The 288358-nt window shown below is 47.4% G+C and overlaps 1 long non-coding RNA gene across 1 annotated transcript; it reads left to right on the forward strand.

Annotated features, from left to right (window-relative positions):
- Positions 1 to 46242: 46242 nt before the first annotated feature.
- LOC138246850 (uncharacterized) lies at positions 46243 to 210416 on the forward strand. Its single transcript, XR_011194336.1, has 3 exons — positions 46243 to 46347; positions 190939 to 191090; positions 209619 to 210416. It is a non-coding gene; the product is annotated as an uncharacterized lncRNA (long non-coding RNA).
- The last annotated feature ends 77942 nt before the right edge of the window (positions 210417 to 288358 follow it).

The raw sequence follows: 288358 nt of genomic DNA on the forward strand, positions 1-288358 counted from the left end.
GTGCATGCAGATGTGAGAGGAGATGCTACTGAGAGGGAGGTGGAAGACGAGGTGGAGGGGGACACAGTGGGGGCAGTGGATGTTGGTGTGTCTGCATCTGGATAGTGCTTGTGTGAGTGCCTATGGGATGAAGTGTGGTGCTTGTGTTTGCCTGAGCCACTTCTGTGTGTTGATTTGGGTGCATGCTGGTCAGATGGTATGCTTGGGATGGGCTGGGGTTGAGGGGAATGGGACTGGGTAGAGGAAGGTGGAGGGGGTAGGCTAGACACAGGGACAATGGCTGCCATCAGTGAGTTGGCCAGAGCCTGGAATGATCTTTGTTGGGCAGTCACGCCAGAATGAATGTCCTCCTGGAATGCATTTGTTTATTGCAAATGCCCTGCCAGACCCTGGATGGCATTCACTATGGTTGACTGCCCAACAGAGATAGTTCGCAGGAGGTCAATAGACTCCTCACTGAGGGCAGCAGGGCTAACTCCGGCTGGGCCTGAGGTGCCTGGGGCAAAGGAGATGCCCACCCTCCTGGGTGAGCGGGCATGGGAAACATGCTGAAGGGCTGCTGGGAGGGCGGTGCTGGTACGGAGGTGGTGGCTGTACCTGTAGTTGGGGTGGCCACAAAGGTGTCCGCCACCACCAGGAGCTGGTGTCGCTGGCTGAACTGTCCCCTCCAGTCCCCGCTGTGGTGCTCCCCTCGCCCTCTGTCCCACTGGTGCCCTCAACGTCGGTGGATTCGGCTTCTCCACCAGATGATGCTAAAGCACTTTAGGACAGGGTGACAAAACAAAAAGGGGGGAGGAAAAGGCAGGATACACTTGGTCAATGCCAGCAACAACACCACCATTGGCGCACACTACACACAGGGAAGAGCCCTATGCACTAGGCCATGCACTATCAGTTACAATGCTAGTCGCCAGGCCATGGAGTACAATGCCTAACGCCAATAGCAGCACAGCTGAAACCCACAGGACCCTGCCCAGTAGTAGATGCCCATTTTTGGGGTTGGAGTGCATCAGACCCTGCCCATCATGGAACCTACCCTGACATGTTTGTCCTGGCCTAGGGGCACCCACAGACCCACATCCCCCACCATGATAACACCTCCACAAGTGCTATTTTCTGGTTCTGAAACTGTACTCACCCCCTAGTGGCTGCTGTGATGCCTTCAAGCGCCCATCCAACTCCGGATAGGCCACCGCCAGGATGCGGAACATCAGGGGGGTCAGGGTAACTCGTTGGGAGGCCTTCCTCAGCTAGGCCTCCGCCGCCTCCCTTGCCCAGTGACACAGGTCCTCCCATCGTCTGCGACCGTGGGTGCTCTGCCTATCAAAGACCCCCAGGGTCTGCACCTCCTTAGCGATGGCACGCCAAATAGCCTTTTTCTGATGGGCACTGACCTGCAGAAAAAGATACATAAAAAAGGTATTAGTCATACCGTCCAGACACTCATGGCCCACCATATCCCTCCCATCCCCTTATACACATACATTGACCACCATACATGCAGCACTCTGCCCAGGACCCCTCAGCCACCGACCCCCTTACACGAGGCTTACACACTCAGCAGTCCATGCATTCATGCCCCATGCATCGCTCTCACAGTGTACACACCTGTTGGTCTGGAGGACCATAAAGTAAATGGTACTGGGGTAGGGCCCCATCCACCAGTCTCTCCAACTCCTCTAAAGTGAAGGCAGGGGCCCTTTCCCCAAATACTCGAGCCATGGTCGCTTCCAGACACAGGTCACAGCAGCACTTGCAGTGTAGGTCCTCTCCTGTTGAAGGTCAGGTAGCAAGTGAGTGAACAGATAGAAAATGGCAGTCACGTCCGCGGCGGTGCGTACCATCACTGCCGGTGTACATCACCATTGGCTACTGGTACCCATAGGGCCCAATGATAACCTATGAAATGCTGCACAGCGGTCCTCGACTGCCTCCTGCAAAGGCGCACAACGTCAGCGGAATTTACTCATTTCCACTTGTCCCTCCACACAGGTCAGGTGGCCGCCATTTCGTGGGGGGCAGACCATGGCACCTAACTGCGTCACAGCACACATAGGCACATTTACGGAACTACTCATTCACATATTGTTTCCCTACAGTTCAACTGCTGCGGATGAATTGGATATGGAGACATCCCCTTGTGTAGAGACCCCTGGTGGACCTGGCAACAATGGAGGACAAGCACATTATCCTCACCTACAGACTTGATAGGGCCACAATCCAAGAGCTGGGTGCCCAATTGGAGCCAGACCTGATCTCAGCTATACGTCACCGCACTGGGATCCCCTCTCTTCTTCAAGTCCTATCAGTGCTACATTTCTTGGCAAGTGGTTCCTTCCAAGCGACAGTGGCCATAACAGCAGGGATATAGCACAGCCTATGTTCTCAAACGTGCTGACCATAATGTTGTCAGCCCTGATGAAACACATGCGCAGCTACATCGTTTTCCCCCAGGTGGAGGATTTGGCCACAGTGAAGGTTGACTTCTATGCACTGGGACATATCCCCAACATCATTGGTGCTATTGATGGTACACATATTGCCTTTGTCCCCCCCGAGAAATGAACAGGTGTACAGAAATCGAAAGAGCTGTCAGTCTATGAATGTGCACATAGTGTGCCTGGCGGACCAGTACATCTCCCATGTGAATGCAAAGTATTCTGGGTCTGTGCATGATGCCTTTATCCCGAGGAATAGCAGCATCCCATATGTAATGGCTCAATTCCAGAGGCACAGGGTGTGGCTAATATGTGAGCCCTGGTTCCCACCCAGTGTATGTTGGTATATGGGTGTGGGGTTGGCTCTAAGGGTGAGTGTCTGGCTAACAGGTATCCCTCGATATTTACAGATGATTCTGGATACCCCAACCTCTCATGGCTACTGACCTCAGTGAGGAAACCCAGGACCAGGGCAGAGGAACGTTACAATGAGGCACATGGTGAACAAGGAGGATCATTGACCTGGCCTCCTGAAGGCCAGGTTCAGGTGCCTCCATCTGACAGGTTGATCCCTGTGCTACTCACCCAAGAAGGTCTGCCAGATCATTGTTGCATGTTGTACAATCTAGCCTTGAGACGCCAGGTGCCTTTTCTGCAGGAGGATGAGGCTAGAGATGGTTGTGTGGCAGTGGTGGAGCCTGTGGACAGTGACGAAGAGGAGCAGAGGAAGGGGATGTGGACAACAGAACAACTATAACACAACTGTACTTTCAGGGGCCCGTTGGTGTACCACTGCCTCCCTCATGGTGTTGACCATGTCTGCCAGCACCCCTGCAATGGTGACCAGGGTGGTGTGGATGTCTTTCAGGTCCTCTCTGATCCCCAGGTACTGTCCCTCCTTCAGCCGCTGGGTCTCCTGGACTTGGCCAGTATCTGGCCCATGGACTCCTGGGAACTGTGGTATGCTCCCAGGATGTTGGTGAGTGCCTCGTGGAGAGTCGGTTCCCTGGACCTGTCCTCCCCCTATTGCACAGCAGTCCTCCCAGCTTCCCTGTTGTTCTGTGCCTCTGTCCCCTGAACCGTGTGCCCACTACCACTGACCCCAGGGCCCGGATTGTCCTGTGTTTGTGGGGTGGCCTGGGGTCCCTGCAGTGGTGGACATACTGCTGATTGACGTGTCCTGGGGACAGTGGTATGGGCCCGCAGGGTGGGTGCTGTGCTGGCATTTCCTGAGTGGGGAGGCTCTGTGGTGGTATGGGACTGTGCCTGGGTAACCGACTGTCCAGCGGTCCCTGATGGGCCAGGTTGGTCATCCTGATCCAGGTGTGCAGAGGTGCTCTCATCACTGTGGGCCTCTTCTGGGGGGACTAGATGTTGCTGGCACCTCCTCTCCGGTGACGTTGTGTGGGGGTCCTGTGGGGATGTAAATGCAGTGTTATTGTTACTGCGTATGACATCTTGTGCATGGGCATGTTTACCTCTATGGTTTTTATTACCAAAGCAGCTTTTGCTTGTGTGAGTTGTAATTTGGTGGGCTAGGTGATTCTCTCTAGTGTGCATGCTGTGGTGATGGGTGTCCATGCAGGGCTGTGAGTGGTGTCCATGCATTGGTGTTGCATGCAATGCTGGCTACTGGGAGGGGTGGGTTGTGATGGTGGGATGTATGTGATGTGGTGGGGTGATGGGGTGGGGGTATGGGTGGGGGTATGTGATGGCATGCAGGTAGAGGGGGTGAAGGTAGTCAAGATATGACTTAGCAGAGTCCAGTCCTCCAGCTACTTCTGCCAGGCCCTCAGGATGCATGATCGCCAAAACTTGTGGTGGGGGAGGTGGTGGGGTCTACTGCCACTCCTCTGTACAGCTATCTGGTGTCTTGCAACCATGGTACCCACCTTCCCCCGTAGGGCGTTCCACCTCTTCCTGATGACGTCCCTTGTTCTGGGGTGCTGTCCCACGGCGTTGACCCTGTCCACGACTCTCCTCCATAGCTCCATCTTCCTAGCAATGGATGTCTGCTGCACCTGTGATCCGAGTAGCTGTGGCTCTACCCAGATGATTTCCTCCACCATGACCTTTAGCTCCTCCTGGGGTGTCTTTGTGGTGCCATGGGTATAGTGTGAGTGGTGTGTGTGAGGGTGTGTGGGGTGATGTGTTGGGGTGCTGTGAGGTACGTGGATGGTATATGGGTGATGGTGTTCTGTGGGTCTAGTTGTGTGGGTGCTCTTGCTGTATCTCTCTCTGTTGGCAGTTGTTTGTAGTGGTAAAGGGTTGTGGGTAATGTGGGTGTGTGTTTTATAATGTTCTGGGTGTGTGGGTTTGGTGTGTGTATGGGTGTCAGGTACATGTTATTTAAATTGACCAATGTAGTGGTGTTTTGTAGGTTTGTGTGTATTTTGAGCGCTGCGGTTTGAACCGCCAATGGTTTACTGCGGTTGGATGTCCGCCGCAGTGATTTGTGGGTTATAATGCTGTGGGCGTATTTCTGTTGGCATACCGGTTTGGGTTTTGGTACCGCCATTTTATCACTGACCTTTGGTGTGGCAGACTTGTGTGTGTGTCTGTATAGTGGGGGATTTCTAGGTGTGTGTCATAATACGGTCATAATACGGGTGGCGGTATATCGCCACGGTCGCAGTATGTTGGCGGCAGTCAGCATAGCGGTAAGCGGCACTTACCACCAATGTCATGATGAGGGCCTAAATCCTCAGGAAGAAAATGGAGAAAAGGGTTCAGAAGATAGAAGAGCCCCAATCTCACCTAGTCTATGTATGGATGCAATGGCTGCTAGAAAAAACGCATTGACAGAGACACTTGAGAGAGCCCTATGTTGTATCTTGCATGATTTAGAACAGAACCTTTCTGGCACCCTGATGGCTCCGTATAAGTGTGTGACATAATCGCTAGAATAGAACGTACAAAAGTTTAGTTTACAATGTTGGAGTTCACAAGTACACGTGGAGGAATACAGACACGTCAAAGTGCCGCGTTGACGGTTGACATATGTGGACTCAAAGCACAGCTCCAGCCGTTTGAATCATGTGAATGGAAAGAGAGCTTCATGGAAAAGTCTATACATTGTTGGCCAAAAAACTATGACCAAGATCCTACAAAAAGGTACCACGCTGAAACACAAAATAAAGTTACACAATATACGGAGTGTTAATGCTTTTGGCAGATTTAACCAGGTTTACAAAGCACATTTAAAGACAGTTATGAGATACCAAATAGGGCTGCAAGGCAGAGATTAACCAGGTGTGAGACAATACAAACTGAAATATTAAAAAAAAACAAAATAAATACCTTATTGAGCCCGATAGACAGTGTCATCATATCCCAGTTGATCGTGGCCCCAAGAGAAGTTCCTGGGGCTGTGCTAAAGAATCGGTCCACATGTCCAGCAGCCAGAACATTGGCAGAAGGCTGTTCTGCTGATGGAGCCCATCAAAGATGACCCGGAGATTGGCCCATCGCAGGGCTAAGGCCGGGACATGAAAGGACACATCCTGATTTTCAGACAGAGAGGCCAGGGAAAGCTCTATTCTCAACATCAGTAAGTTCAACACTGGTCTACAATGCTGCAGCCTTTCTCAAACCACCACTACCATTAGACATGGCCAAAAAGCAAAACATTATCGATATATTTGCTGCATGGATAGAGACACTTGAAGATTTCATAGATGCACTTGAAGAGATTGATAACAGAAAGATTATCAAATATCTCAAAAATCTTGCTGGTTATGGTGTGAAAGAAGCCATAAAGAAAATGCCAAGAACTAAGAATGCATTGAATCTCAAATTTAATCCAGTACCAATGTTGATTATGAGCAATTATGAAATAATCTGTTGATGTTGAATACAAGGTGTCCTACCATGTGATGTGGCATGCTGAATAGAAGTAGTATCCACACACAATTTACTTTGCACTGCCCATATGATGAGCAGTGGCAGCTTTTCTATTAAGTTGAATCACAGTTTGTCTAATGTTTTTTAGCCTGCTAGGCCTTAGAGTGGTCTAGTACTCTAATTTACTCACCAGTGTGTTGGGTTGAATGTCTGGTACATGTAATGGACACTTCAGAAATAATAATTTGCATTTTAGGACATCTCTACAACATTATCACTGGAGTTTGCATCTGTGTAAATCAGCCTGTATGTGAAAAACAATGAAACTCACACAAAGGCCTAATCATGCTATCAGTCTGATTTTACTTTTTTAGGTTGCCCCATTTGTAGCTAAGGACACATATGAGGTACAAACCAGATTTTAATATCATATTGTTTGCATTCTTCTCAGGTCCTACACCCAGGCCAGTGGACTACTGTCTGCCACTCAAGACACCTCCACCTCAGATCAGGATCAAGCCTTCAGTGAAGACACCACTCCTGCAAGTCCAGATGATCGGGAACAGCCTGGTCCATCTGGTCTGTCTGGGCAGACAGCTCCATTGAGTCCCACTTGGCCCATAACTATATCTCCCACCCCAGCTGCAACCACATCTCAAGCTATGGATACCTTCACGTCCTGTGTAGAGAGGAACTTCAAACCAATCTTGTGCCCCTCAGTCCTGGCTGCTATTGAGACACCACCACCACCGCCTCCAGTTCAGTCAGGACCCAGGTGGATGGGGCACACTGCCTCCAGTGCACAGGGTAGTGGGGGTATGGGTTATGGGCAGGAATCTCTGGCCCAGAGAAGTGATGCCACTGGCGTCATTGTCAGCCATATCACCATTGACCGAGTCTGGGGAGCAGAACAAGAGTCCAAGACGTGGTGGGCAAGGTTGTAATTGAGTTCTGGGAGATCAAGGTGCAGAGGGAACTCATGTTGGAAATCCGCAACCATAATAGCAAAATGTGCTTCCTGGCTGGGATGCTTTTCAGTATCTATCACCACATGTGCGGGGCTTTTTCTAAGTATACCACTGCCAGATGCAGACATGGTGGCCCTCTCGCATGAGGAGCCTGCTCTTCCCACCTCAGTTCCTGCATCTGTGCCACCCCCAGTGCCCAGATGGTCATCTGGACTACCAGAAGCAAAGGCCTCCACTACCACCTCCAAGAGACACAGATCCTAATTTCCTCCAGTGTGTGTCATTTACCTTTGTCGAGGACAGTTGTATTTTGTACATTGTACTCTAAACTGTTGTGCCTCTACTACTGTCCTTTCATCCACCAGTATAGACTATTTTTTGATCATTGTTTTATTGCTCGAAATCTTTTTCAGTTCCTTTGTGTCATAGAACTAAATGATAAGGACAGACGCTGCAATATTGTTGTTGCATTTATTGCGGCATTTCATTTTTCATGTCTGTCTTCCACCATCATTCTTCAAATCTATTGAACAATTAGTTGCAAAGGAACATTAGATATGACAAAGATGTAATGCGTTGCCCATTTCATTCAAACAAAACAAATAAAAATCCCACTGTAGTGGTGTCATACATATGTAGGTAACACAGACTTGACAAAATCAGAGCTGGTTTCACAAACCATGCATAACCCCAATAGTCTTGTGGAGGTGGACACTCCACAACCTTAACACCAGGGAAGAAAGGGAATATTACATGGGATCAAATTAAATAGGCAAACTATCATTGATGGATGACCTAGCTGGAGCCAGACATCCTGCCCTCACAATAGGAATCCTACATCAATAGCACCAAGAGTCTATACCATGACAGTAACACAATTTGAGGCCCCATGACCATTACAGGACACTGTGGCAGTATCTGGTGCAGTGTCACAACCAGCTTTCAGTGGTGTGCTACAAGAAGTCCTTTCTTCAATGCTTAGACGTTCCTCCAGATACTGCCACAGTGTATTGAAAAGAGCCAGTGGCCACAAACTGAAGTACTGCCATGAGTTTCACTATTGGTGTTATTGCTGTTGCGTTCATATTGTGAAGTAGAAGATCAGGCCCCAGCTGGTGACACAAATCCAGGATAGTTTGCCTACTTAACCAAAACTTCTTGATCGTGTCCCTTTCCTCCATGGTGGCAAGGTCTGGAAATGCCTGGAAGACCTGAGGCCGTTGTCTCCTCCTCATACCTGGGTTCAAATGTCTGCTTGTATGCAAAAGAAAATATCAACTTAAATGGTCACACCATACTCATCGTATCATTTTTGCACATGAAATATATTTTAATCAAAATTAACTTTTTTACATGTACATTTTTTATTATGTGCAAAAATACATTTGAAATCATTTATTTGCACATACATGTTTTTCTTTTCTTTTTTTCAAATTGCTGTCAATGGAGGTATTACTTCCCCTGCGGCACTATTGATCTCAAACACAGTCATGGTTCATTCTTTAATGTGTCATATCTTGCCAAAACAGTGCTGTTTGTATGTGACATTGGTATAGACAATAGCCTCCATTTTGAGTGCTGGTGACACACTAACAATTTAAAAGTACACAGCTTCACACCCTAAACTGGTGCCTGCCTGACCTTGCCCTCAGTATATTGGCTACCTGACAGCCGTTGGTGGAAGTTGTCAGCGTAGTAGGTGGAACAGTCATGACTGACCCTGCCATGGGCTAACGTGTGTGAGTACTATGTACAAAAGCCAATGGCTGTGTCCGTCTCTGTCATGGATCATGTCCACTGTGTACTTGTACACTGCATATAGAAAGAAAGCTCACTTGCCTCCTAACACTGCAGCCAAAAGGACCTCCTTGTTTTTTCTGTTGTTACCAACCTCTGGGAGCTAGGATTCTGGACAAAGCAGGTGACAGGGCCCCAGTCTTCCCCCCGGAGGAGCTGAAGCACCTCGCCAGGGAGGTCGTGTCCCTGTATAGCCAGCTGTGTGAGACCTCAGAGAAAAAAGTACATGTTTGTGTGCGAAATGTTTCTGTGGTCTACCCGGAGCAATTGAGGGCCCAACAGCAGCATCAAGGGGGTGAGTTATTGTATGTAGCTAATCTCGTTGTTTAACCTTTTTAATTTACAGCAATGTTGTTTGGCATCAATGTAACAATTACCATACATTCAACGCAAATGAGGATTTCTGGAGGTGTACGTTTTTCAGACAGTGTCTGATGCTGTGTATTGAATGTATTTTTGTGCTAATGTTTGTCACTAGATTCCTCATCACAAGGCAAGTACTGTTTAGGGCAGACACAGGGCAGCATGCGAAAAAAGAAGTACCTGTGTTTTCTCCCTTAAATGAGAGACATTTGTACCAAACACACCCCATTTGAGGATTGGGTCAGGTGTGATGCTCTATCACAGATGTGAGTAGTTAACATAGGCCTTATTACTGGTGACATGGCATAGCAGCACTTGTGAGACAGTTACTGTTTCAAACTTTACATTGGAAAGCTGGTAGAATGAAAATATGATCATCTGCACCAAGAGGACTAAAAACATTTGTACTATGTGATCATTCCTTATCTTAAGTATGTTTGAGAAATGTTTTCAATATCAAAAATCAATTCATTTTATGTAGACACTAGCAGGCTGTCATGAAGTCTCAGTCCTTCCCAAATGTGCCTGTGAGCAAGTCTGTGTCAACCAACATGACTTTTCATGCCAGAATGTATTGATTGAAACAGACAGAAATGTGTACATATTGATAGCAGAGTTATACATACCCCACACAACATGTAAGTGTTCTTAGTTATGTCCAGATGTGAAACATTGATGGTAACCAAAGTGGTACTTCAAATGACAATGGGAGATAGAAGGTTACATCACATAGATGTTGGAGTATCCCATCTTGATGAGTCAATATGCGGCCCAAAACAGGTTTCTTTTGGATATATTGAAAAGTTTTTGTTCTGTACTACAGTCATTTAGGAATGTATTAAGACCTATGGATTTACTAATACTGTCAAAGCCATTTCTCAGGCAGGGAAGAAAAGGTGGATAAGAGACAAAGGGTATACATGGTATGGGAGCTTGCATGGGGAATTTATAGACTATGAGCAAATGGTTTGTGGAATTCTTCCCTACAGGCATGAGATACTAATGATTAAGAAACCAAGTTTGAGTACCTTGAAACCAGTTTAATATGTAGAATTGGCAAATGTTTTATGAGCAAAGTCGATGTTGATATATATTTTCCCAGATATCCTCAAACTGTTGATTCTGTCTTTAGAGCATCATCTGGGCAAGGCGCCACGTCATCAGCCACGTTGGCGGGGAAGAAGCTGGGCACTGTGTTCTTGGTGCAGATACCACCAACACTGAGGGACCCAGTACCACTGTGGGTGAGGGGACTGGCGCGGAGGCCGCAGGTGGCTCGTCACCTCCTCCAGAGACCTTCACAGATGACTAGTCGCTACTGGTAGTGGACCCTAGTGTGACTACTCCATCTGCGTAGTTGTCCACCACCCATGTTCCAATCTCCACCCTGTCTCTTCCTCCCCCCAGTTGGCCATAGCCCCTCTGCTAAAAAGGATAATATCACCTTCTCCGCATGTACCTCAGCCCCTGCCCTGGTCTCCCAGGCTTCAATCAATCAGGAGGCTGCTGATCTTTTGAGGACTATCGCTGTAGGCCAGACTGCACTAACGAATGCCATTCAGGGGCTTGTTGATCAGAATACCCAGACGCTAGCTTACCTGTATGGCATCTGCGGTGCCCTGTCTGGCCTACAGTGGTCATTCCAGGGTCTGGCCTCCTCATTGACCGCAGACCCCCACACACCCAACCTTGTGCTCCAACTCTCACCCCTTCCCCATCCCAAATCCCTCTTCCAGCCCTATCCTGAGCACAAGCACACCTTTACATGCATCCACTCCAACACACACAAGCAGCACATCCTCCTACCAACATGGCAATAAACACAGACACAGACAAACAGACACCACACACCCTACCACCACAACCACCAGCACACCCACAGATACCACACCTACCGCAATACAAGTATCCATACTCACCACCAGCACACCTGCAAACACCACACCCACCACAAAACAAGCACCCACACTCACCACCAGCATACCCACAGACACCATACCCACCAAAACATAGACATGCATCTGCACATCCACAGGCACCAGAACCATGAACACAACTTCCACAGAAGACGCATCCACACACACACATACTGCACACAAATATCCACACTCAACCACACAACACACACCCAGTAAAAACAGAAAGCAAAATGTACACCACATACACAAGACCTTAAGGCACACACACCATCAACAGACATATGGACAACAGACACTGCCATTCCCTTCTTCTCACAAGCCCAAATCCTTCCTTAACACCCTACCTGTTTCACCCAAGAAGAACCTAATGTTTGTAAAGTCCCTGACTCCTTCCTCATCTCAGATCACCCCTCCCAAACATAAGCCCACCCCACCCAAATGATTTGGTACCCCTTACCCCAACCCACCCCTTCCTCCCCCAACCCACCCTATCCACATCTTAACCACCCCTTCCAAAGCCAAGGCATGCCTCCTAAATCTAAACCCATCGCTCCCAAATCCAAACCCACCACTCCCTCTCCCAAGAAATACGACTGCGGTGCCTTCTCTCTGCCCCATCGCTGTCCCGTCCAGAAGCGGTTTATTTTAGCAGTGTGAATAGAAAGCAAGTTATGGGCATGCAACCCAGACAGAACTATGTGCCCTAGTGCCTTTGATATAAGTTTTTTGGAAGTTAAACTTTCAGAAAATATTAGAGAGTTATCTCATACTTATAAACAGATTTGATTTGAGAATGCCTTTGTCCTGGCCTTATTTGTGGATTTTTACAAATGTGTTACTAATGTGTGTTCCATGTGCTTGCTCTCATTTGTGACAGACCAAGCACAGGTTGTATATTTTAGTTATTTTTTAAAATGTATGCAGTTTAGCAGTATGATTAATAGTACATTCTGTGTACACCAAGATGTAGCATGCTGTGAAATTACTACATTATCATAGGATTGAGTAGCTCCTATTGGGTATACTGTTTATGTTTATGATATGGAATTTATTGTGAAATAATTGCACACATCTGTAGAGACACATTTCTATTTGGGATTGCTGTGACTTTTTATGTAGGTGTCCATTGCCATGAAGGCAGTTAGTACCAGGTTGGTGGGTGCAACTAATATCTTGAGGTGTGTTATGATACAGTTATCTGAAGGATGAAATTACTCACATATGCATTGCACATCATTATAGTGATGCTTGCAAATACTTGTTAAACATGCTTGAGTCCAGTGCTGCTGTACTACTGCAACTGCAAGGATGACGGGCAAAACAATGACTTACTTTCTATTCTTGCCCCAGTGGGGTTGATTTTTATCTTGGTCCAGGAGCAACAACAATGGCAGGACGGTTACTGTTGGATTCATGGCAGCAGCAAATGGGAAAAATGGAAAAAAAGCGTGTTTCATCCTTTTGTCCCTCCCAGTCTACAAACTCAGGTGTGGAGGTGTAGCTGTCACAGTTGAGCCGGCGGTAATGCACATTGTGATTGGCTCTGTGGTATAAGTGCCTGGAGTCCCACTGCAAGCCACTTTTGCCTATGGTGTCATCAACACAAGCGGATATTCTTGGCGGTGACGGCCATTCGTCAGCGGTCTTTCATCTATGGTCCCGCTAACATTTAAATAAGCGGGCTGACAGTCATGGTGTGGGACGGGTTTTCAGATGGAATACTGATGGAGGGTCCATTACCACCATGATCTAAATCAGGCCCATAGTTGTTTATCCATATATGTAGATGTCTGTCTCATGATTTTCTTAAAAAACGAACAATTTTTCATTTAACAGAGAGGGAGATGTAGTGCCTTGCATGATTTTGAATGGAAACTTTCTGGCTCCCTGAGGACTCCGTGCCAGTGTATGACATAATCGCTAGAATAGAATATAGGAAAATTTGGTTTAGAATGTTGGAGTTAGGAGGTATGCACAGAGGAATAAAAACGTGTGATTTACAGCTCAGGGTGTGGCCTAGTTATTCAGCAGGTACCAAGCTGGGGAAAACGCTAGTCCCTATTCTAGAGATTCAAAAGGGAAAGACTGAAGGGCTTTTTGAACCAAATAGGAATAGAGAAAGTATCTTAGTGTGAGCCATGTCAAATCTTCTGAAAAGGTAAGGGGTTACTTTAGGGAATGAACTTTCACTCTTCCAAGAAGACCAAAAAACATAAAGACAGCTAACTGACATTTCATAGTAGAAACTGCCAAGCCTGTAAGAAAACCCTAATAGAGAGATCAAGAAAAGGAAGAGTATCATATAAAAGAAGGCTGCCATCTTTAGAACGTCCACACCTGAATGAAGTCCAATGCTTATTATATGATTTTAGAGTAGAAAGGAATGGCCTGCTGAATTGCCAAGGTGACCTTCTGAGACACTCCCATGTTCCATAGCCCTAATCTTTCAGAAGCCAAATCAGTTTTAGCATGCAATATTTGAAAGAGAAAGAAGAGATCAGCGCAGAGGAGATTGCTGGAATGGTAGAAGGTATTCCTGACTTATCCTCAGCTGCTTAAGAAATGAAACCCAGAACTTCCTCAGAGAGGCTGGGAACACCAGGATGTTTCTGAGAGCACAGTTCCCCCTTAAGGAAATGGGAGAGGAGATGAATAGGAGAGCCTTAGGCCAAGGAGATGTCAAGTCAATTATTTCTATACTGGGATCCTTTCTTCTTGAAAAAAACATCAGAATTTGAGAGTTGAAGAGGTGGCAAAACATCTCCTACTGGTCTCCCAAACAAATCATTTAAAAAAGATTTCTGTTGAAGTTGGAAAATCTCTACTCCATGTATTTGCCACCACATTCTCCATCTCTGGTATCTATGTCACTGACAGGGAGAAGAAGTGAGATTCTACCTAACCAATCCTGTGTGCTATCACACCCAAAGACAGATGCTCATTATGGCTTTGGTGGTATTTCCCAAAGACTGCTGTCTAAGTGGGCACCAAAAGACAGCCAGTGATGGCAGTCTGAAGACCGCTGTATTACGAGTCACCAACAGAACACCTCCCAAAAACAGCTGAAAACCTGAAATCGTCGGCCTGACCGTCAGCGGGAGAGAGGCGGTTCCACCACCAACACCGCCACGCTGACAATATCCCGCCCACCAAATTACATCTCACAAATCAACGCCGCTGTCTTTGCACAACGGGAATCCATCGGTGGTCCGAACCGCCGCAGTCAAAAATGTACCTCCACCAGAACACAACACCACATTAGACAATACGAATACCGCACACATAATACACATACACATACCACACACACCTGCTCACAGCATTATAAAACACACCCCTACACCCCCCACAATCCATTCCATCCAGCAAATTAGACAGAGAGAGGGAAGACCGCACTAACAGAAGACACTGCACCTGGATATCATAGGCACCACCACACTGAACACACATCACACAACACACAACACACAACACACAACAGCATCAGCAACACAACACGGACATCACCACCGCACACAAACACCACAAACCACATGACACCCTAGCACTCAACATCACCCTCACAAACAGCACACCCAGCATCCCTGCACATCACATACCCCACTACCCACAACACAACCACCATGCACCCAAAAACACCCACATTTCACAGATGAGGAGTTGAGGGTCATGATCGACGAAATTGTCAGAGTGGAGCCATAACTGTGTGGAGCACAGGTCCAGCAGACATCCATAGCCCCGAAAACAGAGTTATGGCAGAGTATCGTCGACAGGGTGAACGCAGTAGGAAACTATCCATGCATGAGGGACGACATCAGGAAAAGGTGGAATGACCTACGTGGGAAGGTACGGTCTATGGCATCATGACACCATATCGCCTTAATGAAGACTGACAGTGGGCCCTCACTTCCTCCCTCTGAGTTTACATCATGGGAGGAGAAGGTCTTGGTCATCCTACACCCGAGGGCCTGACGGCAATGGAGGACTGGACTCTGGTAAGTCAACAACACTCCCCAGGCACTACGTACTCCTGCACAGCATGTACCCCCACCACCCTGTCACCCCCTCACACCAGCGTTATGTGCACCAATACACCCTGAACACAATCCCCTCCCTTGTATGCTAAAACTCCCCACTAACACCATTCCCACACAGACCCACATAGTGCATTGATTTCTCACCCTGCAACAAGTACTACAACTACCACAATGCAACACTCCCAACCATTGTGGAACTGCTAATTCCACTCCACATTTGGACACATGCACACATAACCATGTCACCCTCCCTTCACCATCAAGAAATTCTGTATGCACATCAGTATATGGCAAAGACAGCAGTCACAACCACCATCAACTATAGAGCAAAAAATACAATAGCAACTTCCAACAGACCCAAAACCTAGCAGTTGTCAGGAAACTGTCAATGCCATTATTGGTCAGCAATTGCAGGTAATGATAGCAAACAACCATGTGTACCATACCATCATGTAACACACTTCCTCTCACTCCACAGGTGTCTCTTGTGCAGCCACACAGCAGTGGATGCCAGAGACTAAAAGCCGTCCCCTGGAAGTAGGTCCACTAGAGGAAGAATACCCTGGATGACTCACCTGGCCCATCAGGCCACCACCACCAGCGCCACCCTGCCCGCAATTAAATCCCCTTCCTTTGTAACACCTACAGCACAGCTGAGTCCACCTTTACAAACCAGTATCCCAAGGACAGATCAGCCATAAGTGTGCCCCACAGTACAGGGACCAGAGTCGACACCCCAAACCCAAGACAATGACGGTCCTGGTGTCAGTGGGAGGGGGCACATTGTGCCAGGGGCACAGGCAAAGGGAGCAAGGGCCAATGGGAGGGCAACTGCGGGCCAAGGGATGAGGCAGCAACATGATACGACTGTCCAGGACGCCATCTCCAGAGTCCTGGAAGCCTATGAGCAATCCCAGGACATGATGGGACAGAAACTCACCACCTTGCAGGAGAACCAGAGGCTGCGGAGGGAATACCATCAGGAGGCCATGCAGCAGTAGCAGGCACACAATGCCACCATTGTCTCCATTGTAGGGGTGTATACTGAATGCACAAGAATCCAGCGTGCGTCCTCCACCCAACAGCAGGCCCCATCCAGTAGTCTTACAAAACCTGTGCCCTCAACATTTGCCCCAGCTACTGGAATGGAGGCCCAGCAAAGCACCTACAGGCCACTAGCACCACCGCAGATGAGGAACCCCCTACAAAAGAAGTCAGCCATCCAGACACCCTGCAGGACCTGAGACCAAGACCAAACACACCACCAGGAAGTGATCCCTCTCCTGAACATTCTCCCTGGTGATACACCCTGTTGACTGTCCAATGCCAAACCTCATTATACCGAGGCTCATGGATACAGGATCTGTGGAACCAACAGCTGGACCACCCACTCTGAGGAGTTCTGAAACCATGACCCCACTCCTTAGAACTGTGATGTGAAACACAACATAAACACTAATGAGCACAAGTTATGGTGTATGTGTCTCCATTGTTCAAAGTGACATCTTTGGTATCAAACAGTAATTAAATACACATACATGTACAACAGGTTTGTCAGAGTGACAGATGTTCCAGGAATTTCCAGCAGGTGTGTCAGTACATCAATATGGTGGTAACATCCAGTGACAAGGGTGCCAACAATCATGTCAGAAAGCAGATTATAAACTCACGTGACCTGATTAGAAACCAAAATAGGGAAAAGGTTAAATGAATTAACCCATGTAGGCCATTATAAAACACATACAGCAGTATTTCACATACACAGGATACATGCTGCAGAAGGTGAGACACCACATATCTACAGGCTAGGACTGTCAGTCACGCACATGCAAAGTAATGGTATCATTTCAGGTAGGTGACATCCCCAACAGTACACCACCCTGCGTTTTCAATAACAGGTAAATGCCAGACAGCAGCTCAGAGTCCAATATGATAGGGCTGCTGAACAGGACACATCAAAGATGTGTACATTCCACTGTCTTATCAATTCAGACTTAGAATCATATAACTTGAGTACAATTTTAAGAATGAGATGTAATGGCACCATCATTTATCACATGTGAATGGCAGCATTGCATTTACACTTCCCTTCCTGTTAAGTCAGCATCCCTTCAGGTATGAAAAGAAAGATGGAAGACAGTAGTCTCCTCATACACCTTGATGCATGCAACATTGAAGGACAAAGTCACATCTCCTATACAGAGTTCAACTGTTCATTAAACTTTAGACCACACATACCTTGAGAATCATTGACATTATTGGAGAATTAGGTCAGTCCCATTGCCAGTTGCCTCCTCCTCGTCTGTCTCCTCGTCAGTATCAGGGTCACTAGCCTCAGCCACAGATCCTGCAGCAATGGGATGTACCTCCTGAGGGCCAGATTATATAGTATGCAGCATGCAACAACGATTTTGCAGACTTTCCCTAGTCGGTACTGTAGGGCACCACCGGACACATGGAGGCAACAAAATCTTGCCTTCAGTAGGCCGAAAGTCCTCTCTATCACACGCCTCATCCAGCCGTGTGCCTCATTGTACCTGTCTTCCCCATCTGTAGTTGGATATCTAACTGGAGTAAGGAGCCAGGACAGGTTGGGTTGTCCGGAGTCACCTGTGTAGACATAGGAACAGTACATTAGGGAACTGTGATAGGCATACAACTGACTGTGTACAGAGGTAGTTCTGATGGCTGCCATGGACAGCAGTACACTTACCAGGAGCCATGCCCTTTCTCGTTGTATATCTAACATCAATGCAGGGACACTGTTGTTCCTCAGAACGTAGAAATCATGTACCGAACCAGGGAATTTCGCAGTTACATGTGATACACCATTGGAACATTAATCGAATGTGTACTCTTCTGGTTCCTGTACACCTGTTCATTGGCCCGCAGAGGTACCAAGGCGATGTGAATACCCTCAATGGCCACTTTTACATGTGGCACATGAGCAATGTTGTAAAAGGCAACCTTAACAGTGTTCAGTTGTGGACGTTGTGAGAACCTTGGGTACTTGTTCACATGCTTTAGTAGGGCATCCAGCACATCCTGTAACACTACACTGAACATCAGCTGTGACATCCCTGCAGCCAGTCCCACAGTCACCTGAATTAAGCCACTAGCTAAAATACGCAGGACAGACAACACCTGTACTGTTGGAGGTATGGCATGGGGATTCCTTAAGGCTGGCAGGAGGTCTGGCTGCAACTGGGCAACCAGTCCCTGATGGTCTGATGGTTCAGTCGATAGGTCATCATTATGTGCCTCTCTTCCATGGTTTCCAGGTCTACTAGGGGCTGGAAGACTGGTGCATTCCACATCACCCCTATTTGGCGGTATATAGGCAGGGCGACAAACAATACTTAGTACATTTCTTGCAGTGTTGTTACCGATAAGTATCACAGGACAGTCAGAAAGGATTGGTCCTGTAAGTTGTCAGACATGTTGCAGATGGAAACATTTATCCACACACCATTCTTTCCCAGACATTATGGCAGTGCCTCATATTGCCATACTTGTAACAGAGAGACATGTACAGGAAATTAAGGTGGGCATTATGACAATGGCAGTGACTGTTAAAGTGGTGGTAATACCGCCAACAGGCTGGCAGTAATTATCGACAAATTATGACCATGACGGTGATAACTCCCATACACAGCCAATGTACCTCACCAACCGCCAGGGTGTTAACACCACTGAACACGGCGGTAGCCATCAACTGCCAGGCGGAAGACAAGGTACCACCCACCATATTATAACATAGGAAACTACCACGATTTCCGGGGCGGTACCAACGCCATCAAAACCCTGGCGTAAACAGAACACAGAAGCCGAAAGACTCACCATCAGAGACACAGAGAAGACCAATGCTGCCATGGAACCGGAACTTCAAGTCTTCCCGATGCTCAGCTACTCCATGCCCTACCTGGAACACCAACGCCGACGAAGACAACGATGGTGAGTTCAGCATCCTAGCACACAAGGGAGGGAGGGAAGGAGGTAAAGCAGAGTGACACACACATGCACAACACCCACCATACATACACACACACACACACACACACCATACACACAACCAGCTGCAGAGGAAAACCAGTCTCACAGGACACACGTGATAATAATGGAAGGACAACAATTAGCCAGAACTGAAAGTGTAATGTGATGCCAACAGCCACCATATTGTCCATGTGACAAGAGAAATATAAGTCACTGTTCAGAAAGGGTCAATGGCCAGTCCAAAGTGCAAAAGGTCCACATGGCTATAGGGCACAGTCCAAGGCCCAACTTATTCCCTGATACAATCTGCACTACACTGTGCAGTGGCATAATTTTGGGAATGGCCAGACACCTCAGGGGGAAAGAGGGTGGGGGCACCTTAGCTGAAGTAGGGGACTTGCCCACTGGTTCTGGAGGGGGCTCCATGCCCATTTCACACTGCGGGGGAGTACAAGCTCACAGTCTCTGAGGTGGGGGACTTACCCACTGGTTCTGGACGGGGGCTCCATGCCCATTTCACATTGCTGGGGAGTGCAAGGTCACAGTCTCTGAGGTGGGCAACAGTCCCTGGAGGGTGGCCTACATGCCCTCTTCTGGAGGTGAGGGTTGCTGTGTCACACTTGGAAGTGAAGGCTACTGTGTCCCAGCTGGAGGCGAGGTCTGTTGTGTCCCAGTTGGAGGTGAGGGCTGCTGTATCCTACCTGGAGGTGAGGGCTGCTGTGTCCCAGTTGGAGGTGAGGGCTGCTGTGTCCTATCTGGAGGTGAGGGCTGCTGTGTCCCAGTTGGAGGTGAGGGCTGCTGTGTACCAGTTGGAGGTGAGGGCTGCTGTGTCCCAGCTGGAGGTGAGGCCTGCTGTGTCCCAGTTGGAGGTGAGGGCTGCTGTGTCCCAGTTGGAGGTGAGTGCTGCATTGTCCCAGCTGGAAGTGAGGGCTGCTGTGTACCAGTTGGAGGTGAGGGCTGCTGTGTCCCAGTTGGAGGTGAGGGCTGCTGTGTCCTAGCTGGAGGTGAGGGCTGCTGAGTCCCAGCTGGAGGACAGGCCTGCTGTGTCCCAGTTGTAGGTGAGGGCCCCTTGCCCACTGCTATTGGAGGGGGCCTCTTGCCTCTTTTAGCTGGTGGAGTGGCAACCTTCCCCTTCTTGGGTGGTGGAGTGGGATCCTTCCCTTTCTTGGGTAGTGGAGTGGGATTCTTCCCTCTCTTGGGTGGTGGAGTGGGATCCTTCTCTTTCTTGGGTGGTGGAGTGGGATCCTTCCCGCTCTTGGGTGGTGAAGTGGGATCCTTCCCTCTCTTGGGTGGTGGAGTGGGATCCTTTCCTTTCTTGCCTCCACGACTAGGAGGTGCCTCCACTGTCCCTGTGGACTGTTTGGCTGAGGTGCTGGGCTAGGCAGGATGGGACAGTGGAGGGGGAGGGAAGAGGTTAAGTCGGGCAAGGAAAAGCTTCTTAGGGACGGTGTGGCGGGATTGAGGGAGGAAAGATGGGAGTGGAGGTTGATGGAGTGGTTGTGTTAGGTGTATGTCTGCTGGACTTGGGTGCAGGTGCATGGGCAGTGTGCTGATGTGAGGTGGATGGCTGTTGTGTGTCTGTGTGCGTGTGTTTGTGTCTCTTAGGAGGTGAGGGGCAGACAGGGTGGGAGAGGTCACAGGAGATGCATGGATGGATGTTGTGGAGGTGCCTGCAAGTCAGGTGTGTGTGCTGCCTAGTGTGGTGGTGGTGGTGATGGCTGTTGATGCAGTGCATGCAGGTGTGAGTGTGACTGTGACAGTGAGGGAGGATGAGGAGGAGGAGGAGGGGGAGACAGTGGTGGCAGTGGATCTTGTTGTGTGTGCAACTGTCTGTTGTTTGTGTGAGTGCTTGTGGGTTCAAGTGTGCTGCCTGTGTTTGTCTGTGCCACTCTTGTATGATGTTTTGTGTGCATGCTTGTCTGTAAGTGTGCATTGGATGGGTTGGGGTTGAGGAGACTGGGACTGGGAAATGGTAGTTGGAGGGGGATGGTAGGAACAGTGTTGGAAAATGGGTTATTGGTAAGGGCAGGTAGGTACCTACACTTAGCAATAGGCCACTAACCTCCACTAAGGTCAAGTTAGGTCTCAGTAAATTAACCCCAGCTCATCCCTTGGTAGCTTGGCAACGAGCGTCAAGGCTTAACTTAGGAGACAGAGGGGGTCATTCTGACCTCGGCGGTAAAAGGCGCTTACCGCCGGCCAGAAGACCGCCATAACACTGCTGCGGCCGCGGTAAACCGCCACGGTCATTCTGACCCGCAACTGGCAAACCGCCAAAAACCCGACATCCACAAAAGTCCGCCACACCAAAGGTCAGCGAAAAAATGGCGATGACCAAACCTCCACCGTCACGCCAACAGAAATACGCCCAGACCATTCCGACCCACAAATCCACGCGGCGGTCTTTCAAACGCGGTATTCCATTGGCGGTACACACCGCCGCGGTCAAAATACACACACACATAGAAAACTCAGCCACATTGTTCAGTTTGAAATACACACACCTGATACACATACTAACACCACTCCCACACACCCAACACAATATAAAACACACACCCACATCACCCACAAGCCCCTACGACCCGAAATCATTAACAAAGGCTAGAGAGAGAGCACAGATTAGACAATCCCACAACACAGAGGCACACAACACCATCACCCACACAGAATCCACGCACCAAACACCACACACCACCACACGCACCACACTCATCACCAGAAACGCCACCCCACACCTCAACCACACCACCCCATGGCACCCCAAAGACACCCCAGGTTCAGTGACGCCGAACTCAGGGTCATGGTGGAGGAAATAGTCCGTGTAGAGCCCCAGCTCTTTGGGGCACAGGTGCAGCACACCACAATTGCCAGGAAGATGGAGCTATGGCAAAGGATAGTGGACAGGGTTAACGCGGTGGGACAGCATCCACGCAATCGGGAGGACATCAGGAAGAGATGGAACGACCTACGGGGGAAGGTGCGTTCCATGGTATCAAGGCACAACATTGCGGTGCAGAAGACTGGCTGCGGACCCTCACCTACTCCCCCCGAATTTACCGCATGGAAAGAGGAAGTCTTGCACATCCTGCATCCTGAGGGCCTCGCAGGAGTAGGTGGAGGAATGGACTCTGGTAAGTCAAATCTTCACTACTGCTTCCCACCCCCACCCCACCTGCATGCCAAATCATACCCCCACCCTCACCCCCACCCCCATCACACCAACTCCTTGCAAATGGCTCACCATCACAACCCACCCATCCCAACACCAAGCACTGCATGCGACCACAAAGCATGGACACCCATCACCAAAGCAAGCCCACTGCACACACACATCACCCCCACAAGCCACCCTCACAAAAGCCCCCACAAGGAAATGCCTGCACTTGGGTACACGGACACCCACCCATCACACGAAATGCCACACACAGAAGCAATAACCATACCTTTATACCCCTGCAGGACCCGAACGCCACCACACCGCCACGGAGGGTCCAGAGATGTCCATCCCACCCCCAGAAGAGGCCCCCAGCGATGACAGCAGCTCTGTCTCCCTGGAGCCAGATGACCAGCCCGGCCCATCGGGGACCTCTGGACAGTCGGTTCCCCACAGACAGCCACAGGCCACACCAGACCCAACCCCCTCTGGGAACACCAGCACAGCTCCTACCCAGCGGGCCCATGCGTCTGTCTCCAGGACACGTAAATCAGCGGTGTGTCCACCACTACAGGGCACCCAGGTTGACCCATCACCCCAACAACAACAGGGACCTGGGGGCAGTGGTAGTGGGCACACCGTCCAGGGGACAGAGGCCCAGGAACACAGGGGAACGAGGAGGGCTGCTGTGCGACAGGGGGGGGACAGGCCCGGGGAACCGACTCTCCAAGAGGCCCTCTCCTCCATCATGGGAGCATACCACCGCTCCCAGGAGACGATGGCGACGGTACTGGCCCGGTTCCAGGAGATCCATGAACTGCAGGAGGAACGGTACATGGGGTTCAGGGAGGAACTGAGGAACATCGGTTCCGCAATGGGGACCATCTTCGTGGCCCTTACCCAGATCGTCATCACATTGCGGGACCATGTGGCACCCCAAAGGGCCCCTGTCACTAGCCCAGGCCAGGAACAGCCTACCACCTCCGCCGGCGCTAGTGGACAGGAGGCCCCCACACAACGACAGGCCACCAGATCCCCACCTCCTGCAGAAGAAGAACCACCCCGCAAGCGGAACCTGAGATCTCACAAGAAGACAGAGTAGGATTGCAAGACCCCCGCCAGCCAAAGATACCCCCTGATGTCATCCCACTGTCCCACATTGTCACCCTGTCCAACCTTGAACTGCCCCTGCTCCATCTTTCCCCAGGCATATGGACAATGCACCTGTGCGACTGAGAACTGGACTCTGCCATGGACATTACTCCATCCCCACCCATCACCGTTTCACAATCATGAACCTATATGTAGCACTTAAAATAAATCACTTATTGCACTTAAAATAACAGGAGTCTGCTTGTATTCTTAACAAATGTATTACACATAACGGTGCAATAATGTCCAGTTACTTTGTGATGACAACATACCAATTTCAATAAGCTTTAGTCCATGGGCAAACAAAGCTGAAGTCAGGCAGTGGGTCATACAGCTCTGAAAAGGGAAGGGAAAGTCACAAATCAGTTAACAGGAACTGGGGGGAAACACAGACAGTGGAGACCCATGAGGCCTTAAGTAAATGTAAAATGGCGTGGCTGATTCTTACCTGTGTGCTACTGAAAATATTGTTGTATGACTGTATCCCTGTTGTCCGTGTCGTCCCCGTCGTCTTCCTCCTCTTCACTCTCCACAGGCTCCACAGCTGCTACAACACCACCATCTGGACCATCCTCCTGCAGAAAAGGCACCTGGCGTCGCAAAGCAAGATTGTGAAGCATACAGCAGGCCACGATGATCTGGCACACCTTCTTTGGTGAGTACATTAGGGATCCCCCTGTCATATGCAGGGACCTAAACCTGGCCTTCAGGACCCCAAGGTCCTTTCTATGATCCTCCTAGTGCGCCCATGGGCCTCATTGTACCGTTCCTCTGCCCTGGTCCGGGGATTCCTCACTGGAGTCAGTAGCCACGACAGGTTGGGGTAACCAGAATCACCAATTAGCCACACACGGTGTCTCTGTAGCTGTTCCATCACATAAGGGATGCTGCTATTTCGCATGACATACGCGTCATGCACTGACCCAGGGAACTTGGCATTTACATGGGAGATGTACTGGTCAGCCAAACAGACCACCTGGACATTCATCAAATGATAACTTTTTCTGTTTCTGTACACCTGCTCACTTTCTTTGGGGGGAACCAAAGCCACATGGGTCCCATCAATGGCACCAATGATGTTGGGGATGTGTCCAAGGGCATAGAAATCACCCTTCACTGTAGCCAATTCGCCCACCTCAGGGAAAATAATGTAACTCCGCATGTATTTCATCAGGGCAGACAACACTCTGGACAAAACCTTAGAAAACATAGGCTGAGACATCCCAGATGATATGGCCACTGTTGTCTGAAAAGACCCACTTGCCAAAAAATGGAGTACTGACAGAACCTGCACCAGAGGGGGAATCCCTGTGTGTTGGCGGATGGGGGACATCAGGTCTGGCTCCAGCTGGGCACACAGTTCATGTATAGTTGCTCTGTCAAGCCGGTATGTAAGTATGATATGTCGTTCTTCCATTGTCGACAGGTCCACCAGCGGTCGGTACACGGGAGGATTCATCCTTCTCCTCGCAAGTCCCAGCGGACGGTGCCTAGGAAGGACAACATGGAGCACATAGTCAAGCAACCCACAGGTTCGTTCACACAGCTTGCACAGTACATGAATCGCTATGCATTGAAAGGCTTGTATGAGTGGCAATGCAAGGCCTAGGCCTGTGTGACGCAGTAGAAATCATGCCATGTGGGCCCTTGAAATGGCAGCTGCCTGACCTGTGAAGTGTGACAGTGGGATGTGAGGTCAATGCGCTGGCGTGGCACACCGTGGTGGTAGGCGGTCGAAGACCGCGGCGCAAAGCAGCATTGGTTAACATTGAACCCTATGGGTCTCAGGAGCCAATGACGATGTGCGCTGGCGGTCGCGGCACGCACCGCCGCGGTACGCACCGCCGCGGGCGTGACCGCCATTTTCTATCTGATTAATCACTCGAGACCTGATCATCCACAGGAGAGGACCTATACTGCAAGTGCTGCTGTGACCTCGGTCTGGGAGATACAATGGCTGCTGCGACTGGGGAAAGGGCCCCTGCCTTCACTTCCGAAGAATTGGAGAAACTTGTTGAAGGGGTCCTCCCCCATATTGCGCTACTCTACGGTCCTCCAGATCAACAGGTTAGTACACAGGGTGCACGTTGAATGGGCTATGCCTGTGTTGATTGGGGTGTATGTAAGATGGTGGGGAGGGGAGCGAATGAGGAGAGCAACGCACGAAAGATGAGAGCATGTGCCACATGGCAAGGTTGGGGAGGGGGGGCCACTCACATTGACCAGGCAGAAAACTGATGCAATTTCCTTTACCACCCTGTACATGTCACATAGGTCAGCGCCCATCAGAAGATCGACATTTGGCGTGCCATCGGCAAGGATGTCCGGGCCCTGGGGGTCCACAACAGACGGGGCACCCACTGCCGAAAGAGGTGGGAGGACATCTGCCGCGGGACCAGAAAGACCGCCGAGTCTCTGCTGGGGATGGCCTCCCAACGTAGGAGGGGTGCCAGCCGCCAATTGACCCCCCTGATGTCCCGGATCCTGGCGGTGGCCTACCCCGATTTGGATGGGCGCGTGAGGACATCACAGCAGACACAAGGGGGTGAGTATCAGCACATTCTGCTATCTTTGCGCGCAGTGAAGGTGTCTGGGTGGGGGAGGAGGGCTGTGGCTATCTCCAGGCCAGGGCGCATTCTGTAGGCTAGGCCCCTCCGTTAGACACGGCCCTGTGCCCCCACCCCCCACCTCTGTAGGGTGCCAAGTACAGCTATCCATGGTCCGGCCTCACCCATGTGTGCATTTGTCGTCCATAGACCTGTAGGCCTAGTCACAATAACTGAGTAGTGTACCCCGATTGCGCGGCCTAGTTCAGGGGGCTTCTGTGTCTGTCCTCTCCGACAACGGTGTTGCCAATGCATGCACTCAACCTGTCTTCATTTCTCCCCCCCCCCATTTTCTTAGTCTTCCTGTTCATGTGTGCATTAACATCATCAGGCGGAGGAGAAGTGGCATCGGCGCACGAGGGAGCTGCATCTCACATGGCCCCGGAGGGCCATACAACAGACTCCGAGTACACCAGTGAGACGGAGGGCGAGTGGAGCTCCACAACTGGGACCCGTGGAGATGTCAGCGACACCGACACGTCCTCGGAAGGGAGCTCCCTAGCGGTGGCGGCAACATCCGTGCCCACCGCCACAACAGGTACAGCCGCCACCCAGCACACCAGCCCTGCCCTCCCAGCAGCCCCTCAGCCTTCGCTCCGTGCCCGCTCGCCCAGGAAGTTGGGCATCTCCTTCGCCCCAGGCACCTCAGGCCCTGCCCCAGTTACCCCTGCTGCCCTCAGTGAGGAGGTCATTGACCTCCTCAGGACACTCATTGTTGGGCAGTCTACCCTTTTGAATGCCATCCAGGGTGTAGAAAGGGAGGTGCATCGGAGCAATGCATACCTGGAGGGCATTTATTCGGGTCAGGCTGCCCATCAGCGATCGTTCAATGCTCTGGCCTCAGCACTGACGGCAGCCATTGTCCCTGTCTCCAGCCTCCCTCTTCTGACTCCCTCCACCCAGTCCCAGTCTCCTGTTCCTCTGCCTATCCCATCCACACCATCAGACCAGCCTGCACACACCTCTACACCCAAGGGCAGCTCATCCAGACATAAGCACCACAGATCCCACAAGCATTCACCCAAGCAACATCCAGATGCAGACATGCCAACAGTCACTACCACCTCTGTGTCCCCCACCTCCTCATCTCCCTCCTCCCTCCCTGTGACGTCTCCACTCACACCTGCATGCACACCACCATCAGCCAGTACTTCCATCACCAGCACACCTTCCATTACAGTCCGCATACGTGCAGTCACCACCCCCACTGCCACTTACACGTCCCCTGTGTCCTCTCCCAGTGTGTCTGTCACCCCCTCTTCCAAAGCACACAAATGCAGGCAGCCACCCACCCAACAGCCATCCACCTCACGACAGCCTCCGTCACAAGCACCTGCACCCAAAGACAGCACACTTGACTCTCCTACAACCACATCCTCTTCCTCCACTCCCATACCCATTACACCTACCCGTCCCTGTGCTTCCCAAGTCGTTTTCCTTTCCAACCTTGAGCTCGTTCCAATCACTGACCCACCCCCTCCATCTGGTAAGAGTAAAAAAAGCACCTCAGCCACCACCAGCCCTGCATCTACTGTGCCCATAATGCAGGGCTATTGGAGTCCACCAGCTCCTAGGGCAGGAACATCGCCCAGCAGCAAGGGGACAGCCAGCCCACCCCCTGGGAAGAGGACCAAAAAAAAAAAGGCCCGGCACGACAAGACTGAGACAGCTGCCACCAAGGACAGTAGCCTTGCCCCGTCACCTGCCACGTCATCCAAGGGAGGCAAGGGCCACAGAGCTTCAGCGAAGGAGGGCAAGGGCAGCAGGGGGGAGAAGTCAGGCAGCAGGCGAGCTGCCCAGGAGGGCCCCACCAGCCCCATTCCGGTTGTGACGGACGACACCCACGGGCCCAGGACTCACAGGAGGGCCCCGCGACCGCAAGGTCGGATGGCGAATGAGCGGGAAGTCTTGCCCAGGTCTGGCTCCCTACACACACAGGACAAGCACCGCCGAACAGGGCCCCGCCGGGAGGAGCACTGCTGAACAGGGGCCCGCCGGGACAAGAGCCGCTGAACAGGGGCCCGCCGGGAGGAGCACCGCTGAACAGGGCCCCGCCGGGAGGAGCACCGCTGAACAGGGGCCCGCTGGGACAACATCCGCTGAACAGGGGCCCGCCGGGACAAGAACCACTGAACAGGGGCCCGCCGGGACAAGAACCGCTCCGCTGGGGCATTCATCTCAAGCACCGCTCCGCTAGGGCCTTCATCTCAAGCCCCACTCCGCTGGGCCCTTCATCTCAAGCACCACTCCGCTGGGTCCCGCCGTCTCTGCTCCGCTGGGTCCCGCCGTCTCTGCACCGCTCCGCTGGGCCCTTCATCTCAAGCACCGCTCCGCTGGGGCCTTCATCTCAAGCACCGCTCCGCTGGGCCCTTCATCTCAAGCACCGCTCCGCTGGGGCCTTCATCTCAAGCACCGCTCCGCTGGGGCCTTCATCTCAAGCACCGCTCCGCTGGGTCCCGCCGTCTCTGCACCGCTCCGCTGGGCCCTTCATCTCAAGCACCGCTCCGCTGGGTCCCGCCGTCTCTGCACCGCTCCGCTGGGCCCTTCATCTCAAGCACCGCTCCGCTGGGCCCTTCATCTCAGGCCCCGCTCCGCTGGGCCCTTCATCTCAAGCCCCGCTCCGCTGGGCCCTTCATCTGAAGCACTGCTCCGCTGGGTCCCGCCGTCTCTGCACCGCTCCGCTGGGCCCTTCATCTCAAGCACCGATCCGCTGGGGCCTTCATCTCAAGCACCGCTCCACTGGGGCCTTCATCTCAAGCACCGCTCCGCTGGGCCCCGCCGTTTCTGCACTGCTCCGCTGGGCCCTTCATCTCAAGCACCGCTTCGTTTGGGGCCTTCATCTCAAGCACCGCTCCGCTGGGGCCTTCATCTCAAGCACCGCTCCGCTGGGCCCTTCATCTCAAGCACCGCTCCGCTGGGGCCTTCATCTCAAGCACCGCTCCGCTGGGGCCTTCATCTCAAGCCCCGCTCTGCTGGGTCCCGCCGTCTCTGCACCGCTCCGCTGGGCCCTTCATCTCAAGCACCGCTCCGCTGGGGCCTTTATCTCAAGCACCGCTCCGCTGGGCCCTTCATCTCAAGCACCGCTCCGCTGGGGCCTTCATTTCAAGCCCCGCTCTGCTGGGCCCTTCATCTCAAGCACCGCTCCGCTGGGTCCCGCCGTCTCTGCACCGCTCCGCTGGGCCCTTCATCTCAAGCACTGCTCCGCTGGGTCCCGCCGTCTCTGCACCGCTCCGCTGGGTCCTTCATCTCAAGCACCGCTCCGCTGGGCCCTTCATCTCAGGCCCCGCTCCGCTGGGCCCTTCATCTCAAGCCCCGCTCCGCTGGGCCCTTCATCTCAAGCACTGCTCCGCTGGGTCCCGCCGTCTCTGCACCACTCCGCTGGGCCCTTCATCTCAAGCACCGCTGGCCCATTGACAGTGCTGGTTCTGTGTCGACCAGGGCTTCAGGAAGCACTCTGGGCACCATGCCTCCTCCATTAACAGTGGAGTCGGTAATCCATCTGATGGACTGTGGCTTTGCACTTCCCAGGATGGAACAGTGGGCAAGCCACCCACTGTAGAGACTTGAGAGACTGTGGCTTTGCACTCCCCAGGATGGGACAGTGGGCAAGCCACCCACTGTAGAGACTTGTGAGACTGTGGCTTTGCACTCCCCAGGATGGGACAGTGGGCAAGCCACCCACTGTAGAGACTTGTGAGACTGTGGCTTTGCACTCCCCAGGATGGGACAGTGGGCATGGAGGCCCCTCGTGAATCTGGCGTCAAGGACTCATGTGGCTGAGGTGCCCCCCTTCCCTTCCCCCTGAGGTGCCTGTAGTTTTATCATCTGATGCCCCAGGAGTGTTCTCTCCAATGGTATCTGGTCTCCTGTGTGGGCTTTGCCCATGTGTTTGTGCACATTGGCCCACGGACTATGGAACTTTGAGGGAATGTGCAGGACTTATTGCCTATGTATATATTGTTGACTATGTTCATTCCTTATTTTTGTATCTTTTATATGGCATATTTCCCATACCTTTAATGGAGCTATTTCTACATATATTTTATAGATCATTTTAATTGTGTCTTTGCATTATTCCGGTGGGTTTGGGGGGTGTCACTCTGACTTGTTGCTCGGCATTGGGGTGTAGGTATTTGTGGTGGGGGGGTGGGTGTATGGCGCATGTGTGTGCGCGTAAGCTTTCCTCCTCCCCCCTCCCCCCTCCCCCCTCCCCTGTGTCGTAGGTGCAGTACTCACCGTTGTCGTCTGCGCCGGCGTTCGTACTCCTGGTAGATGAGCAGGTAGACAATAGCTGGTAGGATGTTTAATTCGGGTTCCATGCTGTCCTCCTTCCTCGTGGAGTGTGTATAGGTGAGCGTTTTCCCGTTCGTAGTCTGTTTCCGCCGTGTTTTTATCGGCGGGGCTCCCGCCCCGGAAAAGGTGGCGGATTGGTGAGTTGTGATAGAGTGGGCGGTACATTGTCTGCCGCCTGCCTGTTGACGGTGACCGCCGCGCTGTTTGTCTGTCCCGCCGTGGCGGTCGGAGTGTTAAAGTAGCGGGCTGTGTTGGCGGTTCCCGCCAGGGTCAGAATTCCTTTTTTTGGACCGCCTGCCTGTTGGCGGGTTGGCCGCCGCTTTATCTCCGCCCGCCAGGGTCAGAATGACCCCCAGAGTGTAAACCATTCAAATATCACAAAACAGTAATTAAATAAAACACAGGAAACAGTTTAAAAATCCAAAACCAATTTATAAAAATAGATTATATTTTTATCTTTAAAATGACACCAAAACGAATAAAATCGGATAAGGGGAACCGGAGATATGAATTTTTAAAGAATTATTTTTTTTTTTGCGCCTAGAAACAAAAAGCGCCAATCGGGTCATCTGGTTGCACCTCGACCGTGGTAAAGTCAAAGTTTAAGGCCGACTGCGATGGAGCACTGCTCGGCTACAGGCCGCGGGAGGCCTCGGTTAAAAGTTTACCTTCACACTTAGGGGGTCATTCCGACCCTGGTGGTAAAAACCGCCAGGGCCGTGAATGACGGACGCACCGCCTTCCTGGCCCATTCTGACCGCGGCGGTAAAGCCGCGGTCAGAAAACCGGGTCCAGCGGTTTCCCGCCGGATTTCCCCCGGCTGGGCGAATCCGCCAGGGCAGCGCTGCAAGCAGCGCTGCCCTGGGGATTCTGACCCCCTTCCCGCCAGCCTGTTTCTGGCGGTTTTCACCGCCAGGAACAGGCTGGCGGGAACGGGTGTCCTGGGGCCCCTGGGGGCCCCTGCACTGCCCATGCCACTGGCATGGGCAGTGCAGGGGCCCCCTAACAGGGCCCCTGCATGCTTTTCACTGTCTGCTTAGCAGACAGTGAAAAGCGCGACGGGTGCAACTGCACCCGTCGCACACCTGCAACACCACCGGCTCCATTTGGAGCAGGCTTCAGTGTTGCAGGCCGCCTTCCCGCTGGGCCGGCGGGCGCTAACAATGTTAGCGCCCGCCGGCCCAGCGGGAAGTTCGGAATGGCCCCAGCGGTCTTTCGACCGCGGAGCGGCCTTATGGCTGTTCCCGCCTGGCGGGCGGCGACCGCCGCCCGCCAGAGTAGGAATGAGGGCCTTAGTCTTTTTTTCAAAGATTTTCTTCAGCGGGACGAACCTGCCAGGCCAATCCGACCTCCTTGAGCCCTTCTCCGGATACGTGATGCGGGAGTCCTCGGTGTAGATTTTTACCTTTGGACTCTTTTTCGAGGTGAAAATCCTTCGACCGGGGTAAACCTGGATCTTGATCCGACGTCCCTGGAGCCCTCCTCGGATACGCTGGCTGGAAGGTCCCGATCAACTTTTTACCTTCGGACTTAGTCTCTTTTTCAGAGATTTTCTTTACCGGGACGAACCAGCAAATCAGGCCGGGTCACGGTTGAGGCAAACCGGCTAGAGTTGCCGCGGCGGGTCGGTCCCTCTATGGAGCTTTTTTACAAAAGTTCTCCAAACTTCTCCAAACTTCTGGGGCTTCTCCCAGATGTCCTTTTAAGGTTCTTTTGAGGTCCACAGCTCACCCCAAGGGTCCAGAAGTTCTGAGATGGTCCTTGGGGGTGCGGACTACAACTCCCAGAATGCACCTGGCACAAACTCCTTTTTGGCCACTGGGCAGTGGCCAGCGGGTTGATTTCTTCAGGAGTTGGTGCAGGGGACTCTGGATAGCAATTTTTCACCTGTAGCAAACAGGGAGTCCCTCCTTGAACCAGTTGAAGCCAGGCAAAGTCCTTCTTGTGGTGAAGCCCAAGTGTGCAGGTGGTGCAGTCCTTATGAGTGCAGGTTCCAGGTGCAGGCCAGGGGTCCAGCAGGGCAGTCCTTCTTCTCCTTTGGTTCTTCCTTGTTGGAATCTGATGGGGATCTGAGGTGTGGGTGCAGGTCTGCCAGTTTTATCCTTGCTCCTGGGTGAAAAGCAGGGGGGTCCTGGTTCTCCAATCAGGTGCAGGCTCCTTCCCTCTGTGATGACCACTTCCTGGGAAGTGTGGCAAAAATCAATCCCAGGAGGCAACATTCTCCAAAAATCCATCATGGCTGAATCTGATTTTTGGAGGTTACATCTGGCTGAGCCCACCCACTGGTGGGGCACCTAGTTGTCTGGGGTTGCAGGATGTGGGGGTGTTGCTGGTTGCTCCAAATGTCCTTCTCTGCCGTTGAAGACCAGTTTGGCAGCCCTCCCCCTTCCTGCCTCACCATCTGCTGAGGGGAGATTCCCTCCCACAGGCACATTCCTTTGTGTGAAGCCAGGCCACTTCACACCTCATCAAGGCAGCCTGGCCAGACTGCTAGAGGCTGGCCAATCAGAGCCCAGCAGCAAAAACAATGCAGGGCTGAAATTGGCAGTAAAGTTTAAAACTCTTTAACTGAACAAGTTATAGTAAATCTAACAACTGGAAGTTGTGGGATTTATTACAACAATTAATTTGATACCAAATTCTTGGTATGCATCATTTAAGGAGACTTTAAAAATTAAAATAAAGTCTCCCCATTCTAGCCTATGAAGGCCATTTACTACAATGAGGGAAAAACTAATTTGGCTGTTTTTACCTCACCAGGGCTTATAAAACTATTTATATAAGGTCCCTGCTTATAGTTACATGGCACCCAGCCCTAGGGGCACATAGGGCACACCTTAGGGGTGACTTATAGGTAAAAATAAGGTAGTTTAAGACTTTGGAACTACTTTTAATTCCAAAGTCGAATTTGCATATAACTTTAATTTAAAAGCAGCCAGCAAGGCAGGCCTGCGGGTAAAATGACACTGGGCACCTCAGCAGTGCACCTATGGGTGCACTACCTATGCTGTGGTCCCTAAGCCTACATGCCCTACCATATACTAGGGACTTATAGGTAGGTTGACTTAGTAATTATAATTAGCCTAATTTGCATATCCATTTTACACAGAGCACAGGCCCTGGGACTGGTTAGCAGTACCCAGGGCACCATCAAAGTCAGGAAAACACCAGCAAAAAGTGGAAAATGGGGGCAAAAAGTTAGGGGGTCTCTGCAATCAGCCCTGTTTTCTCACAAACAGGGACAAAGGCTGCCATCAGAAGGCCAGAGCCTGGAACAATCTCTGTTGGGCCACCAATCCACTGTGAATGCCCTCCAGGAATGCATTGCATTGCTGCATCTGGGATGCCAGCCCCTGGATGGCATTCACAATGGTTGGCTGCCCTACAGAGATGGATCTCAGGAGGTCAATAGCCTCCTCACTGAGGGCAGCAGGGCTCATTGGGGCAGGGTCTGAGGTTCCTGGACTGATGGAAAAGCCCACCCTCCTGGGTGAGCGGGCACAAGCAAATCCGTGAGGGGCTACAGGGAGAGCGGTGCTGGGAACGGGGGTGGCGGCTGTACCTGTAGCTGGGGTGGTCCCAAAGGGGTCCGCCACCACCAGGGAGCTTCTATCGGAGGAGAAATCTGAGTCAGTGTTGTAACCTCCTGCCTCTGCCGTGGTGCTCACCTTCGCCCTCGCCCTCCATCCCACTTCCCCTCGGGGTCGGTGGACTCTGCTGCCTGGGTCCTGTGGGATACAGCTCCCTCTGTCGCCATTGCCCATGCTCCTCCGCCAGATGATGCTAATGCACACATGGACAGGATGACAGAAGAAAAAAAGGGGGAGAGAGAGAAAGGGAGAACTGGGTCAATTGGAGAACCAACACCACAGATGGCATACACATTACCGTCACACACAGGGATCAGGATTGGGCACCATGCGTCGCACTGGCATTCCATTGGCTAGGTACCACAGCAAGATGTGAGCCAACCCCCACCAACTGCACCCCTCCTGGGAGTCACTAAGCCCTGTCTGACATGGAATGCAACCTAGCTAGGTTACCAGATCTAGCAATAGAACCATTACCCTTGAGCTGGATCACGCTGCGATCTCTGACCTGGCATTAAGGGGCACCCACTAACTGACACCTCCACCAGGATACCATGCCACCTACAACTTATAGTTGAAAGGCCCACTGTACTCACCCCCTTGTAGCTACTGTGATGCCCTCAAGCGGCCATCCAGCTCTGGGTAGTCCACCTCCAGTATGCGGGCCAAGTTCTTGTTGGGAGGCCATGCCCAGCTGGGCCTCCACGGTCTTCTGGCCTAGCATCTCAGGTCCTTCCACCTTTTCCTACAGTGGGTGCTTCGCCTGCTGTAGACCCCCAGGGTCCTCAAGTCCTTGGCGATGGCGCTCCACAATCCCTTCTTCTGATGGGCACTGACCTGCAGAGGAAACACAGACAGGAGTACACCATTACACATACAATCCAGCATGTCACACATATGGCCCAAAAATCCAATTTCCCGCTCCATTGGCACACACATCACCCAGAGCCCACCATGTACACTACCACCAGACATACCACCCCCCCAAATGACACGATGCTTGCACAAAAATCTCCATGAAACCTTGGCACATGCATTGTGCCCAAGGTGTACTCACCAGTTGGTCTGGAGGCCCATACAGCTGTCCATACTGGGGTAGGACCCAATCCACCAAGCTCTCCAACTCCTCCGAAGTGAAGGCAGGGGCCCTTTCTCCGGTCACGTGGGTCATGGCTGGATCCAGACACAGGTCACAGCAGCACACGCAATGTAGGTGTTATCCTGTGGAAAGTCAGGAATCAAGTGAGGATTAGATAGAAAATGGCGGTTACGTCTGCTGCGGTGCACACCGTCATCGCCACCAGTGATCCCCATTGGCCACTGTACTCCATAGAGCACCATCTTAGCCAATGAAGAATAGCACAGGGTACAAGACCCCCTTCCGCCATGACGCCCAACGCCGGCGAAGTTACCTCACTTCCACCTGTCCCTACATACAGGACAGGTGGTCACCATTTTATGGTGTTGGACAACATTCAGAGAAACAAGAACTGCATCATTTCTATAATTTGCACAAACATTGCCATTCACATTGTCCCATCAGATTACTGCTCTATGTACACTGAGGTGGTAGTTCCATTGTTCAAACCCTACTCACTCTTGTGTCCCTTAGATACCTATCACTGCGGAGGAATCGGAGGAGGAGACAAGACCCCATGAACAGACCATTTGTGGACTTGGCTACACTGGAGGACAGGCACATAATAATCACCTATAGACTGGGCAGGACCACTATCACAGAGCTGTGTGCTCAATTGGAGCCTGATCTGATATCAGCAATCCGTCCCCCCACTGGGATCCCCCCTCTTGTGCAGGTTCTATCAGTGCTCAATTTCCTGGCAACTGGTTTTTTCCAAGTGACAGTGGGCTTGGCAGCAGGAATGTCACAGCCAATGTTCTCAATCGTGCTGGCAAGGGTTTTGTCTGCCCCTTCTGAAACACATGTGCAGCTACATTGCTTTCCCCCGGTGGAAGATTTGGCCACTGTGAAGGCAGGATTCCATGCAATGGGACATATACCCAATATTATTGGGGCGATTGATGGTACACATGTTGCATTTGTCCCCCCACCAGAATGAACAGGTGTTCAGGAATTGGAAGTTTCCACTCACTCAATGTGCAAATGGTGTGCCTGGCTGACCAGTACATCTCCCTCGTCACTACCAAGTATCCTGGGTCAGTGCATGATATGGCACAACTACAGAGGCACAGTGTGTGGCTAATTGGTGAGCCTGACTCCCCACCCAATGTATGTCAGATTATACCTTCTGGTGTTAACCCCATACTATTGTGTACGGCTAATGTTTGTCCCTCAATACTTGCAGGTGACTCCGGCTACCCAAACCTATCATGGCTCCTGACCCCTGTGAGGAATGCCACAACGGGTGCTGAGAATCGTTATAATGATGCAAATGGTCGAACCAGGAGAATTATTGAAAGGACCTTCGGCCTCCTGGAGGGCAGGTTCAGATGCCTAACAGGTGGATCCCTGTGCTACTCACCCGGAAAGGTCTGACAGATAGTAGTTGCATGCTGCATATTGCACAACCTTGCCCTCAGACGACAGGTGCCTTATCTGCACGAGGAGGAGACTGGAAATGCCCCTGTGGCAGCAGTGGACCCTGAGGACAGTGAGGATGAGGAAGCAGAGGATGAGGATCTGGCAACAGAACATCAGTTATACGTCAATACTTCCAATGACACACAGGTGAGACAGTGGAACTGACCGTTCCTCTGATTATTAATGTTTTCTGTGTGGCTGTAGCAGGATGGCATTCACTTCCTTTGCATCTCTACTTACTGTCACCTATGGCTTCTCATTTTGCAGATGTTGGGGATGTAACAACTGGGTACAGATTTGATGACTACAGAAACATATAGGTAATTCAATGTATGCTATCACAATGTTCAGATCATTCAATTGCATGTGATGTGACTGTTTCCATATATGCACATTTTCATCACATAAAACACTTTCACTCAATTTGTGTTCAAGGGTGTTTATTTTAGTGCAAATACTTGACGGAAAAGTTCAATGGAATGGGGTGATGGTTGAGGAAAGTCTAGGGTATTGTTCCATTCTGTTTGTAGCACAGGTCCAGTGTCATTGGGCCATTGGAAGGGGAGCAAAGGCAGTTCAAAGAGGATAAAGTGACAGGATGGGACACAAGGGGGACATTCAGGAGGGTCTCATTTCCTGGCAGTGGTCTTGGTCTTGGCAAGTGTCTCTGGCTTCTGTTTGGGTCGCAGGGAATGTTTGTGGGGTGGTTCACCTTCTGCAGGGGGAGGGGTGCTGGTGGCCTTTGGGTCCTGTGGCAGAGCCTCCTGCCCACTAGCTGCAACAGAAGTGGTGTGCTGGTCAGTAGACTGGCTAGTGGTAGGGGCCCGCTGGTGTGTTCTCCCTTCCCTCATGATGTTGGCCATATCTGCCAGCAACCCTGCTATGGAGACAATGGTGGTGTTGAGGGCCTGCAAATCCTGCCTGATCTCCTGCTGGTGTATCTCATGCAGCTGCTTCTTCTCCTGCATGTTGGTAAGGATCTGGCCCATCTTGTCCTGGGATTGTTGGTAAGCCCCCAGGACATTAGTGAGTGCCTCCTGGAGAGTCGGTTTCCTGGCCCTGCCTCCCCCTGGCACACAGCAGTCCTCCGAGCGTCCCTGTCCCCCAGTGCCTTTGTCCTCTGAACAATGTGCCCACTGCCACTGACAACAGGTCCCAGATTGTCTTGGGGGTGTGGTGTGGACAGGGGTCCCTGTACAGGTGGGCATACTGTTGATTGACGTGTCCTGAGGACAGAGGTGTGGGGACGTTGGGTGGGTGCTGTGGTGTTGGATACTGATGAGGGAGGCTCTGTAGTGTACTGTGAGTGGGCTGAGGTGGCCGACTGACCAGTTGTCCTTGATGGGCCAGGTAGTTCATCCAGATCCTGAAGTCCAGAGTTACTGTCATCACTGGGGTCATCTTCTGTTGGGGGACTGGATAGTCATGGCACCTCCTTACCACTGAGTTTGGCTGTGGCACCTGTGGAGATGTAAGTGCTGTATTATACTTCATGTCTGTGACATATTGTACATCCCTAGCTTCCCCTCTATTTGTTGCTGTTGCCCTGCCACCTTTGTTTGTGTATGGTGATGAATTGTGGGATTGTTAGTTCTCCATGCTGTGCATGCTTTGGTGATGAGTGTACATGCAGGGCTGGGAGGGCTGTCCATGCATTGGTATAGCATGCAGGGCTTGGCATTGGAGTTAGTCAGGTGTGTAGGTGCAGTATATGGGATGGAGTGGAGTGATGGGATTGAGGGTGAGGGGGTGTGATGGCATGCAGGCATGGGGGTAATGAGTTGTACATATTGACTCACCAGTGTCCAGTCCTCTGGCTACTCCAGTGAGTCCCTCAGGATGCAATATTGCCAAGACTTGCTCCTCCCATGCTGTGAGGTGTGGGGAAGGAGGTGGGGGTCCACCGTCAGTTCTCTGGATGGCAAGCTGGTGCATTGCTGCCCTGGAATGTACCTTCCCCCGTTGGTCGTTCTACCTCTTCCTGATTTCATCCCTTGTTCTTGGATGGTGTCCCAGGGCGTTCACCCCGTCCACGATTCTCTGCTAAAGCTCCATCTTCCTGGCAATGGATATTTGCTGTACATGTGCTCCAAACAGCTGTGGCTCTACCCTGACTATTTCCTCCACCATGACTCGCAACTCCTCATCAGTGAAACGGGGGTGCCTTAGTGGAGACATGGGTGTTGTGTGGTGTGTGTTGTGCAGAGGGTGTTAAGTGATGTGGAGGGATGTAGGATGTGGGGTGCGTGACAGATGGATGGGTGTATGTGGTATGTGTGTGTAGTTGTCTCAGTTGTCTTCAAGTTAGTCTTGTGGTGATTATTGGTATTCGTAAAGGGTTGTGGGTAATGTGGGAGTGTGTTTTATAGTGCTGTAGGTGAGTGGGTGTGATGTGTGTATCTGTGTCAGGTGTGTGATTTTAATTTTGGCCAATGTTGTGTTGTTTTGTATTTGGGTGGACATTTTGAGCCCGCCGATGTGTACCCCCAATAGTTTACCGCCATTGAATGTCCGCTGTGGTGATTCGTGGGTCATAATGTGGTGGGCGTTGTTTTGTTGGCGTAACAGTATGGGTGTTCATACCGACACTTTACCACTGACCTTTGGGCTGGTGGATTTGTGTATGTGGCAGTATTCTGTCGGTTTTGTGTGTGTTTGTCATAATATGGTGAATGAATATTCACTACCACGGCAGTATGTTGGCCGTCGTCACCACGGCGGTCATCGGCATTTACCGCCAATGTCTTAATGAGGGCCAAAGTCATGAACAAACAAAAGCTTCCCATATGTTGCACAGTACGTAATGTTCTTACATGGATATGAACATACACCTGAAGTATTGCCAGCTGACATTCACTTCAAATGCGAGTGTCAATCTGTTGACAACTTACATTAAGCGTGTTGTGTAAATATTCAAGTAATGACGCAGTGGGATCACATATAATTCATTTGAAATTGTAAAGTGGCAGTGCTTGTCCTGCATGCAGAGGAGGGATGGAAGTGACCTCATTCCTCCTGCGGGAGTAGTCATGGCAGAAGGAGGTCGGAACTGCATTACAACTCATTGGTTAACATTGATGCCTATGGGTCAGTACAACGTTTAATTACTTACATTTCGGGTAGTGTTTGACTGCGAAAGTGTGTGCATTTTGAAATGGGATGTCTGAAAGGTGAAGTATGCTAATCATGTATGTGGTGTACAGTGAACTGGGTATGTGGATGTGCTGTGTATGCTGTATGTCAGAAAAAACTGATGATGTTTTGTGTCATCTACATGATGTTCTCCTTTTTTCTGTCTCCCATGCAGGTCAGCGCCCATCAGAAGATAGGGTCATGGAGAGCCATCGCCAAACAAGTGCGGACCCTGGCGGTCCATAGCTGGTGGAGCACTCACTGCAGGAAGCTGTCGGAGGACATGAGATGGTGGGCCCAGAAGACTGCAGAGGCCTCCCAACGAAGAAGGGGTGTCTGTCGGACCCTGATCCCCCTAATGGCCCGCATACTGGCAGAGGCCTCCTCCTGACTTGGATGGGCGCCTGAGGGCAGCATAGAAGCCACAAGGGGGTAAGTGCAAACTGTTAGGTGACATTTGTATTGTTTTCTACTGTGTCCCTTACTGGATTAGGTATTGACGAGGTCTAATGGAATTCGAGGAGTGTACAGTCATGGCTGTCACTCCAATTGTGTTGCAGTGATGTGCGTTAGCTCTGTAAAGCCATGCAAGCATTGATCTCGTGGTGCAGTACCACATTGTCAACTGCAATTAAGACAAACTTCAGTGTTGAGGCATTCAACAATCTTCATTCCCTATCCCTGATTCTGCTTTTCTCAGTTATCTTGTTAGCTCTTTATTTGGGTTATGACAAGTCTGTGTAGTGTACATTGAAAGATGATTCATCGCAAAATGTACAAAATTTATTCCACGCAAACCTGTCATATTGTCTGTGTGTACAGTACCTCTGAAGTATTTTTTTGTTTCACTGTGTTATGTTTGACATGTAGGTAAGTATGTTCATGGAGTAAATTAATAGACATGAGAGTACGAGAGATGACAGGCATAGAGGATGCTCAATATTGTCTCTTGGGTAAAGAGGTGAGGTAATAGGTTATATAGTTGGTCATGGCTACCTAAACTAAGTTTATAGCAATTGTATTATATTTGTCATGGCCGGAAAAAGTAGATATCTTGTCAGTATGCGCACAGGATGGGCTCCCAACCTCCTTCTCTCTCCACCTCTGTCTATGTGTGCATTAGCATCATCTGGTAAAGGAGAAGGGGCACCAGTGAATGGGGAAGCTGCATCCCGTAGGACCCAGGGGGCAGAGCCCACCAACACCGAGAGGACCAGTGGGACGGAGGACAAGGGGAGCACCATGGGGGAGACTGGAACAGCTACAACATCATCTTCGGATTCTTCCACCAATGGTGACTCCCTTGCAGTGGCAGACCCATTTGGGACCAACCCAGCATCATCCTTGTCCTCCACCCTCCTTACCAGCACCGCCATCCCTGTGCCCACTCACCCAGGAGGGTGGGTGTCTCCTTCACCGCAGGTACCTCTGCCCCTACCCCAGTCAGCCCTGCTGCCCTCAATAAGGAGGCTCTTGATGTCCTGAGGTCCATCTATATGGGGCAGTCAACAATCATGAATCCCAGATGCAGTAGAGCAATGCATACTTGGAAGGCCTTTGGATGGCCTACAGAGATTGTTTCAGGCTCTGGCCACCTCTTTGACGGCAGCCAGTGTCCCTTCATCTTCCGTCCCCCCTCCAGCTACCTATTCCCAATCCAAGATCCTTCTCCCTTCACCCATCCAGGGCACACCTACAGACCAGTATTCACCCACTACAATAGACAAGGTGCACACAGACAGACACAGGCACCACAAGTGACACCACAAGCATGCACACACACAACACACATCAGCAAACATGACAACAGACACTTCCTACACTGTCTCCCCACTACCTCCTCCCTTACAGTCACATCACCACTCACACCTCCTCTCACTGGATCATCACACTCTGATCCTGCCACCAGTCCTGTCATACTCTCAGACACCACAAGAGCAGACATATAGACAACCACCCCACACACCACATCTGCACTCACCATGACACCTTTCACTACCACATGTAGCACATCCACCTCACTTGCAGCTACGACCCTAACATACACTCACACATCTTCCATTCCCTCTCCCTACATTTCTTACCCACTCCTCCCAAGAAACACAAACACCCTCACTCACCCACCCAACATACACCCACCACACACAAGCACACATTGCACACACCAGCATCCACGTCCAGCACACCAACATGTCATAAAACCACTCTCTCTACCTCCACTCTTAAACCTTTTTCATATGACTGCCCCGTGTCCCTAATAAAAGTCTTCCTTGCCTCCCTTGACTTGTTCCCTACTCTTGTCCCACCACGTGTTGACCTTAATCACCATGTCCCTCTGACTCTACCCGGCCCTTCCACCTCCCAGTCCGCCCATGCCCCTCCCCGTACAAAACACCCACCCCCACTCAAATCTAAGATCTCTACTCCTACCCCAAAGCCCAAACTCCCTGCCACATCATCTAGACCAGAGCCTAAAGCCCCTCCCCCTCCCAAACCCAAGGACCCCCCTTCCAAACCCAAGCCCCCCCCTGCAGTGCCTACCTGCCCCATTGATGCCCCTTTCACACGGAGGCCTGTTTTCAGTCAGGAGTCAAGTTGGGCCTATGGAATGTGCCTAGGGCACATTTGGACAGTGGACTGGCCAGTAGGCCTATTTTGTAAATATTTATTTTTGTTAAAGTTGAATACATCCTCCCACAGAAATGTGGATGTCAAGGTGAAGTACTTGTCCTGGTTTCCTTCTACATGGAGGTGTGATATCCATGTGCTGCGGTTTGTGTCGTTTGTGTATGGGTTGTGTGTATTGGTGCATATGCTGGGTAGATGACTTGTGCCATGTGCATGTTTTGATGTGTTTGTGTGCTTGCTTGTGGCATTGTATGGTAGTGGTGTGTGAGTCCGTGTGTATGGTGCTGCATCTGTGAATTCCTTTGTATGTTGGTTGTATGTGGCATCTCACCTGTGTCATTGTTTGGATGTCTGTTCGGTGATATTGATTGTATGTTCTTGCTATGTACAGCTTTTTGTTTGTGTGGTTGTGTGGTGTTTCTCGACATGCCTGTCTATGACTGCGATTGTATGTTTGTGATGTTGTTGTTGTGTGATTGTGGGGTGTTGTGTATGAATGTGCTTGACTGTGTTGGTGGTATTCGTGTGCGCTATGCTGTGTGCATGGCGTGGTGTGTGTATTTTGCATTTGCATTTGTGTATTTTGTGTGTGCATGTGTGTGTAGATGTGTTTGCTGGTACGGTATGTTTGTTTGTGTTTGTGTGTGACCTTCACTGTCTGTGCTGGGTGAATTTGTTGTGTGTGGGTGTGTTATGCTGCCTTTCCCTCCAGTGTGTGCTAGATCAGGCAACTTAAGGTTGTCGTCTTCATCATCATCGCTGGTCCTGAAGGTGTATGGTGAGATACAACGCTGCGAAGGCTTGCAGTTTGATTGCCATGGTGGCCACTGATGTGTCTGTGTGCCTGGAGGTGAGTGTCTCCTTTTATACTGCCAGATTCCGCAAGGCTTTTCGTGGCGATGGCACTGCCCCGGATATCCTGGCGGTCTTCTGACTCATAATATGATGGGCGGTGAATTGGTCCCCAACAGTCTGGAGATGGCTACCACCATCGGCAGCAGTCCAACCGCACTGACAGTACTGACGGTGTCTTGGCTGTGTTGCAGTTGGATCACCACTGTGGTCATAATATGGCGCCACCTGCGTGGTGATCAGGTGACTGCCGAACTCGTAATGAGGGCTAGAGATCTCAAAAGCTCAGTCAGTTCATACAGAACTTTGCTACAAGATTGTTTGTTCTGATCAGAATAGCATGTTCTGTCAGATATGTAATGAAATTCAACAGGGCCCTGAGGAGTGTTAATAAATCTTGCCAATTTGTAGTTTGAGCTGCTTCTGTCTGGGTCTACAGTCCACAGTCCCTGAAAAGATGAAAGACCGAATGTCAATCACTAACTGCAGACACTAGCATCCAGGGTTAGGATTAAGGGTGCAGGGGAGACAGAAAAACCTTGTGGTGTAAAATAGCCACTAAAAAAGCACATACCTCTTGTAATGCCAGAGGATCAGATTTTAGGCAGAACAGATGAACTGTGAATTGAAAATGACTCTCTTGAACAGAAAATCGATGATGATGAGGTTCCCTGATTTAATGTGAAAATAAGGGTCTTGAAGATTTATAGAAATCATATGGTCCCCTGGAGCTATATCAGGAATAATATTTTTGTCTCCATGCCAAAAGGCACAGAAGTTACATACATATTCACTTTTCTTGGGTCGATATCTCCCAGAAGGCTATAAAAAGGGTGGAATAAACACCCCAAACCCATTTCTCCTGAGCTGAGGTACTAGAGAGATATCACCTTTTTGAATAAATATTTTTAATTCCCTGACTAAGAGCTTTGAATGTCTGCTCCAAAAGATATTGAGAGAGAAGAGTTTGCCAGAAAAAAGCAGGAGGCAGTCAGATGAAACAACAACATGTCCATTCTTTATAATGGAGTCCAGTACATCTCTGTCTGTAACATCCACAGCCCAGGCAACTGAAGAATAGGCTTTTATCAAACCCCTGCCACCTCCACTTCCACACGGTTCAGATGCATCAAATGGAGAGAGGGAATGAAGTGAAAAACAACCTCTTCAAAATATCCCTTTTAATTTATTGTCTCCCATTGTGGACAGTCATCACAATCTGATTGGACTCTATCAGAAATCCCTGCCTGATTAGCATCCACCTTAGTTTGAGCAAACTGAAAAGGAAAGGAAGTAAAACATTTTTTTGAATGGCAGCAGACAAAGTCCCTTCAATCAAAGCTTTTAAAGCTGTAAGATCCATAGTGACTATGGGCCTGATTTAGAGTTTGGTGGAGAGGTTTCTCACACACAAATGTGCCGTATTACGATCTCCAAAGGCTATTATGCCTTATGTTCTCTGGAATCCCAGTGCTGCCTCTTGGCACATCATTATGATGTGGAGAGGGACTTTTTCTTCTATCACTCGTGATTACAGCGGGAGAGCGGATTTCACAAAAATCTAGCACTTACCTGTATGAGTGCATGTTACGAGGACTATCTTTGCTCCATAATAATCCATGTTTACAGATCTTGTCACAGTTTAAGAAAAGAAATTACATCACTGTAAAAGTCTGGCTTCCACCACACCCAAAGTCAGTAAGGTTTATGAGCCTTGCAGAGACCAACAGCATGCGCTGCAAGTTACTTTGGAAGGGGATAAGAAATACTTGCCATTCTCCACAAAGGCTGCCTCTGCAAAGGAGAGGACTTGGACCATATTAAATGAGGTAAACGCTGCACAGCAACGTCTTTCATTAACTAGAAATTGAACTCCACAAAGCAGAGCTCACTAAGAAGGAAAAATAAAAGATCAGGTCAGAGTTAAAAACCTACCACCAGGGAAGAAATAAACCACAATTATCTTAGGAAAACTGAGAAAAACAGGATTTCTTGTTGGTAGAGTCACATGTTATACAGTGGTGATTGCTGCATAACTCAAGGGGGGGGGGGGGCGGGGAGCAAGGTAAAAAAAAAAAAAAAAAATAATAAGAACTTACCTTGCTTCCGTACCTGCCACCGCCTTGGGCTCCTCTTCTCCTGGTGTCCCATCATTCACTGCTGGGACACCAGCACAGGCTACCCAGCAATCCTGGTGCTGCTTTCATGCAAAACCTAGCAGGAAAGCTGCGCCAGAATTGCTCTGAGCGGTAGTGACTCTGCAGTTTCTCCAGCCCGACTGTTAAACACATCTGGGCTGGAGAAATCAAATTGTGCATGTGTGTTTGGCTGGCCTCAGAGGCCGACCAAACACATATGCACCCTTAGGTGCAGACTTCCCTCCTCCCACCTCCCGTGGCCTAGCCCCGCCCCTCCCTGCACTACTGGCTGTGCCAGAAGCAGAAAAATAAACCAATAGTAAACTATTGTTTTATTTTTCTCTTCATAACCATACGGCCAATACGCAATTCCCACAACATCGTGCAGGAAGACATTCTCTGAAGTACAATCCCACAAATCTCAAATATGACAAATGCAGTTTTGATGTGCAAATACAATCGAGCTGCATGACACCGAAATATTATGGGACACATGTTGCTCAGAATTGCAAGCGGAACCATTCCCTATATCATGTTTGACATTTCAATATAAACATCCTGCACCAGGAAGTAATTAATAATGACTCATAAAGAAATATGTTTGAGTTATGCAATGAGTATATATTATCAAAAAAAGACATGCGATTTATTGTGTGCTCTTAACATTTCAAAAATCTCTGGCCTGCCCTTGCACCTGCGCCAGGATTACTGTTATATAAGCAGAGCTTGGATCTAAGCGACAGTTTTCCAGCAGATCAGATAAATACACATGACATCGGAAGCCTGAAGGTTAGTGTTTCCCAGCTCTCGGTCTGACGCTCAGACACCCCAAATCAATTCTGCTTCAAGCCGGACGAAAATGAACCTCTAACTTTCTCAAGGTAGAAGGATGAACGTATATTTACAACTTAAAAATCAATACAGTCTGAAATTGAGCACCTTCTAGTTTATTATGTTCCTTGTATACCGGACGTTAATTATGATTTACAGTCGATTTTTTGAATGAGTGCATTGTGCATTACTGTTTGCCAATTCCAAAGTCTAAGGTCTTATTTAATTTTGCTGCACCAGAATGCAGAGCATAATCAAAATGCGACCTTCAGCTTTAATCATATAAACAGTTAACTTGCTTACTTTAGCTTAGAAACTGATGTAATTCATCATAAGATCATAAATATTGTGTCAAACCGCTAACTAAATCAATGAAAATAAGTTATTGAAAAATAATTTGCTCATCTGAGCTCTTCATATAAAGGCAAATTTTCCTACCATGGAGAGTCTTGAGTTTGTGAGAGTTATGCCAATGTAATTTCTTAATTTATCATAATAAAATGTACTAAATGAAACACAAAGATAAACACATAGGGACTCAGCACCGCCAGTGCATCATATTCTTTTACACTTGGGTGGCTCAGTGTGCCTGCCCATATTTTCATGGCCTTGTAAATATAGCCCTCTTTCATGCATAACACTGTATGAAAGAGGAGCTCCATGGGTGTTGCTGTTGGTGTTCCCATGCAACACCCATGGAATCTGATGCATTCCTAGTTTTACAAGGCTGGGAATGCGTCAGATTCCTACGCCACCTCAGGGGTGGCATTAAAGTGGCGCAACAGGAGAAATAAATTATATCTCCCTGTTTTATTTATGTGCAGAAAGGTGTCCATTCCTGCACATAAACAATCACCCCTGCAACACAGGCATCCTTGTACCATGGTCCAAGGGTGCCTGCATTGGCGAAAGACTGCCAATTGTATGCCATTGCAGAGCAAAGTACAGGGATGCATCATATTTCTGTAAATTCGACGCATCCCTGCACTTTTAAAATGATGCTGCGTGGCGCAGCAAGCTTGCTTACAGCTCCACGCTGTGTCATTTCCTTCTAAATGAGCCCCATAGTTTCTTCTGGAGAAAGAATATCTGTTATGAATTAAAGAAATCTACTCAATGTTAAACATAACCTAAAGAACAGAGCAAAACAAATCAGTAGCAAGATAAAAACAAAAATGAGTCATCATTTCCCAAACCTTTTAGTGTACCCAGCTAGAAGTAAGGGCCAGAACATGTGGCTCTCAAACACACAGGCTTTGTAACCTAAAAACTGCAAGCTGCAAAGTACAGTTGAAAATGTCTTTCCAACTTTGCACCTTAGTGTGAATTTGAAGGTAGAGAGTGCATTAAAGGGGCATCTATTTCCTCTGCTCAGAAAAAATCCAAATCGAAAGAACCAGACACAGACCCTCCAATGATGAAAACAAAATGTTTATTGCATGTCCGCTATTGCACATTTCTGCAGGTGAAGGCCTTGATCACATGACATGCCACAATCATGACCACCATTTTTAAAGTGCAACTCAGTGCAGAAACATAATCAAAATATTTCCCACCCGAAATACAATTTGTAAAAACATAAAAGAAACGTTTCAGAGAACATCGTTACTTCACAGTGCACATGATCTTTGAGATTTCGCAATCACCATGTTTGTGAGTTAAAAATATTTGCATTTGTTTCACTCAATTCATACAAATTTTTATTGGTCACAGCACCTCCACATTTGCACCTTTTTTTTTTTTACAGATTACATAATAATGAATATACAATATGCCATAGATAATTGCTTTCAGTTTTTACCCCAAAAAACCTATAAAAATATAATTTCATTTAAGGGCCTGAAAAGAAAAAATATGTTTTTCTTCCTCAAAAGTGCAAAAGAAACTGTATATTTTCTTCGAAGTGGCTCACTAATGTCATTCCCTAGTGGGTAATTGGACTAAACTGCTTAATTCCCATAACACACCAAATCAATGAAAATTTTATTTATAACATAGCTTTCCAAAATAAGGTATTCTTAAAACCCCCAAAGATCACTGAACAACCCACCTAATGAAAAGTGATTGGGTTCATAGAATTCAATGCAGATCACACTTTTGTTCTAATATTATGGAGAGGCTACAAAAGTACATAGTTCTTCCACAACATTCAAACCTTTTGGAGTTTTAAGGGCATATTTAAGAAAAGTGGCACTGCACCCCAGTGCAGCACCACTTCCTTTGCGTCCCTTAGCGATCACTTAACACCATAATGTGTGTACCGTATTTAACATAGGGAACACGATGGTGGTAGTTAGGGAACTAGCGTCAAAACTTTTGATGCTAGTTTGACCCTTTGCAGGATTAACATAGTAAAAATGTGACGCTTCTGCAAAGCACCTAGAGGCCCATTGAAAATAATGGGAGTCTCATTTTAATGGCAGCTCTGTGCAGGTGTTAAAAATGCTGATAAAATGGTGCAAAGAAATCTGTTAGATTTCTTTGCCCCATTTTTTTTGGCCCCCCTAATGGGGGAACACCACCCCTTGCATACATTATGCATGGTGCAGGTATAATGCGATGCAAGGGGTTACAAAGTGGCTCAATGCTTGCATTGCGCCACTTTGTAAATGTGGCGCATGGAAAAAGCCACTTTAGCCCGCCTTAGCGTAAAAGAATGGTGCTATGGTAGTGCTAAAGTGCAGCTTGGAGCTCTTAAATATGCCCCCTAGTGTCTAATTTTATTTTGTATCTACACTCAATCTCAACTTCATTTCTCTGTTTCCTTTCTTTGATGTGCCCGGACTGAGTCAATCACAAAGTATCTCAAACCTTTTTCATCTCCATTGTGGAACTTGGTAATATGCCTGGCAACTGGATAAGTAAAGTCCCTGTTGATTATTGTGCACAAATGCTGCAATATTTACCTGAACACCTGCAATTTTGTGCTGCCCACATATTTATGAACACATTCACACTTTAGAACATAAACAGTAAATTCTGTTTTGCAGTGGTAGGGACCTTTATCTTGATTGTTCCCCTACTGAAAGGTGCTTCCACTTTGTCCATACCAATCCTATGCTTGCAGGCTTTACACCTGTGACATTTGTGGAAACCTTCTCCAATTAACCAAGAGGAAAGTCTACCCACTTTTGGATTATTAGACACTAAAGTATCTCTCATAGACTCTGTCCTCCTAAAGGTAATATGAAGACTTCTATGAATGGTGGGTCCAAGTATGGAATCTACTCTCAACAGATTCCATTGTTTAATCAAGATAGCTCTTACATCTTTGTGTCAGCACTATATGTAGTTATCATTCTCACTTGGGAATCATGATCTATCTTTTGTTTCTCTTGTGCAAACTAAATTGATTCCCTGCTCTTATAGGTTTTTTAATGTTATGTAAGATGCCCACCTCATTTACACCTGAATGGGCTGTGTCTTGTCTCTACACAAAGGGCTGCGTACCCCCGTAGTTAGTCTGGAGCCAGGGTTTGGAAGTCAGGGCATCTGTACACTTCAAAATCACACCTCTAGAAGATTCTCCCCACTTCAACAGTGAATTAAACAAGAACCTCAGACACCACTACTACAGAACACTTCCCAACCCATGGACACTCTGCCAGAAAGATGGACTGCTGTTCTGCCACAAAGACTGACACTCCACTGACTGCTGCTCTGAATGAACTGCTGGCCTGCTCTGCTGACCTGCTGCCCCCTTGCCTGGGGAAGAAGAACTGGACCTGCAATCCATCTTTAACCCAGGTACCCAGAGTGACTCCAATGGCTAATCTTCTGGCCTCTTGATCTAAGCCTCAAAGACACAAAAGGCTCCCCAACCTGCTCCTGGACCCTTCTGCAGAAAGTTCCTGACCTCCAATAGGTGCCTCTCAGGTCCTGGACCCTTGGTGTGGCTCATGGGCTCTTAAAATCAAGCCTTTGGGCTCTTTGTGAATGTGTTTGCACCGGATCCATGCTGCTCTCACTGAAATTCAGTGCCCTGTGGACCACCACCACAAAGCACCAGCCTGACCAGGCATGACACCAGGCCTGCGCTTCACACTATGCTGACCACCACCCCTAACACTTCCCCTGCTCAATATGTCCCTCTCCAATGTGAACTTGGACTCTTGGCACAAAACATAAGAAGGTATCAGGACCATACTTGACAAAAGCGAAACAGCGGCCCTCATCCTCCTGGAGCTCTCGGCCGCGTTTGCCATCATCTGCCACCGTCTGCCACCACACCTTACAGTGGTCTTTAAACTTTTTAATGCCGTGCCCCCCCAGTTGAAAAATAAAAATAATTGGGCCCCCCTCAGAATTTTTCACAATTGTTTTATAAAAATGGCAATGTTAAAATATGTCTAGACCTATTTAAACATTGCAGTTAAGTACTGTTACCTTTTTAAAAATGCAATAACAAGCTTCTGCTTAACACAAAGCCATGTTATCTCGATAATGCTTCTTTTAGCCAGTGTCTGGCGCCCCCCCTGGGATCACTTGAGGCCCCCTAGGGGGCCTTCCCCACAGTTTGAAGACCTCTGCCCACGCACATGCCTCAACGACGCAGGGCTCGTGACAGAGCCCTGGACTGGATCTCCTCCTTCCTCACCGGCAAAACTCAGAGAGTCCACCTCCCTGTATTCCCCTCTGAAGAAACCAAAATCCTCTGCAGTGTACCCCATGGATTGTCCCTCAGCCCAACGCTCTTTAACGTCTACATGGCACCGTGCAAACATCACCCGAGCTCACAACCTCAACATCGTCTCATACGCCGATGATGCTCAGCTGATCTTCTCCCTAACCAAGGACCCCGCCCCCACCAAAACCAACCTCTACAAAGGAATGAAGGCCATCGCCGAATGGATGAAGAACAGCTGCCTGAAACTGAATTCTGACAAAACTGAGGTCTTTATCCTGGGCTCCACCCCCTCGACATGGGATGACTCCTGGTGGCCTTCCACTCTCTGAGCCACTCCAACACCCACCGACCATGCACGCAACCTGGGATTCACCCTGGACTCATCACTATCAATGACTCAGCAAGTCAACGCCGTCTCTTTCTCCTGCTTCAACACCCTCCACATGCTTCGGAAGATCGACAAATGGATCCCCACTGAAACCAGAAGGACGGTCACCCAAGCCCTCATAAGCAGCAAACTAGACTACAGCAATGCCCTCTATGCAGAAACCACGGCCAAGCTCCAGAAAAGAGCGCAACGCATACAGAATGCCTCCGCACGCCTCATCCTGGACATCCCCCGCCACAGCCACATCACAGTCCACCTGAGAGACCTGCACTGGCTCCACGTCAGCAAGAGAATCACATTCAAACTACTCACCCATGCTCCTAAGGTACTACACAACATCGGGCCAGAATACCTCAACAGACAGCTCTCCATCTACACCCCGACATGACAGCTTCGCTCTGTTGACCTTGCCCTCGCCACCAACAGAACAGAACAACTGTTGGTGGCATATCTTTCTCCCACCTCACCGCCAAGACGTGGAACACTCTTCCCACCCACCTATGACAGACACAGTATCTACTTACCTTCAGGAGACACCTCAGGACCTGGCTGTTCAATCAGTGGCAGCCCCCCCATCAGCACCTTGAGACCCTCATGGGTGAGTAGTGCGCTTTACAAATGATTGATTGATTGATTGAAGGTAAACCTTCAGTGGGACTAATCAGGGACTGTATCTGAACTGGGCTCTGTTGTGGTTGGCCTGATCTTTTTACCTTGACCCAGTCCAGCATGCCCAGATAGCCGTGGTTGGGGCTTTCTGCTTTTAGGTGCTATTTTAAAGTTTATTCTTTAAAAATTCATTACCCCGGATCAACTGATTGATTTTTGGCATTTTGGTTGTTTCATTTATTAAATTTTGCTCTATTTTTCTAATTTGGCGTGGGATCTTTTTTTTTGGTGTTGTGTTTTCACTGTTTTACTGTTTGAAATGTTGCACAAATACTTTACATATTGCCTCCAAGTTATGCCTGACCTGCTTGTGCTTTACCCTGACTATGATTGTGGTTGCGGCTTGACCAGGAATCATAACCCTGTCAACCAGTAACCCAATTTCTAGCTTGGGTTTCTCATATTATTATTGATATGAGTATATCAAATAGACATGGCCATTGTGTTTTTCCTAGAATTAGAGATGTGAACAATGGTAAATGTACACATTTAAAATGTTAAGTTGACACAAATTACTCAAATAACATAAACACAAATGATTTAGATGTTCAATGCCAATCTGTTACAAAAGAAATATTGCCAGACTAAGATAAGAAATTTCAAAAGACAAAATATAAGCGATAAAGCTTGGTGGTAAATCTGTTAACCAAGTTTATGGCTTAATTTATTTTGAATTAAAAATCTGATGAAATGTTTCCTCAGTAACAAAATAGAGCATTTGGCAGTTCCTGGATTGGGAGTCTAGAAACAGAATGGAAGTTAATTAGAGGGGAAATCTGCATGAGGCAAGCAAATACCAGTGAGACAAAGGGCCCAATATACCTATTTATACCTGTCTATAGACCAGAATGAGCAACTTGCACACCTGCAGTTTTGCAAACTTGTATACAACATAAGTATAAATACATTACCACAAACTGTCAATACGCAGGAATTCCAAAACTGTGTGTTTAATAAATATTAATCTAGCAGACCACAATTTACAATCCCCTGGAAATGACTTAGGCCCTCATTACGACTTTGGCGGTGTCCGGGCAAGACTGCCGTGCAGAATACCACCACCATACCGTCAGTGCTGTATCACGAGTCACAAAGAGAAAAACGCCCAAATGCAGCCACAAATGTAACACCGCCAGTCCGACTGATGTCGAAAGAATAACTGTCTGACCATCAGCCCCACCACGCTGACACCATTCTGTCCACCTCATTAGGTGTCAGTTTCATGGCCAGTGCTCCATGCATGGTGGGACACGATTGGCGGTTTGCATCGCCGCGGTTCAAATAGGTACCGCTAATAGTAGGCAACACCACATTGAATAGTTTGGCTATCCCACACATGTTTATGGCACTATTAAACACTCCCCCACACACACCCACAATCCTCTGTGAATCCTAAGAACAGCTTACATAGCGACAACCCATTCACACAGATCCCATACACCACAAGCACCTTCACACTGCACACTCAGCACACAGCACACAACTGCACGTTTTGCACTAGGCACACACCACACTCACACACCAACATCACAACCCACCTGCACTCACATCCAAACACCCACATCCTACTAACCACCCCACACTACACCCTACACGCACTACACCCCACACACTACATGGCACGGCAAAAGTACCCATGTTTCACTGACTATGAGTTGAGGGTCATGATAGATGAATTTGTCAGGGTAGAGCCACACCTTTTCGGAGCCCAGGTCCAGCAAACATAGTTGGCAAGGAAAACAAAGTTACGCCAGAGGATCGTTGACAGGATCAACTCAGTGGGCACACATCCACGCACAAGGGAGGACATCAGGAAGAGGTGGAACGACCTATGGGGAAGGTGCCTTCCAAGGCATCCAGGCAACAGATCGCCCTGAACAAGACTGGCAGTGGACTCCACCTCCACACCTTGAGTTAACATCCTGGGAGGAGAAGGTCCTGGATATCGTGCATCCTGAGGGCCTGACTGGAATCATCGGAGGCCTCGACTCTGGTAAGTCAGCAACACACCCCTGGCACCAACCACTCCTGCCCAGCATGCGTCCCCACCACCCATTGCTCCCCAATCCATCCCACAATTCTGCACCCCCCAGGCATCCCACGCTCCTCCCCTGCATGCCCCACCACCCCACTGCCACCATCCCCACACAGTCACCCCCTAATGGACAGCTAACAGGCACAATGGCTAGCACCACAACTCCCACAATGCAACACTCCCTACACATCAGAGGATCACAGTCCCACTTCACAGTGGAACACCTGCATGGCAAACCATACCGCATGCCCACACCAACTGGCAACCTCAACTGCGTTCCAACACATGTCAGTGATAGCAATGTTATCCACTATCCTCAATCCTTAATGGCATATGGAAACAATGGCACAATCCACATCCCCCAAACAATGTCTGCAGTACTGCAGCTTTAATTGCCATCACGGGGAAGCAAGTCAGGCTAGACTATGCATCAGACGATGTGGCTAACAAATACATCTCCAAAATGGAACTCACTCTCTTTCCATCCACAGGTCCAGCTGCCACTGCCAACCTCTAGTAGATGACAGGCTCAGACAGCACTCCCCAGGAATAAGGCCCCAGTGGATGTCTGGACAGTGATGACTTGCCTGGCCCATCAGGGATGACTGGTCAGTCCATACCCAGCAGCCCCACCCTGAGCACATTGGACTCCCCCTCCCATGTGGCAACTACACGGCAGCCAGCCTCACGTCCCCAAACCAGTGCCCCAGGAACGTGTCAATCAGAAGTGTGCCCCACAGTACAGGGGCCAGAGTCAAGGGCACACACTCATTGAAGGTCTTGGTACTACTGGGATTGGGAACACTGTGCCAGGGGTAGTGGGAGGGGCCCTGTGATCCAAGGGATGGGGCAGCCACAACAACAGATTTCCCAGGTGGTCCTCTCCAAAGTCCTGGGTGCAGACCGACAGGGCGGTGAGCTCTGAAAGTCTGTGACGCTATTTTGCTAAATTTTTTAATGCAGATTGATTTTTTGTTTCATGATTTTATGTGATTTTAATGTGACGCTTTTTTTTTTATATGTTCATTGCTGGGGGTTGCTGATATATATATATATTTTTTTATGCTAGCTTTTACACTTTTTAAAAGTGAGGGAGGGGGTCCTACCTTTTACTCACTTTAAGGGTGGGTTGAAGCCGGTTTGTTTGAGGCGGCACAACTCCGGCCGGTGCCTCTGTCGGTTTTCGATCAAGCCGGCAGAGTTGCGGCCGCCATTTTTCCTCTCTGAAGGTGGGAGCTTGACCGCCATTTTTGGAAGGGGGTCAGCGGTCTAGCTTTTCCCCAGAGCACTTTGTAGGGGGTGCATAATTTCTTTAAAACGCGCGATGTGGCGGGTGCGCGCAGCGGACGCACCGCTGGAGTGCCACAGTCAAGCCCGTCTGCACCCGTCCGCGCCAGGTCAAGTCATAGGGCCTCTCCCTGTGTCCCTTCACTTGTTTTGGAGTCCATCAGCCCCAGGATCAGTTACACCTCGGAGGAGGTGCAGGCGCTCAGACCCCATAGGGATAAGGACTGTAGGGTCTGCACAAATCTTAGTCTACACACATGGCTCTGTTCTACTTGTCCATGGGGGTTCCACTCTAAGGCAGAAAGTTCCATACAAGGGCTTAGACCTTCAACAGAGTTTCTCTACACTAACTGCAGATCCTTGGCTGCACATAAATTGGACATTAATATACTTTTAACAGAGTTGAATCCTATGGCGCTGTTCCTTACAGAAACCTGGCTGCACAATGGCTCTAACTTGGATGTTAACTTAGCTCTTCCTCCGGGTTATTTGATCGCCAGGGTGAATAGGGGGATCTCCAAAGGGGGCGGAATTGCTATTATATATAAGGAAGGTTCTAACCTAACTCATCAGCCCTTATATTTAGCTGAAGGGGAAGGGATGTCCTTCTCCCTTGCCATCAGTCCCAATTTTACTTTATCAGGGATTTTGCTCTACCGTCCTCCGGGCTCCCCTGACAAATTTTTAGAGTCACTTTTAGATTTCACTGCCAATGCCATCTGCTTAATACCTAATTTCACTATTGTAGGTGATTTTAACATTCATGCCGAGGACCGAGAGTCACCCAATACCAGACGTTTGTTAGATGAGATGGAAGCATTAGGCTTGGCGCAACTGGTAAAGGGCCCCACTCATGAGAAAGGTCACACCATAGACCTTGTTTTTAGTAATTTTTCCATTTTAACTTGCAAACTACCTATCCCTTTGGCTTGGACGGATCACTCTCTGATCACTATTGTTCTAGTTATGAATGTTTGGAGAGATAAGTTCAAACCGTGGGCTCAGGTTGGGAGACAATGGAGCAAGCTTAATGCTGGTATATTTTTAGCCACCTTGGAAACTCTCAAACCCCAACTGTTAGATGGCAGGGAGCTTAAAGCTGAGGTTTTCAGTGAGTGGATCATTGATAGCTTGGACAAAGTTCTTCCCAGTAAAAATAAGAGAGGGCCGTGTAGGAAGGCGACCGCTATGTGGTTTACACCCGAACTGTCGATCACTAAAAAGGAGTGCAAAAAACTAGAGCGAGTATGGAGGAAACCCCATGATACAGCTGTTAAGGAGGCCTACTAGAGAGCCATCAGGAAGTATCATGTTGAAATTAAAGCAGCACAAGGCGCTTATTACCAACTTAGAATTTAAGAAGCTTCGGGCTCCGCCAAATAAGTTTTCCAGATTCTAAAGGAGATCCTCCATACACCAGCCGAAGGGAATTCTAAGGATGCCTCCTTAGAATACTCCAATCAATTAGCTAATTTCTTCCAAGATAAGATTTTAGACATCTATGCCAGCTTTGGCAATAATAGTCAGAGCTTGGTAGAAGATGAGAGTCTGACTAATGATAGTACAGCCTCCATCTCTCAATTTATCCCCTTCTCGCAAGACAGTGCTCTGGCTCTCTTAAATACTCTTAAATCAGGTTCCCCCCTCGACCCTGCTCCCCATAAGATTCTGGTACAGGGTGCTAAAGTTATAATGCCTGTACTTACAGAGTTGCTTAATGCATCCTTAACCAAAGTCCACGTATACAAGACCTGAAAACATGCGATAATTAAGCCTCTTTTAAAACAATCCACCCTTGATCCCACTGTTTTGAGTAATTACAGGCCCATCTCTCTGCTACCCACCCCGGCCAAGATTTTGGATAAGCACATTAACTCCCAACTCTCTGTGTTCTTGGAAGAAAATAGTCTTCTCCATCCCTCCCAGACGGTTTTTCGGGTCGGTCACAGCACGGAATCTGCACTCATTGCAGTCTTAGAAAGGGCCAGAATGAGTGTCGATCAGGGTCTTACCACAGTTGTAATTATGCTGGATCTTAGTGCAGCTTTCGACACTGTCGACCACCAGGTACTAATTGGGAGGTTGAGGGATGTTGGCATCTAAGATCTGGCGTTGGCTTGGTTCACATCCTTTCTAAAGGATAGAACCTTCCAGGTGTTAGACAGATCTCACCTATCAGACGTACTGCAGAGTAAGTGCGGGGTACCGCAGGGTTCCTCTTTGAGCCCGACGTTGTTTAACATTTATATGGCCCCTCTAGCCGCATTGGTTGAGTCCTTTGGTCTGGCCATGGTATCATATGCCGACGACTCCCAACTGGTGGTATCTTTCTCGGCCAATGAAACACTGGAAGGCTCTAGATTATCTTCCTGCCTTCATGCGGTATCTGGTTGGATGATTAATAGTAAATTGAAACTTAATGAAGACAAAACCGAGGTGATGATTGTAGGCCCGGAGTCAAGACTCGGAATCCCGCATCCTCTCCCATTAGTAATGGATGACTTCCCTCCACCTAAGAAGCAGATTAAAAGCCTGGGGTTCTGGTTGGATCCAGCTCTGACAATGGATATTCATGCTTAACATCTATGGGCTACCTGCTTGGGTCTTCTTAGATTATTGAGAAAGGTGTTTCATATTCTTCCGGTATTGGCCAAAAGACTTAGGGGGTTATTCCAACTTTGGAGGAGGTGGTAATCCGTCCCAAATGTGACGGATTTACCACCAGCCGTATTACGAGTTCCATAGGATATAATGGACTTGTAATACGGCTGGTGGTATATCCGTCACTTTACCGTCACTTTTGGGACGGATTACCACTTCCTCCAAAGTTGGAATAACCCCCTTATTGTTCAGGCCACAATCTTATCCAGGCTTGATTACGGAAATTGACTCTTTTTAGGATCTCCATTATATGTCAAGAAAAGACTACAAAGAGTCCAAAACGCAGCAGCTCGCCTGATACTTGATATTCCAAGATGGATCTCAGTTCGGGCTGGCCTGATCTTGTTGCATTGGCTGCCAATAGAAAGGCGGATCGAATTCAAGGCCCTATGCCTGGTGCACAGGTCCCTCCATGACAGGGGTCCTCCGCTCCTTAAAAATTTGATTATTTTCTATAGGCCGAACAGAGACCTTAGATCGTCCTCCTCTGCTCTAGCCAGAATTCCCAGAGTCAAGAAAAGCAAATGGGGTGGGTCCACTCTATCTTTTCTCGGAGCCAAGCTATGGAACTCCCTTCCTGTTAGGTTGCGTCTGATGAATCAGGAACTGATGTTCCGCAAGGCACTCAAAACCTGGCTTTTCTAGTCCCCTCTCATAGTCTCTGTTTTCTGGCCTGTCGTGTCCATGAGTTCCATTAGCGCTGGGAAACCTGTTGGTAGCCATGCGCTTTACAAACTGCATAACATAACATAACACCAAACCCAGGACACGATGGGCCACATCCTCGTGACCATGCAGTAGAACCAGAGGCAGCAGAGGGAACACCATCAGGAGACCATGCAGCAGTGGCAGGCCCTCAATGTCACCATAGCCACCATTGCAGGGGTGCTGAAGGAACTGAACAGCATCCTGCGTGACTCTTCCACACACCAGCAAACCCCTTCCCCTAACCACATCCCAACAGAGCCCTCCACTACAGCGATAGCTAATGAAATGGCGGCTCTGCCTGAGGACCCGCAGAACAGCAGCAACCCTCCCCCTGTAGCTAAGGGACCCCCACGCAAGCAAGGACGTCCAACCAGACATCCTGCAGGAACTGATGCCAAGACCAACACCACCGCCAGGAAGTGACCCTCTCCTGAACATTCTCCCTTGTGTGCCATAGAGATACCTTGTTGACTGTACACTGTCATCTCTCGGTTCTCCTATGGCCCCATATACTGGACCCGGACTACCCACAGCTGGGCTAACTACACTGATGATTTCACCCAGCATGACCCCACTCATCACCCCTTGCAGTTGTCAGTCACAAATAAACACTATTGAGCACAGCTACTGTCTACATGCTCTATTGTAAAAAGTACCACTTACGGTGGCATAACATGTTTAACTGTCAACCCATTGTCCTGCCAAAGTTTGTGAGAGTGACAGAAAGGGGAGAAATATGCTGCATGGATAATAGTGGAGCAGGCAGAGGCTGGACACATGTGTCAAGGGAGGCAACAGGTGATGGAGGAACCAGAGTGCACCACACAAATGCTCTGCAAGTAGAATAAGACAAAGACAACAATCAGTATAGGAGTCAAATATGCCCACTCAACACACATGCACTACAATTACTCTAAGTCCCAAGGGTGAGTTGGCAAGTGTCAGCTCTAATTATATGCCCATGTCAGACCCAAATGCCCAAGACAACCATCCCTAATAGTCCTTCCATCACAGTAGACAAAGCTAAACTTAAGGCATGTTCCACAGTCAAAACAGTAATGTTGCACTGCCTCCCAATGCAGACTCTTAGGATAGGCACTGTTGACACCACAATGTATAGCACACATATTGCAGTTAATATGGCAGTACATGGAACAATGGAAAAGTACAAACTTGTCCCATGTGAAGCAACACAAGCAGGGTAATATTAGCACTGAAATGTGCACACTAACAACTCCACTGATGGGGAAACGTGACCCTCCCCCCAAACCCACCCACAGGTATAACTGCACTCAATTCCACCAGTGCCAGCAGACACCAGGAGGATCTATGTCACAAGGCAGCCAGGAGTAAAGGTCACATTACATACATCTGTCACATAGCTGTAGCTCAGTGGAAGTATTGTTGTATCAATTCTGCTATGGAGTCAGCTGCATCCTCATCATCTTCCTCCTCATCATGCCCCATGTCCCCTTCATCAGCCACTGGTCCAGCTGCCAACTTCTCTGCATCCAGCAATGGTATGTGACGTGTCAGGGCCAGATTGTGTAGCATGCAGCAGGCAACAACAATCTGGCACACTTTCAGTGGTTTGTAGAGTAGGGCACCTCCGGAGATTATGTAGACACAGGAATCTGGCCTTCAGTAGCCCAAAGGTTTTCTCAATCACACAACTTGTCCTACCATGGGCCTCAATGAAACAGTCTTCAGCATCTGTTGTCGGATGTCTCACAGGTGTCAGTAGCCAGGAAAGGTTGGGATAGCCAGAGTCATCTGTCTTCACAAAGGTAGGACCCATGTCAAGACCGGGAGAGAGCTAGGGCAGAGTTTGACGAGAGTTGAGTGTACAGGGGCACAAAGACGAATGTATACATACCGATGAGCCAGGCCCGGTCCCACTGTAGTTGTGCCATCATGTATGGGACGTTGCTCTTCTGCAGAATGAAGGCGTCATGCACAGAACCAGGGAACCTAACTATCACTCAGGAGATACATTGGTCAGCAAGACACACCACCTGCACATTGATAGAATAAATGTTATTTTGGTTCATTTCATCTGGGTGGCACCAAGGCAATGTATGTGCCATCTATGCCCCTATCATATGAGGGACATGTGCCAAATCGTAGAAGGCAGCTTTGACAGTGACTAAATCAGCATGATGGGGAGTAGCAGGGCAGATGTCCTAGCAGGGCACACAGTACATCCCTCAAAACATTACTGAACATCGGCTGTGACATCGCTGTTGCCAAGCCCACTGTCATCTGGAACTACCCTGTGGCAAAAAAGTGGAGGACTGACAACACCTGTACTGTGGGAGGGATGGCATTGGGATGACGGATGGCAGGCAACTTATCAGGCTCCAAATGGGTCACCAGCTCCATGATGGTCTGACAATTCAGACCATACGTCTAAATGATGTGTTGCTCTTCCAGTGTGGCAAGGTCGACTAGGGGCCAGTACACAGGAGCATTTCTTATCCTCAACATTGCACTGTATCTGGAAATATGAGAGGGAGAAGACAGAATAAGCTGCATTGACTGCGTGGACACAGTAAAGCTGTGGAATAGTCACATAATGTCACCTATGACGCACCTCACATTCAGCTACTATTCACTAAATACACATAAAATGGCAGCCACCTGTCCTGCATGCACAGGACAGATGGAAGTTACCTAATACTGCCAGCATTATACTTCATGGCAGTAGGTGGTCGCAACCACTGTGCAACTTCTCATTTGGTAACATGGCTGTCTATGGGAGACTGGAGCCAATGGTGATCGCCTCCGGCAGTGACGGTGATGTCCACGGCGGAAGTAAACAACATTTCACGGGGCAATGCTCACTTGACTCCTGACACTCCTGCACACAAGACCTCCACTGCTTGTGCTGCTGTGTTCTGACTCTGGTAGCCTAGATGCCACGTCCTGCAGGTGATAGGGCCCCAGCCTTCTCCCAGGAAGAACTTGTGAAGCTTACGAACGGGGTCCTGCCACTGTATGGACAGTTGTATAGGGCACCAGAGCAGCAGGTGAGTCTAATGTCACTGTCTGATAGTGATGTGGATGTGGATGTAAGGCTTTGGGATGAGGCAGATAGAGTGGATACATGGAGATGGGTGAGTAACATGAGAATTAGTGGTGTGAAGACATGTGAGTGTGAGCATGAGATGTGTGTTCTCCACTGCTGTCCCTGTGATGCCACTCTACATGACTTTTTCCTTCTGTCTGTGTCAACCATGCAGGTTACCGCACATCAGAGGAAGGGGATTTGACGGGCCATCACCAAGCAAGTGCAGACCCTGGGGGTCTATGCCCGGCAGAGCACCCACTGCAGAAAGAGATGGGAGGACCTGAGACACTGGGCATGGAAGACTGCTGAGACCCAGCTGGGGATGTCCTCCAAATGAGGGAGGGGTGCCCGTTGGACCCTGACCCCCTAATGGTCCTCATTTTGGTGGTGGCCTACCCTGAGGAGGATGGGCGCTTGAGGTCAGTAGAGCAGCCACAAGGGGGTAAGTACACACTCACACCTCGTTAATGTGTTGCTTAGGTGGGTATGTGATGAGGAGTAGTGGGAAGCTGTAGCTTAGGTACTAGGTAGATGCCTGTTCACTATGGGTATCAGTCACCCTGGCAGGATTGGTATCACAGATGTGTGACCATACCATGCAGACAGTGACTTATGAGGGCAAGTCCTCCCAATGTGTAATTTGGTTCAATGGATACAGAACGCCTCCGCACGCCTCATCCTCGACATCCCCCGCCACAGCAACATCTAAATCCAGGTGAAAGACTTACACTGGCTCCCCATCAACAAAAGGATCACATTCAAACTCCTAACCCACGCCCACAAAGCACTCAACACCGACCAGCATACCTCAATGATCGTCTCACCTTTTACACCCCGAACCGTCAGCTCCGTTCAGCCGACCTCACCCTTGCCACCGTCCCACGCATCCACAGGTCAACAGCCGGCGGCAGATCATTCTCCTACCTCGCTGCCAAGACCTGGAACACCCTCCCCATCCACCTAAATCAGACCAAGGACCTGCTGACCTTCAGGAGACTCCTCAAGACCTGGCTGTTCGAGCAGTAGCAGCTCACTCCCCCCCCCAAGCAACCTTGAGACCCTCACGGGTGAGTAGCGCGCTCTACAAATGGATTGATTGATTGATTGAATTTGAGTGGTCATCCTCAACCAAGTTTTGGAACTCAGCTCCTGCCAACCTCATCAGTACACCTGAGGTATCAGGAAATTGTCATCTGTATTTGCCTACCACTGTGCCTAGGGAGATAAGTGACTTCTCAATCAGCTGCCATGTACTGTATGTGTAGTGAGGCAGAGTGGGGCCAGATGTCACTGTTCTAATTGTCAATGGCTTAGTGGGCATGCTACCTACCCATGCAGGATTCAGTTGATACAGGAGTTCAGGAATTGTTTCCCTAAAGACCATGTGGAGTTGACAAGTACTAGGCAAGTGTGACTAGTGTGACAGACATCAAGTACATAGGTACAATTGTACACTATCAGCAGTTCACATCAGCATAGCTGTTGTTTACCCCATGGTGTCCCACTGTTGTAGCATGTATAGGTGAGGGCGTGGCATGACATTGCAGCAGATAATGATGTTGTAACTCTGTGTGACTGGCGTTGACCCATTGTACCCTGTCTCTCCCTCCATCCCTTCCTCCCTCCCTCCCTGTCTCTCCTCCTCTGTCTTTGTGTACATCAGCATCATCTGGCGAAGGAGAAGGGGCATCTGCAAGTGGGGAAGCTGCAGCCCACAGGACCCAGGAGGATGAGCCCAGCAGAGCCAAGGGGACCAATGGGATGGAGGTTGAGGGGAGTGCCACGGGGAAGACAGGATCGACCACTCCATCTTCAGATTCCTCCTCTGATGGTGGCTCCCTGGCAGACCCATCTGGGCCCACTCCTGTAATATCCTTGTCCACCAAGCCACTTTTCAGCACCGCCCTCCCTGTAGCTCCCCACCCAGTTGCCTGTGCCCGCTCATCCAGAAGGATTTGCATCTCCTTCGCAGCAGGCCCAACTGCCCCCACCCCAGTCAGCCCTGCTGCCCTCAATGAGGAGGCTACCGACCGCCTCAGGTCCATCTCTGTGAGACAGTCAACCATCGTGAATGCCATCCAGGGACTGGCATTGTAGATGCTGCAGACCAATGAGTTCCTGAAAGGCATTTACGTTGCCCTGTCTGGCCTGCAGAAATAATTTCAGGCTCTGGCCTCCTCAATGATGGCAGCCAGTGTCCCTTATTCTTCTGTTCCCCCTCCAGCTACCTGTTCCCAATCCTACAGACCTCTCCCCTCACCCATTCAAGGCACATTTTCTGACCCACATGAATCCACATCAACAGACATGGTGCGCAAGGGCAGACATAAGCACCACAAATGCCACCACCGCCATGAACACACACACCATTCAGATACAGACATAACATCCACCCCCTACACTGACTCCTCTACTCTCTTTTGCCTCTTCTGGCAAGGATTTCGGATATAGGTGGTCATTATAACCCTGGCGGTCGGTGTTAAAGCGGCGGTAAAACCGCCAACAGGCTGGCGGCAGAAAAAATGGAATGACGACCGTGGCGGAAACCGCCAACATAGACAGCCACTTTAACACTCCGATCGCCACGGCGGAACAAACAAACACCGCGGCTTTAACCGCCAACAGACAGGCGGAAGACAAGGTTCCGCCCACTGTATTACAACAGTCCAATCCGCCACCATTTCCGGGGCGGATTCACCGCAAACAAAAACACGGCGGAAACAGGACTTGGAAGGGAAAACGCTCACCTCTACACACCCCACGAGGAACCAGGACGCCATGGAACCCGAGCTCCACATACTCCCAGCCTTTGTCATCCTGCTCCTCTACCAGGAACATCAAAGACGGCGGCGAAGACCACAGTGAGTACTGCACCTACAACACAGGGGAGGGGGAAGGGAAAAAAGAGTGACACACACATGCAACACTCCTACCCCCACCCACTACAACACACACACAAGTACATGTTGATACATTACATTTACAACCCCCAACCCCGCTTGGAAGAATGCAAGGACAAAAGGAAATGAGTTGAACGTTTGTAAGCTATTAAAATACAGTATTCAAAAATATATATATATCTTTACACTATAAACACATATATACACCAAGACTACCATTCCAAGGTATTCCACCATTAAAGTCCATGGACCACTGGGCCCAAAATGCATGGGCGAGGCTGTAGGAAAGTAGCCTCTTTCTAGCCTTGTTACCCCCACTTTTGGCCTGTTTGTGAGTATATGTCAGGGTGTTTTCACTGTCTCACTGGGATCCTGCTAGCCAGGGCCCAGTGCTCATAGTGAAAACCCTATGTTGTCAGTGTGTTTGTTATGTGCCACTGGGATCCTGCTAGCCAGGACCCCAGTGTTCATAAGTTTGTGGCCTATATGTGTCCCCTGTGTGGTGCCTGTCTCACTGAGGCTCTGCTAACCAGTACCTCAGTGGTTATGCTCTCTCTGCTTTCCAAATTTGTCACTAACAGGCTAGTGACTAAATTTACCAATTCACATTGGCATACTGGTACACCCATATAATTCCCTAGTATATGGTACTGAGGTACCCAGGGTATTGGGGTTCCAGGAGATCCCTATGGGCTGCAGCATTTCTTTTGCCACCCATAAGGAGCTCTGACAATTCTTACACAGGCCTGCCACTGCAGCCTGAGTGAAATAACGTCCACGTTATTTCACAGCCATTTACCACTGCACTTAAGTAACTTATAAGTCACCTATATGTCTAACCTTCACCTGGTGAAGGTTGGGTGCAAAGTTACTTAGTGTGTGGGCACCCTGCCACTGGCCAAGGTGCCCCCACATCGTTCAGGGCAAATTCCCCGGACCTTGTGAGTGCGGGGACACCATTACACGTGTGCACTGTACCTATGTACAGCGCCACAATGGTAACTCCGAACATGGCCATGTAACATGTCTAAGATCATGGAATTGGGGGGATAATTCCATGATCCCCCAGGCTCTAGCATAGTACCCGTGTACTGCCGAACTGCCTTTCTGGGGTCTCCACTGCAGCTGCTGCTGCCAACCCCTCAGACAGATTTCTGCCCTCCTGGGGTCCAGGCAGCCCTGGCTCAGGAAGGCAGAACAAAGGATTTCCTCTGAGAGAGGTATGCGGTGTCCTTGGCAGCGGTGCTTGTGGCGGCGGTGTCCTTGGCAGCGGTGCTTGAGGTGGCGGTGTCCTGTTCAGCGGTGCTGGTGGCGGTCTTGTCCGCCGTGCAGGTTTTTGGAGACTTGCCTGTTTTTCTGTGCCCCTTCCCCACCTTGGATGGTGGCGCAGCTGTCTTCCCACTCCCAACTGTACTCTTGGGAGAGGCTTTGGTGGTAGATGTTTTGCCTCTCTCCCGCCAGGCAGTGGCCAACTTTTTGTGCTTTTGAGGTGGGGGACTGTCCGTGGTCTGGCTCCTTGGCACACTGGCTGCCCTGCTGCTTGGCGCACTCCAGAAGCCGGTTACTACTGGCACCACTGTTCCCGCAGATGTTGTGGCTGAGGTGCTGGGTTGGGACCTGGAAAGGCGTGCCCTAGGGGACTGAAGGGGTGGGGGGACGTGAGGGGAAAAGGTCAAGGTTGGACAGGAAAAGTTTTTTGGACACACTGCGACGGGTAGATGGTGGTGGTTTGGGAGTGGAGGAAGAGGTAGTGGTTGTAGGAGGTGTACGTTTGCTGACTTTGGGTGAAGGTGCATGGGCTGGAGGCTGTCGTGAGGTGGATGGCTGTTGGGTGTGTGGCTGAGTTTGTGTACCTTGGGAGGTGGGCTCACAGACACACTGGGAGAGGACACAGGGGATGTGTGACTGGTAGTGGGAGTGGTGAGTGCAAGTGAGCGGGGTGTGGTGGTGGGTGTGCTGGTGATGGAGGTAGTGGCTGAAGATGTAGTGCATGCAGGTGTGAGAGGAGACGAGACTGGGAGGGAGGAGGCTTGGTGCCCAGAGTGCTTCATCCTGCCAAGGACTCAGGTAGTGGATGCCTTTCTCCACTGGTTCTGGAGGGGGCTTGGTGCCCAGAGTGCTTCATCCTGCCAAGGACTCAGGTAGTGGATGTGATACTCCACTGGTTCTGGAGGGGGCTTGGTGCCCAGAGTGCTTCATCCTGCTCGTGGTGGCCTCAGTAGCGTCAGAGCTTTTGGCGCTCATTGGCCTGCAGTGCTGGTGGCAACGGTGTCCTGTTCAGCGGTGCTGGTGGCAGCGGTGCTTGTGGTAGCGGTGTCCTTGGCAGCGGTGCTTGTGGCGGCGGTGTCCTTGGCAGCGGTGCTTGTGGCGGCGGTGTCCTTGGCAGCGGTGCTTGTGGCGGCGGTGTCCTGTTCAGCGGTGCTTGTGGCGGCGGTGTCCTGTTCAGCGGTGCTGGTGGCGGTCTTGTCCGCCGTGCAGGTTTTCGGCGACTTGCCTGTTTTTCTGTGCCCCTTCCCCAACTTGGATGGTGGCGCAGCTGTCTTCCCACTCCCAACTGTACTCTTGGGAGAGGCTTTGGTCGTAGATGTTTTGCCTCTCTCCCGCCGGGCAGTGGCCAACTTTTTGTGCTTTTGAGGTGTGGGACTGTCCGTGGTCTGGCTCCTTGGCACACTGGCTGCCCTGCTGCTTGGCTCACTCCAGAAGCCGGTTACTACTGGCACCACTGTTCCCGCAGATGTTGTGGCTGAGGTGCTGGGTTGGGAGCTGGAAAGGCGTGCCCTAGGGGACTGAAGGGGTGGGGGACATGAGGGGAAGAGGTCAAGGTTGGACAGGAAAAGTTTTTGGGACACACTGGGACGGGTAGATGGGGGGGTTTGGGAGTGGAGGAAGAGGTTGTGGTTGTAGGAGGTGTACGTTTGCTGACTTTGGGTGAAGGTGCATGGGCTGGAGGTTGTCGTGAGGTGGATGGCTGTTGGGTGGGTGTGTGGCTGCGTTTGTGTACCTTGGGAGGTGGGCTCACAGACACACTGGGAGAGGACACAGGGGATGTGTGAATGGTAGTGGGAGTGGTGAGTGCAAGTGAGCGGGTGTGGTGGTGGGTGTGCTGGTGATGGAGGTAGTGACTGAAGATGTAGTGCATGCAGGTGTGAGTGGAGACGAGACTGGGAGGGAGGAGGGAGACGAGGTGGAAGGGGACACAGTGGAGGCAGTGGATGTTGGTATGTCTGCATGGGTATGATGCTTGCGTGAGTGCCTGTGGGATGTGTGGTGCTTCTGTTTGCCTGAGCTTCCCTTGTGTGTTGAGGTGTGTGCATGCTGGTCTGATGGTGTGCTTGGGATAGGCTGAGGTACAGGTGTTTGGGTCTGGGTGGAGGAAGTTGGAGGGGGGAGGCTGGACACAGGAACAATGGCTGCCAACAAGTGCTGAGGCCAGAGTCTGAAACGCTCGCTGTTGGGCTGGCTGACCAGAATGAATGCCCTCCAGGTATGCATTGGTCTGTTGCAACTGCCTCTCTTCACCCTGGATGGCATTCAAAATGGTAGACTGCCCAACAGTGAGGGACCTGAGGAGGTCAATGGCCTCCTCACTGAGGGCAGCAGGGCTGACAGGGGCAGGGGCTGAGGTGCCTGGGGCGAAGGAGATGCCCACCCTCCTGGATGAGCGGGCACGGGGCACACACTGAGGGGCTGCCACCGCAAGGGAGCTCCCATCAGAGGAGGAGTCCGTGTCGCTGGTTTCAGCTCATGTCCCCGCCGTGGAGCTCCCCTCGCGCTCCGTCCCACTGGTGGCTTCTGACTCCGTTGTGTCGCCCTCCGTATGGAATGCAGCTCCCTCCTGCTCCGGTGCCACTGCTCCTCCGCCTGATGATGCTAATGCACACAAGAACAGGGAGACCACAAAAAGGTGGGGAAGACAGAAGAAAGACATGTTGAGTGCATGCAATACCGCTACCGTTGGTGGACACTACAGACACAGAAGCCCCCTGCACTACGCCTTGCACTTTGAGTTCCCTAATTAATCACAGGGACATGGGGTACAAGGCCTATGCCCAATTGCTGCACACATGGAAGTCACAGGAGCCTGACTAGGTGTAGTTGGACAACTAGACACGCACACCACATACACCCATACACCCCTCATGCACTCTGCATCACACACCCCACCACGTTAATCAACACACCCTCACCAACACACATCACACAACACCCATGGCACCACAAAGGCATCCCCCGTTTCACTGAGGAGGAGTTAAGGGTTATGGAGGAAGAAATCGTCAGGGTAGAGCCACAGCTCTTTGGAGCACAGGTACAGCAGATATCTATAGCAAGAAAGATGGAACTATGGCGGAGAATCGTGGACAGGGTCAATGCCGTGGGACATCACCCAAGAACAAGGGGCAACATCAGGTAGAGGTGGAATGACCTACGGGAGAAGGTACGTTCCATAGCAGCAAGACACCAGCTTTCCATACAGAGGACTGGCGGTGGACCCCCACCTCCTTCCTCACAGCTCACAGCATGGGAGGAGCAGGTACTGCCAATACTGCATGCTGAGGGACTCGCTGGAGTTGCCGGAGGACTGGACACTGATAAGTCAACATTTAACAATTATCACCCCATCCATGCCTGCCATCACATACCCTCACCCTCACTCCCATCACTCCACCACATCCCACACGCTCCACCAACACATCTCACTAATCCCATTGCCAAGCCCTGCATGCTGTACCAATAAATGGACACCCCTCCCAGCCCTGCATGGACACTCATCACTAAAGCATGCACAGCATAGGGAAACTAACATAACCACAATACACCAACATACACAAGCAAAAGCTGGCAGGGTAACACCAACCATAGAGGGGAAGCTACGGAAGTAAAAATGTCATACAGTTAAGGCATAATGCATCATTTACATCCCCACAGGTACCCCAGCCAATGTCACTGGAGTGGAGGTGCCACCACAATCCAGTCCCCCAACAGAAGGGGATCCCCCTTGATGACAGTAACTCCGGACCTCTGGATCTGGATTACCACTGGACAGCAGGTCACCCAAGGCCACTCACAGACCACCTCAGAGCCTCCCCATCAGGAACCAACACCACAGCACCCACCCAGCATACCCACTGCTCTGTCCCCAGGACACGTCAATCAGCAGTGTGCCCAACTGTACAGGGAACCCAGGCCACACCTCGCCAACAAGACAATCAGGTACCTGGGGTCAGTGGCAGTGGGCACACCGTTCAGGGGACAGAGGCAGAAGCCAACAGGGAAACTGGGAGGACTGCTGTGCGTCAAGGGGAGGACTGGCGCAGGGAACCGACTCTCCAGGAGGCACTCACCGAGATCCTGGGAGCCTACCAACATTCCCAGGACACGATGGCCAGATCCTAGACAATGTGCAGGAGAACAGGCGGCTGCAGGAGGGACAGTATCAGGGGATCAGGGAGGACTTGCAGGCCATCAACAACACCCTGATCTCCATAGCAGGGGTGCTGGCAGACATGGCCAACATCATGAGGGAGGCAACAGCACACCAGCGGGCCCCTACCACTAGCCAGTCATCTGAACAGCCCTCCACTTCCGTTGCTGCTTGTGGCCAGGAGGTCCTGCCACAGGACCCACAGGCCACCAGCATACCTCCCGCTGAAGAAGGTGAACCACCCTGCAAACGTTCTCTGCGAACCAGACAGAAGACAGAGACACTTGCCAAGACCACCGCCAAGAAATGAGACTCTCCTGATTGTCCCCCTTGTGTCCCACTCAGTCACCTTGTCCACCTTGAACGACCACTGCTCCCCTTCCTACGGCCCATGGACACTGCACCTGTGCTACAAACAGACTGGAACAATACCCTGGACTTTCCTCCATCATCACCCCATTCCTTTGCACTCTCCCCTCTATATTTTAGCACAACAATAAACACCCTTGGATAAAACTCGACTACTAGTATTTCATATATTGCAAATTTGTATTGATTGAAACAGCTACAACCATTTCAAATGAACTGTACATAGTGTGAGCATAGAATGAATGACCTGTTGCTGGCTGTTGTGATCACATCAGGACATTGTTGTAATATCACCAACATCTGTAAAATGAATATCAATAGGTAACAGTAAGTAGGGGAAAGAAGTGGGTAATGCTAGCATGCCAATGCCACACAGAATACACCAATAGTCATAGAAATATGAAGTTGCACTGTCTCACCTGTGTGTCATTGGAAGTACTGACGGATCACTAATGTTCTGTTGTCCACATCCTCACCCTCATTGTCCTCAGAGTCCATTGCTGCCACAGGGGCATCTCCAGTCTCCTCTTCCTGCAGAAAAGGTACATGGTGTCTGAGGGCCAGGTTGTGCAACATGCAGCATGCCACTACTATCTGGCAGATCATATCGGGTGAGTAGCACAAGGATCCACCTGTCAGATGGAGGCACCTGAACCTGGCCTTCAGGAGGCCAATGGTTATCTCAGTGATCCTTCTGGTTCGCCCATGTGCCTCATTATAACGTTCTTCTGCCCTTGTCCCGGCATTCCTCACAGGGGTCAGCAGCCACAATAGGTTTGGGTAACCGGAGTCACCTGCAAATATTGAGGGACAACATTTAGCCAGACACTATCCTATTTGGCCAACAGCATAGGCATACACCAATATACACTGGGTGGGGACCAAGGCTCTCCTATTAGCCACACCCTGTGCCTCTGTAGTTGGGACATCACATTTGGGATGCTGCTATTACTTAGGACAAAGGCATCATGCACCAACCCAGGATACTTAGCAATGACGTGGGAGAGGTACTGGTCCACCAGGCACACCATCTGCACATTCATGGAGTGGAAACTCTTACGATTCCTGTACACCTGTTCATTTTGCCAGGGGGGGGGGAGAAACGCAATATGTGTTCTGTCAATTGTCCCAATTATATTGGGGAAATGTCCCATTGCATAAAAACCGGCCTTCACGGTGGCCAAATCCTCCACCTGGGGAAAGCAATGTAGCTTCACATGTGTTTTATCAGGGCAGACAAGACTCTTGCCAGCACTATTTAGAACATTGGCTGTGTGATCCCTGCTGCCAAGCCACTTTCACTTGGAAAGAACCAGTTGCCAGGAAATGGAGCATTGATAGAACTTGCACAAGAGGGGGGATCCCAGTTGGTTAACGAATAGCTGAGATCAGGTCAGGTTCCAACTGGGCACACAGCTCTGTGATTGTGGCCCTGTCCAGTCTATAGGTGAGGATAATGTGCCTGTCCTCCAGTGTAGCCAAGTCCACCAGGGGTCCATACATGGGGGTATGTCTCCATCTCCTATTTATCCGCAGCGGTAGGTATCTAAGGGACACAAGAGTGAGTAGGCTGTCACAGTTTGAACAACTGTACCACAACAGCAGTCCACATCATGTTTTGGGTCAGTATAAATTAAAAGTACATGCCTATATCTCCTGTGACGCAGAAATTATCGACAGGCCTGTTCACCCCTCCTGAAATGGCGACCGCATGTCCTGTGTGGAGGGACAGGTGGAAGTGAGGTAATGCTGCCACTGTTGTTCAACCGTGGCGGTAGGCGGTTGTGAACCGCTGTGCAAATCCTCATTAGTTTATATTGGGCCCTATGGGGTACAGTGGCCAATGGGGATCTACGCCGGCGGTGACAGTATACACTGCCGCAGACGTGACCACCATTTTATTTCACATTCCTCACTTGTTTCCTGACCTTCCATAGGAGAGGACCTACACTGCATGTGCTGCTGTGACCTGTGTCTGGAACCTACCATGGCCCGTGTGACAGGGGAAAGGGTCCTTCCCCAGTACGGACAGCTGTATGGGCCTTCAGACCAACAGGTGACTACACTGTGGGCACGATGCATGTGGCATGAAACCATCGATTTGTGTGTGAAGGCATCTTGTAAGAAGGGGTGGATTTCCTCTTGGCGGTGTACATGGTGTGAGCTGGTCTATGTGTGTGCCAATGATGATGGAAACGGGTAGAGTGGGCCATTTGTGTGATAAGCTGGACTGTTTGTCTAATGGTGTTCTCCTGTCTGTATTGCCTCTGCAGGTCAGCGCCCACCAAAAGAAGGGAATATGGCGTGCCATCACCAAGGAGGTGCGGACCCTGGTGGTCTATGGCAGTCGGAGCATCCACTGTTGGAAACAGTGGCAGGACCTGAGATGCTGGGCACGGAAGACCCCGGAGGCCCAGATGCAGATGGCCTCCCAATGAGGAAGGGGTGCCTCTCGGACCCTGATGCCGCTGATGGCCTGCACACTGGCAGTAGCCTACCCTGAGATGGATGGGCACGTGAGGGCATCACAGCAGCCACAAGGGGGTGAGTACAGTGGCTATCATTACAACATATGGCTGGTGGAGTGGTATCCGGATGGTGGTTTTGTGTTAGTGGGTGCCCCTAAGGCCTGGACAGACATAGTAGCCTAGGTACTCTGGAGGCTAAGGGTTGAATGGAAAATACTGGTTACCAAGCTTGTCAGTATTCACTCCTAAGCAGGGCTGTGTGGGTCCCAAGTGTACTGTAGTTGGTGGTGTGTGCCCATCCTCATGCCTTGGTGACTAGCCATTTCACTGGTAGTGCAATGCGTAGTGCGTAGGCCTGTTCCATGTGTGTGAGGGTGCTGTGTACGCCAACAGTGGTGTTGGTGCAGTCATTGACCCAGTGTATCCTTTGTGTCTCTCCCCCTTTCTTGTTTTTTCATCCTGTCCTTATGTGCATTAGAATCATCTGGTGGAGGAGCAGAGGCACCGGCGACAGAGGGAGCTGCATCCCACCGGATCCTGGAGGCAGAATCTACCGACGCCAAGGGAACCAATGGGACGGGGGGAAAGGGGAGCACCACGGCAGAGATTGGAGGGGACAACACAGACTCTGATACTTCCTCCAATAGGAGCTCCCTGGTGGTGGCAGACACCTCTGTGACCACCCCAGCTCCGGGTACAGCCACCACCCCCGTACCAGCACCGACCTCCCAGTAGCCCCTCAGTGAGTTTCCCGTGCCCGCTCACCCTGCCCCAGTGAGCCCTGCTGCCCTGAGTGAGAAGGCTATTGACTTCCTGAGATCCATCTCTGTAGGGCAATCAACTATTGTGAATGCCATCCAGAGGCTGGCATCCCAGATGCAATGCATTCCTAGAGAGCATTCACAGTGGATTGGCGGCCCAACATAGATCGATTCAGGCTCTGGCCTCCTCTCTGATTGCAGCCATTGTCCCTGTTTCAACCATCCCCTCTTCAACTTCCACTGCCCAGTCCCATTCTCCTCAACCCCAACCCATCGCAAGCACACAGGCAGATGAGCATGCACAAAAGACAACACACAAGAGTGGCACAGGCAAACACAAGCTCCACACTTCATGTGATGAAATAATGAAGCACATGAGACACAGCCAGTGGGCCATCCACCCACCACCATTTGGTAGTACCACTGACAATGGGGGAGGCCATCCTTAGCCCGGCGGAAAGGCCCTACCCACCCACCAAATAATGAAACACCACACCGCCATCAGTTCCGGGGCGGGAACCGACGCCACGCAAAGTTTGGCAGAAACGACCTATATAAAGGGAAAAACTCACCAGAGGCACACAGAACATGCTGATGCCGACATGGAGAGAGAGTTGGAAATAATCCCAGTGCTTCTCCTTGCCATATTTCTCCAGGACAATGAATGACAATGAAGATGATGACAGTAAGTACCACAGCCTAGTACACATGGGAGGAAAGGGCACAGTTACACAAACACCCACCCTGCCCCAATTTCTCATTGACAACTATGTTATCCAATGATCAGGTGCACGGCAGTGAACACCGCCTACCGCCATGACGAATAACGCCAGCGGAATGAAGTCACTTCCACACTACACTACCTGTATGGCAGGAGGCTGCCATTTTGCACCCACCACGCCTTCAAAGCCTGGCCGGAGGCCTCATCCATGGCTCCATTCCCTCTCCCCTTTGTCAAGTACTGACATGAGTACTGGTCCTCCACATGTAATCATGGTGGGAAGTATGTCTCAACTGTGATGCCATTATGACTGAGACACCTCACCACACATTAGCCTGATAGGATTACCTCCTTCTTTGTGTCTGTGTGCGGTACATTTGTGTTGCATGTCAAACATGAATTCTGTCACCATGTGATGCAAGTGTATGTCACAACTCAATGTGTCTTCATTCCTCCCCCATAGGTACAGACCCATGTGGCAAGGGAGAGCCCCATCTGTTTACGGACCCCTGGTAGATCTGGCCACCATGGAGGAATGTCACATCATCACAAATTACAGCATGAATCGAGCCACAATCCTTGAACTCTGTGCAGGAATGGAGCCTGTTCTGAAGCCAGCTAATAGGAATCACCATGCCATACATTCAACTGTTCAGGTACTATCTGTGCTTCATTTTTTGGCCACAGGCTCATTCCAAGTGACAGCGGGCATGGCTGCAGGGGTATCTCAGCCAATGCTCAGCCACATCCTGTCCAAATTCCTGAATGCATTTGTTCAACACCCGCAAAGTTATGTCCAGTTTCCCTAAAGGGCTGATCTCACTGCCATCAAATCAGGATTCTAGGCCTTTGCAAATATCCCCCATGTGATAGGTGCCATTGATGGTACCCACATAGCCTTCATACCCCCAAGAGTAAATGAACAGGTGTTTCGGAATCGTAAAAACTATCACACCATGAATGTCCAATTGGTGTGTACTGCTGATCAGTACATTTCACATGTCAATGCAAGGTTCCCAGGATCAGTCCATTATCCGTTTGTCCTGAGAAACAGCAATGTGCCACACATGATTGGACAACTACAAGGGGACAGAGCTTGGCTCATATGTGGATGATACTGTATCAGTTACATAGCTGACAGGCAGGCAGTATGCAAGTAGATAGTATGTGTTTTAACCCTCTTTTGCCCACTTTTGCAGTGGATTCTGGCTACTCACACATGCAATGGCTCCTGACACCTGCAAGGAATCTCAGGACAGATGCAGAAAGGCATTACAATGAGGCACATGGTCAAACTAGGAGGGTCATTGAGCGGACCATAGGACTCATGAAGGCAAGATTACGTTCCCTGCATCTCTCTGGACGATCCCTGTGCTATGTTCCTGACAAGGTGTGTACAATAGTGGTGGCCTGCGGCATGCTGCACAACTTGGCTGTGAGGAAAGCTATCCCACTTCTGGAAGAGGATGATGCTGTCCATCCAGCCCTGCCACCTCAAGGGAGAGATGAGAGTGATGGTGAAGAAGAGGGGGAAGACCAACTCCAGGACCCAGCTAATCCGGCTATACTTGCAGTGACTCACAGGTACATTTCCTATGATGCTGATGGCTTCACTGCATTGTTTCAGGGTGACTCATGTAGTAAGTGCTGTGGTGTCCCTTACCAGTGATATAGCAAAATCATGACTGAAGTGGCAGATGTGAGTTAATGCTATGGAATATACAGTGTGACATACTTCAGACACTACAGTCTGTTAGACCCCCTCCTTCAATCAAAGCGGCATTATGATGGTAACTGGCTAATGCATTGATATTCACAATTGATTGCTCATATTGATTAGGGACAGATATTTTGAGTGCACAAGTGTATTTATTCAAAGTCAAAACATCCATGAGTGATGGGACAGTGAAAGGGAGTGGTCACATAGTGAACAACATACTCAGGTACATTTGCTCAGCTGTTGGTAGCACAGGGGTATAGTCCATGGGGCCATTGGAAGATGGTGAGATGGCAGTGGCATGTCAACAAGGTAGCTCAGTGGCAACCAAGGGAGACAGTTCAGGGAAGAGTCACTTCCTGGTGGTGGGCTTGGTCTTGGCTGGTGTTTCAGTGGGATGTCTGTGTTTGAGGTCGCGTTTGCGAGGGGGAAGCTGGGGTGCAGGGGAAGGGGTGCTGGTGTCCTGTGAGTTGTCTGGCAATGCCACCAGTCCAGTAGCTGCTGCAGTTGTAGATGGCAGGGCAATGTCCTTGCTAGTGGAAGGGCCTGCAGGTGGGTGGATGTTTGTCTGGTGCTGCAGCACCCCTGCTATGGAGGCCATGGTAGCATTGAGCTGTTTCCATTGCTCCCTGGCCTCCTAGTGGTGTGCTACCTGCAGCATCTGATTGTGTTCCAACATGGCGAGGATCTGGCCCATCCTGTCCTGGGAATGGTGGTATGCTCCCAGGACCTCAGCAATGACCTCCTGGGCAGCAGCATCCCTCCTTGGGCCACCCCCCTGGGCCACTGATACCCTCCCACTGGCCGTAGCCTCCCATGCCTGTGTCCCCTGCACAGGTCTGGCAGTCCAACTTGTATTGGGCCGTTCATCATCCTGCCTGGTGGTGGGTGGAGACTTGGACCTCTGCACTTGTGGGCAGCCAGTCTACGGCCTGGAGACACTGGTGTGGGGGCGTTGGGCCAGAGCTGATGGTGGTGGCTGAGTGGTAGGGGTGTCAGTGGTGTCGGGGTGGGGCTTCTGGAGGGTGACTGTCCAGGGGTGTGGGATGGGCCAGGGATTTCTTCTGTGTCCAGACATCCCTCTGCACTCTCCTGAGGGGGGCCTTCGTCTTCAGGTAGAGGACTGGCACTCCTTGACATCTCCATCTGGGTGGCATGGGTGGTGGTGCCTGTGTGTGAGAGAATAGAGATGTGAGTGTCCTGCACTTTCTTGTCAATTGCAGCACTGGTCAGCAGAAATTGGTGGTTGAATTCCCATGTAGTGGCATGCAGGGTCCCTTTGTGTTCATTTTGATGCATTTATTGAGGGGGGTGGTGCACTGTGGGTGTTGTAGTGCTCCTGACATTACATGCATGGGTTGGTGACTGTGCACAAGAGGCTGGATGGTGATTTGTATGGGGGATTGTGGGCATGCAGGGAACATGGATATGAGTGTGTAGATGCTATGGGCTGGATAGTGGATGGGGCATGGTGGAAGTGAGAGGGATGGAGTGATACATGCATTACAAGTGTGGTGACTTTTAAGGTATTGTAGTTGACTTACCCGAGTCCAGTCCTCCAGTGAGTCCAGTGAGTCCCTCTGGGTGCAGGATAGCCAGGATCTTCTCCTCCCAGTCGGTGTCTTCGAGGGGAGGAGGCGTGGGACCCTCACCAATCTTCTGTATGGCAATGATGTGCCTGGATGCCATGGAACTCACCTTCCCGTGCAGGTCGTTCCATTTCTCCCTGATGTCATCCCTTGTGCATGGATGGTTTCCCATGGCGTTGACCTTGGTGACTATTCTCTGCCATAGCACCATCTTCTTGGCCAAGGGTGTCTGCTGCACCTGTGCCCTGAATTGGTGTGGCTCAACCCTGAGTATTTCGTCCACCATGGTCCTTAACTCCCTGTCTGTGAAGCAGGGTGCTTAGGGGGTGCCATGGTGTGTGCTGTGGGTGGTGTGTTGGTGAGGGTGCTGTTGTGTGGTTGGGTGTGCGGCTTGTGATGGCAGTTGTGCAATGTATGAGTTTTGGTGTTTTTGTGTGTGTGACTTGTGTGATGGTTAGTTCAGTGTATGCGTGTCGTGGTGTCAATATCTGTTGTGCTATTGGCGTTGCAAAAGAATTGTGGGATGTGTATTGTGTGTTTTGAAGTGTTGTGGATGTGTGTCAGGTGTGTGCTTTTTGAACTTGCCAATGTGTGCATTTGTTGTTGGTGGGTCCCATTGCTGGCCGTGACGGTCTGTACTGTAATGTTCATTCGTCATTCACTGTCCGCCGAGCTGATTTGTGCATCATTATTTGGCGGGCGGGAGATTTGTCTGCATGGGGGTGGCCAGGTGAGGTGTACTGCCTTTCCGCCATCGTTGGCCCTGGTAGTGGGTGGATCTTGCAAGATTTTGGGAGGTTTGTCTTTTTGGCATCATTATATGGTGGTATGCAGTTCACCGCCACTGGTGGTTTTTTGTTCACCATTAGCAGGGCGGTCGGCGCTGATTGCCACTGAGTTCATAATGAGGGCCTAAATTATTTCCATCACTGCATAGATGTAGAATGATTTGCAGTCACATTGGACCCCCTCTGTGTGTTTGGCCTTTGGAAAGAGGAGAGGAAAGAAGTATGAAACGAGGATACAAGTTAGGATAGTAGAGGCAAAAGGGAGAGATGGAAGGATTTACAGGATGAATGAGAAAATAGAAGGAAAAGAGTATGTATGGAGTAGGAGTCCAATAAACGGCACATGATGGATCCATGAAAGGTTGTAAGGAATTGGTTGAATGAGAGGAAGGTAAAAGGAAAGAAGGAAACCAAATTCAGGGTGAGATGGGAAGGAATAAGTCGAGAGGAAAGCAATGTGGTCTAGCAATTTATTTTATTAATTTTTACCCAGAAAAGCTGAACTCTATTACTGTATTTCCAACTTGACAAACCATTGCTGTAGGCTGTTTTGTATGTATTTAAAAAAACAGTGGTTTATTATTCTTAAATGATATCTGGGTTTCGACGTAATGGAAAGAGTTTTCATATGGCAGTCATTTGAGTCATTGCGCTATGTCTAGGGCAGGTAAGTCTCTGTTATACCAGCTTGTGCTCTGGGTGGTAACTGTCAATATAACCAGTACTGTGAAGCACAACATGCAGTTTTTTTAGCATTGGATTTTACTGAGAAACCATAACAGAATAATCCATGTGAATTTGCTCATAATGTATATCATTACAGGTGCAATCCAGGTGAGGGGACCAACAAGGCAGTTTGAGCAGTATTACCCTCCTCGTAAAAAATTGTCACTAGCAAAATAATTATTACGGTTTATGGAGACATTTAAATGTACAATGTAAAATTCTGAGTTACTCTACACAGCTAGTATTTGGCATCATCTACACTCCAACAGAGTCTACAATACGGCTGTTATTTGAACACGTGGCTAACAGGTTGGGGTATTAACTTACACTGTGAATGCCTTGGCCTCAGAGTGATGTAGTTACCATGTATGGAAAAGTCCAACATTTTCGAGGTTTAACTTGGAAAGGAGGTATAACATGAAGCTTCGGTATCTAATACAACATATTTCTCATGTTTTTTCGTTTTCTGTGCTTTTTCTCTTCATAAATTTCAACTGATTTGATCGTCCAAAATTTATCAGGGCAAAACTGCAAAGGTGCGTGATTTAAGCCACAACTCTTAATGGTCATGCCAATGCAAACTGATCAGAATTTAGCCATGAACTTTAAATTAGGGATTAAGTAGTGAGCTGAAAAGTCAGTGAAAAAGCTATAGAACACATTGCATGAAACAAGTAGTAAAACAATCATCTGTTTACGTTCTCATTGTTTTCCCTTCCAAATCCCAGTCATACTTTAAAGGCTTTTACATGTGTGTTAAATCGAAGTATCTCCACGGACGAAAGAAGAGATTTAACTTGTTTAATCCAATACAAGAAGAGTCTCCATATATAACGTCCCAGCCTCCTCTCTCCAGCTCCAACGTCTATCTCACGCGCCCCAGTTCTCTCGCGCTCCCACTTCCCGAACCTACCTAGATTCTCATTCTGGTGCTAACTAGAATATAACACATCTCCCCCCTTTCATTGATGTCCACAAAGTAGTAACAAGATAAGTAAAGACAATTAGTAAAAACTGTAAGAACCATCACTATATATACATATACAGAAACATTCCAAAGATTATAAGAACATAAAGATAACATTTTTTTTTAAACAAAAAAAATCACATCAACACAAAGTTTTTCAAATGAGAAGGAGTCCTGATGTTTCTCCTCGATTTCTTAAACTCCTTATCATCCATAGCATTTGAAATTCTTTATTTCCGTCCTTTTAAAACATAGGGGGTCATTACGACCTCGGTGGTCTTTTTGCAAGACCGCCGAGGTACCGCCGTGCTGAAGACCGCCAGTGGTGGCGGTCTTCCGCGCCACGTATTATGACCGATGGCAGGCCGCCGTCCTTTTTCGTACGGAAAGCTGCCAGCAGCCCTACTGGCGGACGGCGGGAAAGTGGTGGTTGCTCAACCTCCACCGCCACGTCAACAGAACACCGCCCACTGAATCACGTCCCATGATTCGGTGTGGCGGTGTCCTGGTGACGGTGTTCTGGTGGCGGAGCTGCCCCATGGATCCCGCCCCCTCCCGGAGGATCAACGGACAAGGTAAGTTGATTGTCCGTTAGGGAAGGGGATGGGGGGGTGTTGTGTATTGTGTGTGTGCATGGGGGTGTGCTTGTGAGAGTGTAGAGGGGTGAGTGAGTGAGTGTATGCGTGCGGGGGGGTCCTGTGTGCATGGGAAATGTGTGCGGGTCAGACGGTGTGCATGTCTGTTTGTATGTGTGCGGGTATGTGTTGTCGGGGTGTATGTGTGCGTGTAGGGGTGTGTATATGTGCATGTTAGGGGTGTGTGCGTGTAGGGGTGTGTATATGTGCATGTTCGGGGTCAGGGTGGGGAGGGGGGTTGTGCCACCTTTGGGGGGTGGCAGGGGGGTGTTGGGGGAGGATTTGTGGGGGGTAGCGGGGGTGGGGGAGACCCCTATCAGTGCCAGGGAAGGAATTCCCTGGCACTGATAGTGCCTACCGCCATGGATCTCATGGCGGTTCCCAACCAGCCGAGGTCCATGGCGGTATGCAGGGTCCTGATACCGTCGGCGGTCTAGTGACGACCGCCGGGCTCGAGACCGCAAACTCCAGCCCAGCGGTTCTCACCGCCATGGCGGTCGGAATGGTGAAGTGGCGGATGACCGCGGCCGGCCTGTTTGCGGTCTTACCGCCACTTTACCACCGACCGCCATGGTCGTAATGAGGGCCATAGTCTTTTAAATGTGAAGGAGTCTTGATGTTCCTCCCGGATCTCCTTAGTTCCATCTCATCAGCAGAACGAGAGTTTTCATCTTGCTGTCCCTTTAGAGTTTCCAAACTTGCAGTGTTACTGTAAAACTCAACAATTCCATTCAAATTCCATATTCGGCCGTCACCAAGTTTTACAGCATTAGTGAAAAGTTTCACAACCTTCATAGGAGAAGAGAGTCTCTTTCCACAACTTTTCAAAACTGGATTCTTGACCATAACCCAGTCACCAACGTTTACTATAGTCTTTTTCACCGAGTTCCTCCTATCAAAATTACATTTACTCATCAAAGATTTCTCTTGTTCCCTGAATTTCCAACCTTCATCAATAACCTTCTTTCCTTTCACCCCCAAAAACTCATTGACCCAATTTGGCTCAAGAATAGTGTTCCCTCATCGTCCACGAAAGAAAACAAAAGGGGTTTGACCTGTAGTTGAATGCGGAGTATGTCTATATACAGCCACCTTTTTAATTACTTCCTGTTTCCAGTTGAGATGATTGTCTTTGGCTAAGGTGATAGTTTCTTTTAAAACTCGGTTGAATCTCTCAATTAACCCATTACACTCAGGGTGATACAACACACACAATTTATGTCTTATTCCACACCCTTTGAGAAATTCCTCCATCTCTCTTGAAGTCAGTTGCACGCTATTATCAGTAAGAAGGGTCGAAGGAATATCCTCCTTAGTGATGAGATTTGTGAGAAATTCTATCACCTTCCGAGTTTCTATTCCCTTGGTGAAACAAACTTCAGGCCATCTACAATACATGTCCATGACCACTATGACATACTGAGCTGAACCTTCACTATATATAGGACCCAATATATTGAATGCTATATCTTCCCATGGTCCCATCGGTTTGTCCCTTATTATCATTGGTTGAATCCTAGGCGTCATAGCTTTTTCACTTAGAGCGCACTGCACACACTCACAAACAACCCTCTCCACATGAGTATCCATACCAGGCCACTAATACGATGATCGTAATCTCTCCTTTGTTTTGGATATCCCCACATGACTGTTATGCGCACGATCAATCAGTAGACCTCTCACACTAGATGGTGGTATCAACCTCATTCCTCTAAGTAACAAATCCCGATCAACAGCTAGTTGATCTCTCACACTCCAGAACTCTCTGCACTCTGCACTGCATTGACTCTTACTATTCCATCCAGAACACAACAAATTCACCAATTCTTGTAACACTCTGTCAGACTTGGTATCCTCACGCCACTTTTCCTCGGAGAAGTCTTCAGCCTCATCAAAATTTGACATATTCGGTGATACTAGTCTAGATAACACATCCGCTGAGTAATTGTCAGACCCAGGAACATACTCCACCACATAATCATATTCCTGCAAAGCTATGATCCGTTTAGTAATCCTGCTCGAGACAGCATCAACACCTTTAGACTTAAAAACCTCACACAAAGGTTTATGATCAGTTTTAACTACAAAAGGTCTCCCCCACAAAAACTTTTATATTTCCTAACTGCCCAATAAACAGCAAGAGCCTCTCTCTTTATTACAGAGTACTTAGTCTCAGTTTCTTTCAAACTCCTGGAGATGAATGCAATTGTGTTCTCAGAACTACGTATACCCTGTTGTAGAACCGCGCCTTACCCTTTCCCACTGGCATCTGTTGTCAGAATCGACTGTAAGTCAGGATCAAAATTCTTTAGTTTGGGGGCATTGCATAAGCAATTTTTTAACATGATGAATTCCTTTTCACACTCTTCATTCCATATGAACTCTTTCCCTTTCTTCAACAGAAGTCTCATATTGTAACAAGAACTAACAAAATCTTTAATACATTTGTTATAATATTCAGCCATGTAAAGAAATCTCATCAACAACTCCTAGGAAGTTGGAGAAGCTAGACTTTTAATTGTGTCAACAAGATCTTTCTTGGGAACTAAACCATCTCCAGTAATGGTGTGCCCTAGGTAGTCAATATTCTCAACTGCAAACTTGCATTTCTCTGCTTTAATGGTTAAACCATGCTCAGAAATCTTCGATAAAACTTTTCTGAGAGTTTCATCATGATCAACATTGTCCTTGCCATAGATCAGAATGTCATCCTGATAGACACACACACCATTAATCCCTCTCATTATACGTTCCATAGCCCTCTGAAACACAGATGCAGCAGAGATTAGACCAAAAGGTAAACGAATGAACCTAAAAGTACCAAAAGGCGTAACAAAAGCCATTAAATTCCTGGAAGATTCATCCAAAATTATCTGATGATAGGCCAAGGTTAAATCTATGGTAGAGAAAACCTTAGCACCTGACACCATAGTTAATAATTCAGATATGTTGGGAAGTGGATATCTGTCTACCATTACACATTCATTAAGTTTGTGAAGATCAACACAAAGCCTGATATTGCCATTAGCCTTTTTAGCTATGACTATGGGAGACAACCAATCTGTCCCCTCCACCTCCTCTATTATACCCTGATCTTCTAATTTTTTAAGTTCAGATTGTAACTCATCCCTCACCGCAAAAGGAACATTCCGCACTTTGCTACAGAACGGTACAGCACCAGGAAGTAATTACATTTTATGAGAATATCCCTTCATGCATCCTATATTCACATTGAAGACATTAGGAAATTCTTTACGTAGTTTCTCCGTGAGATCAGTGGTGGATAATACACTCACATTGCCATCCAAATTCTGAAATTGTTTCACTATAATGGGAGGGGAACTGTTAGGGTCAAGCATCACCCCAAGATCTTTCTGATGCCACCAACTTATGATGCTATCACCTCTTTTTGAAACATAGACTTTTCCTGAAGTGAAACGTTGGTCATATTCAATCAACCCAACAAAATATTCATGTAAGTCAATGGGCTTACCACCATAACCACAAGGCTAAATATCATTTTTTAACAGATGAACCTTACCCTTTAACTCATTTTGATAAAACATATTAGAAACTATGGAAATCTTTGCCCCAGAATCAAAAAGCACTTTGGTTCTCTTTCCCTCTACCGTGATATAATCCAGAGGGCCACACAAATTGTCATTTGAAACTTGAAGTACAATTTGACCACAAGCAAAGTCAGACTCATCATTGTTGACATCAGAATTATCATCAATCACACTTAACGACTGTTTTGCCTTCTTAAGGTTACACACAACCGAAAAGTGACCCTTCTTTTTGCAATACAAACAAAAGCTGTTAACAGCTGGACAAAGCTTATTATTAGCAAGATGTCCTCCTCTTCTACATCTAAAACATTTCTTTCCATTAGTGGTGGAGAATGTTTCTTTGCTAGAAGACTTGGTCACTTTGGACTTAGTACTGCCAACCACATTCACATCCTTAGAGTCACAGCGTTTCACCACCTCGACACACCTAAGAGAGTGCTCAATTCTCTTGGCTAGAGATATTACTTGATCAATATGAGGATCATCCAAAAGCCATAATTCATCTCGTACTTTTTCAATATTGCACCCTAGCATAAATTGGTCACGGATCCTCTCTTCCAATGTTGACCCAAACTTACATGATGAGGCTAAGCGCCTTAACTCTGTGACATAATTCTCAACAGTTTCCCCTTCAGCTTGTTGACGTTTCCCGAAGTAATACCTCTCCAAGATTGTGCTAACTTTAGGAAGATAATGCAGATCCAGTTTCCTAGTGCATATCTCATATTCGTTTAGATTAATTGCTTCATTGTCTGGAAGATCAGGAAGGTGGTCAAAAACTTCCTGACCTTCCGTTCCCAAACAGTGAAGGAGTAGTGTAGTTCTCCTTTCATTGCTCAAAGAGGTACCGCACACTCTGGAGTATCTCTCGAAAACCTTTTTCCACTTTGTCCACTTGATTGGGGGTTCACCAGGAGTGGAAAGAAAGAAAGGTGGAGAGGAAACATTCTGCATCTTTAGTATGTTAGAGTTCACAATAAATGTACTGCAAAAGAAAACTAAGTATTGTAAAACAAGAACACACAAAAAAAGAATTCTCTCAATAATATGTAAACAAATAAAATATAAACTATGAGAAAGAGAAAAACACCACACTACACTACAATATGTGAAGTAAATCTAGAATACCTGTATAACAATTGTTCCCGTATAGGACTAATTTCTGAAAGAAGCATAGATGAATCGTAAGAGAAAATCTAAACATATCATATAAACAAAACAACAGCGTCCATAGAAATAACAAAAACCAGAACAGTCCAAAAATAAAAAAAACTTCCTGAAAAAAACTGAGAGAGACGAATCAAATAGTACCAATGTCGCTGAAACCAAAGTTTCCTGAAGCAAAGAAAATTCTGACGATCACACAATGATAAGCAGCAAACAATAACGTCTCTCGGAACAGTTGCTTGGAAACCGAGACGCTGTGAAAGAAGTTGCTGAACAGGCATTGTGTGCGGCAGAAATGGCGTCTCCCGGTTGCTAGGAGATTGAGAGTGCTGAGCCGGCGTTGTGAGCGGCAGAAATGGTGTCTCCCGGTTGCTAAGAGATTGAAATGGCACCAACCTAGCAACAACAGCGTCGCTGGACACAATGGTGGTCATGACAACCCTGGCGGTCGGTGTTAAAGCGGCGGTAAGACCGCCAACAGGCCGGCGGAAAAAAAATTGGAATTACGACCATGGCGGAAACCGCCAACAAAGACAGCCACTTTAACACTCCGACCGCCACGGCGGTACAAACAAACATCGCGGCGGTCACCGCCAACAGACAGGCGGAAGACAATGTACCGCCCACACTATTATGACAGGCCAATCCGCCACCTTTTCCGGGGTGGATTCACCGCGGATAAAAACACGGCGGAAACAGGAATCCCGAAGGGAAAACGCTCACCTCTGCACACTCCACGAGGAACGAGGACGCCATGGAACCAGAGCTCCACATTTTCCCAGCCTTTATCTTCTTACTCCTCTACCAGGAGCACGAACGCCGGCGGCGAAGACCACGGTGAGTACTGCACCTACGACACAGGGGAGGGGGGAGGCAAAAAACAGGGAGACACACACGCAACACCCCCACCCTCACCCACAACAACACACAAACAATGCATATCAATACATCACAGTTACACCCCCTAAACCCCCCGGAAGAATGCAAAGACAATAGAAAATGAGTCTAACCATTGTAATATATTAAAAGCAAGTAGGCAGAAATATATATATACACCATGTACATAATATATACCAAGCATAGTAGTCCAGGTAGTGTTCTAAGAAAGTCCGTGGAACACTGGGACCACACGGTATGGGCGAGGCCCACACAAGATCCCCGACCATGATGGAGAGAACACTGCAGGGGCATCATACAGCAACTAAACAGACACCTCAGTGGGAGGGAAAGGGGGGGCAACTCAGCCGGATGAGTGCACGATGACAAATTCACGAGGGGGCCACATGCCCACTGTTCAATCCTGGGGAGTGCAAAGCCACAGTCTCTCAAGTCTCTACAGTGGGTGGGTTGCCCACTGTTACACCCTGGGGAGTGCAAAGCCACAGTCTCTCAAGTCTCTACAGTGGGTGGGTTGCCCACTGTTCCATCCTGGGGAGTGCAAAGCCACAGTCTCTCAAGTGGATGCCTTCTCCACTGGTTCTGGAGGGGGCTTTGTGCCCAGAGTGCTTCATCCTGCTAAGGACAGAGGGAGTGGATGTATCTCTCCACTGGTTCTGGAGGGGGCTTTGTGCCCAGAGTGCTTCATCCTGCTAAGGACAGAGGTAGTGGATGTATCTCTCCACTGGTTCTGGAGGGGGCTTTGTGCCCAGAGTGCTTCATTCACCCCGTGACGGACTCAGTTGCGTCAGTGCCCCTGCCGCTCATGGGCCAGCGGTGCTTGAGATGGCGGTGCCCTGTGCAGCGGTGCTTGAGATGGCGGTCTCCATTGCAGGGTCTCAGCTGCTGGCGGTCCTTCATAACCCAACGGGGCCTTTGCTGGCAGTCCTTCATGCCCCAACAAGGCCTTTGCTGACGGTCCTTCATGGCCCAACGGGGCTTTTGCTGGCGGTCCTTCATGACCCAACTGGGCTTTTGCTGGCGGTCCTTCATGGCCCAATGGGGCCTTTGCTGGTGGTCCTTCATGGCCCAACGGGGCTTTTGCTGGCGGTCCTTCATGGCCCAACGGGGCCTTTGCTGGCGGTCCTTCATGGCCCAACAGGGCTTTTGTTGGCTGTCCTTCATGGCCCAACGGGGCTTGTGCTGGCGGTCTTGTCCTGGGCAGCTGGGCTGGTGCTGGCGGTCTTGTCCAAGGCAGCTGGGCTTGTGCTGGCGGTCTTGTCCTGGCCAGCTGGGCTGGTGCTGGCGGTGGCCTCCTGGGCAGCTGGGCTGGTACTGGCGGTGGCCTCCTGGGCAGCTGGGCTGGTGCTGGGGGTGGCCTCCTAGGCAGCTGGGCTGGTGCTGGCGGTGGCCTCCTGGGCAGCTGGGCTGGTGCTGGCGGTTGTCTCCTGGGCAGCGGGGATGATGGCGGTCTTCTACGCCGTGCTGCTCTTCCCAGACTTGCCGGGTTTCTTGTGGCCCTTCCCCACCTTGGAAGGTGTCACAGCTGACTCCACACTCCCACCGGTACCCCTGGGAGCGGCTTTGGTGGCTGGCGTCTTCCCCCTCTCCCGCCGGGCACTGGCCAACTTCTGATGCTTCACAGGTGGGGGACTGTCTGTGCTGTGGCTCCGTGCCACACTGGCTGCCCTGGTGGTCGGTGCACTCCAGATTCCGGTGACTACAGGCACCACTGGTCCCGGAGAGGTTGTGGCTGAGGTGCTAGTTCGGGACCTATGAGACAGACGGTGTGGGGGAGGTGAGGGAAAGAGGTCAAGGCTGGCCAGGAAAAGTTTCTTAGGAACACTGGGACGGGTAGCGGGAGGGGGTTTGGGAGTGGAGGAAGAGGTGGTGGTTGTAGGAGGTGTACGTTTGGTGACTTTGGGTGAAGGTGCATGCGCTGGAGGCTGTCGTGAGGTGGATGGCTGTTGGGTGGGTGTGTGACTGCATTTTTGTATCTTGGGAGGGTGCGTCACGGACACACTGGAAGAGGACACAGGGGATGTGTGAATGGTAGTGGGGGTGGTGACTGCACGTGAGCGGGATGTGGTGGTGGGTGTGCTGGAGACGGACATAGTGGCTGTAGATGTAGTGCATGCAGGTGTGAGTGTAGACGTCACTGGGAGGGAGGAGGGAGACGTGGAGGAGGGGGACACAGTGGAGGCAGTGAATGTTGGTGTGTCTGCATGTGTATGATGCTTGCGTGAATGCCTGTGGGATGTGTGGTGCTTGTGTTTGCCTGAGCTACCCTTGGGTGTTGAGGTGTGTGCATGCTGGTCTGTAGGTGTGCTTGGGATAGGCTGAGGTACAGGGGATTGGGTCGGGGTGGAGGAAGTTGGAGGGGGGAGGCTAGAGACTGGGACAATGGCTGCCATCAGTGCTGAGGCCAGAGTCTAAAAAGCTTGGTGAAGGGCCGCCTGACCAGAATGAATGCCCTCCAGGAATGCATTTGTTTGTTGCAACTGCCTCTCTACACCCTGGATGGCATTCAAAATGGTAGACTGCCCAACAGTGAGGGACCTGAGGAGGTCAATGGCCTCCTCTCACTGAGGGCAGCAGGGGTGACTAGGGAAGGGCCTGAGGTGCCTGGGGCGAAGGTGATGCCCACCCTCCTGGGTGAGCGGGCACAGGGCAAAGGCTGAGGGGCTGCTGGGAGGGTGGTGCTGGTAGGGGGGGTGGTGGCTGTACCTGTAGATGCGGGGGGCACAGATGTTGCCACCACCACAAGGGAGCTCCCATCAGAGGACGAGTCTGTGTCGCTGGTCTCAGCTCCTGTCCCCGCTGTGGAGCTCCCCTCGCCCTCCGTCCCACTGGTGAATTCAGACTCCGTAGTGTCGCCCTCCAGGGCCATGTGGGATGCAGCTCCCTCGTGCTCCGGTTCCACTGCTCCTCCGCCTGAGGATGCTAATGCTCTCTACAGAGGTGGGCTGGGGTGCTACATGGCCTGCCTTACGGAGGGGCCTTGCCTACGGAACTCGCCCTGGCCTAGGGAAACCCACAGCCCACCTCCCTCACCTAGACACCTCCACTCGCGCAAAGTCAGCAGAATGAGAGTGTACTCACCCCCTTGTGTCTGCTGTGATGCCCTCAAGCGCCCATCCAACTCCGGGTAGGCCACCGCCAGGATCCGGAACATCAGGGGGGTCATGGTGCGACGGGCACCCCTCCCACATTGGGAGGCCATCCCCAGCTGAGCCTCCGCCGTCTTCTTGCTCCAGCGGCGAATGTCCTCCCATCTTTTCCTGAAAGTGGGTGCTCCGTCTGTGGTAGACCCCCAGGGTTCGGACGTCCTTGGCGATGGCACGCCAAATATATTTTTTCTGGTGTGCGCTGACCTACATCAAATGTACAGGGGAAAAAGAGAAGTTATTACCAACTGCGGTCAAAGTGATTGGCCCCCATCCCTACCCTTGCCATGTGGCACATGCATTCACCGTCTTTCATGCATGCAGCACTCTCCCCCCTTCCTTCTTACATCCAGCCCTCTCCACACAGGCATAGCCCATACAACATGCTCCCTGTGTACATACCTGTTTATCTTTAGGACCGTAGAGTAGCATGTACTGGGGGAGGACCCCATCCACGAGCTTCTGCAACTCCTCCGATGTGAAGGCAGGGGCCCTTTCCCCAGACACTCGAGCCATTGTCTCTTCCAGACTGAGGTCACAGCAGCACTTGCAGTGTAGGTCCTCTCCTGTCGAAGATCAGGTATCGAGTGATTCAACAGATAGAAAATGGCGGTCACGTCCGCGGCGGTGCGTACCGTCACCGCCGCGCACATCGTCATTGGCTCCTGGGACCCATTGGGTCCAATCTTAACCAATGCATCTTCGACCGCGACGGTGTACAACGCCAGCGCAGTTACCTGACATCCCATTGTCCCACTTTAGAGGTCAGGCAGCCGCCATTTCAGGGGCCCACATGGCTTCATTTCTAACTGCGTCACACATACCTAGGCCTACACTCAACACACACACAGGCCACCTTTTGTGTATGATTGGTGTTCTGTGTAAACTGTGGGTACGTACCTCTGAGTTGTTTGACTCTGTGCTCGCTGTTGTCCTTCATAGGCACCGTCCGATGGGACATGTGAGGAGATGGCTGCATCCTCTGGTGTACCGACCGTTGGTGGACCTCTCGACAATGGAGGAGCGACATGTCATAATCACATACAGGCTTGACCGTGCCACAATCCAGGAACTGTGTACCCAGTTGGAGCCAGACCTGATGTCAGCAATCCGCCATCCCACAGGAATCCCCCTTCAAGTGCAGGTGCTGTCAGTGCTCCATTTTCTTGCAAGTGGGTCATTTCAAACAACAGTGGACATAGCATCAGGGATGTCCCAACCTATGTTTTCCAACGTATTGTCCAGAGTGTTGTCTGCCCTTCTGAAACACATGCGAAGCTACATCGTTTTCCCTCAGGTGGAGGATTTTCCTACAGTGAAAGGTGATTTCTATGCCCTAGGACATATCCCCAACATCATAGGTGCCATTGATGGGACCCATGTGGCTTTGGTCCCCCCCGCAGGAGTGAACAGGTGTACAGAAACCGAAAGAGTTATCATTTGATGAATGTACAGATGGTATGTTTGTCAGACCAGTACATCTCCCATGTGAATGCTAAGTTCCCTGGCTCAGTGCATGACGCCTACATCCTGCGGAATAGCAGCATCCCTTATGTGATGGGTCAACTCCAGAGGCACCGTGTGTGGCTATTAGGTGAGCACATGGAAGCAAGACAGTGGGAATGGTTGTCTGGGTCTGGGATTACCCTACAGGTTAGTATGTGTCTAATACTTGTCCCTCGCCATTTGCAGGTGACTCTGGTTACCCCAACCTGTCATGGCTACTGACCCCAGTGAGGAATCCCAGGACAAGGGCAGCGGAACGCTACAATGAGGCACATGGGCGAACTAGGAGGGTGATCGAGCGGACCTTCGGCCTCCTGAAGGCTAGGTTCCGGTGCCTCCATATGACAGGTGCATCCCTATTCTGCTCACCAAAGAAGGTGTGCCAGATCATCGTGGCCTGCTGTATGCTTCATAACTTGGCATTGCGACGACAGGTGCCTTTTCTGCAGGAGGATGGTCCAGATGGCGGTGTTGTTGCAGCTGTGGAGCCTGTGGATAGTGAAGACGAGGAAGCAGAGTAAGAAGACATGAATAACAGGGACTCAGTGATCCAGCAATATTTCCAGTGAGACACAGGTAAGTGTACAGACCTGCCTACTACATGTACTTAAACACTGCTACCTCTCTACTGTCTGTCCTTTTCACCCAGTGTATGGTCACTGAGTTGTCACTTTCCCTTACAATTTCACAGATGTGGGTCCCACTGTGTGACATCTGCTTTGATTCCTCATGGACTTGAGCTGTGTGACATAGGTATGTTGACATTCCTATTGAAAGAGCATTTTGTCACTGTAATTGCTAATACACTATTTCGAAATCACAGACAGACTGCAGATTGTTTTGTGTTTTAAGTGTATTTTTTTAAGTGCTCAATATTGGAGGGGGTGGTGAAATGGTGAGGAGTGATGGCGGGGGAATGTCCATGGCAGAGTCCAGTCTATTAGTCTCACAGGTGCATTGCCCAAATGGGCATAGGAAGTGGAGCTGGGGCAGTTTCAGTATGGACAGGGTGACAAAGTGCGACAGTAGGATGACAATCAGGGTGGTCTCATTTCTTGGCGGAGGTCTTGGCATCGTGCTCTGTCTTTGTCCTGGATCTCAGGGACCATTTGCGGGGTGGTTCTCCCTCTGCAGGGGGTGGGGTGCTGGTGTGGTGGTCCTGTGGCGGGGCGTCCTGTCAACTAGCGCCGGCGGAGGTGGTGGGCAGTTCATCGTCCATGCTAGTGTCAGGGGCCCCTTGTAGTGCCACAGTGTCCCTCCTGGTGTTAAGTACTTCCTTCAGCACCCCTACAATGGTGCCCAGGGTGGAGCTGATGGTTCTGAGTTCCTCCCTGAAGCCCATATACTGTTCCTCCTGCAGGCGCTGGGTCTCCTGAAACTTGGCCAGTACCGTTGCCATTGTCTCCTGGGAGTGGTGGTAGGCTCCCATGATGGAGGAGAGGGCCTCGTAGAGAGTGGGTTCCCTTGGCCTGTCCGCCCCCTGTCGCACAGCAGCCCTCCCAGTTCCCCTGTGTTCCTGGGCCTCCGTCCCCTGGACTCTGTGCCCACTGCCACTGCCCCCAGGTCCCTGTTGTTGTTGGGGTGGTGGGTTATCCTGGGTTCCCTGTAATGGTGGACACACAGCTGATTGACGTGTCCTGGGGACGGAGGTATGGGCCCGCTGGGTGGGTGCTGTGCTGGTGTTTCCAGAGGGGGGAAGGTCTGTGATGGCCTGTGCCAGTGTGAGGGGAACCGACTGTCCCGAGGTCGCCGATGGGCCGGGCTGGTCATCTAGATCCAGTTGGACAGAGGTGCTGTCATCACTATGGGCCTCTTCTGTTGGTGGTGTGGACATGTGTGGACCCTCCTGTCCAGTGACGTTGGGTAGGGGTCCTGCAGGGGTATAAAAGGATGGTTATTACATCTGTGTGTGTCATGGTGTGCAATGGGTGGGTGAGCGTGTCCCCCAGTGCTTGCATTCCTGTGTGGGAGCTTGTGTGATGGTGGTTTAGGGGGTTGTATGGGTATGTGCAGTGGGCATGCTTTAGTGATGGGTGTCCATGCTCTGTTGTTGCATGCAGGGCTTGGTGTTGGGATGGGTGTTTTGTGATGTTGGGACATATGTGAGGATTTGGGGTGCTGGGGGTGAGGGTGGGGGTGTGTGATAGCATGCAGGTAGGGTGGGGGAAGTAATAGTTAAGATTTGACTTACCAGAGTCCATTCCTCCGCCTACTCCTGCGAGGCCCTCAGGATGCAGAATCGCCAAGACCTGCTCCTCCTCCCATGTTGTTAGTTGTGGGTGAGGCGGTGGGGGTACATCCCCAGTCCGCTGAACCGCCAGGTGGTGTCTTGAGACCACGTAACGCACCTTCCCCCACAGGTCGTTCCACCGCTTCCTGATGTCCTCCCGATTTCTTGTGTGCTGTCCCACTGCGTTGACCCTGTCCACTATTCTTCGCCATAGCTCCATCTTCCTTGCAATGGAGGTGTGCTGCACCTGTGCTCCGAATAGCTGTGGCTCTACCCGGACGATTTCCTCCACCATGACCCTGAGCTCCTCCTCCGAGAACTTGGGCTGTCTTTGCCGTGCCATGCGGTGGTGTAGGTGATGTGTGGGGTGGATTGTGTGGTGATCAGTGTGCTGATATGTAGTGGTGTGTTGTGTGAGGTGCGTGGAAGTTGTGTGGGTGATGGTATTGTGTGCCTGTGGATGCTGTTGTTCTTGCTGGTGGTGTCTCTCTCTGGCCTTCTTTCTGAATTTTGTGGTCGTAGGGGTTTGTCGGTGATGTGGGTGTGTGTTTTATATTGTAATGGGTGTGTGGGAGTGGTGTGTGTATGTGTATCAGGTGTGTGTACCTGTATTTAGAATTGTCCAATGTGGTAGTGTTTTGTAAATGTGTGAGCGCAGCGGTGTGTCCCGCCAATGGAATACCGCGGTTGAAAGATTCGTGGATTCGTGTGTCGTGATAGTGTGGGCATATTTCTGTTGGCGTGACGGTGTCGGTTTTGTTTTCGCCAGTTTATCACTGACCTTTGGTGTGGCGGACTTGTGTGGGTGTCTGAATTTGGGATGTGGGTCATAATAGCTGTGGCGGTTTTCCACGGCCGCGGCGGTGTGTTGGCGGTCTTCTGCACGGCGGTAAACGGCTTTTACCGCCAATGTTGTAATGACCGCCAATGTGTCCTGAAACGGAGCTAGCGTGGTAAACGGCAGGAATGGCGTCTCTCGGTTGCTATGGGACCGAGAGCAACCAAAAGCATCGCAGAAAAAAAACTGTTTCTTGAAACGAAGAAGAATAAAAAATCACACAATGTATCGCTGTCTGAAATGATGCCAAAGATAGCAGTTTCGTGAGAAAGACGATGTGCTCTTGTAAAGAGCCGCTCCGGAGCGCTGGGATCAAGCATGAAGGAGTTGAGACGTTACTCGTGAATTTCCAGGGCACGCAGAGTTAGTCACCCTCGTCGCCAGTGTTAAATCGAAGTAACTCCATGGACGAAAGAAGAGATTTAACTTGTTTAATCCAATACAAGAAGAGTCTCCATATATAACGTCCCAGCCTCCTCTCTCCAGCTCCAACGTCTCCCTCACGCGCCCCAGTTCTCTCGGGCTCCCACTTCCCGAACATCCCCAGATTCTCATTCTAGTGCTAACTAGAATATAACAATGTGTTCAATCAAAATTTATTAATATTTCCCAAAAATATAATGACCATTTACATTTCCTAAAATGCTTCTTTAAAATGTTCTTTGTTTCAGTCTTGTTGACTGTCTGACAGTCTTATTCAGAGGGCTGAAGAGATATAGGCCCTCATTCTGACCTTGGCGGTCTTTTCGCAAGACCGCCGAGTTACCGCCGCGGTGAAGACCGCCGACCGCAGCGGTATGCCGCTGTGCGTATTCCGACCGCTGGGAGCGTTCTGCCGGGAAACCGCCAGCAGCCACACTGGCGGTCGGCGGGAAAGTGGAGACTGGTCAACCTCCACCGCCACGCCAGCAGAACACCGCCCACAGAATTACGACCCACATATCTGTGTGGTGGTCTTCTGTTGGCGGTGTTCTGTTGGCGGTCACCTCCCCATGGCTCCCGTCGCCTCCCGGAGGACCAACGCACAAGGTAAGTTGATCGTCCGTTAGGGGAGGGGGTGGGGGGGTGTTGTGTGATGTGTGCGTGCATGGGGGTGTGCGTGTGAGTGTGTAGAGGGGGTGTGTGAGTGCGTGTATGCGGGCGGGGGGTGCTGCTGTGTCTATGGGTAATGTGTGCAGTTCGGCGGGTGCGCATGTCTGCATGTATGTGTGCGGGTATGTGTCCCCGTTGTGTATGTGTGTGTGTAGGGGGTGTGTGCATGTCGGGGTGCATGTATGTGCATGTCGGGGGTGGGGGTGGGGAGGGGGTTCGTACCACCTCTGGGTGGTGGCAGGGGGGTGGAGGGTGTGGGGGGAGGACTCGTGGGGGGTAGTGGGGGGTGGGGGAGACCCCTATCAGTGCCAGGGAAGGAATTCCCTGGCCCCGATAGTGCCTACCGCCATGGTTCGCATGGCGGTTCCCGACCGCCAGAAACCGCGGCGGTAAGCAGGGTCATGATACCGTTGGCGGTCTTGGGACGACCGCCGGGCCGGAGTGCGCAAACTCCAGCCCGGCGGTCATGACCGCCGTGGCGGTCGGAGTGGGGAAGTGGCAGTCGATCGCGGCGGTGACCGCCGCGGTCAGAATGCCATTTGTTTTACTGCTGGTCTGTTCGCGGTCCGACCGCCGCCTCTCCGCCGACCGCCAAGGTCAGAATGAGGGCCATAATAACTAAAGGGCTAATATGAGAACTAGAGGGATGACATGGCAAATATACCGCCAAGGAGTTCTTTGGCTCATACTTTTTTAAGGACTGGTATGTTGTTATAATCAGGGGCGGCTCCTCCATATGGGCGGATGAGCGTCACCCGCGCCAGCAGCAGAAGATTCAAACCTTTCAGCACACTCCCTCATAGCGCATGTGTGTTTGGCCGGCCGTCTTGGGCCGGCCAAACACACATGCGCAGTAGGCTGTCTCCAGCCCAAGGCTCCCAGTCTGGATTGGTGCAGAGCAGGCTGGGAGCCTGTGCCTGCACCCTGCGACAGAGGAACGGCAGTTGGTGAGTTAAGGAGGTAACTTTTTTATTTTTTTTATAATTTAATGTATCCCCCACGCTCCCACCTCCACTTGTCCCACCTTCCCCCTCCCCATCCCACTCGCCCCGCCCCTTTTAGGATGTGCGAGCCGTGACTGGTTATAATTGCATTACATTATGGTTCAATGTTATGCAAATTTTAGCAACGCAAATTCAATATTCTGACAGAAATACACATTTACTTATTCATTCAAATAATAGGTTTTTTTTGGTTCAAATTACCATGTAAAGAAAAAAACAATAATTAAATAAACTTTAAAGACCAGCTCAACAGTAGTACAATAAAATACTATGGAGCATATTTACAAGCCCCTTGCACCTCCTTGCACCACCCTAGCATAATTTTCCTTGACACTAAGGAGGCGTTAAGGAGGCCTCCACCATGCTCCATATTTACAAAGTAGTGCAATGCATGCATCATGCCACTTTGTAACCCCTTGCGCCACATTATACCTGTACCAAGTATATTGATATGCAAGGGGGCGTTCCCACACAGGGAGGCCCAAACAAATGGCGCTTTAAAATTTACAAGATTTCCCTGCACCATTTTTTGCATCATTTTTTACTCCTGCTCAGGGCAGGCATTAAAGTGACGTTCCCATAATAACTTATGGGCCTCCCTGTGCTTTGCTGGATTAGCGTAATAATTTATGGTGCTAATCCAGAAAAGAGCCACAATAGCATCATAAATGATGACTCTATTGTGCTAACATGCACCATGATGTACTGTATAGTAAATACAACACTACTATGGTGACATTGGGGGGCACAGGGCGACGCAAGAAAAGTGGCGCATCAGAGCTGATGCACCACTTTCTTGTAAATATGCCCCAATGTGCATAATATAACCTACAAAATAATCCTACTTGTCACATGCAGACCTAATTAGTGACTTATTTTCAGAGTTGTGTTAATGTTTAACTCTCTTCAGAGAGATAGCGTTATATGATCAACTTCACAATGTTTATCAGCATTCATTCCACAAATCTTAGTAAATGAATCATCGCCTTAATAAGCATCAGCTGGGGATCTAAACTAATCATAACCTTTAGGCTTGAAGATTAAGCAGGGCTCACATTTACTATAGATTTTCTCTTTTAATGATCTGCATCAATGACTACACTCAGGCCCATATTTATGCTTTTTTAGTGCGCATTTGCGTCATTCTTTGACACAAAAGCAGCCCAAACTTCTAAAATACAATTGTATTTTGTAAGTTTACGCCACTTTTGAGTAAAAAATGTGGCACAAAAAAGTATAGATGTGGGCCTCAGTTTATCCATTGAGGGACCTTACCTGAAGCAGCAGCATGCAGTAAAAGAAGTGTTATATATTGTACAGCCACACAGTGTTTCTCATGATGATGCACTCAACAATTGGCTGGGTGTTCTTGCAGCATATTCTACACTGGCATTTCTGTGGTTTCAGTCACTTAAAGGGGCACACTAAATCGTCTGAGAAGTGCTGGATTGGAAAAGTGGAAGCAGAACTGCAGGCAAACAATGTCATACCTGGTTCCTTTCTTAATGTTTATCGGAAAATAATTCTGTGTGGAAGAATGAGGAATAGCCATACATTATGAAATGCCCTTAACAATATTGTTGTCAGGTAAGGGTTTACTGTGTGAGATTCCCAATCCAAGATGAAGCTGTATTTTGTTTCTATAATATCAGTTCCTGTTTAAATCATATAAAGGAGACATCAGTGTGTGATAAATTTGTTGCAACACATTTGTCCCTTTATATTTTAGTCACATTCATTTCTCCCTTGCCACTTTTTTGTCTATGATTATTGCTCCTTGAAGGGAGAAATTGCTTTGGATCATCTATTGGCGGCCGTGGCATATTTCTGATGTCAGGGAGAATATGGAGTAATGTTGATCTACTTCTGTATTAGCCTTCATCTGAAATCAACACCCATAAGACTGCTAATTAGGTTTTTAGGCCTTCTTGCTTTTTCCTCCTAAATGGGTGATCTCTTAAGGAGATGCTTGATACCTTTCATGTGTAATAATAACTGCAGTGTGGCACCATACCTACAGGGGGCGCCCCCTTTCCTTGGGTAGTCAAGGTGAAGAAATGACAGATCTTCACAGTGTCCTTTACTTGACACACTTTAAAGATATTATTGGTTCTTATACCATAAATGTAACCTATCCTATTTTCCTTCTTTATAAGGCCAGCAATAAAAATCTACCTACCAAAAAAAGAAAGATCTGAAAAATGCCTCATGTCTATTACACATTTTCCTCTATGAAGTAATGGAGTAATGAAAAAATAACTTAGTTAAATCTTTTACAGTTGCTCATCATAGCAAAACCTTCATTATTCTGCAAATGTAAAAACTGAAGGACACATTCCAGGAAATCCATTATAGTCCTACAATACAATCCTGTTAGATCTGACAGCCTTAGAGTGGTCTTCCACCAGACTTTTTACCTTCACTGTCCTATTTTTAAAAATCCGTTTTTGCTGGCCTTAGAAATGCTAACCAGTGCCAAAGTGAGATTCTTTCTAAAACATGGTAAAACTGGTTTACACCTAATTGGTATATGTAATTTATGTATAAATACCTATTAAAATGGTATAGCATACACCCAGGGTCTGTAAATTATACTATGGTAAATACAGAGCTACAATGGTGACATTATGGGGTGCAGGGTGGTGCAAGAAAAGTGGTGCATCAGAGCTGATGAACCACTTCCTTGTGCAGTGTGCATAATATAACATACAAAATAATCCTACTTGTCACATGCAGACCTAATTAGTGACTTATTTTCAGAGTTTGGTAAATGTTTTTCAAACATGAGAACGTTAACCCAGTTCCTCACCCTCCTTTAACTAGTCATCGTCACTTAAAATTGACCATGTCAAAAACCACATATTTGCCAACTTAGTGTCATTATGCTGTCATGAACTCAAGTAAAGAGGAGGTCAGGAGCAGTAATGATAATATTGTGCGACAAGGATCCCAGTTTGGCCTATGCGCTATGTGACATGCATGCCCCTATGCATGGCTTAGCTACTCTTGTAAAATATGCTAGATAAACTATCTGTATCAGGGTGTAATGCACCAGCTTAAGCATCTGCTGGGTCTAAAGTTTTAAAGAACTCAAACATTGTATCCCAGTCCAATGCTATGGGCTTTTACGTTAGCCCCGTACTGCTCACGGCACAGTGCATCGCTCTCCGCTAGGCCCCATTTCTCCACTTCCTCCCGCCACTAGGAAACCAAATGTGGGGAGTGAGATTTCCAACATTTCGTCAGAAGGCATTTAGTCAATAATAGTGCCAAATTGACAAAATGCAAAGTCACTCTAGCATTCTTGATTCTGGGAGGGAGACCAAGTATGCAGCATTCTTGTGTGTGCCATTGGTTCAACTCGGTGAGATCTGAAAGGATAGCAGTGATTTATTCCCAGTAGGAGTTTAGTATGGGGTAGTCCCATAACATATGCAGTAAGTTAGAGTCAGGTGTTAGACATCGTGGGCAGGTCAAGGGTGTCCTTGGGAACATGGTATGAAGTCTGTATGAGGTGAGGTAAGCTTGATGTAAAATGGAAAATTGTATACATTTACATCGGGAGTTTCATGAAATGTTTCAGGGATACTCTATTAGGAATTCCCATTCTTTGTTATGTAGGTTCCGTGCTAGGTCCTCTTCCTATTTTGCCCTTAAGGAGGTCAAAGGGACCAGTAAGTGCACATGAATGCCCTGGTAGAGTCATCGAACTAAGTGACAACCATGTCCCAATCTGTGTATTGCTTTAGGTAGTTTGTGTGGAGTGGATTTGGCTCCTTCAGGTGCCATCTTCCAGTAGGAGAAGGCGATGCACAGCAACAGTGGGGCCATCTGCAGGAAAAGAGGAGCCCGGATACAGTATACTGTGTAGTTTGCCTCACTTCAGCAATGGTCACGGTATAGTCAATTTCAGACAGGTTGCAGCCAGCTAGCCAGTAGGAGAGCCATTGTAGTTGTCCTGGGGCACCCATTCCTCTCTTGTCAGAGGGTAGCTGGAGCATGGGGATGACAACCTTATGGCAGCTGTTAGCCCAGATAAAATCCATTAGGATAGTGTTCAATAATTAAAGATCTGAGTAGGGATGAGTACTGGAATATTAATGAAGTGGTAAAGTAAACAGGATAGCATAACCATTGATAATGGTAAGGTAATCCAGAAGTGTACTTCTGACTTGTAACTTGAGGGTCGTGATAGTTTAGATCACCTTCTAACACACTGAGTGTCTCTTGCTAACTTTGGAAACCCTAAGTAGTAAAAGTCTAGGGAATCATCTGAAGAGACATTTCACTAAATGGCAAAGACGGCAGGTTGTAGGTGTCAAGCATACAATTTATTCTCATTAATTTGGAGGCCAGACAGGAATGCGAAAACTGTGAAGTGTCTAGCCAATTCTACTTGGTTCAGGCAGAGGTATTTAATGTATAAAATCATATCTTATGCATATAATGAAATTGCGTGGGTTGTGGGCCCTATTGGGATGTTCTATCCATGGGCATCTTGATGTATTCTCTGTGCCAAGGGTTCTAGCGCCAAGACAAAAAGAAGTGGGGATTGAAGGCAGCCTTGTTGCATGCAGCACTGTATCTAATAAGGAACAGAAATATGTTGGCCTGTGCTGTAGGAGCAGTATAAAGCATTTTTACCCACCAAATGTACTCAGGAGGAATGCCATTGTGTTTAATGGCAGCAATCATAAAATCCCAGGTTAGAGTATCAAATACTTGTCTTAGATCCAACAAAATACAACCTGCCCATTGAAATCACCCACACACAACATCCATTATGTGGTGTAACCGGTGTACATTAAGAAAAGAGTAGAGGCTGGGGTCAAAGCTACACAAGCGGCCCACCAGTACTTTATGAGGATTTTCTATTCAGTATTAAGTATGGAAAGAGGCCTATAGGAGGACATGTCAGAGGGATGCTTGTTAGGTTTTAATGAGAAGGTGACTAGCACTTGGGCTATGGTAGGGGGGAAATGTACAGAGTGTTGAAAGAAGATTTAAAGAGTTTCTATAATTGTCCGATGAGTTGGGTATCATATTTAGTGTAGAACTCTGTGGGGGGATGTCATCAGAGCCAGGGGTCTTGTTCCTGGCTAATTCTCTAATTGCTCCACATATCTGATTGCCCATGGTAGGAGCTCCCAGCTAATCTCTTTCTGCAACCGTCACCTTGGGAAAGGTCAGTGCATCTAAAAAACCTGGCAGTGATCCACTGCTGGAGGGGCTGAACACAGAGTTGACTAGAAATCAAGGAATGCCATTTTTATGTCCAGTTGGGATCGGGGTGGGCATGAGCTCTGGTTTTATCAGATGATCTAATAATGCCCCTGACTTATTGGCTTCAGTATGTGTCCTCTGTATGTAGGCCCTATTTTCCACTATGTGGAATTGTTGTAATAATTCTGCATATTTGATCCTGGTGCCTTGCAGCTTGCCTGTGTGTTCCTCATTATTTGCTGCTGCTCTTCCTAGGGGTCCCAGACTCTCCTCCACTTGGATAAGCTATTTAGGGACTTTTATGGGCTCCCACCACTGTACTTAAGGAATGCCTCATGTATCACAACTTTGAAAGCTTCCCACTCTGTTGAAACAGATGAGGTGGAGTCAATGTTATCCATAAAATAATTATCTATCATGGTAGCCAATGTAACACGAAAAGCTGAATCCTCTAATAACTATGATTGGAGATGCCATGTGAGGATGGGAGTGGGAACGCTGCCCTATTTGATTGTTATCTCTAAGGCATTAGGAACAGAGAGGGTTTTTCGCAAATATGTAGCGCGTTTGACTTAGGGGTGAAGCGGGGTAGTGCATAGGATTCTATCAAGACATGTGTGGAGTAAATGAGGGGGAAATTAATGGGAAGGTTCACACATGCTAGCGTTGCGATTACGCCAAACATCTTTAAGTGACCATCTCTCCACCCATTGTTGTAGGGCCTTAGCTTAACATGATGAAGTAGCAGCTGAAAGAGGGAGGGTGTGATCGTTCAAGGTCTATATCCAATACTGTATTATAATACCAACCTAGGAGCCATGGGTAATGTGTCCAGTCCACTAGCGTTACAGATAGATGAGCTAGGAAGGTTTCTCCAGGTTAGGGGCATATGTGCTGCCTATCACTACAGGTGTGCTGTCGAGTGTACCGCAGAGTAGAACATATCTCCCCTGTGTGTCAATCCCAGTTTCCACTGCTGTGAAAGGGATGCCTGCTTTAATCCATACTTCTGCCCCACGAGAATATGCTGAGTAGGAAATGTGATAGAGATGACTTCTCCATTTCTTGCAAATTTAGAGAGCTTCACTGGCTATGATGTGGGTTTCCAGCAAGCACACCTCATGCGCCTGGCAACAGTGTAATTGAGCCATTTCTTTATGGATCCCATGCCTCTGACATTCCAGGTTATTATCTTATAGTTATGCGGTGCAGACATTGGTACGGGGCAGGGATAAGCATATACATTGTGATCAGAGCTGGAAATTTACATCAATTAAAATATAATTGGGAAGTGACAATGTGTTATACCCATAATCAAGAACCAAAAAATAACCCATTTCTAAGACAATGTCCAGCGATGTAACCTTGTTCGACCAGAACTGTGAAAAAGAACAGAGAACAGAAAACATCATAACAGTATACGCAGTTGCGCTTGGGGTACATGGCATACAGCTTGTGAGTATAAAGTAGTGGTGGCTGTAACACCGGGAGTTGAAATTCACACTGGCTTGAAACCCAGAGTCCTGGGATGGGGAGGCATCCCAACAAAGGATAATGTATTGTAGGTAATGAAGTGATCAGGGCTCAGCAATGCAGGATTGGATGGAGGAATAAATGTTGAGCAGACAAGACCGGGTCAGAGCCAAGGATGTGAGAGGCAGTTAGTGCTTATGTATAATGAAGAAAGGATCTCCGCCAGGTGGGTCACACATATATTTAGAGTTAGCATGTGGGCAGGGGATTGCTGCTTAGGAGAAGGTAACATATTAATCAGGGGTGAGTGCAGAGCATCCCAGAGAGGAAATGGGGAACTTTATCAGGAAATCAAGCCATAAGTGTGGTGGGATCAATGAACAAACGACAGTGGACACACCAGGGGATCCACAGGGGAATAGTAATTATGGAAACCCTAGCCCAACATGCCGTAAGTCATTTGTGGGGTGATTGTGGGGAACAACACCAAACTGCCCCCTGAGTCTGTGTCTGAGGCAATTTTCTGAGAGGAGCTGGGACTGATGATTGTTTGGGTGGCACTGACGGACGTTGCTGAGAGAATTGCTCCCTTTTGGCCCTCAAGCACCTGTTGAGGCCATGGAATCGTGCCGCTATGCTTGGAGCAGGATGGTTTCCTCTGCTGGTTTTGAGGTGGCTGCTGCCTCGTCGAGACTGACGGCTATGCAGTCTTGAGTCTTTGAGAATCAGGCAAATGGCATTCAATCCAGTCCCATGCTTCTTCTGGGACCTCAAAAAAATAGTATTTCTGTTCATATATTACTTTGAGCCTAGTTGGGAACAGGAGCACGGAGGTGAGTTCAGCAGTGTGGAGTTGATTTTGAACTGCTTGGAAAGAGGATTGTTTACACTACACTGCAAGCTTATAGTCTGCAAAAACAGAAACCCAGGCATTGTCCATTAAAATAGGTGCCTTCTCACGTGCTTCACAGAGAATTGTGTCACTGTCTTTATAGTTCAGTATGCGGGCCACAAATGGTCACAGTGGAGCACCTGGCTTAGGTCTTTTGGCTGGGACTTGGTGCACCCTTTCCACTGTAAACAGATCAGAAAGGTCCTCTTGTGATACCCTAGCACAGATCCAGTCCTCAATATATTGTGTTGCATTAGATCTCTCTGAACCCTTCGGCATGCCAATAATTCTCACATTATTATAGTGCACCTTCCTTTCTGCATCTTTGGTGCGGTCCTGTCGAATTTTAACCTGATGCTGTAGGAGTGCGGTAGCTGCCATTTGCTCTTTTTGCCATGGAGATAGCGAAGAGATGGCTGTTTCCTTCAATCTGACCCTATCTTTCAATTTGTTGTGGTCATCTTTCAGGAGGGTAAGATCTGTGGTGAGTACTCAAAGATGTTGCTCAATGGGCAGTTGAGAGTCTCAGATTTCTTGTAGAATGATATCCAATTTGTCCGCATGTGGGTTTGTTAAAGTTGGTGGGATACAATCATTAGGTGTCACCATGGATGAGCACTCAGATGGGGTAGAGGGAGCATGAGCTCAATTGTTTTGACTTTAGTACAATCCTTCTTGTGTAAGCAAGGGTGATACGACATGTGGACAATATGGCCAATGGCAGGAGTGGTCTAGTTTGTGGCCAAAGTGGTGCAGCAACTATTGTGGTCCCCAGGGTGGCTTATGTGGGGACAAGTAGTCAAGAAGGTGTCCAAATGATGGTGTTCTCCAGTGGTGTAGACAGTGGGGGGGGCACTATCTGAAGCCAGTCACCCAAATGGACGGCATGCAGGAGATAGTGCAGCAGGCCGGGCAAATCAACTGCTGGGTATATTGCTCCTTTCTCGTGGGAGGCATTGGCCAGGGAAGCCTGCAGATAGGGAAGGCGTCACACACAGTAGCCCTCACAGAGAGATTAAAAAAGGCAAGAGTTTCCAGCAGGAGTGGACAGTCCACTGGGCAATGAGTGCATCAGATTAAATCCACAGATTGACGAGCAAAAAGAGGGCAGAGGTCAGACTATTTAGTAGTCACTCGTGAGTTTAACATTTGTTCCCGCCCTCCTGATGCACAAGGCGATGTGAGTTACAGCCTAATGGTGCTAGTGTTATGTGATAGTGAGAGTGACCAGCATATGTGCTGCCCACTTTTCACAAGCTGGCAGTAACACACTAAATGGAGGGACCATCACCATCCATTGAATAAGGACAAAGACTGTAGAGGGGTGAACACTCCAGCACTCACCCCATAGCCCAGGACAGTGGGATTGGGGAAAACTCAATAATTTTGGGAGATGCAGCATAAGGAGAGGCCTGCCAGTGCTCTGCAGGAGGCAGTGAGGAGGGGCAGTGTGTAGGCAGAGTCTTTAACAGCTGCCAGTTGATGATTCTGGAGTACGCCAAATGAGGGCCGCCAGCCAGACAGCAAGGCATCATCATCATCAGAAGAGCCCCGTCCCACTGAATCAGGCAGCCTGAGTAAGTGAGCGCTTCGCCAAGAGGGTATGCATGCACAGTAGACCGATCAGGATTCAGCGGCCGTGGCTATGCTATCAGTGGAGGATCTATACCATTCCTCATAGAGGGGTCTTGACGGGCAGGAGGGTGATCCATCCAGCTCTTCACTGTGTAATGTGGAAGCGGCTCAGGGGGCAAGCGCAGTTCATTAGGGCCTGAACATCCCAAGTGGGTAGATTGTACAGCTTGCGAGTGTCTGACTTTAAAAATGTAGGCAGTAGCAAGCTTCAAACCTGCCTTGCAGCATCTTCACAGCCATATAAGTGTCACACTGGCTGTTTAGCTATAGGTGTAATGCGAGAGCCATGCTGGGGATTTCAAGCCTTTTCAGGTGTCTGGCCAGTTGCAGCAATTAACAGGTCAGCATAGATACTGGACTTCGAGGCACTCTATGGGCTTACCAAGGATAGGGTGGAGCATTCACCAAGCCCGCTGCCACCGCCACTCCACACCCGGCCCATGGCCATCACCCCAGAAGTCCTCTGGGCAGTTCAAGCTGGTGCCTCCACCTTGAGGTATATCTCCTCCTCAAGCTGCAGGCCGACAGGTCACCGCTGCTGAGTGTGCTCAAGGGGTGCGGGCTCCATATCTCACTCTCCACTCTCAGGAGTCGCACCCATGGCTCCAACCCTCTGCTCCTCCTGAAGCGCCATTGTTGTGAAGAACAATTAGTAGTGTAATGGCCGGAGCAAGACTTCAATCCCGGCCCATAGCGATGATGCCTCACCACGGGGCAGGTCTGCTGCAGCAGGCTGATTCACCACATGGCCAGGCCCAATATCATAGAGGGCACTTAACGAAGTGGTACTGCTGGCCAGGCTCAGGGGTCGGTGCTGGACAAATTGTGGATTATTCGTGATGCGTCAGGGTGACAGAATGCCTTGGTAAAATGTTCGATAAAGGTAGATGATCGGGCTGGGCACGAAAGCTTTACAATTATGCTGCTGCCATTTTCAGCAGTTGGACACACCCCCTGGAAACTCCAAGTACTTCAATTGGAAATCTCTAAAAACATCTCCTACTTCAAAGAAAACACCATGTACAAAGATAGGATGCCAGACCCATTCTTCAGTTCACTTTCTCAACCTGCAGAAGGACTCTCAAAAGACTGTCTGCTTATGTGGCCTGCTGTGTCTGGTTTGCTGCATCTGGTAGGACTGCTCTGCTGCCTGAGCCTGCCTTGCTTTCTCAGAGGCTTGCCCTGCTGCTTGAGCCCTGATTCACTTCTTGAACACAGGTCTAACAGAGTGACTCCAAAGGCTAGTTTGCTGGCCTCCTGATCAAAGCATCAGGGACAGAGAAGGCTCCAACTATATAAATCCCACACCTGGACCCACCCTAAGTCTAGACCATTTCACATGATGCCTTCCCAATGCTGGAACCCTGGAAGTGGTGTTAAAGCTGCCCAGATACCCAAAATTCAAAACTTGCGACTTAGCAAATTTTTGGGCAAAAAATTGCTCTGAGAACCAAGGGGAAACAGAAATCTACCTGCTCGTCGATCTTCTCAAGGAGCATCGCTGGTCAGCTTGACTTCACTGCAGCTCCCGCTATGTTCCACTCCACAGCAGCAAATCCTGTTTGCTGGTCATATCCAGAAGGTGTTTCTGGCCTTCTGGAATCCTTCTCGGCTACAGCTTTTAGCTTCATCCAGTAAGAGATTTTCAACTTTCAAAAAAGAGACAGAGCCTAATTTAGAACTTGGGAGTAAAAGATATCCCATCCACTGAAATTTAAAGCCCATTATATTCAATAGTATTTCGATTTCGGTGGGCAGGATGTGCATCACCGTTGTGACGGAGTAACCCATCCACCGAGATAAATGTTCTCTGTATCTTTGTGCAGCAGCTCCCCAACAACGCTGCCACCTCCTTGGATACCACCTGCAGCCTTGCCCCGCTGAACTTTACCTGTGCTCCATTGTGGTCAGCCATATTTTCCATTTTGACCTGGTCAGACACCACTAGTTGTCTGCAGCTGGTGCTTTAGTGTATTAGGTGCAAGTTTTTACCCTAAACTTTAAAAATTCATATCCCTGATTCTACTATTAGATTTTTGTAGTTTTGGTGTCAAATGATATTAATAAAATTTACCAATTTTTTCTAAATTGTTGATGGAAACAACTAGCTTGTCTGCACTACTCTGATATTTTCTTTATAGCTTCTGTCTGACTTTCTGCTTGATCTCCACAGTCAGAGCAACAGGCGTTGAAAGAAAACAATCTTGTCAACTCTATTTGGCCACTGTAGGATAGGGTATGAAAAGAAGGAACTTGCAGGATCCCCTGGTATGGGGAACCAGGAGAACGGAGCCGGAAACAGCACCAGAAATGTTTCTATGTGGACAGCCAATCAGCACTCTAGTTCCTCGGATCTAGGTTTGGGATCACAAACCCAAAATGGATGATTGGAGAATAAGTTCCATTTTCCATCAAGATTTGTTCATTTCAATGTAGTTTTCGGATAGGACGAGAACGTGTTGCATACCAAATGCAAGTCACACCACCTGAAACCTACAACATAATTAAGTATAAATACATAACCTAACCAATAATTAATGCTATATGCATGGTGAATGTGCCTATTGTTTAATCATTGTGGTAGGGATGCTCTTGAAATATCCATATTGGATGTATGTGTAACATTATGGTCTATATTGCGTACTATAGCATCGTAATAGCTGAAGTAACAATTTGCCACATTTTTGTTACATTTTTGTAGGAGCAACACTATCCAAGTCTAAAGGTCCATGCCACCTGCATATTTTAAAATGTGTTCCCTGACTACCAACAAATACTCACAGCAGCTGAATCATCCAAGAAGACAGAAGCTAGGCTTTTGGCCAAATGTTTCCTAAATCACAGAGTGACTCAAAAGAAAACAATCAAACTATTCAAACAAAATTTCTTCCTGCTGATGCTACGATTTCATGATGGTGTTTTCAATTAATGCAAACAGTAATTACTGGAGACCCAGGAGACATCTGCGCTCTATGGTTCCACTCATAGATAACTGTTCTAATTGAGTAAATAACTTTCTTAGGAAAAGTAATCTTTTTGCTTACCTCTCAGTAAGCTTTTCTCTTACCTCCCACTGCTACTGGCAACCAAGTCCCACTTATAAATGGCACCCAACATATTGGGCAGGCACTCAGTAACTGTTCTGCCAACCCTAACACTTGTTTGTATTCTGGACCATACAAGTGCCAGTGACCTGGGCAGAACTCAATAAGAAAGAATGTTTACGACTTTGAAATGTATTAAGACATTGATTGAAGCGGAGAAACAGCCCTCACAAGCTGTGTCTGTTTGTGTCCTTTCTGGAAAAATGACCATTTCCTGACGAATGTCTGAAATAAGTTGCAATTTAACTACGTGCATATTTTACGTTAATCACCAACGTGTTTTACATGTGCTGTGGTGTATGTTTTCTTGTTTGCAGTGTGCTTACAGTAAGTATTGTAAGATCTGCTCTTAAGAATACTGGGGGGGGGACCTCCAGCCGAGTCTCACACGGGTGAATAAGAGCAATTCAATTGATATTTCAGTAATAATGAGAGCAAGAGGGAAATGCGAGGAGGAAAGCAAGAACAAGCATTTGCTATGCACTAGGGTCTCGCATTTGTCCGAGTTACAGCTATTACTAGTTGTAAACTCCCAACCGGATTTTTCTTGCCACATTGAAAGAAAAAAACAGCGTGATCGCGCTGCTACAGTTCACTCGTAATAAAACATATCGGCAAAAATGTACTTAACCAGCAAAAGTGCAATTAACTATGTAACAGGGTCGATATTGTGCAAAGTGCCCGATTTCTGCCAAACGAGATTGCGCTGCGAAAATAGAGAAAAAGTAGTCCACAAACCTGACGGAAAACAGCGAGCCTCGCATGTTTTTAGTACTTGGTCGCTGCGCTCAAGGAGGGCTAACCACCGGAAAAGGCATGACGCATGCGTGCCTTCCACTAATGAAAGCAACAAGATTTTAACAGGCAAGCCCATGAACCAATGAAAGACACTGACGTGACGTGGACGGGGCTCCGAGCCCTTTTCTAACTCCTAAAGTGTGTCTCAAGCGATACATATGGGCAAGCGCATGCAACGCAGGCTCGACCTTAAAAAGGACTGGAGTAAGGTGCACAGAAGATGCGTCTTTCAGGACTTCCAGAAACTTACAAAGACTATCTCATAGCGAAGATTTGCTAATGCTCAAAATAGCACATTTATGTGATTCGTTAAACAGATAACTTTGCTTGTGATTCAAGAATCTAGTTTGCTATGTAAAGTGAACTATGTATACCCACAAATACAAGGAGTAACGTGCAATTGAGCGACCACAAAAATATACCAAATATGAGGAGTCGCATATCAGGGGCATCATGCAGGTCCCCTGCAGGCCCTGAGGCACGGGGGGCCTCAACCGTTCAGGTGGCTCACAGTGCTTCAGTGGAGCCCTATTCAGCCCAAGACCAACACATATCTGTGAGATATGGGGTACTTGGGGACCCCTCATCACATTCTGTAGGAGGCCCCAGTATTACATTGCCACATCAGGCAATGATGACATCAGAGCAGTCCTGGTAGCCTCACGCACAAACAGAGCAACTCCAAGATAACAATCCTTTAGAATCCTCCTAACAATTGCTACAGGAGAGACCAGTAACAACTTGGAAAGGAATATAGATAGATTCACATTAGAAAAACTGAACTTTTTGGTGGAGGTGATGAATGTGAATGCCCCAACTTAAAATTTCTACGTGGCCTTTTTCAGATACCATATACTGTGTCTTGTATGCTGCAAGGCCTACTAGTGGGTGACTTATCAATATTTGAAAGAAAGGTTTTCACCTGACAAAAAGAGTCATTTTGACTGACTGGGCTATAGGTTTATAGAGCAGCAGCCAGACTACAGTGGCAGACATAGGGTCACACTACTGGATGGCACTGTAGTGATGCATTCCACAGGTGACATTTAAATTTCCATGTCATGGATGCATTTTGGGTACCATATACTATGGACTTATAGGAAAGTTAAATATGTCAATTAGGTGTTAGCCAATTTCAACATGTTTTAGGGGGCAGAACACATGCACTAGGGCCTAGTTAGCAGCGTTCTAGTGCACAGAATCAGAAAGCAGCAGCATCAGTCCTCAAAAAATGGGGATGACCATGCAAAAAGAGGCACTTCCTCACAGGAACCCTTACACAATCACATATTTTCAACAACTACGTATCATATGGTTTTATCCCTGGGTGTCAGAACTCATGTTCTCTGAATGGCTGGCTGAGGCAATGCCCAGAACAAGGAATTTGTCAGATTTAAACGTTTTTTCCCCCAAACATAGTTGTATCCTTCATTCTGTCTTATGCATAAACATATTGCACATAGATATGACCTTAATCTTTGTTCCCTCTGATCTTATGATTGTGGGGTTATCAGACATGTGCAGGTTTTCCATGGGTTTGAGCGGTTGTCCATGAATAAGTCACTCGGAAATGTTTTGATGGAGGGGGAACCATGGAGGTGTTTGCAGTATTCAGGTCTAGGACTGGCTGGCACCCACTGGAACCTACCAACCCTGACATTTATGAATACTAGAGACACATGAAAGTCCACAGTAAAATGACTTACATGAATTCCAACATATTTTATTACCCCTAATCCCATATAAATGTCAAAGTATGGACAATAAATTACAATGTTATGTCTTCTATGTGACAGATAACTTTTGACCTTCAACAAAATGGCAACATTCTTATCATTCAATGTTTCGACAGTTCTCCGAATAAAAACCGGGGTTGAACCTATTACAGGCAACAGGAACATGCTAAAATCATGGCCATGTGGAGACCACATTGAATTTCTACTGCTTTCACCTGGTTTCGAATTTTGCAGTTCCAGTCAATTACAACAGGTCCAAACACACATGGGAGGCATTGTTTTTATTGGTAGAAGTGCTGCAACACTGGTTAGTGGCAGTCTTGATATATTCCATAGCTTCCATAACTTTCCATCCCAGAAATGTTAGGAAATTCGTTTTCAACCAAGGTATGTGCTGTGCAGAATATTTTGAGTTTCATGAAGTGGGGCATTTTTTATGCCACACCACCCAGAATTCCGCCAAGTATCTAGTCGTCAAAAATGTCTGAGCTTGGTCTGTTTTGCTGGGGGCTGGATGACCACAGACATGTGTTTCTGTGCTCCAGCAAGGAGTCAAACACTGCTTGGATTTTGTTGTTGGGCAAACAAAAAATCCACAAAGCATCCTGCTCCAGCAGTAACTGGACTCTTATTGGGACACAGAAGTGTGTGTCGCTACACCAAAAATAAAGCCTGGAGCACATGTGTGTTTCTGCACCACAGCAAGGAGCTGGAAGCTGTTTAAATGTTTCTGAGGCACCAAAAAAATCCAAACAATGTTTGGCTTCTTGCTTGGTCATTGGCCTTTGTTTCTGTACCCAGCAAGGAGCTGCATTCTGTTTAATTAATTATTTGTTAGGCAAACAAAACACCCAATCAGTGTCCAGCTCCTCACTGGAAGTAGAAAGTAACAAAAGGAAATCTGAGAATCACTGGAGATCATGGGTAATTATGTAGTAAATAAACATGATGGTCGCTAAGTAAACAGCAACAACACAATGAGAAATATAAAGGTAATTTAATTGCAAAGCTTTACATGCAGTAAGATAGGATCGTGACAGTGGGTGCTTGGCTCTGTCTTGTATGTGATACACACATGTGACAAAAGTGGTCAGTTGCTTATCATAATTCAAAGAATACCATGAATGAGTATAAAGATCCACAGATTCTGAGATTCTTTCGACATTCAACTTATATTTCACTAAGTAATTATTTTATTTGAACATCACAAAGTGAAAAATCCTATGCTTGTATCTAAAACGATCAGATTCTAGGAGTTACAAAACCACTTCACCAATTGAAAGCCCAGTTTCTGGGAAACATTAATAATTTCAAAAAGTATTTCTCAAATTCACGCATAATTTACATTACACAATCATATGTACTGTACAAACATCAAGATAATGAATTAGCCTACATTTTCATTGCAGATTTCAGTAGTGTGATAGTTGCAAATCAATGTTTCCAATTATAATATACACTTTTCTATATGCCTTTACCTATTCTACATAAAAAAAAATATCACCTAAGATCATATTCAAGCACTTCTTTCCCTCTTTTATTCATAGGTAATCAGCTGAGCCAACGTCACCACTCAGTCTCAATATTAGACTGCCATGCTATTTTTAAATGTCCTCATACCTGGGGCTCTAAAGTAATACTGTTATGCTTTTAAATTCTCAATTTGATATTAAACACATTCTTTCCAAAAACAATATGAAAAAGGTTTTCACTCATCTAATACCATCTTAAATTAATTAAATGTGACTACTTCATAGTTAGAAAATTCTCATTCGAAAATCAAGAAAAATATTGCTGATCTTCTAATGAATTATTTCCTCTCCCTAATGTTTATGGTATCTAAAACATTTAGGGCCTCATTACGAGTTTGGCAGTCCATGGACTGCCATGGTAGCTGTGGCGGTCCGACTACCGCTACTTTAGTGGTCGGACCACCGAATTATTATGAGTTTGGCAGTCAGATTGCCAGAAGGCCACCAGTTGACCGCCGGCACTGCCATAGTCAGTGTGGCGGGGACCGAGACGGTGCTGACCGTGGTGGCCAATGGTGGAGATCCCGGCATTGGGACCAACATTGACATTATGACCTTCAGGACCGCTAAGCTTTCAGTGGAGATCCCACTCCCATGGAAAGTTTGGCAGTCAGGCAGGTAAGGGGCCCAAAACAGGGACCTCAAGGAATACTACTCCATGCAGGGTGAGGCAGGGGCCCATGCAGCCCCCCAAAACATTTGGGGTTTAGGGCGCACTGTGTCCCATGCACAGTATGGTGCATGGGCACAGTAAGCCAGTCGTGCCGAGAGATAGGGATGCATGCCAACAGTAACTCCATTATACCGGCCCCTGCCTTCCCCTGCTAGTCACACCAGCCCCGTGAGGAACTCGTAATTCAGCAGTCATGGGACTGTTAGCCTGCCACCATTTGAACGACGGCCACCATGGTGGTCGGTGGTCCAATTACGCCAAACTCGTAATGAGGCCCTTTGATTGAAAAAACCTTTCCATTATAATCATAAAGATTCCTACTGAAATGTCAAGAATAATTCTATATTAGTAAAAGGCCACTCACCAGTGTAAACGGCATACATGTGTCTGTATATTGTAATGTGCATTAGCATGAGATACCATTTTAAGGGGCAGATTCATGAAAATGGCGCTGAACCTAATGCAGCGCCACTTTTCTTGGGCCCCTTAGCGCCCCCCTAACACCACCGTGTGTGTGACATATTTAAAATATGGCACACCATGGAGGTAATCAGGGATACTACCATCATAATTGTGTACGCTAGTCTGGCGCTGTGCAGGATTAGCATAAAAGTTTGATGCTAATCCTGCAAAGCACACAGAGGCCCATTGAAAACAATATGAGCCTACCTTTAACGCCTGCTCTTAGCAGGCATTAAAAATGCTGATAAAAATGATGCAAAGAAATCTATTAGATTTCTTTGCGCCATTTCTTCAGCCCCCCTAGCACCAGAACACCCCCCTTGCATACATTAAGCCTCGTGCAGGCATAATGTGGCGCAAGGGGTTACAAAGTGGAGCGATGCAAGCATTGCACCACTTTGTAAATATGGTGCAGTGGGTTTGGCTTTCCAATGCTGCATTACATAAAAAAATGACACTTATGTGGTGTTGGAATGGTGCTAGACCCTCTTAAATCTGGGCCTAAATGTCTCATTTTTAATTATTTGAAAACGCCTGATGTTCCTTCCACACAGCCTAACCTGGAACCAGAAATACTTAAACCAACCAAAACCAACCAAAACCAACCAAAATAAAGAACAGACTATGTGAATAAAATGCCATGTTTGTGGACATACACCATATGAGAATTGGACTTAAGTTTTTTTTCAGAAAAAAAGGGCAATAAATATAAGACCTCCATCAAGTTAACAATTATTCAAGAATGCATCACAAGGGTTAGGTGCAGGAGGTGACGGCACCAGCTTTTTTCCTTAGGTGCTATATTGTGGTAAACAAATAAAAGAATATCATAACCTGTTAAGTAAAGGTTTATAAAATCGGGGTCTGTGATATGGTCAATGGCATTTTGATCCCATTAAGGATGTACGACCATCATCAGGACTCAAAGGGATATAGAGCCTGAGAATGTAACAGCTTCTGAGTTTAAGGTACTCTGCATAGTTTTGTTTAGTATAATGATTGGTCTATAGGAGGACATGGTACATGGCCATGTATTCCTGTAAGAAATGTTTTACTATGGCCTCAATATTATACATCCAGATTAGGTGAGTACTGGCTGCATTACATTGGTTTGTGGGCTTGCCTTTTAAAATCCGCTTGCTTTCATTTGTGAAATTGAAAATTGTATATTGAAATACAGCATGCCTTTTCCGGTGTTTAGCCCACCTACACAGCACAGGTAAAGTACCAAAAACATACGAGGCTCGATGTTTTCAACCTGGAGTCCGGACTAATTTATCTGTTTATTTTCCACGCAGTATTTTAAATTTTTTGCTTTACAACGCTAATAGCTCTAACTCGAACAAATGCGAGACTCGTTGCATTGAAAATGCTTGTTTTATTTACAGTTCCATTTCAGAGTGGTAAATAAAAAGGAAACAATTGCCACGTCATTTCTATGGGCACTGATACGGGTTGAGCCCATTTATGTGCCTACAAAATGATGGATGTCATCATGCTTGTTTTTTTTTTAAGAGCTATGCTGCACTGCAGCTGCAATGCTGCATAGCATGGCTAAAGAACACCGGCAAAGCAAATAGGGTAGTGGGTGAGACCTATCATCTTTGCTAATGCTTGTTTCTCAGGTGAAGAGAAAATACAAATAAGGTCTGGGTCTTTGCTGAAACATAGACATGCATGTCTGAGCCCTGGCAAGCTGACAAATGCTGTTTGGACACAGTGTCCCGCCCCCAACAGAATCCAGATCCCTGCTGGGCCCCAGAAGTGTGTGTCTGTGGCCCTAGAATGAAGCCAGGCATTGTTTGCATTTTTACTTAGACAAAACAAAACTGCAAACAGAATGTGGCTCCACTCTGGAGAACAGACATATGAGTTTGTGCCCTGGCGGGGAGCACACGCTAGTTATATTGTTTCTTTAAAGATGAAAACAAGAAAAACCCATCTAGCTCCTTGCTGGAACGCAGACCTCTCCTTCTGAACCTTTCTAAGGAGCTATATGCTGTTTGGTGGATTATATCTGAAGCAAAAAAAAAACATTCAAAGAGTGTTTGGCTCCTCACTTGTGCACCAACATGTTTGTTTGCACCCCAGCAAGGAGTTGAAAGATGGTTGAATCTTTTCTTAAGTGACAATAAAATTCAAATGCCATCCAGCTCCTTGGTGGGGTGCAGGTATGTGAGTCTATGCCTCCTCAAGGAGTTAGATGCTGTAAGAGGTTAGGAAATCCCTCACAGTTTCATCCAATATGTTTGTGGTGTTAGACCTGACATCCTTCCCCTAGACTTTTTGCCTTCACTCCCCTGTTTTTGCAGAACTCATTTTTGTTGGCATTAAGACTGTGCATTTTGACCCTGCTCACCAATGGTAAAGTGACTTTCACTCAAATTTACTTGTGAGTCCCTAGCATATGGTATTACATGTACCCACCCAGGGCCTGTAAATTGAATGCTACTAGTGGGCTGCACACTAATTGTGCCAACTTCTAAAGTTGCTCTGCAAAACATGTCTGAGACCTGTTAAGGCAGCCTGTAAGGCAGTTTTAAACTGGCATTTTGACTTTGCAAAATAAATCTTCTGCCAGGCCTTAACCTTTATTTTTAATATTTATGAATCGCCTTAAGGTAGGCCCTAACGACTCATGGCCAGGGTGCATGGTATTTAAAAAGTAGGATATGTGTGTTTTGTGTTTGCATGATCTGACTGCAACAAACTCCTAAATGTATTTTTCACAGTTGTAAGAGTGTCCTTCCATTGGAAATTGGGCAAAAGAAATATCAGAAATTAAATACCACATCAAGCAAATATCATGATGCACAACTATTGTTGACAAGAATATCCTTTTGTTAGGTAAATGTTATTGTTTTAAATAAAATGTATGTTTTAAATATTGTTTTCACTACTATAGTGGTTACAAATAAAGTTTTGCAATTACTTTAATATTTTTCTGTTAATATATAAATTTTAATTGTTACTATTGCAGGTATACATAGCTTGCAATTTTAAGTGATTTAGAATGTTTGCATTTAATTTTTTATTTCAATTTATAGTGTTGTAGGGGGTTGTTGGGTTTGTTAAGGGATAGGACAGGAATTTTATTAGGTAATAATTAAGAATGATTTAAAACATTTTATATAATTATAATATTGATATTTATTATGTACCTTATGTAATACTGATTTATTTTTGTTATATGTTATTTGCGGGCTATTAGGTATGTAGAGGTATAGGATGGGGAGTTAATTAAGTAGTAATTAATTATTATTCGTAAATTAATTATTTTACTGAATTATGACTATTTAAATTGTGGAACATTTATTTATTTTCATTTTATTTTAATAATAGGGTGCTAGGTTTGCAGGGAACTAGGGTTGGAACATAATAAAGTAATAATTAATTATTTTATGAATTTTTGATGAATTATTTCATTAATTTTAATTGTATAAGTTATGAAATAGTTACTTTTAGTTAGCTTTCAGTAGTGGGGTACTGTTTGTGTAGTGGTACAGGGTCGGAAGTTAATTTATTTAATATTTGAATAACAATTATTTATCAATTCATAATTTTTTGGGGGGGATATAATAATCTAACCTGATTCATTGTTATTAGTTTTTTAAAATATATTTATATATTTTGTATGTTACGTAACATTTTTTATATCAAGAGTTCAATATGGTTTATACATTCATGGGTTACTCATATATGTAAATCAATATATGCAAATCAAATCAAATCAATCAGAATTCAAAAAGTGCGTCTTATCACCCAGGGTATCAAGACACTTGCTGGGGGGTGTGGGTCAGACGCAGGTCCTTCCTCAACTGAGCCAGCAAGGGGAACTGCCTGAGGTGGAGAGGCATTGTGTTCCAGGTCTGCACCATGTTCTTCCTGATCCTGGGGATGGTGGCAAGGGCCCGTTGAGCAGAGCGTAGTAGCCTGGAGGGTGTGTAGAGTGTGAGGCGGTGGTTGAGGTAGGCAGGTCCAATGTTGTGAAGGGCCATGTATGCGTGTGTCAGGGACTTGAAAGTGATGCGTTTGTTGATTGGGAGCCAGTCTAGGTCTCTGAGATGTGGCTGTGGTGGGGGTGTCCAGAATCAGTCTGCCCACGATGTTCTGTATTCTCTGAAGTCTAGTTTGGAGTTTCTTGTTGATTCCAGCATATAGTTTACTGCTGATGAGTGAGTGGGTGACTGTCCGTCTTGCGTTGATAGGTTTCACTTGAAGATCTTCCGGACTAGGTGGAGAGTTTGGAAGCATGCGGATGAGATGGTGTTGATTTAGTGGGTCACGGAAAGAGACAAGTGGAGGATGATGCTGAGGTTGCGTGAGTGGTCAGTAGAAGAAGAGCCAGTTCCGAAGGTGCTAGGCCACCAGGAGTCATCCCATGCAGTAGTGGTGGGGCCCAGGATGATGATCTCCATCTTGTCTGAGTTGAGCTTGCGGCAGATGTCTCTAGTCCAGTCAGCGACTATCTTCATTCCGTTGTGAAGGTTCTTTTTGGTTGTTGATGGGTTGTCAGTGAGGGGGAGAATGAGGTGTGTGTTGTCAGCATCTGAGACGATGTTGAGCCCGTAGTGTCTGACGATCTTGGCGAGCGGGATCATGTAGAAGTTGAAAAGTGTAGGGCTCAGGAAGGATCTCTAGGGCACTTTGCATCTGGTTTCTGTCGGCAGTGAGGTGAAGAGTGGGAGTCTGACTCTCTGGGTTCAGCCGGGGAGGAAGGATTGGATCCACGCCATGGCTTTGCCCCGATGCCCGTGTGGTTTAGTCTGGTGCGCAAGGTAGTGTGGGAGACGGTGTCGAAGGTGGCAGAGAGGCCAAGGAGGGAGAGAGCTGCTGTCTTTCCGCAGTCCAGTACAGAGCGGATGTCATCCATGGCTGGTAGAAGTGCAGTTTCAGTGATGTGGTTGCTCCTAAATATGGATTGGGAAGGGTCGAGGATGTGGTTGGTCTCGATTAATTTGCTGAGTTGTGCTTTGATTGCTTTATCAATTACCTTTGCTGGAAAAGGGAGCAGTGAGATCGGCCTGTAGTTTTTCAGATCCATTAGGTGTGCAGAGGGCTTCTTCAGTAGGGGGTTTAGGTCCACATGTTTTCAGGTTTCTGGGAAGATGGCAGTCTCAATGGATTGGTTAATGGTGTGGTATAGTTTGGGTAGCGATGGTAGTGCCGGCTCGATTAAAGAAGTGGTGGAGGCATGGGTCTGAGGGTGCCCCAGAGTGGATGGTGTTCATGAGCTTCGGAGTGTCTTCCAGGGTGAGGAGGGTCCAGTGGTTCATGATTGGTTGGTGGTTGGAGTCTGTTGTGGTGCTGGTGGGCAGTGGGATGGGCCTTTGCTAGTGAATCCCTTGTAGATGTCCTGTATCTTACGGTGGAAGAAGGTGGTGAGGTTATTGCAGAAGTCCTGGGAGAACGGGATGCTGGTGGTGTCCATGCCAGGTTTTGTGAATTCCTTGACTATGGTGAAGACTTTGGGCCCCATTACAAGTTTGGTGGTCTTTTAGCAAGGCTGCCGCCACAGCGGTCATCAAAAGACTGTCATGTTGGTGGTAATCTGAACTCCGTATTGCGACTCACACAGCAAAGTCTGCCAAAATGCAACCAAAATTCTGATACTGCCAGGACACTGGACAAGTGGTGGTCCCAGCACCGCCAGCCCGCCAAAAAACCTCAAATCCTATTACGACCCACAAATCACAATATCGGATCCTCCTTGGCGGAAGACCAATGGCTGTGCGATCTACAGCGGTCACTTCAGTAATACACAACGCCACATTGGATAGTTTGAAAACCCCACACACATCGACACACCCGACACATGATATACATCCACACATCCAACATACCTACACACTGCACTATAAAACACACCCCTTCACACCCCACAAGCCTCTGCACCCAGAACACCATACACTGCTAGATAGAGCCCCCCAAAAAAATACCAACAATTGAATAGGCACCCCTACACACTTCACATAGCACTCATCTCACACCTGCACAACACATCCAACACATACATTAGTACCCCACACTTTCAACACCATTGGTCGACAACTTACATCTCAGCACCCACACCTCATCACCAGTAGATTTATTTTGTTATTTTATTCTTCCTCACTGTCTCATCCACCACTACCATGTACCCACAAAAACATCCCCGTTTCACAGATGATGACTTGAGGTTTCTGGTGGACGAACTCATCAGAGTAGAGCTACACCTATTTGGAGCATAAGTCCAGTAAACATTTATCACCAGGAAAATGGAGCTGTGGCAAAGAATAGTCAACATGGTGAACTCTGTAGGCAGCTACCCACACACGAGGGAGGACATCAGGAAGAGGTTGACGACCTTAGGGGGAAGGTACATTCCACAGCTGCCAGACACCAGCTGGCGATCTCAAGACTGGCAGTGGGCCCTCACCTCCTCCCCCACAGTTCAGATCATGGGAGAAGGTCTTGGACATTGTGCATCCTGAGGACTTGACAGGAATACCTGGGGGAGTAGAGTTGGGTAAGTCACAATACAACAACTGTCACCAAACTGCATTGTCCTGCATGCTCACTGATCACCTTTGACACCTTAACAGCCAACCCACTCCCCACCCCTGTGTCCACATATCCCTCTCTGGAATTCCACATGTCAACTAAACTCACCTGTGGACACACAGTACAGGCATTGGCATGGGCCTGTACAGGGACTGACAGTACTACAACTCCCAGCATATACTGTTCTACCATTAAGGAAACCTGAACATTGTACTACAAGTTAAATAGCCTTGCATGTGAAACTAGCAATCAATTCAACCCACCTGACTTCTCAACTAATGTACAGTCCATGGTGATTACATCAATGCTATGGCCATCTGTCAGTACTATTACAAGCAACACACAGCCACAGCTGTGCTCCCTACTAAACTGGTCTTTAAATCACCATCCAAATATTGTCATGTACTCATCTGGGGGGATACCAATATAGGATGCTGGATGTACTTGGAGGACACCCATACAGAGCCCAGGTATAATGGTTACACCTATACTGTTGGCCAGCTCTGTTACCATAGTACATTGCGCATCTGTTAATTGACTCATTGACACTATACACCTAACTTGGAGATCAGTTAAAAATGTCAAGTCATCAATCAGACAAATTATGAGTCAAAGAACAGTCATCTAACCACCAAGGTACTCAAACATCTTCTAGCAAGGTGTATGCATTTGGAAATCTCTGTGTCTCATATAGCCCTAACCCAGATTTGGAAACAGGTGTCATTGTCATATCAGAGGATCATGTAACTGCTTTGTGTGCATGTCACATAGAATGTCTTGTGGTCAAACTGTGATATCACTTGTTGCATTACGTTCAGCACTTCTCTTACAGGTAACCTAGCCAATGTCACCATGGAAAGGACACCAGAGACTGCCACTACCCCTCTGGATGTGTGGACATCTGGGACACCTGGTCGCTCAACAACTGTGAGCCTCACCCTGCCCACTTCAACTCCTCCCAGTCCTGTTGCTTCAATATCACAGGCTACCATTCACCCCAAACCTCTGTTTCAAGGACCGTGGCTACCATTTTGTGTCCCCCAGTACAGGTACCTGAGTCTCCTGTCGTAAAACCAGACAATGATGGACCTGGCACCTCTGGGAGTGGGTAGACTGTGCCAGGGGCACAGGCATGTAGTGGTAGGTTGCCTGGAAGGGATGGCGTGGGCCAGAGGATGGAAGCTCCTAGGGATACAACTGGCCACAACACCATCTTCCATGTCATGGGAGCTTACCAACAATACCAATGCGTGATGGGCCAGGTACTTACCATGATAAGGGAGATAAAGCAGATGCAGAAGGAGAACCACGAGGAAGTCATGCAGCAGCGGCAGGCCCAAAATGCCCACATGGCTTCCATTGCAGGGGTGCTGAGAGACATGAATACCACACTGAGTAGGTTTTGTACACACACGCTGGCCTCTTCCACTAGCAATGAGACATCAGTCCCTTCTACATCTGTGGCTGCAAGCGGAATGGATGCCGTGCCAGGGGAAGGACATGCCTCAGACACCCCTGCCTCTGCAGCTGAAGCTCCCCTCCTGCAAACACAGGCACCCCCCAAAACATCCAGGAGGATCAGATGCCAAGACCAAAACCCCTGCTAGGAAGTGAACCTCTACTGATAGGTTCCCCTTGTGTGTCACAGATACACCCTGTTGACTGTTCTGAAACCTATCTCCATTTTCCTATGGTACAAGGACACTGGACTTGTGTCTCCAAATATTGTAGCAGCTACCCTGATGATGACATCCACCACGACAGAATCCTTCACTGTTTCCTTTGTTTTATATTTGACCCAGTTCACTAATTGTGCTGTGCACTCCTCAATAAATACTACTTAATCACAGATCATGTGTGAGAGTCAATTCTCAACCATATTTAACTGTCATCTTTAACACCTCTTGCTCAAAAAAGTAACTCTCAAATATAAGACATTTGTAATGTTCCATCTCACATGTACTGTTTAATCAGGGTAGATTTTGCATTGAATTATAATGATAGACAACTCAAATCACTTTCATTGAACTTTCCCACATATAGGTTGGGAGAATGCCAATGATCGCACAGTGAAGTACTGCTGCTCTCTTCAGTGTTTCAGCATAGGTGTCAATCACTACCACCCCCACAGACTACTGAAGTTACTGACATGTCAGTCTTTCACTTTCCCAATAGGCAAACATACTGTACCAATGTATCATCAGCTAAAGCCTTATCACATACCCATACCATAACTCCCAAATGACCATACCACATGATATAGACAGAGGTCAGTACAAATTCCCCCAGTTATGGAACTTTCCACTTACATTGGTCAGGTATCAGTAGACATGCCACTCACCTATGTCAGTCTTGATACACATGCACAGTGGCCTTCTGTGAGGAAACACAGTGAAAGCTATATACAAGTTAGTTATTACTAATACAAACCAATCTGATGGTTGACGGTATGGATAGCACAAGATGACGTGTGAGAGACAAATGAACACACACATTGCACCATTGAACATACCTCCAATGCCAAACAGGTCTATTGAGTGGAATAGGACACTACTATCCCACTCTCCTGACAGTCTAGGCATATAACTCACACACCACAAATCTCATGCCTGACAGTACATGACTCAATCCCTGTTCACTTCACTTGTCAGTCTACAAATCCCAACTGCCTGTGACACTGTCTGATATTGCCAAATGAGGATGACCTTGTGAAGTAATCTGCAAATTATAAATGTCAAAATAAGGTATAAGCTGCATTGAAACAAAAACATTATACAGCCAATTCCTATATACAATGGTAACTCAGACTGTGCGTTGTTATTAAAAATTGGACTATGGTGATCAAAAAGCTGCACACTACTCCATGTAATAATATTCATGCACATTTGGGTTATGGGCTTCAAAGCTACTTATGACCTGTCTGATGGTCATACTAAGACCCCTCTCAAGCAGCCTTAACCCCACCTCTACCCCACTGAGTTACTTTAATTACCTAACATCACATACCTAAAGTCAGGTGAAGTACTGATTGATGAAATCTGCCCTTGTGGCTGCAGCTTCATCCTCATGAAGCATGAATGGCCATTAGAGGGGTTAAGGTCTAACGGGCACCCTGTCTTTCTTGGGAAGATATCCCCAGCTGGGCATCTGTGGTCTTTCAGGCCCAGCATTACAGGTTCTTCCACCGCTTCCCACAGTGGCCGCTCTGCCGGCTGTGTACCCCCAGAATACTCTGAGCTTATTATGCCCTTATATGTGTGATATACTTTGTTTTCAAGGGGACAATGACTTAGATGACTTGGTCTACAAAGTATGCATAATCCTTTCCTACATCACTATTGGTACATGTGTAGGTGACATGTTCTGGCTCTTTCATCTTCTATCCTTTTGTTCAGCCAATTAGAGTAGTTGCATGTGTGCAAATTTCCATTGTGAAGGTTGTGAATTCAGTGACATGAAGTAGGTATGGCTTGTGTGCCTGGTACATGACACCAGGCCAATTAGTTAATATGTGTAAAGTTTGTGTATGTGATATGTGTAAATCTATGTAACATCTATTTCCCATAGCTTCGTTGTTGGTTGACTATGTTGCTGTGGATAGGGACCAAGTATCATGTGGCCAAGTCACCTTGTCATGTAATGGGTAGTGTGAAAGCTCTACTGATATCATGATATTGTAGGTACGAGATCTATGGCTTAGCTGGTGTGTGACTATGTTATGATTGAGGGATGTACACTGTATCTTGTTGTGGCATGATGTTGGAACTACCTGGGGGTGTTGTACAATGTATGTATGTATTTCATATTTATAAAGCGGATTCCGGCCAAAGCATCGAAGCGCTAGGAACAAAAGTGAGAGAGCCACCAAGGACAAAGCAGATGGAAGAAAAGCCTGGTCATGTCTACTATGAAAGAGTCAAGTTTTTAGCTTTTTTCTAAAAGCCAAGAAATCCGGTTCTTTCCTCATCATGGGAGGGAGCATATTCCAGTGTTTTGCTGCAGCCACCGTAAAAGCATTATCGCCCCATCTGGCCTTCCGAGTCTGTGGTACGTAGGCCAAGTTGGAGTCAGCAGATCTAAGCTGACTGCTATGGGTATACCAGCGAAGCCTCAAGGACAAATGTTCAGGGCTGCGGGTGTATAGAGCTTTATGTGTTAAACATATTGTCTTAAAGACAATACGTTTTTTCACAGGTAACCAGTGTAGTTGCCTCAGAGTAGCACTGGCGGAAGTGGAAAAAGGGAGATTAAGTGTTAGACGAGCCGCAGCATTCTGGATAAGTTGAAGTTTACTGAATGGAAGCTTGTCAATATTAAGCAATAATGCATAGCAGTAATCTATTTTAGAGATTACCAGAGCAAGGGACACCATAGTTCTGAGCTTCTCTTGTAAAAAGGGAAATATTTTTCTCAGAGTTTTCAATATCCAGAAACAGGTTTTAGTGATAGAATTAACCTGTGGGTTAAAGGATAAAGCAGTGTCAAAAATAACCCCCAAATTCTCAGTAGAGTCAATAGGAACAGGTAGGTCTCCACACACAGATGCCCACCAGCGGGAGCTCCATAAATTTCTAAGCCAAAGAGAAGAATTTCAGTTTAGTCGCCGTTCATTTTGAGCCAATTTATGCCCATCCATCTATGAATCTCACATATACATCGGTCAGCAACTTCTTCCCAGTTCCCATTTACAGCAATGATTCATTGAGTATCATCTGCATAAGAGGTGGTCAAGAAGCCAAATGAGCGAATCAGTCTGGCCAGTGTTGCCATATATAGATTAAACAAGGTAGGACTGAGTGAAGAGCCTTGAGGTACACTGCATAGTAACTGATATGCAGGTGCTTTAAAATCTCCACTGGTTACAATGGTAGATCTATCTTCAAAAAAAGACTTCAGTATGTCTAGAGCAGTGCCCCTAATCCCTGCCTGATGCAGGCGATGCATCTTAATTTGAGGAGAGATGGCATCAAACGCTGCTGATAAGTCTAGGAGCACTAAAATGGTACCGACTCCCTCATGAACTAGTTTCCGGATACTATCCGAAGTGGTAATGAGTGCAGATTCTGTACTATGGCTCTTTCTGAAACCATGTTGTGTAGGATCTAGACTGTCTGAGTCTTGAAAAAACGTGGGCAATTCTTCATTGGTGTGTTTTTTGAAGATCTTCGATTGAAAAGACAGTAGAGCAATAGGCTTTAGATTCTTAAGGTCATTAGATTTACCATCTGGTTTATTTTTTAAGGCAATCACCACCGCTTTCTTCCAAGAGGAAAGAAACACACCTGAGGTCAAAACCTCCTGAAATATAGGGACAAGGGCAGTAGAGACTAGATCCGGGACAAGCTGTAGATATGAGGTGGACAGGGGTCACTAGGGGAACCAGATTTAATGGTTGTCATAAGTTTTTTAATCTTCTCTAAGCAGAGAGGCTGAAAGTTCATCAGTATAGGGCTATCATCCTTTAAGAATTTATTTGAGGATTCATTTAAATCACAAGTATCTGCGGGTTGTGGAAAGTCCACCTGAATATGTAAGATTTTACTTTAAAAAAAGGTTGCCACCTTATTGCAAAACTCTTGAGAATTCTCAAAATCTGTAAGCATGTCAGAAATGGTGAGAGAGCGTACTCCTCTAAAAAGTTCTCTAGGAGTGTAATAGCTTTCTCAATTCTACTTGAGTAGTATTCTGTTTTAGCAATATTAACAGCATTTTTATACAAACTAAGGATAGCCCTGAGTTTTGCCATTTCCATGGGAGTAGGGTCTAACCTCCATTTCCGTTCTTGTTGACTGTATTTCCTCTGCCAGGTTTTAAGATTGTTCGTGAACCACGGGCAGTTAGCCTTTTTCCTCCTCGAAAACCGAGGTGGTTTGCAGGGGACCAGCTGGTCCATGGCTGTTCTGATCCCCTGATTAAATCTGTTTAAGGCCTATAGAGGGAGGTTCTCAGCAGCTTTCCAACCTGAGACCAAAGCAAGCCTAAGTTGAGACTCTTTAATACTGTTCCAATGCCTGACTGGCTTCAGGGGGAGAGGGTCAACTGTCTGAGAGGCAAATAGATTAATCTGTCTAAAACTGAGAAGATGGTGATCAGTCCAATCTAATGCCCTGTTATCTGTAATAACAAACTCATTGTTACGGGCAAAAATTCCATCAAGTAAATGGCCAGCCCTGTGAGTGGCTGACGTAATGTTCAAAGTCCAGTCAAAATCTACCATACAATCAAGAAAACCAGCAATGTGGGAATCCTGACTATCGTCAAAATGAATGTTAAAATCCCCCAGTACTATAGATCTAGGATTCAAGGTTATTGGCTCAATAATAGATGGCTAATGCTGTAAAAAAGTAGAATAGGGGCCCCGGGGTCTATAATTTAACAGCTCTTCAAAAAGTGTAATATTTCTCCGACAAAGTTTAAAATGGGCACCCTCACAAATTTCTGATGCTACCTTTAAAGATTCCCAGCAGCAGCTAAGAGTGGACCTAAAAATCAATGCCAGTCCACCACCCCTCCCCAACTAGATGTGATGTTACTGATGTGTATAATGTGATGTAAGTTGTATGTAAAGAATGTGATGTCCCTTCTTCACTTTCTGTTTCCCAGCACCAGCATCAGCAATCGAAGGAGACGGGGCACAGCCAAGTGGGGAAGCTTCTGGCCATGGGACCTCCAGTCACAAGAACACCAACACTAAGGGACCCAGTGGCTAGGAGGGGGAGGGGAGCGCCATAGGAGAGACTGGATCTAGTTCATCATCTTTGGAATCCTGCCCCAGTGGAGGAGCCAGCATTGCTTTTACACAGAGGAAGCTCCTAAAAATGCAGCTCCCTGCATGCAAGAACAATAGTTTCCTCTGTTTCCCTGCTCGCATCTCTGCAAGCAGGGAAACAGAGAAAACCTCAGCCTGCAGCAAGTGAGACCTGTTTGAAAGCTCTCACTTGCTGCAAGCAATCTTAGCTCTGATTGGCGGGATCTGTCAAAGGGGAGGTCCTGTTGCTGTCCCAAATGTCCTTCCCACCTTTGAAGTCCAGTTTGGCTGCTCTCCCCCATCCTGTTGTACCATCCGCTGAGGCATATCTCTTCCCACCTGGCTAAGGCTGCCAGAGGCTGACCAATCAGAGAAGGGCACTACAGGGCTGAAATTGGTAACTTTTAGCCAGAGTTCTAAAACTCTTTCCCTGCTCAAGTTATTTTAAATTTAACAGTGGCAAGTTGTTGGATTTATTATAACTTTTAATTTGATACTAAACTTGCTATATTTAGGTCCTTCCTAAAGAAAATAAGACTTTATTAAGTTAAAATAAAATCTCTCAATATTAGTCTATGGAGCCCATTCACTACAATAGGGAAAAACTAATTTGGCTGTTTGTCCCTCACCAGGGCTTATAAAAAATATTTTATAAAGTCCCTGCTTATAGTTACCCTGCACCTAACCCTGGGGGCACTTAGGGTATACCTTAGGGGTGACATATGTAAAAATAAGGTAACTTAGGACTTTGAAAGTACTTTTCATTCCAAAGTCGAAATTGAGGTTAACTTTATCTTAAAAATAGCCAGCAAGGCAGGCTTGCTTTTAAAAGGACACTGGGCACCACATCAATGCACCTAAGGGTGTACTACATATGCTGAGGCCCCTAAACCTACAGAACCTACCATATACTAGGGTCTTATAGGTAGGTTGGTACAGCCAAATATAATTAACCTAATTTGCATATACCATTTTAATTAGAGGATATGCCCTGTGACCATTTAGCAGTGCCGAGGGCACCATCAGGGTCAGAAAAACACCAATATGAGTGAAAGATGGGGGCAAAATGTTAGGGGGTTTCTGAAATCAGCTCAGTTTTCACACAATATGTTTAAAATATTTTAAAAAACATAGGTGGTCATTACAACCCTGGCGGACGGTGTTAAAGCAGCGGTAAGACTGCCAACAGGCCGGCGGTAAAAAATTAGCAATTACGACTGTGGCGGAAACCGGCAACAAAGACAGCCACTTTAACACTCCGACCACCACAGCGGTACAAACAAACAGCGCGGCGGGAGACAATGTACCGCCCACACTATTATGACAGGCCAATCTGCCACCTTTTCCGGGGTGGATTCACCGCGGATAAAAACATGGCAGAAACAGGAAATTCGAGGGGAAAACGGTCACCTTTACACACCCCCATGAGGAACGAGGACACCATGGACCCGGAACTCCAAATTCTACCTGCGATAGTCTTCCTGCTCCTCTACCAGGAGCACAAATGCCGGCGGCGAAGACCACGGTGAGTACTGCACCTATGACACAGGGGAGGGGGGAGGGAAAAAACAGGGACATACACACACAACACCCCCACCCTCACCCACTACGACACACACACTAATGCATATTAATACATCACAGTTACACCCTCCAACCCCCCTGGAAGAATGCAAAGACAATAGAAAATGAGTGTAACCATTGTAATATATTAAAAACAAGTAGGCAAAAATACATATATACACCATTTACAAAATATATACCTGGCATAGCAGTCCAGGTAGTGCTCCAATTAAGTCCGTGGAACACTGGGCCCACACGGTATGGGCGAGGCCCACACAAGATCCCCGACCATGACGGAGAGAACACTGCAGGGGTATCAGAGAGAGACTAAACAGGCACCTCAGGGGGAGGGAAAGGGGGGGCACCTCAGCCGCTTGAATGCATGGCGCCAAATCCACGAGGGGGCCACATGCCCACTGTTCAATCCTGGGGAGTGCAAAGCCACAGTCTCTCAAATCTCTACAGTGGGTGGGTTGCCCACTGCTTTATCCTGGGGAGTGCAAAGCCACAGTCTCTCAAGTCTCAACAGTGGGTGGTCTGCCCACTGTTCAATCCTGGGGAGTGCAAAGCCACAGTCTCTCAAGTCTCAACAGTGGGTGGCCTGCCCACTATCCAATCCTGGGGAGTGCAAAGCCACAGTCTCTCAAGTCTCTACAGTGGGTGGGTTGCCCACTGTTCAATCCTTGGGAGTGCAAAGCCACAGTCTCCCAAGTCTCTACAGTGGGTGGTCTGCCCACTGTTCAATCCTGGGGAGTGCAAAGCCACAGTCTCTCAAGTCTCACAAGTGGGTGGTCTGCCCACTGTTCAATCCTGGGGAGTGCAAAGCCACAGTCTCTCAAGTCTCACAAGTGGGTGGTCTGCCCACTGTTCAATCCTGGGGAGTGCAAAGCCACAGTCTCTCAAGTCTCACGAGTGGGTGGTCTGCCCACTGTTCAATCCTGGGGAGTGCAAAGCCACAGTCTCTCAAGTGGATAACAGTCTCCACTGGTTCTGGAGGGGACCTTGTGACCAGAGTGCTTTATCCTGCTAAGGACAGAGGTAGTGGATGGATCTCTCCACTGGTTCTGGAGGGGGCATGGTGCCCAGAGTGATTCATCCTGCTAAGGACAGAGGTAGTGGATGTATCTCTCCACTGGTTCTGTAGAGGGCCTTGTGCCCAGAGTGCTTCATCATGCTAAGGACAGAGGTAGTGGATGGATCTCTCCACTGGTTCTGGAGGGGGCATGGTGCCCAGAGTGCTTCATTCTGCCCGTGATGGACTCAGTAGAGTCAGTGCCCTTGGCGCTCATGGGCCAGCGGTGCTTGAGGCGGTGGTGCCCTGTTCAGCGGTGCTTGAGACGGAGGTGCCCTGTTCAGCGGTGCTTGAGACGGCGGTGCCCTGTTCAGCGGTGCTTGAGGCGGCAGTGCCCTGTTCAGCGGTGCTTAAGGCGGCGGTGCCCTGTTCAGCGGTGCTTTAGGTGGCGGTGCCCTGTTCAGCGGTGCTTGAGACGGCGGTGCCCTGTTCAGCGGTGCTTGAGGCGGCGGTGCCCTGTTCAGCGGTGCTTGAGGCGGCGGTGCCCTGTTCAGCGGTGCTTGAGGCGGCGGTGCCCTGTTCAGCGGTGCCTGAGACGGCGGTGCCCTGTTCAGCGGTGCTTGAGGCGCCGGTGCCCTGTTCAGCGGTGCTTGAGGCGGCGGTGCCCTGTTCAGCGGTGCTTGAGACGGCGGTGCCCTGTTCAGCGGTGCCTGAGACGGCGGTGCCCTATTCAGCGGTTCTTGAGGCGGCGGTGCCCTGTTCAGCGGTGCTTCAGGCGGCGGTGCCCTGTTCAGCAGTGCTTGAGACGGCGGTGCCCTGTTCAGCTCAGCGGTGCTTGAGACGGCGGTGCCCTGTTCAGCTCAGCGGTGCTTGAGACGGCGGTGCCCTTTACAGCGGTGCCTGAGACGGCGGTCTCCATTGCAGGGACTCAGCTGCTGGTGGTCCTTCATGGCCCAGCGGGGCTTGTGCTGACGGTCCTTCATGGCCCAGCGGGGCTTTTGCTGGCGGTCCTTCATGGCCCAGCTGGGATTTTGCTGGCAGTGGCCTCCTGGGCAGCTGGGCTTGTGCTGGCGGTGGCCTCCTGGGCAGCTGGGCTTGTGCTGGCGGGGGCATCCTGGGCAACGGGGATGATGGCGGTCTTCTCCGCCGTACTGCTCTTCCCAGACTTTCCAGGTTTCTTGTGGCCCTACCCCACCTTGGGAGGTGTCACAGCTGACTCCACACTCCCACTGGGACCCCTGGGAGTGGCTTTGGTGGCTGGAGTCTTCCCCCTCTCCCGCCGGGCACTGGCCAACTTCTGATGCTTCACAGGTGGAGGACTGTCTGTGCTGTGGCTCCGTGCCACACTGGCTGCCCTGGTGGCCGGTGCACTCCAGATTCCGGTGACTACAGGCATCACTGGTCCCGGTGATGTTGTGGCTGAGGTCCTAGTTCGGGACCTAGGAGACGGACGGGGTGGGGGAGGTGTGGGAAAGAGGTCAAGGTTGGACAGGAAACGTTTTTTGGACACACTGGGACGGGTAGCTGGAGGGAGTTTGGGAGTGGAGGAAGAGGTTGTGGTTGTAGGAGGTGTTCGTTTGCTGACTTTGGGTGAAGGTGCATGTGCTGTAGGCTGTGGGTGGGTGTGTGCCTCCGTTTGTGAATCTTCGGAGGGGGCGTCACAGACACACTTGGAGAGGACACAGGGGATGTGTGAATGGTAATGGGGGTGGTGACTGTACGTGAGCGGGGTGTGGTGGTGGGTGTCCTGGAGAGGGACGTACTGGCTGTAGAGGTAGTGCATGCAGGTGTGAGTGTAGACGAGACCGGGAGGGAGGAGGGAGACGAGGAGGAGGGGGACACAGTGGAGGCAGTGGATGTTGGTGTGTCTGCATGTGTGTGAAGCTGGTGTGAGTACCTGTGGGATGTGTGGTGCTTATGTTTGCCTGAGCTTCCCTTGTGTGTTGACGTGTGTGCATGCTGGTCTGTAGGTGTGCTTGGGATAGGCTGAGGTACAGGGGATTGGGTCAGGGTGGAGGAAGTTGGAGGGGGGAGGCTAGACACAGGGAAAATGGCTGCAATCGGTGCTGAGGCCAGAGTCTGAAAAGCTTGCTGAAGGGCCGTCTGACCAGAATCAATGCCCTCCAGGAATGCATTTGTTTGTTGCAACTGCCTTTCTACACCCTGGATGGCATTCAACATGGTAGACTGCCCAACAGTGAGGGACCTGAGGAGGTCAATGGCCTCCCCACTGAGGGCAGCAGGGGTGACTGGGGTAGGGCCTGAGGTGCCTGGGGCAAAGGTGATGCCCACCCTCCCGGGTGAGCATGCACGGGGCGAAGGCTGAGGGGCTGTTGGGAGGGCGGTGCTGGAAGGGGGGGTGGCGGCTGTACCTGTAGATGGGGGGGGCACAGATGTTGCCGCCACCACAAGGGAGCTCCCATCAGAGGATGAGTCCGTGTCACTGGTCTCAGCTCCTGTCCCTGCCATGGAGCTCCCCTCACCATCTGTCCCACTGGTGAACTCCGAGTCCGTAGTGTGGCCCTCCATGGCCAAGTGGGATGCAGCTCCCTCGTGCTCCGGTGCCACTGCTCCTCCGTCTCGTGATGCTAATGCACACAAGAACAGGGAGACCACAAAAAGGGGGAGACGACAGAAGAAAGACATGTTGAGTGCATGCATTACCGCTACCGTTGGCGGACACGACAGACGCAGAAGCCCCCTACACTACGCCGCACTCTTGGGCTCCACTGCTCAATTCCTGGGAAATGGCCTACAAGGCTATGGACGACATCTGCACACATAGATGACACAGGGGCATGACTAGGTGTACTTGGCACTCTACAGAGGTGGGGTGGGGTGCCACATGGCCTGCCTTACGGAGGGACCTTGCCTACGGAACTCGCCCTGGCCTAGGGAAACCCACAGCCCACCTCCCCCACCCAGACCTCTCCACTGCGCGCAAAGTCAGCAGAATGCAAGTGTACTCACACCCTTGTGGCTGCTGTGATGCCCTCAAGCGCCCATCAAACTCCGGGTATGCCACCACCAGGATCCTGAACATCAGGGGGGTCATGGTGCGACGAGCACCCCTCCCACATTGGGAGGCCATCCCCAGCTGAGCCTCCGCCGTCTTCTTGCTTCAGCTGCGAATGTCCTCCCATCTTTTCCGGCAGTGGGTGCTCCGTCTGTGGTAGATCCCCCAGGGTCCGGACGTCCTTGGCGATGGCACGTCAAACAACTTTTTTCTGGTGGGCGCTGACCTACATGATTTGTACAGGGGAAAGAGAAACTTATTACCAACTGCACCGTCAAAGTGATTGTCCCCCATCCCTACCCTTGCCATGTGGCACATGCACTCAACGTCGTTTCATGCACGCCTAAATCTACCCCCTCCATCTTTCATCCACCCCACTCCACACAGGCATTGCCCATACAGCATGCTCCCAGTGTACTTACCTGTTTGTCTGGAGGACCGTAGAGTAGCGTGTACTGGGGGAGGACCCCATCCACGAGTTTCTCCAACTCCTCCGATGTGAAGGCAGGGGCCCTTTCCCCAGACACTCGAGCCATTGTCTGTTCCAGACCGAGGACACAGCAGCACTTGCAGTGCAGGTCCTCTCCTGTCGAAGATCAGGTATCGATAGAAAATGGCGGTCACGTCTGCGGCGGTGCGTACCGTCACCGCCGGCATACATCGTCATTGGCTCCTGGGACCCATAGGGTCCAATGTTAACCAATGCAGCATTGCGCCGCGGTCTTCGACCGCCTACCACGACGGTGTACAACGCCAGCGCAGTTACCTCACATCCCATTGTCCCACTTTAGAGGTCAGGCAGCCGCCATTTCAGGGGCCCACATGGCTTCATTTTCAACTGCGTCACACATACCTAGGCCTAGACTCAACACACATACAGGCCACTTTTTAGATTATGAATGGTGTTCTGTGTAAGCTGTGGGTACGTACCTCTGAGTTGGTTGACTCTGTGCTCGCTGTTGTCCGTCATAGGCACCGTCCGCTGGGACATGTGAGGAGATGGCGGCATCCTCCGGTGTAGCGACCGTTGGTGGACCTGTCGACAATGGAGGAAAGACACGTGATAATCACATACAGGCTTGACCGTGCCACAATCCAGGAACTGTGTACCAAGCTGGAGCCAGACCTAATGTCAGCTATCCGCCATCCCACAGGAATCCCCCCTCAAGTGCAAGTGCTGTCAGTGCTCCATTTCCTTGCAAGTGGGTCATTTCAAACAACAGTGGCCATAGCATCAGGGATGTCCCAGCCTATGCTTTCCAACGTGTTGTCCAGAGTGTTGTGTGCCCTGCTGAAACACATGCGGAGCTACATCGTTTTCCCTCATGTTGAGGATTTGCCTACAGTGAAAGGTGATTTCTATGCCCTGGGACATGTCCCCAACATCATAGGTGCCATTGATGGGACCCATGTGGCTTCGGTCCCCCCCCCCACAGAAGTGAACAGGCATACAGAAACCGGAAGAGTTATCATTCGATGAATGTACAGATGGTATGTTTGGCAGACCTGTACATCTCCCATGTGAATGCCATGTTCCCTGGCTCAGTGCATGACGCTTACATCCTGCGGAATAGCAGCATCCCTTATGTGATGGGCCAACTCCAGAGGCACCGTGTGTGGCTATTAGGTGAGCACCTGGAAGCAAGTCAGTGGGAATGGTTTTCTGGGGATATCCCTCCATATTAGTGTGTGTCTAACAGTTGTCCCTCACATTTGCAGGTGACTCTGGTTACCCCAACCTGTCATGGCTACTGACCCCAGTGAGGAATCCCAGGACAAGGGCAGAGGAACGCTACAATGAGGCCCATGGGCGAACTAGGAGGGTGATCGAACCTACCTTTGGCCTCCTGAAGGCGAGGTTCAGGTGCCTCCATATGACAGGTGGATCCCTATTCTTCTCACTAAAGAAGGTGTGCCAGATCATCGTGGCCTGCTGTATGCTTCATAACTTGGCTTTGCGATGACAGGTGCCCTTTCTGCAGGAAGATGGTCCAAATGGCGGTGTTGTTGCAGCTGTGGAGCCTGAGGACAGTGAAGACGAGGAAGCAGAGGAAGAAGACATGGACAACAGGGACTCAGTGATCCAGCAATATTTCCAATGAGACACAAGTAAGAATACAAACCTGCCTACTATATGTACTTAAACACTACTACCTCTCTACTGTCTGTCATTTTCACCCAGTGTATGGTCACTGAGTTGTCACTTTCCCTTACGATTTCACAGATGTGGGTCCCACTGTGTGGCATCTGCTTTGTTTCCTCATGGACTAGAGCTGTGTGACATAGGTATGTTGACATTACAAATGAAAGAGCTTTTTGCCACAGTTATTGCTAATGCAGTATTCCGAAATCACAGACAGACTCCAGATTGTTTTGTGCTTTAAGGGTGTTTATTTTAGTGCTCAAAATTGGAGGGGGTAGCAAAATGGTGTGGGTTGATGGCGGAGGAATGTCCATGGCTGAGTCCAGTCTATTAGTCTCACAGGTGCATTGCCCAAATGGGCATAGGAAGTGGAGATGGGGCAGTTAAGGATGGACAGGGTGACAAAGTGGGACAGTAGGATGACAATCAGGGTGGTCTCATTTCTTGGCTGGGGTCTTGGCATCGTTCTCTGTCTTGTTCCTGGATCTCAGGGACCGCTTGTGAGGTGGTTCTCTCTCTGCAGGGAGTGGGGTGCTGGTGTGGTGGTCCTGTAGCAGTGCCTCCTGTCCACAAGCGCCAGCGGAGGTGGTGGGCAGTTCATCGTCCAGGCTAGTGTCAGGGGCCCCTTGTTGTGCCACAGTGTCCCTCCTGGTGTTGAGTACTTCCTTCAGCACCCCTACGATGGTGCCCAGGGTGGAATTGATGGTTCTGAGTTCCTCCCTGAAGCCCATATACTGTTCCTCCTGCAGGTGCTGGGTCTCCTGAAACTTGGCCAGTACCGTTGCCATCGTCTCCTGGGAGTGGTGGTAGGCTCCCATGATGGAGGAGAGGGCCTCGTGGATAGTGGGTTCCCTGGGCCTGTCCGCCCCCTGTCGCACAGCAGCCCTCCCAGTTCCCCTGTGTTCCTGGGCCTCCGTCCCCTGGACCCTGTTGTTGTTGGGGTGGTGGGTTAGCCTGGGTTCCCTGTAGTGGTGGACATACTGCTGATTGACGTGTCCTGGGGACGGAGGTATGGGCCCGCTGGGTGGGTGCTGTGCTGGTGTTTCCAGAGGGGGGGAAGCTCTGTAGTGGCCTGTGACTGTGTGATGGGAACCGACTGTCCCGAGGTCCCCGATGGGCCGGGCTGGTCATCTAGATCCAGTTGGACAGAGGTGCTGTCATCACTGTGGGCCTCTTCTGTTGGTGGTGTGGATATGTGTGGATCCTCCTGTCCGGTGACGTTGGGTAGGGGTCCTGCAGGGGTATAAAGGCATGATTATTGCATCTGTGTGTGTCAAGGTGTGCAATGGGTGGGTGACCGTGTACCCCAGTGCTTGCATTCCTGTGTGGGACCTTGTGTCATGGTGGTTTAGGGGGGTGTATGGGTATGTGAAGTGGGCATGCTTTAGTGATGGGTGTCCATGCTTTGTTTTTGCATGCAGGGCCTGGTGTTGGGATGTGTGGTTTGTGATAGTGTAACATTTGTGAGGAGTAGGATTGATGGGGGTGAGGGCGAGGGTGGGGGTAGGTGATAGCATGCAGGTGGGTGGGGGAAGAAGTAGTTAAAGGTTTGACTTACCAGAGTCCATTCCTCCACCTACTCCTGTGAGGCCCTCAGGATGCAGAATCGCCAAGACCTGCTCCTCCCATGTTGTTAGTTGTGGGGGAGAAGGCGGGGGTCCGCCGCCAGTCCGCTGAACCGCCAGGTGGTGTCTGGAGACCACGGAACGCACCTTCCCCCGTAGGTCGTTCCACCTCTACCTGATGTCCTCCTGATTTCTTGGGTGTTGTCCCACTGCTTTGACCCTGTCCACTATTCTTCGCCATAGCTCCATCTTCCTTGAAATTGAGGTGTGCTGCACCTGTGATCTGAATAGCTGTGGCCCTACACGGACGATTTCCTCCACCATGACCCTGAGCTCCTCCTCCGAGAACCTGGGGTGTCTTTGCCGTGCCATGGGGTGGTGTAGGTGATGTGTGGGGTGGTGTGTGTGGTGATAAGTGTGCTGATATGTAGTGTGGTGTTGTTTGAGGTGTGTGGAAGTTATGTGGGTGATGCTGTTGTGTGCCTGTGGATGCTAGTGTTGTTGATGGTGGTGTCTCTCTCTGGCTTTCGTTCATGATTTGTTGTCGTAAAGGGTTGTGGGTGATTTGGGTGTGTGTTTTATAGTGTATTGAGTGTGTGGGAGTGATGTGTGTATGTGTATCAGGTATGTGTATTTTGAATTGTCCAATGTGGCTGTGTTTTGGAGATGTGTGTGTATTTTGAGCGCGGCGGTGTGTACCGCCAATGGAATACCGCGGTTGAAAGACCGCCGCGTGGATTCGTGTGTCGTGATAGTGTAGGCGTATTTCTGTTGGCGTGACGGTGGAGGTTTTGTTTTCGCCAATTTATCACTGACCTTTGGTCACAGACCTTGTGTGGGTGCCTGAATTTTGGCGGATTCCGAGCTGTGGGTCATAATAGCTGTGGCGGAATTCTGCGGCCGCGGCAGTGTGTTGGCGGTCTTCTGCACGGCGGTAAGCGGCTTTTACCGCCAATGTTGTAATTACCCCCATAGTCTAAAATAAATAGTTTTATTTATGTTATAATATATATATTTTTAGCAGTCATATTTTTAAAATATGAAAAACAATATAGCGTAAACATTATTTTTCATTATTTTATTGATATATATATGTATAGATAAACAAATAGATATTTGTTTCTGTGTTTATATAAGCATATATTTATATATATTATTAAATATTAGTGGAATATATTTAATTTACATGATATTAAATTTATATATTAACATATTTGACATTTGCTATTTTAAACTCTATATTAAAAATCTTATTTGTGTCTATTTTTTGACAATACTGGTGTCAATTACATTTTTTATGATATGTTTTTTACTTTTCAATATAAGAATATGAGCATGATATTGTGGTAAACGATATTTTTGACATAATATTTTAGTCAATTATATTTTATACCTTAATATTGTGTCAGTGAGCCTCCCTTAGGCTAACACTTGGTTACCTTATTACACATAATAAGGGACAGCTTCAGGTTGAGACCAGAAAGAGATATATGATTTACACTCAAATATATTGTAATTGAATTTTAAGTCACTATTCTGAGAATACTACTTCTAGAAAGCTGGCATTTTTTACCCTCAACCAAATTTTCTTTTCTGCCAGTGTCTGTGGTACATGACTCTGAATGGCTCTTCTGCGGTTTGTTTTGTATTCCTTCTAGACATTGAGACAGAAGAGGCCTAGGTGTGGAGGTAGAGGGTCTTCCAGACAGGATAGCTGAGTAGGAGTTGTGCTTTGCCCTTATTACACTTCCGAGGGCCCTGTCTTCAGTCTCCACGAAAAGGAAACTGACACCAGGTCTGTCCTTGCCTTTACCACTGTAGACACTTTGGTGCCAGGACCAGGGGAAGGGGAAGAACTGACCAGAACCAGGTTTGGTGATAGTCCAGGGAATTCCCCCACACAAAGGCTGGCGCCTAGCATAAAAGTGGCACCTTCAGAACTTCTCATCAGAACACTCCTGGACCCCCAGAAGATTCAGAAAATGGACTGCCCTGCCATCTAAAGAGGAGAGACTAGACCTGTTTGCTGTGAGCCCAGACTCCCCAGAATTGACTCCAATGGTCAGTTGGCTGATCTTCTGTTAGAGCTACAAGGACACAACAAACTTTGCTGCAAATGCCCAACTGACCAGCACCAAATGGACCTGCCTGACTTTTGCACTGACAATTGACCGCCCGCAACGATCACCAATGAGATGCTCCAACGAGAAGCTCCATCAATGACTGGCTCTTTGCATGAGAACACCAACTCTCAGTGGCATCTTACCTGCTCCACGCACTGTCAACAACCTCCTCATAGCCCTGGCCAATGAGAACAGCAGCTCCTCATGCACCTTGCGGACATGCCAATGCAACCCTTCATTTAATGAATCTAGTCCCTGTATATGACTCATACTCCATTGAGATCCGCCTGAACTTGATACTGATGGTTCAGCAAGGCCAGATATAGATGAGTAGTACCTTGTGCTTTTTGGTGCTGTTTCCAACTAAAACATTTCAGAAAATATATTCATTTCACTGACTGGATTTGTATCATTTTTACATTTTTTGTATTTAATTTGACTCTTTTTTTCTAAATTGGTTTGTGATTTTCCCTGCATTATGTTTTTTTATTACTATTTGAAAGTTGCATAAATGTTATACATATTGCCTCTAATTTTTTACATGTGGAATGCATATTAATATGGTAATCAATACCAGGCTTTCTCATTCTCAGGAGTTGGCCGGTATCCTAAAAGGATCAGGGACTAGGTAACTCCTTCCCACCCCACATCTAGGACCAGGAGGTATTTGCTCCCATCAAGGGGAAAATCAAAAATGTAAAAAATGACAGCTACATATGGATATATTTGTGGCTGCCCTGGACACACACACATATATACCTATACATATATGAATGGGTGTATATATATATATATATATATATATATATATATATATATATATATATATATATATATATATATATATAAATATATATGTATATACATATATATATATACACACCCATATAATATATATGTATATACTAAATACCTTAGGTAGTTTTGTATGAGTAAATTAAGAACCTAACTTTAATGTCCCTGTAACCTTTGTTTTTTTCAGTGAATTTCTATGTTTTTTTTAACATAAAGTAATTTTAATTTCTATACGTTAATCCAATAAGCACTGGTTTTGGCTGTGCACGGTAGCGGTTCACCACAGGGCCTGGCCTGCAGTCAGGCCTTGCAGCCAAGCCCTTAAAACCACCCAACCCCATGCTGCTCAAGACCTTTTGCCGTATGCAGCAAGGTTTGGCCACAGGGCCTGTCTCTGTCAGTGGATCTGTGAGTGTATGCGTGAGTGTATGAGTGGGTCTGAAAGTGGGTGTGTGAGTCTATGAATGGGTCTAAGTGGGTGCATGAGTGTCTGAGTGGGTGTGTGAGTGGGCGCATGAGTCTGAGTGCATGTACGAGTGAATGAATTAGTGTATGAATGATTCTGTGAATGTTTCTTTTTTAAATGTATGCGTAACTGCGAATATTGATGAATTTCCTTGAATGTCCTTGAATATTCGAGGATATTTGAGAATACTAGAGAATATTTTTTAATATTCGTGAATATCGCGTGCGGTAAAATAAATCATCATTATGGGAATATTAAAGGATAGTTTTGAATATTTGCAAATATTGCGTGTGGTGAACAAAAATCATTTTAATCCCATCATTTGACATTTAAACACCCCTAGATCACAACCTTGGCTTCAGAGTGCCGCCACCCTGACCCCTTATGTCTCTTTTAATTTTATTTTTCAGCCACAGTGACCGTGTCCCATTATTCAAAATGGCGGATGGAACTTTCTGGTCAGATTATGGGTAGCCAATCACAGCATTCCTGCTGTCATGTGTATTCATGAATTTGCACGATAATTGTGAAAATGTTGTGATGGATCTGCAGTACTCGATATACAAATTTATTTCCCGTTTAATATCTCAAAAACTACTGAACAGATTTATGCCAAATAAGCAAATACGTAATCTGCATACCGTAAATTAGCTTTCTGGCACATTTAGTGTAATTCCGTCCAGTGGTTCGGGCTGTAGCCTTGTTTAAAGGTCCTATGGTAATTAAAATGGGAAACACAATGTTTTTGTTCCCCCTATTTCTCATCCTCTGTTTAAGGGATTACCCCAAAACTTTCCATGTGCAACAAGAATCACTGGGAAAATTTTGTGAGGATATGTCAAACTGTGCCAAAGATATAGTCAAGTCAAAAAACACTTTTTCAACGGAAACTTGGTCCTCACTATAACTACCTACTGGCAACCACACGTAGGTAATAAATATACACTCACACACGTATATATATATTAATAGATAGATAGACTGTGTCATGAGCCTAGCCAAAAGACAGTGGAGTGCTCCACTGGGAAAAAAAAGTTTATAGGGACGTTATACATAGGAAATAAAAAATGTTAAAAAATTGAAACTAACTTAAAAATCCAAAGGTCACAGGGGCGTGCTAGTTAGGCTCACATTTTAAACAAACCCAACCATCTGAAACTCACTTGTTATGGCAAGTTACTATACCTTAAGGTATCTATAACTTGCACCTCTGCTGTGCATAGTTTTTTCATCAAAACTTTACTGCAAATATTACACTGATATTATCAATGATGTTGTCAAAGATGTCTTGAGTGCCGTAATTTGTGTGGTAATTAGCAGTGCATGGTGAGGGTGCAAGTTATAGCTACCTTAGGGCACAAGTTATAGCGCCTCATTCTGACTCCGCCGCCCGCCAAAGTACCGCCGTCAGAATACCGCTGCGCGGTCAAAAGACCGCCACGGTAATTCTGAGTTTCCCGCTGGGCTGGCGGGCGACCGCCAGAAGGCCACCCGCCAGCCCAGCGGGAAACCCCCTTCCACGAGGATGCCGGCTCCGAATGGAGCCAGCGGAGTGGGAAGGGTGCGACGGGTGCAGTTGCACCCGTCGCGATTATCTTGGTCGGGCCCTGTTAGGGGGCCCCTGCAGTGCCCATGTCATTGGCATGGGCACTGCAGGGGCCCCCAGGGGCCCCACGACACCCGTTACCGCCAACCAGGTTCTGGCGGTCAAAACCGCCAGAACCAGGCTGGCTGTAAGGGGGTCGGAATCCCCATGGCGGCGCTGCCTGCAGCGCCGCCATGGAGGATTCCTCAGGCCAGGGGAAAACCGGCGGGAAACCGCCGGTTTCCCTTTTCTGACCGCCGCTTTACCGCCGCGGTCAGAATTGGCCTGGATGCACCGCCAGCCTGTTGGCGGTGCATCCGCGGTCCCCGGCCCTGGCGGTCCATGACCGCCAGGGTCGTAATGACCCCCATAGTCACTTAAGAGAACTATAACTATAACCCCCTATGACCACCAAACCTTGTGCCAAGCACAGCCTTCAGCCGTGCTCAGTGGGGTTGGCCACAGGGCCTAGCCTCAGGGCCAGTCACTGCAGCCAACCCCCCTAACCATCCAACCCTAAAAGAGAGAAAGTGAGGGATTGGGAGAGAGAGTGGTTTAGGCTTTGATGAATGATATACTTAGAATGAGATATTTCTGGACAAATTGAAAAGAAACATGTTTATATTAATTAAAATGAGTGAGATCACCTTTCAGCATGTAATCTAAACATTTATAGTTGAAAGAAACTGAAGCAGGCAATGACCATAGACTCAACTAGACTAGAGCTCTTAACCTTTTAGTCCGCATGCGTGAGACCTTAACCACTTGGTCAGAGGAGAGCCATTCCTGCACAGTATCCAGACCTAGCTATGACACTCAACCCATAGATTTTGAGATTTCAATGTTCTATCACTAGGAATGTTTAACAGTGAAAACACTACAAAATAAACAGACACACTGCCAAGCGATAGGATTGAAACCTTCAGCTTACTGAGTGACAGCACAAGACCTTGACCATTATGTCAAAAGTGACTCTGTTCTGCTCTGCATCCAAACGTAACTATAAAATTCTTATTAAACATCTTGCTAGTCTGACTCTTGGAATTCATTGTATGGAGAGATCCCTGCAATAACGATCACTCTCTCTATCTCTCTTCCATTTCGTTCTGGGATGGAAGAGAGAAAGGCACACGCACACAGGAAGTGAGAGATTGAGAGAGAAGGTATGAAATTAAGAGAAAGATATTGACAGAGAGAACTTGAGAGGGAGAAAGAGGGAGAGCAGTTCTTTTAGTTTTTTATGAATGACATACGAAGAATGAGATAGTTTAGGACAAATTAAAGAGAAAGGTTTATTTGTCATTTAAAATGAGTGAGATCGCTTTTCAGTATGAACCTTAAATGTTTGAACTTTAAAATAAATTAAAGAATGAAAATGACCCTGCACACACATGGAGTAGAACTCTTATCTTTCAGTGTGAGGATCTGTGACCTTAACCTTTAGGTTATAGGGGACTCCTTAGTGTGGTGCTTCCAGACATATCTATGATAGTCAACCCACGCATGTGATTGGAAAGAAACGTGAATGTTCCATCAATAGGAAGATTAAACAGTCAAAACACTAGTAAGTATACTGCCAAGCGATACTAGGATTTGAATTTTCAGCCTACTGAGTAACAGCACAAGATCTTGACCATTAGGCCAGAAGTGACTCTATTCTGCTCTCCATCCAAACGTAACTATAACATTCATACCAAACATCTTGCTAGCCTACTCTGTGAAATCATTGCAGGGAGAGAAAAATTGCATTGACAATCACTATCTCTCACTCTCTCTCTACCATCCCTTTATGGGACCCCACCACCAGAGCTAAGGGGTCAGGGTGTTCGTACCTAAAATGGCTGACAACACTTCAAAATCTTCCTTGCTGATGTGTGGTCAGCAAATCAGATCTCTGCACCAAATTGGGAGGGGTCGCAAATCCTTCATGACGCTAGATCTGCAAATTTGTTTTCCCTTTAATTTCTCAAAAACTACTGAATGGAATTACACCAAAACAAACAAGCACTATTTCTGGACCAGGACCTACCTTTCTGCCAAATTTGGTGTAATTCCACCCAGTAGGTTTGGAGCTATGGCTGTTTAAAATCCCTATGGAAAAGTGAAAGGGGAAAACGTGTTTTGGGACCCCCCTATTTTTTGCCCCCTCCCCGGACAGATCACCCTGAAACTTTCCAGACAGCAGCTGAATTGACTAGTGAATTTGTTGGCAAGTTTTGTGAACATTTTCAAGTGGTGCCAACGATACAGGTATGTAAATGATGCTTTTTATATAGAATCTAGGTCCTGACTATAACTACTTAGTGGTGACCGCCACTAGGTAATATATATATATATATATATATATATATATATATATATATATATATATATATATACACACACACCCATACATATATATATATGTATGTATATATATGTATATATATATATATATATATAAATATAAATATATATATATATGTCATGTGTCTCCTAGCGGTACTAATTCTAGACTTATAGGTACACCAATAAGGCAGCAAGAGGGTTAAATTAAAAAAAAATTACATTTAATTCAACAACTTTGAATCCAATTGTTTGTATTTTCTCAGGCGAAGATCAAAATTATAGGTTTGAATTTTAACTGGGCCTATTCATGGGCCTATTCATGAGAATCTAGCTAAACCTGCCAAGTGAAACAGCTTTTAGATATTCAGTCTCTGAGAGGCACAATGTTTCAGATATGTAGTCTGGCGTTGTTTTAAATACGTAGTAAGCACTATGCCCTGCAAGCTTCCAAGGCATGGTTTAGCAGTTACCTGTTAGTGTGTAGAAATAGGTTTTCATACATGGAAAGGCAGTTTTCTTTTCCATGTATCCTGAAGTGCTTCTGAACTACATTCCAGTGAGAGCAGAGAGGTGCTCTTGAAAGTCTTTTATTTTTGTCATGTGTGTGGGTGTGCAAATGAACATTGCAGCTTGCATGAAACAGTTAAAATCTGTGTTTTTTTCTGTGCTGTTCACCATGCTTTCACAGGAAAGTCAAATAGACTAATTGGGTACAACCAATTTTATCATTTCAATTTCAAGACCACAATCTTAATATCAGCAAGAATGGGATCCAGACAAAGGTGAAAATGTTGAGGTGACCACGCAAATAAAATAGGGGTTTTTACACATAGAATACTGGATGCTAGAGTTACTAATGCAGAGAGAAGTTACCTGAGATGAAGTACACTTTCGAACCTGCAATGCCTGTGGATTAAAAGGGTTCAAAATGCTAAACCTAGATGGTTTATATGGACACATCGTAGATGTAATATTTTGCAAAAGGATATTAAACAGGCTCATCACACTGGTGCTACACAAAGCAATACTGAGGTTATACTGAATGGTGGTTTGAGTTGCATGATATCCTGGGCATGGCTGGCTTTTGCTTCGTGCAGAATCAGACAGTGATGTCTCAAAATGTAAGAGGAGATTGAGGTATGTTCATGCTTCTGCACTGACTGAATATTGTTCTTCCACTGTGACACAGTCAACAGAAATGCAGCTCAGGTGAAGTGTGAAGACCAAGATAGTTGTTGTGTGGACAGTTCACTGGCCCAGGCTGCTTGGTGCTGGTTGAAGTGAATGCCCAGTTGTAAGTGGATATTGTACAACCCATAAAAGGGAAGGATAGCAACTACTTCAGTAGCACTCCTATGAGACCACAGCATCTAAATCATGACCTCGAGATGCCAAATGTACACACTATTATTCCTCGAGTCAATACAAATGCTTTGTTATACCTCTGTCAAGGCACAGTGGCTGAACATCTAAAAGAGTGATGGAATGAGGTGAGGACCCAAATACAGGACGGCCTTCAGAAAATGTATGGATACATTGATTGCAGGTCATTTTCTTTCACATTTCCTCATGTTCTAGTCATGTATGCATTCAACAACTTGCCTCAAGCGCTATGTAGAAAAGAAAGTTAGACCTTGGTATCATGCCCTATGTGATTATTCAAGTCCAGAGAGTGTTTACTGTACTGACCAAATATCCACATGTGTCCTTGAACACACCCCTGTCAAGTGTTGAAACAGATGAAATGGCTTACAAAAGTGTGTAGTAGCCAGTGATGTCAAAGAGAGCATGCACATTGATAGATGTGAGTGCATTATGCCGTACCATCAGCTAGGGTGGCTGAAGTGCCTTATTTGTACAGGCAATTGATCTAATGCATAGGAACAATGATCATTGTCATAGAACTGCTGTGCCACCCATTATATGTCCTGCAGTGACTGTGGCATAGTGTGATACAGCTGCTCTCCACTCACATGTGATACATGTTAAAATCTGGTAAAAGCACCAGGATTTATGTGACTGCGCATTGCTAAATGTAACATCACTTGTCTCCTAGAAAAATTTACTAGCCAGAAACTGCATTACAGCAAGTACTTTGAGATGGACAGTGCTGGCATGGGTGTGAATTGTTGGTGAAGTGAGCTTCTGTTTCGAATATGTAACCATGCTCATTATCACCAATCAAGAGCAGTGGCATCTACCTGTTAACTCTTCTTTAGACTTATCTAAGAGGTGTTTTCTATCTGCTCTTTCTCTCCTTTCCAAGTAGTTTTTCCTCAGCATCTGCAACAGCACAACAAACAATGACACCTATATAGTGAAAATCTTACATGTCTAAATCTTGATTACTTATAGTGCTAATCTGAGAGTGACAAGTTGGTGAATAGATGTGACACAGTTAAGGAGGAGTTTGGTGCTGGTTTAGCTAATGAACCCCATCTCTGGGATTGGCAATGGTATGTGTTAAGAACTGTGCATGTCTGGTTAGTGTGTGAATAAAGTTTGCATCTTTATGAGTTGCTCCTGTTTTCTGTTTTGAGTCTTCATGAGGTATGTCCATTTATCATACTACAAATCAATTTTCTAGCATTTGTCTCTCTTGACCCCCTAGTGTGGTATTTGTAAGCTATGAACGTAGGTAAAAGGCAGCAGAATGTTGTACAGGATCAAAGGCAAAGATAGAGTGATTGCCTCATTGGAAGGCTGGAAGTGGACTTGTGCTTCATCATGATGTGATGTTGTTTAAAGAGGTGTATCTTCTGTTCTTTCCTGAACTTGGAGCAGGATTGGGACCATCTAAAACGAAACTGGGATGTTGATCTTTCTCCTGGGTGCACAGATGGAGAAGGATGATGCCTTCATTTTTGCATTTCTTTTTCTCCAGTCTATTGATCTCCTGGGTAAGGGCTAAATTTTCAGATAGGTGTTGAACATCGATGTCTAGAGGAGGTGCAAGCAATTTGTGAGGCATTGGATATCTGGACAGAGAAGAATTTCACATTGTCATACTGGGCAATTGTGGTGCTATTATTGGTGTGTAGAATCCATTGAGCTCTATTTAGAGTTTGAAGATAATAGGGGAGAAGGCAGAACCTTTGAAAGCTTAGCAGATGATTAGATTCTGGTGAGACTTGGAGTCCTCAAGTAGATGAACTGCCAGCTGGATAGGTAGAAGAGAAACAATAAAGCAGCAAATCTTATTCCATACTTCAAGGCATGGCTGAGAGTGGATGATCGAAGGTGTTGATTGCAGCTGAAAGATCACGCTATACCAGGAAGCAGAGGAAGGCAGCCACCTCTGTGCTGCAATATGATATGAGGCAACTTTGTTAGTTAGGCAAATGGTCAGTGTTGATATGCTCCTGCTGCCTAGGTGTTTGAAATTACTGCAGGTGGTTAAGTGGGCACGTCATCTGTGTGAGCTGATGAGGAGGTCGGTGAATTTGTCTGTGATTTTGCTCTTCTATCTGGAAGACCAGTAGATGAGAGTTAAGGTGGCAGACTGCATTGCAGAAAACGGAAAGTAGCATGTAAAGAGCTTTATGAAGATGAGTGTCACTTGTTTGCCCAGGATGTTGATTCATGTAGCATGTGGGAACAAGGACATCCAGGATGTGAAGGGATGTGGGGTTGAGCCATGTTTCTCTGATTTCCTCGTTGTAAGAAATTGGTCTACTGTTTGTGGGGGGATGAACCCCTTCTCAAGCAGCAACCACAATTCTTCTTAGAGTGAAGTCACAAGCAACCCTAAATTAACTTGTGCTCAACCCAAAAGTAGCTTGGCTCAGAGCAGTCAGTCTTAATTGAGAGGCATTATGTAAAGTATTTGTGTGTAGTCTGGAGTCGGTGATGCATCAAGCAGTCAGGGTGATGTTTTGGTTCCAATGATCTGCGAGGCTCCGGTGCTAAGTATGGAGTTGTTGTGGAAGTTGATTTTGATGAGGGATGTGAGTCCATGCCCTGACAGGCTTTGATGTGGGTATTTGCAGTGGTTCTAATCCACTCAGCAGTGGCAAGGTGTCACTTCTGCTCGGGGTTGTACCATGCAGCAGAGCACCTTAGGCCCACTTCCAAGGATCCACGACTAGGGTAGCACCACTTGGCAGTATAGACTTACAGATGGCAGAGTACAGGTGCAGGAGCAAGGTTGTTGGAGTCTTCTGCCCTTGAGGCTGAAGTAAGGAGGCTAGCCAACTAGTTCTTGGAGTCACTCTGGGGTTCAGGGTGCAAGAGATGCAGGTCCAGTCCTTCTCACCCAGGTAAAGGGGCAGCTGACAGCAGGTCAGCACAGCAAGGCAGCAGTCTAGCAAGGCAGTAGTCCAGCAGAGCACCACTCCAGCAGTGTTTGAGTCCTTCAGCAGCACTGTAGCCTTTCTTTCCAGCAGAGTATCCACAGGTCCAAAAGTGTACTCAAGTGGTTGGTGTCTGAGGTCTAGTATTTATACCCAGCTGTGCATTTGAAGTTGGGGAGAAACGTCTAGAGGTTTCTCTTTGAAGTCACCAGGTATCCTGCCTTCCCTGTCGTGACAACAGACTAAGGGGGTCCATGACCGCCATGGCGGAGTGCGGCGGAAGCACCGCCAACAGGCTGGCGGTGCTTCCTGGGCGATTCTGACCACGGCGGTAAAGCCGCGGTCGGAAAAGGGGAGCCGCTGGCCCAGGGAACGCGCCATGGCGGCGCTGCTTGCAGCACCGCCATGGGGATTCCGACACCCTTACCACCAGCCTGTTTCTGGTGGTGTCCACCGCCGGAACCAGGATGGCGGGAATGGGTGCCGTGGGGCCCCCTAACAGGGCCCCACAAAGATTTTCACTGTCTTCTTAGCAGACAGTAAAAATCGCGACGGGTGCCACTGCACCCGTTGCACCCCTTCAACTCCGCCGGCTCCATTCCGAGCCGGCTTCATTGTTGAAGGGGCTGTCCCGCTGGGCCGGCCGGCGGTCTTCTGGCGGTCGCCCGCCGGCCCAGCGGGAAAGCCGGAATGACCGCTGCGGTCTTTTGACCGCGGTGCGGTCTTTTGGCGGGAACCGCTTGGCGGGCGGCGACCGCCGCGGTCAGAATGACCGCCTAACTGTTAGAAATGGGGTTTTTGGTTGGCAGTCAGGTTACCCTCTGTCCAAGCAAGAACCCTCACTCTAGTCAGGGTAAGTCACACACAATCCAAATTATCCTGTGCCCACCCTCTGGTAGCTTGGCACGAGCAGTCAGGCTTAACTTAGAAGGCAATGTGTAAAGTATTTGTGTAATAAATCATACCATAACACAATATAGCACCACAAAAATACACCACACAGTGTTTAGAAAAATGTATAATATTTATCTGGATATTTGCAGGTCAAAACGAATAAAGATGCAATATGAAATTATAGAGATATCACTGAAAAGTGATATAAAGGGGGTAATTCCGACCTCCGCAGGCGGCGGAAGCCGCCCGCTTGGCGGGAACCGCCAGAAGACCGTACCGCGGTCGAAAGACCGCGGCGGTCATTCTGAGTTTCCCGCTGGGCTGGCGGGCGACCGCCAGAAGGCCGCCCGCCAGCCCAGCGGGAAACCCCCTTCCGAATGGAGCCGGTGGAGTGGAAGGGGTGCGACGGGTGCAGTTGCACCCGTCGCGACTTTCAGTGTCTGCTTAGCAGACACTGAAAATCTTGGTGGGGCCCTGTTAGGGGGCCCCTGCAGTGCCCATACCATTGGCATGGGCACTGCAGGGGCCCCCAGGGGCCCCACGACACCCGTTCCCGCCAGCCAGGTTCTGGCGGTCAAAACCGGCAGAGCCAGGCTGGCGGTAAGGGGGTCGGAATCCCCATGGCGGCGCTGCCTGCAGCGCCGCCATGGAGGATTCAATTGGGCAGCGGCAAACCAGCGGGACACCGCCGCCGAGGTCAGAATGCCCATGGGAGCACCGCCAGCCTGTTGGCGGTGATCCCGCGGTCGTTGGCCCTGGCGGTCCATGACCGCCAGGGTCAGAATGACCCCCAAAGTGTCTTTAGTCTTTAAAAAGCAAACAAAGGGGGTTATTACAACTTTGGAGGAGGTGTTAATCCGTCCCAAAAGTGACGGTAAAGTGACGGATATACCACCAGCCGTATTACGAGTTCCATAGGATATAATGGACTCGTAATACGGCTGGTGGTATATCCGTCACTTTACCGTCACTTTTGGGACGGATTAACACCTCCTCCAAAGTTGTAATAACCCCCAAAGTCTCTTTCAAGCACAAAGTACCTGGTTTAAGTGGAAAATCTCTGCAAAGGGCCGCAGAAGAAGAGATACGTGGGAAAATGGTGTGTGCGTCGATTTCTCCCCGGTACACACGGACTTGCGTCGTTATTTTTCACGTGGGGAAGTCGTGCGTTGTTTTCCGGCGTGCGGACAGTCTCTCTCTGTGGTTCGCGGGATTACCAGATGTCCCGGGGTCTGTGCTTGGAATCCTAGGCTTGTTTTCCGGCTGCGCGTCGTTCCGGTGGGCTGTGCGTGGAATCTTCTTCCTCACGGCAGGCGTTGCGTCGATTTCCTTTCTGGGTCGGGCGGCGTTGTCCAGGCGAGGCCGTGCGTCGAGGTTCCGGTCGCACCGCAGGCGTCGCGTTGAGCATCGTCTTTCCGGATCGGCGTGCGGTGAATTATTCACCACGGAGCAAGCTGTGCGTCAAGTCTTTTTGGTCCTGAGACTTCAGGGAACAGGAGGCAAGCTCTATCCAAGCCCTTGGAGAGCACTTCAGCAGCAAGGCAAGAGTTCAGCAAGGCAGCAGGGCAACAGCAAGGCAGCAGTCCTTTGTAGAAAGCAGACAGGTGAATCCTTTAGGCAGCCAGGCAGTTCTTCTTGGCAGGATGCAGGTTCTGGTTCAGGTTTCTTCTCCAGCAAGTGTCTGATGAGGTAGGGCAGAGGTCCTGTTTTATACCCAAATGTGCCTTTGAAGTGGGGGAGACTTCAAAGAGTGGCTAAGAAGTGCACCAGGTCCCCTTTCAGTTCAGTCCTGTCTGCCAGGGTCCCAGTAGGGTGTGTGGCAGTCCTTTGTGTGAGAGCAGGCTCTCCACCCTTCCAGCCCAGGAAGACCCATTCAAAATGCAGATGTATGCAAGTGAGGCTGAGTACCCTGTGTTTGGGGTGTGTCTGAGTGAATGCACAAGGAGCTGTCAACTAAGCCCAGCCAGACGTGGATTGTAAGGCACAGAAAGATTTAAGTGCAAAGAAATGCTCACTTTCTAAAAGTGGCATTTCTCGAATAGTAATATTAAATCCAACTTCACCAGTCAGCAGGATTTGGTATCACCATTCTGGCAATACTAAATATGACCTTCCTACTCCTTTCAGATCAGGTGCTACCACTTCAATACTGTATGAGGGCAGCCCCAATGTTAGCCTATGAAGGGAGCAGGCCTCACAGTAGTGCAAAAACGAATTTAGGAGTTTTACACTACCAGGACATGTAAACTACACAGGTACATGTCCTGCCTTTCACCCACACAGCACCCTGCTCTAGGGGTTACCTAGGGCACACATTAGAGGTGACTTATATGTGGAGAAATGGGGGGTTTAGGCTTGGCAAGTACTTCTAAATGCCAAGTCGAGGTGACAGTGAAACTGCACACACAGGCCTTGCAATGGCAGGCCTGAGACAAGGTAAAGGGGCTACTTAGGTGGGTGGCACAACCAGTGCTGCAGGCCCACTAATAGCATTTAATCTACAGGCCCTAGGCACATATAGTGCACATTACTAGGGACTTATAAGTAGGTTAAATAGTCCAATCAGGTATGATCCAAGGTTACCATGTTTAAAGGGAGAGAGCATATGCACTTTAGCACTGGTTAGCAATGATAAAGTGCGCAGAGTCTAAAAGCCAGCAAAGACAGTGTCCAAAAAGTGGAGGGAGGCAGGCAAAAAGTTAGGGGTGACCACCCTAAGGCTGTCATGTCTAACACTAACTATAAGGGATATGAAGCCTATTCAAGTGTAAGTAGGGCTGTGCCCAGCAGCACCCTCCCATCATGCCAGTCTTGGCCCATTCAGGCACACCTAAGCTCCCTATTGTGTGTAGCTGTCTAGGAGGAATACACAAATTGGAAATTGCAGATTATTAAATGGAATAAGGTATCTTCAATGTTAGTCTATGGCGAGAGGAAGGCCTTGCGGTAGTGAGAATAAAAAATACGAGTTTTTCACTACCACGATATGCAACACTTACAAAATACATGTCCCACCTTTTAAATATACAGCTCCCTGCCCCCAGGGTATGTGTATATATATACAAAAGGTTTATTTTGCCAGGTTGGCATAGCAGTTAAAACATGTTTAAAGAGCTACTTAAGTGGGTAGCACAATCAGTGCTGCAAGCTCACTAGTACCATTTAATTTACAGGCCCTGTGCACAGGCCCTCTGCACAGGTTGTGCTCTTATACTAGGGAGTTACAAGTAAATTAAATATACCAATTGGCTATGAGCTAATGCCACCATATTTTAAGGAGTGGGCACATGAACTTTAGCGGTGGTTAATGGTGGTAAAGTTCTCAGAGTCTTAAGACCATCAAAATTGAGCTAAGCAAAAAATGGAGGCGGGCAAAAAGTTGGGGGAAGACCACCATAGGGCTGACAGGTCTAGCACTCATGAATGTTAGAGGCGATGAGGTCTGCTGTGTCTGGAGCATGGGTTACATCAGAACACAGTTAATGAATATGAGTTGAAGTCTGTGTGCTCTAGTTTGATGATGTGTGGTGGTTTATGGGTAGTGGATGAAGCTGGGCCTAATTGTGAGGATGCGAGGTGAGTGGGTGCTCTATGTTTGGATATAATTGTGGGGATGGAAATTGAGCGAAACGGGGCGAGACACATGATGAAAGGAACGTTGTTCTGACCTGAAGCCCTGTCAAGTCCAAGCAGGCAAGAATCTGATCAACTACGGACAACTTGCGACAACTAGGCAGTTGGATTATCTGATGTTAACATTTCTGTAGTAGGCAAGAGGTTTCACGTGGGAACTTCCAGCAGAGATGGATGCTGGAAAAGCAGCAAGGTCATTTCTTCAAGAGATGGCGGTTAGAGGGTTGCATTGATTCAGTTAACGGTTGAAAATCAGGCCTAAGTTGTTTTGAGCATTCAGAAAGAGTACTTTAAGCTCCTATCATTTATTTGACCTTTATATTGGAAGTGACTTTGTCATAAATATGTTGTAAAATTAATCAATTATACTATAAAATATATATTCGTCTCTGGTATTTGAAACCTACAAAGCAAAATAGAATCTTCATAATTTTGAGTCATTTCATTATTCCAAAAAATAGAGTTAAGTGATTGTTTTATATTTTTCACTTCCTAAAAGGAAGGGTATTTAAAATCACCTTTTGAACCCATCTGAGACTTAAAACATACAGTTTCCATTACCACATGTTATGACATCAGAAGACAAATTAAAAAGGTAATGTCTCTAGCTTTCAAAATGCCCAGAGTGTGCAAATTATTATGCGTGCTAAGTGAAAGTAAAAATGTCATGAGGCTATACATAATAGTATTCTCTTAAAGGTTCATGAATTACCAATGGGGATGATGCAAACCAAAAATAATTTGACTAAAACACACTTTCAGAACAACATTTGCTGAATCTGTTTTCTTTAATGTACTCTTATGATTAATCGAATTGATTTAAATGAGGAGGCGACAATTATTCAGCCATGTACTTCGAGCTTGCATTCCTGAGAAAGTATTCTTACTTTTATTGGAAAGATAAGTTAAATAATAGATGATTAACACTTTGTAGTTTTGTTTTATTTCATCTACATTAGTAAAATCAATACATGGCCCATACCCATCAATGGCTTCCAAATGTGCACCTATAACAACAAAAATGTAATGTATTGCTGAGGCTTTTTATTTTTAAACTGATGTCAGCAAGTCAAGTAGATTTCTCAAACTTCATATCAACAAATAAAAGATGGAATTTGTATATACATCGTTTCTGAGCCGATTTAGTCTCGCTACATTTTTCTTTTTTGTTTTGGGACCAATTAACGAAATCACCTCACTCACCGTGAGCTCTGGCAGAATTAACTTTAGTGCTAACTGCTGGTATCTGGCTTTCAAAATAAGGCCTGCTGCTGCCAACCTGGGTTAAAAGACTGTGGAAGACCTGGGGACAAGGAGAAGTACCAAAATCTCATACAGAGAAGCAGGTCCCGGGTACTGTGAAGAAGCCTCAACAGGAGGCTGTGACTTGCTAAGAAACAGGAGGACAGGCTCTGAGATCTCTCTCATTGGAGAGCAAACAGTTAAAGATCAGTTCCTGAAACATCTGGGAAGTTTTATTGAACAGAGGACTAAAACTAAAATTCCTGGTGGCTAGAGTGCACCACCAACAACAAAATGCTGAAACCCCGTACAAATCTGTGCATCAGGACTAGAAAAAGCAGGAGTTGTTCTCGACACTTATGCTTTTTCTGTCTGGTGGGCTATACTGCTGATGTTCTGAAGAAAAACCTAACTATGATTCATAGTTCTTTCAAGAGCCTCTGGGGAAGATCAGAAACACAGTAGAATTGCTTGCGGTGGGCATACTTTACAAGATGTGTGGTTCTATCTGATATATTTTAAGCATTCACTGGTTTAAAGTAAACAGTTCAACAACCCCTTATGCAACAGAATTAGGGCCTAATTATGGGTTTGACAGTCATGAGACTGCCAAACCCATGGTAGCAGTTGGACTGCCAAAAAGACCGCCTTCCCCGCCGGGAACATGGTTCCCGATGGCATGATGGTGGTCGAATTTGCAACCAGCCATGGCAGCGCTGAACTCAGCACGGTCTGACTGATTACAACCCCTCTTTCCACCAGCCTTTTTATGGTGGGGAGTCTGCCATGAAAAGGCTGGCAGAAAGGAAGTGTTGGGGGCCACAGGAGGGCCCTTTCACTGCCCACAACCCTGTCCTGGGCAGTGCAGGGCCCCCCTTGCCCAGCACTTTCAGAATGCGCACTGTCTGCTTAAAGAAGCCAAGGCCAATACCCTAACACTGTTCCCACCGGGCAGCCTGGCAGGAATGTGTATTACAATGTTTCCACCGGTCAGCTGGGGGGAGAACACTGTAATAAACTCAGGGGGAACGTCACCACTATGGCTGTGGTGTCCTCCTCGTGAGTTTGGCCGTGCCGTGGTGGAACCCCCAAACTCGTAATGAGGCTATTAGTCATGAAAAATATTAAAGAAAACAAAAGTCTGAATAACTCGATTTGTATTCATCAAGTATGTTTTGTTTTGAGATACCTTAAATAATTTTAATTCCACAATATTACTCCGAAAGGTGATCGATGCGTATCAAGAGGTGCTAATGTAATGCATATTGGCGAGTGAATATATGTACAGTAAAAAACAATAATTCAATTCTTTACAATTCATCTGTAGTCTGGCCATGTAATTTTAAATCAAGTCTCTCAAGATGGCTTGTGAGTTAGATCCACTTTGCTTCAGGATTTTATGGTTCAGGCCAAGGCACAAAATCCATAGAAATTTCAACGCCTTCACAGTGCAAGTGCTGTATGCACATCAATAAGGGTCTTCATAAGGACAGTGTGTGAAGCACACTAGAGCATGATATCATTTGGCCTGGTTTTCAACCGATAAATGGCTTGTGTGTTGTTTAATGGTTTTCATGATTAATTCCATTACATAAGGAGATTGTTTAAAACAGTTAAAACATGAAATATATGTGACAGAACCACATATATTTTTGTAATGTATTAAGCTCAGGTTCTGAGGACCAAAAGGTAACCCCATTGATAGTCATCGGGGGGCATGTGTGGTTCTCACCAATTACCTGCATTTACATCCTGGGGCATGCCATGGTCCCAGGAGCAGGAACGACTGTCACTGTGCTCTTTAATAAAATGCTGCTGTGTCTGGGAGAACCTGGAGCACCCAGCATGACGGTTCTGAGCTATGCTAAATTCTGACTGGAGCATAATGAGAAAACCAGCTCTTGTACTGGCACATGGAGAATCTACTAGGTGCTGGCTGGTAGTAAGTCCGTCTGCACCATGAGGGCTGGTGAGCTCCCTCTCAGTCCCAAGCATAAGTGATGGTTTCACATTTGAGGCTTGGCACTCAAATGAGAAAAAGGAAAGCAGTGCCTGAGACTGCATTTTTAAAACGAAAATGAGAAAGAGACAGCCAAGAAAAAAAGAATGACTTGCACTTCCGCAGCATCAAAAGCAGCATCGCAAGCTGGGATCCTCTGGGTTACGATTCACCCCATTAGCCCTTGTGAAGGCACTAGGAATTTGCATCTTTGGTTTGGTAGTGCCCCAAGAAGACAGAGGCACTACCACAAAAGTAGCTGTTGGCTGCGGGGTGTGAAGGGGGGCTGCCAGGAGTACAGCTATATCACAAGAGCCTTACCTAATAATATGTAGTAGCATCCTATGTATCCCTGGTAGAAGAAGTCAGTTTTATGATTGCTGTGCAGCTAGTTTAAAGGTGGAAGAAAGAATTAAACACTGCATAGTATTGAGCATTGAACAGTAGCAAGGAATCACTGCACACATTGTTGAATGTCATTAAAAGGTGGTGTCACATGAAATGTTTAAATATTGATTGTACTGTGTCTTCAACTTATAATTCTGCTTGTAACTATTGTGGCGATACTCTGACAAAGTCTTTAAGCCTGGCTTTTGCTAACCGCATTCAGTATATTGTGAGGAACAAAGAAGGAGTATTGTGGGTTTAGGGTTAAGGGTTTTCTGGTGTGCAGGCTGTTGGAGGTTCCTCCAGTACAGGGGTTAAAGGGTACATTCATGGAGTTATCTGAAATGTGGTCTCTGTATTTAGTGTGTGTTCCTGCTTGTTGTGATGGTTGTGAGGATCACTATATTAACATTTCCACAACATTCTGTGTGAAATTTAGTAGTGTATGGAATGAAGTACTTTTCCTTTAATGGACAGTAATGTAATATATTTTATTGCTAATTGCAGAGTCTAAATCCCACAACACCTACCGAGTAAGCATTGAACTGCTCTGCCTCGATGCCCTGAGAGTCAAGCACTAAAAAGGTACTTGGTTCCCAGTTAAGGGCTCTGTAGTGTCTTAGTTGGACTCTTGCTCTAGGCAAGGCTGATGGTTCAAGGATGACAGTACTTATGTTTGTAGGCGACTATGCCAGTCCTACAACAAGTCCCAACTGTTGTCTCAACCCTCCCGGCTCACAAGCAGCACCTCACCAAAAACCCAAACAGTAAAAGGTGATTTGTGGCAGCCTTTACGCATGGACTCAAGAGTGTGGCATCTCAGGGAGTGTTGTGGTTAAACGGAGATTATCCCTTTCTCACATAGACACCATATCTCATTCAAACACAGGCAATGAAGAAGATGCAGTAAAGTTTCAATAGGTTTTATTTAGCAAAACTGCAATCTGCGATAAGTTGCCTGGGCTGCAATGATCAGGATAATGAACAGTGCCAGAAACAGAATGGTAAAGACAAGAGTCATTAATACAAAGACCCCCAGCATCTTGCAATGACATGTAACAACATAAAGGATGAGATATTTCCTAATACCCTAGCATAATGAGCCTACCCTCTAACCTAAAAGAGAGCTAGGTATGTTAAATCTAATGTGCCAATGCCAAGTCCATGAGAAGAGCCCCCAACCCTCATTACCTTGGAATGAGGTCTCTAGCTCAGACTCCATAGGGACACAAAGACTGGATTTAGCGTCAAGGCGACGTGCAGCATCGATAGCAGCGATGGCATCTGGTCGGAATCCCTCTGACTATCTGTTTAAGGGAGGAATGTTTATACAGATCTACTTTGTCCCCTGACGTAAGTCTGTTCCCGAACAATAGATAACAAGACATGCTTGGGACAGTAATTTATATAAACAATTCCCTCGAAAGGGTGAAGAGGGAAAGTACCTAAATTGAACACCTACAGTTTGTTTATATGTGTCGCTTGATATTGACGCCTTAGCGTGGTGGCACTGATAACGCAAACTAATACATGGGCCTAACTAAAAACAAGGCAGCCATCTTAAAAGATTTAATTAAAGAAATGCGCCAAAACAGAGCAAGCTAAGTACGGTAAAAGCCACTAGGTGACGGGGTCACAAGTCTGCAAGCCAAAGGCTAAGCTAACTCCTGTATCCCATTAAAACAAACTAGGATTCACTACAGTGGTATGGGGGCCCTCGGACACCAATGTCAAAAGACCACAGTGGTTACAGTTAAGGCCATGTGCCCACTATCTTCCCTCTGACCCAGATTCTTCATGGAAGTGTATATATATTTTTTTAATTTCAAAGATTAAATAATACTTTTGCATGCTTTTCATTGGTGTCATAGTAAGAGAATATGGCTATTTCTATTTTGAAATCAATTTTGTAAACACTTGTTCCCATTTTCTCTAAACCATAATAGTCTGTTGCATTTGAACTTAATTTAAAGTAATTATGTTTGCCCAATCTTACTTGTTATTCAATTATAAACATCACACTATCTACTGTATTTTGATGCTAGGAACATCCCTTAGCTTTCAAAACAGAATGGAAGAAGCAGGAGTGCCTGTTTACATACTGAAATTGAAGAATTATTTTACAAGTTATTCGCTGAATTCTTAGCCTTGTGAAAACAAGAGTTTGCACAAGAATCAGAATAAAGGGGCATAATGGGACAGAAAAACTTGCACTTCTCTACATTTTCCAATGCCACGGATGTGTTGTATTTTCAAGATGGCACACCATGGCATAAGGTCCCATGGTTCATCAAAGAAATGGCTCATCCGTGGGTGGGTTGTCATAGGGAAAGCTGGTGCATGTGCCTCAAAAGTGACGCCTGGCTGCTTTGTGGCCCATAAAGTGAGGCAAGTCATGTTTGAGTGAGTAATGCATCAGAAAGCCTTCAAAAAGTGATGCATTTCAAAACAATGTTTTCCCATACATCTAAATGGAGAGACAGAGCAGACAGCAGCAGACAGGGCAACAACCCCCACAACCCCAGACAGAATCCCAGGGGAAGAAGAAGAGTAATTTCAATGAAGAAGTGAATCAAATACTAATAACAGAGGTGACAAAGCATGAACATCAACTCTTTCACATTTCAAAATTGCCATTAGGGAAGAAAGAGGCTATGTGGAAGTCCATAGTGGAAAAAACACAGTTTAGGGCAAGTTGAAAGGATAGTGACAGACGGCAAGAAGCGCTGCCATGATTACAAGCACAGGAACTGATGTCTGTGAATAAGCAGGTGGCAGATGTCATCCCAGCAGAGTTGGTGGCAGGAGTAGAAAGACCTGACCATGCAGCCTATCAGAACCAACAAGACCTACAGGGTAAGTGGCAACAAGGGGCAATATCACCAAATATGTCATGCTCTGCAGCGCAGCATGCTAAGTTCCTGGACTGCACTCTGCTGAATATAAGGGAAAAGGATGGAATTGCTTATATGTCCAGTCATACATCATAGAAATGTAAGTCAAAATAACCATTTGCATTTTGCACAGCCCAGTTGATCTCCATCAAGTGTGTTCAGTCCGTGTGTGATGTCCAGCACCAGTCCTGCTTCACCTTTGTATATTGGGGCTTGTTGGACAATGTATAACATTAGGGTCAAAGTGTATAAGTCCCACAATACCAAGCTAAAGGTTTCGGGGCATACTAACAACAAAGTGGCACAGGTCCTTGCAGCAAGTGACCTTCCTGCGCTGCTCTGTGCCACAGGGAAAGGGTAGGAATCCACTGTACTTAAAACATTTAGTGGATGTTTGTCTCTTCCTCCCTGTGCTGGTGCACAATTGACTGCCTAGCTCCAATGCAGGCAACCTTAGACCATGGTGCAAGGCTTTCTGCGTTGTATGCAGGTTTGGGCAGAAAGGGACACCTCCCTGCACAAAATAATCCATGGAGGTGTTTTCCCCTATTTGTGCAGCAGAATGCAGAACATATGGAAAGAGGAAAAAAAGGAGAAAATAAAATATGTCTCCTCAATACGCTTCCAGTGGGGAGGCGTACAGTTTTGATGCCTTCCCGAGTTTACACATCCTTGTAAATCTGGGAATGTGTCAAAACCCATGGGTATTGCATTGAAAACCCCACCACCTATGGAATGCCCCCCTAATGCAGAGTAAAGAAATGCAACAACTTGCTCTGCCTTGCCTTACTCCATATCCACAAGGCCATAAAGAGCCATGCAAAGTGACTTTACATTGCCTCGAAGATATGGTTATGCATTTAGCGCTGCTGGAGCATTCAAAAACTCTGACACACTGGTGGTGCATGGTGCCTTTAAATATGTCCCCAGGACTGAAACACCACAACATGGCAAGGCACTGCAACCCTGAGCACCCTGGCTTGGATAAAGCATGCCTCCTTGCACCATTAGGCTATTGTGTTTGTCTTGGGCCTATGCAACAAGATCTGGACTGCAAAGCAATGGAATGGCATGGTGTTGTCAGAAGATAAACTCCTTACCTGAGAGGAGAGTTGTGTGTTGGGCATGTGAAGTACCACCATACAAGAACATATGAAGAGCCACGTCCATAGTCACTAGCATGAAACTGCATTGCACACTGCTAACCTGATGTGTGGGGTGTGAGCACACAGGTGCAGCCTGCCATGGTAGCCAAAACCCTAACTCCTGTCATGTTCGAAATCTTAGGAGGGGAATGCAAGTGATACATAAAACAGGAATGTGTGTTTGTAAAAATAATAGATGTTGTGTGAGTCTGGGGGGCCTCTGGTAGTACTGTTCAACGTAGGCATGGCTGAGCAATTGAACTTGCAATGTGTTTGAATGGGGCACATTCGATAGCAAGGAGGTAAGAAGTGGCATGTGTACTACACAGTAGCCTTAGCAATACACATGTACTGCTGTGTCTGATAATGTCATACTTCTGTTGCAGCTGGGAAAGGATGATATAGAAGTGTGTATAGGTGTACTACATCCTATATGTTATTTGGACCGGGGGAAGATGTAGCACATGTCATGAGTGAGATGGAAGAAAAAATCTCAGAACAGACTACATATGTCAAAGCAGGAGGATGTCAACAGGGGATTTTTAAGTGACTGGATTAGCTAGGTTGCCACAACTATGTACATGAATCTGTGATTGTTAGAGGGTGAGACGTTTGGGTCTAGCTCCAGGGTGTGTACATGTAAATGCTCATGAAAACTACTAGCACTTGAGTACATTTTGACACACAGCCCTCTAATACAGTGAGCCATTTTGGCAAATTGGAAGTGGTGAATCTTTTAGTAATTTTTTGCATCACATGAGAGTCAATTTATAATCATGCTCCCATCTGTGTGTGACAGTAAGTGGAGTCCCTGATACTAAATGAAAATTGCCAGAGGAGACATGTACTCGCTGAAGTGAATGAGGCAGAGTCAAATAATGTGTGATACTCTGCAGAAAACTAAATCTGGCAGTGAAGAAATGGGGTGAGTGTCAGTGCCAGCAATCTACCTAGTTTGACTAGGTCTATCCCCTCAGAGTTAGCACACACTGGCCACTGTTTTCACAGATAGCACAACCATGGTAGGACATGCACTTATACATTCCTGCCGTGCAGCTAGCTTGCTAGCTGTGTAGGATACTGTGGATGCATGACCAATATGATCTTTATCCCACATGAATGCACAGTGTGCATGCAAGACAAGGCATACTGCTGTGGTGTAATGTGTGTAAGGCTGACAGCAGGATCCAACTAAATACATCACCAAACCCACATCACTTTCACAGGAGCCGTGGTCTGAATAGTGGCCAGAGGTAATGCATGGCACTCTCTTGACTTGGTGTAGTAGTAGGTAGGTAGGTAGGCAGCCAGTCTTTAGTTAATAAAAACCACAACAATCAACACATAATATACAATATATAAAATTCTGTAAAATTCTATAAAGTAATGTTTTACTAAATTCCAGACACAAAAAAATTTGTCTATAGTTGTGTTTATACCAGCTTTCAATTCTAAGACACTAGAGAGACAAAACTAACCATGAAACATTATTTAAAACACACAATTTACAAGACCCAATTAGTATAGAATATAACAATACTAGGATCAACTTCTCAGACTAGACTAAAATTGGGCAAAAAGTAGCTGCCATAAATGTTATTCACATGATATCTTAACTGACTGGCCTTTAATACATTTGTGGAGATTTAAGATTTGTCCTGCGAAGTTAACTGGCATGTAGACCAAAAGTGCTCACAATACTAATAATGTCTAGAATAAGGGATCATGTAAATACCACGTAAATACCTGCCAAAGTCCTGCTATTATACCTATGCGGCTACTCGACCAAAATAAAATTTTACATGTTTCGCGTTTAATTGGAGCTTGGCTGCCTCATCTTATAATTGCCCCTCTACATGCTCTAATACCACATGCACTAAAACTTTTTTTAGCAGCTTAACCCTTCTATTACACCCATGCGGCTCCTTGACCATACTAAAATTGTGGAAGTTAGGAGATGCTGCCCTACTATAAAGTGTCTGTGCTCAAATTAGAAATTGCTTGTACATGCAAAAGCAAACATGTAAGCAATCTCATGTTTAATGGGGGATTGGCTGGTTCAACTCTTCTTAAAAATTGCCCTTCTACACGTTCTAATCACATGCGATGAAAGCTTTTTTTATCAGCGTACCCCAAGACATATGCAACTGGGGACATATGCAGATCAGATTTATTATGCCTTCTTTCTTATTACCACAGAGTCTACATGAAACATCACCACTGTATCTCCATGGTGGTTGTTTAGTTTTCGGTTCACAAATGCTGGGAAAGTCAGAGACAAATACAATGCAGGTTTCAAGGTTTCATTATATTTGAGTACCGTCAATGCATGCAATTGGCTGCTGAACTTGCTTTTATCAACCAATAAAGAATGTTGCCTTGCTGGTTTGTTTAATAGCTTCCTGAAGGGGGGGAATGCCAGTTGCACATCCCATACATCTCTTATGTTTGTTTCCTGTAGTGCCTTTTGCAAATATTGATTGTATGTTGACTTACAATCATCAATTAATAACGACCTTAGTGCACTGGATAATCATGTTTGTCTTTGTTTTGCTTGATTTTGTGGCAGCTTTTTATGAATGCATACTTTCGCCCCAGAGTTTCATATTTCAAACCAAATTCCAATTGTACCGGCATAGGTGATTCATTTTGGGGGAGCTGAAACACCTTCTTATAAGCAAGTACCTGTAATTTATTCAGTAAAGCTGCACCTTTACCTTGTAAGGCTGTACTCGCGTAGGACAGTGTGGGCAGTATTTTTGCAGACCTTGCAGTTAACAGTGGTTTGTATGATGGTTCATCTAGCTTGTTTGCTAATATCCTGAAGGAGGTAAACAAGGCTTGACCCTTTTTTTGCAAATACTGTTTCTGTTCCTGGAAATTAAATCTACTATTGATGTAAATACCCAAGTATTTATAAGATTTAACCTCCTCCAACTTTGATCCATCGAGACAGCCTTTCAGTTCATTGACACTGTTTTTGTTGAGTTGATTTCCAGTTTGTAAATTTTTACATAGTGCCTTAACATTCTGGCTTCTCCCTTGTGCACTCCTCAGGACTGAGTAAGCGTGAGGCATCATGCAGTGCTGATTAGTGTGCTCCTCGGAGCTGAGAATGCCTGAGATTGCTTCAGTTTTGATGGCCATCTCGGGATGATCTTAACAGTAAAAGATGAGAGTAATGTGGTTGTTCCTTTTTTTATAATATGATGCCCCATCCTTAAAACCTTTCCTTAAAACCTAAAATCTGAAGGGCAATATCTTCCGTTCTCCATGATGTTAAGGTTTGTCCCTCTCTGGGCATAAACTCCACTGACAACAGATCTGTAGAGGTAAAGTGTTGTAATTCACAGGTGTCAAGATTTTTTTTTTAGAATATTGCCTCTATTTAAAGTATCATATAGGCCATGCGAGTCATATTAAGGAATAAATAATATTTTAGATGGTTTTTGGTCCTTCCCCTCCATGGTCTTTCCATCTTAGGAGGTACTACCTATTACTACTTGATGTACATCCAGAGATTTTAGAAGGATTCTGCTTCCTGGCGATTGGTTGGGATTACACATGATCAAGTTAACTATTAAATTGCTGGGGTTGAATATGATAATTTTGCCTGACCACCGGCAGGGAAGAGTTCATCTTGTGCACAGTTAGGTTAGATTTTAAAGAGACTGGATTCATGTCCTTTAATGGTCCATCAGTGTGCTTGTCAACAAAGAGACTGAGTTGAGGATACTGTCTTGAACTCCTGAGTGCATCCTTTCTTCCCTTGCCACCTCAACATTTGGTGGTAAAGTGGAAGCTTGGTTAAGGCATCTAGTTGCTGTTCCTGATGGCTGTAAAGAATTTAATATTACATTTAATTGACAACCTTGAAGACAATTTCGATGAAGTAGTTCTTGTTCTGCCTTTGCATCTATATAAGTGAGGGGGACAAATTCCTCACTTCCTACATCTGTTTTCGCAGTATTATGTAAGTCCACACCCAGAATTACTATATCGTTTGCAATTGTGGTTTGCCATACATTTTGCATTAGAGGGGGAGTAGGCAATGCCTCACTTGTTATTACTTCTTTATTCACCAGCCCATTCTGGGTCTTACTTGCATCAGTGCAATCCTGGACCTGAGACTGGTCTGATCGCGAGTTACTTATGTTCACTTCAGTCAAACTCACTTCCTGTACCAGCTTGTGGCTGCTATTCATATAACCTGTTTGCATGTCCTTCAATTGTTCATATGGTGCATCATTCCTAGCTCCAAATGCTTTTTTTATGTTAAACATTGGATAAAGATGAGTTGCCTTTACTTTAACTATGTTCCTATTTCTTGCTTCGCTAATCTGCTGCTTTTGTCTCTCTGTTAATTTTCCCGTGCCAAGCTCTCTTCCAAATGGCAATTCAGAGTTGGTTTCCTGAATGACCACAACAGGCTCTCACATTGTTGTTAAACTATGGGACACTTCGTCGATGGGAATTAACACCTCAAGTGTCATGATGCTGAACCCTGCTGACTGAGCACATGGTTACCTAAAGATAGCTTGTTGGATGCGTCATCCGTAGCAATACCACTTTCGTCATTCGAACTATACTTATTAGAAATATCCTTTTACCGGTTGTTCTTTTTAGCTGCTATAAAGTCGGCAATCACTGTGGGCAACATGCTTAATTGACCAATAATAGGACCACATGCACAGCTTGGTAATAACGGTGAGTTGATTGCTTGAACTCTGGTAATTTGATCCACCAATGTTTCCGGATTTATTCCTAAAATGTGTGAGGCCATTAATTCCATCAATTCAATCTGGACTTGGTGCAATGTGCACAGTAGAACTGTCAGTGCGTGAAAACACATTAAGTATAGCCATCATGAAAAAGAATACTAATATTCAAGGCACATGTTGACCTTACCACAACATACCTGCACTGCCTGGACAGCAAGCTGTGTAACTGTTTTGCAATATGTGGTACAACATAAACAGTCACCCTTGTCACACAGTGGTGTGTGAGTAATGCACAGAGGCTGCCATCTGAAAGGCAACTACAGTGCCTATTGGCCTCAATACATACAAGTCACATAGGTACTACATATCAATCTTGAAAAGAAAGTGAATGAGGATAAATACTGTATGTCAACAAGAATACATATGTCAACAACTAGCAAACATCAACATTTATAGTTCTCCTTTTCATTTTAGAGGGAGAAACTACTCCTCCTGACCAGCTGCCTTTCCTGGAATACCAACCTGCTGCCAATGACACCCTCCCCCCATGGACGAGAGCACATTTCAGCAAATCCTGTACTACAATGTATCACCTTCTCTGTTTGTGGGAGGGGATGACAGTGTCAATGGGTCTTTGGGAGGAGCCATCTACAAGGGATCCTACTCCATGTGCAAGTCCCAGGCCAGCTCTTGACTCCAAGGACCCCCAGGTAGTCTTTCAAAGCCAAGCGGTAGGAGTCCAGCGGCAGATGGCAGATGAGGTGCGGGCAGGGATGAAGACCATTGTGGGCACCTTAGAGGGAGTCCGTAGGTGCCTCAGTCCCAATAAGGACACCTCTGAGGCTATCAAAGGCACCTACCATTTGCTCCATAGAATGGAACAGTCCCTGGCTGACAAAGCTGGTGTCATGACACTGAGGCAACAACAACAGCCCTGCCAATGTGACACCAATGAGGTTGCAACACAGCTGGTGGCCATCTGCAACATCCTCCAATCTATGGAGCTCAAGCAGAACTCCTATATTGCCACCATGGGTGCCCTCCACAGCTACTCTGTTGGCATGCCATCAAGCCATTGTCAGTGCTGTGCTGCCTTCCTTGCTGGCACAGACAAATGCAGCCAGGAAAAGGGAAGCCACATCCTCCAACTCTGATATGTGTGTGCATCATATGCCTCCTGCACAAACACCAGTAACCTCAGTGGAGGCACAACACACATCAAAGAAGGAAGATGTGAACTTTCCCACTTTTCAGCAGAGAACTAGCCAATAACACCTGTCTGTGCCCCTTAGCCAGTTTCCCATTGGACATGTGTAGACTACATGCCATCACTCTTGTCATCTGATACTGTCTCCTTTGTCTTTGTCCACTTGTTGGTATTATCCATTTGTGGACTTTTGATGAGGCCTACGTTCCCTAATGGCAATGTGGACCTCCTCCTGACTGGAATATTCATCTCCCCCACATGTCACATGAAGGTTAAGTAAGTAAAGTAAGTAAGTAAAGTGAGTGAGATTTATTGTTTAGTTACTTAAAACCATGACACAGGTGAAAAAGATATAAACACTATTTAAAAGAAAAAAAAGAACAATACAATTCTGATGTTGCTAAGTGTCCATCGAGGGATTTTACACATTGTCCAGTCATTTAAATTTTTGCTCCATAGGAGCTCGGTTTAAAATATAACAGAGTGTTGCTACTTAGTATTTTGCTTGCTCCAGTGTGAGTAGAGCATCTCGTCATGCCATTATAGTCCATTGTCAGGCATTGAGCTGTTAGCTAACCTCCTGTAGATGCCAGGGGGGCAGTGCTGATGTATTAAATCTTGCTTTTGTGACACCTGCAATAGAAACTTCACCAAAGCACAGTTCAGCTGCAGGTCCCCAGGTGCAAAGTACGCCATCACTGCTTGTCTCCATCTCCGTATGCCTTTTTCATTAAATGTAATCTTTAGTAGGGCTTTTCGTTCTAGTACAAGATGATTGCATGAGCAGAGGACATGGAGGAGGTCTTATGTGTCCTCACCACACAGGTGGCAGATAGAGTTGGTTATGTCCCTCAGCCAGGGGGCTGCATTTAAAGCAAGTGGTAGGAGACCTAGTCGATACTTTAAGAATTCATCCTTTATTCATCTCAAGAAGCCCTGGCCTAGGTATGACTGTGGTGTCAAAGACGTGTAAGTGTGCAAAGTCATCCATGCAGACCTCAATGAGAAGGCTGCTTTGTCCTCCAGTAGTGCCTGAAGCCTAAGTGATTTCCCAGCTGCTTTCTTGAAGGCGTTTTGCAGGATTGGGGTCCTCCACAAGTCGGTGAGCCCGGTCTTCTTAAGTGAATCATCTAAGTGGTTTCTGAAAGAGGAGGTGTTCTTGCTTTCAAGCTCTTGCCACATATGGAAGTTAAGAGTGCCCAGGGAGGCACCACAGGCTTTAATCCAGAAGTTTATGTATGCAACGCGTCTAGCCAGGGATTGGTTTAGCAGACCAAACTCCAGTCTCAGTTGGGCAGAGAAGGTGAATCTGGGGATGTTAAAGATGATCCGGTAAACTTTGCTGACTGCATGGTTTAAGATAACAGAGTCCCTGCCTCTTTGTACTTCACTCCCTTATGTTATTGTGGGGAGGAGCTTGGCTTTTAACACTTTTAAGAGGGGGGTGTATGAGGGCCCATTCAGAAGGGTTTTTAATCTTTTTAGAGATAGCGCTATGGCTAGACTTTTTCCCATTAGGCTTTTCCTTTGATGCACGAAGTTCCCCAATTTGTCAATAGCGACTCCAAGATATTTATACTTGTCTGTTTGAACTATTCGTGTCTTACCCCAAAACCAGGTTTCAAGGGTGCCTTTGATCTAATTGACAGTGTGCGTGTTTTGCCAACGTTTGCTGTCAAGGCATTAGTAGCTGAGTAGTGCTGAGTGGCATTTAGTAGTCTCTGAAGGCCTATTTCCGTATGGCTGATCAGTACGAGGTCATCGGCGTACGTGAGGCATGGTAGTTCAAGGTCCCCAATTTTATGAGGGTGCGAGTTTGTGAGGGTGAGTGCACCCGCTAAGTCTGCTAGATATAGATTAAACAGTGTGGGGACCAAAACACAGCCCTGTTTTAGACCTTTGATAGTAGGGATCCGCCATGAGAGATGAGTGCCTATGCCCAATTTTATCTGGACCCATGTGTCCGTGTGAAGGGCTATTATTAGGCATAGGAGTGGATGTGGAAGCCCCCAGGTTTCAAGCTTCTTACACAGCAGATTCCTGTCCACATGGTCAAATGCGGCCTTGAAGTCAACAAAGCATAGATGGAGCTGACGTTTCAGTGTTATAGCTTTGTCGGTTAAAAGGAAAATGGCCATGATGTTCGTGATGGTGCCAGTATGTTTGGAGAATCCTGTTTGAGTCGTAGGGATTATTCCCTTTTCAGTAGACCATGGGAGCAGATGATCCAGTAACAGGCCTGCAAAGTACTTTGGGTTATTGTCAATTAAGGCAAACAGACAATAGCTATCGGAGAGCGGCCTGTCCCCCATTTTAAAGATGGGGGAGATTATGGACCCCTTCCAGGACCGCGGAATCATTCCTGTCAGACCTATTTCCAGGTAGAGGAGATCGAGAATCTTTTCCCAGAAGGGTCTATTGTGCTGGAAGACTGCGAGTGGGAGGCCATTTGGTCCCGGGGTGCCTTCTCTCCGGCCCTTGGCTATCTGACTTTTTATAGTGACCGAGTCAGTGAGTAATGTGAGTGTAGTCTTTGATAAGGGCCTGTGTAGAGGAAGAGTTCCTGGCAACATCGTGCTTTGTGTGATCATGTTAAGTGATGTCAGGTCGTTGAAATGGACTCCAAGATGTTTGACCCAGACAGCTTCTGGTATATGCGATGTAATGGCACCATGATATTTGACGTGCGAGGTTGCATATTGTACGCCAGAAGCATGATCTGTTTTTACTCCTTGCATCTGAGTGTAGCCTGTCCCACAAGTCTTCGTTGCGGCTCCTATTGATTGCCCATTTTAGCTTCTTCACTGCCTGTTTGTGCTGCCTTACATGGCATGTATCCCCCATGGACTCTGTCTGGACATCCTTTACCTCTCAAACAAAGTTTTGGTTGTTGCTGTAAGAACTGCTGCAGTGATTCAGCCTGATTACACACCTGTAAATAAATGCAGTATCCTTAACCTGTGTGTTGTATGTCTGATGCTGACTGGAATAACTAGACCATGGTGGATGTGCTGGCCCAAAAGACACTTCTTTCTATCTAAAGAGAATTGTGTAATATACCCATGGAAAGATCTACACACGCCAAGGGAAATAATGAAGGTGAACCCTATGTGCTACTTAAGTAGCAAGTAGTACCCCAAGGTCACAAGCATGAAGTTCCACAATTAGCAAATAGTCAATGTTAAGGGTGAATGATGTTTTCGGCCAGGTGGGATCACTTCCATAGACACTACCAAACAAACAACACTGATGTGACAATAGGAAGGTGCAAGGGTGAGTGTGTAAGTGGCTGTCATCAGTGTGTGAACCAACACATCCTTGACTTGTAAGTATGGGTGACATAATAATACATATAGCTGAACTTACACACACAGTGCTACAGTAGGTGATTACCTGCTTTGGGCTGTGTGTCTATTCAGAGCAAGAGGGCCACTTACAGTGCACAATCATGTTTGAAGATCCCTTAAGTGACCCCATTGCAAACTTGACAGAATCTTGTCCATAGTCCATAGGCTAAACATTAAAACCTAAACAAATATATATTTTTGTATTTTGTATTTTGTTTGTATTTTTTATTTTTATAAACATACCCTGAACATCAAACTCCACCGACTAGAAACCCTACCCACCCATAACCTCACCTAACAACAACTCACTAATCAAATATTAAACTTACTAATACTAGTCTAACCTATCCCTATGCTGCAACCTATCTTAACCTATGCTAAAATACTAATCTACACACAGTGCCACAGTAGGTGATTACATGCTTTGGGCTGTGTGCCCATTCACAGCAAGAGGAGCACTTACAGTGCACAATCATGTTTGAAGATCCCTTAAGTGACTCCATTGCAAACTTGAAATAATCTTGTCCATAGGCATCTCATAAAGGTACACATATGTACAAACACTGCAAGGAAATCCTACATCATGTGCTTAAAACAAACTAAGCATATATGACAACTCCTACGCAGTAAATCAATAAGCAGTAGTGAAAGTGGAAAACATTGTTCATTATTAGTATTATAAAACTATTAAAATCTAAAACTACCTACACGAGATTAACTAATTTATCTTATCTAAACTATGACTAAACTAACCTATGCTAACTAACCGACACTACCTTAACTTAACTCTATCTTAACCTACCTAGCCTTAACTTATACCTTTCTACACATATACCACAACAGACATGTTAAACATCAGCCCCCACCCCTTAATACACAGTCACATAATAACACAAATAAACTACACCTATACACAGACTAGCTAAACATCAAAACCCCTAAACAAATATATATTTTTTGTATTTTGTATTTTTTTTTTCATAAACATACCCTGAACATCAAACCCCATCCACTAGAAAACCTACCCACCCATAACCTCACCTTGCAACAACTCACCAATCAAAAATAAACTTACTAATACTAGACTAACCTATCCCTATGCTGCAACCTATCCTAACCTATGCTCAAATACTAATCTATAAAACCAACATATAAGAAAACAGGGGAAAGGCTAAATGTCCGAGGGAGGGCCATGTCTGTGCACTAATTCGGTCCACAGACTGCTGCAATGTCTGCATCATCTGCCGCAAATTAGCAAGTTCGGACTCAATACCTGCCATCCTTTGCTTCAGGTCCGCAAGGTCTTTCAGGGCATGAGTGTCAAAAATGTGTTCTCACTCCTGGGGTTGTGGACAAGGGCTAAGGTTTTTGGGCCAGCTGAGCTGCTGATGTGCCCTGAATTGCCACTGCACCTCCACCATGCTGCAAATCCACGTCCTGGCTGGTGCTTCCCCTAGCCGGCCCTTGTTGGCCTAGAGTTCCGAATGTCCAGGTTCAAGACGCCTCCACTTCCATCTATAACTTTCCCATTTGCCTATAGGCCCTGGCAAAGTGCCTGATGTGGTGGTACCACTCAAATCTAATTGTTAAGGCCTTCTCCTGTTTGGCAGTCATGTTTTCTAGTGTAGATGTAGGAAATATGTATCAGACAAAGTTTAACTTGTATATGTTGTCTACAATAATGCGATTAGATTTTTAAAGCATCACTTGTCACATGTCTGGAGAAAACAACAATTATTGAATGAAAAATTAGGAATCTTCATAAGAAACATATTCTTCTTCTCATGTAACAATGTAAACATATTGAGGTGCTGTCATTGTAGGTATATGTAGGTATATGAAATGGCAGTGTCTGCACAAATAAATGTATAACCATAATAATACTTAGACTGATTGAGAACTATGATGTGGTGTACACATGGTGGCATATTTAAGATCCCCTAGTTGCCCCGCAGCACCACTTTTTGTGACGGTCCGGTGGCGCAATGCCCTGCGCTGTATTTACAAGGTGTTAAGGCACTTTATATGGCTTAACACCACCTTGTAAATAGAGCCCCTTCACACGCAGCACTTTGCATGGAAGGGGCGTGCAATGGGTGTTGCTGTGGGCGTGTCAGAGCAACATCCATTGCATTTTGATGCTGCCTCAGATTTACCAGTTTTTATGAACCTGAGGCAGCAACATAATCTAACGCCACCCCAGGGATCCATTAGCATGGCACAATGAGGAGAAATGCTTTAATTTCTCCTCGTTTTTTGCTCTTTCTATGTGTGCTGCAGGATGCAGCACATGTAGAAAGAGCAAATCACATTTGAGATTGTTTTTGTCCAAGAAGGTATTCCTTCCTGCACAAAAACAATCTACCCCTCTACGCAGCCATCCTTGCACGATGGTGCAAGGGTTGCTGCGTTGGCGCACAGCAGCAAATTTAGTGCCAGTGCAGGGGGAAACAAAGGGGTGTGCCATATTCTAGTAAATACAGCGCTTACCTGTGTTTTGAAAAGAACGGTGCCTGACACTGCCAAATTTGGTATAGCTTCATGTACCATCATTTTCTATTAAATCTGACCTATGGTCCACCTAGAGACTCACTGGGGTTTGTTATGCAGCATGCAACAGGGAATATTCTTGGGTCAATAACCTATGTGAAATGAGTAATGTCTAGCAAGTACAGCTATGGCAAATGTACAAGGCCACACACATTGCAGCATAGACTGACTCAATACCAGGTAGTTAAAACAAAGATGGGGGGTGGCTAGCTACCTCCCATTAAACAGACCTTTTAGATACGTCTCCAATAATGACTCATGGAAATACCAGGAACCCTTTTACATAGCTCATGTAATTACTTTAAGCAATAACATGGGGGCCTTTACATATCCTAATGTCTTTCCATACATGTCATTAAGGATTCTTTCCTTGATACACATCACCTAAAACCATATCCATGTAATGGTTATGTGCATGCATGCTGCATATCTCATATTTATAAGCACCTTGTGCTGTATCTTGCAGGTATTCTCCAACTATGAATCAAGGGTGACAGGTTTGGTGTGACCCAGTAGGGGTAATGGCACCAGTAGGTGTACTGTGTAATGGGCTGTATGCTGACAAACCAGTGGAGATATGCATGTGTTCCTTTACACATTAGCTTTTTTTTTTTTAATCACTACAAAGGTATTATCATGTGTCTATTATAGGACATTGGGTATATGAGACCATGAGCCAGGCATTTAACTGCATTACCATTTAGAGACTGGTGACATGTGCCACATCTACCCATACCTATTCTGTCTGCACCGAGGTAGGAATCTTCATCCTGTCAGGACCTGCCGGGCAAAATGACCATACATTGCCATGTAGACAGCTACACTAGCAATGGTCATCAGACAGGCAGACTGAAGATAAACTGTCCAAAGCCATGTTCAAATAGAGTTTCTCTCCTACATCCTTCAAACTACAATGGCATTTTGGAAAATACTCCTCTGTCATCCCATCTCACATGTCAAGGATATGCAGTACTGTGAGGGATGCTCAGGTACCAATGAGGCTGGATTACAGTTGCAATACATGTTGTGTTGGCTCTCATTTTAACAATGAGACTGCTGGAATCAGGTGGATTGTGGGGAACTGAGTCCAATCCCACACCGTGTAACAACTGATAGCCTAACCCTTCTGGCCAGCAAGCGTACCTCATCAATATTCAAGAGTAGAGATGATTTGTGGCAAATGTGCGCATGACATTCTGATTTCTCAGGGAAATTGTGGGGGAACAGATCTTACCCTTTTCTCTCAGTTAGATTTGTTTCACACATGCAAAGATAAACAGAAGCAGGACTTGGTTCAATGAATTTTATTGAATACACTGCATTCTAGATTAAAAAGGCATGTACTGCAATGATCAAGATAATGAGACATGATGACAGCAGAGTGGTGTTGAAAAAAGTGAAACATTTGAAAGGTCCCTGTGAGAAAACAGGGCTGATTGCAGAGGCCCCCTAACTTTTTGCCCCCATTTTCCACTTTATGCTGGTGTTTTCCTGACTCTGATGGTGCCCTGGGTACTGCTAACCAGTCCCAGGGCCTGTGCTCTGTGTAAAATCAATATGCAAATTAGGCTAATTATAATTGGCTAAGTTAACCTACCTATAAGTCCCTAGTCTATGGTAGGGCATGTAGGTTTAGGGACCACAGCATAGGTAGTGCACCCATAGGTGCACTGCTGAGGTGCCCAGTGTCATTTTAAAGGCAGGCCTGCCTTGCTGGCTGCTTTTAAATTAAAGTTATATGCAAATTCGACTTTGGAATTAAAAGTAGTTCCAAAGTCTTAAACTACCTTATTTTTACATATAAGTCACCCCTAAGGTGTGCCCTATGTGCCCCTAGGGCTGGGTGCCATGTAACTATAAGCAGGGACTTTATAAAAATAGTTTTATAAGCCCTGGTGAGATAAAAACAGCCAAATTCGTTTTTTCCCTCATTGTAGTAAATGGCCTTCATAGGCTAGAATGGGGAGACTTTATTTTAAATTTTAAAGTCTCCTTAAATGTTGCATACCAAGAATTTGGTATCAAATTAATTGTTGTAATAAATCCCACAACTTCCAGTTGTGGGATTTAATATAACTTGTTCAGGTAAAAAGTTTTAGACTTTACCTAAAAAGTTGCCAATTTCAGCCCTGCATTGTTTTTGCTGCTGTGCTCTGATTGGCCAGCCTGCAGCAGCTTAGCCGAGCTGCCTTGATGAGGTGTGAAGTGGCCTGGCTTCACACAAAGGAATGTGCTTGTGGGAGAGAATCTCCCCTCAGCAGATGGTGAGGCAGGAAGGGGGAGGGCTGCCAAACTGGTCTTCAAAGGCAGAGAAAGACATTTGGAGCAACCAGCAACACCCCCACATCCTGCAACCCCAGACAACTAGGTACCCCCTTGATTAGATTAGGAGAGGGCAGGAGAGGGGTGTGTTTATGATTTTTAGCCACACCAGTGAGTGGGCTCAGCCAGATGTAACCTCCAAAAATCAGATTCAGCCATGTTGGATTTTTAGTGAATGTTGCCTTCTGGGATGGATTTTTGCCACACTTCCCAGGAAGTGGTCATCACAGGGGGACGACCCTGTACCTGATTGTAGAACCAGGACCCCCCTGCTTTTCACCCAGGAGCAAGGAAAAAACTGGCAGACCTGCACCCACACCTCAGATCCCCACCAGAATTCAACAAGAAAAGAACTAAAGGAGAAGAAGGACTGCCCTGCTGGACCCCTGGCCTGCACCTGGAACCTGCACTCAGAAGGACTGCACCAGCTGCACACTTGGGCTTCACCACAAGAAGGACTTTGCCTGGCTTCAACTGGTTCAAGGAGGGACTCCCTGTTTGCTACAGGTGAAAAATTGCTAACCAGAGTCCCCTGCACCAACTCCTGAAGAAAGCGACCAGATGACCACTGCCCAGTGGCCAAAAAGGAGTTTGCGCCAGGTGCATTCTGGGAGTTGTAGTCCGCACCCCCCAAGGACCATCTCAGAACTTCTGGACCCTTGGGGTGAGCTGTGGACCCCAAAAGAACCTTAAAAGAACATCTGGGTGAAGCCCCAGAAGTTTGGAGAAGATTTGAGAATTTTTTTAAAAAAGCTCCATAGAGGGACCGACCCGCCGCGGAAATTCTAGCCGGCTTGCCTCAACCGCAACCCGGCCTGATTTGGTGGTTCGTCCCGGTAAAGAAAAATCTCCGAAAAAGAGACTAAGTCCGAAGGTAAAAAGTTGACCGGGACCTCCCAGCCATCGTATCCGAGAAGGGCTCCATGGACGTCGGATCAAGATCCAGGTTTACCCCGGTTGAAGGATTTTCACCTCGAAAAAACGACTAAGTCCGAAGGTAAAAATCTCCACCGAGGAATCCAGCATCGCGTATCGGCAGAAGGGCTCCAGGAGGTCGGATAGGACTGGCAGGTTCGTCCCGCTGAAGAAAATCTTCAAAATAAAGACTAAGTCAGAAGATAACTTTTTAACCGAGGCCTCCCGGGACCTGTAGCCGAGCAGGGCTCCATCGCGGTCGGCCTGAAAGTTTGACTTTGCCCCGGTCGAGGTGCACCCAGATGACCCGATTGGCGCTTTTTGTTTCTAAGCGCTAGAAAAATAATAATTCTTTAAAAATTCATATCTCCGGTTCCCTTTACCCGATTTTATTCGTTTTGGTGTCATTTTAAAGATAAAAATATAAACTATTTTTATGAATTGGTTTTGGATTTTTAAACTGTTTCCTGTGTTTTATTTAATTACTGTTTTGTGATATTTGAATGCTTTACACACTGTCTCCTAAGTTAAGCCTTGACGCTCGTTGCCAAGCTACCAAGGGTTGAGCTGGGGTTAATTTACTGAGACCTAACTGGACCTAAGTGGAGGTTAGTGGCTTGTTGCTAGGTGTAGGTACCTACCTGCCCTTACCAATAACCCATTTTCCAACAGTCCCATCATAATGTCACAGTGTTAGATTGTTGGAATTCCTACCTCCAACACTAAGGTTCAGTTTTAGAGCACAGTAGTGTTAGCCCTAATCTGCCCTTTCAAACCCCATGGGAAGACACCATCCCCCATACCTGTATGTGGTAGTAACACAGAGGGCTGTAGGGCTACAGAGAGTCTTTTTCCATGTAGGTGGAAAAGATGTCTAGTCTCAGCAGATGGTGCAATGAAGTGAATAGCATGCAATGACAACTTCTGGCAGAACTTCCCCTCTAACATATAGAGGGCAGAGGGGTGTTTTTATAATAAAACATTTACTGTTCTGAGAATACTGTCCTAACCTAAGAATACATATGTTTCCACGAAACACACTGAATGTGATGTTCTGCAAAAACATTTTGCTTTTTACCAACAACATTATCATGTACAGCCTTGAGCAAGCACAGGATAAAGATGGTGCGCTAAGAAATTAAAAAAAAATCTGTGCAAAAGGACAGCAGATAAAGGAATAAAAACATCGCCACAGAATGAGGCTTCTGCTTAAAAAATAATAAAATGAATTCTTTTCCAGGCTAAAGGGCACAAGCAATGGCCTATGGCTAAAATAACTTGCCAATAAAATGACACTAAAATAACCTCACAACAACATCTTGATAAATGTGGCTTAACTGGTGAACCAAAGTAAATGATTACTATGGGCAATGTACTTACATACCCACAGCAACACATGAGTATGTGGCATTTGGCCACTGGGATTGCTCTAATAAATGATACCTTTTAACTTTGCCCACTCACAAATACATATGCAGCATCTGTCCCAAGAAGTAATGTTGTTTTGTGATGCAGAGCCTGCTCACATGGTCACACAAGTTTATCTGATTCCTAAATTTGGCTAGACTCCTAGCTATTGGTACATGTATGTATGCCAAAACATTTTGTTTTTTGAATGGCATGAATGTCTGATCATGCCTTTAATCTTTCACACTCTATCAATTGTGGTAGCGATGAGAAATGTATTCTACAGGGATGGGCACAGCATGATGTGAACACACAATAGTAGGACTATTAAATTTGAAAAGATGTTCACTGTGTATAGTTTCCCATAAACATGTAATGTTGACTATTGGTAATATTATCTGGGATTTGTGTTACACCCCAACCTCACCTTTATTTGTGATTTTACATGTCCGGAAATTTGTTTAAAGGTGAATAATGATACCCTTGCACATCTCAATGCTACAAAATCAGAGATCACACACAATCCTTACAAAGTAGAGACACTCACCGGTAGCATTGTGTTCCCTGAAAGTGTCCACCTCAGCACTTGTGTATGACGAAGATCCACCTACAAGCCAAAAATGTGGTACCTTGTGAATATTAAACATGTGCACCATGTACATGTGAAGCAGAGTACATTGACATCACAAATGTTTGGTATTGTCTGCATGTTGGACACATAGAATGCAGCAAAGTTGACATGGCTTAATGATAAACATCTATATGCCATGTTGCAGTGTTTAAGGATATCAAACAAATCACATCTCTGGTGCACAGAGTGTAGGCAATGTCCAAAACTAGCCTTCTTTGCTACGTGGTGCAAGGGACATGGCTTTGATGGCTATGTGAGCAGTCGAATTTGACAGACCACACTCTGCATGGAATTAATTTTGCTGGGGCTGTCTCAAATCTGTAAGTGTTCTAAACAATGCTACACACAGACAGTAAACAAGTTTGTTTTTCTTCTTTACTTTGCTTCTTACATGTTACCAGTGTAGGATAAATAAACATTAACCATTTATGCCGTGTACAGGCTAATTTATGAATTGTGAGCATGTTTCCCCATACATGAACATGAAATGAATTGGGGTGAACTAAATATCCTAAACACCCTGTCCAGCTTGTGGTTTGATGAAATGTGAGTGTGCCCCCCTGCAACATACATGAGGGATAGTCCCCATGGTCTAGAGCCATTAATGAGCTTGCAAGCCAGGGGACAACACTCCATGCACAGTACTGGATGGGCCCTCAGCACCTCTGGGCCTCCCCTGCACTGCATGGTCTGCTGGGGCTATTGTTAGACCACTGTGAACAGGTCCCTGGGACATGGTTTTTGCATTTAACTGAGTCTGTATTATGGCATATTACCCCTAAAAACATCTGAAAATGCTTCCAGTTGAAAAATCAATACCAGATGTTTGATAACAAATCACAGCTACAAGCTTATGGAATATGTACTTATGAATGGGGTCACCAACTTTCAAGACAAGATGATCAATCAGATCAGCCTCCTGACTCACTACATCTGCACATCTGTGCTTCAGTTGGTGGATAGTGTGGTTGACTCCAAAAACACAGCTCATCTCATACCAGACTATTTCCCACCGCTGTTTCCTCTCTCTACTAGGGTAACCTTGATTCACCCTACCCCATGTAGATATCATGTTGGGGATGTAGTGGACCAGCAACTAAAGCTGGCCTCCAAACTACTCCTCATACAGATTTGTGGCTCTGCTCTACCCTGACTTTTCCCTACCTAAACTCCCCACTCTTAACTGTAACTAAATGAAACTAACCTTTATCTCTATCCCTAAAAATACAAACCCCTAAATAGACCTACACCCAACTATACAGTGACCAAAACAATACAAAAGACAAATACAATATACAAACAACAATATTTAAACACAACAGGGACAGCCCAGACACAGACAACCAAAATTTGCAATCAATAACAACAGCACACACCAAATTCCTCCAAAGTCAGTACAGACAAAAAGACTGTAAGTGAAAGGGAAAGTAACTTCAGGCTTCCTAGTTTGCAGCATGGCAGAACAGTTGTATAATTTCCTGGGTGGATGCTACACTTTTTCTACAAATGCGTCTTTTTTTCTGACGCATCAGTAGAGAATTAGTCAATGCATGATTAATGCACAACACATTGTGTTTGACGCATTGGCATTGATGCATGGCTTCCATCTGACACTCCGGGTGAAATGCATCATGCAAATAGCCAATGTGTACGTTTTGATTAACATAAGTAGCCTATTGTGTGTGGTACAGTGTTCTGAATTGTACAATGCAGGTAAATACCCCCAGGTCTCACTCTTTTTGCTCATCTCTTCTTACCTGACATGCTTGAAGACTTGGGATGTGCTGCCTGTGTCTGTTAACAATGTGCATATGTATGACTCATTGCGTTCATGGTGCAGACATTATGACTGGCAATATATTTCTGTGAAATACTCATACATATTGTGAATTGTGGGGACCTTTACATTGTAGTGTAGCCATTTTTTAATATAGCTTCATGCACGTTAGCTTAACATATTAGGCCTCTGTGCACTTTGCACTAGATACATTTTATTCAACCTCACACTGTTATTTTACAATAACCAGTTGTACGGTCTTGTTTTATTTCATTCTATCAGACTGTTTAGCTGAGTTCAGCACTGTGTTCTCAAACAATGCATTCTTGCTCACTCTGTGCTTCAGTCGAGGCTACAGTCTGGTACATTGCCGGTAAACGTGGTAGAAGTTTAGTCTCTAGTGTTCGTAGAAAATACACATCCTTACTTAGGGACTTTTTCTTAGAACATCTGCGTGTTAGTTACAAAAACACTTTCTAGTCCCAGTACAGGCGAGAGGGAGATTCCGACCAGGAACCTACAACTAGATGCTGACTGCCCCGTTGCAGATGCTGACGCAGATCACAGGCCTTTGCTCAGGTATGAGGGTTGATGTCCTCCAGGGGGAACCTGAAAGGCAGGCTTAGAGCTTTACATGCTGTGCTCAGGCTATAACTTAGAGAGACCCTAATCTAGTTGCACTATGATAGCCTTATTCTTGTGCTTCACTCTCATCGTTACTATTTTAATCCTACTGTGTTGTGTAGTTCTGGTTATTGCATCTCACGCTTTGCTATCTAAAATGCAGTTGTTTTATTAAACCAATCTTTAAAACCTAAACTGCCTTTGTCATTTATATATGAGACCGTACTGTGTATGAGAGAACCGGTTGTGACCTGAGTTACCACGACTTCCCTGGGAAGTACTAAGATGTCATGCGCTCGGCTGCCCAATTGTCTCTTCCCCTTGGGAGAGATGAGGCACTGCTAGTTAGCCGGAGCAAAACCTGGATTTAGAGTGACAAGAGTCCTTCACCATGGGTCAGACTTAGTCCCCCACACTGTGGACGATCTTGCAGCTCAAAATACAGTAGTCTCATTAGGATAATGAGAGCCGACGCGACAACATTATTTATATGTTTTACAGTTTGCATAATGCTTGGCTGAACATAGGTAGCTGTGTAGTAGGTCTTTTTATTTCACAGATATTGCAGTCCTATGCAAATTAAATCCACATTGTTATATGCACAAAGTTAAAAATCATTCTATCTGTCTGCATCCCTGCCATAGGCTGTGTTACAGACGCAATACTCACACAGGGAACGACATACACTGGCTGCTTCAGCCAGTCTACAGTGTATGTGGCATCCAGCTCACAGATTGACTATATAGATATGACAGGTATGTGGCTAGGCCAATGTGATACCTGTTATTGTGTGGCAGACATCATTTACCAGACTAACATACCCAACAACCATCATATAATGTTGTGGTACAGACACATCTGTTGTCTGGGCTTGGTGTCTGGCATAACATTTGTGGCACATGCACAATACACCTGCAAAAAGGTGTTTGCAATAAAGGTTAGCCTGTAGTTTGATATCACAAGGCCAGCATGAGTAGACCAAACAAGTATGATGACTTCCAAGCAGGAATATGTTTACCATTTCCATGCATCACAATATTTGGCAACAGAGAGGGTTTATGTGAACTTAGAATGTGGGTAGCTATTAACACCAGATGGTCATATATGCATTTTCCGACAGATTATGCCATTCTAACCTGGAATGCATCAGTGCATGCTACCTTGACAGGAGTGATATTCCATGTAGTTATACATTGGCATTTTTTTTAGTCCTTGGTTTTCTTTGTGTCCTGTTTTCATCAGCACACATAAATGGGGCAGGAGGAGTTAGAGTATTGTTTATTTAGGAGTAAGACAAACCAACACAGTCACATCCATTCCTGTATGTAACAGTTATATCATTGCCTAATGGGGCAAGTGTGCCTGCATTGGGTCTAGGTAGCAAATCCAGCACCGACACAGCTCAAGACTCATCATTTATATGTGTTATGTAAGATACCACACTCATTTTGCTATGCGCTTATAAACACTGATGTAGCTTAGGGAGACTATCTGGGTTGCATTGAGTGCCCAAGCACATCACATGGGCCTCTGTTCACAGACATAGGACAATAAGGTCACTATACTGGCCTCCACGAGTGTCAGACAGGAAAAAAAAGTCAAGTTGTGCAACACACATCCAGTCAATGCACACTGTTTACATCCACACTCCCTTTGGATTGTGGTAGGATGTCTGACGGTCAGTACACTGTAGCAGCACACATACTCACAACATGTGCACACTATTCCACATTGCTACCTTTGTTTGGTATATGTCTTCCAGAGCACATGCGTTTGGTACATGTTGTTGATATGCACGCATATTTTGGTCTACATGATGTTGTCCTGGGGTGAGTGTAACAGATAGCTACAGACTTTGTGATGGGCTAATTCCTATTAAATGAGATGTGTTTTGATGTTTACAATAACTGTGAAATGAACATACACAAAGGCAGTGTTCATACACTTATTTACATTTTTGAAGAATCATTCCATAAAAAGGATTATGGTCATCAAGCTACATCACTTTTCACTGTAAAGGTTCTGTACAATGAGGTTTCTTTGCCGGGCATCCGCAATTGTGGCAACATTTTCCTTATCCTGGGCTTACTGGTCCTCATGGCCCACGTCGCTTGGGACATTTGTCCTCACATAGATGTTGTGCAGAATACAACACACTAGGAACATTTTACAGACCATGGGGGGGGGGAGTATAGCAATCTCCCACCAGACATGCCCAAGCACCAGAAGCAAGACTACAGGACTCTGAGAGTCCACTCCACAATACCTCTGTTCATCCCCAGTGCCTAGTTCTAGTTGTACTCTGTCTGGGGATGTGCAAATGGAATCATGACCCATAGCTGCAGACCAAAGCCTTGGTCAGCTGAAAAGACAAAAAAGAACATTCAGTCAATGATCAAGGTGATTGAATGACCCACATTCAAGTACATGTCTGTTATGTGTACTGAATGACACATTTCTACCAGTATTGGACAATATTGGTTATCAAATCATCAACATTTATAAAGCGCGCTACTCACCCGTGCGGGTCTCAAGGCGCTAGGGGAAAGAGGGGGTTACTGCTGCTCGAAAAGCCAGGTCTTTATTTAGGAGTCTCCGGAAAGCGGAGTGGTCCTGGGTGGTCCTGAGACTGGTGAGGAGGGAGTTCCAGGTCCTGGCCGCCAGGAAGGAGAAAGATCTCCCACCCGCCGTGGAGCGGCGGATGCGAGGGACGGAAGCGAGTGCGAGGCCAGAGGAACGGAGGAGGCGGGTGGGGACGTAGAAGCTGAGGCGTCGGTTGAGGTATTCCGGACCCTTATCGTGGAGGGCTTTGTGTGCGTGGGTGAGAAGTCGAAAGGTGATCCTTTTGCTGACTGGGAGCCAGTGCAGGTGTCTCAGGTGTGCGGAGATGTGGCTGTTGCGGTGTACGCCGAGGCATTTTGAGTGCGTTGCAGGCGATTTTGGAGTTTGGCTGTGGTCCCAGCGTAGAGGGTGTTGCCGTAGTCCAGGCGGCTCGTGACGAGGGCGTGGGTCACGGTTTTTCTAGTGTCGACGGGGATCCAGCGGAAGATCTTGCGGAGCATGCGGAGGGTGAGGAAGCAGGCGGAGGACACGGCGTTGACTTGCTTGGTCATGATGAGAAGAGGGTCCAAGATGAAGCCGAGGTTGCGGGCGTGGTCTGCGGGGGCCGGTGCGGTGCCGAGGGCCGTGGGCCACCAGGAGTCGTCCCAGGCGGACGGGGTGTTGCCGAGGATGAGGACTTCCGTTTTTTCAGAGTTCAGCTTTAGGCGGCTGAGCCTCATCCAATCTGCGACGTCCTTCATACCCTCTTGTAGGTTGGTCTTGGCGCTGGCGGGGTCCTTAGTGAGGGAGAGTATAAGTTGGGTGTCGTCGGCGTAGGAGGTGATGATGATGTTGTGCTTGCGTACGATGTTGGCGAGGGGGCTCATGTAAACATTAGCACATTTTATTCCACATCTCTTCCTGTTCTGTGTGTTATATTGAATGATGTGCATGCCCTGCTACTTTTGACACTGCCATAATGTAACAATCACATTTAGGCAGTACCTTAGTGTGGTAGGTGATTTGAAGGTCCATTGCCACTGTAATTGACAGTATGTTGCTCTCAAATCTGAATTTTTGGTCATCCTTCAGTGGGCTGTGCCAGTACCAGCCTGTTTCATACTCACACATACATGTTTCCCTGTGAAACCACTGATGTAGCTGCACTACTTGCAAATGTCAGAGCCTTTGAATTGTTCACTTCCTTTAGAAAGTGAAATCTGGTGAGTACATGTGGTGCATTCTACACATGTTCCCTGGATAGTTGTACAATTCATTGTCAGCCTTTAGCAGCTGCTTTTCATCAGTCAGTATGTCATAGGTATGCAGTGTGGGGCATCTCTATGTAGGACACACTGATGCTGTAACTGATATTTGTCTATCACATACCTGTACATAATACATTGGTCTTCACACATATGTGTTGTACTGTAAATTGTTGTGCTTTGAGTGCCTATTTACACTGGTTCTATCATCATTGCTGTGCCAAAGAACTGTTGAGATTGTATCCTGAGTACACTGTGGTGCATTGTCCAGATTACATTACAATATATGTTGATGAATGTTGAATGCCATATTTGCCAACATTGTTTTAGTGTTTGTGACTTGTACATTGCTGAATTATTATGGTTTTCCAATTGGCAAATTACCCCCAGAACAGGTGTAACAACACATGTTTGCATCTGTTGATGTGGCTGAATACCTGAGTGTATGTCTGTATGTGGACTGCCAGTATGGCTGAGAGATATGTTGTTTTTGTGCTTTGATGTCACTTTGTGAACCTGTGTAGACATTTACCCATGTCCACTGCTTACACTGACATTGGCTGGCACACATGGCCTTTCAAAATTATTATTCCTGACACTTTAATACACACTTGCTGATTTACAAAATACTTTTTATCGCTAGCCTGAAAATGATGAGTCTTGACTGATAAAGAGAGTAGGTACGCCATTGAGGAGACACTTATCTCACACTTCTCTATTGTGTTGGCTTGGGACTCATATTGGCTTTTCTGGCCTACAACATGTTTTATTTTTTGTTACCCAGTGCAGGTGATATGGTCCCATTCATTCACACAGGTTGAAATGTGACAGTAGAAGTCACTGATGTTCAGTAGCTGCTGCCACTGATCAATCATCAATCAATCAGTATATTTATAGAGCGCACTACATACCCGTTAGGGTTTCAAGGCGCTGAGGGGGGTGGGGGGTAAGCTGCTACTGGTCGAAGAGCCAGGTCTTGAGGAGTCTTCTGAAGGCGAGTAGGTCCTGGGTCCGTCGCAGGTTGGTTGGGAGAGTGTTCCATGTCTTGGCGGCGAGGTAGGAGAAGGATCTGCCACCGGATGTCTTTCGGTGGATGCGGGGGACGGTGGCGAGTGCGAGGTCTGCGGAGAGGAGCTGTCGGGTGGGGATGTAGAAGCTGAGTCTGTTGTTGAGGTAAGCAGGTCCGGTGTTGTGGAGTGCTTTGTGTGTGAGGGTGAGGAGCTTGAATGTGATCCTCTTGTCAACGGGGAGCCAGTGGAGGTCTCTCAGGTGGGGTGGGATGTGGTTGCGACGGGGTATGTTGAGGATCAGTCGGGCGGAGGCGTTTTGGATGCGTTGGAGGCGTCGCAGGTGTTTTGTCGGGATGCCTGTGTAGAGTGCGTTGCCGTAGTCTAGCCTGCTGCTGACGAGGGCCTGTGTCACTGTTTTTCTTGTGTCTGTTGGGATCCACTTGTAGATCCTGTGGAGCATGCGGAGAGTGTTGTAGCAGGAGGAGGAGACTGCATTGAGCTGTTTTGACATGGAGAGATTAATGAGTGCACGTCAATGTGAAACATCGTTGTCTACACATGACAGTGCATTTGGGCGACTATGTGGACAGGACACACGGACCCAGATATTTAGAAATGTGTCACCATAAAGTGCAGCGAGTAAATTGTCAGCACTGCACTTGCTCACTGAGAAAGGGCAGTGAAGGACTTGTTTTAGTCCATACTACACAGTCCTGAGCTTTTAATCTGCACTGGCACACAATAGGCAGCGTAGCACCGAGACAGGCAAAATTGCAACATGGTGATCATATGGCTTCATTTCATGTGAGATTTACTTTGTGCATTAGGGGCCACCTTCCTACACAGCATGAACCCTTGGAGGCCTGATTAGCTATGTCTGTGTGCCACAGAATGTACCCCACATATGTGGCAATGGTGTGTTGGCTGACAAGTAATTATTGAATGGTACACTTGACCTGGAGAAGGCAATTGATTTGAGACATTTCACAGTTTACCTGGTGTGAGATGCAGAACATGCCTCATGAACCATAGGAGTTACACGTGGACAAACAGACAACAGCCATGGAAGCCCTTCCTTGCACACAGTGATGGAACAGGGCATTTTTCCTAGTGTTACATTGCTCTGGATCTTTCCACCATTAAAAGGCACACACAGTGGCTTAGTGTGTCTTAGTGTGTCTTAACATGTGTGACTTGCAGGAATAAATCGCACATGTGCCATCATGTATAGTGCAAGTAAAAGCACACCCCTCCTACATATGCACTGTCTCAGTCACCAAACGCAGAGATGGCTATTTTGTCATACATTATTTACTGTTAATAGGTCTGTCATGTACTTACCAATCAGTAGACCATTCCCACATTGCCTATTCTGGAAGCGCTTATTGGTGCTGGAGTGCCTGAAGATGTAGGCATCATGAGCACTCCCAAGGTACGTGGTCTGCACATTGATGAACTTCCATAGATGGTTCCACAATTGTCTGTACGTTGATAGAGTGGGTGGGTTTCCTATTGCAGTAAAGGTGTGATGTTGCAGCAGGAGGCACCAGTTGCACATGTGTGCAAGCCATAGTCCCCAAGACATGTGGAAAGCCAGCTATGGCATGAAAGCCTTTCTTTTTGTTCTGTTGTTGCTGCTGTGTCTTGGGAACATGAAGTACCGGGGTATCAGACTGATGACGGAATCCAGGACGGATGTTAGGAAGGCAGAAAAAGATGACTGGGAGATTCCTGCCACCCTGGCTGTGGTGGTCTGGAATGGCCCAGATGCCAGCAAGTGGAGGACTGCCATCAGCTTCATCTACAGAAGATGTTGGTGGACCTCTGAGATGTTGCCTGCAGTCTAGGGGCAATCTGGTTCAGAAGCTGTATGATGGACTCCCTCCTGAGTCTGTAGTAGGTGATGGCCTCCTCCTCCCTGAGGTCAGTGAGAGTAGTCCTCTGGCAGTACACAAACTCCCTTATTCTGCTCTGCCTACATGGTGGTGGTGGGGTAGCTTTGATCTCCTTGGCACTCTTTGTTGAAGTATTAGCACCTCCATGGCATAGTTGAGCTTGCCAAAGTGCTTTGGGTATGTTCTGTTTATATGCCAATGCATCATTTCTTACGCCTAGTCTGCTGATGTGCAGTAGTTTTGACACATTTCAGGCCCTGCATGCCGCTTGTTGACGATTAGTCACTTTTTCCTAAACTCGTAAATATCACTGTTTTATGCTAGGATAGGATAGACTAGAATTTATGATGGAATGCCTGCCTTGCCTATTTTGAGATCTGCGTGGTCCAGCCAGTTCAGGCCCACTATATTCCAATGCAGATCTACAAAAAGTAACACACTGGCCTAGATGTGTCACCTTGTAAATATGGAGTACTGACTGTGCCTCTGGAATATCAAAAATAATGATGCCACTGCGGAGCAATCTCCTTGTAAATATGCCCTAAAGAGTTGTGTGATAATTATTTCACCCTTGCAGTTTACCCCATAGCATAAGGCCATTCAAACCTACCAATATTTATCAGAGAACGAACCAGGATGCAGAATTCAGAACTAATCAAATCAGTTTCAAATCCATAAATGTATGCTAAGCTACTGAAGATTTGCCACCAGTCCACGAATATTAATTTAAGGCAATGTAATGTATAAGGAGCTTCAGACAGAGATGACAACAAGCGACACAAGACAAGGGTGGCAATGGAGAGAAACATATCACACTCTCAAGCCTTTTCACCCAAGTATTGCTTTCACAAGACATATATAATTCTTTATTCCCTCAATGCAGTGTACTGTTTATTAACATTGTTTAACAACAGCGTCATGCTGGTGAGTTGCCAAAGTGACAGGCCGATTCCTGGTAAACAATGACATGACTGTGCTGCAAGAAGAAGTTATTAGATTTTAGAGACAGCGTATAGGCTGAGGACGTTAGGCATGGACATCAATTCACAGAAATGCCAGGGGTAGTGGAAGTTGCATCACACACCCTCTGACCTACACTTTCACTCATACACACATACTTACACACACCCACAAATTCACAGTTACAAACACTCTTTCTCATATAAACGCACTCTCGCCTGCAAGCATGCACACAACAGCCATTTAAAAACATTTTTCACTTACCTCGGATGCCATGGCAGGCATATCCCAGCAAATTGTACTCCATTTGTATTACATTAATAGTGAATGATATATATTGTATTCACTATTAGTGTAATACAAATTGACAAAAAACAGAGTGGAGCCCCAACTGATGTCCATAGGGTCGAGCTGACACAAAGTTTTCCAACTTTGAGGCCAGGGGTCACAAAGGCAGTGCCAGGGATTGCGGCTGCGACCCCTGACGACCCCTAAATGATGTTTATGCTTTTAGGGCAAACCTTAGCTCTCAGCAGAGGTAAAAGAGGAGAATACACAGAGCAAAAGGCCTTGGTACTCACAAATGGAATTATTACTTATGTACATCATGTGTATCAGGTTCCTGCGATAGACTTCCTTTAGGAGGGAAACCTGAAGATGATTCTACTTACAACACTTTTAGAAACTCATTTTAGTTAAATTGCACATCACAGGAAAACATGGTTATTATTTGTGAAAAGATAATGAATGTTGACTTTGAATTACGTAATTTTACACACAAGAATGACTAAAAATAAAAAAGGATAAATTATAAAAAATAAATAGCAATGTCAAACTGAAGTATTGACCTACCAGCCCTTGCACTGATGTGCACTTCTTTTTATATGGGTGCATATCTATGATTATACAAACTGCTGCTACTCAAAATGGAGGAGCGCTGAAGGCTGAAGAGGGCTGAAGAGGGCTGAAACACTGCCACTTTCTGTACACTTTGGTGGACGGAAGCAAAATATGAATGACTGTTGGATCAGAAAAATGGATGAAGAGAGCCGACCAAAAGCCCCTCTAGTTATGTATATGTGAGTGAGTGTATCTTTTGTTTTTTATTGTTTAATTACATTAGGTTGGCGAGAAAGTTAAAGCTGTCTATGCCAGGTCTATAAATTACATGTAGGCCATCTTATGACTCATAAAACCTTCCCTTTCCTGTTGTTTTAACTCATATATCAGTGGGCTCTTGCAAACCCCAGGATCAAAAAACAACAATTGGATGCATTGTTTTAGACAATGGCTGTCGTTTCAAGGCTGGCAGGAGCAGAGATCTTTGCCCCTTATCTGTTGCCCTCAAGTTTAACCTATTCCACTGTTCATTACCTTGTGGTTTCCTGAACCATTAACAACGATAGATCAAATAAAACAAACCCAAAATAGTCTTTCCTTGCGGGTCAGCGATCAGGTGATGTTCTGATGTCACATGCTACCATTACGAGTTTTGATAAATTGCGTAAATATTGTAGTGAAGCAGCAGAATGCAAATAAAATGTACAAATATTCCTCCTGCTTATATTAAAATTATGATTATGTGAAAAGGCCGATGTTCATCGGTCAAACAATGATAACCTTAAAGCATAAAAATAAATACGTTTCTTCAGTCATGACACGAAAGTGATTTTTATTAATGGCGGATCTTTTGGTACATCAATCTTACTGTACTCATGCCAAAAGCCGCTCATGTAAAATCATTTCTAAATAATATGTGTGTGCACTGTACATCATCTTGCACACGTATCATGCTTATTAGACCTTTGCAATTGTTTTGATGCGAAAATATTTTGTCATGTGTTAGTGAAACCAGTATTTATATTGACATCCTAATTGTTCTAAAAAATGAGACATCTTGTACCAATTATCGTTAACCTGCAAACAATAACCTTTCCTTTCATTAAAGTGGCTGCAGCGAATGCTTTTAAAGGCTGCTTTCAACACAGTTCATTTAATATGCAGTGGTTTTACAGAAACGAAATCCACTCTGCATTTTCTATTTAAAATAGATAAAGCAAAGTGCATCATAACAGGATGCAACTACTTATTAATCAAATTAGCACTCATCTTCAAAGGCCTTTTTGTTTCACCAGATGAATGTTGAATCCCAGTCCAGGGTAGACATAAGCTGTCAAGCCCAATAACAATGCCAGGAAGATGTTCACCTGCTTTCACAGTAGATACATTATTGGTGATTCTTGACGGGAAACGTTTTAGACCTGAAGTGACCGTAATCATTAAAGTAAAGAAGACAAAATGTTATTGGTAGTAGTGTTGCTTTCTTGCAGCAGAAGTGCACACGCTTATGAATTGGTTAGCAATAAAACTCAACTAAAAGTGTCTGGTGCTGAGTTGTTCACGCTCCACAACACAAACATAATGGAACAGTGTTGTGAGTTTGTAATCTAACATGTGACAGTGAAATATGTTGTATATAAATAAAATAAAGCATTGTACATGCGTAAACGAAGCACAGATGGGATATTGTGCACATAAAGGCCCATATTTATACTTTTTGACGCTAAACTGCGCTAACGCAGTTTAGCGTCAAAAAGTTTTGCGCCGTCTAACGCCATTCTGAAGCGCCATGCGGGCGCCGTATTTATGGAATGGCGTTAGACGGCGCAATCAGACCGGCGCTGCCTGGTTTGCGTGGGAAAAAACCACGTAGACCAGACAGCGCCGGCGTAGGGGGAAAATGGCGCATGGGCGTCTTAAAATGGGGCAAGTCAGGTTACGTCGAAAAAATCGTCTTAACCCGACTTGCGCCATTTTTTAACGACGCCCATCCCCCATCAACATGACTCCTATCATTGTAAAGATAGGAGTCATGCCCCCTTGCCCAATGGCCATGCCCAGGGGACTTCTGTCCCCTGGGCATGGTCATTGGGCATAGTGGCATGTAGGGGGGCACAAATCAGGCCCCCCTATGCCACAAAATATTATTAAAAAAAAAAAAAAAAAAAATTACCTGAACTTACCTGAATGTCCCTGGGGTGGGTCCCTCCAGCCTTGGGTGTCCTCCTGGGGTGGGCAAGGGTGGCAGGGGGGGTCCCTGGGGGCAGGGGAGGGCACTCTGGGCTCATTTTGAGCCCACTTGTCCCTTAACGCCATGCCTGACCCAGGCGTTAAAAAGCGGCGCAAATGCACCGTTTTAAGCCACGCCCACTCCCGGGCGTCTCTTTTGCCCGGGAGTATAAATACCACGTAAAGGCCTGGGAGTCATTTTTTAGACGGGAACGCCTCCCTTGCATATCATTAACGCAAGGAAGGGGTTCACGCTAAAAAATGACGCACATTCCGGGAACTTTGGCGCTATTCGCCTCTAACGCCATAGTATAAATATGGCGTTAGTTGGCGTTAGTTTAGCGTCGAATTTGCGTCGAAAAAAACGACGCAAATTCGGCGCAAACGGAGTATAAATACGGCCCAAAATGCGCGCGCGGCCCAATAGAAAATGAGATCGAAGATCGACCTGATTATGTTACTCAGAACCTTGATGTGACCTATGTTTCATAATTACCAATATACATGTTTTCCCTTTATCCCGTCCACACATCCATGAGCAGTTCTGGTGGACAAGCGAGGAAAAGGATGGCGGCGAGAAGTCATTGACCGTCAACGAATCACAAGAGTGTACCTGCTCTCACGGATTACCTCGGTCAGTCAGATTCTGAGGAGGCGGTGCACGGCAGATGCAAAACCTGCGAGGTCATGTCAGGTAGGATCGATAACCTGATCTCTGTTGCAGGAAAGAAAATCCCGTGAAAACATAGCAACATTTATAGTACCTATCACAAGAATTTTCTTCTTCATGTGATGTTTTAAAATTTGATGAATTTAAAATATTCACTTAAATAAATAAAAACTTTTTGGAAACAAATTGAAAACAGCTTGTATGGTACGGCTTAGTTTTCTGAAGCACAGTAAATAAGCGATTTTCTACTTTTGGGCTTCTTTGTCAACAAAACCTTGTGTAAACATGCTGCTCCTGAAGAGGCTAGAGGACATGGGGAAATCTAGTGGTGTTGTACAGTCTCTTCGGCTAAGAGACAGCTCCTGGTTCCACAAGACTTTTTTTTAAGGTGGAATGTTTATAGGTTTATTGTCCTTACCTGCAGGGCAACATCAGCTGTTAATTAATCAGTCAAACGTGGTTAAATGTTAGTTGGAAAGAAAAGAATGATGACATCAAAAATAATATTAACTGAAACATTTAGGTCCTTCTGTTCACTGATACCCAGGGGTAGAGTATTAACTACCTCCTATTACGAGTTATGCTGGGCAAAATGAGGCACCAACAAGCAGAATCGGCGTGTAAAATAACGATTGCCCTAGCTGTCCTCTAGAGAAGCTGCACTTTGGGAGTAGGGAGATTCAATCCCCACGTTCCTTGTCACCGCACCCTTAAAAAAAATAAGTTATGTTCACTGATTAGGGACACAGCGACTATTTCACAAAGTAGTAGCCCTAAATGATGGACACAGGGTCACTGCAACATCTGTGACAAGTTCAGATTTTTACGAGATTCAAAAAAGAGCCAATTGCCGATTTCCAGAATATTCCAGATTTTAAAATTTACACATTTAGAATTTCTACTGGCTAGGAAACTTTCCAAGCCTAAATGTAAGGAAACTGTGTTTGTGATTTTATTTATCTTCGTTGAACATATTCTACCTTTGTAGCAATCCTCTCCCTCTACTTTTCCATATTCCAACAAACGAAAGGTACTTACGCCTGCCCTTTACATGACTGAAGCATATCTGTTTGGTTCCAGGTGGAAGCGCTACCCTCAAGAAGTACACAAATACCCAGTAATTTGCGAGTTTGTCGGTGTTCACATAATTGACATTGGGAGTGTTGATGGAGTGGATTAGAGGTTAGAGTTAGGTCAGGTTTCAGGACTTAAACTCAACTGGCTGAAATTGTTCCTTTCACTTTGGATGGACACACATGCCCCAGGATTCACACATCTAGCAGTTACCCCTAAAATGGCACCAAGAGGAGCCCTTTAGATATTTTGGAATAATGGTGGCAAGCAATATTGTGCTTTAGTCAAGAGTTGAATATGGCAAGGACACTAGGGGAGTGGGAAAAAGCATTGAAGTTGTGGCCGACGTTTACACTTTCGATAGTGGGTCAGGAATACAAGGTCACATACCGTGCGGTCATCTGTTTAAGATGCTAGGCAAGCTTCTATGTCTACTTATGTGGAAAAATAAGAGGGATATAGTAAGGATGGGCACACTGAAGAGAAAGAGGATGAGGGTTTTACAGATTCCTGATGCAAAAGCATATTACCTTGCCTATCCAACAAGATAGTACTTAGACGACTGTGGCCTCACTTAGGTACTGCTGAGTGGTATGCATGACAGCAGGGGACTCAGCACACACATTTTTTCATTATGTATCAGCAGCACCTGAATATCTTGACAGACTAGCGAGCACACAGTGGAGTCAACTGTGGGGACAATGTAAGACCAGATACCGCTATGCGTCAGAGGCACCGCTATGGAATTTGACAGGATTCAAGAAAGAGAAGAGGGTGTGATATGCGCATCTTGGATTGAGAGTGGAATAGACCAGGTTACGTTATGACTTTTGCTAACCTTTGATTAGGATGAGGTAGAAAAGCCATGGTTGATGACCTTTTTCATGATAAATGAAAGACACCCCAACACATACACTCAGCGTTAAGTGGAAGCAGGAGAGGAACAGTTTGGTAGAAATCTCAAAGAAAGTGTGGTAAATAGGTTGTAGGACGATAATAACATCCTTTAATAATGTTCTATTTGATTCACTACAATTAAATGTACTTCTTTGTGCTTACATCACTCCACAAATGTTTAAAAAAACAAACAGCACTAAACATAAGAAATGCTCCATAACAGGGTATTACTTTCTAGCACACGGGTGTGATCTCCAGACTATAAATACTTATTAGAAAACTATAGCCCAGATTTACTAAGGGCTTGTTATTCCTTTCCATCACAAATGATGACGCAAGGTGACACAAGCTCCTAAAATTTACTATGCCACTGACACCTTAGGTGGCTCTGCATGACGTAATACATATGGAATAATGCAAGGCAGCACACATCGCTACCTTGCTTTACACTGTGCTGCTGGGATAGTGTACCATGGGCAGAACTATGGGCGAAGCATTCACCCATAGTTTTTGGCGCATGCCCAGTTTTACTAACACTAAGAAACATGGGAATGTGTCAAAATGCTACGCCTTTCCAGGTGAGGCATAATGAGGAGAAATATCTTTATTTCTCCTAATGTTTCCTCCTTCTACATGTGCTACATTCTGCAGCTCAGATAGAGGAAATTGCATCAGAGGACTGTTTTTTGTGCATGAAGGTACCTTTTGAGCACAAAAAATAATCCTGATTGCATTGGTGCTTGACAGCCTCAAGTGCACCAGCTGAGAGAGAGAACAGAAATGCACCATATGTACGTAAATATTGCACATTCCTGCTCTCTCCATTTGATGCAGAACAACAAGTTCTCTCACTGCGTTGCACCAAATATTAATAAACCTGGCCCTGTGTGTGCACATTTTGAAACTGCTGTGGATCTATACCTTTTGCACGTATAGTCTGCTTGTTAGGCATTAAGACTTTAAAACAAAAAACGAAATGGTAAACAAGCAATGCTGGTGTCACTAGTTTGGAGCCTACCAGATGCAGGATTGCTATTGAGTCGATGCCGCAAAGGTAGAAAACTGTGTGATTGTTTAAAGGCTGCAAGAAATGGCCAACGGTTGAAGACATAAGGCTTTCATTTGTTCGGACAGATGACAGACAACGTGATGAGTAACAGAGTTGGAAACTGTAGGCCTATCTGAAAACAATGTCTTTGGGCACACAAGGATGGCAAAATAGAGTTCATAAATGAACGCTCTTTAAAGTGTGTAGTGCTAATTGACACTGACACGCATAGATTATGGATCATAGGATGCTGAAATGAATGGGATGGGGTGCGTTTGACTCTATTAGTGCGAATGTTGCTGTTTATTTTGCTTTGGGAGGTAAAATGTGATATGTTGATGATTTAACAAATATTAAAAATTAAAATTGTTCAACAGAAAAAAATGTAACATTTTTACCACTTCATCAACTTTCTTTTTCCTGATACGTTAATTAGAACATTTGCCTGAGGTCCTGAATGAGGCATTGTTGGACTTTGCTCTCTGCAAGGTCATCCCCAAACTTTTTGCCTTCATCCCCTGGTATACAAAACCCATTATGGAACTCAGCGCACTATACCACTGCTAACCAGTGCTAACCTGCTTATGCTCTCTCTCCTTTAGACATGGTGAAATTGGCTTACACTTACTTAGCACATTTAGAGTACTTGTAATTCCCTAGTACAGTGGTACTATGGGTTTTCAGGGCCTGTAAATTAAATGCTACTAGTGGGACTGCATCACTTATTGTACCACTCACATAAGTAGCCTTTTTAAACCAGTGTGTGCAGTTTTAAACTGCTATTTTGACCTGGTAAAATAAACCTTTTGCCAGGCTCAAACATTCCTTTTTAGGGTCAAGCGCGCAAAGCGCTCTGTCCCTGTTGTTATCTCTCTACGGGCTTGTAACCATGTCCATCATTTTGGTTGGTTCGTGGGCTTGCCTTTTGAAGTTCCCTTAAGTTGATAAGAGAAAGGCCTCCTTCAGCGCACCGGCTAACTACTGAAAACATACGATGCTCCATGTTTTCTGTATGGTTTCTAGACTACTTTTTCTCTTTGTTTCGTAGTTAGCGTGATCTCGCTGGGCAGTAGTCACACGCTTTGCTTGACATCGATCCTGTTAAATAGATAATTGCACTTTTGCCAGTAACATCGATAATTGTACTTTTGCCGATATGTTTCACTTCGAGCAAACTTCTGTTTCCTTTTGTGTGTTTGCTTCGTGGCCATTGACTCGCTTATGTGAAACTGTTTACCTTTTCATTTTCATTCTATGAGGCAAGAAAAGTCTGGTTAGGAGTTTACAACGCTAATAGCTCTAACTCGAGCAAACGCGAGGCCCATTGCATTGCAAATGCTTGTTAACACATATGTCATCCCTAGGGTAGGCCCCAATCAGCCCATAGGACAGGATGCATTGTATGTAAAAAGTTGGACATGTTCTTTTAAGTTTTACATGTCCTGATAGTGAAGAACTCTCAAATTTGTTTTTAACTTTTGCAAGGCCTGCTTCTCCATTAGGATAACATTAGGTTACCTTGTAACTTTTGATAACTTTTGATTGGGATGAGGTAGGAAAGTCATGGTTGGTGTCTGAGGAATTGCAAGCTAAAACCTTATTTAATGGTAAAGTCGAATTTTAAGTCACAATCCTGAAAATGTCACTTTTAGAAAGTTGGCATATACTTGTCCTAACCATTTGGTACCTTCAGCCTGTTACTATGTGTCGGAGGTTGGCATTTGTGTATTTTTCCTAAACAGTATCACAAAGGAGGGTCTGGGTGTTGGCATGATGGTCCATCTCTCACCTGAGAGGAACAGAGCTATTACTTACCACACATATACGTAGAGAGTCACTGGCTTAGCTCGTACACAAAGGACTTCACACTAGCCTACTGTGCCCCAGACAGACTGGGGACAGAACAGAGAGGCAGGAAATCCTAGATAACCCCAAATGGGGAAATTCCAGAAGCTTTTTCCATTTCAAATCTGGCATCTGGCATAAATATTGGACCCTCAGTACCAACTCTTCAGTACACTCCTGGAACTGTGGATACTACGGAAGAAGAAACCCCTACTGCCATGCTGGTTGAGGTCTGCCCTGCTTGTGAAGAAGGAAAACTGGACTTGCACAATTCATCCCAGGCTGAAGTGACTTCAAGGGTCATTTGACTGACATCCTGTTAGAGCTACCGGGACATAAGAAGCTGCAGACGCCTCCCTTTATCTGCCCAGCTTACTTGCAACTGAACCTACAACTGGACATGCCTGAGCCCTGCCTGGCATCTGCTGGAGTAGTCCCTGCAGGCCACAGCCTCACAGATTCTGGACCCTTGGTAAGGCATCAGTTGAGCTCCTCCTTGAAGAAAAAGAGAAATCTCAAAGTTCTCTGCGCAACATTGAAAGCCAGTGATAACCAGCAAAGTGAGATCTGAACTTTGTGCTACACTACTTATAGCCTGCGGTGACCGCCAATGCGAATCTCCAGCATGGACCCTCCGTGACACCTAACAGGATCTTTGTGCTACATCGATAACTGTCTGAGATGCCTGGCCTGCTCTTCGGCTACAGTAACGACCATCTACAACACTCTCTCTGCTCCTCATGGCCTTCTCCATCGTGAAAGGAACCCTTTGCACTAGCCTTTAGAAAGTAACTTTATCAGTAGTTCTAACCTGCTCTAGGTATCTGGCCCATGGACCATCATGGTTGTCCTGAACTTGTGACTTTCACCTCACCTCTCACAACCACATAATCACGAATGGCGGTTTGTGCTTTTAGATGCTATACTTACCTTACATTTTTTTAAATGCCTCTCTCCCATTCTGATTGGATTTTTGTCCTTTTGTCCTTTTGGTTTCAAATCATTAATAAATGTTGCTCTATTGTTCTAAATTGGTGTGTATTTTCTCTTGTGCTCTGTTTTCATTTTATTACTGTTTGTGTGCTTCATAAATACTTTAAACATTGCCCCTAAGTGAAGCCTGACTGCTTTTGTGCCAAGCTACGAAAGGGTTAAGCACAGGTTAATTGATCTACCTTTTGTGGGTCACCCTGACAAGGATTGTGGCAGTTGCTTGGGTAGGGGTCTCCTCGACCCCATCAACCAACAACCCAATTTCTCACAGGCATAGACAAGGCATCCTCTAAGGGCCAATCATTGGAGGATAAACATATAATGAACATGGGCAGCATCATGTCGGCAATGGCTACCGCAGTCCATTCTGCGAAGAGGCAAAGGTACCCTTCCTAGTAAACCCTCTGAAGAGGGAGTATTTGCTCCAAAATGATTAGTTTGGATTTAAAAGTTTAATGATGCATAGGCTGTGACTCAGAGTAGTCTGCTACCCTGATGCCCTTGGTTGGTGACATATATACTCGTGACCCCCTTGGAGCCAGGCTTCTATGAATAATGCTGCTATGCTGCTATCTTAATGTGAAGCTGTGTGATTCTCGTTTCCTTAAAAATACAAGCAAGCCAGACATTCTGCAGAATCTTAGGTGGCCTGCCATGCTGTTACTATTGATCTTGCCCATGTAGCAGCTTCCACCCAGCCAAAGGAGTTCAGCGATAAGAACAAAACCATGAAAAACCATGTTCTACCTAACATCAGAAACTGGAGGAGTGCTCCTTCAAGAAACCATGGCTGCAAGGGCACAAGAACAGAACAATGACCGTTCTAGCAATCATAATCCTTCGCTGCACCATATTAAAAAAAATGTTGTCATTGACCATGCTCTTTTGCAGTGATTCAGTATCTGGTTGTCAAAGACAACATCAGCATTGAGAAGGGACTAAGTTGTCCAGTGTGGGCTTTTCATGCCTGTGTGCTTTCACACCATTGTCACAGTTGGTCAGTCACATCCATCTTCAAGGCAGGCCGTGCATTGGTGGCGAGGCACTGAGCCAGAGCCCTTATCTTGGCTAGATCATAAGGTATCCACATTTTAAGTAGGTGAAACTACCTAACCTTAAATTGGCAGATATTCCTATTTGCCCACATTCAGGAGCGTATATATCATTGAGTTGCATCACGCTTGCGACACACACAGGGAAGCAAGGGTGACGCAACTACTAAGTCAGATTTATCACTTAAGGCCACTGTGCGTGGCCCTGCATAACTTGATAAATCTAGAGTAACACAACACAGCAAAAATCACTGTATTATTTCAATCTGCACCATGCCGCAAGGGTGCCTGCATTAATGCTAGACAGCCACAAGGGTGCCTGCACATAGAAAGGACAGGAATGCTCCATATAATGTTGAATACAGTGCATTCCTGCCCTTTTCCTTTCACGCTGCACTGCATAGCAAGGTGGCTTATTGTGCTGGGCTGTGCGGCGCTGTGTGAAAGTTTGATAAATCTGTTCCTCAGTATATATCAGTTTCCTAAAGTTTGAGGCACTTCACATTTCATTTGTAGGTCCATATTAAAATGAATTTCTTTTACTACTATGCTTCTCTTTTGTAAGAAATTGGATTAATATTGGGTGTGAGCGACTGCTGACCACAAGAAATAATCACAACTCTTGTCAGGATTAACCCTCAAAGCCACTAAACTAACCTGAGCCCAACCCCTTGTAGTTGTAGACCAGAGTAGACAGGCTTATGTTGGGGTTGTGCATCTGTGCAGCATCCAAACAGTAATAAAGTCAAAACACCAAGCAATAAAAATCCAAAAGAGAATTAGAAAAATAAAATAAAATTCAATTAATAAAATGACACCAAAACAACAAAAATCTAATAAGGGGAACCGGAGATATGATTTGTTTAAATAATGTTAAGTGAAAATAACACTAAAAACTCTAGGCATCAACAATAGTCAATGGTCGCAGTAGACTGGGGCCTAAGCATGACTTGGGTTCGACCACGAATGAGCCCAGGTTTGACCTGGTCATAGGCTTTACCTTCAGACTTAGGGCCTGATTCGAGCTTTGGTGGATTTACTCCATGAGGGCAATGGAGTAAAGTACTCTGTCGCCCTGAGGGAGCACCCAGCTGCCAAATTCAGTGATGTCCACCGACCCAGCAGATATACCTTGCATTGGCAAGAACTGCGTCACAATGGCTTCTGTCTATACATTAATAGTTTGATGGACAGCTCCACCAACATGATGGAGCCATATGGCAAACTTTCAATGTGTTTTGTTTTCCAAAACAGAATTCCAAAGCAGGAAATAAAGAAATCAATGACCCCCTCACAATTGGAGTTTTCTCTCATGGCGTGGGGCCAGTTTGCAGTTATCAATGCCCCTTATCACCAGATTTTACCTTGCACTGATGGACAATGAAAACTTGCCATTTGTTCATCCACTCTAAATAGGCCAGGCAGACAAATGCCAAAACTTTCGAATGCCCTTACTCTGTCAGGTGATCAACATACTTGAACTCTAGGTGAGGTGGATAGTCCTTCAGATTGAAGGAGAAGGGACTCTGTCATTGTGACAATGTACCCTCTCCACCAAACTCTAAATCAAGCTCTTCTTCCTTTTTTTCGAAAGTCAAAATCCTTCAGTGGGGCAAGATAGCAAGCCGTATTGGAGGAAGTCCGCACAATGTTGGATAGACGGTTAAAACCATTGGTACTGGCTGGAAATTTTCACTCCCAGGGAAGCCCGCTCGCTTGTAGGATATTTCCTTAGCCCACTCAAGATTTTTAGCTTTGAAACTCTGTCTCTGTTTTAGAGCCTATAATCTTTCAGTGAGGCAAGGCAGCAGCTATATCCTACATGGCATTCCAAGAGGCTGAATACCTTCTTTCTGTTGGCCAGCTTAATTAGATTTGTTGCTGTGAAGAAGCATCAAGCAGAAGAAACATGACTTCTTAGCCCATTGAGATCACACCTTGGTCAAATAGGCTGAAGTGTTTTGCCCCAGTCTTCAGAAGGTTTGGAAATCAGAAAATGTTCTAAGTACCACGTTTTCAGGGGTGGTAGAAGAGGTCCATTTGGGCACAGCCAAGGGTCTCAAGACCTGAGAGCAGCACTTGGGGGTCAAGAGTCACTCCAGCAGAGTTCACCAACAGGGTCTAGGTCAGGGTTAATTGGAACTAGTCAGCTGGATACTTTAGGAAACCGGCCTGTTGCAGCTCACTTTTTGTAGCCCTGTAGCCACACAGGATTCAGCCAACTAACCTATGGAGTCCACTTCTTTGTCCTGGGTACATAATGGAGCAGGGCCAGTCCATCATGGCATCTCTCAGGTCACAGACAGCAGGTTAAATTCTCTTCTGTTCTTCCACAGGCCCAGAAAGTGTTCTGAAGAGGGTAAATTAGGTTTCCAAATTTATGCCTAACATCAGTTATTAAGTGAGGGTGACTTCTGGTTTCTACAAAACCACTGAGATAAAAGTTACATGGGGTTACTCTACCCAGTGTTGTAGCAGTTTCTGCATACCATATTCCAAACAATCACAGAGTGACCCTCACTCTTAAAATCCAAGATGTGGAAAGCCTTCTCCCCTGAGCCCATCCAGAACTGTGACAATGGTAATGAGCAGTGCCCTCCTTTGTTGTCACTTCAAACCAGTTCTTAGGGCTTCCTTCCACCACTGAGCTTATTGCCTGCCTGACTGGGAAGACAAAAGCTAGGGCCTTTCCATGTGTCACCTAACCTTTGCATGTGTCAGGGGGGGCCCGTTTGAAAAACAAATGAGTTCCTATTGAAGTACTGGGTTTTTCAGAACCCAGCGGTGCCAGGGAACACACCCTAAGACTTCGAGTCCTTCCTGTTCCAGACTACAGAAACACAGAGTCTTCTTGGTGAGGTCAAAGATCTTGTTTATTGGCTGCAGCCAGTAACAGGTATCCTAGGAGTACAACACAGTGTATATTCTCAGGAGACTGCTCCCTTTGCAAAGCTAACCTTCTCTTTTATACAAAATATTATGCCTTAGTTTACAGTTGACCATTCACATATTTTCACTACAAAGAAATAGCAGGTTTATGATGACAAGCCCATATTTCAGTTTGTCCAGCCCTCAATCAATTACCCGGCAAGGCTTAGTACTTTCATCAGATATCGACGGACCCCCAATATAAACGGGCACCTCCTCCTTGTAAAGCAAGTCATAAAGAAAGAAACAGGGACAGGTGTGTGTAAGATTAGGCATGGTTTGTGTGTGATGAAAGGTTTATGATGTGTTGTGCCTTGATACTAATCTCATTCGGCCACTGGGAAAGAAACTGGCCGAACAGGTTTGGCTTCAGGCAGTGGAGTCAGCTTGCCCAGGTCACAGAGGAGTCAGCAAAGGTGTACGTGTCCTTCAGACTCGTTTTCAGCATTAGACATTGGCCTATGTGAGGGCAATCACAAAATGGCTGTCGTTTAAATGGAACACGAGGGTTCAAGACGGAAACTCTGATATTCGGGTGATTTCGTTACCCGAATATGAATACAATGCTTGTGCATACTATTCTAATCATTCTCGGTCTGCTGATACCAAAATCGTTGTGATACGACGATGTTTATAACACGGGTCCAGAATTTTCAGTACCACAGACCCTCCTTTTGCCCTTACATAGGCAATAACCTATACTCACGCTAATCTGAGTCCAGGTCTATATTCATAAAGTCGTTGAGATGTTGCTGTAGCATCATCCTATTACTTAGCTCGTCCCTTGATACAGGTTTCCTTACACACGATGTAGCACAGAGGCCACATATTGCAGGAGCACACTGTACACACAGACAGGACAGGAAAAGAATGGCTAAGATCATCCCAATGACTACCAGAGTCTTCCATCCCTAGGCGGATATCAGCTCCCAGAACCACCCCATCAATGACCAATGTCCTTTATCCACGTGAATAGACTCGGAGATCTTATGCAGTTTGGAAATGGCCTGGTAGACTGTCGGAGCGTTATCTGGGATGAAAACACAGCAACTTGATTGGATCACTTTACATACCCCACCTCGGTCTGCAAGTATGACGTCTAATGCGACCCTGTTCTGAAGAGTCATAAGGCGATCCGACTAGAGCTCAGCAGTCAAATTACCAAGGGTACCGGCGGTTTCAACTACCGTGGATTCAACCACCCTTGTCAATTGCCTTATGTTCCTGCTGTTAACCATAGGGCCCCAAAACGGCAGAAAACCCTTTACGAAATCTCCAAATTCTTGTCCTGTAGTGTCTTCTTTACTTATGACACCTCGAACTATCCTTGTCTTATGGTAATCTGCCGCGGTCGTGTAGGTGGGAGGTAACAGGAACGAAACAAAACATGTGCCTGAGAAGTCAGGAGGCAACCGTGTATAGGCTCTATTATGGCAGATGAAATAGGTACCCTTAGCTGCTAAGAACGAAGGAGAAGTCTGAGACGCAAAAACATATGTTTCAGTGCAGATACTTTTCCCTAACTGAGCTCTGGGATTCTTGCCAATACCTTTCAGACATAGGTGACCCTGATGGGGTACAATCCAAATTGGGGAGGATCTCTTTGCTCGCTGGTTCCCACTCAGAGTAACTCCATATCCTGTTATGTTCCATCCAATATATGCTAGTGTCTCATCTCTCGGGATAGTCTCATAGGAAATATCTTCCCTAATCATATCTACTATACCCTTAGCTAGAGCACTATTCTTAGGATTATCTTTCACAGAACGTAGGGGGTTGGCTTCATACGCGTATATGAACACCGTTCTATATGCCCATACAGAACCATTATGGCTGAAAGGCAGGACCAGATAAGGGATACCTTTATCAGTAGTATGAGGCATAAGACCACACACCCAACAGTAAGTTGTGTTCACTACTAATTGGTGTTGGTGTAGAAGCTGAATGAATGAATTGTTGGCAAACTCTAATCTTCTGGCAGACTCGTGTTCAGGCAGGGGGTGAAAAGAATGCGAGGAAACAGTAGAAGGAGGTATGGGCTGAGTAATGGGTGCAAATGTCACTTGAAAAGAGAATAAAACATATCCTATTAAAAACGTCTTTACACTAAGCAACATGAAAATACATAATATCAAAAATCGTTTCTTTGTCATTATTATACCCATTCTGGCTTTAAAGTCCATCTGTCTGGCAGGTCTCTCATTCTTGAAAAACTCCATCCTCTCTAATTGCTGCTCGTGGTGGTAGGGTGTTCTATGCTAGGGAATGCTTCTGTCAGTCCAGGGCAACTCCCTTAGACCGACCAGAACTGTCGACCTAACGTCTTCAGCTGCACTCCAAAGACTTGGGCAACCACGACCCTACAGCTGAACCCGGATGGCGGTTCGAAAAGAAAAAAACAAAAATAAGAAAGTTTCTCAGATGAGAGAGCTGCACCTTGAAAAAAAAATAGCAAAGGAACGGGAAAAAATTATTTGTCCTTAGTTCTTGGTCTCAAATTATAACGGCTTTTTCCAGGTACTGTCTGGTTCTGGAACAAGAGTTCAGGCTCTGTAGTGTTCAATCGAATTGACGGTGGCACAGCTTCTTGCAAATTATTGTCACTTTCTCGTTCAGAAATTGTTCCTTTTACACGTGCATCGCTAAATGGCAAAAAACTAGGCACAGTCTCAGTCTCAGAGTCAGCGATCCCCTCCTGGACCCACCGGTCATACGGTAGAGGAAAAGGGACCCTCTTGTACTGTACGCCGTGGATCCAGTTCTTTTTCCCTTCCACTCGAACAGCTGATCTTGTTGAGAGAAGGACGAGGTGGGGGCCGGTCCAACGGGGCTGGTCATTCTTTGTCCGCTGGAAGTTCTTGACCAGCACCCATGATCCAGCATCGATAAGATGTCCTGGAGCTTCAGAGACCTGAGGCAGAGTATCGTGAACCTGTTGGTGTAGAACACGCAATTTAGCCGTCAATTCATACAAATAATCAAGCAGTACAGGGTGTTCGATCTCACTGAATTTTGTTGGTCTTGGCACTCCCCATATGTTGGCTGGGCGGCCAAACACAATTTCATAGGGACTAAGTCCCACTCACAAATGCACAGTCATTCTTGTTGATAGGAGTGCTAGAGGCAGAGCGTCAGGCCATTTAAGACCAGAGCTCGCTTGTATCTTTGCCAACTTCAGTTTTAGCGTGCCATCATAGCACTCTACTAGTCCAGCTGATTGGGGGTGATTTGCAGCGTGGAATTTTTGCTGGATACCTAGCCCCTCACATACTTTTTTCATCACTCGGCCCACAAATTCACTCCCATTAGCACTCCAGACCATTCTCGGCATTCCAAACCTAGGGAAGAATTCTTTGACAAGGGCTTTAGCTGTGGATAAGGCAGTGTTGTCTTTTAAGGGATATGCTTCTACCCATCTTGAAAAAGCACAAACAACAACAAGTACGTATTTCAGATTGTTGCACCTTTCCATGTGGATGAAATCTAGCTGCAAAACCTCGAACGGATACGTTGGAGGCGCAAAATGACCAGCTGGAGTTGGGGTTCCCCTACCAGGATTGTATTTCAGACACACCATGCAATTCTTGACCACATTCTCTGCACATTTAGGAATTCCAGCAGTTTGCCATACTGGAGCCAACAACTTACAAATCCCTTTCACACTGATATGGGCCATTCTATGAGCCATTGTCACCACTGCAAGCACATACGCATCGGGTAACAACCATCGCTGATGTTCTGACAAGTCAACCCAACAACCATTTTCATCCAATTTACCCGTACTCTCTTTCCACACGCTCAATTCTTTCTCTGAAGCTTCAGCTTGAATAGACTTCACACCCTCTATCGTATCTTCACATATTCCAACGTCACCAACCTATCTTGCGGGGCCTGCAACACACATTCGATTCATCACATCTTTTGCTGTTTCTTTTGCGATTTCGTCAGCAAATGCATTGCCACGACCGACATCAGTAACCTTCTTGTGTGCACTGCATTTCACAATCGCAACTTGTAATGGCAAGGTCAGTGACTCAAGAAGCTCATTCACCAACTGACCATGCTGAATTTTAGTTCCATGCGAAGTCAGGAACCCACGTTCTTTCCACAATCGTTCAAAACTATGGGCCACACCAAACGCATACTGGCTGTCGGTATATATGGTCACTTTCATTCCTTTCGATAACACACACGCTCTCGTAAGTGCAATCAGCTCTGCTGCTTGAGCTGAATTATGTTTTATACGTGCAGCTTCAACAATCGTATGCAAAGTTGTGACAGAATATGCTGCAGTCGTATCACCATTTGGAAGCTTGAAGCATGAACCATCCACCCATAAGGTACCATCACACTTTACAAGAGGAGTATCTTTAAGATCTACTCTCCCTTTCGTTTCTTCTTCTGTCCTAAGAAAACAATCATGTTGTTCAACATCATCTGTCTCTACTGAAATCGGCAATAACGTGGCTGGATTCAACGTATTGCACCTCTTTATGTGCACATGACTCGCTAACAGTGTCAACTCGTAACCTGACAATCGAGCACTAGTTAAATGCTGTGTCTTGGTGCTGTTTAACAACGTGTCCACTGCATGTGGAACCATCACAATCAACATATTATTCATCACTAACCCAGCAGACTGTCGAATAGAAACAGCTGCTGCCGCTGTGGCTCTCAAGCAACTCGGCAATGCTTTAGCTACCTGATCCAAAGTTGACGAAAAATATGCGCATGGGCGCTGCTTGTCTCCAAAAGACTGTGTCAGCACTGACAATGCACAACCCTCTTTCTCATGGACATACAGTGTAAAGGGCTTACTGTAGTCGGGGGTGCCCAACACAGGAGCCGAACACAATGCATTACGCAATTCGGAAAAACTTTTCTGACAATCTTCAGACCACGGAACGGGATTCGGTGTATCTTTATAGGTCAATGCTACCAAAGATTTGGCCAGCAAAGAAAAATTCGGTATCTATTGTCTGCAGTATGATGTAATGCCCAAGAAAGCACGTACTTCTCTCTGTGTCCTTGGCGCACTCAATTTTTGCAATTGCCTGAATTCTTTCTGAGGTCAGTTTCCTTCCCTCCTTCGATAAGAGATGACCTAAGTAGGTCACTTCTTGTCGACAATATTGCAGTTTTGAAAGGGACACTTTGTGATGTAAATCAGACAAATGACGCAACAACAACAAGGTGGCTTCTTTACAAATCTCTTCAGTATCTGTAGCGACTAGCAAATCATCAATGTACTGAATAAGGGTAGCGCCGTCAGGTAAAACAATTGCATCAAGCTGTGTTTTTAAAGCCTGACTATATATTGATGGGCTTTCACAGTAGCCTTGTGGAGCGCGTTTGAAGCGGAAACTTCGGCCTCCTAAACTGAAGCCAAAAATATCCCTGCTCTCCTCTGCAATCGGGATGCTGAAGAAAGCATTCTTTAAGTCAATCACCGAGAACCAGGTGGCGGAAGCTGGAATCATAGTCAATATGGCAGTGATATCAGGAACAACTGGAAACTGTGGCACAACTATTTTATTTACCTCTCTAAGATCAATCACGAGCCTGTAAACAGGTGGCTTAGAGGGGTCAGTACGTTTCAAAACAGGCAAAACAGGACTATTACAAACGTTGCCTCTTGTCTCTTCAATTACATCTTTTTCAATTAAATCATAAATGATCGCTAGCAACGCCTTTTCACCTTCACTAGAGATCTTGTATTGTTGAATGCGTGGAAATTTAACATTGGCTTTCAATGTCACAACATAAGGCGGTATTTCCAACAGACCCACATCATTAGGACCAGTAGCCCAAATGGTATCAGGAAGAAACGACAATTCCTTCGACAAATACATTGGAGAGACCATTTTCCTACCCAGTGTAAGTTGTACTCCCGAAGGAGAACAATATAATGTTGCATACAATCTTTTCAACAAATCCAATCCTAACAAGTTTTCACCACAACCTGTCGTCAGAATAAGGAGTGCTTCCAATTCACAAGGTCCAACAGAAAGGGACATAGGACTAGAAATTGGGTTCCTAACCGGGGCGCCAGAAAAACCTACTGAAACATTAATCTCGCCAGACAAAGGTGCGCCAGGGAGTTTTGAGTGCATAATAGAACTCTTTGTAGCACCAGTATCCAACAGAAAAGGCTCCAACACACCTGAGGTAATCACCTTAACATAAGGTCCATTCTGATCCACTGGAACTAAAAAAACTCCCTCTCTTCGTCTATGGCTGTCCTAGCAATTATTACCTTCCAGATTCTCATCTTCTGCATAGTAGTCGTCAGCATAGTACTGAGCCGTCCTACCAGACGCGTTATGTTGCTGGTCAAAACTATTCATTGAGTTTTGAGACGGAAAGGAACGCATGTTCTGGGGGAAACTTCCACGTCCTCTACCTCTAGGAGCTTGTTGAACACCTCGACCTCTTGCTCCAGAAGCACCATTCGTACGCTGTAACAAAATAGGACAACTATACTTGAAATGACCCTCTTCTTTACAATATGAACACTGATTGGGACCTACAGGAACACGTGGTTGAGAAAACTCGAACCTTTGCGAGTTTCTCTGGAACTGTTGAGGTTGCTGATAGTTACTCTGACCACCACGTGGCGGATACGCCTGTTGTAAAAGAACCTTCGTCTTTAATTCTTTAGTTTTCTTGTCTGCTCTATCCTTCTCATCTTTATCCCTATTTTCGTAGTACTGTGCAGTAGCCAATATTTGTGCTGAAGAGGAAACGGCCCAAGAACTCTCTGAATCCTTCAATTTCTTACACAGCTCTGCAAGCAAATTGTGCACAAACTTGTCAACGAACAACCGTTGACCACCTTCTGTACTCATATCTTGACCACTGTGGTCGATAAACGTTTCCTCAAACCTGGTGAAGAAATCAGACACTGTTTCATCTTTCTTCTGCTTACACGCAGACAATTTATCCCAAATCACACGCATCGCAGGCATTAAAGTCTTCATGTAAGTAATAATCCTAGCAGGCAGTTCTGCTACCAAAGGCTCAGGCTTGGCACCACCAACTTGTCTATCATTTGCAGCACTAATATTAGCCCATGAGTCACTTAACTCTTGTGCATGATCTGTATGGCGAATCAATCCCCACAAAGGCTGTGGAACAACATTCCCAAATAACATGTCTATGTCGGCTAAATTCATAATGCATGAGTCTGCAGTCTGTGATAATTCCTTATAATACCCTGCAGGGTTTTTACGGGGATCAGGCAAAGTCAGCTTAAGGGCTAAAACTTCAGCTCGCTTCCACGGGCAATCACAAAATGGCTGTCGTTTAAATGGAACACGAGGGTTCAAGACGGAAACTCTGATATTCAGGTGATTTCGTTACCCGAATATGAATACAATGCTTGTGCATACTAATCATTCTCGGTCTGCTGATACCAAAATCATTGTGATACGACGATGTTTATAACACGGGTCCAGAATTTTCAGTACCACACTATGTACACTCCAACTGGTCTTCCTGTGAGGTGAAGAAAAAACACCTTCCTAAATCCAAATAATTGTTTCTCCTCTATGTGCAGATTTCATAGCTCATCAGGGTTAATCATGCTGGAGAGCTAATGCTCATTAGCTTCTAGGAGCTTCAGGCAGGGAAAAGGTAAAATTCGAAAAGTTATTTTTGCTTAGTTTTTATTAAAAATCCAACTTAGCCACTAAGTTGGTCTTTTAATAAATATTAAAAGTGTGGTTTAGTCATATTTCTAGCTGGTCCCAGTCTAGAAATAGCAGAATTCATGGTAAATCCTGCTTCCCATTATTTTCCATGGGCCAGTCAGAGCATTTCTACAGTGAAAATCACTTTTGGGTGCTAGTCACTTTATGGACATGTTATCTTTACATTTCTAAATGTCCTACATTTAAGTAACATGCATCCTGCTTTGTGCAAGTTATATATAGGGATGACTTATTTATCTTTGAAATTAAAGTTTTATCCTGTAAAAAAGAGTTATTTTGACAGGTTGTAAAGCAGGTTTTACACTGCAATAGTCCAGCAAGAGAGGGTAGGCCTGAAGTCATGCTTTCCCTGTCACAAAAGTCAATGGCACGTTAGGCAGTGAAGTCCACAAGTGGCATTTAAGTTCTAGGCTGAAGGTGGATTTCCTACACCATACACTGGGGACTCATAAGAAATTTAAATGTGCTGTTTAAGAATAAGCTAATTCAACTATGTTTAAAGGGGAAGCACAGGCATCTTACTACTGGTTAGCAGGTATAAAGGCCCGTATTTATACTTTTTTTGCGCCGCATTTGCGTCGTTTTTTTACGCAAAAACGGCGCAAACTTGCAAAATGCCATTGTATTTTGTAGGTTTGCGCCGTTTTGCGTCAAAAAGCGGCGCAAATGCAGCACTAAAAAAAGTATAAATACGGGCCAAAGTGTTCAGAGTTATAAAGCCAGCAAAGGAGATAGGGCACAAATCTTGCAGAACATCACACAAAACATGATCTTTTCCTATATCTTAGTTCAATCAGATTTTGAAATTATCCTATTGGAAAGTTACCGGTTTCAGCAGGAGGAGATCAGTCTTTCATCTTCCACATCCATCTTTGCAATGTTGTCTGAATAACACATGTTGTACTGTAATGTTCCTAAACTATTATCACTGTAATGTTTGAATGAAGTGACGACATGTGCAACTGAATTGATGAGCATTTCTCTCTCTCATTCTCCAAAGCAGGCTCCGTGCAAAAAGGGGAAGGCTAGCAGAACACCGGAAAAGGACAAAGGACTGCGGCCACAAGTGGGTACTCACTACCTCCACTGGAACAGAGTAGGCAGAGGAGTCTTCCTCCTCACCAGGAGAGTAATTGCCCCTATTGGAGTTGCACAGGAAGGTGGGCACACAAGGAGGAGAGATGGTGAACCAGAACGCAACCACATGACACGGAAACAGTGAAAAAATGGGTTCATCTGGCCCAAAAGATCTTATAGTGTTTGGGGACACGGCAACTACAACAACACAGCCTAAACTCACCTCTCCCATCACTCTTTCTCCCACAGGCAGCGACCGCTCATCTACAGATAAGCATCGAAATGGTATGTTTTGCGTAGACTCCCATGGGCCCTTTTATGCCCACTTAGCTTCACCCAACCCATCATCTAACTTGAGCAGTCCAGGAGTTTACTGGACATGCAAGTAACGTAGCACAGGGAATTGACTTTATTCCTGTCTTCCCTGTCTGATTGTTCTCTTTGAGACCCCTGATCAATCCCTCCCTGTTGTCTTTGTGAACCCACTCTTTACACTAGGCTTGTTTCTGTCATGATGTCTGACTCTACTCTCCCTGTTAGGCTAGGACATGCAAGACTGTACTACGTTGGAGACATTGGGGGTCATTCTGACCCCGGCGGGCGGCGGGAGCCGCCCGCCTGGAGGGAACCGCCAGAATACCGCTGCGCGGTCAAAAGACCGCCGTGGGTATTCTGGGTTTCCCACTGGGCTGGCGGGCGACCGCCAAAAGGCCGCCGCCAGCCCAGTGGGAAACACCCCTCCATGAGGATGCCGGCTCCGAATGGAGCCGGCGGAGTGGAGGATGTGCGATGGATGCAGTAGCACCCGTCGCGAATTTCAATGTCTGCTGAGCAGACACTGAAATTCAAAGTGGGGCCCTCTTACGGGGGCCCCTGCAGTGCCCATGCCATTGGCATGGGCACTGAAGTGGCCCCCAGGGGCCCCACGACACCCCTCACCGCCATCCTGTTCCTGGCAGGCGGAACCGCCAGGAACAGGATGGCGGTGAGGGGGTCGGAATCCCCATGGCGGCGCAGCAAGCTGCGCCGCCATGGCGGATTCCCATGGGCAGCGGAAAGTCGGTGGTACACCGCCGACTTTCCGCTTCTGGCCGCGGCTGTACCGCCACGGTCAGAATGCCCGGCGGAGCACCGCCAGCCTGTTGGCGGTGCTACCGCCGACCCCGGCCCCGGCGGTCCTTGACCGCTGGGGTCAGAATGACCCCCATTATATTGTTTTAGTTTGGGTTTTTCTTTCTATTTCATTTTGGAGTTGATTTTTAATTTTGTGTTTGAATATTTGATATTTAATTGCTTTGGAACTTTTCTTTGTGGACCACATTTTTAAATATGATTTTAGAAAAACAAATTAAGTATTCCTGTTTTTTCTCATTGCTATTTGGGAAGTAACCCTAACCCACATCACCCCAACCACATCTTCAATCCACCCATTTATTTTTACCCTTAACGCCTATTTGTTTTGATAAAATAAACCACACTATGTAATTGCACTTTGCTTTGGTGTTCCTTATTAACATTTTGCAGACTCATATAATACTCATAATTACATGTAGAGATAACCAAACCACATATGATGGAATGCGTAAGCCTTTGTTTACAACCTTTTAAAGTGATAAAAAATGGTAGAGAGAAAGTGTCTACATCTACATGTTAGTGAAATGATACAAGAAGGTAACTGATGCTTGTGTGTGAGACGGTAATGCTTGCAAATAATCAGAGACATGTTCAAGTTGGAGGAGTTTGCTGTCCTTCTCCTGGGGAGAGTGTCAATGTCATCCCTACGCAGTAATTGTCATAAGGTAGGATTGAGATTTAGTTGGAATAACCTGGACCTGCAGATGTGTCAGATGTTCTATCGGGAAGGCATCTAAATAAAATTCACCTTTTCATTATATCATCTTGTGGTCTCCACTTCACCATTTGAAGATGTGTCAGGCCCAATTCACAAAGGTAAACTTAGACCAAAAGTCAAAGTTTAGACCAAAAGTCTAAACTTAGACCAAAAACCTAACTTTACTACGAGTAAAGTTAGACTTTTGGTCTAAGTTTAGACTTTTGGTCTAAGTTTACATTTGTGAATCTGGCCCCTCGTGTAACTTTCATATATGCAATATAGGGTTGTGCAGTACTGTGTGATTTGTTTCACAATATTCCACAAAAATGCACAGGTTTTCATGCAAGAAAATTATGAGCCTGGACGTATCTTGCAGTGAATATTCACACATAAGGTAGCAGGAAAGAGAAAGGTTGGAGACTTTTCTGGTTGAACCAGTCTCTCATCAGCAAATACACAAAATTCACAACATTTTAAACAAAAAACATGTGCTGCATGTAGGTTGTTGTATATACACCTTTTCTCAGAGTCTTCGGATCAAAGAAGTCATCTAGGAATGCGTCTTTCCCCAAGTCAAACTTTAACAATCATGTGGACTTTTCACGTGGACACTAGACTGCATAGGAAGTGGAGGTCTGACTTCAGGGGCTGTGTGCCATGTCAGATGGTGGATAGGAGAGGTCCATTGATTGCTCTGCTATAATGAAGAGGGAATACTGCAGCTGCTCCTAATGTCGGAGGCTTGGACAGGAGATTCATTTTGGGCAGCCGCAGATAAGGATGGTGGGAGTAAGTGAGCCCTGTGTGGTTCTGACCACCATCTGTGGACGTGGTCCATGGACCCCAGGACTTCAAATCAAGAAGTTTACTGATGAGGAAGCCTGTTGACCTGTAGTGATATGGTATTAGAATACTGTTTTGCACCAGTTATATTCTCTTTCTGTGTGATATTATGTACAGCAGACATTGTGGGCTGTAGAAATATGTGATTTGTTACCAGAATTGTATTTTAGCCTCTGCAAGTGGATGAGGCATCACCCTCAGTCTCTTCTGTCCAGCTGATGTGACTGAAAGAGATGCTCACTTGCAGTATGGTGGGGATGCTAATAAAGTGATATCAACCTATATGTAATCATATGGCCTAGACAGGACTCGTAGGAGTAGGAAACTGAACACGTTCAACAAAAATAAGTGTTATTGGCTTAATAGTGCTTGCAAAACTTTCTCACTCTGGTTTATCTTACCTGCCAGTGATGTAGGTGTTCTATTTGTAGACATTCTGTGTGATGTTTGTCTCTCTCCCATGGCAAGGACACAAGGATGGGGTGGGGAAGATGCAGCATTTTTTAGACAAGTAGGGAAGGATTTAAATTGAAAAGCAGAGACCAATCTTTTACACTAGACATTTCAAAGATTGATATGTGGATATGGCCCAATCAGTTGGGTGATGACATCACTTAAATCCTGACAGAAATATTAACAACATATGAAGTTGCGGTTATCTGTTCACACTGTAGTTAGTGAAGTCATACAGTGCTATCTAATCTTAGAGACCTACCTGTCTGACGTATGGCAGTAATCTGATGCCCACTTGCAGTTGGTCTCCTAATACAAAGTAGTAGGTGGGGTGAAGTGATGTTACCAAAGGATATTGAGTGATAAGAGCTGTGAAAAAACAAACAGTGACTATGTGGATGGTAAATGTAACAATTTCAAGATGGAGGAGCAATGTGTACCATGAACAAGGTAATGTCCCTTTACTGTATTCTGTCTTGTATGACTGATGATAGCACAATGAGTTTTGTTTATTTTGTTATTTTGCTGGATGTGGTATTTCGCTGATGCTACAGTTGGTGACATTACATTGTCAAGTTTATTATCTTCTACAATGACAAGAAAAGATATGACAGGTACACAGTTAATCTAAATGCACTACCGACTTCTACAGTCTATTACGTTAAATTACAACATTGCTGTATTATTTTTACATCGAGAGCAAAAGACATTCAATGGCCTAAAATCTGAAAACAATTTGACACTTTGTGGATATCTTAAAATGCAAACACATGTTTTTGGCATACCTAGGGATTGGTGACAGCAGAGGACATGACAACTTAGCCCCTTAATTACAAATGTATGTGTATGTGTGAAGATTTACTCAGGTGGATATTTACTACTAGTATCGTCACACCTTTTTGCTAGTCACCATTTCTGAGTGCAAAGTTACTCCTAGGTGTGGAATTTCCTCCTTGTGTCCTTGCCATGCACTGCTAATTACCCCACAAATTACGACACTCATGCTATTTGTGATACTATCATTAATAATATCAATGTAATATTTGCAGTAAAAAAAAATATAAAAAAACTGTCCATGGCGGGGGCCTGAGTTAGGGTTACTTGAGGAAACACTAACTATAACTGGTGAATTTCTATGGTTTCGTACGTTTAAAATGTGATGCTAACTATAATGTCTATAATGTCCCTGTAACGTTTTTTTAAATGTGACTATATATAAATATGTATATATATATATATATAAAAATAAATATGTGTATATATATATATATATATATATATATATATATATATATATATGTCTATATATATAAAGCTGTCCTTTCAAACCCTCATTGAAAGAAGTCACCAGCACTCCAGATTTCTGCAATCCAATGTTGTTTATTTCTTCATAAGTTCATATGCATCATTCAAGGCTGAAGCTCTTCAACCGTGTCAGTCTTAATCATAGCCCATAATTCCATGCTACCACATACAGCCCCTATCGCCCCTAAAAAATACATCCTGCTACTCAATGGACATAAAGAAAATACTCAAAATACTTTGAAAGGACAGCTTTGTGGATATTTACAGGTTCCGCACCCGGAAAACCGAGCACAGACCCCGATTGGTGGTTAGTAGTCAGCTGTGAGCAGGTAGTTGTTTGAGAGATATATATATATATATATATATATATATATATATATATATATATATATATTTGAAAGCAAAGCACGCCAGAGGAAACCGACGCGCACATCAGCTGGTGCGAGGCAGGGGGGCTGGCCGACCCCTCAGTAATCTTTTGGAAACAAGGAAATGATTGCCGCGCACTCCGCACAGCCACAGAACGTTTTTGAAGATTTATTCGGTGCAGAGAAAACAACAACGCGTTTCCACTTTGCAGTCTTCTTCTTGGTTATGAGAAGTCTGCAAACTCGAAACTTGTTTCCAAAATATATATATATATATATATATATATATATATATATATATATATATATATATATATATATATGTATGTTATCTGTTCATATATGCATATGTGAACAGATAGATAGATAGATAGATAGATAGATAGATAGATAGATAGATAGATAGATAGATAGATAGATTTTAAATAAATAATTACTTTCTATTTCTGAAACAGGACAGTTAAACAGAAATGTTCTCCAACAGTATAACCAACATTAGTCAAGTGTTTTTTTACATCAGAGTTCAAATACTATTTTTAAATATTACTCTTCTCTCCCTAGGAATGGACCCAAAACAGTTCTAAAAAATTAACAAACCCATTTCATACCAAGGTTAACTTTTGGGCTGATTGAGAGTTTTGCAGTCGGACCAGCTGACCGTCAAACACGTGGGGATGAGATGGCTGTCAACCGGTGGCCTCACCCTCAACCGGTGAGAACATCGTATAACGACATTCCCGCCATTTAGCCCAGCAGAAACAGTGCTGCGGTATTGGTCTCTGCTCTATTAAGGGAGCCAAGGCCAATACCGTAGCACAACAGCACCCTTGGAATGCACACTGTCTCCAAAGAAGACATTGCAAATTCTGAGGGTGTTGAGCGGGGGGGGGCCCTGCACTGCTCATGATATGGTTGTGGGCAGTACAAGGGCCCTCCTGTGGCCCTCAGCCTTTTCATGGCAGCTAAACTGCCTTGAAATGGCTCGTGGAAAGTCCTGTGATCAGCATTGCGGTGCTAAACGCAGCACTGCCTTGGCTGACCACGAGTCCGTCTGCCGTCAGCCTGTCACAAACCATGTTCCTGGAGGGGACAGTGGTTCCCTGGAGGTCCAACCACCAGAGTTGTAATGTGCAGTTGGACCACCAGGAGTGTGGCAGTCCGACCACCACAGTGAGGCTGGCAGTCTCAAGACTGACAGCTTCATAATGAGACCCTTGGATTCTGTAGTTTGTTTACAGATTTTGTCAGAGAATGGGGAACAAGATACATTCTGTCCAAAAGAGGCAACTGATTGTTAAAATGCGGAGGCTATCTTTATTGTAAGGCGAGAATAACTGAGCTCCGAAGTCATTGGAGGTGTGTTGAGTATGTTGCATCCCATTCCAAAGGAATAGCGATTACTCTTGGTGAGACAGTATAGGGAACCACTGAACAAACCACTCTGCCTTTGCTCTAGAGATTGAAGTTAGGTAATCTATTCAACAAATCAAGACACTGCCAGCCAGCTCCAATGATCCTCATGCACGTTGCTAGTAGTATATCCACAATGCCAAATTCAAGGAGAATGATTCAAAGAGAGAAACAGGTGAGTCATTCACAAAGATTAACTTCTCAAATGCATTCTTACATTTATATTCCCCTTAACTCACTCTTTCTTTTAGTAACAAATCTTTTCTACTCTACGATAAAGAGAGCTCTCAGAAAAGAACAGTAGACGTTAGTACAGTCCAAAATATGGTAACCATGAAGAACACTGAACACTGAAATTTGTGTGATGGTTGGAACTTTTAAGTTAACTACCCATCCATTTACCCACATTTACATTTTTCATGCCGAATGAATAACATTACCATTCCATTAGCTTACAGTTTACTCCCTGACAAACAATCCTCAAGTTACACTGATTTTGAATCAGTAATAAAATCAAGAACAGTGAATAAAAGTCCTAGGAAAATTATAATTGACTTTGAATAACAAATGATTAATACAAGCTCAAGGATGTTTGTTTCAACTTTCCCAGGCATATTGGTGAAAAATTAAAAAACATCCTTAGTTGCGGATTACATGTTAAACAGTAAAGTAAAATATGAAATATTAACAGCTTTGAGTTTTGTAAATTCCAAGTGTGTAGATGGCTTCTACATTACACTCAAACAATCTGAATACTTTGCACATACTGAGAAAAAAATTGGCTAGTCTCCTAAATTGTTTCGAAGACACTTGGGGGCATATTTATACTCTGTTTGCGCCGGGATTGCGTTGTTTTTTTTGACGCAATTCCGACGCAAAACTAACTCCATATTTATACTTTGGCGTTAGACGCGTCTAGCGCCAACGTCCATGGAGTTTGCGTAATTTTTTAGCGTGGACACCTACTTTGCGTTAATGATATGCAAGGTAGGCGTTCCCGTCTAAAAAATTGACTCCGAGGCATGTGCGCCGTATTTACACTCCCGGGCAAAATTCACGACCGGGAGTGGGCGGGTCAAAAAAAATGACGTACGGCCGCTTTTGCGCCGTTTTTTAGCGCCTGGAAAAGGCAGGCGTTAAGGGACCTGTGGGCTCTGAAGGAGCCCAGAGGTGCCCTCCCATGCCCCCAGGGACACCCCCTGTCACCCTTGCCCACCCCAGGAGGACACCCAAGGCTGGAGGGACCCATCCCAGGGACATTAAGGTAGGTTCAGGTAAGTAATTAAAAAAAAAAAATTTGTGGCATAGGGGGGCCTGATTTGTGCCGCCCTACATGCCACTATGCCCAACGACCATGCCCAGGGGACAGAAGTCCCCTGGGCATGGCCATTGGGCAAGGGGGCATGACTCCTGTCTTTGCTAAGACAGGAGTCATTTCTATGGGGGTTGGGAGTCGAAAAAAATGGCGCGAATCGGGTTGAGGCGAAAAATTTGCCTCAGCCTGACTTGCCCCCATTTTTTGACGCCCAAGCTCCATATCCCCCTACGCCGGCGCTGCCTGGTGTACGTCGTTTTTTTCCACGCACACCAGGCAGCGCCGGCGGCTAACGCCGGCTAACATCACTGATTAAATACGGTGCCCGCATGGCTCTTCAGAATGGCGTTAGCCGGCGCTAATTTTTTTGACGCAAAACTGCGTTAGCGCAGTTTTGCGTAAAAAAGTATAAATATGGCCCCTAGTGTTTTCAGAGCATAATCTTCGGGGCATATTTATACTCCGTTTGCGCAAGAATTGCGTCGTTTTTTTTTTACGCAATTCCGACGCAAAACTAACTCCATATTTATACTTTGGCGTTAGACGCGTCTAGCGCCAAAGTCCATGGAGTTTGCATCATTTTTTAGCGTGGACACCTACTTTGCGTTAATGATATGCAAGGTAGGCGTTCCCGTCTAAAAAATTGACTCCGAGGCATGTGCGCCGTATTTACACTCCCGGGCAAAATTCACGCCCGGGAGTGGGCAGGTCAAAAAAAATGACGTACGGCCGCTTTTGCGCCGTTTTTTAGCGCCTGGAAAAGGCAGGCGTTAAGGGACCTGTGGGCTCTGAAGGAGCCCAGAGGTGCCCTCCCATGCCCCCAGGGACACCCCCTGTCACCCTTGCCCACCCCAGGAGGACACCCAAGGCTGGAGGGACCCATCCCAGGGACATTAAGGTAAGTTCCGGTAAGTATTATTATTATTTTTTTTGTGGCATAGGGGGGCCTGATTTGTGCCCCCCTACATGCCACTATGCCCAATGACCATGCCCAGGGGACAGAAGTCCCCTGGGCATGGCCATTGGGCAAAGGGGCATGACTCCTGTCTTTGCAAAGACAGGAGTCATTTCTATGGGGGTTGGGAGTCGAAAAAAATGGCGCAAATCGGGTTGAGGCGAAAAATTTGCCTCAGCCTTACTTGCCCCATTTTTGGACGCCCAAGCTCCATATCCCCCTACGCCGACGCTGCCTGGTGTACGTCGTTTTTTTCCACGCACACCAGGCAGCGCCGGCGGCTAACGCCGGCTAACGTCATTGATTAAATACGGCGCCCGCATGGCGCTTCAGAATGGCGTTAGCCGGCGCTAATTTTTTTGACGCAAAACTGCGTTAGCGCAGTTTTGCATCAAAAAGTATAAATATGGCCCTTGGATTGTCCATCTAGGTGGATCAGAGAAGGAAAGCAAGATTTCCCATTGACTGGTGGAACTGTTACTCAACCTGCTTAGTGATAGGTGCAAAAACAAATATTGCCATAGAGGGTTGGCATAATTCATTTAACAACTTCATAGGGAAAACTCCCCCTAGCCTTCATCATTTCTTGTAAATGTTGAAGAAAGAACAAAGTTTCCAGGAAATTAGAATAGCGCAGTTATTGTAGGTAGCCTGAATCTTTTTGTATCCAGGACCATTGGCAAAGATCCATCTATTTCCACCGATGAGAGCTTCAGACTGCCTAGACAATGTTGCATACATCTTACACTGCTACCACCAACTAATACCCTCTAAAATGACTCTCTTGTTTTGATCAAATAAACAAATTAAACTGGTATTTTTGAAATTATTTTTTCAAAAACAAAATTTGCATTCCTACCTGTAGATGTCTTCTTTCTTTGACTATTGGTGATATTTAATAAAACCTGGGACCAAGAGTTCCATATAATCCAGCTATCTAAAGAGGTAGACCCAAATCAAGAAAAAGCTCATCTCAATGTTTTTCTTCAAAAACATCGACATCCCAGTTTTCATCAATTCAAAACAAAAGGTCACCAAAAAATCAAATTCCTGAAAATCTTTAGTTGTTGAAACATTTTTGAAAAAGCATCCATTTCTTAAAACAAAGGGAAACAATAAAAAACACAATGGCAACAAGTTTTTAAATGTTTCTTTTATTTCAAATAGTTTAAAAAAAGTTATAGCCATCATTCGTTCCAACCTTTTTTATCCTAAGATAAAAAAAAAAAAACTGGTCGGATATGTGCATATGAGCACAACCTCCATGGGGATGTAAAGTGGTTAAAACAGCAATAACATGCTTTTTACAATGCATACCATCTAACTACCTCTCTTCATTTCCCCTTACAATAAATTTAGGGCCTCAATACTAGTTTGTCGGTCAACAGGCTGCTAAACTTGTGGTGGTGGTTGGACCACCACACTCCTGGTGGTCTGACTGCCAGATTATGATCCTAACAGTCAGACCTCAAAGAGACCGCCACCAGGATCATGGATCCCGATGGGTTGGCGGCAGTCAAAGTCATGGTCAGCCACAGCGGTGCCCATGGTGGCATGGCCATGCAGATCACGACTTCACTTTCCACCAGCCTTTTCATGGAAGGGTCTCTGCAATGAAAAGGCTGGTGGAAAGCCAGTGCTGGGGACACAGCAGGGCACCTGCACTGCCCACAACCATGTTGTGGGCAGTGCATGGGCCCCCCTTCCACCAACCTTAGAATGCGCACTGTCTGCTATGCGGACAGCGTGCATTCTGAGGGTACTGGGTGCGATGGCATTAGCAAGTGCGAGGCTAATGCCGCCCCACTGTTTCCACCGGGTTGACTGGCAGAAATGTTGTAATACGATGTTTCTCTGGTCAGCCCAGTGGTAACATCGTAATATGATGGGGGTAAGGCTGCTGGCTTTGCGACAGTATCAACGGCGCGACTTTGGCAGCTCAACGGTCGGACCACCAAAGTTGTAATCAGGCCCTAAGTCACCAATATGTTTAAAAAAGTAAAGTACATTGTTCTTACCTGACCGTAGCTCATCATTTACCTGATTTTAACCGCAACACTTCATAGACTGTGGGAACAAACAAAAAACTGTTTACGTGAAGCCTGAAAGTAAAATTAAAAAAAAGGACAATTTCTCCCATTTATGTCAATAAGAAACCATGAGGAAATATTTATCAATTAAAAAAATATATGTGTTGCTGACCTTAAATTATGTTTCATATTTTTTAAAAATACGCTGCATTTGCTACTATATTTTTTAAAACTGGAACTATTTTCAATTTGATGATGAATCTGTAAGTGGACAATATCCTTATGCCACAGTGCTTTCTATTAATTATTTATCACAAGCACATGTATTTTCAATATAGTGTACATCATTGGATGTTATTGTTTGGTTCTTCTATACATAATGCCTAATTAAGAATTTGGAGGATGTGAAAGCCCGTCTGCCAAACTCCCGACAGGGTCCACCACCCTGCCTGAGTTATTAAGAGTTTCCTGCTAGGTAGGCAGGCGGAAAATTCAGTGTCCACCCGCCAACCTAGTAGAAATAGGCTACAGCATTCGCTCTGGCTCATAATTGAGCAGGCTGCAATGCGGTAGCCTGCAGGGTGCACCAGCACTGTCACAATGTTCACTGTCTGTAAAGTAGACAGTGAACATTACAACGGAGCTGGGCAGGTGCAAGGAGTCAAGTGCATGGGCAGTGCAGGGGCCCCTCTCTGGCCCCCTGCACTTTTTTTCCACCAGCCTTTACATGGCGGTGTTATTGCCATGAGAAGGCTGGAGGAGAACAAAGTTGTAATCCGCAGGGCAGCGATGCATGCAGTGCTGCCTTGGTGGATTATAATCTCTCCACCGCCAGGCCGCCGGGATCATGGATCCTGGCTATGCTGGTAGAACCCTGCCGGTCTGCCCGCCAGAGTTTTAATGTGGCGGTCGGACCATCGCAACAGTGGCAGTGCTGACCGCCACTGCGAGTGTGGCGGTCTAAAAACTGTCACACTCGTAATGAGGCCCATAGTCTGTTTATATTGTTATTAAGTAGTGATTGATTTGCACTATTTAGTTTCTGTGGTGGATAGAACCCACACTTGAGAAAGGCTGTGACAGCTGAAGCTCGTTGTCACTGACACTATGGATGAAAGGATTTTTCACCATGAGAAGTGCCTTCGCCATGCACTGCTAACTACCACACACATGATGGCATGCATGATATCTTTGATAATATCATTGATAATATCAATGTAATATTTGCAGTACAATGTTTGATGAAAAAACTGTGCATGGCAGGCCATGGAAGGCCAGGAGTTATAGTTACCTTAGGGTACAAGTTATAGTTACTTGAGGTAACTCTAACTATAACTTGTGTTTTTCTCTGGTTTAGTATGTTTAAAATGTGAGCCTAACTATAATGTCCCTGTTACCTTTGCTTTTTTAAGTGAACTTATATATATATATATATATATATGTTTAACCTCTTCTGTGCCTTGGACGAGATGATCTCGTCCAAGGCTACAGTTCCCCTGTGCCTTGGACGAGATCATCTCGTCCATGGCACAGGGGAACTTGGGGGCGCGCTAGCGCGCCCCCCGTGCACCCCCCTTCCCCCCCCAAGTCGGGGATGGAAGGGGAAGACCTTCCCCTTCCACCCCCGACCCCCCCCCACCCCCCCCGTGACGTCAGCGCGCGCGCGCGCGCTGATGTGTCACAGGGGCCTCCCTCGTCGCGCTGGAAGCTCTGCTTCCAGCGCGATTGAAAAAGAAATGCAAAAGCATTTCTTTTTCAATCACTTGGGAGGCCCGGAGGGGCTTCAAAGGGAAGGAAAAGTATTTCCTTCCCTTTGAAGTCCCTCCGAGGGTTTCAAAAGCCGGATTGCTTGCAATCCGGCTTTTGAAACCCCACTAGACACCAGGGATTTTTTTTTTTTTCATTGAAATTGACAAAAGGGAGCGACCCGTTGGGCAAGGGTCGCTCCCAGGGGGGCATATTTTCGGGAAGGCCTTTTATTAGGCCGATCTGCCCCCAGGGGGGGCAGAAACCTCTAGGCACCAGGGACCATTTTTTTTTTTTTTGTTTCATTTTTTTTTTTTTGGGTGGGGAGCGACCCCTTAGGCAAGGATCGCTCCCCTTGGGGGAAAATTATATTTTGCCCATTTCTGCCCCCCTTGGGGGCAGATTGGCCTATTTTGATGAGGCCAATCTGCCCCCAAGGGGGGTAGAAACCACTAGACACCAGGGAGTTTTTTCTTTGCGTGAATTTCACGCAAAGGGAGCGACCACTTAGGCAAGGGTCGCTCCCTGGGGGGGAGGGCAATTTATTTTAGGCCATTTCTGCCCCCCCTGGGGGCAGATCGGCCTATTATTAGGCCGCTGCCCCCAGGGGGGGAAGAAACCTCTAGGCGCCAGGGCAAATTTTTTTTTTGTGTTTTTTTTTTTTGCTCTTTCTTTTTTTTAGAGATGGGGAGCGACCCTTCAGGCAAGGGTCGCTCCCCTGGGGGGCAAATTGTATTTAGACCATTTCTGCCCCCCTGGGGGCAGATTGGCCGATTTTAGGTCAATCTGCCCCCAAGGGGGCAGAAACCACTAGGCACCGGGGATTTGTTTTTTGGCGCCAATGTCACGCAGGGGGAGCGACCCCGTAGGCAAGGGTCGCTCCCGGGGGGAGGGGGGGGTGGGTGTTGGGGGGGCAAATTTATTTTAGGCCATTTCTGCCCCCCCGGGGGACAGATCGGCCTATTATTAGGCCGAACTGCCCCCGGGGGGGGGCAGAACACTCTAGGCGCCAGGGCAATTTTTTTTTTGTGTTTTTTTTTTTTGTTGTTTCTTTTTTTAGAGATGGGGAGGGACCCATCAGGCAAGGGTCGCTCCCCTGGGGGGTCAAATTGTATTTAGACCATTTCTGCCCCCCTGGGGGCAGATTGGCCAATTTTAGGTCAATCTGCCCCCAAGGGGGCAGAAACCACTAGGCACCGGGGATTTGTGTTTTGGCGCCAATGTCACGCAGGGGGAGCGACCACGTAGGCAAGGGTCGCTCCCGGGGGGGGGGGGGTTGGGGGGCAAATTTATTTTAGGCCATTTCTGCCCCCCCCGGGGACAGATCGGCCTATTATTAGGCCGAACTGCCCCCGGGGGGGGGGGGCAGAACACTCTAGGCGCCAGGGCAATTTTTTTTTTGTGTTTTTTTTTTGTTGTTGTTTCTTTTTTTAGAGATAGGGAGCGACCCATCAGGCAAGGGTCGCTCCCCTGGGGGGTTAAATTGTATTTAGACCATTTCTGCCCCCCTGGGGGCAGATTGGCCAATTTTAGGTCAATCTGCCCCCAAGGGGGCAGAAACCACTAGGCACCGGGGATTTGTTTTTTGGCGCCAATGTAACGCAGGGGGAGTGACCCCGTAGGCAAGGGTCGCTCCCGGGGGGGGGGTGGGGGTTGGGGGGCAAATTTATTTTAGGCCATTTCTGCCCCCCCGGGGGACAGATCGGCCTATTATTAGGCCGAACTGCCCCCGGGGGGGGGGGCAGAACACTCTAGGCGCCAGGGCAATTTTTTTTTGTGTTTTTTTTTTTTTTTGTTTCTTTTTTTAGAGATGGAGAGCGACCCATCAGGCAAAAGTCGCTCCCCTGGGGGACAAATTGTATTTAGGCCATTTCTGCCCCCCTTGGGGGCAGATTGGCTGAGTTTAGGTCAACCTGCCCCCAAGGGGGCAGAAACCACTAGGCACCGGGCATTTGTTTTTTGGCGCCAATGTCACGCAGGGGGAGCGACCCCGTAGGCAAGGGTCGCTCCCGGCGGGGAAGGGTGGGGGTTGGGGGGGCAAATTTATTTTAGGGCATTTCTGCCCCCCCCCCTGGGGCCGGCTGAGCTACAGGCCAAACACCACAGGTAGGCACCTTGCAAAAAACACCTCTGTTTTCTGTGAAAAAATATGTTGTGTCCACGTTGTGTTTTGGGCCATTTCCTTTTGTGGGCGCTAGGCCTAACCACAGAAGTGATGTACCATTTTTATCGAGAGACTTAGGGGAACGCTGGGTGGAAGGAAATTTGTGGCTCCTCTCAGATTCCAGAACTTTCTGTCACCGAAATGAGAGGAAAAAGTGTTTTTTGGGCCAAATTTTGATGTTTGCAAAGGATTCTGGGTAACATAACCTGGTCAGAGCCCCGCAAGTCACCCCATCTTGGATTCCCCTGGGTTTCTAGTTTTCAAAAATGCACTGGTTTGCTAGGTTTCCTCAGGTGTCGGCTGAGCTACAGGCCAAAATCCACAGGTAGGCACTGCTTTTTATAAAAAAATGTGATGTGTCCACGTTGTGTTTTGGGCCCTTTCCATTTGTGGGCGCTAGTCCTACCCACCCAAGTGAGGTATCATTTTTATCGGGAGACTTGGGGGAACGCTGGGTAGAAGGAAATTTGTGGCTCCTCTCAGATTCCAGAACTTTCTGCCACAGAAATGTGAGTAACATGTGTATTTTTAGCCAAATTTTGAGGTTTGCAAAGGATTCTGGGTAACAGAACCTGGTCCGAGCCCCGCAAGTCACCCCTCCTTGGATTCCCCTAGGTCTCTAGTTTTCAGAAATGCACAGGTTTGGTAGGTTTCCCTAGGTGCCGGCTGAGCTAGAGGCCAAAATCTACAGGTAGGCACTTCGCAAAAAACACCTCTGTTTTTTTCCAAAATTTAGGATGTGTCCACGTTGCGCTTTGGGGTGTTTCCTGTCCCCGGCGCTAGGCCTACCCACGCAAGTGAGGTATCATTTTTATCGGGAGACTTGGGGGAACGCTGGGTGGAAGGAAATTTGTAGCTCCTCTCAGATTCCAGAACTTTCTGCCACAGAAATGTGAGGGACATGTGTTTTTTTAGCCAAATGTTGAGGTTTGCAAAGGATTCTGGGTAACAGAACCTGGTCCGAGCCCCGCAAGTCACCCCTCCTTGGATTCCCCTAGGTCTCTAGTTTTCAGAAATGCACAGGTTTGGTAGGTTTCCCTAGGTGGCGGCTGAGCTAGAGGCCAAAATCTACAGGTAGTCACTTTGCTAAAAACAGCTCTGTTTTCTGTGATGTGTCCACGTTGTGTTTTGGGGCATATCCTGTAGCGGGCGCTAGGCCTACCCACACAAGTGAGGTATCATTTTTATCGGGAGACGTGGAGGAACGCTGGATGGAAGGAAATTTGTGGCTCCTCTCAGATTCCAGAACTTTCTGCCACAGAAATGTGAGGAACATGTGTTTTTTTAGCCAAATTTTGAGGTTTGCAAAGGATTCTGGGTAACAGAACCTGGTCCGAGCCACACAAGTCACCCCTCCTTGGATTCCCCTAGGTCTCTAGTTTTCAGAAATGCACAGGTTTGGTAGGTTTCCCTAGGTGGCGGCTGAGCTAGAGGCCAAAATCTACAGGTAGTCACTTTGCTAAAAACAGCTCTGTTTTCTGTGATATGTCCACGTTGTGTTTTGGGGCATATCCTGTCGCGGGCGCTAGGCCTACCCACACAAGTGAGGTATCATTTTTATCGGGAGACGTGGGGGAACGCTGGGTGGAAGGAAATTTGTGTCTCCTCTCAGATTCCAGAACTTTCTGCCACAGAAATGTGAGGAACATGTGTTTTTTAGCCAAATTTTGAGGTTTGCAAAGGATTCTGGGTAACAGAACCTGGTCCGAGCCACACAAGTCACCCCTCCTTGGATTCCCCTAGGTCTCTAGTTTTCAGAAATGCACAGGTTTGGTAGGTTTCCCTAGGTGGCGGCTGAGCTAGAGGCCAAAATCTACAGGTAGTCTCTTTGCTAAAAACAGCTCTGTTTTCTGTGATATGTCCACGTTGTGTTTTGGGGCATATCCTGTCGCGGGCGCTAGGCCTACCCACACAAGTGAGGTATCATTTTTATCGGGAGACGTGGGGGAACGCTGGGTGGAAGGAAATTTGTGGCTCCTCTCAGATTCCAGAACTTTCTGCCACAGAAATGTGAGGAACATGTGTTTTTTTAGCCAAATTTTGAGGTTTGCAAAGGATTCTGGGTAACAGAACCTGGTCCGAGCCACACAAGTCACCCCTCCTCGGATTCCCCTAGGTCTCTAGTTTTCAGAAATGCATAGGTTTGGTAGGTTTCCCTAGGTGGCGGCTGAGCTAGAGGCCAAAACCTACAGGTAGTCACTTTGCTAAAAACAGCTCTGTTTTCTGTGATATGTCCACGTTGTGTTTTGGGGCATATCCTGTCGCGGGCGCTAGGCCTACCCACACAAGTGAGGTATCATTTTTATCGGGAGACGTGGGGGAACGCTGGGTGGAAGGAAATTTGTGGCTCCTCTCAGATTCCAGAACTTTCTGCCACAGAAATGTGAGGAACCTGTGTTTTTTTAGCCAAATTTTGAGGTTTGCAAAGGATTCTGGGTAACAGAACCTGGTCCGAGCCACACAAGTCACCCCTCCTTGGATTCCCCTAGGTCTCTAGTTTTCAGAAATGCATAGGTTTGGTAGGTTTCCCTAGGTGGCGGCTGAGCTAGAGGCCAAAATCTACAGGTAGTCACTTTGCTAAAAACAGCTCTGTTTTCTGTGATATGTCCACGTTGTGTTTTGGGGCATATCCTGTCGCGGGCGCTAGGCCTACCCACACAAGTGAGGTATCATTTTTATCGGGAGACGTGGGGGGAACGCTGGGTGGAAGGAAATTTGTGGCTCCTCTCAGATTCCAGAACTTTCTACCACAGAAATGTGAGGAACATGTGTTTTTTTAGCCAAATTTTGAGGTTTGCAAAGGATTCTGGGTAACCGAACCTGGTCCGAGCCACACAAGTCACCCCTCCTTGGATTCCCCTAGGTCTCTAGTTTTCAGAAATGCACAGGTTTGGTAGGTTTTCCTAGGTGGCGGGTGAGCTAGGGGCCAAAATCTACAGGTAGTCACTTTGCTAAAAACAGCTCTGTTTTCTGTGATGTGTCCACGTTGTGTTTTGGGGCATATCCTGTCGCGGGCGCCAGGCCTACCCACACAAGTGAGGTATCATTTTTATCGGGAGACGTGGGGGAATGCTGGGTGGAAGGAAATTTGTGGCTCCTCTCAGATTCCAGAACTTTCTGCCACAGAAATGTGAGGAACATGTGTTTTTTTAGCCAAATTTTGAGGTTTGCAAAGGATTCTGGGTAACAGAACCTGGTCCGAGCCACACAAGTCACCCCTCCTTGGATTCCCCTAGGTCTCTAGTTTTCAGAAATGCACAGGTTTGGTAGGTTTCCCTAGGTGGCGGCTGAGCTAGAGGCCAAAATCTACAGGTAGTCACTTTGCTAAAAACAGCTCTGTTTTCTGTGATGTGTCCACGTTGTGTTTTGGGGCATATCCTGTCGCGGGCGCTAGGCCTACCCACACAAGTGAGGTATCATTTTTATCGGGAGACTTGGGGGAACATAGAATAGCAAAACAAGTGTTATTGCCCCTTGTCTTTCTCTACATTTATTCCTTCCAAATATAGGGGTGTGTGTAAAAAAGACATCTATTTGAGAAATTCCATGTAATTCACGTGCTACTATGGTCACCCCGGAATTCAGAGATGTGCAAATAACCACTGCTCCTCAACACCTTATCTTGTGCCCTTTTTGGAAATGCAAAGGTTTTGTTGATAGCTATTTTTTACTCCTTATATTTCAGCAAATGAATTACTGTATACCCGGTATAGAATGAAAACGCACTGCAGGGTGAAGCTCATTTATTGGCTCTGGGTTCCTCGGGTTCTTGATGAACCTACAAACCCTATATATCCCCGCAACCAGAGGAGTCCAGCAGACGTAACAGTATATTGCTTTCGATAATCTGACATTGCAGGGAAAAGTTACAGAGTAAAAAGTAGAGAAAAATTGATGTTTTTTTCACCTCAATTTCAATATTTTTCTTTTTCAGCTGTTATTTTCTGTAGGAAACCCTTGTAGGATCTACACAAATGACCCCTTGCTGAATTCAGAATTATGTCTACTTTTCAGAAATGTTTAGGTTTCTGGGATCCAGCATTGGTTTCATGACCATTCCTGTCACTGACTGGAAGGAGGCTGAAAGCACAAAAAATTGCACAAATGGGGTATGCCCCAGTAAAATGCCAAAATTGTGTTGAAAAATTGGGTTTTCTGATTCAAGTCTACCTGTTCCTGAAAGCTGGGAAGCTGCTGAGTTTATCACCGCAAACCCTTTGTTGATGCCATTTTCAGGGGAAAAACCACAAGCCTTCTTCTGCAGCCCCTTTTTCCAATTTTTTTGAAAAAAACGAAATTTTCACTGTATTTTGGCCAATTTCTTGGCCTCCTTCAGGGGAACCCACAAAGTCTGGGTACCTTTAGAATCCCTAGGATGTTGGAAAAAAAGGACGCAAATTTGGCTTGGTTAGCTTATGTGGACAAAAAGTTATGAGGGCCTAAGCACGAACTGCCCCAAATAGGCAAAAAAAGGCCTGGCACAGGAGGGGGAAAAGGCCTGGCAGCGAAGGGGTTAATCCAAATATATACAACAACAACAACAACAACAAAAAAATATGTATATATATATATACATATATATATATATCTTTAATACATATGCTCACAAACGAGCTCCAAGCGGCCCAAGAGGAGTGGTGCAGCAAAAAACCGGCAGAGCACTCCGGTTAATCTCCTTTCAACAACAAAAATAATTATAGAACAGCAGCACTCTCAGGAAATCAAAAGGAAGTAAATTTATTTAAACACAACGCGTTTCGGCTGACTAGCAGCCTTGATCACGTGTATCAAGGCTGCTAGTCAGCCGAAACGCGTTGTGTTTAAATAAATTTACTTCCTTTTGATTTCCTGAGAGTGCTGCTGTTCTATAATTATTTTTGTTGTTGAAAACATATATATATATATATGTGAATATATATATATATATATATATTTATTTATATTTATATAGAGATTTTGTTTCAAAATCCTAAGGGCCTCCTGCCCCGAATTCCTATTGGTAGCGGTTTGCGTTTGGGCAAGGCAGCCCGCGCAAAATTCCCAAACACTCCTCTTTGAATTGCTTACTCCCAAAAGAGACAACGTGCATTTCAGCAATGTGTAGAAAAGGTTTATTCCATTGTTTTAGCCACCAAATACAGCATATGGAGGATAGATACCCTTCTTGTTTAGGTATTCCTGACGCCTTGCTCATGGGTGTTTAGCTGTTTATTCTCAGGTAATCTAAATCACCATGTGAAAGTGTGACAACATCAGCAACTGACTTTTTTATTTTTGAGAACAAAGGGCCTGATTACGAGTTTGGCGGTCTGTGTACTGCCATGGCTGTGGCAGCAGTCCGGCCCCCAACGGCTTGGCGTCAGACCACTGTATTACGATGCTGTCGGGCCCATAGAGCAAAGACCACCATGGTTCCACTGGCACCACCAGGCAGCACAGATGACCGCAGTGATGAGGCAAGCCATACAGGCCAACAGAGCCACTGTTTCTGCAGATTATGATATTGAACACCCCCAATGGGACTTTGGCAGTCCAACCCTCTTGTTCCAGCAGCTGGAAATGAAGAGTATAAAGGGAGCTACTCACCTGCAGGCAGCATTACATGCCCTGTGCCACTGTGAATACCATCACACACGTCCTGCTGCTGCTTATTGAAGGTGCCCAAAATCCACACAGCCATGAATGCAACCAAGGGTAGGCACACACACCTTCATGTGTCATTAAGCTCAACCACAGATTGTTGCACCGTCATCCACATGATATGGGGCTCAAGCTATGGGAACTAAGTGCACATGTCATTGTGCCCGCAGTCGGAGTCATTCACAAAAAATGACAAATTCACAGCCACAAAACTCCTCCTTTGGGCAGGTCACTGACACTGCACCACACCACTCCATAAAAACACACATCTGCCCAACTCAGGCACAGGGACAGCCAAGTGTACAAAACATTGTGTCACACAACAGCAGCAACACATCAGCATCACATCTACCAATTCAACTGACACCCTCACATTGCACACATACCATGGACTGTCATCAGATTCAACACACATATCTGTGGATGTGCCATAGAACACAAACACCCGTCCCATGAAACAGCCCTGCAATGGAGCCACACATCACCTACATTGCAACACAATGGAAGGACAATGGGATGCACAATAGTTTGAGAGACAAATATCCAAAACCCACTAAGAAAACAATACCTGCACAATGGAGATGGGGGCATCAAGAGCACTTATTGAACGATGCTGCCCTGGGGCACATTACACTTTGCACATGTCCCTAAAACAACATTTGCACAGGAACTGGCCCTTCATGTATCTCAGGGGCAAACAATACCAGAGCCAAGTGGCATGCTTATCTGCATAATGGGAAGTGTAAGTCAAGAAAGCAAATACAACAGCACCAGCATGGGCCATACATCTAGATACATCTAGAAGAAGAAGGTGCAAGGTACACACATCAAAATGGGAACTTGCACAGTCAAATGGAAAGGAAGCAAGCACAACTGAATACCTTCTATGTGTGGACAAAAAAATCTCCAGCTTCCACAGGTGACAATTGCACAATCCATTTCAGAGGGACAGGTCTAACACTATACATGCTGACATTGGACAACACAAAATGAAATACCATATCAAACATAACACAATGCAATGACACCCTATTCGGATTAACACCCACGTAGCCATACAGTCAACATCTACCTTTGTCTTGGGTGACACCAGCACTGTCCACAAAGTCACATATTGCAAACAACAGCAAATGGAAAAGCAATCAGGCTGAAACACACACAACCATAGGCATACAACACAAATTACGCAGGAACAACAGACGGTAGAAAAGAAATTGCAGGACAAGTGTGTACCCAAAAAATACAACAGCTTGAATTTTTAAGCTCTAAATTACTCGGAACAAAGGCCATTGGCCAGCCCAATTTGATGTCCATGCACATCACTGTGCCCACACTTGACTCCAGTCACTGCCACGGAACCTCCAGGGGAAGGGGCATCAAGTGGGCAGGGAGGCACCTCAGGGATCATCCTTGGGTGGGGTTTAATTTGGATTTAGGACAAGTGGATTTGGCTTTGGGAGGGGGGTCTTTTTCTTGGGGGGTGGTATGGGTGCTTGTAGGGTGCTTGTCGTGGGGCTGGGAGGTGTAGTGCTAGGTGAAGTGGGAGTGGTAGATGTGTGTGCGTCTGTTGATGTGAAATCTGGGGGTATGGTGGATGTTGTGGTATTGTGGCTGTGTCTATGTTTGTTGGGGTGGTATCTGCAGGTATGCCGGATGAGGTGGATGTTTGTGTGTTTGTTGGGGTGGTGTCTGTGGGTATGCTGGATGTGGAGGATGCATCTGTGGGTATTATGGTGGTATCTGCGGGTATGGTGGATGTATCTGTGTGTATTGTGCTGGTGTCTCAGTGTATGGTGGGCGTGGTGGATGTGCCCGTGTCTGTTGTGGTGGTGTTTGTGGGTATGCTGGATGTGGTGTGTGGGTCGGTGGGGAAGGTGCGGGTGTCCGGTGAAGTGGTGGCTGTTGTTGTATTTACGGGTGTATGTTGAATGCCTGCATGCCAGTGTGTTTTGTGGTGTTTGTGTCGATGTGTGCTGCTTGTGTGAGTTAAGGTGGGTGCGTGCAGATGTGTCTGTGTGCTTGGGACAGGTAGGGGCATAGGGTATTTGGATTGGAAAGAGGGAGGTAGAGGGGCGAGGAATGTAAGAGGAGGGGTGATTGGCTGCTATCAGTGAGATGTCCAGAGCCTGAAAAGGTCTCTGTAGGCCAGACATGGCACTATGAATGCCTTTGAGGAAAGCATTGGTCTGTTGAAGTTGGCTGGCCAAACCCTGGATGGCATTCACAATGGCAGTCTTCCCCACAGAGATACTTCTCAGGAGGTCAATAGTCTACTTACTCAGGGCACCAGGGGACACAGGAGCTGGGGTTGAGGTACCTGCGGAAAGGAGATGCCCACCCTCTTGTTTGAGCAGGCACAGCCAACTGGATGGGGAGCAACAGGGAGGGTGAAGATAGAACTGGAGGTGGCAGACAAAGATAGTACAGAAGCAGGTCCTGTTGGGTCCACCAACCCTAGGGAGTTGCCAATGCAGAAACAATTGATGATGACGACATTGATCCTGTCTCCTCCATGACACTCCCCTCGCCCTTCAGGCCTCCTTGTCAGTGGTGTCATGACTGGAGGTACTATAGCCAGATGCTTCCCTGCTTGGTTGTGCCCTGTCTCCCTCACTTGCCTGGCCTGATGCTGCAAATACAAAGAGAAAAAGGGTCACTGCATTTTCTTGATCACACTTGATCAACAGCAGTGGTTAGCAAACGTTACAATGACGTCAAGTAGACCCCAGCAACAAACTACATCAAAGTGCCTCCTACTTGCACCATTCCATATGCATGCATGCCATCTGAACTGTCAACAGCTGCCTACAGAAAAATCAGGATCTCAGACAACTACAATTGCATGGCTGAAGTTGTATAATCATGGTAACCATTGAACAAGCAGGAGACCACATCACCTTCATTACTTTGCCTTATGGAGCATACCTCAATTACCTGTTGTCACACAATAGTAGGCCAATACCAAGTTCATTCTCACAGACCCCACACAAAGTCATGCAGGCATCTATTTGTAACATACACAAAAACAAAACAATAAGAAATGATGCTGCTAAAACCTGCCATGTTGATGACAGCAGCACAGTAGCCTGGAGAAGGTGACATAGAAATACTCTTGTCACCCTGGAAACATATCAACAATGCCCATTTCACCATGTGTATTTTGGCCTTATAGAGTCATGGAGGTAGTACTAATGTTGCTCAAATATGCTACACATTTGGCTTGGAAATGTACAATGTTGACAAAATGTGCTAATTGTCAGGGAGATATGTCCCTAAAATCCACAACACAATGAATAGCAAGCCCCAGGGAAATCACCACTAATGTTTGACACCCCTTACAATGACATATTCTGATTGCATACTCTGATTGCATTAGATCTTGGTATGTTGGAGAGGCCCAGAGATTTGCAAGTACTTTTAGAAGGCCCTCAACATGTTGTCTAATGGGACACTACATCACTGTTTCCATTTTGGTCCTGCAAACCCAGATGTCTGTAGATGAATGGTTGTACCCAACCACAATTGAAAATTCCCCACTTACCATGGGAAAGTATTGATCTGTAGCTGACCAAAAGAAAAATGCATGCTCTGTCATGTATGATGTCCATCTTCACATTATAGACAGTAGTGAGGCACCAGCACTCTTCACACTGAAGACAAGTGGCCTCTGGGGGGGGGGGGCAGATGCCAAGTTACTCATTTGACCAGACACATGGCTGAGTACAGTGATCCATCACTTCTTTTTCTTTGGCTTGTAACTCTCAAGACTAGTGGTCTGTAGCGTAGTTTTATACCCACTACAACATCAAACATTACTTGATTGATCAATGTAGACAGCCATGTGTTGTCCCTGGGAAGCAAATTGTTTGTGCATTGTACACAGTTATGTTCTAGGTCACTGGGCCAATAGCCAAGGCACATCAGTATGCACCACATTACATATCTACAAAAACAGTTACTCATCTATTGTGTCACACATGGCTCATCCCTAATCGTAAGGGGGTTATGTCAGAACCTAACACATTAACTTTGCAAAGTGATAGGAAGGAATATGCCCTATACTCACACCCTTGTGATTGCTATGTTCCCATCAAACGTTAACCAAGGTCCGGGTATGCCACTGCCAGAATGTGGGCCATTAGAGGGGTCATGGTCCATCGTGTGCCGTCCCACATTGGTAGGAAATCCCCAGCTGGACCTCAGTGATCTTCTGGGCCCAGTGTCTCATGTCCTCCAACCTCTTGTGGCAGTGGGTGCTCCGCCAGCTGTAGACCTCCAGAGTACGCACCTTCCAGGCAATGGCTCTGCATATCTCCTTCTTCTAATGTGAGTTTACCTGTATGGATGCAAGAGACAAATCAAGTGATTATAATTGCAAGCTTTTGCCCAAATGGTTGAGGCGCACATCTCAGAACCACCAAGCAAAAAATGGTCAATTTGTCAATACACCACAAGTGTAAAGCACACATGGCAATAAGTACATGGAAATGACTGCACACTTTTGTATCCATCTGTAGACTAACCCACTACTCTGATCATGTCCTACAATAACTAAGCCAGCCTACTCACATCAGGTAGCCCATGCTCCAGCGAAATGTACTGTGACATGAGCCACAATGAAACACTACACACCTATGTGGCTTCTGAAGGGTAGACTTCTTAGGCTTCACTGGACCAACATGTTTACACTCTACAATAATGACTCGCTGCATACAGTCCCTACAGGCAACTTCCATAGTACAGACTTCACCCTTACACTTGAATGACAATGAAGGGGCTGGCATGGTAGGTACAGAAAGTGTTATCCCTGTGCATGTGTGGACATGTGGCCTACCAAATGCAGACTCGTGCCACTTCGGGGGAGCTGCTGTGGTATGTACCTGTACCCCAGAGTACTCCTTTAGACATATGCGTCTAAACTACAGAGATGGCATTCAACATACAAAGGTATGCATTGTCCAATTTCCGCTATGTAACAAAGCTACAGAGTCATATGTCATGGCCTCCCAGGAACCTTCATGCTGTCTGCACTGTGAGTCTGTCATTTGTGCAATAAGACTTTACAAGGCAAATATAACTTCTGTGAAGGTGACTACATAGCTGTGGGAGTAAGAGACCTGTCATGAGTCAAAGATACACATTGACAATGATGCAAAATACACATGTGGACTCGTTTTGGGATTTACCTCTGTACCCATTCCTAATCAAAGGGCTAAGGCATTCAGGGCAAGTGTTGCAACTAGATCCTCCTATTGCCCACATGACAGGATTTTCTGTTGTACAGAGAGTGGGCTTAATGCCACAGATATATAACCACAGTGACTCCCCCACAATCTGGACTATGTCCCATACTGGGAGATACATTTGACAGGCCTTGGTCTCTGCATGTTGAGCAAACAGAACCTAAATGCCACTCACATTTCCATCACTTCCATGCATTACTTTACATCATTTGAACAACATCACTGTGGCTTGTCGATTGTGTGACACCCTTAAGGGCAGAGTGAGTCATGATATGCCTTCCAGACAACAGTTTGGCAAGGCCAGATGTGGGTTGAAAGATCTGTGGCACTATACACATTGCTTACAAGATCCTCAAATGACTCAGGCAAGATGCATACACAGCTCATGCTGCCATGCACATACATGTTGTCTAACACTTATGACCATCATAGGCAAAGAAATGCCATTGGATGGCAGTAAAGTCTCCTTGTGTAGTTATGTTCATCCAATACAAGGAGGATCTAGGACCCCGAAAAACATCACGCAACACAATGTGAATGAACACAAAATATAGTACTGGTCACCAATACCTGCACCATGTACATCCCATTGATGCCACACAGACTGCTACAACAGGCACACAAAAAGTCTAACTGGCACACAGAGGCACACTGTAGCCTGTGAGAAGGGAAAGGTTGGTGTTTAACAGTCAATTGTGCACATGAGGTACTTACCTGCTCCTCTGTTGAGCCATAAAAGTATCCATAGAGGGGACGGACCTCATTCACAAGCCTCTCCAGCTCCTCTGGAGAGATGGCAGGGGCCCTCTCACCCTCTAGATGTGACATGATTGCTCCCAGAGGTGGCACACATAAGCTCAGGTATTGGAGTTGTTGCTGGCAGCAGTGTCAGGAGTCGAGTGACTGATTTTGCACGTTTGCAATGTACACGGTCATCACAGATGACGGACACAGCCGTTGGCTCGCGACCGACACAGGAAACAACGTTAGCCCATGACTGTGTCTGCTGCAGTTGGAAACACCTACGGGGCAGATGACTTCCAATTGCAGGAAGTTCCTAGTGTCCAGTGGAGTAGGTCAGGCATCCTTTATTTTGGGGGTTTGAAATACTGTATATGGCTTTGTAAACTGTGTCACATCTACAATATATGTGTTGGATCATCACAAACATCCTTATTCTGTCTTGTTATGTAGGTCCTACTATACAACCACCAGTGTAGAGTATTGCAAGGCAAAGATGGCATATGATGGCATTGCACAGTCCACCACCACTGGTGATATTTCTGGCAGTCAGCAAATACAGTCACAATTAGAGGAGCAGTTGTGTGGCAGATAGTTGGCATTCACCCAAATCCATGTTGTGGACACATGTGCTGCCAACCATGGGGTCACATGTGACTCCTGTGTACTTGCCAGCTGGGTTGTGTACATGTGTCATGTCTATCCAGTCACAAATGCTTTGTCACATGATATTGTTGACAGCCATCATGTATGTTGCGCTGGGCACACTGACTAATGTTACAAATCATGTTTTGTCACACATAGGTACCCTGGGAGTGTAAGTATGCAACAACCTCCTTTCTACAATCCACTGCCAGACCTTCAAACCATGGAAGAACGCCATGTCGTCTAGTTATACCGTCTGAATAGGCAAACAGTGGTGGACTTACTGGTGTTGAAGGATTTCCTCTCAGCAATGTTGAAACACTTTGACAGGTATATCAGGTTTCCCCGCTGTGAAGGCTGACTTTTATGGTTTTGCCATCCTCTCAAATGTATTGAGGGCCAGTGATGGCACACATGTTGGCTTGGTGTCACCGCAGGCCACTGAACAAGTCTATTTCAACAGAAAAAACCTCCATTCCATCAATGTGCAAGTTCTCTGTTTGGCAGATCTGTACATCGTAAATGTGTGTGCCCGTTATCCTGGATCAGCACATGATTTCTTCATTATGCAGAACATCACCATACCCCAGCTGATGTCACAACTGCACCTGGCCTGGCTAGTTGGCAAGTCACATCTGTCCTGATTGTGTGTGAGCAATGTCAGTTGCTACAATCATGAAGTGAGAGACTCACTGTTGCACTTCTTTCCCATTTCTTAACAGGAGACTCAGTATATACAAACCGTATTGGGTTGTTGATGCCACTGAGGAATTCAACTACGCCATTCAACTACGCCAGGGGAAGTCTGCTTCAATGAGGCTTATGGAAGAACACGCAGGCCGTGGAGCAGGCTTTTGGGCTCCTGAAGGCCAGATTTCAGTGTATGGACAAGACTGGTGGGCCCTCCTCTACTCACCTGCGCAAGTGTGTCAGATCACTGCGGCATGCTGCATGCTCCACAACAGCCCTGCAGAGGAATATCCTATGCATCCCAGAGGAGGGCGAGCCTGCAGTGCCACCATGTGAGAATACTGAAATGCCAATGGAGGATGACAGTGTTAAAAAGGGAGGAGCTGACTTGTGGGGAGATCTCATCCACAGCTACTTTTCATGAGTGTAAGTATATCATGTGATGTCATGACTGTGACTGTACAATTATTTTTAGTTGTCAGAATGTGTGGAGCTGAGTGTTTTGGAAATAGCTAGGGAGCTGATACTCTGCAATTATCAGCCAAAGGCTGCTTAATAAGATAGCTTTTGACACATCCCCACCTTGATGATGTTGCTTTTTTAGTGTCACTTTCCTTTCAATGTACTTTGTTTTCCAGATGCTTGCTATGTGTCTTGTGTCTCATTTATGGTTTCAAACCTATACTCCTTGTTTTGTTAGTTGTACAGGTACTTTCACCATGACATCTTCTTGTGGACATTTCCGAATTGTGGCATTGGCAAGTATGTGATACTGTTCTGACATACTAAGTTGACATGAATTGTTCCAAGTAATGTAGGTCACAGAGTTTGGGTGTATGAGACCTGTGCCAAGGCAGCTTGCACAGTGTCTGCGTAGAGGGTCAGAAGTGTCCATTTGGCTTGTTTTGTGTGCTGTAGTAAGCCTGATGCATCATATGCGTCATCATGTGATCACAAAATATATAGGTGGTCATTACAACCCTGACGGACAGTGTTAAAGCGGCGGTAAGACCGCAAACAGGCCGGCGGTAAAAAAATTGGAATTACGACCGTGGCGGAAACCGCCAACAAAGACAGCCACTTTAACACTCCGATCGCCACGGCGGTACAGACAAAGAGCTTGGCGGTCACCGCCAACAGGCAGGCGGAAGACAAAGTACCGCCCACAGTATCACAACCTACCAATCCGCCACCTTTTCCGGGGTGGATTCACCACGGACAAAAACACAGCGGAAACAGGACTTCAAAGGGAAAAAGCTCACCTCTACACACCCCACGAGGAATCCGGACGCCATGGAACCAGAGCTACAGATCCTGCCAGCCCTCATCTTCTTGCTCCTCCACGAGGAGCACGAACGCTGGCAGGGAAGACAACGGTGAGTACTGCACCTACGACACAGGGGAGGGAAAAACAGGGACACACACACGCAACACCCCCACCCTCACCCACTACAACACACACACTAATACATATTTATACATTATAGTTACACCCCCCAAGCCCCCCGGAAGAATGCAAGGACAAAAGGAAATGAGTGTAACCATTGTAATATATTAAAATCAAGTATGCAAAAATATATATATACACCATAAACAAAATATACACCAAGCTTAGTGTGAGAAAGTAGCCTCTTTCTAGCCTTGTTACCCCCACTTTTGGCCTGTTTGTGAGTGTATGTCAGGGTGTTTTCACTGCAGTATTCCCCATAGTCATCCTGCAAAAGAGCATGATTCTAGGAATCTGCACAAGATAGTTCCCCCTTATAAGGAGGGGGATGACATTAACAAGTGGTTTGCTGCACTTGAGAGGGCCTGTGTTGTACAGGATGTCCCTCAAAGGCAGTGGGCTGCTATCCTATGGCTATCATTTAGTGGAAAGGGTAGGGATAGGCTCCTTACTGTGAAAGAAAGTGATGCCAATAAGTTTGCAGTTCTTAAGAATACACTCCTAGATGGTTATGGCTTAACCACTGAACAGTACAGGATGAAGTTCAGAGAAACCAAAAAGGAGTCTTCACAAGACTGGGTAGACTTTGTTGACCATTCAGTGAAGGCCATGGAGGGGTGGTTACATGGCAGTAAAGTGACTGACTATGAAAGCCTATATAACATAATCCTGAGAGAGCATATACTTAATAATTGTGTGTCTGATTTGTTGCACCAGTATCTAGTGGACTCAGATCTAACCTCTCCCCAAGAATTGGGAAAGAAGGCAGACAAATGGGTCAGAACAAGAGTGAACAGAAAAGTTCATACAGGTGGTGACAAGGATGGCAAGAAGAAAGATGGTGAAAAATCTCAAGATAAGCATGGGGATAAGGGTAAAACCAAAGATCCCACTTTAACTCTTAAACTCTCTTCAGAGGGTGGGAATAAAACAAATTCTTCCTCTTCTTCTCAACCTGCACACATTAAAAAGCCTTGGTGCTTTGTGTGTAAAAACAGAGGCCATAGGCCAGGGGATACGTCCTGTCCAGGTAAACCCCCTGAGCCTACCACCACTAATACATCAAGCTCTAGTGCCCCTAGCAGTAGTGGTACTAGGGGTGGGACTGCTGGCAACAGTCAAGTTAAGGGTGTAGTTGGGTTCACTTATGGGTCCATAATAGAAACTGGGGTAGTCAGTCCCAAGACAGCTTCTGTCACACCTAGTGGCATTGGCCTTGCCACACTGGCTGCTTGTCCCCTTACAATGGATAAGTACAGGCAGACAGTTTCAATAAATGGTGTTGAGGCCTTGGCCTACAGGGACACAGGTGCCAGTATCACTTTGGTGACTGAAAACCTAGTGGCTCCTGAACAACACATCATTGGACAACGGTATAAAATTATTGATGTCCATAACTCCACTAAGTTTCTTCCCTTAGCTATAATTCAGTTTAGTTGGGGTGGAGTTACTGGCCCTAAGCAGGTGGTGGTATCACCTAGCTTACCTGTAGACTGTCTCTTAGGTAATGACCTAGAGGCCTCAGGTTGGGCTGATGTAGAGTTTTATGCCCATGCAGCCAAGCTGGGCATCCCAGAGGAATTGTTCCCTCTCATTTCTACTGAAATGAAAAAGCAAAGGAGAGAAGGCCTGAAAACTCAGGATCCCTCTCCAACAACAGGTAAAAAGGGTATCACAGTATCCCCTAACCACCCTGCCAATCAGGATATAATTCCTGTGGTAGGAGAAACCTCTCCTGGGGTGGCACCTGTACCAAGGGAATCATCAGCTGGCAAAGCTGTACTCCCTGAGGTAGAAGTACCTCTCTGTGGGATAACTAACATTGGTGACAAAAAGAGCACCATTTTGGTTAACATGGAGCACCCCTCCGACCCTCCCAGAGAAACTTTAGTGCAGAAACCCTGCACTACCTCACAACACTTAGGACAGCACCCCTGCTCTAGTGTGGAACTCATAGGACAGCATCCCTGCCCTGCTCCAACTCAAGAGAAACAACATCCCTGTTCTCTCTTCCAGCCATATGGACAATGTTTTTGCCCAACTATGGCTTTTCTGAGACAGCATCCCTGTCTGGCATTTCCATCACTACAAATAGGTTCAGTGGACAATTCCCACTGCTCCAAACTAAAACTTACTGATAGAAACTCTGAAAATACATCTTCACATTGTTGCTTAGCTAAAAAACTTCAAACAGGGTGGTTTACATCCCCACAGGGAAGTAACCATATAGTGGATGATAAAGGGAGTAACCAGTCTATTGCAGAGCTACTCTCTACTTATCACCACTTAGACAATAAAGTCTCAACTGGCCAAGGTTAGCCTTATTGTCCTTCGTTTGGGGGGGGGGGTTGTGTGAGAAAGTAGCCTCTTTCTAGCCTTGTTACCCCCACTTTTGGCCTGTTTATGAGTGTATTTCAGGGTGTTTTCACTGTCTCACTGGGATCCTGCTAGTCAGGGCCCAGTGCTCATAGTGAAAACCCTATGTTTTCAGTATGTTTGTTATGTGTCACTGGGACCCTGCTAGCCAGGACCCCAGTGCTCATAAGGTTGTGGCCTATATGTATGTGTTACCTGTGTTATGACTAACTGTCTCACTGAGGCTCTGCTAATCAGAACCTCAGTGGTTATGCTCTCTCATTTCTTTCAAATTGTCACTAACAGGCTAGTGACTAATTTTACCAATTTACATTGGCATACTGGAACACCCTTATAATTCCCTAGTATATGGTACTGAGGTACCCAGGGTATTGGGGTTCCAGGAGATCCCTATGGGCTGCAGCATTTCTTTTGCCACCCATAGGGAGCTCTGACAATTCTTACACAGGCCTGCCACTGCAGCCTGAGTGAAATAACGTCCACGTTATTTCACAGCCATTTTACACTGCACTTAAGTAACTTATAAGTCACCTATATGTCTAACCTTTACCTGGTAAAGGTTGGGTGCTAAGTTACTTAGTGTGTGGGCACCCTGGCACTAGCCAAGGTACCCCCACATTGTTCAGGGCCAATTCCCCGGACTTTGTGAGTGCGGGGACAACATTACACGCGTGCACTACATATAGGTCACTACCTATGTGTAGCTTCACAATGGTAACGCCGAATATGGCCATGTAACATGTCTAAGATCATGGAATTGCCCCCTCTATGCCATCCTGGCATTGTTGGCACAATCCCATGATCCCATAGGTCTCTAGCACAGACCTGGGTACTGCCAAACTGCCTTTTCAGGGGTTTCACTGCAGCTGCTGCTGCTGCCAACCCCTCAGACAGGTTTCTGCCCTCCTGGGATCCAGCCAGGCTTGGCCCAGGAAGGCAGAACAAAGGACTTCCTCAGAGAGAGGGTGTTACACCCTCTCCCTTTGGAAAATGGTGTTAAGGCAGGGGAGGAGTAGCCTCCCCCAGCCTCTGGAAATGCTTTCCTGGGCACACATGGTGCCCATTTCTGCATAAGCCAGTCTACACCGGTTCAGGGACCCCTCATCCCTGCTCTGGCGCGAAACTGGACAAAGGAAAGGGGAATGACCACTCCCCTGACCTGCACCTCCCCTGGGAGGTGCCCAGAGCTCCTCCAGTGTGCTCCAGACCTCTGCCATCTTGGAAACAGAGGTGCTGCTGGCACACTGGACTGCTCTGAGTGGCCAGGGCCAGCAGGTGACGTCAGAGACTCCTTCTGATAGGCTCCTTCAGGTGTTGCTAGCCTATCTTCTCTCCTAAGTAGCCAAACCCTCTTTTCTGGCTATTTAGGGGATTTCTCTGCTTTGGGGATTTCCTTAGATAACGAATGCAAGAGCTCATCAGAGTTCCTCTGCATCCCTCTCTTCACCTTCTGCCAAGGAATCGACTGCTGACCGCGCTGGAAGCCTGCAAAACTGCAACAAAGTAGCGAAGACGACTACTGCAACTCTGTAACGCTGATCCTGCCGCCTTCTCGACTGCTTTCCTGGTGGTGCATGCTGTGGGGGTAGTCTGCCTCCTCTCTGCACTAGAAGCTCTGAAGCAATCTCCCTTGGGTCGATGGAATCGTCCCCCTGCAACCGCAGGCACCAAAGAACTGCATCACCGGTCCCCTGGGTCTCATCTCAGCACGACGAGCGAGGTCCCTTGAATCCAGCAACTCTGTCCAAGTGACTCCCACAGTCCAGTGACTCTTCAGTCCAAGTTTGGTGGAGGTAAGTCCTTGCCTCCCCACGCCAGACTGCATTGCTGGGAACCGCGTCTTTTGCAGCTACTCTGGCCTCTGTGCACTTCCGGCAGAAATCCTTTGTGCACAGCCAAGCCTCGGTCCACGGCACTCTAACCTGCATTGCATGACCTCCTGAGTTGTCCTCCGGCGGCGTGGGACTTCTTTGTGCAACTTCGGGTGAGCACCGTTTCACTCCTCTTCGTAGTGCCTGTTCCAGCACTTCTGCGGGTGCTGCCTGCTTCTGAGAGGGCTCCTTGTCTTGCTGGCCACCCCCTCTGTCCCCTGACGCACTTGGCAACATCCTGGTTCTTCCTGGGCCACAGCAGCATCCAAAAACTTTAAAGGCACGACTTGCAGCTAGCAAGGCTTGTTTGCGGTCTTCTTCAGGAAAACACTTCTGCTTGACTCTTCACGGCGTGGGACATCCATCCTCCAAAGGGGAAGTTTCTAGCCCTTGTCGTTCCTGCAGAATCCTCAGCTTCTACTGCCTAGTAGCAGCTTCTTTGCACCTACAGCTGGCATTTCCTGGGCATCTGCCCACTCTCGACTTGGTCGTGACTTTTGGACTTGGTCCCCTTGTTCCACAGGTACCCTCATCTGGAAATCCATCGTTGTTGCATTGCTGGTTTTGGTCTTTCCTGCAGAATTCCCCTATCACGACTTCTGTGCTCTTTGGGGAACTTTAGTGCACTTTGCACTCACTTTTCAGGGTCTTGGGGTGGGCTATTTTTCTAACCCTCACTGTTTTCTTACAGTCCCAGCGACCCTCTACAAGGTCACATAGGTTTGGGGTCCATTCGTGGTTCGCATTCCACTTTTGGAGTATATGGTTTGTGTTGCCCCTATCCCTATGTGTCCCCATTGCATCCTATTGTAACTATACATTGTTTGCACTGTTTTCTAATACTATACTGCATATTTTTGGTATTGTGTACATATATCTTGTGTATATTTGCTATCCTCTTACTGAGGGTACTCACTGAGATACTTTTGGCACATTATCATAAAAAATAAAGTACCTTCATTTTTAGTATATCTGTGTATTGTGTTTTCTTATGATATTGTGCATATGACACTAGTGGTACTGTAGGAGCTTCAGTCGCCTCCTAGTTCAGCCTAAGCTGCTCTGCTAAGCTACCATTATCTATCAGCCTAAGCTGCTAGACACCCTATACACTAATAAGGGATACCTGGGCCTGGTGCAAGGTGTAAGTACCCCTTGGTACTCACTACAAGCCAGTCCAGCCTCCTACACTTAGTAGTCCAGGTAGTGCTCCAATGAAGTCCGTGGAACACTGGGCCCACACGGTATGGGTGAGGTCCACACAAGATTCCCGACCATGATGGCGAGAACACTGCAGGGGCATCAGAGAGCAAGAAAACAGGCACCTCAGGGGGAGGGAAAGGGGGAGGCACCTCAGCCGGTTGAGTGCACAATGCCAAATCCATGAGGGGGCCACATGCCCACTGTTCACTCCTGGGGAGTGCAAAGCCACAGTCTCTCAAGTCTATACAGTGGGTGGGTTGCCCACTGTTCAATCCTGGGGAGTGCAAAGCCACAGTCTCTCAAGTCTCTACAGTGGGTGGTTTGGCCACTGTGCAATCCTGGGGAGTGCAAAGCCACAGTCTCTCAAGTCTCTACAGTGGGTGGTTTGCCCACTGTTCCATCCTGGGGAGTGCAAAGCCACAGTCTCTCAAGTCTCTACAGTGGGTGGTATGCCCACTGTGCAATCCTGGGGAGTGCAAAGCCACAGTCTCTCAAGTCTATACAGTGGTTGGGTTGCCCACTGTTCCATCCTGGGGAGTGCAAAGCCACAGTCTCTCAAGTCTATACAGTGGGTGGTTTGCCCACTGTTCAATCCTGGGGAGTGCAAAGCCACAGTCTCTCAAGTCTCTACAGTAGGTGGTTTGCCCACTGTTGAATGCTGGGGAGTGCAAAGCCACAGTCTCTCAAGTGGATGACAGTCTCCACTGGTTCCGGGGGGGGCATGGTGCCTAGAGTGCTTCATCCTGCTAAGGACAGAGGTAGTGGATGTATCTCTCCACTGGTTCTGGAGGGGGCATGGTGCCCAGAGTGCTTCATCTTGCTAAGGACAGAAGTAGTGGATGTATCTCTCCACTGGTTCTGGAGAGGGCATGGTGCCCAGAGTGCTTCATCCTGCTAAGGACAGAGGTAGTGGATGAATCCCTCCTCTGGTTCTGGAGGGGGCATGGTGTCTAGAGTGCTTCATCCTGCTAAGTACAGAGGTAGTGGATGGGAATATCCACTGGTTCTGGAGGGGGCTCTGTGCCCAGAGTGCTTCATCCTGCTCGTGACGGACTCAGTAGCGTCAGTGCCCTTGGCGCTCATGGGCCAGCGGTGCTTGTGGCGGCGGTGCCCTGTTCAGCGGTGCTTGAGGTGGCGGTGCCCTGTTCAGCGGTGCTTGAGGCGGCAGTGCCCTGTTCAGCAGTGCTCGTGGCGGTGGTGCCCTGTTCAGCGGTGCTTGAGGCGGCGGTGCCCTGTTCTGCGGTGCTTGATTTGGCGGTGCCCTGTTCAGCGGTGCTTGAGGCGGCGGTGCCCTGTTTAGTGGTGCTTGTGGCGGCGGAGCCCTGTTCAGCGGTGCTTGAGGCGGCGGTGCCCTGTTCAGCGGTGCTTGAGTTTGATGGTACCCTGTTCAGCGGTGCTTGAGGCGGCGGTGCCCTGTTCAGTGGTGCTTAAGGCGGTGGTGCCCTGTTCAGCGGTGCTTGAGGCGGTGGTGCCCTGTTCAGCGGTGCATGAGGCGGCGGTGCCCTGTTCAGCGGTGCTTGTAGCGGCTGTACCCTGTTCAGCGGTGCTTGTAGCGGCGATGCCCTGTTCAGCGGTGCTTGAGGCAGCGGGCTCCTTTGCAGTGACTCAGCTGCTGGCGGTCCTCTCTGTCCCAGCGGGGCTTGTGCTGGCGGTCCTCTCTAGACCAGCGGGGCTTGTGCTGGCGGTCCTCTCTAGCCCAGCGGGGCTTGTGCTGGCGGTACTCTCTAGCCCAGCAGGGCTTGTGCGGTGGTCCTCTCTAGCCCAGCGGGGCTTGTGCTGGCGGTGGCCTCCTGGGCAGCAGGGCTGGTGCTGGCCTCCTGGGCAGCGGGGATGATGGCGGTGGCCTCCTGGGCAGCGGGGATGGTGGCGGTGGCCTCCTGGGCAATGGGGATGATGGCGGTCTCCTCCGCCATGCTGCTCTTCCCAGACTTTCCGGGTTTCTTGTAGCCCTTCCCCACCTTGGAAGGTGTCTCAGGTGACTCCACACTCCCACCGGGACCCCTGGGATCGGCTTTGGTGGCTGGAGTCTTCCCCCTCTCCCGCCGGGCACTGGCTAACTTTTGATGCTTGACAGGTGACAGCTGTCTGTGCTGTGGCTCCGTGCCACACTGGCTGCCCTGGTGGCCAGTGCACTCCAGATTCCGGTGACTACAGGCACCACTGGTCCCGGAGATGTTGTGGCTGAGGTGCTAGGTTGGGATCTGGAGAGTCGGGCCCTAGGAGACGGACGGGGTGGGGGAGGTGTGGGAAAGAGGTCAAGGTTGGACAGGAAAAGTTTTTGGGAGACACTGGGACGGGTAGCTGGAGGGGGTCTGGGAGTGGAAGAAGAGGTTGTGGTTGTAGGAGGTGTTTGTTTGGTGACTTTGGGTGAAGGTGCATGCGCTGGAGGCTGTCGTGAGGTGGATGGCTGTTGGGTGGGTGTGTGCCTGCATTTGTGTATCTTGGGAGGTGGCGTCACAGACACACTGGGAAAGGACACAGGGGACGTGTGAATGGTAGTGGGGGTGGTGACTGCACGTGTGCGGGGTGTGGCGGTGGGTGTGCTAGTGATGGCAGTAGTGGTTGTAGATGTAGTGCATGCAGGTGTGAGTGTAGACGAGACTGGGAGGGAGGAGGGAGACGAGGAGGAAGGGGACACAGTGGAGGCAGTGGATGTTGGTGTGTCTGCATGTGTGTGATGCTTGCGGAAGTGCCTGTGGGATGTGTGGTGCTTATGTTTGCCTGAGCTTCCCTTGTGTGTTGACATGTGTGCATGCTGGTCTGAAGGTGTGCTTGGGATAGGCTGGGTACAGGGGATTGGGTCTGGGTAGAGGAAGTTGGAGGGGGGAGGCTAGAGACAGGGACAATGGCTGCCATCAGTGCTGAGGCCAGAGTCTGAAAAGCTCGCTGAAGGGCCGCCTGACCAGAATGAATGCCCTCCAGAAATGCATTGGTTTGTTGCAACTGCCTTTCGACACCCTGGATGACATTCAAAATGGTAGACTGCCCAACAGTGAGGGACCTGAGGAGGTCAATGGCCTCCTCACTGAGGGCAGCAGGGGTGACTGGGGCAGGGGCTGAGGGCCTGGGGCGAAGGTGATGCCCACCGTCCTGGGTGAGCGGGCACGGGGCAAAGGCTGAGGGGCTGCTGGGAGGGCGGTGCTGGTAGGGGGGTGGCGGCTGTACCTGTAGATGCGGGGGGCACAGATGTTGCCGCCACCACAAGGGAGCTCCCATCAGAGGACGAGTCTGTGTCACTGGTGTCAGCTCCTGCCCCCGCCGTGGAGCTCCCCTCGCCCTCCCTCCCACTGGTGAACTCCGAGTCCGTAGTGTCGCCCTCCAGGGCCATGTGGGATGCAGTTCCCTCGTGCTCCGGTGCCACTGCTCCTCCGCCTGATGATGCTAATGCACACAAGAACAGGGAGACCACAAAAAGGGGGGGACGACAAAAGAAAGACATGTTCAGTGCATGCATTACCGCTACCGTTGGCGGACACGACAGACACAGAAGCCCCCTGCACCACGCCGCGCTCTTGGGCTTCACTGTTCAATCCCTGGGAAATGGCCTACTAGGCTATGGACGACATCTGCACACATGGAAGACACAGGGGCATGACTAGGTGTACTTGGCACTCTACAGAGGTGGGATGGGGTGCCACATGGCCTGCCTTATGGAGGGACCTTGCCTACTAAACTCGCCCTGGCCTAGGGAAACCCATAGCCCACCTCCCCAACCCAGACACCTCCACTGCGCGCAAAATCAGCAGGATGAGAATGTACTCACCCCCTTGTGGCTGCTGTAATGCCCTCAAGCGCCCATCCAACTCCGGGTACGCCACCGCCAGGATCCTGAACATCAGGGGGGTCATGGTGCGACGGGCACCCCTCCCACGTTGGGAGGCCATCCCCAGCTGAGCCTCCGTCGTCTTCTTGCTCCAGCGGCGAATGTCCTCCCATCTTTTCCGGCAGTGGGTGCTCCGTCTGTGGTGGACCCCCAGGTCCGGACCTCCTTGGCGATGACACGCCAAATATATTTTTACTGGTGGGCGCTGACCTACATGAATTGTACAGGGGGAAGACAAACTTATTACCAACTGCACCGTCACAGTCATTGGCCTCCATCCCTACCCTTGCCATGTGGCACATGCACTCACCTTCGTTTCATGCACGCTGCAATCTCGTCCCCACCCTTCTAACATCCACCCCAATCCACACAGGCATAGCCCTTACAGCATGCTCCAAGTGTACTTACCTGTTTGTCTGGAGGACCCTAGAGTAGCGTGTACTGGGGAGGACCCCGTCCACGAGTTTCTCCAACTCCTCCGATGTGAAGGCAGGGGCCCTTTCCCCAGACACTCGAGCCATTGTCTCTTCCAGACCGAGGTCACAGCAGCACTTGCAGTGTAGGTCCTCTCCTGTCGAAGATCAGGTATTGAGTAATTGAACAGATAGAAAATGGCGGTCACGTCCGCGGCAGTGCGTACCGTCACCGCCGGTGTACATCGTCATTGGCTCCTGGGACCCATAGGGTCCAATGTTAACCAATGCAGCATTGCGCTGTGGTCTTCGACCGCCTACCGCAACGGTGTACAACGCCAGTGCAGTTACCTCATATCCCATTGTCCCACTATAGAGATCAGGCAGCCGCCATTTCAGGGGCCCACATGGCTTTATTTTTAACTGCGTCACACATACCTAAGCCTAGACTCAATACACATACAGGCCACTTTTCGGATTAGGATTTGTGTTCTGTGTAAGCTGTGGGTACGTACCTCTGAGTTGTTTGACTCGGTGCTCGCTGTTGTCCTTCATAGGCACCGTCCGCTGGGACATGTGAGCAGATGGCGGCATCCTCCGGTGTACAGACCGCAGGTGGACCTGTCGACAATGGAGGAAAGACATGTGATCATCACATACAGGCTTGACCGTGCCACAATCCAGGAACTGTGTACCCAGCTGGAGCCAGACCTGATGTCAGCTATCTGCCATCCCAGAGGAATCCCCCCTCAAGTGCAGGTGCTGTCAGTGCTCCATTTCCTTGCAAGTGGTCCATTTCAAACAACAGAGGCCATAGCATCAGGGATGTCCCAGCCTATGTTTTCCAACGTGTTGTCCAGAGTGTTGTCTGCCCTGCTGAAACACATGCGGAGCTACATCGTTTTCCCTCAGGTGGAGGATTTGCCTACAGTGAAAGGTGATTTCTTTGCCCTGGGACATATCCCCAACATCATAGGTGCCATTGATGGGACCCATGTGGCTTTGGTCCCCCCCGCAGGAGTGAACAGGTGTACAGAAACCGGAAGAGTTATCATTCGATGAATGTACAGATGGTATGTTTGGCAGACCAGTACATCTCCCATGTGAATGCCAAGTTTCCTGGCTCAGTGCACGACGCCTACATCCTGCGGAATAGCAGCATCCCTTATGTGATGGGTCAACTCCAGAGGCACCGTGTGTGGCTATTAGGTGAGCACCTGGAAGCAAGACAGTGGGAATGGTTGTCTGGGTCTGGGGTTATCCCTACAGGTTAGTGTGTGTCTAACAGTTGTCCTTCACCATTTGCAGGTGACTCTGGTTACCCCAACCTGTCATAGCTACTGACCCCAGTGAGGAATCCCAGGACAAGGGCAAAGGAACGCTACAATGAGGCCCATGGGCGAACACGGTGGATAATCGAGCGGACCTTCGGCCTCCTGAAGGCCAGGTTCAGGTGCCTCCATATGATAGGTAGAACCCTATTCTACTCACCAAAGAAGGTGTGCCAGATCATTGTGGCCTGCTGTATGCTTCACAACTTAGCTTTGCGACGACAGGTGCCTTTTCTGCAGGAGGATAGTCCAGATGGCGGTGTTGTTGCAGCTGTGGAGCCTGTGGACAGTGAAGACGAGGAAGCAGAAGAAGAGGACATGGACAATAGGGACTCGGTGATCCTGCAATATTTCCAGTGAGACACAGGTAAGAATACAAACCTGCCTACTACATGTACTTTAACACTACTACCTCTCTACTGTCTGTCGTTTTCACCCAGTTTATTGTCACTGAGTTGTCACTTTCCCTTACGATTTCACAGATGTGGGTCCCACTGTGTGACATATGCTTTGATTCCTCATGGACTAGAGCTGTGTGACATAGGTATGTTGACATTACAATTGAAAGAGCTTTTTGCCACAGTAATTGCTAATACACTATTCCGAAATCACAGACTGACTCCAGATTGTTTTTTGCTTCAAGGGTGTTTATTTAAGTTATTGGAGGGGGTTGCAAAATGGTGAGGGGTGATGGTGGAGGAATGTCCATGGTAGAGTCCAGTCTATTAGTCTCACAGGTGCATTGACAAAATGGGCATAGGAAGTGGAGCTGGGGCAGTTTAAGGATGGACAGGGTGACAAAGTGGGACAGAAGGATGACATTCAGGGTGGTCTCATTTCTTGGCGGAGGTCTTTGCATCATTCTCTATCTTTGTCCTGGATCTCAGGGACTGTTTGCGGGGTGGTTCTCCCTCTGCAGGGGGTGGGGTGCTGGTGTGGTGGTCCTGTGGCGGTGCCTCCTGTCCACTAGCGCCGGCGGGGGTGGTGGGCAGTTCATCATCCAGGCTAGTGTCAGGGGCCCCTTGTTGTGCCACAGTGTCCCGCCTGGTGTTGAGTACTTCCTTCAGCACCCCTACGATGGTGCCCAGGGTGGAATTGGTGGATCTGAGTTCCTCCCTGAAGCCCAAATACTGTTCCTCCTGCAGGCGCTGGGTCTCCTGAAACTTGGCCAGTACCGTTGCCATAGTCTCCTGGGAGTGGTGGTAGGCTCCCATGATGGAGGAAAGGGCCTTGTGGAGAGTGGGTTCCCTTGGCCTGTCCTCCCCCTGTCGCACAGCAGCCCTCCCAGTTCCCCTGTGTTCCTGGGCCTCCGTCCCCTGGGCCGTGTGCCCACTGCCACTGCCTACAGGTCCCTGTTGTTGTTGGGGTGGTGGGTTAGCCTGGGTTCCCTGTAGTGGTGAACACACTGCTGATTGACGCGTCCTGGGGACAGAGGTATGGGCCCGCTGGGTGGGTGCTGTGCTGGTGTTTCCAGAGGGGGGAAGCTCTTTAGTGGCCTGCAACTGTGTGATGGGAACCGACTGTCCCGAGGTCCCCGATGGGCCGGCTGGTCATCTAGATCCAGCTGGACAGAGCTGCTGTCATCACTGTGGGCCTCTTCTGTTGGTGGTGTGGACATGTGTGGACCCTCCTGTCTGGTGACGTTGGGTAGGGGTCCTGCATTGGTATAATAGGATGCTTATTACATCTGTGTGTGCTATGGTGTGCATTGAGTGGGTGACAGTGTACCCCAGTGCTTGCATTCCTGTGTGTGACCTTTTGTGATGATGGTTTAGGGGGGTGTATGGGTTTGTGCAGTGGGCATGCTTTGGTGATGGGTGTCCATGCTTTGGTGTTGCATGCAGGGCTTGGGGTTGGGATGTGTGGTTTGTGATGTTGGGACATTTGTGAGGCGTTGGAGTGATGGGGGTGAGGGTGGGGGTATGTGATGGCATGCAGGTAGGGTGGGGGGATGTAATAGTTAAGATTTGAGTTACCAGAGTCCATTCCGCCATCTACTCCTGCAAAGCCCTCAGGATGCAGAATCGCCAAGACCTGCTCCTCCCATGTTGTTAGTTGTGGGGGAGGATGTGGGGGTCCGCTGCCAGCCCGCTGAACCGCAAGGTGGTGTCTTGAGACCACGGAACGCACCTTCCCCCGTAGGTCTTTCCACCTCTTCCTGATGTCATCCCGATTTCTTGGGTGCTGTCCCACTGCGTTGACCCTGTCCACTTTTCTTCGCCATAGCTCCATCTTCCTTGCAATGGAGGTGTGCTGCACCTGTGATCCGAATAGCTGTGGCTCTACCCGGACGATTTCCTCCACCATGACCCTGAGCTCCTCCTTCGAGAACCTGCGGTGTCTTTGCCGTGCCATGGGGTGGTGTGGGTGATGTGTGGGGTGGTGTGTGTGGTGATAAGTGTGCTGATATGTAGTGGGGTGTTGTGAGGTGCGTGGAAGTTATGTGAGTGATGGTCTGGTGTGCCTGTGGATGCTAGTATTGTTGATGGTGGTGTCTCTCTCTGTGCTTCTTTCTCATTTGTTGTCGTAGGGGTTTGTGGGTGTGTGTTTTATATTGTATTGGGTGTGTGGGAGTGGTGTGTGCATGTGTATCAGGTGTGTGTATTTTGAATTGTCCAATGTGGCTGTGTTTTGGATGTGTGTGTGTAATTTGAGCGCAGCGGTGTGTACCGCCAATGGAATACCGCGGTTGAAAGACCGCCGCGTGGATTTGTGTGTCGTGATAGTGTGGGCGTATTTCTGTTGGCGTGACGGTGGAGGTTTTGTTTTCGCCAGTTTATCACTGACCTTTGGTGTGGCGGACTTATGTGGGTGTCTGAATTTTGGCGGATTCCGTGCTGTGGGTCATAATAGCTGTGGCGGATTTCCGCGGCCGCGGCGGTGTGTTGGCGGTCTTCTGCACAGCGTTAAGCAGCTTTTAACGCCAATGTTGTAATGAGGGCCATAGTCCTAACATGTGACCAAATAATTTTTCCTTCACATTAGCGAAACACTCTTTTTATATGACCTGCATGTAGCTGGGAATGTGTTTCATCATTGTGAGCCACAGTGCATGTACCACAACACCAGCATATGTTTGTGTCAACCACCAGATGCGTGGGCATTGGATTATGATGGCCCTGTGATCAGGCACTGTTGCACTGTCATCTGTCTGTATCATGGATTATGTGATGGTGAATTACTTTGTTGTGGTATGTGATAAAGCTCAAGCTGATGACATCAACCACATCAATGTTTACATATTCTACAGGACAAAGTCTGGCAAATCCCTTCCTTCTGTGGTCTGGGGGTCTGTACCTGTCAATATATTCATTTTCTCATTATGAGTCAATCATTCATGATTTCCAATAGTTTGGACATATTGACAGCCTATGTGCTGAACACTGTAATAAAATTTTTAGTTTGAGCAGGCACTTGTATGTATGTGTTTGTGTGGAAGGGTTGCAATCCTGAGTTGGACGCTATGCACACACAACATATCCCATCTGGAACAAGTACCTCAGATTATCATTGTATGGTTTACATGGTCTGACATTTCTACATGGATAAATTAAAATCAAAATCAGCAGACAATGAGTCAGTGAAGAGTGATTTTATTGTGCAGCTATGACTAACAGACAATATATGTGACATGACTCAACAAAAATTCAAATGTGAAGGGGTCAGTCATAGTGAATGAAATCATTGGAGTAGATGCCACAACATAGGGCGTCCAAAGACCACATTGGAAATGATGGGTGGTTCAGGATCAGTCCAGAGTGAGTGTATCACACAAAAAGGAGGTCATTAAGGAAGAGGGCTATTGCTAGCAGTGGTGTGTTCCTTGCTATCAGCACTTCCTGGATTCTTTCCTGGATGTCCCTATTGGAGTGGTGTGGAGCATCTGCTGCTACAAAAGCAGGGGTGCTTGTTGCTTGTTGTTCCACTAGTAGGGTATTCCTTCCAGTGGCTGGGACCAATGTTAATGGGCCTGCTGTTGATGAGCCAATGGAAGGGGTAGACTGGGTTTGAAAAGCCCTGCTCAGAGTGATGTGTAAGTCCCTCAACACCCCTGTTATGGAGGCCATCTTGGTATTCTGTGCATCCATCTATACCCGCATGCCACTATGGATGTCCCTCTGTAGCTGCTTGATTTCCCAGAGTTCGGTCAACACCTGGCTCATCACACCTTGGGACTCCTGATAGACCCCCAAGATGTGGCTGATGGTGTCCTGGCCAAGGGCAGCCCCAGTGGTCTCCCCCCTACTGGTCCACAGCATCCCTCTCATGTACCCTCCCCCACTGGCCTGTGCCCTTGACACAGGGTGCCCTCTCCAATTCGGTCCAGGACCCTCATTGTCCAAACAGACTGGGGGGCACAAGATGGTGGACACTTAGCTAGGGACGGAATGGTTGCCTGGGATGTTGAAACAACAGGGCTGGGAGGTTACGTTGTGGGCACAGTGAGATTCACTGTTGCCATCTGACCATGTTGCCCAGATGGGCCAGAACCGTTCTCGATGTCCAGACGTTCAGGAGTGTCGTCTTCACTGAGGTCTTCATCCAAGGGGGTAGGGGCAGTCTGTTCCGTGGCACCTGTTGCCCAGTGGCAGATCAGCCTGTTGTTGTAAAACATACATTGTTACTGGTTGCATTGTGACATCTACCTCCAACTGTTTAGTGTTACAGAAAGCAGAGACCTTGTTCAAAGTTAAGTTGTAGTTATTTCAAATGTGACAAGTAACCATGATATTGGGTGATTTGACATGATATGTGTGAAGCATGCCAACCCAATTTGACTCAAGCAGCTGCTGAGATGTGCAGATCAGTTGCACTTTGGAGGATGAGCTGAAAATGGCATCTTGCCATAAGTGCAGCCAACACAGTGGAAAGTCAAGATATGGCTTAGACCATTTTGAGGCATAATCGAGTGGAATGCAGACAGACCCATGACTTTGTTGTAGATGTGAATGGAGTGATAATGTGCACAGTGCTGTGTCAATGTGCCTGCTGCTGCCAATCTGGTGATGCACCTTGAAGCCTTATGAATACTTGTTGTTCACACGGGGTAAGGTGTAATTCCTGTCCTCAATAGTTTCATCTTTGAATAGCAAGTCAAGATGGAACTAGATAAGCAGACACATCTCTGATTTGAGCACGATCAGTGCTTGATCACTCCCAGGTGAGTACACTTAATTTGTGAATTGACAAACAGGGGTATTGGGGCAAGTGACCACAGGGCTGATGGTTTGAGTTACATAAACATGGCCTGCTGGGAGTTACAGTCAGGTCACTCTCTCTAGTGCACACACTTGATAAAATGTTCTTCCCACGTGTGAGTAAACTTCCATTGTGAGTTCACTTACAAATGTATTGGGGCAAGTGACCACTGGGCTAATGGATAGAGTTAAAGAAACAGGACCTACTGGGAGTTGCAGTTAGGTCACTCTCTGTACTTCACATCCTTGACAAATGTTCTCCCCCAGGGTGAGTAAACTTTATTTGTGAGTTCACTTACAGTTGTATTGGGGCAGGTGACCACTGTGCTAGTAGTTGGAATTACAAAACAGGGCCTGCTGGGATTTGCAGTAAGGTCACTCTCTACTTTCTATCCCCAATACTTGACAGATGTTCTACCCCCAGGTGAGCAAACATAATTTGTGAGTTGACAAACAGGGGCATATAGGCAAGTAAACACTGTGCTAGTGGTTGGAGTTACATAAACAGGGTCTGCTGGGAGTTGCAGTCAGGTCACTCTCTCTACTCCCCAGCACTTGACAGATGTTCTCCCCGCAGGTGAGTAAACTTCATTTGTGAGTTTACTTACAGATGTATTGGGCCAAGTGATGACTGTGCTGGTGGTTGGAGTCACAGAAACAGGGCTGCGGAGAGTTTCAGTAAGATAACTCTCTCTACTCCCCAATATTTGACAGATGTTCACCCCTACATGAGTAAACTTCTTTTGTGAGTTGACAAACCGGGGTATATGCAAATGAACACTGTGCTGGTAGTTGGAGTTACAGAAACAAGGCCTCCTGAGAGATGCAGTCAGGCCACTGTCGCTACTACACATACTTGAAAATTGTTCTCCCCCGGTCAGTCAACTTCATTTGTGAGTTCACTTGCAGATTCATTCGGGCACATGACCACTGGCCTTATTGTTGGAGCTACAGAAACAGGGTCTGCTGGGAGTTGCAGTCAGGTCACTCTCTCTACTACACACACTTAACAGATGTGAAACCCCAGGTGAGTAAGCTTCATTTATGAGTTGACAAATGGTACATGGACAAATGACCTCTGGGCTGATGGTTGTAGTTACAGAAACCTGGCTTACTAGGAGTTGTAGTCAGGTCACTCTCTCTATTACACACATGAGACAAATGTTCTCCTCAGGTGAGTAAACTTCATTTGTGAGTTCACTTACAGATGCATTGGGACAAGAAACCACTGGGCTTGTGTTTGGATGTTCAGAATCAGGGCCTGCTGGGAGTTGCAGTCAGGTCACTCTTTCTACTCCCCAATACTTAACAGATGTTCCACCCCCAAGTGAGTAAACTTAATTTGTGAGTTCACTTACAAATGTATTGGGGAAGGTAACCACTGTGACAGTGACTGGGGTTACAGAAACATAGCCTGCTGGATGTTGCCATCATATCACTCTCTCTACCACACACACTTGACAAATACTTTCCCCCCAGGTGAGTAAACTTCATTTATGAATTTGCATTCAACTGTCGTGGGGCATGCAACCACTCGGATGATGGTTGGAGTTACAGAAAGAGGGCCTGCTGGGAGTTGCAATGAGGCCACTCTCTCAACTACCCAATACTTGACAGATGTTCTCACCGAGATGATTAAACTCCATTTGTGAGTTAACTTATAGATGTACTGGGGCAAGTGACCACTGTGCTGGTGGTTGGAGTTATGGAAGCAGGGCCTGCTGGAAGTTGCAGTCGGGTCACTCTATCTACTGCACACACTTGACAAATGTTCTCCCCCTGGTGACTAAACTTCATTTGTGAGTTCACATAGAGATATACAGGGGCAAGTGACCAGTGGGCTGATGGCTGGAGTTGCAGAAATAGGGTCTGCTGGGAGTTCCAGTCAGGTCACCATCTACTCCCCAATACTTGACAGAGGTTCTACACCCAGGTGAGGAAACTTCATTTGTGAGTTCACTTACAGTTGTATTGGGGCAAGTGACCACTGGGCTAATGGATGGAGTTACACAACCATGGCCTAATGGGAGTTGTAGCAAGATCACCCTCTCTACAACACACAGTTGACAGATGTTCTCCACGCATGTGAGTTAACTTCATTTGTGAGTTGACAAACAGGGGTATATAGGCAAGTGAACACTGGGCTGATGGCTGGAGTTACAGAAGCAGGGCCTGCTGAGAGTTGCAGTCAGGTCACTCAGTCTACTCCCCAGTACTTGACAGATGTTCTACACCCAGGTGATTTAACTTCATTTCTGAGTTGACAAACATGGGTATATGGACAAGCGAACACTGTGCTGAGTTACAGAAACGAGGCCTGTGGGAGTTGTAGTCAGGTCACTCTCTCTACTACATTAATGGGGCAAATGTTCTAACCCACAGGTGAGTAAATTTAATTTCTGAGTTCACTTACAGATGTATTGGGGCAAGTGACCACTGGGCTAAAGGTTGGAGGTAAAGAAAAAGGGCCTGCCGAAAGTTGCAATTAAGTCACTCTCTCTACTACACACACTTGACAAATGATCTCCCCCCAGGTGAGTTTACTTACAGATGTACTGGGGCAAGTGACCACAGGGCTGTTGGCTGGAGTTACAGAAACAGGGCCTAATGAGAGTTTCAGTAAGGTAACTATCTCTACTCTCCAATACTTTACAAATGCCCCCCCCCCCCAGATAAGTAAGCTCAATTTGTGATTTCACTTACAGATGTACTGGGGCAAGTGACCACTGTGCTGGTGGTTGGAGTGACAGAAACAGGGCCTGAAGGGAGATGCAGTGAGGTCACTCTCTCCACTGCACACACATGACAAATGTTCTCCTCGAGGTGAGTAAACTTCAGTTGTTATTTCACTTATAGATGTATTGAGGCAAATGACAAGTGGGCTGATGGTTGGAGGTTCAGAAACAGTCCCTGTTATGAGTTGCATTGAGGTCACTCTCTCTACTCCCCAATACTTGAAAGAATTTCTACCTCCTGGTGAGTAAACTTCATTTGTGAGTTCACTTACAGATGTATTGGACAAGTGACCACAGTGACGTTGCTCTAAGTTACAGAAACAGGGCTTGCTGGGAGTTGCACTTGCGTCACTCTCTCTACTTCCCAATACTTGACAGATGTCCCAAGGTGAGTAAACCTCATTTGTGAGTTGAAAAGCAGGGGTATATGGGCAAGTAAACACTGTGCTGGTGGTTGGAGTTAAAGAAACAGAGGCTGCTGGAAGTTGCAGCCAGGTCCTTCTCCCTACTGCACACACTTGATAAATGTTCTCCCCCCAGGTCAGTAAACTTAATTTGTGAGTTCACTTGCAGATGTATTGTGGCAAGTGACCACTGCGTTGATGGTTGGAGTTAAAGAAACATGGCATGCTGGGAGTTGCAGTCAGGTCATTCTCTCTACTACAAACACTTGACAAATGTTCTCCGCCCGGGTGAGTAAACTTCATTTGTGAGATGACAAACAGAGGTATATGGGCAACTGAACATTGGCGTAATGGTTGGAGGTATTGAAAAAGGGCCTGCCATGAGTAGAAATCTGGCCACTGTCTCTGCTACACATATGTGACAAATGTCCACCCACCCACCTCCCAGGTGAGTAAACTTCATTTGTGAATTTACTTACAGAGGTATTGGGGAAAGTGACTACTGGTCTTATGGTTGGAGTTACAGAATCAGGACCTGCTGGGAGTTGCAGTCCAGTCACTCTCTCTACTCCGCAATACTTGACAGATGTTCTACCCCAGGTGAAAAAACGTGATTTGTGATTTGACTTAAGGGGGTATATGGGAAAGGGAAGCAGCCTGAACCACAAATCCCGAACAACGAAGTCGTGGACAACGAAAGCGGAGCAACGCTTTCGTTAACCATGACTTCCTTGTTCAGTGCCTTAACCACGCATGTGCTGAACCACGCACATGCGTGGTTAAGGCACAGAAGAAGGGAGTTGACTGAGGAGGACGATGTGATCAGGTAAGTGGGGCTGGGAGGTCGGGGTATTTTTAGTTTTAGGGGCAGGGTGTGGGGGTCAGGTATTTTTAGTTTTAGGGGCAGGGGAGGGGGGATCATCATTTTTATTTTCAGCGAGTGGGGGGTCAGGGTATTTTTAGTTTTTGGGGGTGGGGGTCAGGGTGGTTAAGGTTTACCAGGCGGGGGACGAGGGTCGGGGCATTTTTAGTTTTAGGGGCGTGGGTGGGGGGGTTGGGGTATTTTTAGTTTTAGGGGCGGGGGTGAGGGGTCGGGTATTTTTAGTTTTTGGGGGTGGGGGTGGGGGTTGGGGTAGTTTAGGTTTTGAGGCCAGGGTGGGGGGATGGGCTAGTTTTAGGGGCAGGGTGGGAGGTAATTTTAGGGGCGGGATTGGGGTGGTTTTAGATTTTAGGGGCGGGGTGGAAGGTTTGGGTGGTTTTAGGGTTTCGGGGTGGGGGTGTGGGGTCGCTGTAATTTTAGGGGCTGGGTGGGGGTTGGGGTGGTCTTAGTTTTTAGGGGGTGGGGTAATTTTAGGTTTTAGGGGCAGGGCTGGGGCTTGGGGTAGTTCAGGTTTTAGGGGCGGGGTGGGGTTGGGGTGGTTTTAGGGGCAGGGGTGGGGAGTCGCAGTAATTTAGGGGTGGGGTGGGGGATTGGGGTGGTATTAGGAGCGGGGTGGGGGTTGCGGTAATTTTAGGGGTGGGGTGGGTTGGGGCTTTTTAGGGGCAGGGCTGGGGGTTGGGGTGTTTTTAGGTTTTAGGGGCATGGGTGGGGCATTGGGGTAGTTTAGGTTTTAGGGATGGAGTAGGGGTTGGGGTGGTTTTAGGTTTTAGGGGCAGGGCTGGGGCTTGGGGTAGTTTAGGTTTTCAGGGCTGAGTGTGGGTTGGGGAGGTTTTAGGGGCAGGGGTGAGGAGTCGCAGTAATTTAGGGGTGTTGGGGTGGTTTTCGGGCGGGGTGGTTTTTTGCTGTAATTTTAGGGGTGGGGTGGGGGTTGGGGCAGTTTTAGGGCAGGGTTAGGGTGGTTTTAGGTTTTAGGGGCGGGGTGGGGGGTCGTGGTAATATTTAGGGGCGAGGGTGTGGGGCCGGTGGGGTTGCATGCTGGAACCATACATGCCGTTCACTAATGCCTTTACCAGGAATGCCTTTACAACGAAAAATCGTTGTTAAGGCATTCGTGGTAAAGGCATTAGTGGTAACAACACGGTCTTTGTTCCGACCGCGTTGTTCAGGCATGCGTGGTTCCAGCATGCATTATTCTGACATACATTCATGGGAAAGTAAACACTGTGCTGGTGGTCGGAGTTACAGAAACATGGCCTGCTGGGAGGTGCAGTCAAGTCACACTCTCTACTCCGCAAACTTGACAAGTGTTCTACCCTCAGGTGAGTTATCTTCATTTGTCAGTTCACTTACCGATGTACTGGGGCAAGTGACCACTGGGCTGATGGTTGGAGGTAAAGAAACAGGGCATGCTGGTAGTTGGAGTTAGGTCACTCTCTCTACTACACACACTTGACAAATGTTCTCTCCCACCAGGTGATCAAACTTGCTTTGTTAGTTCACTTACAGATGTACTGGGGAAACTGATCAGTGGGCTGATGTTTGGAGTTCCATAAACAGGGCCTACAGGGAGATGCACTCATGTCAATCTCTCTACTTCACACCCTTGACAAATGTTCTCCCTCAGGTGAGTAAACTTCATTTATGAGTTCAATTACAGTTGACCACTGTGCTGGTAGTTGGAGTTACAAAACAGGGCCTGTTGGGAATTGCAGTCAGGATACTCTCTCTACCCCCCCAGTACTTAACAGATACTCTACCCCCAGGTGAATAAACTTCATTTTTGAGTTGACAAGCAGGGGTGTATGGGCAAATAAACACTGTGCTGTTGGTTGGAGTTACATAAACAGGGCCTGCTGGGAGTTGCAATTGCACTCCCTCTACTCCCCAAAACATGACAGATGTTCTCCCCTCAGGTGAGTAAACTTCATTTGTAAGTTCACTTACAGATGTATTAGGACAAGAGACCACTGTATTGGTGGTTGAAATTACAGAAACAGGACCTTCTGGGAGTTCCAGTCATGTCACTTTCTCTACTCCCCAATAACTTACAGATGTTCTCCCCCAGGTGAGTAAACTTCATTTGTGAGTTGACAAACAGGGGTATATATGCAAGTGAACACTGTGCTGGTTGTTGGAGTTACAGAAACAGGGCCTCTTGGGAGTTGTAGTCAGGTCACTGTTGCTACTACACATACTTGAAAAATGTTCTCCTCCGGGTCAGTAAGCCTCATTTGTGAGTTCACTTACAAATGCATTCGGGCAAGTGACCACTGGTCTGATGGTTAGAGCTACAGAAACAGGGCCTGCTGGGAGTTACAGTCAGGTCACTTTCTCTACTACACACACTTGACAGATGTGAAACGCTAGGTGAGTAAGCTTCATTTATGAGTTGAAAATAGGGGTACATGGGCAAATGACCATTGGGCTGATGGTTGGAGTTACAGAAGCATGACCTACTGGGAGGTGCAGTCAGGTCACTCTCTCTACTTCACACACAAGGCAAATGTCATCCTCCCAGGTGGGTAAACTTCATTTATGAGTTGGCACAAGTGACCACTGGGCTGATGGTTGGAGTTAAAGAAACAGGGCCTTCTGGTAGTTGCAGTTAGGTCACTTTCTCTACCACACACACTTGACAAATGTTCACCCACACCAGGTGAGCAAACTTCCCTTGTGAGTTCTCTTACAGATGTATTGGGGTAAGTGACCACTTGGCTGATGTTTGGAGTTACAGAAACAGGGCCTACTGGGAGATGGAGTCAGGTCACTCACTCTACTACACACACTTGACAAATGTTATCCCACAGAGTCAGTAAACATCATTTGTGAGTTCGCGTACAGTTGTATTGGAGTAAGTGACCACTGTGATGGTGGTTGGAGTAACAAAACAGGGCCTGCTGGGAGTTGCAGTCAGTTCACTCTCACTACTCCCCAATTCTTGACAGATGTTCTTCCCTCAGATGAGTAAACGTAATTTCTGACATGACGTACAGATGTAATGGGGCAAGTGAACACTGTGCTGGAGGTTGGAATTATGGAAACAGGGATTGTTATGAGTTATAGTTAGGTTACTCTGGTGGTCATTACAACATTGGCAGTAAAAGGCGCTTACCGCCGTGCAGAAGACCGCCAACACACCGCTGCGGTATTCCGCCACAGCTATTATGACCCACATCTCGAAATCCGACAAAATTCAGACACCCACACAAGTCCGCCACACCAAAGGTCAGTGATAAACTGGCGAAAACAATTCCTCCACCGTCACGCCAACAGAAATACTCCCACACTATCACGACCCACGAATCCATGCAGCAGTCTTTCAACCGCGGTATTCCATTGGCGGTACACACCGCCGCGCTCAAAATACACACACTTCTACAAAACACCGCCACATTGGACAATTCGAAATACACACACCTGATACACATACACACACCACTCCCACACACCCAATACAATATAAAACACACACCCACATCACCCACAAACCCCTACTACCAAAAATTCAGAAAGAAGGCCAGAGAGAGACACCACCATTCACAAACTAGCAGCCACAGGCACTAAACACCATCACCCACACAACGTCCACACACAAAACACCACACACCACTACATATCACCACACTTATCACCACACACACCACCCCACACATCACCTACACCACCGCATGGCACGGCAAAGACAGCCCAGGTTCTCAGAGGAGGGGCTCAGGGTCATGGTGGAGGAAATCGTCCGGGTAGAGCCACAGCTATTTGGAGCACAGGTGCAGCACACCTCAATTGCAAGGAAGATGGAGCTATGGCGAAGAATAGTCGACAGGGTCAACGCAGTGGGACAACACCCAAGAAATCGGGACGACATCAGGAAGAGGTGGAACGACCTACGGGGGAAGGTGCGTTCCGTGGTCTCAAGACACCACCAGGTGGTTCAGCGGACTGGCGGCGGGCCCCCACCTCCTCACCCACAACTAACAACATGGGAGGAGCAGGTCTTGGCGATTCTGCATCCTGAGGGCCTCGCAGGAGTCGGTGCAGGAATGGACTCCGGTAAGTCAAACCTTTAACTACCATATCCCCCCCCTACCTGCATGCTATCACATACCCCCACCCTTGCCCCCACCCCTATCACTCCAACTCCTCACAAATGTACCAATATCACAAACCACACATCCCAACACCAAGCCCTGCATGCAACACCAACGCATGGACACCCATCACTAAAGCATGCCCACTGCACATACCCATACACCCCCTAAACCATCATCACACAAGCCCCCACACAGGAATGCAAGCACTGGGGTACACGGTCACCCACCCATTGCACACCATGATACACACAGATGCAATAATCATGCTTTTCCACCCCTGCAGGACCACTACCCAATGTCACCAGACAGGAGGGTCCAGACATGTACACCCCACCCACAGAAGAGGCCCACAGTGATGACAGCAGCTCTGTCCAACTGGATCTAGATGACCAGCCCGGACCATCGTGGGCCTCGGGACAGTCGGTTCCCCTCACACAGTCACAGGCCACCACAGACCTACCCCCCTCTGGTAACACCAGCACAGCACCCACCCAGCGGGCCCATACCTCCATCCCCAGGACACGTCAATCAGCTGTGTGTCCACCACTACAGGGAACCCAGGATAACCCACCACCCCAACAACAACAGGGACCTGGGGGCAGTGGTAGTGGGCACACGGTCCAGGGGACGAAGGCCCAGGAACACAGGGGAACTGGGAGGGCTGCCGTGAGACAGGGGGTGGACAGGCCAAGGGAACCCACTCTCCACGAGGCCCTCTCCTCCATCATGGGAGCATACCACCACTCCCAGGAGACTATGGCAACGGTCCTGGCCAAGTTTCAGAAGACCCAGCGCATGCAGGAGGAACAGTATTTGGGGTTCAGGGAGGAACTCAGACCCATCAGCTCCGCCCTGGGCACCATTGTAGGGGTGCTGAAGGAAATACTCAACACCAGGAGGGACTCTGTGGCACTACAAGGGGCCCCTGACACTAGCATGGACGATGAACTGCCTACCACCTCCGCCGGCGCTAGTGGACAGGAGGCACCGCCACAGGACCACCACACCAGCACCCCAACCCCTGCAGATGGAGAACCACCCCGCAAACGGTCCCTGAGATCCAGGAACAAGACAGAGCACGATGCCAAGACCCCCGCCAAGAAATGAGACCACCCTGATTGTCAACCCACTGTCCCACTTTGTCACCCTGTCCATATTGGAACTGCCCCAGCTCCACTTCCTATTCCCCTATGAGACAAATAGACTGGACTCTGCCATGGACACTCCTCCGCCATCACCCCTCACCCTTTAACTTCCCCCTCCAATATTTTGTATGTAAATAAACACACCTAAAGCACCAAAAGATCTGGAGTCTGTCTGTGATTTTGAAATAGTGTATTTGCAATTACAGTGACAAAACTTCCAGGAAATAGTAATGTCAACATACCTATGTCACACAGCTCTAGTCCATGAGGAATCTAAGCAGATGACACACATTGGGGCCCACACCTGTAAAACCGTAAGGGAAAGTGACAACTCAGTGACCATACACTGGGTGAAATCGACAGACAGGATAGAGGTAGAAGTGTAAAAGTACTTGTAGTAGGCAGGAATGTATTCTCACCTGTGTTTCACTGGAATATTGCTGGATGACTGAGTCCCTGTTGTCAATGTCTTCTTCCTCTGCTTCCTCCTCATCACTGTCCACAGGCTCCACAGCTGCCACAACACCGCCATCTGAACCATTCTCCTGCAGAAAAGGCACCTGTCATCGCAAAGCCAAGTTATGAAGCATACAGCAGGCCACGATGATCTGGCACACCTTCTTTGGTGAGTAGAATAGGGATCCACTTGTCATATGGAGGCACCTAAACCTGGCCTTCAGGAGGTCGAAGGTGCGTTCGATCACCCTCCTAGTCCGCCCATGGGCCTAATTGTAGCGTTCCTCTGCCCTGGTCCTGGGATTCCTTACTGGGGTCAGTAGCCATGACAGGTTGGGGTAACCAGAGTCACCTAATAGCCACACCCGGTGCCTCTGGAGTTGACCCATCACATAAGGGATGCCGCTATTCCGCATGATGTAGGCGTCATGCACTGAGCCAGGGAACATGGCATTCACATGGGAGATGTACTGGTCGGCCAAACATACCATCTGTACATTCATCGAATGATAACTCTTCCGGTTCCTGTACACCTGTTCACTCCTGTGGGGGGGGGACCAAAGCCACATGGGTCCCATCAATGGCACCTATGATGTTGGGGATATGTCCAAGGGCATAGAAGTCACCTTTCACTGTAGGCAAGTCCTCCACCTGAGGGAAAACGATGTAGCTGCGCATGTGTTTCAGCAGGGCAGACAACACTCTGGACAATACGTTGGAAAACATAGGCTGGGACATCCCTGATACCATGGCCACAGTTGTTTGAAAAGACCCACTTGCAAGGAAATGGAGCACTGATAGCACCTGCACTTGAGGGGGGATTCCTGTGGGATGGCGGATTGCTGACATCAGGTCTGGCTCCAACTGGGTACACAGTTACTGGATTGTGGCACGGTCAAACCTGTAGGTGATGATCAAATTTATTTCCTCCATTGTTGACAGGTCCACCAGCGGTCAGTACACCGGAGGATTCCGCCATCTCCTCACAAGTCCCAGCGGACGGTGCCCATGAAGGACAACAGCGAGCACAGAGTCAAACAACTCAGAGGTATGTACCTACAGTCTACACAGAACACGATTCATACACAAAATCTGGCCTGTATGTGTGTTGAGAGTAGGCCTAGGTATGTGTGACGCAGTTGGTAACTAGGCCATGTGGGCCCCTGAAATGGCGGCTGCCTGACCTCTAAAGCGGGACAATGGGATGTGAGGTAACTGCGCTGGCATTGTACACCGTTGCGGTAGGCGGTTGAAGACCGTGGCGCAATGCTGCATTGGTTAACATTGGACCCTATGGGTCCCAGGAGCCAATGACAGTGTACGCCGGCGGTGATGGCACGCACCGCCGCGGACGTGACCACCATTTTCTATCTGTTCAATCACTCGATACCTGATCTTCGACAGGAGAGGACCTACACTGCAAGTGCTGCTGTGACCTCGGTGTGGAAGAGACAATGGCTCGTGCGTCTGGGGAAAGGGCCCCTGCCTTCACATCGGAGGAGTTGGAGAAGGTCGTCGACGGGGTCCTCCCCCAGTACACGCTACTCTACGGTCCTCAATACCAACAGGTAAGTACACAGGGAGCATGTTGTATGGGCTATGCCTGTGTGGAAAGGGCTGGTTGTAAGAAGGAAGGGGGCAGAGTTCTGCGTGCATGAAAGACAGTGGGTGCATGTGCCACATGGCAAGGGTAGGGATGGGGGCCACTCACTTTGACGGTGCAGTTGTTAATGACTTCCCTTCTTCCCCTGTACATTTCATGTAGGTCAGCGCCCACCAGAAGAAGGATATTTGACGTGCCATCGCCAAGGACGTCCGGACCCTGGGGGTCCACCACAGACGGAGCACCCACTGCCGGAAGAGGTGGGAGGACATTCGCCGCTGGAGCAAGAAGACGGCGGAGGCTCAGCTGGGGATGGCCTCCCAACGTGGGAGGGGTGCCAGTCGAACCATGACCCCCCTGATGTTCCGGATCCTGGCGGTGGCCTACCCTGAGTTGGATGGGCACTTGAGGGCATCACAGCAGACACAAGGGGGTGAGTACACTCTCATTCAGCTGACTTTGCATGCAGTGGAGGTGTCTGGGTGGGGGAGGAGGGCTGTGGGTTTCCCTAGGCCAGGGCGAGTTCCGTAGGCTAGGCCCCTTCGTAAGGCATGGCCCTGTGGCCCCCCCACCCCACCTCTGTAGAGTGCCAAGTACAGCTATTCATGCACCTGTGTCAACTATGTGTGCAGATGTCGTCCATAGCCTTGTAGGCCATTTCCCAGGAATTGCACTGTAGAGCCCAACAGCGCGATGTAGTGCAGGGGGCTGCTGTGTCTGTCTTGTCCGCCAACGGTAGTGGTAAGCCATGCACTCAACCTGTCTTTCTTCTGTTTCCCCCCCACTTTTTTTGCAGTCTCCCTGTTCTTGTGTGCATTAGCATCATCAGGCGAAGGAGCAGTGGCACCGGAGCACGAGGGAGCTGCATCCCACATGGGCATGGAGGCCCACACTACGGACTCTGAATACACCAGTGGGACGGAGGGCGAGGGGAGCACCACAGTGGTCACAGGATCTGCAACCAGCGACACGGACTCGTCCTCCGATGGGAGCTCCCTTGTGGTGGCGGCAACATCTGTGTCCCCCACTTCAACAGGTACAGCCGCCACCCCCCCAACCAGCACCGCCCTCCCAGCAGCCCCTCAGCCTTCGCCCCGTGCCCGCTTACCCAGGAGGGTGGGCATCTCCTTCGCCCCAGGCACCTCAGCCCCCGTCACCTCTGCTGCCCTCAGTGAGGAGGCCATTGACCTCCTCAGGTCCCTCACTGTTGGGCAGTCTACCATTTTGAATGCCATCCAGGGTGTAGAAAGGGAGTTGCAACACACAAATGCATTCCTGGAGGGCATTCATTCTGGTCAGGCTGCCCTTCATCGAACCGCTCAAACTCTGGCCTCAGCACTGATGGCAGCCATTGTCCATGTGTCTAGCCTCCCCCTCCAACTTCCTCCACCCAGACCCAATCCCCTGTACCTCTGCCTATCCCAAGCACACCATCAGACCAGCCTGCACACACCTCACCACACAAGGGAAGCTCAGGCAAACATAAGCACCACACATCCCACAGGCACTCACGCAAGCATCACACACATACAGACACACCAACATCCACTGCTTCCACTGTGTCTCCCTCCTCCTCGTCTCCCTCCTCCCTCCTAGTCTCGTCTACACTCACACCTTCATGCACTACCACTACAGCCACAACGTCCCACACCAGCACACCCACCACCACACCCCGCTCACGTGCAGTCACCACCCCCACTACCATTCCCACGTCCCCTGTGTCCTCTCCCAGTGTGTCTGTGACGCCCCCTCCGAAGATACACAAACGCAGGCACACACCCACCCAACAGCCATCCACCTCACGACAGCCTCCGGCGCATGCACCTGCACCCAAATCCACAAAAGTTACACCTCCTACAACCACCACCTCTTCCTCCACTCCCAAACCCCCTCCAGCTACCCGTCCCAGTGTCTCCAAACAACTTTTCAAGTCCACCCTTAACCTATTTCCCACCACCCCCCGTCCAACTCATAGGTCCCGTACTAGCACTAGCCACAAAATCACCGGGACCAGTGGTGCCTGTTGTCACAGGTATGTGGAGTGCACTGGCCACCAGGCCAGCCAGTGTATCACGGAGCCAGAGCACAGCCAGTCCCCCCCTGTGAAGCACCAGAAGTTGGCCAGTGCCCGGCGGGAGAGGGGGAAGACACCAGCCACCCAAACCGCTCACAGGGGTCCCGGGGGGAGTGGGGACTCAGCTGTGACTCCTCCCAAGGTGGGAAAGGTGCAGATGAAAGCCGCAAATTCTGGGAGAAGAAGCACGGCGGAGAAGACCGCCATCATCCCCGCTGGCCAGGAGGCCACCGCCAGCCCCGTCGTCGCTGCCCAGGACGCCACCACCAGCCCCATCGTCGCTGCCCAGGACGCCACCGCCAGCCCCATAGTCGCTGTCCAGGAGGACCCCACCAGCCACAGTCCAGCTGTCCAGGAGGACCCCGCCAGCCAAAGCCCAGCTGCCCAGGAGGGCCCCACCAGCCACAGCCCAGCTGCCCAGGAGGGCCCCGCCAGCCACAGCCCAGCTGCCCAGGAGGGCCCCGCCAGCCACAGCCCAGCTGGGCAATGAAGGACCGCCAGCCCAGCTGGGCAATGAAGGACCGCCAGCCCCAGCCCAGCTGGGCAATGAAGGACCGCCAAGTCAATCACCGCTGAACAGGGCAAGTACCGCTGAACAGGGCAAGGAACAGGGCAAGCACCGCTGAACAGGGTAAGGACCGCCAAGTCAAGCACCGCTGAACAGGGCAAGCACCGCTGAACAGGGCAAGCACCGCCAAGTCAAGCACCGCTGAACAGGGCAAGGACCGCCAAGTCAAGCACCGCTGAACAGGGCAAGGACCGCCAAGTCAAGCACCGCTGAACACGGCAAGCACTGCTGAACAGGGCAAGCACTGCCACCTCAAGCACCGCTAGCCCATGAGCGGCAGGGGCAGTGACGCAACAGGGACCGTCACGTTGCTTTGCACTCCCCAGGATACAGCAGTGGGTAAACCACCCACTGTAGAGACTTGAGAGATTGTGGCTTTGCACTCCCCAGGATACAGCAGTCGGCAAACCACCCACTGTAGAGACTTGAGAGACTGTGGCTTTGCACTCCCCAGGATGGTACAGTGGGCAAACCACCCACTGTAGAGACTTGAGAGACTGTTGCTTTGCACTCCCCAGGATACAGCAGTGGGCAAACCACCCACTGTAGAGACTTGAGAGACTGTGGCTTTGCACTCCCCAGGATGCAGCAGTGGGCAACCCACCCACTGTAGAGACTGTGGCTTTGCACTCCCCAGTATACAGCAGTGGGCAAACCACCCACTGTAGAGACTTGAGAGACTGTGGCTTTGCACTCCCCAGGATGGTGCAGTGGGCAAACCACCCACTGTAGAGACTTGAGAGACTGTGGCTTTGCACTCCCCAGGATACAGCAGTGGGCAAACCACCCACTGTAGAGACTTGAGAGACTGTGGCTTTGCACTCCCCAGGATGGTACAGTGGGCAACCCACCCACTGTAGAGACCTGAGAGACTGTGGCTTTGCACTCCCCAGGATACAGCGGTGGGCAAACCATGCACTGTAGAGACTTGAGAGACTGTGGCTTTGCACTCCCCAGGATGCGGCAGTGGGCAAACCACCCACTGGAGAGACTTGAGAGACTGTGGCTTTGCACTCCCCAGGATGCAGCAGTGGGCAAACCACCCACTGTAGAGACTTGAGAGACTGTGGCTTTGCACTCCCCAGGATACAGCAGCGGGCAAACCACCCATTGTAGAGACTTGAGAGACTGTGACTTTGCACTCCCCAGGATGCAGCAGTGGGCAACCCACCCACTGTAGAGTCTTGAGAGACTGTGGCTTTGCACTCCCCAGGATACAGCAGTGGGCAAACCACCCACTGTAGAGACTTGAGAGACTGTGGCTTTGCACTCCCCAGGATGGTACAGTGGGCAAACCACCCACTGTAGAGACTTGAGAGACTGTGGCTTTGCGCTCCCCAGGATACAGCTGTGGGCAAACCACCCACTGTAGAGACTTGAGAGACTGTGGCTTTGCACTCCCCAGGATACAGCTGTGGGCAAACCACCCACTGTAGAGACTTGAGAGACTGTGGCTTTGCACTCCCCAGGATGGTACAGTGGGCAAACCACCCACTGTAGAGACTTGAGAGACTGTGGCTTTGCACTCCCCAGGATACAGCAGTGGGCAAAGCACCCACTGTAGAGACTTGAGAGACTGTGGCTTTGCACTCCCCAGGATACAGCAGTGGGCAAAGCACCCACTGTAGAGACTTGAGAGACTGTGGCTTTGCACTCCCCAGGATGGTACAGTGGGCAAACCACCCACTGTAGAGACTTGAGAGACTGTGGCTTTGCACTCCCCACGATACAGCAGAGGACAAACCACCCACTGTAGAGACTTGAGAGACTGTGGCTTTGCACTCCCCAGGATGGACCAGTGGGCATTGAGCCCCCTCGTGGATCTGGCGTCGTGCACTCATCTGGCTGAGGTGCCCCTCCTTCCCTTCCCCCTGAGTTGCCTGTTGTATTTCTATCTGATGCCCCTGCAGTGTTCTCTTCGTCATGTTCGGGTATCTTGTGTGGGCCTCGCCCATGCATTTTGTGCCCAGTGGTCCACGGACTATTAATGGTGCATTACCTGGACTACTATTTGTGGTGTATATTTTGTTAATAGTGTATATATGTATATTTTTGCTTACTCTATTTTGATATAATACAATGGTTACACTCATTTCCTTTTGTCTTTGCATTCTTCAGGGGCGTTGGGGGGTGTTACTGTAATGTTTGGATATGCATTGGTGTGTGTGTTGTAGTGCGTGAGGGTGGGGGTGGGGGTTGGGGTGTTGCGTGTGTGTGTCACTGTTTTTTGCCTCCCCCCCATGTCGTAGGTGCAGTACTCACCCTGGTCTTCGCCGCCGGCGTTGGTGCTCCTGGTACAGGAGCAGGAAGACTAGCGCAGGAAGAATATGGAGTTCTGGCTCCATGGTGTCGTTGTTCCTCGTGGAGTGTGTAGAGGTGAGCGTTTTCCCTTCGAAATTCCTGTTTCTGCAGTGTTTTTATCCGCGGTGAATCCGCCCCGGAAAAGGTGGCGGATTGGCCTGTCCTAATAGTGTGGGCGGTACATTGTCTCCCGCCTGTCTGTTGGCGGTGACCGCCGCGCTGTTTGTCTGTACCGCCGTGGCAGTCGGAGTGTTAAAGTGGCTGTCTTTGTTGGCGGTTTCCGCCACGGTCGTAATTGCAAAATTTTTACCGCCAGCCTGTTGTCGGTCTTACTGCCAATTTAACACTGTCCGCCAGGGTTGTAATGACCCCCTCTCTCTACTACGCACAGTTGACAAATGTTTTCCCCCCAGGTGAGTAAACTTCTTTTGTGAGTTCACTTACAGATGTATTAGGGCAAGTAACCACTAGGCTGGTGGTTGGAGTTACAGAAACAGGGTTGCTGGGAGTTGCAGTCAGGTCACTCACTCTACTCCCAAATACTTGACAGATTGTCCACCCACAGGTGAGTAAACTTCATTTGTGAGTTCATTTACAGAAACTTTGGACAAGTAACCACTGGGATGGTGACTAGGGTTACAGAGACAGGACCTGCTGGATGATATCTTCAGGTCACTCTATCTACTACACACACTTGACAAATACTCCCCCCCCCAGGTTAGTAAACTTCATTTGTGAATTCACATACAGATGTACTGGGGCAAGCAACCACTGGGCTGAGGATTGAATTACAGAAACAGGGGCAGCTGGGAGTTGCAGTCAGGCCAATCTCTCAATTACCCAATACTTGACAGCTATTCAATTGGGGCAACTGGCCATTAGGTTGATGGTTGGAGTTAAAGAAGCAGAGCCTGATGGTAGTTGCAGTTAGGTCATTATGGACCAGATGTAGCAAGAAAATATTTTGCGACTTGAAAATTGCGAGTCATTCCGACTCGCAAATTGCAACTCGCAAACTGGTATGCAGAAAGGTGTCTCAGACACCTTCTGCGACTCGCTATGGGGTCGCATAGACCCACCTCATGAATATTAATGAGGTGGGTCGCAAATTGCGACCCCATAGCGAGTCCCTGCACTCACAGGGATGGTGGCCTGCTGAAGACAGCAGACCTCCATGTCTGTGACTGCTTTTTTAAATAAAGCAGTTTTTTTTTAAAATTGCAGCCCGTTTCCCTTAAAGGAAAATGAGTCGCAATTCAAAAAAATAATGAAACCATTTGGTTTCATTTTTTCAGCGACATTCACAAAGGGGAAGGGGTCCCATGGGGACCCCTTCCCGTTTGCGAATGCGTTACCATGCACTTCAAGTGGGTGGTAACTGCGAGTTCGTTTGCGACCGCATACGTGGTCACAAAGCAACTCAGCATGGCGATGCGGTCGCAAATAGGAAGGGAACACCCCTTCCTATTTGCGAGTCGCATCCTCAAATTGCGAGTCGGTACCGACTCGCAATTTGAGGATGTGCATTGCGTTAGGCCTTTTGCATCTCGCAAACTGTCTTTTTCGCAGTTTGCGACATGCAAAAGGCTTCCTACATCTGGCCCTAAGTCTACTAAACACACTTGATAAATATTCTCCCCCACGGTGAGCAAACGTGGCTTGCGGGGAGTTGCAGTCAGGTCACCCTCTCTATTATAAACAATTTAAACAATCAATAAATGTTCCCCGCTCAGGTGAGTGAACTTCATTTGTGAGTTGACAAACAGGGGTATATGGGCAAGTGAACACTGTGCTGGTGGCTGGAGTTACAGAAACAGGGCCACCTGGGAGTTGCAGCCAGGTCACTGTTGGTACTACACATACTTGAAAAATGTTCTTTCCCCAGGTCAGTAAATTTCATTTAGGAGTTCGCTTACTGATGTATTGGGGCTAGTGACCACTGTGCTGATGGTTGGAGCTACAGAGAGAGGGCCTGCTGTGAGGTGCAGTCAGGTTACTCTCTCTACTACACACATTTTACAAATGTGAAACCCCAGGTGAGTAAACTTCATTTATGAGTTGACAAACAGGGGCATATTGGGAAATGAACACTGAGCTGATGATTTGAGTTATGGAAACAGGGTCTGCTGGGAGTTGCAGTCAGGTCACTCCCTCTACTCTCCAATACTTGAAAGATGTTCTCCCCTCGTTCATTTGTCAGTTCACTTACAGATGTATTGTGGCAAGTGATCACTGAGCTGATGGATGTAGTTAAAGAAACAGGGCCTGCTGGGAGTTGCAGTCAGTTCCCTCTCTCTTCTCCCCAGTACTTGACAGGTGTTCTACCACAGGTGAGTGAATGTCATTTGTGAGTTCACTTACATATGTGTTAGGGCAGGTGACCACTGTGCTGGAGATTGCAGTTAAAGAAACTGGGCCTACTTGGAGTTGCAGTCAGGTCACTCTCTCTACTCCCCAATACTTGACATATGTTCTCCCCCCAGGTGAGTAAACTTCATTTGTGAGTTGACAAGCAGGAGTATATGGGCAAGTGAACACTGTTCTGGTTTTGGAGATACAGAAACTAGGCCAGCTGAGACTGCAGTCAGGTAACTCTCTCTACTGCATATGCTTGACAAATGTTCTCTCCCTAGGTCAGCAAACTTCATTTGAGGGTTCACCTACACATGTATTAGGGCAAGTGATCACTGTTTTAATGGTTGGAGTTACAGAAACAAAGCTTGCTAGGTTTTGCAATCAGGTCACTCACTACTACACATACTCTTGACAAATGTTCTCTCCCACCCAGTTAGATAAAGTTCATTTGTCAGTACACTTACAGATGTATCGGGGCAAGTGAACACTGCTGGTGGTTGAAGTTAGGAACCCAGGGCCTGCTGGGTACTTGCAATCAGGTCACTCTCCCTACTACACACAACTGATAAATCTTCTCCCCCCTCCAGGTGAATAAACTTCATTTGTGAATTCACTTACAGATGTATCGAGGCAAGTGACTACTGTGCTGGTGGTTGGAGACAGGGAAACAGGGCCTGCTGGGAGTTGCAGTCAGGTCACTATTTCTACTCCCCAATACTTGACAGATATTTTAACCCCAGGTTAGTACACTTCATTTTTTAGTTCACTTACTGATGTACTGGGGCAAGTGACTACTGGGCTGATGGTTGGAGCTACAGACACAGGGCCTGCTGTGAGGTGCAGTCAGGTCACTCTCTCTACTACACACATTTTACAAATGTGAAACCCCAGGTGAGTAAACTTCATTTGTGAGTTGACAATCAGGAGTATATTGGCAAGTGAACACTCTGGTGGTGTTTGGAGTTAAAGAAACAGGGCCTGTTGCGAGCTGAAGTCAGGTCACTCTCTCTACTACACACACTTGACAAATGGTCTCTCCCCAGGTCACTAAGCTTAATTTGTGAGTTCACTAAAGATGTATTGGGGCAAGTGACCACTGGACTGATTGCTGGAGTTACAGAAACATGGCCTGCTGGGAGTTATAGTCAGGTTACTCACTCTACCACACACACTTGACAGATGTTCTTCTTCCAGATGAGTAAACTTCGTTTGGCGGTTAACAAAAGGAGGTATATGAGCAAGTAAACAATGTGTTGGTGGCTGGAGTCACAGAAACAGGACCTGCTGGAAGTTGCAGTTAGGTCTCTCTCTCTATTACACACACTTGACTAATGTTCTTCCCCCAGGTGAGTAAACTTCGCTTGTGAGTTCACTTACAAATGTACGGTGGAAGTGGCCACTGGGCTGGTAGTTACAGAAACATGGCCTGCTGGGAGCTGCAGTCAGTTCACTCTCTCTACTCCCCAATACTTGACAGATGTTCTACTCCCAGGTGAGCAAACTTCACTTGTGAGTTAATTTAAACATGGATTGGGGCAAGTGACCACGGTGCTGTTTTTTGGAGTTACAGAAACAGGGCCTGCTGGGAGTTGCAGTCTGGTCACTCTCTCTACTCCCCAGTACCTGACAGATGTTCTTCCCCAGATGAGTGCACTTCATTTGTGAATTGACAAACAGAGATATATGGAAAGGTGAATACTGGGCTGATGGCTAGAGTTACAGAAACTGGGCCTACTGGAAGTTTCAGTCAGGTTACTCTCTCTACTACACACACTTGACAAATGTTCTCCGCACAGTAAACCTCAATTGTTAGTTCACTTACAGATCTATTGGGGCAAGTGACCACAGGGCTGATGATTGGAGTTTAAGAAACAGTGCCTGCTGGGAGGAATAGTCAGGTCACTCTCTCTACTAGACATACTTGACAAATATTCTCCCCCAGGTGAGTAAACTTTATTTGTGAATTCACTTACAGATGTATTGGGGCAAGTGACCACTGGGCTGATGTTTGGAGTAACAGAACCATGGCCTGCTGTGAGTTAGAGTCAGGTCACTCCCTCTACTCCCTAATAGGTGACATATCTTCTCCCCCCAGTTGAGTCAACTTCATTTGTGAGTTGACAAACAGGGATATCTGGGCAATTAAACACTGCTGGTGGTTGAAGTTACAGAAGCAGGGTCTGCTGGAAGTTGCAGTCAGGTCACTCTCTCAACTATACATACTTGACAAATATTCTCCCCCAAGTTAGTAAACTTCATTTGTGAGTTCACTTATATATTTTGGGGCAAGAGAACACTGTGCTGGTGGTTGCAGTTATTGAAAAGGTGCCTACTGGCAACTGCAGTCAGGGCACTTTCTCTACTCCCCAATACTTGAAAGATGTCCTTCCCATGTGAGTAAACTTCGTGTGTGAGATGACAAACAGGGGTATATGGGCAAATGAACACTGTGCTGATGGTTGAAGTTTCAAAAAAATGGCTTGCTGGGACTTGCAGTCAGGTCACTCTCTCTACTACACACACCTGACAAATGTTCTCCCCCCAGGTGAGTGAACTTCACTTGTGAGATCACTTACAGATGTATTAGGGCAAGTGACCACTGTGCTGGTGGTTGGAGTTACAGAAACAGGGCCTGCTGGTAGTTGCAGTCAGGTCACTCCCTCTACTCCCCAATACTGGACAGATGTCCTTCCTCTACATGAGTAAACCTCATTTGTCAGTTGACAAACAGTGGAATATGGGCTAGTGAACACTGTGCTGGTGGTTGGAGTTACAAAAACAGGTCCTGCTGGAGGCACTGTCAGGTCACTCTCTCTACTCCTCAATACTTGACAACTATTGTGTATTACATATCTGTAGGCAGGCTGCATTTATGTTTGAGCCTACATTTCCATTTTGGAACATTCCAAGGATCTTGGGATGTGTGTTTGGTTATTTTGAGATTTTCAAGCCAGATTTGAGCATATGGCATATGATGAGCCTTGGTAACTGTGATGGTGGGTCCAATGATACACATTGACAGTATTAAAAATCAGCTACTCTGGGTACCAAATGTTGGTGGGGTACATGAACAAGACAGTGGCAAAAGGAAGGTAAGCTGTGAGCATTCATGACATAACAATTTTGTGACTTTTTTGGTGTGGTAACTTACCAGACTCCACTCATTCAGGTATTCCTGTCAAGCCTTCAGCATGTCTAATGGGCAAGACCTTCTCCTCCCTGGGAAAGAGTATTAATGGGGCACTGTGAGGGCCACCGCCAGTCTTCTTGGTTTGCAACTGTTACCCTGCAAGGGAAAGGACCTTGCAACTGAGGTTGTTCCTTCTCTTTCTAATGTCCTCCTCTGTGCGCAGGATGGTGCCTACAGCATTCACTCTGTCGACGATCCTGTCCCACATTTCCATTTTACTACCAAGAGGAATATGCTGGATTTGTGCTCCAAACAATTGTGGCTCTAATGTTATGATTTCAACCACCATGACTCTTAACTCATCCTCAGAAAAATAGAAATTCTTTGAACATGACATGATAGAAAAATAAATTAAATGGTGACAGGGAATTACTTAACAGGGGAAGTGCAATAGGCTGTGAATGGACAAACATGTGTGCAAGGTGTTCTATGGGATGTTGAAAAAGAGGTGCCTAATCTATGTGCTCTACAGAAGAAGGTGCTCGGGCTTCATTGACTTCCAGTGGAAATGGAAATGTTTGAGGTCAGTGAAGGGGGGTGTTTTATAGTATGCTTTGCAGGTGTGTCCACTTGGCCAATGTGCGCCATCTGTGTCGTTTTTTAATTCACTGTCAGTAGTAACTTTTGGGAAGTTGCCAAAAAAAACTGAATGATTACTTGGTCCAAATCGTAAAACCATTTAGGAGTGTGGCTAACAGTGAATGAAACTCCAAAACTCATCTGTGCCATCTCAATGCCAAGGCCGAACTGATAACCACAAGAGTATACCAACTTAATAATCTGATAGACAGCGCCTCCTCAGTTTTCATTCAACAAGTGCTTACGGCTACTCCCCTGCCTGCACTAAACTATGGCCAGGAAGCCCTTTTGGGGCAACTTATTAAAACTGTGGAAAAATTCCAAGTCAAAGCCTAGAAGAGTGTTCAAATCACCCTATTATATAAGAGGCTGTTTGATAAGATTAGAACTTGGCCTGGAAAGCCAGAAGTGGGTCCTTATGGGTGCTTTTAAAAAATATTATCACAAAGTTGCAAGGCGCCCCCCTAAATACAATAAAATCAACTATTCCTTCTATATTTAAATTACAAATAGATCCTTGGTCGCATTTTCTAACCAAAGCGCTTGAGTCCCTTCAAATTGATCAGTCAGCACTTAATAATTTGGTGCTTTCACACACTGCTCTTAAAACGGTTTTGAAAAAACAGATAAGATGGCTCTCCATGGCAACTAACCTAGCGAAATTGAACAGTACACCTCTGGTAGCGGCTGTAGCGTTGTCTCATGATAAATGCCTGTGCTCTTTGTCTGTGCAGCCATATCTAAAGCCTGCTTGTCACAAATCAGGCTGCAAGGTTGATGGCCTCAAGATTAAAGAGATGAACCCAAAATGGCACTCCCTTTCCATGATCGTTAACTGCAGGCTTTGTGGCTATAAACTGGAATCATTTAATCATCTGTTATGCTGCTACGCTAAGGAACACATGTTGCACTTAGCTAAAAACCTCTTTTTCTATGCTATGGCGGAAGAACTTGCAACAAGGACCCAAAATTGATTTTTACTCTGAAAGAACCATCGGACCTGGCCAGATCTGGAAAGTTGGGACATCACTTACAAAAGCTGCTGAATGAAAGCATTAAGGCTTGTTAGATTTATCACTTTCTAAAAACTGATGGGTGACTAGCCAGGTATCACTTTTATAATTAGCTTTAATTCAAAGGGTGGTCTTTGTAGAACAGCTAACTGATTGTAGAGCAGTGGCTAGAATAGAGGTAATGCACAGGTGACTCTAACACGTTTGATTTTCACATCTGATCTGCACAGTTTGTATTTGCTCTTTCTTTTACCAGATCACAATCAAAAGCTGATGCTTTGAGTTGTCATTCTCTGCTAGTGTTCGTATCCTTTTAATTTTATAATCATAAATTTTGTTATCATATTGATTTGTTGGTTTGTTTTCAGTCTATCAGAAATTTATGAACAGTTGTAAATTTTCTCTTATTTGGGATGACTTCCCTTTGTAAAGATTTTGATCAGTCACACAACTGATTTTTTTAAAAGTAACAGTGAATTCATCCAATGTGTAGTTGTCTGTTACTTTGCTGAATGCGAACGGCTGTTGTCGACGACCACCATTGGCTGACTCCCACAAGGGGAAGGCCTCAGTGACTGTGTGATTGTAATATGCTTAGTGGTTCGCCATGGAACTGACGGCGCTGAAGGTCAGATGACCTTTCTCCAGGCTGCTGCATCACTGGCGGTCTGCCTTTTTTGCTTGGTGGTCACTGGTCCTCCCTGTATGACTTGTAATAAGGGGGTCTGGAAGACTTCCTGAGTTGCAGTCTTTTCAGGACTGCCAATATGGCGTTCTGACTGCCAAACTTGTAATCAGGCCCAAACTCTTAGGGCAAAAGCAGGGCTCAGTGATGGGTCCCTGTTTTGCTCTGAGCTATGCTGGTCTCTTTATGGAATGGTGGGAGCAGCAGGTAGCTGAAACGAGTTCAACACCAAAGTCATCACTTGAGTATGCTACATAGACGATCGGTTTGTGAGATGGAAAGGGACAGGAATATCAATCAATCAATCAATCAGTAATTGTAGAGTGCAGCACTGTCACCCCTGGGGGTTTCTGGGAGCTGGGGTGCAAGGTATCCATCAAAAAACAGGTCTTGTGTTTCGTTCTGAAATCCTCAAGGGAGGATGCTGTTCGAAGGTGAAAGGTGGAACATTCCAGGTCATGGCAGTGATGTAGGAGAAGGAATGGCCACCACTGCAGCTATGACGGATTCAGAAGGGTGTGAGGGCTAGTGAGGATGCAGGTGTCTGGCAGGTTGATGAAAGTTCAGTCGGTGGTTGATATAAGCTGGTCTTTGATCATGTAAGGCCTTGAAAGAGTGCATGAGGGTCTTTAACTTGCGCCATGCTGTAGAAGCAAAATAATTTATGAAAAAACTGAAAGACAACTCTTGCGCCATAGATCTAACATCACAAATTGACAATAGTAAAGTCTGATTCCTGGACAAAACTGTGGAAGTCACAGACAAGAAACATATGTCTAGATTACACAGGAATACAGTGGCAGGCAATACACTATTACATGTGTCTAGGAGCCATTCCAAGGCCATCCCAAAGCCCTGATTGAAAGCATCTCTTACAGTGAGCTACTAAGAGCCTGCAGAAACGGTAGCACTGGGGCTGCTTTTTAACAAGAGTGTGGTGTCCTGTTACAGAGATTTGAAAAGCGAGGGTACAAACTGGCAATCTTAAAGGCTGTGCTACAAATAGCTCAGAAAGTGAGACAAGAAGAGATTTTAATCCGAAGGAAACAGCCGAAAGAATCTGGTACTATAAGCAGATTCATCTGCACATATATCAGTAAGACGGGTGACTTAAAAAAATCCTACACAAATAACAGCCTATACTGTCTACTGAGAATAAACTGTCCAGCTTCATATATGAGAACCCCATAACAACCTTTAGGAAGGGTCCCATGCTAAAATACAGATTTAGCAGCAATGATGTAAGAAAAATGTCCAGCACTGGCAAAGACATCAATGGCTTTTTCCCATGCCTTAATTGCAAAGCTTGCAGATATAGTATTGTGATTATTAAATATATCTATCCCCCCTTACAGGACTAACCGGGGAAATAAATTCACCCTACACATTTCCCCCAACTTTACCATCTCTGTTCTGAACACATCCCATTAAGAAAAGAATACTGAGCTGCAACACACATACAGTAGATCAACAATATCCAGTAGCCTGTCACTTTGATACCTTCCACAATAGAGACACCTCCAAACTGAAATTCTTCATAATCAATAGAATACCAAAAAACAAAAGAGAGGGTGATAGAGCAAGAGTACTCAGACAGCAAGAATCTACATACATCATAGAACTCAATAACAAAATAGCAAATGGGTTGAACATGGATGAAAAACTGTATATCCATTTAGGCTGATCAGAAAAGTTAGTTAAGATTTATAATTATATAGTGCTAGAAAGTGTATTATTGGTAAGGGCAGGTAAGTACCTACACTTAGCAATAGGCCACAAGCCAACACTAGGCAAGTCAAAATCTCAATAAATTAATCCTGGCTCAACCCTTGGTAGCTTGGCGACCAGCAGCTAGGCTTAAGTTAGGAGACTGGTGCGTAAATCATTTAATATCTACAAAACAGTGAATAAGTAAACCACAAAACAAAATAAAAATCCAACACTATTTTATAAACATCGATTTTATTTTTATCTTTAAAATGACACCAAAACAAAATAAAGGGAACCAGAGATATGATTTTTTAAAGATTAAGACCCCCATTATGACAATGCCAGTAAAAACCGCCTACCGCCGCAGTGACGGCCACCAAAAGACAGTCACCGTCGCTACCATTTGTTTGCCACAAGAAGGGCGGAAATCCGGCTGTGGCCAAACTGGCGGATGGTGGTAAGGTGGTGCTGCTTCCACAAGCAGCGCCATGCGAGTAGACAGCCGCCAGCCATTTTATAACAAATAATACGGCATGCGGTGTTCTGCTGGTGGGAGCTGCTGGCGGTAGGAGCACCCCATCCCATCCCTTGCCGGAAGACCTCCTCGCTCAAGGTAAGTCGGACTTCCGACAGGGGAGGGGGGTGTGCATGGATGTGTGAGTGTGTGCGTAAATGCGAGTGTTTGTTTAGTTTTGTTTGCATGCATGTATGAATGTGTGTGAGTGTGTGTATGAAGGTGTGTGAGTGCGTGTATGAATGGTAATGTGAATGCGTGTCTGCGTGTAAGTATGGATGTGTGTGCGGATGTGTGCGTGAATGAATGAATGCATGCATGTTTGCATGCATGTATGTATGTGTGGATGAGTGTGTGCATGTGTGTGTGTGTGTGTATGGGTGAGCGTGGATGTAGAGGGGTGAGGGGGTGTCTAGGGAGGTTTGGGGGGCCTCCTATCAGTGACAAGGAAGGAATTACCTGTCACTGATAGGGCCTACCGCACGGTTTTCGTGGCAATACAAACGCCACGGAAACCATGACGGTAGGCAGAGTCATGATACCGCTGGTGGCACAATGGCGGCCTCCGAGCTGGAGATTGTGATCTCCAGCCCAGCGACTGCTACCAACATGGTCAGAGTGGTACATTAGCAGATTGGCTTCAGCCAACTCGCCAATGTCATAATGTGGCGGTAAGTACCGCCAGCCTGTTGGCGGTACTACCGCCACATTAGCTCCGACCGTCAGGGTCAAAATGCCGCCATAAATGCTTTCTAGCACCTAGAAATCAAAAGCACCAGTCTGGACATCTGGTCAAACTTGACTGGGGCAAAGTTAAAAGTTAAGGCCGACCGTGATGGAGCCATGCTTGGCTACACTGAGTGGGAGGCCTCTGTTAAAGTTTTACCTTCACATGTTGAAAAAGTCTTGAAGATTTCTCACCCACCAGGACGAAGTCACAAGTTGAGGCTGACCTCGCTGGAACCCGCATAACCACCCAACCCCATGCTATGAATGGCCTTTGGGTGTGTGTGGCTGGAGTTGGCTGCACGGTCCGTCTCTCTGGGTAGGCATCTCTGGGTGTGAGTGACTGTGAGAGTGTCTGTCTCGGTGTGAAAAGGTGTATGTGGGTGTGAGAATGGGTGTAAGAGGGAGCACTTTCTACTGTTCAGTTTGTAAGTGCTACCTCATTGGGTGAATGGCCAGTGTCGGGGAAGAGGCCACGTCCTCGGTCCATTTGAGCCCCAGGGAACCCATCCCCTCGGGCCCACTACAATTCAATGGGGTGGCAAGCGGCCACCTTCCCGGGCCAGTCTTGGCCCAGGGGCCCCATCCTATGGGGGCCCAGGCTTCATGAAATGGAGGAAGTGGGCTTCGTGCCCCCTCCCCGGGTCGATTTTGGCCCCGGGGATCCAATCTCCCAGGGCCCAGTCTGAACATTTTTTTGGGGGGGGGGGTCATGCGATACCCCTCCCTGGGCCAATCTTGGCCCGTGGGTCTCCATCCCCGGGACCTGGACTTAACATTTTCTTTTTTTTTTACATTTTTTTTTTTTTTAGGGAGGGCTTCATGCAGCCCCCCTTCCTGGGCAAACTCAGCCCTGGGGACCCTAACCCCATGGGCCCAACATTATAATTTTATTTTTTGGGGTAGGGGTGCAATGAGGACCCCCTCCAGGGGCCGATCTCAGCCTTGAGGACCCCATCCCCCAGGGCTCAACCATGTCACCTGGGTGCCCCTTAGGGTACCCAGTCAGCACTGTTAGGGATCACAGGAGAGCCTGAAGGCCCCTGCAGTCCCAGCCAGCACCTCGTGTCCTAAGGGAGCCGACATTGTTGCCAAAGATAGGGAGCTGCTAAACATACAGGTCACTGTCTGTGACAGCAAATGTTTCCTCTGTTTCCCTACCCACATCTCTGCAGGCAGAAAAAGAGATGTAACCTCTGTGATAGATCTGAGAGCCTTCTGGTGATCTTCCCCCAATTTTTCGCCTGCCTCTCTCCATTTTTCTGAGTGCCCTTTGACCTGCTGTTGAGGTCAGGAGAAGCTCCCTATGCCGCACAGCTCCACCAGGGGTGGCTGTGTCCTTTTTCCCCACCCTCGCTGCTGCTGTGAGTTCGAAGCCCTCCTCCACCCGCAGGCTCCCACCTGCGCCTCATCCCTGGTGGCTAGTGGTGAGCCGTAAGTACTGTGTGTCTGCATTTGTGTCTGTTTTTTTCCCTTCTGCCTCTTTACTGTTTCTTTTCTCTGTTTCTCTGTTTTTCTCTGTTTCCCTTTTTTTCAGCTTTTTCACACTCTCTCTCTGTTCTCCCCTTCGTGGTTCCCACTGCTGCGTCCCCTGCAGCCCCACACCCTCGCGCGCCCATTTGCGCTTCCCTCCATCCTCCCAGCTGCTCCTCCCTCCCACCTCCCCTTCTTAATGGCAGCCGCTGCGCGGTAAGGAGAGTGATCCTTGACCTGCTATTGAGGTCAGGAGAAGCTCCCCACACCGCACAGCTCCACCTGTCTGTGCTTGTGTACTTTTTTCCCCGTCCTCGCTTCTGCTGTGAGTTTGAGGCCCTCCTCCACCCGCAGGCTCCTGCCTGCGCCTCATCCCTGGTGGCTAGTGGTGAGCAGTAAGTACTGTGTGTCTGCATTTGTGTCTGTTTTTTTTCCCCTTTTGCCTCTTTACTGTTTCTTTTCTCTGTTTCTCTGGTTTTCTCTGTTTCCCTGTTTTCTGTGCCTTTTTTCGGCTTTTTCACATTCTCTCTCTCTCTGTTTTCCCCTTTGTGGTTCCCGTCGCTGGGCGCCCCTGCGGCCCTGCCCCCCTTGCATGCCCATTCGCACTTCCCTTCCGCCTCCCAGCTGTTCATCCCTCCCACCTCCACTTCTTAATGGCGGCAGCGCTCCGGCACACCAGAGGCAAGCCCGTCTGTGCCCATCTGCGCCCGTCCGCGCCTGGACCATGCTCAACGCCAGACCCTCTGGCCCCCGCAACCGCTGCATCACCTGATGCTACTACAACACCAACACTCTCCACGCTCTCAACGCCGGCCGATCTGCCACCTGCTTCCAGGCCTCACAAAAGCTCACCCAAGGACCTTTCTCCTGCCAGAGCTGCAGCTTCACCACCCCCGAGCTGCCAGCCCCCCTGCCAGCACCAGACGCAACAACCTCAGATGCTTCATTCTCAACACCCACTCAGTCCACAAGCACGCCATCGAACTGTGGGACCTTCTTGACTCTTCCTCCCCGGACATCGCCTTCCTGACGGACACCTGGATGAACCCATCCTCAGCACCCAACATCACCATAACCATCCCGGACGGCTACAAGATCACCCGCGGAGACCGCAACAACAGACTGGGAGGAGGGATCGCCATCGTCCACAGGAACACTATCAGAATCTCAACCAACACCGAAGACACCCTCAGCACTGCCGAACACATGCACTTCCAAATCCACATCGATCCCAAGACCACCCTCAGAGGCTCCTTCATCTACAGACCCCCGGACCTCGACCACAGTTCAGTGACTCCATTGCCGACATCGTCAGCACTCAAGCCCTTGCTTCTACTGACTACATCCTTCTCGGACACCTGAACTTCCACCTCGAAAACACCAATGACAGCAACTCCACTGCCCTGCTCGACAACCTCACCAACCTTGGACTCATCACGCCACCCACCCACTCCGCTGGACACACGCTCGACCCCATCTTCTCCGCCAGCAGCCACATCGCCTTCAGCCACACCACCGAACTCCACTGGACCGACCACCGCTGCTTCCACTTCACCTTCGAGAAACCCACCATACACCACCACCCGCAACTGATCCCCGCCTCAGTTGGAACAAGGTCACCAACGACCAGCTGATCTCTGCCCTCACCCGAGCCCCACCAGCTGACACCATTGACACCGAAACAGCTGCCTGCAACCTCAGTCAATGAATCGACGATTGCGCCAACGCTCTCCCCTTGATCAAGAAACCCTCCTACAACCGCACCGTCAGAAAGGCCACCTGGTTCACCACCGACCTCCAGACCTCCAAACAGACTTGCCGAAAACTCGAGAAGAAGTGGCACCAAGAACAGACGCCGGCCACCCACATGGCCCTCAAGAATGCCATCCACAAGCACCACCAGCTCATCCGGACCACCAAGAGATCCTCCTTCAAGGAAAGAATCGTCAACAACGCGCACAACAGCAAAGAGCTCTTCAACATCGTGAAGGATTTCTCCAACCCCAGCTCCAGCACCAACGACATCCCACCTTCACAAGACCTCTGCGACTCCCTTGCCACCTTCTTTCTCCACAAGATCACAGACATCCACAACAGCTTCAACACCAAGACCCCACCTGCAGTCGCCAACACCTCCGACTCACTGTCCCCCAGCCACACCAACCTCCTGCTCTCCTGGACCCACGTCAGCGACGATGACACCACCAAAGTAAAGAACACCATTGACTCCGGTTCACCATCTGACCCCTGCCCACACCACATCTTCAACAAAGCGTGCTCCATCATGGCCCCCCAACTCTGGATGATCACCAATAGCTCCTTTGAGACAGCCACCTTCCCGGAAAGCTGGAAGCACGCCGAGATCAACGCCTTACTCAAGAAACCCAAGGCGGACCCAAAGGACCTCAAAAACTACTGGCCCATCTCCCTACTCCAGTTCCCAGCGAAGGTCGAGAAGATCGTCAACAGGCAAATGCCCCACCACCTTGAGGAAAACAACCCTCTGGACCCCTCCCAATCCAGTTTTCTCAGCAACCACAGCACTGAGACCGCCCTCATCGCTGCCACCAACGACATCCGGACCTTCCTGGACAAAGGTGAAAATGCAGCCCTCATCCTCCTTGACCTCTCTGCCACCTTTGACATCGTCTTCCACCACACCCTGTGCACACGCCTCCATGACGCAGGGATCCGTGACAAAGCCCTGGACTGGATCACCTCCTTCCTCACCCGCAGAACCCAGAGAGTCTGCCTCCCTCCATTCCAATCTGAAGCCACCAAGACCATCTGTGGCTTACCACAAGGCTCCTCACTCAGCCCGAATGTCTCCAACGTCTACATGGCACCGCTCGCCAACATTGTCCGATCTCACAACCTCAATATCGTCTCATATGCCGACGACACCCAGCTGATCCTCTCCCTCACCAAGGACTGTGCCACCGCCAAAACCAAGCTCCATGAAGGTATGAAGGCCGTCGCCAACTGGATGGAGAACTGTCGCCTAAAACTGAACTCGGACAAGACAGAGGTCCTCATCCTCAGCCCCACCCCCTCCACCTGGGATGCCACCTGGTGGCTGACCACACTGGGAGCCGCACCAACGCCCACCAACCACGCACGCATCCTGGGTTTCATCCTTGACTCATCGCTGTCCATGACCCAACAAGTCAACGCCGCCTCATCATCCTGCCTCAACACCCTCCGCTCCGCAAGATCTACAGGTGGATCCCTACCGAAACGAGAATGATGGTTACCCAGGCCCTCATCAGCAGCAGACTGGACTACAGCAACGCTCTCTACGTGGGAACCACGGCCAATCTCCAGAAAAGACTGCAATGAATACACAACGCCTCCGTGTGCCTCATCCCCGACATCCCCCGCCACAGCCACACCACAGCCCACCTGAGAGACCTACACTGGCTCCCCGTCAACAAAAGCATCACATTCAAACTCGTCACCCACGCCCACAAAGCACTCCACAACGCCGTACCAGCACACCTCAATGATTGACTTACCTTCTACACTCCGAACAGACAGCTCCTCTCCGACGACCTCGCTTTTGTCACCGTCCCACGCATCCACAGGACAACAACCGGCGGCAGATCATCCTCCTACCTTGCAGCCAAGACCAGGAACACCCTCCCTATCCACTTATGACAGACCAAGGACCTTCTGACCTTCAGGAGACACCTCAAGACCTGGCTGTTCGAGCAGTAGCAGCTCGCCCCCGCAAGCACCTTAAGACCCTCACGGGTCAGTAGTGCGCTCTACAAATGTACTGATTGATTGATCTCAGTTTTGCTGGTTTTAAGACTCTGTACACTTTACCACTGCTGACCAGTGCTAAAGTGCTTTTGCTCTCTCCCCTAAACATGGTAACATTGGCTCATAACCAATTGGCATATTTAGTTTAGTTGCCCAGGGTCTATAAATTAAATGCTACTAGTGGGCCTGATCCACTGATTGTGCCAACCACATAAGTAGCCCCTTAAACAAGTCTCAGGACTGCCTTTCCAATGCCTATATGTGCAGTTTCACTTTCACTTCAACTTGCCATTAAAACCTGCTTGACACACCTTAAACTTCAGTTTTATTACATATAAATCACCCCTAAAGTAGGCCCTGGGTAGCCCACATGGAAGGGTGCTATGTAAATAAAAGGCAGGGCATTTACTTGTAAGTTTTCCATGTCATGCTAGCAAAAAAACTCCCAAAGTTTCACTACTGTAAAGCCTGCTCCTCTCATAAGCGAGCATTATAATTTCCCTTATATGCTTTTAAGTGGTAATTTCTGATCTGAAAGAAATGGCATTGTCATGTTTGGTATGGTTGGAATGGTAGTGAGAAATCCTGTTTCCTGGTGAAGTTGGATTTCAAAATAACTAGTTTAGAAATGTTTTCAACCCACATATGGTTTGTGCTAGTTGACAGCTCCCCTTGAGCATTCCACTCAGGCAATTATGAACACAGGACACTCAGCCACATCTGCATTCATCTGCATACTGATGGGTCTTCCTGGGCAGGAAGGGAGGAGGGACTCTCACTTACACTTCACTGACAAGTGACCTGATCTCACACAACCGCTGGAAATCCACGGCGGTAAGCCGGGTCAAAATACCGACGGCGGTATAGTGACGGCCGCCGGGCTGGAGAGCCAGGTCTCCAGCCCGGCGGGCGGAACGGAGAACCGGAGGAGGACCATGGCGGTAACCGCCATGGTCATGATACGCTGAGGTAAGACCGCCAGCCTGTTGGCGGTCTTACCGCCGCTTTAACACCGTCTGCCAGGGTTGTAATGAGGGCCTATGGGGGTCATTACAACATTGGTGGTAAAAGGCGCTTACCGCCGTGCAGACGTCCGCCAATACCCCGCCGCGGCTGCGGAATTCCGCCACAGCTATTATGACCCACATCTCGGAATCCGCCGAAATTCAGACACCCACACAACTCCGCCACACCAAAGGTCAGTGAGCCAGGGAACATAGCATTTTTCTGCGAGATGTACTGGTCTGCCAAACATACCATCTGTACATTCATTGAATGATAACTCTTCCTGTTCCTATACACCTGTTCACTCCTGTGGGGGGGGACCAGAGCTACATGGGTGCCATCAATAGCACCTA

Source organism: Pleurodeles waltl, chromosome 1_1 (assembly GCF_031143425.1).
Source record: "Pleurodeles waltl isolate 20211129_DDA chromosome 1_1, aPleWal1.hap1.20221129, whole genome shotgun sequence".
Classification (NCBI taxonomy): domain Eukaryota; kingdom Metazoa; phylum Chordata; class Amphibia; order Caudata; family Salamandridae; genus Pleurodeles; species Pleurodeles waltl.